This window comes from Ochlerotatus camptorhynchus, unplaced genomic scaffold, assembly GCF_037179485.1.
Source record: "Ochlerotatus camptorhynchus isolate MF236.1 unplaced genomic scaffold, CSIRO-AGI_Acam_v1.1 ptg000247l, whole genome shotgun sequence".
NCBI classification, from domain to species: domain Eukaryota; kingdom Metazoa; phylum Arthropoda; class Insecta; order Diptera; family Culicidae; genus Ochlerotatus; species Ochlerotatus camptorhynchus.
In genome coordinates this window covers 946,272-1,168,345 of record NW_027040737.1, presented here as the reverse complement: position 1 = coordinate 1,168,345, position 222,074 = coordinate 946,272, and the positions used below count along the sequence as shown (strand labels likewise).

At 40.7% G+C, this 222,074-nt stretch overlaps 4 protein-coding genes across 5 annotated transcripts; 2 read left to right on the top strand and 2 right to left on the bottom strand.

The window, feature by feature from the left end:
* Positions 1–80,084: 80,084 nt before the first annotated feature.
* fs(1)N (female sterile (1) Nasrat) lies at positions 80,085–87,382 on the bottom strand. Its single transcript, XM_065226229.1, has 6 exons — positions 87,205–87,382; positions 84,539–87,140; positions 82,405–84,300; positions 82,131–82,345; positions 80,585–82,063; positions 80,085–80,525 (listed from the first exon to the last, which is right to left on the bottom strand). The coding sequence occupies exons 1-6, from the start codon at positions 87,256–87,258 to the stop codon at positions 80,169–80,171; spliced, it is 6,603 nt and encodes a 2,200-aa protein (XP_065082301.1). The 5' UTR covers positions 87,259–87,382; the 3' UTR covers positions 80,085–80,168.
* Positions 87,383–94,986: 7,604 nt separating this feature from the next.
* On the top strand, positions 94,987–221,770 carry LOC135704764 (uncharacterized). The gene is made up of 3 exons (XM_065226265.1): positions 94,987–95,054; positions 219,047–219,366; positions 219,428–221,770. The coding sequence occupies exons 1-3, from the start codon at positions 95,052–95,054 to the stop codon at positions 221,382–221,384; spliced, it is 2,280 nt and encodes a 759-aa protein (XP_065082337.1). The 5' UTR covers positions 94,987–95,051; the 3' UTR covers positions 221,385–221,770.
* LOC135704746 (uncharacterized) lies at positions 120,252–135,336 on the top strand. Of its 2 annotated transcripts, none has more exons than XM_065226228.1 (4): positions 120,252–120,964; positions 121,027–121,663; positions 134,317–135,116; positions 135,221–135,336. In XM_065226228.1, exons 1-4 carry the CDS (start codon positions 120,386–120,388, stop codon positions 135,230–135,232), a joined length of 2,028 nt encoding a protein of 675 aa, XP_065082300.1. In that variant the 5' UTR covers positions 120,252–120,385; the 3' UTR covers positions 135,233–135,336. The 2 variants fall into 2 exon arrangements, with proteins under 2 accessions (XP_065082300.1, XP_065082299.1); XM_065226227.1 differs by having other exon boundaries at positions 135,218–135,336.
* CAH9 (Carbonic anhydrase 9) lies at positions 148,277–172,677 on the bottom strand. The gene is made up of 7 exons (XM_065226276.1): positions 172,397–172,677; positions 159,421–159,539; positions 159,258–159,348; positions 159,025–159,178; positions 149,086–149,191; positions 148,762–149,010; positions 148,277–148,683 (listed from the first exon to the last, which is right to left on the bottom strand). Exons 1-7 carry the CDS (start codon positions 172,455–172,457, stop codon positions 148,522–148,524), a joined length of 942 nt encoding a protein of 313 aa, XP_065082348.1. The 5' UTR covers positions 172,458–172,677; the 3' UTR covers positions 148,277–148,521.
* Positions 221,771–222,074: the final 304 nt, after the last annotated feature.

The following is a 222,074-nucleotide window of genomic DNA, read 5'->3' as shown; positions in this document are numbered from 1 at the left end:
TTTCATCCAAAATAACTTCAACGCCGTTCATTTAACGAGCTCAGTCGGTAATGGTGGCAGCTACAAAGCAAGACCATGCTGGGTTCGATTCCAAGTCCGATCTAAAAAAAATCGGGTTAGAATATTTCTCGACCTCCCTGGGCATAGAGTATGATTGGACTTGCCACACAATTATACTAATTCAAAAATGACACAGGCATCGATAGCTCTTAATTAATAACTGTGGAAGTGCATCTAGAACTCTAAGTTGCGAGCACGCAATAAGCTAATATACGATAAGTAATAAGCTTGAAATGCGAAGCAGAAGAAGAAGCTGTTTAATTAAATTCAGGAAAATTGCGGGAACTTTTAAAAAGTTCTAAGAAATTCAGAGATCTTTCGGGCATTTCCAATAACTTCAGAGATGCACCGCAAGCTTTAGAAAAGTTCTTCAGAACTTTATATATCTAGAAGACTTAGTCATTTGTTTCGGCTTTTAAGTCTTCAAGAAGAACTACAATTTGCGTTTGGCTTTCAACGCTAGCAGTGCAGCTTGTGCCGTGCTCTGTGTGTGTATTTGTTCTTCTCTTTATTTGCTGCGCGTTGGCGTGCCGCCTCCCGAACGGCAGGCGCTTGTCGAATGTTGTCGTCTTCGTGTTTGTGCGTTGAGGTTGTGTTTCAAAAATGCAATCGAAGTGTGCCGTGGCCGCCATTAGACGCGTTTGTTTTCGGTCGCTGGAGGGTATGATTTCGGCATAGCGCTTCGAAATCATCGTGATGTCATGGATTCCTTTGCAACATATCGGGTGAGATCTTTCCTTTATTTCTCTCTTAACTTTCATTCCACGGCAGGGCTTAGTCATTTCGTTGAGGGAAGTTGTTTAAAAGAAGGAAGCATTTCTATAAATCAAAAATCTTGATTATTTAAAAATTTCTGAAATCAGTACAACTCGAAAGAAGTGCTCATGTTCAAAAGAAGGATGCATTACATTTTAATAGCTTGCCAGCTTGAAAAAAATCGAACCTCCTTAATCTTTATTTCGAGACTAATTTCAAAATTTACTGAGCTTTGAGAAAAGTTCAAAACCGTAGAAAATGGCTTGCTCTTCAGTGAAATGACCCTCGGCGAAATTACCCATTCGGCAAAACATCCTTCGGAGAAATGTCCCACTTCCCACCAGGGCACCCGATTGAAGCAGAATGGATGGGTAGAGTGGAAATGCCGTCTCCCTGTTTTTAATATTTCGTGAATTAAAGGCAGGCTCTTCTCCCCACTCATTGGGGCATCCTTCTGTTCGATGGCCTGTTTTTTGACCGGTTGCGTGATCCGGTTGTAGAAAAGAGATTCTCATTTATTCCGAAGTTACCCACGAGTTAACCCAAACCGCTTTTGACCCTTCATAGAATGGCAGGTTGAGTACAAATAGAAGTTATTAAACTTGATCAAGTCGAACAGCGAGGATAGTCCACAGTCTACCCACAGTTGTCTTGCTACAGGGAGTGGTAGTTCCATACCATCATTAAGTCTTCGAGAAAAAATACAGTTTTATCATCGCCAACGTTTCGATGCAAGGATTAGGATCTTTATCAGGGCTAGTTTTAGTTTTAAACCGTGAAGCATTTTCCGCCACACGAAAGAAAGCACACTATACATCCCTTTAAGAAGGCCAAGTTCAAAGAGCGAAACTTTAGATGTTTAATCATCGCGAGATGATTGTAGACAAATTTTATCCGAACCCATTGTTTTTATTAAAAGAAATTGAATTTTGGACAATTATGAGCTTTTCTTAAAGGGGGCGCATGGATTAGAGTTGAGCAGGAGCGCACATACAAAATCAATGAGTAACCAGTTCTAAATTCATCATGACAGCCAGTGATGGAAAAGTTCACGATAACTCACTATGACTCGCGAACTTTTCCCATGGTGAACTTCGATAAATATCGCGAACTTTTCCAACACAGATGACAGCACTGGTCGTAGTAGTGTGGATGATTCTTCAGTGAACCTTCATTTTTGCTAAAATTCGGCTATTTTGGATCTAGTAAATTCAAAACGGTGCCTTTGAAAATTTTCAACAAATTTTAACTCGGATATGGCATTTCTTATCGATTGACGTCCAAGACAAAGTTGTAAAGAAAATAATGTTTTTCTGGGAAATATATAAAAAAACCCTCTTGAAAGATTCAAAATTTTGAGATGTTTAAAATTATGGTAACTTGAAAATTGACAAAAATAGAACAAGGACTTTTGACAAAAATCTTAAACTTTGATTAAATCGGACAGTTTGAGATATTTGATTTTTTTTCTTCTTAAAATTGCTATAAATATGTTTTTATATATTTTCCAAAGAAACATTATTTTTCTCTATAAATTTGTGTAAGACGTAATTTCGATCAGATATCTAGATTAACATTTGAAACGGGCGTAACTCCAAAATGACCATATCGAGAAAATCGCTTCCGAATTTTGATGTATTATTTTATAAGCTTGACATATAGTTAATAGTGTAATCTATCATCATGCATCACTAAAAACTAAAAATTTCTTTGCCGTGAAATTGAGAATAAAACATCATACGTCCTGTTAATTTCTTACATGTTTTCACCTCCGGATCTTCCATCCTTTGAACTGCCAACACTGGTGATACGCCGTGGAAAAACACCCTCGGGATTTTTTGTTTGTTGTTCCGCCTTGGTTCTTGGTTCGCAAATTTTGTGAGAGAGGAATTACGCCCGGAGATTTCTTGGTCTTATTTTTGTTCGTTGTTTACACGTGAAATATCAATCGGATGAATTTCAAATGAATCGGGCGTGACTAGATACTCCAGAATCAGTACGATCGGTGCAAGGCGTAACAAGCAGATGCATCATCAGGGCTGATAGCAGTGTTAAGCAATACAAATAGCGAATTAGTGACTGAAATCATTTTAAAAAGTTAACAAAATGTGACTTAAACATTATCAGAAAACTTTCAGAAATAGAATCATGCGAAAAAGGTAGGCATCGATTTCGTATCTGTACGCATTCGTCAAAAGTTTACATTGCAAGATCTTGCACAACTAGATTAAAAACTAACAACACTGTGTAACACGACTTTCAATAACAGAGATATTTTACCATATTTGAAATTCTTATGGTCTCCTGAATTAAAGTCTAGAACAAATCTATTCTCTAACACGTCACGCTTTTTAGATATGAACTATGATGATCTATATGCGATCTGCGAACTTGCATCACGAAGGTGCTCCGCGTTTGCTTAGTTACCTAATAATAAGACATTGCCTAATTATTAGAACTATTTCCGAAATGAGGAATGAAACGTCGAGATAACGTTTTAAAATATTAAATGATATACCTAGATACCCAGATCTAATTTTTGAATTACTGAAAAAAGCGTAATTCTTCTACAACAGGAGTTGCTATTCATTCTACTGGGCCGAATATCTACTGGACCGAACAAGGCTGAATGAGCCATTAGGTCAACTTGGGAAGGCGACATTATAAAGGTTGAACACGAAAAAATCCGGACACGAAAATCTTGTTGGGGGTTTTATTTTTCATAGTTCAATGTAGCGGCTATAGGTACAATTGTAAGTATTATACTTATTGTAAGACCATTGTTTCAGTCTTCCAGTCTTCCATAGGCCATTTTTCAAACTTTTCTTTGTACAAGGCCCATCATCTTTTGCACGAGCCCTGTTCCCCCTTTAGGCTGCCAAATTCCATTTCCGCTTGAAATCCTTCAGACCAATTGCAGTTCCACTTTTTTTTTCAGAATGTGCTTCACATTTGACTAGTATTCCTCAATGCCTTAGTTCCGGAGAGTATTGGCCGGATTCATCTCCTTGGGAACTCGGGGATTTGTTAGTGTTTGCAGTCCAATAAGCGCACATCTATGCTCGTACGGAGGTAAGCAATCTGGATTTGTCCATGGCAGACGTCGTAAACTGTTTCTGGATTCTCTCGATGCGCAGTACATGAACAGCATGATATGGAGCCCAAATTTGTACTCCATATTCAAGAAAACTGCGGACCATAGAGCAGTACAGCGCTTTCAGGGCGTACACGTCGTCGAATTGTGCAGTATTGCGGCGCAAAAATCCTAGCATGGAGTTGGCCTTTGCAATTGTCATGGATATGTGCTCGTTAAACCGTAGTTTGCTGTCCAAGATGAGCCCATGATCCTTAATGGCGTTAACCCTTTCCAGCGGCGATTGATTCATAGAGTAATCAAAAATGATCGGAGAGTGAGAGCGGGTAAGGGTAATCACTTTGCATTTGGCAGCATTGGCTTGCATTCCATTCATCTGACACCAGGATGACAATCGCTCTATATCAGCTTGTAGTGCGCAACAAGCCACGATCGATTTGATCACACGGTACAGCTAAAGATCATCCGCATATAGTAACTTACAGGAATTTAGCATATCACACACGTCGTTAATAAACAGAACGAAAATGAGGGGTACTAGGTGGTACCCTTGTGGAACCCCCGATGGTATATGGAATCACGTACCTTAACGAAAGCCTTCCTGGATGATAAGTATGATTTCAACCAAGAAACGATCTACGGTGGAAGATCAAGGCGGTTTAGCGGTTTAGGCTAGGTCGTGAGGGACTTTGTCAAAAGCCTTAGAGAAGTCGATGTAAACGGAGTCCACTTGCTGACGATGCTAGGTCGATGCTACCTATAAGAGTGTCCGGGTAAGTAATCAAGTTAGAGCCTGTCGAGTGCTTATTCATGAATCCATGCTGAAACTCTGAGATTTTGGGTTGAACAGCTGGGTACAACTTCTCATGCAGAAGACTTTCGAGAACTTTGACCAAGCAGTTCAGGATCGAGATAGGTCGGTAATTTTCCACTTTGTGCATGTTACCGGACTTGAAGATTGGTGTAATTGAGGCGAGCATCCAGGCATCCGGAAAAACGCCATCCTTAAACGATCGATTGAAAATAGACATAACGGGAGTGGCCAACGATGCTGCACAGTTCTTGACCAAAGACGGTGGAATACGGTGGTAGCTGATCAATGTATTGCTGTGGTGGAGGAGTTTGATCGGGTTCGAAAACACGTCGGAAAAAGTCAGCGAAAAGGTCAGCAGAAGCGGTGTCGGTGGTGGAGCTTCTACTACCGTAGGTGATAAAAGACCAAAACGACGATGGATTTTCCTTGAAACCCCTCTGGAGGTTGTCGACGTACTCACAACAGTGAGCTTCCTGCAAACTATTATACTCTGCTTCTACTAGCTGCACCGTATACTTGTTTGCTGCGGTCCGGGAACGAAAGTAACGTTTTCGAGCTTTATTCATCAATGCCAATTACTACAGCGACGGAATGGAGTGGAACTCCATTTAGTCATCATCTACTAAAAACTTCACTTCATAATTGTTACATTTTAATTCACATTATTAGTTATTTGAAATTTGAATTTAACTTTTCACGAGAAAATCACGCAGCACAGAACAAAAACGTCAATTCAGCAGCGCAGCCTTGGAATTCTACTCAGAATTACATACACAACTATAGTTCTAGGACATTGACGAAAATTATCCAAGGGTTAAATGTTGTGGCCATTGACAAGAATAAAAATTTAAAATCATTAGGTACATGAACTTGGTTAAATTCTAGAGTTGAGGATTCAAATTTAACTTAAACTCATCAGTAGATTAACCACAGACAAACAGACATAACACTGGCAATTAATTCATCGAACAAGGATTTAACTGTCAATTTAAAAGTTTTTAGTTGATAGTACCGCCACCTATGGCATAGTCAATAATCCTTGCGTTTGACGTTTCGACACTACCGCCATCTGTTCAGCGTACTACTAATAACAGTATACTCAACAGATGGCGGTAGTGTTTTAGCGACGATGTTTTCTGTTGAAAAATGTTCAATGTGGTATGTCTATTTGTCTGTGGATTAACTATATATAAAACCAAAAGCTGATGCAGTGTTTGATTTTAGTTACAATAAGGTTCTTATATTTTTATTGTAACAATTTAAATTCCAACGGTAAGTAAAGTTCCAGAGCAGCTATACAGAGTTTAACAGGATTATATTTAAGTTAAAGTATTTCTTTCAAAATAATTTCCCTTCATAGAGCGCTTTACAGAATGCTTCTAAAATAAATTCGAGTTTATCTCTGGGAGTGCCTTGATTTTTTTTATAACAGTGCAGAAATTCTGCAGAGCACTAAAAATATAATGAAATTCGTCCTTAGATTCTCTTTGAATTGTAAACTTTTTTAAAGAATTCACCTCCTATGAAATTTCCATGCTGTTCACCTCTGAGTCCTTATAAATTTTTAATCTGAATTGTCTTAGTCCCCTAAGTTCTACTGAAAATTCACATGGAGCTCTCCTTAAAATTATCTGTCAATACTTTTCAAGTAGTTCCTATCCCAAGATTTCCCGGTCATTCTGATAATTTAATTTTGCAGTTGAAACTGGACTCCTCAACGGTGCGAAATCGCAATTAAAAGTGTGTTTTGATGATTTATCGTCTTGGTTTCTTCTGCGTACTTTTTCGTTCGTTAGTTTAATAAACTTCCAACTAAGAACTAAGCATACTGTAGCACTATAACAATTTTGACTTAGGACTACGTCTGTGATTTCTATATGGGGGTACACTTTGTGAAAACCGAAAATGGAACATGTAGCAAAATTATGCAAGATTTTGAACGTTAATAACTCAGCTGCCCCTGGACCAATTTCAATAATTGTACCACCAATCGATCAGATATATTTCTACGCATCTGTTAACTTTATAACTTTATCCATTTTCAAAATGTTAAAATTGAAAATTGCACAAATTTGCAACCGTTGCTTTGATAATTAAAATTATCACCGATTGCCTGCGAAAAGCGATTTCCCTAACACAGATTTCAAAGTTGAATTCCATCTGGTCTCACCAAACGGTGTTAATTCAATCACCGCGTGGAGAGTGGTAGTGTGTACACAACTAAAGGCTCCCCGCAAGCAGCTACCAAGCCTGGCCTCAACCGCTGATCGGATTCAATTTCAATCATCGTGTGTGGTGGTGTTCGGTCGTTGGCATCAGCTGCAGCAGCAGCAGTTCTTTCGGCGCGTGGCGTTGAACATTGTTCTCCAGTACACAACGAAAGGCTGCCTGCAAGCAGTGAGCTGCAGTCCACGGAGCATCCATTGAAGGAAGAAGAAGCCACACCGCTATTGATCGGAATCAGTACCTCTTCGTGAGTCACTGTGGGCCATCTATGCCAAGCGCGTCACCCTCATTGCAAACAACATACAGCATACCAGCCTCATCTGTGTTTAACACCCTAATAGCTCAGCATTACTCAACCATCTCAACAAAACGGTCCTTTTGAGGACCACCATAAATGTGTAAAAGAGTACTTTTTGGACGTTTGTCAAGGTCATCAATCGGATGTCAGCTCCCATATCAAGATAGAGCTGGAATTAGGGCGTAACAGCTTCTGTAAACAATGACTTATTAATAAACAGAGAGAACCCGCTCAAGTTCCTATTCCTACACAAAACTCAAGCTTCTGCTGCTGTTAACAAATAAGATTTATTATATAAGACCACGTAGTCCTACGTCACTATTGCGTAAAACCCCATAGGGCTGTCCCTTGTAGTTTTTTTTTAACGAATTTTGCATTGCAAGCGGGAATGGCGAAAAAAGTGACTTTAGTGACTTTTTGTCGAACATAGGAACTTCAACACCTTCAAGACACCTTCAAAAACGTGACAAAGTCATTAAAAAGTGACCCACTATCAGCCCTGTGCATCATAGAGTTAAAAGTTGGAAATACGTCATGTAAGAAGAAACGTTTTTGATGATTTGAAGTGATATTTTCTTCAACTTTTTCGTCTTTATCGAGTAGTTTGTGAACTGTTCTCTCTATATGTGGCAAAATATGGTTTGTTTAAATTTTGGAGCTACGCCCTTTTCAAATGTTAGTCTAGAAATGTCGTTTCCACGCTCTAATTTTTTGAAAAAAATTCAAAGACGCCATTTTGAAAATTTTACAAGATCCAAAATAACCGAATTTTAGCAAAAATGTGAATCATCACCCATAACAAATAATTAGGCAATGTTTCATGAAAATCGGAGCAGGTGGATTTTTTTTTTTCGATTCGTCATATGGCGTGTAACTGCTCGAATGTAAAATTAGTATTGATATAAAGAAAAACATTATTTTGTAGCTGATAAACGTGAAAATAGCAAAGTCAAAACGGCTGACTCGCGGGTACTTGCGCTTTATCGTTCATTTTTCAAGTATTCAATCGGATTTGTATTCGACAAAGAACGTAAGTTTTTCACATTCTTTCCGTTTCTCGCCTGTTTCTTTCTACTGCTGTTCGTATCTACATGCAAGCTCATTCAGGTACTTTACCAACCCAATGATGGCAAATGTGTTTCTAGTCGTTCGTCAGGCTTATTGGCTATGACCAACTACATGACCCCACCAACAAAGCACATCCCACAATTCGGGTCACATCACGACATCGTGTCGCATCTATGGCGTTCCACCAGACTTGCACAGCGAGGGACGTATTAAAGGGCAGCACATTTTCGTATGTGATATCATGTGAGCTTATTGGTCTCCTTACCGGAGCATTCTTCTGAACCGATCATCTTGCGTTCTGCAAAGTAAAAAAAGCAACAATGTAAACACAGAACGTGGAAACTGAAAACGTGCAGCCTGAAAACCCAAAATGGTACTGTGGCACCGACTCGTTGTCAATGGATCTGGATTTGTGTACTACAGCACATTTGCGCCCAGCTATAAATATCCACAGTTTTACTACTGGCGCACTCTGGCAATCCGGGGCTTGCTCCTTTCGGTCAGAACCATGAATAATGAATGAATCACACGTCTTGCCGTTTGGCGATCAGACGGGAAATAATCAATTTCCACCGAGGAAAGTGCGTGCGCTCGGGAAGGGTCCGGGTATCCTAACTGTTCCGAGTTAATCCACTTACTTTTTCTTCAATTGTTTGCAAAGCAAAAACTGCGAATCAAAACCGATTTGGGAAAGCAAAATCACAACAACAACAAACCCAAAATGGTTAGTTTGTTGAGAATCGAACAAATGGAGCGATCCCATAATTCAATTTTGTTTATCCCAAGCGAAGAAAAGAAAAGAAAACGGAGCAAATTGCTCTTTTCTCTTCGTATTCCACTGTTGGCATCCATCTTCAACTCTTCTTCTAAATTCGGCTCTTTGCCGGATTATGCTGATGGAACACGAGGAGTAGGAATGGATCGGGGCGGGAAAGAAAAAAAAACAGATGTTTTGGTTCGTTCAACGATTCAGTATTGCACAAGACATCCCGGTTAAACATTTACAGCGGATTCGAAACGGTGGAAATTGCTGAGTGACTATACGTTTTTATAAAGTTTACGATTACAGAGTTGGGAGAAAATTCTATACTAATATGAATATGGAGCTTTAGTGCGATCATTTTTTAGCTAGAGAAAGTTCTAAAGAGGATAGATTGATAGTTCCACTAGCGTACGGCAGTGTGAAACTTGAATAGAAGTCGAAATTGAACGAAGAGCCATTGATGCGACAATACTAATCAAGCGCGCACTCTTTTGCCTAGCTCACTTGATGGGTGAGGGGATTTTGCGTCTCTCTGAGATGACTACGTTGGTCATGACGAGAGAGAAGCAAACAATAGTTGGGTAAAGAAGAGCTGCATTATAACACACCATCGCCTGGAAATGCTTTCGGCAACAGTATATGAGCAAGTCAAGGAAATACCAAAAGTGAGCTAAGCGCCCTTGCTCAATTTCATCTTCTGTTCAATTTTCACTCTGCCGTACTCTAACGGAACTATCAACCTACTCTCTTCAGAACTTTCTCTAGCTAATAAATTATCGCACTAAAGCTTCATGTTGATATCAGTTTCGCTTTAAGAGAGTCACATGATTATGATTCGTGAGTGTTCACTCAGAGTGAGTGCTCACGAATGATAAAATCGGTGATAGCGACTCTTTAAAAACCGAATTTTACAGGTGGCATGTGCCAAACTCGTTATAGCGAAATGAGTGGTAGCAGCCCCAGTGGTAACTCTGCAATGGTAGAAAGCCACTCTCATGAAGTTGGCAACAACGCTATCATATTCGTTTGGAGCTTTTACTAATGAGTGATAGATGGCAATACTGTATGTGTGAGTTTCCAAAGATGATTGAGTTTCTTGTTTTACGGGAAAACATTACTAAACTAATATTCGTCCTTTCACTAACAGATCCTGAAGTTTACTATCATCAAAAATTGCAAAATTTAAAAACATTTGTATAGTTATCAATTTTATAACCTAACGAAAATTTTACTCGGCTCCAGCTACGAAAAAACTTAACTTTTCAATTTTTCGACGTTTTTTTTCTCTTTCGTTCCCTTCTGAAGCCGGCGGCTCACTCATCATACATGATTTACAGGTTCGGTTGACCCCACCACCACCACCACCGGGGAAGAGCGCTCCGCCCGATGTTGGGGATGGGAGAGAAGAGGCAGAAGAATTGACACGTGCCCAACCTGAGTGCAGCTGTTCTGTAATTGCAATAAAAGAGAAAGAAGCCCGGCCCTAGAAGGCTCGCTTCGGAGCAACAATAAACCAATAATTACCCAAAGCTGCAGTTGAGCGTGTTTAGTGTGTCAATGAGGGGATGGGCTAAATGATTCTTTTTCTCGGTCAATTGTTTCGCCTTTTAATGAAGCGATATCTAACTGTTTCGGTTGTCAGAAAGCAGACACACATTGGAATAATTATGATGCGAACAGCGGAGGGGAAAACAGTGAAGGAACATTGGAAGAAGAGGCAAACTGGAGCGGCTCAGACTGGGTAAATATGATATTGAGTGCCATCCTTTCTGATGTCAACTCGTCAGCGTCACGCGTTTTAAATTTCAGTTTTGGATTGTTTTGCTTGTTTGAAAAATTAGCTATCGATTTGAATAGCACTATGTGCATTAGTGATCGATTTAGTTCTGTTCACAATCACCTTAAAAATATGATTTCGTTTGTGATTTCTATATAGGGCTACACTTTGTGGAAACCAAAAATGGAACATGTAACAAACTTATGAAAGATTTTGAATGTTAATAACTTAGCTGCGCCTGGACCAATTTCAGTAATTTTATCACCAATCGATCAGAAATATTCCTACGCATCTGTTAAAATTAACACTTGATCATTTTTCAAAATGTCACTATTGAAAATTGCACGAATGTGCAACTGTTGCTATGTTAAGTAAAATTATCACCGATTGCCTGCGAAAAGCGATTTCCCCAACACAGATTTCAAAGTTCAATTCCATCAGGTCTCACCAAACGATTTTTATTGAATCACCGCGTGGTGAGTGGTGGTGTTCTCCGGTACACAACGAAAGGCTCCCCGCAAGCATCAGCGGCTGAGGGGGAGTACCGCTACTCCCGTGACAGGCAGAATAGTCTTGTTAAAGACTATAACAGGGTTTTCGAACTTGAAGAGCTCAACTGGGCCCGGAGCCGCTGCATTGGTAAGGCTACGGGCCCTGCTTACGAGATTACCTCTTATCGGCCGATTAGCTCTTCTTGACACAATGAATGAGGTAAGGGCGATCATGAATATACCCATTCCCAAACCTGGGAAGGATAGAACCCAAACGGATGGTTATCGACCGATAACCCTGCTGAGCTGCATGGGAAAAACACTCGAACGGATGGTTAATCGTCGTCTGTCAACAGAGCTGGAGAGGCAAGGACGGATCCACCGACTGCAACACGCATTTCGATGCGGCTATGGATCGGAGACGTTCTTCTCTGAGCTCGATCATTTATTGGACAAGACCTCGTCGGAAGATTTGCATGTAGATGTTGTCTCCCTCGATTTGTCCAAGGGATATGATATGACATGGAAGCTTCCTATCTTGACTTCCCCCAAGAAGGGCGAGAGGATGGTGGAGCGACTTGACGGGAGTAGATTTTCTCACGTTAGCCCAGTGAGTTAGGATGTGGCAACGGGCATGGGATGCTACTGCTCCGAAAGTCGATTGGAGAGTTAGAGCTATGTGTGGGGCGGGGGCCAGCTCTGGTGTGGCGAAAGCTGCATTCTGGGAGGTTGCTGCCTCATACGAGGAAAGGCCTATGCTATTTACGGATGGTTCATTGATCCACGAGGAAGGTTATCCGGTCTCTGTGGTATCTTCACAGCTGATGCCTATGCTCTCCTGCAAGCTTCTAGGCTAGCAAACGGGTCTCAGACCGTTGTATTCTCTGATTCAGCGAGTTGTCTTTCTGCACTTGAGCATGGGCAGATTGGACACCCGTGGTTGTTGGAGGTGCAGCGATACGCTAACATAACCTTTGTATGGGTACCTGGACACGCAGGTATACCAGGGAATGAGGTTGCTGATTGACTAGCTAATCAGGGTCGTCTCGCTCAGCTAGAGGTCACTTCGGTGCCCTATAGTGACGCTTGGGCTTGGGATAAGCAATCGATTCTCAGTGTGTAAATCCAAAAGAAAAGAGTTTTTTTCAAGATCAAATAGCGGCACTAGCCTATCATAGGACAGTAATTCATGGTAGTGGAAATGGTAAGGGATGTGTGACCGTTTGCAGAACGACACTACGAACTCTATAATATGAAGACGCTTGGGGATGAATTCATAGTCTTCTGCTCAGTAAGCAAAACCGGTTTCCACTAGGCCATTGAGCCTCTTATTTCGAGTTCCCATCCAATCCCGAGAGCGGCCTAAACGACAAAGAAGTCATCACCCAAAAAAGGTTTAATAATGATTTCCTACTAGCACACTTCTCATTGTGTTATACACCTTCTCTTACCAGATCCGACCTAATTTTATGACGGTTTAGCTCATGTTAAGAAAACAGAAGTAACCAAACATCAAATACCACCATCATTCAAGTTTCCAGCTATCTAATATAGTTTTCCCGGCTTAATTGAAACAGAAAATATATTAGTTTTCAAATCACAATTTAATCGAGATTCTACAAGAGCGAAGTCTATCATGATCATGATAAAATCAAAACTGTTATTTGGATAACAGTAAATTATTTCGGATAAATTTTAACAGTAGGGAATGCAGTCTGTAGTTGTGAGATAAGAATATGTAGTTTTCAAGGGGAATTCTTAATACTTTTATACGATAATCGTTGCCAAATTTTGAGAAGAAACTCAACGAATTCCCTGAAAAAAAATCTGACAAGAATTACATGATAATTCTATGCAGGTTTGCAAGATGAACTCCAAGGTAATTCTTAGGAATATTCCGAGCGTAAATTTTCAAAGGTTTAATTATGAAGTGAATCGTGAAGAACCATTTAATCGCATTCTTGAGAGAATTATTGCAAACACTAAGATAACTGTCGACTAAATTTTATTGATTAAAAGAGTTTCCTGAAGGGGGTTTCTAAAGTGGCATGGTAAGAATTACAAAGGATGCTATCGCCAAAAACTTCAAGGGAATGTTATAATATTATTCATGGGAATCCTGAAAACAACCCTAAAGACATCTTTAGATGACTCCAAGAGACTTATTGAGAAAATTTCCTACATATCCAATGAAGAAAGATTCTTCTAGAAATTAAGAAATGATCTAGTTTATTCAGAAATTGAAAATAGTTGACGTTCGCGGACACAGATATCCAAGATTCAGGATTTGGTAAAGTTTTTTTTAACACTTTCAACGCTGATTGCTCGCTATTATGACCCTCTGAAAGCTAAATTGACTGGTTTTATGTGTCATACACACACTTTACCTTCTCTTCTTGCGTCTTGTAAATAAGAATTGTCATCAAAATATGTCATAGCTTCATAAATCTAAAAACTAGCATTTTAGCTGTAATGAACATTTGCAATCTTGCGTAAAACCACCTCAGGGCTTTGAAAATGATTGAGGTTCCAAAGTGCCTTATTATTTTTGTTATTGATTTTCAATCCCGGACTAAGGAATATTAAGTTGGGAAGTGTGTTACCTCCAAAAAGTACAAACCAGTTTGCATACAGGAGCAGGAGACTGGACCCACTCGGAAAACAAAAGAGGTCACCATTGGGTCACCAAGCTCCACATTTCATAAGTTGTTGTCATAAGTATGCAAGCCAAAACGAAATGAGCAAGCGATGTGACCATAAAACTCAATATGCAGGATCCTGGGATCGTCTGAGCATGAGCATGAGCATGATTGACCGCCCGAGGATGCAACTTCGTTATTGCCAGATCAACTGTAATCACACAGAGAACCAATAAACGTTGCTTGAGACCAGCAATCATCCTCAATGAGTAAATACTGGTGATTTAAAACTAGGCAATACCAGCGCCGACCACGTCCGAATGCTGATCAAGAAAGGAATGGGCAGGAATATGTTAACGTAATACTCGCTTTAATGAAAGCCTAGAACACCTCTGCACTTCCACGAGAAATCACTGGGATGTTGGATAAAACGGTTGGGATTACAGCAGGATTCGTTTTGGTAAACCTGGATGTCCGAACGATTCAATAGCGCTAAGGAGCTTGGGTTTGAACCCACGGTCTTCTGCTCAATAAGCAAAATCGGTCGCCCCTAGGCCACCGAGGTCCTTATATCACAAAACAATTACGATCAAGTTACCGTTTGACTTGTTGTTACTAGGTTTCGATCCCAGCGATTGTCATCCGATCCAGCGGTATCCAGAAGTTCGAAAGTTCCTGCATATAATAAAATCCAAGGCCTATCTTTGGACGGGCACAGGTGAGTGTCACTCCAAACGCTTACCACCACCCGAAAGGTGCTTCCTGTGTCATCTGTTGCTTTTAGCCATACTTGACGTCATCACTGCTGTACTACTCTCATAATGACGGAGAAGAAAATGCGGTTAAAGGAGCTGAAAAGGAAAAATATCATGGATTCAATTCAACGCATTAACGACTTCTTGCAGAATTTCAACGCGGAACGAGACACGAATGAAGAAGCGATACGTCTGGCTAGACTGGATACGTTAATGGAAGCGTTCGAATCGATTCAGGGCGAGTATGAAGCATTTGACGACACTAAGGGCGTAAGGGCGAAAGTGGAAGAGCAGTTCTTTCGGGTAAAAGGTGGCCTCGTCATGAAGATCCCCCCCCCCCCCTTCCTCCAAACCCAGTGGATGGTCAGATCCAGCAAGGGGTCCCAGCCATTGCTCATGTTACCGGCGTGAAGCTTCCTACCATTGAATTACCACGGTTCGATGGCGACCTTAACGAGTGGTTGACATTCCATGACTCGTTTTCCTCGTTAATTCACTCGCATCCAAAAATTCCAGTATTTGCGCTCGGCCTTGCGAGGTGATGCCCTGAAGTTGATTGAGTCCTTAACAATTATGGAGAACAATTATGCGGTTGCTTGGGAAGCCCTACTAAACCGCTATTCTAACACCTATTTGCTGAAAAAGAAGCATCTTCAGTCATTGATGGTCCACACGAAGGTGTCGGGAATATTGAATCAGCTGGGAGAACCTACAGCACATTGGGGTAGTCGTCTTGTTCAACTGTTGTGTTCCCGAGTCGATGACCACACGCTGAAGGAATGGGAAGAATTTGTCTCTGCGAATGAGGAACCAACGTACAACAATCTCATTGAATTTCTAACTCGAAAGATTCGGACTCTGGAGTCGTTGCATATCATCACTCGCTGCTACATCCTGGTTTCGATGCGTCAGGAACAACTAGTAGCAATCCCAACTCCAGTTGTCAACCTGTTCGAACAATTTTCAATCCTCCAAAGTCCAAGGAACCATCTGCAACAACTTCTGGTTGTTCGAACACACTTTCTTCCAATTCGGTGATAGAACCCCATGGCATGAACGTTTTCCTATCGACCGTCGTCGGCATTGGCGAATCTCCAATTCGAGCAGTTTGTTCGGTTTCTACCGAAGTTAGATCAAGAGTCGGTGATTTCTCCATTCCTCTCAATTGCTTGGTGCTTAGAAAGTTAACTGCCGACCTCCCGGCTGTGACCATCCCTACAGCAAACTGGAGTATACCGAGCGACATCACTCTCGCTGACTCTGACTTCAATGTTGCACGGAAGGTGGACCTGGTCATTGGTGCGGAACATTTTTACGCAATTCTACAAGGTGGCCGGCTGCAAATTAACCCACAAGGACCAACCTTTGTTGAGAGTAGGTTGGATGGTTTGTTTCAGGAAAGTCTTCCTACCACCCAATGCCACAAGCTCTGGTATGGTGTGCATCTACTCTAGAAAGCCTTAATCGGAACATAGGGAAGTTTTGGAAATTAGAGGAATTGGACAAAGTCGCGCTTTCACCCAGCGATCACCTCTGCGAAAAGTTCTACAAGGAGACGGTCACAAGAGATTCCACTGGGCGCTACACGGTGAAATATCCCAAGAAAGAAGGTTTCCAAGCACTGATAGGCGAGTCTTTTACCAACGCAAAATCACGGCTAGAAAGTTTAGAGCGTAAACTGGACAAAAACCCCATTTTTAAGGAAAGGTACCATGCATTTATGGCAGAATTTATTGAATTGGGACATATGCGAGAGGTACCTGCGGATCAATCCGATCCTGTTACCGTTTGTTATCTTCCCCACCATGCGGTTCTGAAAGAGTCAAGCACAACGACCAAGGTGCGGAGCGTGCTTGACGCTTCTGCCAAAACAAGCACTGGATTTTCCCTCAACGATTCTTTGCTAGTCGGGCCTGTCATCCCAAATGAGCTGTAGGACATCCTGATCCGCTTCCGCAAAAATTTGATTGTCCTGTTAGCCGACATAGAAAAAATGTATCGGCAAGTTGGAATCCATCCAGACGATCGTCCTCTCCTGCGTGTGGCGATTCAACCAGAATGACTCTATCACTAAATATGAGATGACCACAGTGACTTATGGATTGGGTCCATCGTCTTTTTTGGCGACACGAACACTACATCAGCTTGCCGAAGATGAAGGTGAGTCGTTTCCTCTCGCCGCAGCCGCCGTGAAGAGAGATTTCTATATGGATGATTTTGTTGGGAGCGAAGAGAGTATCACAACAGCGATCCAGTTGCGTGAAGAGATGGATGAGTTGCTGAGCCGTGGAGGATTTTCCCTGAGGAAGTGGTGCTCAAACTTTCCCGAGGTCTTGGAAGGAGTTTCGCCCGAAAATGTAGCCCATCAACCAAACCAAATACGCGGTCCTGGAGAAGTTGTAAAGGCCTTAGGAATTGCTTGGGAGCCTGCAACTGATCTATTCTGCTTCAATTTTGGCCCATTCTCTACGGACGGCCGAATCACCAAAAATCGAATTTTGTCGGTAATTGCCCAACTATATGACCCTTTGGGATTAATCGCACGTCTATCGTCGTAAGCGCTAAGATACTCATTCAGCAGCTTTGGATGATGTCAATTGATTGGAATGAGGAAGTACCTGGAGAGATTCGGATTATATGGGGACGTTTTGTGGAGGACACGGTTTGCCTTTGACGTGGGGGAAGTGCAGCTGCATTGCTTCACGGATGCGTGGGAGTCAGCTTATGGAGCTTGTGTTTATGCACGGACTAGCAAGAACAACGGGCAGGTGAAGGTGATGTTACTGGCAGCGAAATCTAGAGTGGCACCTCTACAGAAACGTAGCATCCCGAGACTGGAATTATGCGCCGCTCAACTTGGCGCTCGATTATCTTCTAGAGTCAGACTGACTCCATGGTGGTTGTATATTGGCTTCGTGCACCACCACAGACCTGGAAAACATTTGTGGCGAACCGTGTAGCAGACATTCAAACCCTAACGAACAATGCTTCATGGCTACACGTACCCGGTGTGGATAACCCAGCCGATTTAGTATCCCGAGGAATAACAGTGCCGCAGTTCTTGACCAGCAAGAAGTGGATACATGTACCCGATTGGTTGAAAAGGAAAGAGGAATATTGGCCTAAATTGGATACCCCGAGAACAACACATATTGATGGAGATACTGAGCGGAAAACAATCACATTGCTGATGCAAAATCCACCACCACTAAACCCTTTGTTTACTCGATCGTTTTTATTGCGTACGACTGCGTATTGTTTGCGATTTATTCGTCATGCAAGAAAGGGAATGAAAGAAGCTACCATCACCCTTGCTTCTAGTGAACTTGAAAATGCAAGGGATTGTTTGGTTAAGATTGTCCAAGCTGACTGCTTTAAATCCGAGTTGAGTCTGCTCAAAAAGGGAAAACCGGTATCCAAAAGCTCCTCACTCAGACTGTCGAAGGAGTCTTACAGTACCAAACACCAACTTCTACTACCTGTTTTCCACCGATTTACCAGAATGCTTTTGATGTCATACCACTGCAAATTGGTTCATGGTGGAATATCGCTCACTTTGGGAGTAGTCCGTAACGAATATTGGCCTACAAATGGAAGAAGGGTTGTACGCAGCGTAGTATGAACTTGCTATCGTTGTACTCGTGCCAACCCTCGCCCACTGCAACAACCTCTTGGACAACTACCCCTTTCCAGAATTACCCCAAGCCGCCCTTTCGCATCCACTGGAATCGATTATTGTGTGTCCGTTAAGTCCGCCAACCGCAAGACTGCTCCTACCAAAGCTTATATTGCCATATTTGTCTGCTTCAGTACAAAGGCTGTACATATTGAGTTGGTGGGAGACTTATCCACACCTTCGTTTCTGTCTGCTCTTCAACGCTTCGTGGCTAGACGAGGTAAGCCCACCGATGTTTATTCGGACAATGCCACGAATTTTGTCGGCGCCAAAAATGAGCTGCATGCCCTTTACCAAATGCTCTCCAATACAAACGAAACTACTCGAATTGCTACCACCCTTGCAACTGAAGGAATACGATGGCACATGATCCCACCTCGTGCCCCAAACTTCGGTGGTCTATGGGAGGCCGCTGTGAAGGTGGCGAAGAAACATCTAGTTCGTCAGTTAGGCAACACATCTCTACTGTACGAGGACCTAGTGACGATACTGTCCCAGATTGAAGGAGCCATGAACTCAAGGCCATTGGCACCGTTGTCAGAGGACCCTAATGACTTCGAAGCCATCACTCCAAACCATTTTTTGATTGGCTCACCACTTCTGGCTCTCCCCCATCCGGATTTGAAGGACGTTCCAGTAAACCGACTGAGAAACAGGTACCAAGTCATCCAACAGAAGCAACAGCAGTTTTGGTACCACTGGCATACAGAGTACCTGAAGGAGCTGCAACGGCAGTTTACTAGTAACCAGCGCCAAGTTGATATCAAGGTCGGCCAAGTGATGATTATGCAAGACAACCTCCTGCCACCCGTGCGCTGGCCACTAGTGCGAATCTTGGAGTTGCATTCTGGTTTAGACGGTGTAACACGTGTGGTATCCGTGCTCACATCAACCGGTGCGACGCTGACGCGAGCCGTGACGAAGCTATGTCCGTTACCTATGACGGATGAGGAGGATCGAGATATGCAGGGAATTCAACCCACAATCCCGATGACATCGCAAAGGAGTCCTCGGAGAGGCTGTGAGTTGAATAACATGAAGAAGAGAGAAGAAATATTGAATTCGATTAATTTAGCTTAGATACTAGTGAAATGTTTCATTTCAGGTGGCCGGCTATGATTAGTTTTAGATTAGATTAGAATTAATTTGAATTTTTGAAATAGAATCCAACTACAAGCAAGAAAATCGCAAAGAATAATTTGCCAATGAAACGCACTTCTGTGCAGTATTGTTAATCTTTTTTGCGTTGTTATCAACTGTTCGGCAGTTCCTTTTCCCTTATTTGGCACTTTTGTTCTTTGAGCCTATAGCGCAGAGGTTTAGCCGGTCACCAGCAGCCATAATAAAAAAAAGTGTACCTAAACGCGATAGTGAATAAAGTTATTTTACCTTGATTTCGTGGATTGCAAATAAACCAATTAGTTTGTAAAAATATACCTACGCGTGATTAGTGTCGAAGTGAAACCGAAAATTATAGCCCGTGATTCGATTCCCTGATAAAACAGTCACCGAGCTCCTTATTTAACAAAACAATTACGATAAAGCTCCTGCTCAACTTGCTGTTATAGATTTCCTAAAACTCGAATATAATTTCTTTCAAGTACTCTGCTCAAACCAAATTTCGCTTTATCGCATTTTAAGAAACAAATCCGATTGAGATTTAGCGTTAGCGTTGTTACGGTATACTTCGTAGATTGGATACTAGAGACATTCACATCTGTTTTGCGATTCCAATCTTTGCATTGTTTCTTACATTTGATCGAAAACTGATTTTCAACAAACTCAGCTATCGCTTTCTAAAGTAGAGTTAACTGGTGAATTTTTAGATCGATATGAATCGAAATTATGGTTTCTCCATAGTAATTCCCATATAAACTTTAAATGGTTTGTGCCAAATCAGTTTCTCACTAAATGAGTTCAAATTTTGGGAGGCTAATCAGGGCCCAATTTCGAACCGTTTGAGAACTGTGGAGCGAAATTTTCAAATTTTGCATCAGTCTAGTGAGCACATGACATACTTGGATTCACGGAAACAAAGTACAATCTGATGAAAAAAGAACGATCTCCCAAGTCTGTAACAAGACGCTATACCACTTTTCAGCGTAGCAATCCCAATTGTAGATGGTCCACTTCTTGAAAGAAACCAACATGTACCGATCCGGTTCATCTGTCTGAAATTACCCGAATAGAGTCCTACTTTCATAGGATCAGCACTTCGACACACTTTCTTAAGTCACGAGTTCGTTTGAGGCTCCACCTTGGTTCCAAAACCGCTTGTTGAAATACTCGCTTTTCGGGGCTCAGAAGTAGCCACTGCAGTACAGCCCTTCCAGGAAATGTGGAACCAGCCATCTCAGCAGATGCATCCAATTTGAGTATCACTGCTCAGACTTCACGGATCAGATTTCGGACTTCACAAACTTCGGATCTCTCTTTGCTTGATTTCCAGTTGTAGAGTCAAAGTTTTGATATCCTCAAGTGTTTCACTTGATCACCACCCAAGTAGAGCGAAAAAATCAGCACTCCTGGTATTGAACCCACGATCTTCTGCTTAATGAGTAAAAACGGTTGCCCTAAGGCCGCCGAGCCTTCACATATCACAAACAAATCACTATAATCGACACATTCGATGAAGACGACGGCTGTCACTCCAAGGTTTGCAGCAAATTCTTCAACAACGTGTAAATATTTATAGCGTTGACGAATCTCAGGTAATTATGACATTTTGATTTTTGAAAACAACACGAATAAAAAAAAAAAATTGGTGGGGTTGTGTACAAGACACGACTGCATGGTTGACGTAGACTTCGTTGAGATGTTTAGTGAACTTCTCGTGCATTTTTCTTGATATTGATTTGAAATACAGTTATTTCCTCAATTGACTCCATTTCCTCTCCTTGACATGTCAATTTCCTCACACTTATTAGTTATTTTTCTGACTGTTTCTGGACTTTCCGTTAGGGAAATTTCAGCATATGAAACACTTGTCTGTAATCCTCCGTTAAAAAATATATTCCCCGTGCACACTTCAATGCTCATCCCACCTTCGTTGAACATTTGTTATGGATAACACGTTTAACCAAACGGTTGATCACAGTGGGATACCTTCGGTGGGAAATCGTTCACAAGCACGTATTGCACATCCCAGCCCAAGTAACATTGTAAGTTTTATTGAGGTTTTAAAGCACTCTACAAGTCTAAATCATGGTGTACAGTACCCTCATAAAACCCAAATTGTTACTTGGGAGGTAACCAATAAGCCCGCTAATTTGGATTGATTTTGTTATACTTAAGCTAACATACGGCTATTACAGGGTTTTGGCGCATTATTAGTCGGATTATTATTAAGCAGGCTTGTTGGTTACTTGGGATTGCCCCGTCACTTTGTTTCCATCAGCATAATCGAAAACCTGATATTCATAGTTGTGCTTTCACAAAATTAGAAAGTTTGGTCCATGCGACCCTGGGTTCAATATTTAATCATAATTTGCTGCTTCAAGCAATCAAAAATTCGTCCGTCCATGCAGGATCATAATTCTAAATGTTCATTGGATAGCTTAACGTCCGAATTTATCCGCCTCTTAATCACATAATGAGGAACTAGAACTACAAGTATTCAGAAATATATCTCTTAACTTGTTGCCATTCTAGCATTTACACAACCGAACTAAACAAAGCACCACCCAGAAACGCGCTAATCCACTTGGTGCATGAATTTTCTAACAAACAACAATGTAAAGCTCTACTATGAATTTTTTACCGTCCCTCTGAATCCCACTTCAACAATACAAATTATCCCAAAATTCAGTTCGCCTTTTCCTGATTTGCTCCTGCTTCTGTTTGCCACGCCGTCCGAAGCTTTAATGAGCGGAGGAACGACAGCAGAGCTCTTATATAGTTTTACAGGTTCAAGCAAAACGATGCGCAATCAAATGGTACTCGATTATGACAACTTGGTTTAGGGAGAACGTTCATTTCATTATTGAAACAGTGAAAAAATATCTTTCTTTATTTGCACATTTTTCAACTATTTAAGTTGAGGAAAATGAAACAGCTTCAGATTGTGAGAGTTATTTCCTATCGATTGGTGTATTTGAATTTGAATTTTATCTATAAATGACAAAGTTATAAGCGTTCAAAACCTTACACCTTTTCGTGACGGTCGCAATTCTAGATTTTCGATTTACCCCCAGTACCTTCCCGTAAGACGTAGTCTACGTCAAAAAAAAGAGGTCTACTGCGTCAGGATCCGTCATGATTACCTGAGTTTTATAAAACAAAAACGTAAATATTTTCCCTGTGTGCATCGAACAGTAGGTTCAACAATCTTAGAAATCGTAAGACAAGTCTGAAATTCGTTGGTCTGGAAAAGCTCTTTTACGATTTTTATTTTATTTTTTATTTTAATGAAAACTGATTGTGATTCTCCCTAGTATCTATGACGGATATTCCAGCAAAAAAGTGATCAGTCATGCAAACACCCTATTTTGTTTTACTCTATTCGGTAAAAAAAACGGAACCAAAGTAGAACCACCAACAAAGCAACCAACTAATTTAGCAGCTGTTTAGTGATCCGTTAAACGCGGCATTACGACCATTAATTGAAATGAGCTCTGAGTGAATTAATGCAACTTTAACTGACTGTTGATGACCACGCATTTGTTTATTTGACGTAAAATGTTGAATTTGAAACCCTGAAAGTTCTGCTCCATCACTTCAATCTGCGACATCAAACGACATCTAAATGTTCCATCTCTCGGCGTCTGGCCCTTTCAATTTCGAAAGAAATAAGATGACATCAAAGTAAACTGTGTGTGTGTGTGTGTGTTTGAAACGGCAGAACAAAGCACCGCACGACTAAATAAGGGAACCCATTCCCATTCCACAGACAACAATAATGGTTTTTATTATGATTTTCATCTTTCGGTTTTCATCTCTTTGCGACAAAGTCATCTTCTGGTTTTTTTTTTGTTTTCACCACCACAAAATGAGTGACGCAAGTGCACTTGCATAAAGTCAGTTTTGCATCATTGGCTTCATCATCACCGTCGACAGAATCGCAGCAAGCTTGTTGTTTAGTTCGGGCTCGGAAAACTTCCCCCAGCGTACTTGGATGAATCCTGTTCTTCCATTTTCCATCTTGAATGTGCAACAGTGAGAAAAGTCAATGAACCCACCACCAAGCAAGAACTCAGGTAGACAAATGATGGTCTAGTTCCATTATTCCATTATCCTGATGATGTTACAGTAGGGACGAGGCGAATAAGAGTATTTTCACGTTTTTCATGATACGGAAGTGACAGTTGACGAATTGAAACCTTCGAGGCAAAGCTGTCACGATGGATTACATTCCAAATTAATTCGGTAAAATTTTAATGAACTTTTCGAAATAAAGCAGGCATTCGCTTCTGCAATTTCGCCCTAACAGGAACAGGAACAAATTCACGGATCATTCACCTTCGTTTTAGACGTTGTTAGATGGTGGTGGCGTCTGGCAAAAATCAGCGAATATGAACAGAACGGAAAGGCGAACGAAACTAGAAGCCGAAGAGCGATGTGACGAAAAGTGCTGCGATCGTGATGACGAGCATGTGCCTCCTCTTCGAGTGGAGGATGAACGATGGGAATGGGGCGAACGGAATAAATGAAATTTTCTGTCCGACGACGGTTGCATACCTGACGGGCGCATTCAACTTTGCGAGGAGTTTCGCTCGGCACGCAAGAGAAGGTGTGCGATGTTTTGTTTGCTTTGTTTCTTTTCGTGATATTTGTTAAAGTGAGGATGAAGAGTTTGTTTTGTTTGAATTTCTGGATGTTGAAAATGGTGAAAATTGAATAAATAATAAACTGTTAAGATGTCGCATTAATGACCCGTCGCTCATTTTCCACTTCTATTCAATTTTCACACTGCCGTACTCTAGCGGGACTACCAACCAACCCTCTTCAGAATTTTCTCTAGCTCATAAATTATCGCACTGAAGCTTCATGTTGATATTAGACAGCATTTCCAATCCAACCAACTTTTTTTGAGCCATTCCAGGCCAAATAGTGAAACAAATGATTTGCATGAAACTGTGCATAATTGGGTTCATTAATTTTGAAAAATTTGTCGATTTTTCAAAATCTGAAAGAGTTTTGATTTCTGAGCAACACTTTTTTTTCAAACCATAGACTTTCATCTCGATTTTTAAATCAAGATTTAATGCAAAAAAATAACTTTACTGTTTTACACTAAACTAACAAATTGACAGTTCGCTCCCATACAAAGTCCCTCCGAGGGGCGCTATAATCGTGATTTCTGCTAATGTAACCGAACTTATTTAAAATAGTTCTAGCGCACCAAAATTGATCAAAATTTTGATTCCGGTTCCATTTTTAATGCAAATTACGAATATGCATTTGCTTCAATGTTCTTAAAGAACCCAATTGTTTGATACAGACAATCATTCACATTTTTGCTGCAAATCAGCCATTCTGGATCATGAATTTTATTTCAAAATGGCGTTTATGGTATTTTTCAATTTATTGTAACACGTAAACACCGACAAACCGACGTGAATGATCATACAAATTACAAAGAAAATTCTGATCAAAGCACAAAACTGACATCTTCCGCCGTGTTCGTGGAAAATATTTATCCTAGCCACGAACACGCGTACAAAATTTATGAGTTGGTTCGTATCGAATATATTTCGGACAAATTATTTTTTTTTATCCAGATAAAACATTTATATGGTTTTGACAAGAGATGAACCAGCCTCTGGCTGAAAGTCTCGCTAATGAAGATAACCTAACCTAACCTATGGTTTTGACAGATGGGATCGCTGCACATTTGAATCGGCCGTCATGGATTCTCGATCACGAGTTAAGTTTAAGTTTCATGTCGGCTTGTCGGTGATGTAAATGTCGCGTCTGATCGAAATGATTGAAAAAGAAATTTGAAAATTGTAAAATGGTAAATTAAAATGGAAAAATGGAAAAAGAAGAAGGAAGAAGCAAAAAGAAAAAAAGGTACCCGGACAGTGAAAAAATGGAAAATCAAAATGAAAAATGAAAAAATTAACAATGGAAAATGAAAATTTGGAAAATGGAAAATGGACAATGCAAAATAAAAAAATGGAAAAGGGAAAATGGGACATGGGAAAAGACAATTAAAATGAAAGGTATGAATTGACATATGGAAAGCTGAAAATGGAAAATGAAATAAGAAAAATAGAAAATGGAAAATTAAAACGCAAAATGGAAATAAAGAAGAAGTAATTGGACATTGAACAAATGGAAAAGCAAAATGAAAACAGGCAAAATTGACAGTGAAAAATAAAATAGTATTTAAAAATGGAGATAGGAATTGGAAATTGGACAATGGAAACTGGAAAAGGGAAAATGGTAAATGGCAATTGGAAATTAAAAAATGGAAAGTGGACAACGGAAATTGGAAAATGGAAGATAGAAAATAGAAAAGAGATAATTAAAAATGTATAATGGAAAAAGGAAAACGGAAATTGAAAATCGAAAATGGACATATGTAAATTGATAATCTAAAATGAAATCGAACGATGAAGAAGTGAAAATATTAAAGAGAAGATGGAAAAGGAAAAATAAAAAAATGAAAACCAAAAAATTAAAAATTTAAAATGACTAATGGAAATGGATAATGAAATACGACAATGAAAAATGGAAAATGTCAACTATATATTTTTAGAAAGGCAAATTGGTAATTGGAAAATGGAAAATGGAAAAAGAAAAAGATCAAACTATAATGGGAATTCTGAAATGGAAAATGAAATTGGAAAATGGAGATTGGAAAATGGATATTCGAAAACGGAAATAAGAAAATGAATAAGTGATACAGAATAATGGACAACGGAGAAAATAAAATGGAAATTGGAAATCAAAGAAGGAAAAACTGAAAATTGATATATTAAAAAGATATCGGACAAAGAATATGGAAAATAATAAACAGAAAATGGAAAAAGGAAAATGTAAATTAATTATCGAAAAATAAACAAAATGAAAAAATTGAAAATTCGGAAATTCAAATAAAAAATCGGAAAAAGAAATAGGACTATGGAAAATGGAAAATGGTAGTTAGGAAATTCGACGTGAAAATTTGGAAAATAAAATAAGCAATGGAAAACAGGAATACGGCAAATTGAACATGGAAAAAGATATTTGGAAATTGTAAGATGAAAAACTAAAACTGAAAATTGGAAAAAGATAAAGAAATAAGCAAAAAGAAAAAAAAGAAAAAGAAATCGGTTAGCAAAAAAAAAATCGAAAATAAAAAATTAAAAATGGAAAAATTAGCAATGGAAAATGGGATTTGGAAAATGTATATTGGAAAATGTAAATTTGAAAATTCAAAATATGAAAATGGGAAAAGACATGAAAAAAAAAGTATGGAATGAAAAATGGAAAACAGAAAATGGAAAATTAAATTTTAAAAACTGAAATGGAAAATAAATTGCAAAACTGGAGAAAAGAAAAAGGAAAAAAAGAAAAATTAGACAGTGAAACATAAAATTGAAATTTAAAAACCGGAGATTGGAAATGGATATAAGACAATGGAAATTGTATAATGGAAAGTGGTGAATGGCAATTGGATATTAGAAATTGGAAATTGTAAAATGGAAATCGGAAAACATAAATTGGAAAACGGCAATAAGAAAATGAAAATTAGGAAATGGAAAAGTGATAAAGAAGAATAGGCAATAGAAAAAGGAAAATGGAAATTGTAAATCGAAAACGGAAAAATAAAATGATAATATTTTTTTAGATACCACGCAAAGAAAATTGGAAAATATTAAAAAAATGAAAATGAATAGAGGAAAAATTAAATATGGAAAAATGGAAATGGAAATGACAAAATGAAAAATAACAATTGAAAAAGGAAAAAGATAAATGAAAATAGTAAAAGAAAACGACAATGGAAAAAAAAATTAAAATTTGGAAATGCAAATGCACAATGGAAATTTCGAAAAATTGAAAATTAGAAAATTGAAATTGGAAAATAGAAATTGGAAAGTGAAAATTGGAAAATGGACATTAGAAAACGGAAATTGAAAAACGGCAATTGTACAACGGAAATTGGAAAATGAAAATTAGGAAATGGAAAAGTGATAAAGAAAAATAGGCAATAGAAAAAGAAAAATGGAAATTGTAAATCGAAAATGAAAAAAAAGTCAAATAATAATTTTGTAAGAAACCGGACAAAGAAAAATGAAATATATAAAATAGAAGATGAAAAATTAAAATGAAAAAAGGAAAAATGAAAAAAGGAAAAATGAAAAAGAGGAAAAATGAATGATGGACAAATGGAAATGGAAAAGGTAAAATGAAAATTGAAAAATGAAAAAAGATAAATGAAAAGGGAAAAAAGTGAACAATGAAAAATGCAAAATGTCAAATGAAAATATGGAAAGGCAAATTGGTAATGGGAAAATGGAAAAAGAAAAAGGTCAAACTATAATGGGAATTCTGAAATGGAAAATGAAATTTGAAAATGGAGATTGGAAAATGGATATTCGAAAACGGAAATAAGAAAATGAATAAGTGATACAGAATAATGGACAACGGAGAAAATAAAATGGAAATTGGAAATCAAAGAAGGAAAAACTGAAAATTGATATATTAAAAAGATATCGGACAAAGAATATGGAAAATAATAAACAGAAAATGGAAAAAGGAAAATGTAAATTAATTATCGAAAAATAAACAAAATGAAAAAATTGAAAATTCGGAAATTTAAATAAAAAATCGGAAAAAGAAATAGGACTATGGAAAATGGAAAATGGTAGTTAGGAAATTCGACGTGAAAATTTGGAAAATAAAATAAGCAATGGAAAACAGGAATACGGCAAATTGAACATGGAAAAAGATATTTGGAAATTGTAAGATGAAAAACTAAAACTGAAAATTGGAAAAAGATAAAGAAATAAGCAAAAAGAAAAAAAAGAAAAAGAAATCGGTTAGCAAAAAAAAAATTCGAAAATAAAAAATAAAAAATGGAAAAATTAGCAATGGAAAATGGGATTTGTAAAATGTATACTGGAAAATGTAAATTTGAAAAATCAAAATAGGAAAATGGGAAAAGACATGAAAAAAAGAAAGTATGGAATGAAAAATGGTAAGCAGAAAATGGAAAATTAAATTTTTAAAATTGAAATGGAAAATAAATCGCAAAACTGGAGAAAAGAAAAAGGAAAAAAAAAGAAAAATTAGACAGTGAAACATAAAATTGAAATTTAAAACCCGGAGATTGGAAATGGATATAAGACAATGGAAATTGTATAATGGAAAGTGGTGAATGGCAATTGGATATTAGAAATTGGAAATTGTAAAATGGAAATCGGAAAACATAAATTGGAAAACGGTAATAAGAAAATGAAATGGAAAAGTGATAAAGAAGAATAGGCAATAGAAAAAGGAAAATGGAAATTGCAAATCGAAAACGGAAAAAATAAAATGATAATATTTTTTTAGATACCCCGCAAAGAAAATTGGAAAATATTAAAAAAATGGAAAAAGAAAAATGAAAATGAATAAAGGAAAAATGGAATATGGAAAAATGGAAATGGAAAAGGGAATATGAAAAATAAAAATTGAAAAAGGAAAAAAAATAACGAAAATAGTAAAATAAATAGGACAATGAAAAAAAATGTTAAATGAAAATTTGGAAATGCAAATGCACAATGGAAATTCGAGAAATAGAAAATTGGAAAATGGAAATTGAAAAATAGAATAGGAAAGTGAAAATTGGAAAATGGACATTGGAAAACGGAAATTGGAAAACGGCAATTGTACAACGGAAATTGGAAAATGAAAATTAGGAAATGGAAAAGTGATAATGAAAAATACGCAATAGAAAAAGGAAAATGGAAATTGTAAATCGAAAATGAAAAAATAGTCAAATAATAATTTTGTAAGAAACCGGACAAAGAAAAATTTACCGGACAAATGGAAATGGAAAAGGTAAAATGAAAAATGAAAATTGAAAAATGAAAAAAGATAAATGAAAAGGGAAAAAAAGTGGACAATGAAAAATGCAAAATGTCAAATGAAAATATGGAAAGGCAAATTGGTAATTGGAAAATGGAAAAAGAAAAAAGGTCAAACTATAATGGGAATTCTGAAATGGAAAATGAAATTTGAAAATGAAATTTGAAAATGGAGATTGGAAAATGGATATTCGAAAACGGAAATAAGAAAATGAATAAGTGATACAGAAAAATGGACAACGGAGAAAATAAAATGGAAATTGGAAATCAAAGAAGGAAAAACTGAAAATTGATATGTTAAAAAGATATCGTACAAAGAACATGGAAAATAATAAACAGAAAATGGAAAAAGGAAAATGTAAATTAATTATCGAAAAATGAACAAAATGAAAAAAAAAATGAAAATTCGGAAATTCAAATAAATAATCGAAAAAAGAAATAGGACTGTGGAAAATGGAAAATGGTAGTTCGGAAATTCCACGTGAAAATTTGGACAATAAAATAAGCAATGGAAAACAGGAATACGGCAAATTGAACATGGAAGAAGATATTTGGAAATTGTAAGATGAAAAACTAAAACTGAAAATTGAAAAAAGATAAAGGAAGAAGCAAAAAGAAAAAATGGCAATGGAAAATGGGATTTGGAAAATGTATTTTGGAAAATGTGGGGCCTCCCTTAGCTCAGTCGGTAAAGGCGCAGCTACAAAGCAAGACCATGCTGGAGGTGGCTGGGTTCGATTCCCGGTTCGGTCTAGGAATTTTTCGGGTTGGAAAATTTCTCGACTTCCCTGGGCATAGAAGTATGATTGGACTTGCCACACAATTATACCAATGCAAAAATGGTACAGGCATCGAAAGTGCATCTAGAACACTAAGTTGAGAGCACGCAATAAGCTAATATGCGATATGCAATAAGCTTGAAATGCGAAGAAGAAGAAGAAGAAGAAGAATATTGGAAAATGTAAATTTGAAAAATCGAAATAGGAAAATAGGAAAGGACATGAAAAAAAGAAAGTATGGAATGAAAAATGGAAAGCAGAAAATGGAAAATTAAATTTTAAAGATTGAAAATGGAAAATAAATCGCAAAACTGGAGAAAAGAAAAAGGAAAACAAGAAAAAATAGACAGTGAAACATAAAATAGAAATTTAAAAACCGGAGATTGGAAATGGAAATAAGACAATGGAAATTGGATAATGGAAAGTGGTGAATGGCAATTGGATATTAGAAATTGGAAATTGTAAAATGGAAATCGGAAAACAGAAATTGGAACGGTAATAAGAAAATGAAAATTAGGAAATGGAAAAGTGATAAAGAAGAATAGGCAATGGAAAAAGGAAAATGAAAATTGTAAATCGAAAACGGAAAAAATAAAATTGGAAAATATAAAAAAAAATGGAAAAAGAAAAATGAAAATGAATAGAGGAAAAATTATATATGGAAGAATGGAAATGGAAAAGAAAAAATGAGAAATAAAAATTGAAAAAGGAAAAAGAGAAATGAAAATAGTTAAAGAAAAAAACAATGAAAAAAAAATGTTAAATGAAAATTTGGAAATGCAAATGCACAATGGAAATTCGAAAAATAGCAAAATTAGAAAATGGAAATTGGAAAGTGAAAATTGGAAAATGGACATTGGAAAACGGAAATTGGAAAACGGCAATTGTACAACGAAAATTGGAAAGTGAAAATTAGGAAATGAAAATTAGGAAATGGAAAATTGATGAAGAAAAATACGCAGATAATAGAAAATAGGAATTAGGAAATTCCAAATAAATATTTGGAAAATTAAAATAAACAATGGAAAACAGGAAAACGGCGAATTGAACATGGAAAAAGATATTTGTAAATTGTAAGATGGAAAATTAAAATGGAAAAATGGAAAAATGGAAAAAGAAAAGGAAGAAGCAAAAGGAAAAAAAAGTGAAAAATCTGACAGTAAAAAAGACGAAAATCAAAAATGGAAAAATTTGCATTGGAAAATATGATTTGGAAAATGTACATTGAAAAATAAAAATTTGAAAAATGGAACATAAACAATGGAAAAAGAAAAATGGGAAAGGGGAAGAGACATTGAACATGTAAAGTATGGATTGAAAAATGGAAAGCTGAAAATGGAAAATTAAATTTTAAAAATTGGAAATGGATAAATAAACCGCAAAAATATAGAGAAAAGAAAAAGAAATTCGACAGTGGAAAGATTTAAAATCAAAATGAAAAAAGAAAAATAGGACAGTGAAATATAAAAAAGAAATTTAAAAACCGGAGATTGGATATGGAAATAAGACATTGGAATTTGATAATGGAAATCGGAAAACAGAAATTGGAAAACGGTAATAAGAAAATGAAAATAAGGAAATGGAAAAGTGATAAAGAAGAATGGGCAATAGAAAAAAAAAATTGAAATTGTAAATCGAAAACGGAAAAAAAATAAAATAATATGAAAAATAAATTGGAAAATATTAAATAGAAAATGGAAAAAGAAAAATGAAAATGAATAAAGGAAAAATGGAATATGGAAAAATGGAAATGGAAAAGGAAATATGAAAAATAAAAATTGAAAAAGGAAAAAGATAAACGAAAATAGTAAAATAAATAGGACAATGAAAAAAAATGTTAAATGAAAATTTGGAAATGCAAATGTACAATGGAAATTCGAAAAATAGAAAATTGGAAAATGGAAATTGAAAAATAGAATAGGAAAGTGAAAATTGGAAAATGGACATTGGAAAACGGAAATTGGAAAACGGCAATTGTACAACGGAAATTGGAAAATGAAAATTAGGAAATGGAAAATTGATAAAGAAAAATACGCAATAGAAAAAGGAAAATGGAAATTGTAAATCGAAAATGAAAAAAGTCAAATAATAATTTTGTAAAAAACCGAACAAAGAAAAATTGAATATATAAAATAGAAGATGAAAAATTAAAATGAAAGAAAGGAAAAATGAATGATGGACAAATGGAAATGGAAAAGGTAAAATGAAAAATGAAAATTGAAAAATGAAAAAAGATAAATGAAAAGGGAAAAAAGTGGACAATAAAAAATTAAAAATGTCAAATGAAAATATGGAAATTGGTAATTGAAAAATGGACAATCCATAATAAAAAATGGAAAACGGGAATCCGGAAACGTACAATGGAAATTTGACAAAAGAAATTGAGCAATAGAAATGGAAAAATGGAAATTGGAAAATGGGATATGCAAAATGGACATTAGAAAATGGAAATTGGAAAATAGAAATTGGAAAGTGGAAATTGGAAAATGGACATTGGAAAACGGAAATTGGAAAACGGCAATTGTACAACGGAAATTGGAAAATTCAAATTAGGAAATGGAAAAGTGATAAAGGAAAAGAGGCAATAGAAAAAGAAAAATAAAAATTGTAAATCGAAAATGAAAAAAAAGTCAAATAATAATTCTGTAAGAAACCGGACAAAGAAAAATGGAATACCTATATCAAATAGAAGATGAAAAATGAAAATGAAAAAAGGAAAAATGCAAAAAGGGAAAATGAATGATGGACAAATGAAAATGGAAAAGGTAAAATGAAAAATGAAAATTGAAAAATGAAAAAAGATAAATGAAAAAGGAAAAAAAGTGGACAATGAAAAATGCAAAATGTCAAATGAAAATATGGAAATGCAAATTGGTAATTGGAAAATGGACAATTCATAATAAAAAATGGCAAACGGGAATCCGGAAATGTACAATGGAAATTTGACAAAAGAAATTTAACAATGGAAATGGAAAAAATGGAAATTGGAAAATGGGATATTCAAAAAGGGATATGCAAAATGGACATTAGAAAATGTATATTGAAAAAAAGAAATTGGAAATTGGAAAATGGAAATTGGAAAATGGAAATCGAAAAAGGGCAATTGTTAAACGGAAATTGGAAAATGAAAATTAAGAAATAGAAAAATGATAAAGAAAAATAGGCAATAGGAAAAGGAAAATGGAAATTTTTAATCGAAAATGGAAAACAAGTAAAATGATAATTTTAAAAGAAACCGGACAAAGAAAAATGGAAAATATTAAATAGAAAATGAAAAAAAAGGAAAAATTATATATGGACAAACGGAAATGGAAAAGAAAAAAAAATGAAAAATGAAAAAATATAAATTAAAATGGAAAAAGAAAAAAGGACAATGAAAAATGCAAAATGTCAAATGAAAATATGGAAATGCAAACTGGTAATTGGAAAATGGAAAAAGATATAGGACAATGTATAATGAACAATGGAAAATGGGAATTCAGAAATGCGCAATGGAAATTGGAAAATGGAAAAGTACTGAATCACTTCTGGATAGTTTAGAAAAGATTTCAAACATTTCGTAAAGCACTGATTCACTTCCGAAGAGTTTTGAATCACTTCGGAAAGTGTTGAATCGATTCAGCAAAGTTTAGAATCACTTCTGAAAGTACTGAATCTCTTTAGAAATGTTCGGAGTCACTTCGGAAAGTACTGAACAGCTTTGGAAAAGATTGAAATTATTTAAGAATTTTCTGAAGAGTTTGAAATCACTTCCGCAAGTGCTGATTCACTTCGACTAGAAACGATTCTTAAGAAAAGTTTGGAATCACTTTAGAGATTATGGAATCACTTTGGAAAGTTTTGAATTATTCCAAAAAAGTTTGTTATCATTTCTGCACGCACTGCATCACTTTGGAAAGCATTGATTCATTCAAGAAGAGTTTGGAATCACTTCAGAAAGAACTGAATAACTTAAGAAAAGTTCGGAATCAATTAGGAAGGTACTGAATCACTTCATACAATTTCGTAATAACTCTGGAAAATACATAATCAATTCACAAAAGTTTGAAACTACTTCAGAAAGTACTGAATGATTTAATAAAAATTTGAAATCATTTTAGAAAGTCCTAATCTCTTAAGAAAAAATTGGGATTATCCAAAAATTGACATTAGAAAATGGAAATTGGAAAATGGTAAAGTACTGAATCACTTCTGATAGTTTGGAATAACTTCATCATTTTAGAAATGATTTCAATCATTTCTGAAATCACTGATTCACTTCAGAAGAGTTTTGAATCACTTCTGAAAGTGTTGAATCGATTCAGCAAAGTGTAGAATCACTTCTGAAAGTACTGAATCTCTTTAGAAATATTCGGAGTGACTTCGGAAAGTATTGAACCACTTTGGAAAAGATTGGAATTATTTAAGAATTTTCTGAAGAGTTTGAAATCACTTCCGCAAGTACTGATTCACTGATTGAGTACTATGTTGGATCTATGGACCTCCTGTATCGCCAGTGTTATGGGAGGGTTGTCCCGTACCATCGTCTACAACATTGCAAAACGTATAATGGATTTCGGCTCCGCAAAGCTTCCGCATTTGAGCCTTGATAAATAAATTAAATGTAAAAACAAAACTTATTTAATATGATGATTTGTATTACTCAACGATACAACTGCGAAAGAGACGATAAGATAACCAACCTAACGAACTAAATAGGGTGTCGGTGCCATAATTGCAAGCAACATTTGAGGAATTTAACTCGTCCAACTGCAAGAACAATTTTTGGTTCAGCAAAGGGCCATTTCTCGTCTTGCAATCATAATTGCTGAGATGTGATGCGACTTTTTCCGAATTCGCCCAGCATGAGAGCGCACAGAGGGGGTGACTCACCCCGAACTTGAACTGCCGTCGATGACGACGACGGTCGGTTCGAGAGAATACAAGTGGTGGTCACCCGCATTGGGAATTCTCGAAAGGATAAAGTTAATTTATCGCGAGGATTTGGGGAATTATAATTAGAATGCATGATTCATGCGAAATGAGCCGAGGGGAGTTTGCTGTTTGACTTCTCCTGCTCATGAATATTTCAGATTCGAATAGGCAGTCTACAATGTCAAATTTAAACTGGTAACTAGGGTAAAAACTGAAGCAGATCGAGTTGCAACTTCGGCCTGGTATAATTACATAAACACACACTGACAGGGCTTCATTCATACCTTCTAGGTTTTAAGATATCTGGTTCGTCTCCACTCCAAGTCCGGGCAGGTGCGTTGTTATTCCAGATTAGTCGTGTTTAGGCGGTGGTGGTGATTTATTTCTGTTTTGCATCACACTTTTTAGCACAATTGTAAGTCGACACCCTCGGGCCTAGAACTAGACAAACACTCACACACACACAAGTAAAAAACGCTGACAATTGTGTTTCTTCTTTCAGCTTAGAACTTCTCGAGGCTTCTCGAATTTCACTTCACACTTGACACGCCTTTGCACAATGAATTCATCAAACCGGTCACTTCCACTTAACGATGATCACAACAACAGCAAAGCGAATAAATCACACTCCGATTAATTTATCATTCCTACTACAGCAGCCGCTGCTGACGAATGGCCGAGATCATCGGCTTCCGAGGAATCGCGCCAACTTGTGTTCTCGATCACTGTTGTCGTCGTCTGTCATGTGCCATATGTGCGTTAACGTTGATGCAATTCAAGATCTGCAAAGGAGCGAAATTGAGAAAACAAGATGTGATTAAGATATCAACAACAAACAACACTTAGTACCTCTCACAGTGAACGGCTTTTAATAAAGCATATAGTGCCTTCGAAACCTAGAACTTGAACTGGCTGAATCTCGAATGCCTCAGACCTAGCAGCAGCAGTAGAGGACAAATAGCAGTAGCAAATGGATTTGCCCGGGGTTTCAATTACTTTCAATTGAACGTAATAATACCGATGAGACACACAAAGAGAGCTCACTCAAGCTCCACAAATCGGTGCCAGCAGAAATCACGTAGCACTGTTCTCCCAGATATGGTACAAACGGTGCAATCTAATGAAAACAAACCACAGCGAATCGGTTATCGGATAAGAGGTTCTAAGCTCAGCGGCTGGTGGCTGAGAATTTGTGATTTCAAAATGTAAACTGGATCACGTTTGCTCACTGGAACATAGTGGGTAATATGCCATGCTGACTAGTTTCTCATTGCCATCATGCAATCAAATCTACCATGTTGGGTTCAAGAATTCTAGAATTCTACAATATATTCTCGAATATGATATATTTATCGCCCTAAATGAATTCTAGTCGAAATCAATAAGTTTGTGAAAAGGCGTTGGATTAAGAATTTCAAAACATAGTACATTCATAGTTAGAGATGCTTAACGTCAGGAGATGAAAGTATAGAAATGATAGTTCCGTTATAGTGCGGCAGTGTGAACATTGTATATAGGAAGCAGGTCACATACCCCCATAGCAAGCGGCGCCGGTGGTGTAGTGGTAAGCGTGATTGCCTCTCACCCCAGCAGGCCTGGGTTCAATCCCAGTCGGCGCCGCCGGGATGTTCTGAGGCATAACATCTCTGATCACGCCTTCCTTCGGAAGGGAAGTAAAGCCGTTGGTCCCCGGTTCATGAGTTGATGGGTCGATAGGTAGGGTCCACCAGGTGTGGGAGCTGCTTTCCTGGCGTCGGTAGCATTGGTGCTCAGCACGGAAAACAAGATCGACGGAAAACAAATCAAGGAAAAAAAAAAAAAATACCCCCATAGCCCACATAGTCACTTTCAATCGAAAATCGTCAAGTGACGATGAAGCTGACAACCATGAAGCGAAGCTGTTCGATCCTAATTCACGCAGTTTTTTTTTTACTTTCGTTGATTGTTCAATCGGTTCATTTAAGCATAAGTGCATAGATCTGTGCACGTGGATGTCAAATTTATCATTGTCGGGTGGTTTGTTTACCCATCAATATGGGTATTTTTTTTTTAATCGGGGTGACGTCTAGAGATCAAAAATTGATATGCGACGCCGTTTTAAAATCCAAGATGGCGGCTTCCAGTTTAAGAAAAAGTGGAAAATGCCGTCAAATACTTATCAATAAAGGTATTTTTGGAATCGGGATGATGTCTAGAGGATGAAAATCGATATCCGACGCCATTTTGAAACCGAAGATGGCGGCTTTCGATATACGAAAAAGTGGAAAATACACGTCAATACACGTCAATATTGGTATTTTTGTAATCGGTATGAAGTCTACAGGCGCCATGATGGCGGCTTCCGATTTCAGAACAATTGGGAAATATTGTCAAGTACCCATCAATATAGGTAATTTGGAATCGGGATGACATCTAGAGACTGGACATCGATATCCGGCGCCACTTTGAAATCCAATATGGTGGCATCCTATTTCAGAAAAAATGGGAAATGATGATGCCGTCCCATCAATATGGGTATTTTTGGAATCGGGGTTACGTCTGGAGATTGGAAATCCATATTCAACGCCATTTTGTAATCCAAGGCTTCCGGTTTGAGAAAAAGTTGTAATTTTTTTCAAATTCCCATACAAACGTTTTTTTTTTAGAATCAGGGTAACGTCTAAAAGCCGGAAATCCATATCCGACGCCATTTTGTAATCCAAGACGGCGGCATCCGATTTGCGGAAAAGTGTCAAACACCTTAAAATATGATTATTTTCAGAATGGGATGAGACGTATATGCCGACAATTGATGTCACGCCGTCTTTAAATCCAAGATGGCGGCTTTGGTTCAGAAAAAAAACTGTGAAATACTGTCAAATACCGATCAATGTGGGTCTTCTCGAATCGAGCTGACATCTAGAAACCAGAAATCGATGTTGAAATTCAAGATGGTGGCTTCCGATTTCAGAAGAGGTGTCAAAAAGCCTACAAATGGCGTCGAATATCGATTTTCAGCATCTACGCGACATCCCCGTTCCGAAAATACCCAGATCTTAGGGTATTTGACATTTTTGTGAAACCCGATGACCACCATATTGGATTTCAAAAAGGCATCGAATATCGATTGTCGGCATCTACACGTTGTCCCCATTCCGAAAATACCCATCACAGACAAACAGACATAACACTCACAAGTTGTCTATCGAATAAGCATTTAACGGACGATTTAAAAGTATCGTAGTTGGTAGTACCGTCACCTGTGGTGCGCATAGTCAATTCCCTTGCGTTTGACGTTTATACACTACCGCCATCTGTTCAGCGTAGTGACCACCACAGTGTACTCAACAAATGGCGGTAATGTTTTAACGACGATGTTTTACAGTGAGAAATATTCAATATGTTACGTCTGTTTGTCTGTGCCCATATAGTAGGGTATTTGACACTTTCTGAACCCTGATGGCCGCCTTATTTGATTCCAAAGTCGTATCTGATATCGATTTTCGGCAGCCACGCGTTGTCTCCGTTGCGAAAATACCCATATCTTATGGTATTTAACACTTTATAAAATCAATGGCCACTATCTTGAATTCCGAAAATACCCTATTGTAGGGTATTTGAGATTTTCCCTGACTCCGATGGCCACCAACTAGGAGTCCAGAATGGCCTCGCTAATTTAATGTTCGTTTAATATAAAATAATATATTATTACTATCTATAATCCGGATGCCATCCGTATCGGCAACCGATATAGTGCGGATACTATCCGGATACTATATTTTGATGCCAGCGTCGTCAGGTCGTGCCAAGTCAAATGAGCACCGAATTGAAGTGAAAGTGGAAAAAAAAACGAAGGAAGCAGTTTTCGAGTAATTCATTGCGTCAATTGAAACAAGTCGTTGCTTCAAATGAAATGAACTGAAGCACTTGACGAACGAGACAAACGATAGTCCAGTCATGTTTGAAAAGAGGAATGATCATCGTGACTCGATAACAAGAAACACGATGACTTACACGAAAATGATGTTGCTCGAAATGAAGCGATTCTGCGGAGAGTTCATATTCTTTTCGTTGTTGTTCTGCTTCAGGGATATTCCAAGAAATTTAAGAAATTCCAAACTTTAGGGGAAGTTAAATGGCCAACAAGGACAAGTTCTGAACAATTTAGAACAGTTCCATGAATTTCAGGTAAATTTTGATAATTTTTAAAAAGAACCGGGGAATTCAGGGATATGGCGGGATCATCAGGGAAGTTCCATTAATATCAGGAAAATTGGTCGAACAGTTAGAATCTTCAGATTAGTACCAACAGCTGTAGGGAAGGTCTTTGAACCAAAAAAAAAAAACAATTTTAGCTGCACATCTGCCTTATGCAGCAGTCATACTCAGCATTTAGCCTGCTCAATTGTTTTGTTAGGGTGCTCAGGGAACTTGACAGATTTTAAAAGATCTTCCGTGAAATTCCAGAAAGTTTCGGAAACATTAGGAATATTTCGAGTGCTTCAAGCGAGATCAAAGAGTATCAAGGCAGTTCATGAAATATGTGAGGTGTTATAAAGTTTTGAGAAATGCTGGGAAGCCTAAAGAGCTTTAATAGAGCTTAGAACACTTTGTGGCACTTCCAATAACTCCAGGATAGCATCGAAAACGTCAGGAACTTTCGGGGAAGTTTAAAGATCTTGAAAAATTAAGTGAAGTTTCATGAACCTAACAAAAATTCAAGAACTTACGTGGACATCTCAAAACTGCATTAATTTTGAAATTTTAGGAATACTTATGAAACTTCATAGAAGTCTATAGAACTCAGGTGAAGTTTTAAAATTCTAGGAAAACTTCCAAAACTTCAGGCAAGTTTTAAGAACTTCGGGGAAATTGAAAAAAGTCCAGACAAGTTCAATGATGCAGAAATTTCAAGTGTTGCGGGAACTTCCACAAAAATCGTTGCATTTTCAATAATTTCAGAAAAATTGAAAGAAGCTTTGAGGTTTTCCTAGTTTCTTTTTTCACATTCTAAAAATTTTATAAAATATCAAATATGATGTGCTTGTCAATATTAAAAAAAAAAAAGTATGAGGGTCTGTGCCTAGGGGCACGAACGAAAGCTTGACGTAGGACCGCTAGTGGACGGAAGAAATATGTTGATCATTTAGTTATTAACTCTTTCCGTTTTTGAATTGGTGGCCCTGAAAAGGGCCGGTTGTTTTTCAAATGGTGGCCACACCAGTGCAAGTCGATGCCGACCGTATTACGGTGGCCTAGTCATGCTTCCTATTGCGGGAAGCCTTTCCTCCGGTCGATGTGCGCGTTTTCGTCGTCGTCGTCGTTGTCTTTGTATTGGTGCGATGCGTGCTGTTCCACTCATACGTCGTGTCCGACGCTTATCCGTCCGTTGCTCGAAAGCAAATGGCGAAGAAACCGATATGGCAAGCGTTTTTACTATCGCTGCCTTTCTCCTCCCTTCCTTTCATTGGTGAAAAGATGAGCGGTCAACCGAGCATTGAGCTCGCTCATGTGAGCATGCGCAATGTGTCGTGTGTTCGATTTGCGCTCTATCGTTGCGTCCGTGTTTGGGATTTTTCGTTACATGTCTGAATTTTGATTTTTTTAATGTGCCCCCAGTATAGAAATCAAAGACGTAGTCCTACGTCAATATCATCGCATGGACAAAATTTTAAGATTCTCTAGAGATAATTCTTTACAAAAAAATCTTAGGAGATGATCCAGCTAACTTTGAAAAGTATTGCAAGAAAATTGTAAGGAGCAATAGAGGTAAATTCCAAGGTAGTTCTGAAGAGACTATTACGAAAACTCCAGGGAAATCTAGAGCAATTCAAAGAGATTTTTGAGAACTAAATCTGAGTTGTATTCCAGGAGGATTCAGAAAAATGGTCCAAGATAATTTCTAGAAGAATTCTAAGGGAATGGAATTCTCAAAATAGTTGAAAGGAACTTCTAAGAGATTCTCTCAGGTGATTTTAAGAATATTTTCCAGAGAAATCTGAGAAACAATCCCATGGAACGCTGATGTGAATTACAACTCAATTTTGAGACAATACTCAAGTAGCAAGTGGGGTTTTATGAGGGTTCTGCAGACTATGATTTAGACTTGTAGCATGCTTTTGAACCGTGATAAAACTTGCAATGTTACTTGGGACTTTGGTAAACCTCGGGTGAATTCCAAGAGCAGAATTTTTCCTAGATTATTATAATAAGATTTTTTGGAAAATTCTGAGGTTAACTTTTATGGACTTCTGAGGAGAATTCCGAGGCAAGGAGTGGAGAAGTTTTCTGGTATTTGTGACATGAAAAGTTCGCAAGGTTCTAAAACTTACAAAAGTATTCAAACTGCCGGACTTAGATCATCATCAAACTTTTGAGATATCGAAGTTAACAAAAAGTCAAGTGATTGAGGTTTGGATTTTTTATAAGATTCTCGCTGATATAATTTAGAAAAATTGACAAGGTCTTTTGCAAGATAAATTTATGAAACTTTGGTTTTAGATCTTAGACTTAATTTTTGGAATCTCCTACTAAAAGCAAGTTAATTTCAAGTTGAAAGAAATATTCAATGTATCGGACTTTTGACGTAGGACTACGTCTGTGATTTCTATATGGGGGTACACTTTGTGGAAACCAAAAATGGAATATGTAACAAAATTATGAAAGATTTTGAACGTTAATAACTCAGCTGCGCCTGGACCAATTTCAATAATATTATCACCAATCTATCAGAAATATTCCAACGCATCTGTTAAATTTAAGACTTTATCATTATTCAAAATGTCACTATTGAAAATTGCACGAATGTGCAACTGTTGCTATGTTAATTAAAATTATCACCGATTGCCTGCGAAAAGCGATTTCCCTAACACAGATTTCAAAGTTGAATTCCAACCGGTCTCACCAAACGGTGTTTATTCAATCACCACGTGGTGAGTGGTGGTGTTCTCCAGTACACAACGAAAGGTTGCCTGCAAGCACCGAGCTGCAGCCCACATGAGAAGGAGGAAGAAGCCGCACCGTTATTGATCGGAATCAGTAGCTCTTCGTGAGTCGCTGGGGGCCATTTATGCAATCCTTGTTCCAAACAACATACAGCTCGCCAGCCTCATCCGTGTTGAACACTCCAATAGCTCAGCATTACTCTATCATCACGACAAAACGGTTCTCTTCAGGACCAACATAAATTTGTAAAAGAGTATTTTTTGGACATTTGTCAAGGTCATCAAACGGATGTCAGTTCCGCTGATCAAGATAGAGCTGGAATTAGGGCGTAAAAGCTTTTGTAAACAATGACTTCTTTCGATTATATGTTGAAAGTCAATGCTCCCTCACACAAATCAACATCACCATCAAGTAGGGTAAGACTTCCCCTACCCGACGATAATGTTGGTTTGCATGGGCGTGCTTTGAATTCCTAAAAATCATCGAGAGAAGTCATTGTTTACAAAAGTTGTTACGCCTTATTCCAGCTCTATATAGATATGCTTAAATCTAACATACCATGTTCTTGAAGGCAACATTTGGGGCACCCCCAAATCCCCCAATTTCAAAAACCAAAGTCGGTCGCGTGATATATTTTAATTCTTAATACGCCAATCGATAGGAATTTTTTCTACGATTCTGTTAAAGTTAAGACTTTATCATTATTCAAAATGTCACTATTGAAAATTGCACGAATGTGTGATTGTTGCCATGCAAATTAAAATTATCACCGATTGCCTGCGAAAAGAGATTTCTCTAACACAGATTTCAAAGTTGAATTTCCATCCGGTCTCACCGAACGGTGTTTATTCAATCACCGCGTGGTGAGTGTTGGTGTTTTCCAGTACACAACGAAAGGCTCCCCGCAAGCAGCAAGCTGTAGCCCACATCCGAATCAGTAGCTCTTGGTGAGTCGCTGAGAACCCCACTCAAATTCCTATTCCTACAAAAAACACAAGCTCCTGCTGCATTTAACAAATTAACAAATCAAATTATCAAATATCAAATATCAAATATCAGACCACATAGTCCTACGTCACCATTGCGTACAACCCGATAGGGCTGTCTCTTGTAGTTTTTTTATTAATAAAATTTGATTCATAAAAGCAAAACCAAACATACTTTAAGGTTCATTTCCAATCTCTGGTTCTTCCCGGTTGTTTTCGTTCCCGATTAAATTCCGGTTCTCCTGGTTTTTTTTTCCCCGGTTCAGTGGCCACTAGACTGATGCAAAATTTGAAATTTTCGCTCCACAGTGCTCAAACGGTTCCAAATTGGGCCCTGATTGGCCTCCCAAAATTTGAAATCATTTAGTTAGAAACTGACTTGGCACAAACCATTTGAAGTTTATATGGGAATTACTATGGAGAAACCATAATTTCGATTCATATCTATCTCAAAATTCACCAGTTCACTCTACTTTAGAAAATGATAGCTGAGCTTGTTGAAAATTTTCTCAGCTACAACTTTGTTCAAAACCACTTTTCGATCAAATGTAAGGAACAAAAATTATTCCTGATTCAAGTCACTGATGTCTTATGATTATGCTCAATCAACTGTTCAGCAGGCAACATTGGTGTTAAGGCAGCGCGTAAAATAGAGGACAAAAATCATGGCTACTATGTCACACTGCAGAATACAGTGTTGCCCACAATACAGTTGCTTAATCTTGCCATAAGATTATCAATCTCTTAAACAATTAATAACTATTTAATTTGACGTTTGGCTGAAAAATAATCTTGTGGAAAGTTGTAGCTGATAAAAATTCCCATAAGAATAGCAATAGAATTTGTTAACAGTACAATATGTAAAAAGGCTAGAAGGCAATGAACAAAAAGTTTTGTTTTTCCATAGTAATTTCCATATAAACTTCAAATGGTTTGTGCCAAGTCAGTTTCTTATCAAATGAGTTTTTACTTTTGGAGGCTAATCAGGACCCGATTTGGCACCGTTTGAGCACTGTGGAGCGAAAATTTCAAATTTTGCATCAGTCTAGTGGCCACCCTGCTTTTGTCTTTCGACCTTTTGTCATAAGGTCTGTATCCACATTAATCCGGACACCTTCAAATCACTGTAACTTTTGAAATATTGCACGTAGGAGTGAAAAATTTCACTGAGGTATAGCTGGGATTCATCGATGAAAAAGACTATGATTGGTGTTTACATTCCATGTTTAGTGTTCAAGATGGCAGCGAACGAAAAACACGTGCGCGAGTGGATTTTGTACGGACGTAATCCTGACTTGTCAATACGGGAACTCAAATCATTTTCGGAACGTTTGACGGTCGAGAGGAAACCGAGAAGTGATAAAAACATTGGACGTGCTGACCCTGTCATGGACCGAAAGGTGAAGAGGATATTGAAACGGTGGCTCGTGGAATAGGAATGTCACCTAGTTTTATCCAAAAATCAAAACAGCGTTTGGGGCTGAAGTCGTAAACAGTTCCAAATCGCAACGACAAGCAGAATTTGACAGCGGGCTCGACGTTTGTATTGCGAATATTTGGCGAAGTTTTCATGGCTTGCTATGGACGATGAACCTTGTGTCCTGGAGGATTTCAAGCAGCTTCCAGGGCTGGCTTTCTATTCTGCTATGGCCAAAAATGCTACAGTTGACTATTTCAGGACGAAAAAGGCATCGAAATTGCCCAAAAAATACCTTATTTGGCACGCAATCAACAAGGAGTGCCTGCAGAAGCGTTTGCTACCCTTCATCAAAAGCCGCAAAGAAAGCCCTTTGTTCTGGCCCGATTTGGCATCATGCCATTATGCTAAAACTGTCCTGGAGTGTATCAAAAACCGCAAATCCGCCAAATTGTCCAGAGTTACGTCAAATCGAGAGATATTGGGCTCTGAGAGATATTGAGCTTTTCATTTTCATTTTGAAACTTATGAATCGTGTCTAATTTCTTAATTATTTATGGAGCGTTTAAAGTAATGTGTTCCCCAAAATTGCGTTTGCGTTAACATGAGTGCTGAACTCAGAAGATCAAAGCAAACGCCCGGTTTTCTCTCATCACGTATTGCACTACCGGTCGAAAGTTGTGGAGATCTGTGTACTAGTGTAATTATTTCATTCGTTGTTCACAGCTTATGCTTTGAGATTACACATCGTATGCGAACATATGGTGCCTTGTAAAACTATGGACGAAAAATTTCTGATCTGGTAAACAAATCGAAAATTTAAGAAGAAAAATCTTTGGATACTAGTATCCAATTTTAGATCAAAATACAGCTACTGCAATAATTGGAAGCGTTGTCTAGCTTCGACTAGACAACCAACGAACTCGGTGGGATTTCCGTCGATTTTTAAATAACTCCCGCCAAGGTAAACCAAGCAAACGCTACGAAAGTAGATCAGCAAATTACTTCCGGCATGGTGGCTGCAGCGGCTATCGGGGAGCTGCTCTTACCGTCCAATTTATCGGCAGTTTCCACTGACTCCCCCGAGTGGAGTGCGCCTGGCGAATGTGGACTAACTCCGATCCAGATGGTACCGCTGCGTACGTGTATTCCATACGAGTACATAATTTTCCAATCATTATCAAACGATTTATCGATTTTTCTCGATGGGTATTTTATCGATAATCATCGGCGCTTTTTGGCCGGTTCGTTGCACCGCACTAACACCGACACACACACACACATACTCGGCTAGTGTGCTGATTAGAATGTAGAATTTCAACGTGGATAGAAAAGTGCAATCACCTCTCGATTCTTGGGCTGTCTTCGGTGCTCCAAAATAACACAAATAACCTACAGGTGAACAATCGAAAATGGGATCAAACTTTAATGAAAACATTGAATCCATTGGCATGCCACGCTGTAACCATGTGCGAATGGAATGCGGTTCGGAGATGCAGGCATGTTTACTGACGCAAGATTTAGACATTCATTTCATTTGGGGAAGAATAGATTTTTTTTAATTTTTCAGCAAACAAAGTAAATGGGAAGAGATGCATTTGCTCGCAGCCGGAACGGAAACGATGAAAGGTAGACAGAGACGGGTAAGGCAGGCAGGCTGGATCAGCATTGGCGTAGCTAAGGGGCCCCCTGCCTAGGGGGCCTGGACCCCTCCAGAATGATCTAGGCGTGCTCCAGACTTTATTTTTGTGATTCCAATACCGATAATTTTAATTATATAAAGCGCCACAAAATTTTGGAGACGGACTAGATCATTCTGGAGGGGGCTTGGAACCCTATTAGCTACGCCAATGTGGATTGCATCTGGTTTCGAGATAATGATTGGAGAATAATAGAAGAAGGGTTTTGCAAATATTTACATGAGTGCGTCAGATGTTTATTTGGGGGAGTGTGTAGGGTGTAGGGGGAGAAAACAAAAAGAAAATCTAGAGTGTGGTGGTGGAGATTACGTCAAATGGGATGCACGCGGTTGATGGGAATTATGTATTACCCATCAATGGCTGAAATGATTTGAATTGTTTACCCTCACGTTTGATAACGGCATCATGATGGTTTTCCACCTAGATTTTGTTAGAATGTGATTGAAACTTACTCTAATTCGAGCAGATTTTTACTCAGTGGTTTTAGCAAAAAGAGTGTACAGAACTAAAACTTGAGACAGACTCATTGGCCATATACAAGTTGAAGCGAATATATGACAAAAGATCGAAGGGACAAAAGGTCAAATCATTCCAAAGGTCAAACAGCCAGGATAGGAAAAAATTAAAAGAACAAAGGTAGACTAAAGGCATAATCAGAATTACCATTAGTGGCGGTAAGCTCCATCAAGGATAATACGCGATTTAATCCAGATTTTCAAAAGTCTAGATTAAATTTTATTATCCCATTTGGTAAGCACCAAGAGATGAAAAAACTACAAGGGACAGTCCTATGGGGTTGTACGCAATGGTGACGTAGGACTACGCGGTCTTATATAATAAATCATATTTCTTAAATACAGCAGGAGCTGGTGTTTTGTGTGGGAATAGCATGGCTCACAGCTACTCACGAAGAGCTACTGATTCCGATCAATAGCGGTGCGGCTTCTTCTTCCTCTATGGATGCTCATGTGGGCTGCAGCTCACTGCTTACAGGCAGCCTGTCATTGTGTACTGGAGAACACCACCAACCACTCACCACGCGGTGATTGAATAAACACCGTTTGGTGAGACCGGATGGAATTCAACTTTGAAATCCGTGTTAGGGAAATCGCTTTTCGTAGACAATCTGTGATAATTTTAATTATCATAGCAACAGTTGCACATTCGTGAAATTTTCAATAGTGACATTTTGAAAAATGATAAAGTATTAATTTTAACAGATTCGTAGAAAAAATTCCTATTGATTGCCGCATTAAGAATTAAAATCCATAATTTCTGAATCAAAATCAAATCACATTCATGCCACGACAGACTTTGGTTTTTGAAATTTCAACCCCTAATTTCAGCTCTATCTTGATATGAGAACTGACATCCGATTGATCACCTCGACAAATGTCTAAAAAATACTCTTTTACAAATTTATGGTGGTCCTAAAAAGGACCGTTTTGTCGTGATGATTGAGTAATGCTGAGCTATTAGGGTGTTAAACTCAGATAAGGCTGGTGAGCTGTATGTTGTTTGGAATGAAGGTGACGCGGTTGGCATAGATGGCCCACAGCGACTCACGAAGAGCTACTGATTCCGATCAATAGCGGTACGGGTACTTCCTCCTTCTATGGATGCTCATATGGGCTGCAGCTCGCTGCTTGTAGGCAGCTTTTCGTTGTGTACTGTCGAACAATGCTCAACGCCACGCGCCGAAAGCACTGCTGCTGATGCCGACGACAGGACGCCACCACACACAGTGATTGGAACTGAATCCGATCAGTGGTTGAGGGCAGCCTTGATAGCTATCTGCTTGCCGGGAGCCTTTCGTTGTTAACTGGAGAACACCACCACTCATCACGCGGTTTTTGAATTAACCGTGAGACCGGATGGAATTCAACTTTGAAATCTGTGTTAGGGAAATCACTTTTCGCAGGCAATCGGTGATAATTTTAATTAAAATCTTAAATTTACCAGATGCGCAGAAATATTTTTAATCGATTGGTGATAAAATTATTGAAACTGATCCAGGAACAGCTGAGTTATTAACGTTCAAAATCTTTCATAATTTTGTTACATTTTCGATTTTCGGTTTTCACAAAGTGTACCCCTATATAGAAATCACAGACGTAGTACCGAAGACAACAAATCAAGAAGACTGGCAACTCTTCCATTTTCTCGTACACCGCTATTTAGGGTTACCATATTAAAAAATTGAAAAGGAGGACATTTCATTTGAGGTTTGGAGACTAAGGAGGACAATGATTCCTTTTCTTAACATTAAATGAGGACAATGAGTTTTTATTAAACGTTTTAATAATATGTGCGCTATCACATAATTCATGATTTGCAAAGGTTTAATTGAGATTGTTCATAATTTATAGTCGTTACCAATTCAATTCATCTTCTCGTTATTCTTCTGAAAAATGCATCAAACTAGCCTTCATAATTCATCGATGATTGAAACCAACATGGAACATCTAAGCAACCTGTTAATTTTACCATTGATTCAGCATAGGCCGCTGCCATAGTGGGAGCGAAGAGGCGTGATTAGCGTACTATTTATAGAACCAGAACGTCAAAATCGAACACATGTTAGATTCAATATGTGTGGCTGTATTCCACTTGGTGAATTTTAACTTAAATTTGACAGATATGAAATTTTCGAATAAACCTGCTATTGTACCAGGCTTATTTCTGGCAAACCAGGAATCAAATTTGACAAACACCTTCTCAAAAATCACACGATCAACAACAGAGAGATTTTCGAACATTATTATTTATTTTTGAAATGTCAAATTTTAGTAAAATAAATTATAATGTTCATAAATCCATCTGTTGTTGTCCGATTTTCAAGAAATTATTTGTCAAAATTGATTCCTGGTTTGTCTGAAATAAGTCTGGTACAATAGCAGGTTTATTTGAAAATTTTCCATCTGTCAAATATAAGTTAAAATTCACCAAATGAACCGCACCCAAAATGCAGGGGGGTTGACAGCTGTAGTTGCTTGTAGTCCCACCTTCGAATGGCATTTGCTAGATAAGATTAAGTTGTGACAAAATTAAACAAATAAGCTCTGTAAACAATTTTATGAATATGTTACTGGAAAAAATGAAAGTACGAAAAAGGAGGACATTTTCAGGCAAAAGGAGGATGTAGAAACATTATTGAAAAAGGAGGACATGTCCTCCTTTAGGATACCATATGGTAACCCTATATTAGACAGGTACAATCGCATCATCTGCCGCTCAAAGGCATAGTCAAGACTATCAAGGTGTGAGTGTATTCGGTTATGCAGTCGGAAGAAGAGTAGTAGACCAACAATTCAAATAGGCGGAACAACCAAACATCAATAGTAGCTTTAAACGCTAATTTTCCGAGAATCAAAACACACCTACGCAAACTAGCAATGCCATTCGATAAAGGAAGTTTGTTCTTTCAGATGATGACGTTGGGAGCCGTCTTCGAAAACCTACTTCTATCTTGTTCAACGAGGGCAGTACAATTGAAGAACATACATACCCAATGCATTCCAGGATGTAGAAACATAAAACTCTGGAGTGATTGCAGTGACGGTCCGGCAGGCGTGATTAACTTTGATCCTTCCGATGTGTTTTAGGTTGCTGGGTGAAGTATGCGACAAGAAATGTCTGAGGCAGCTGGATAGTGTAACGTCATGTAAGAAGATTATTTCGAAGATTGATCAAGGATCACATCTCATCGTGAGTATTTTGGGCTGGTTTTGCAAATCACTGAGTCTCGTTGAAGAGTACGTAGGAGAGGAGCTACCTGACAAAATAGGACTGTTCCATTAATAAGAGGGAGATGCTCTATATAGTAAATGATATAAATGGAGCATTTATGCCAGCATCTTCAAGCCTTCCCGGACCATCAGAGTCCCGACATTTCCCGTCATCTAAAGAGCATCTCCGTCTTATTAATTGACCATGCCTACTTTGTCAGGTGGCGCCTCTCCTGCGAGACCCAGTGATTTGCCGACCAGCCCAAAATACTCACGATGAATTGCGAAGAAGAAGAAGAAGAAGAAGAAGAAAAAGAGACGTGATCTTTGATCAATCCGCAGTACAGCATCCAGCTGCATACTTGCATTGTCAGGTGGCGCCTCTCTTGAGTACTCTTCAACGAGCCCAAGCAATTTTCCAACCAGTCCAAAACACTCACCCTTAAGTCACTAACAAGTCCTCAACCTTAAGTCAATCACTAATAATGAGAACTTCAGGGATCCTTCGACGATAAGTTCAGAGAACTTTCGACAACAAGTTTACAGAACTTCATTGAAGTTCCGACATGAAGTATAGAGAACTTTGTAATCGTTGGTCACAAACTTGTAGCTTGCTGGCTCCTCCAAAAGCATCCCAGTGTCGATTAGCCCGCCTGCCAGTAAGATCCTAACTGGTCGCAGTGGCAAAATGTACCCAACAAAGATCCTAACACCTTAATCCAACCTATAATATCGGACAGCCTTACTGGTGGCTGAATCCTTAACAGGCCGTTTGTTGACAGCGGTTTGAGCCGACATCCGAACCCATCGGTGTAATCGACAATGAGTTCGATATGGTTGCCAACCGTTACGAATAGGAAATGGTCAAACTTCGGGTTTTCCTAGCTCGTTTCCAGTCCTATAGAGATCTTAAAAAAAGAGGTTCAAGGCATAGGTCGGACTCTTTCCGTTTGTAACTATCGTAGATATCAGAAGTGCGCCGGTCGTGAAAAATATAAGAGTAGGGTTTTTGATCTAATTTCCGTCCTACTAAGCACAACCCGCGCTTTACCTCCCTTTGCTGAACGAGTTTAAACAAAAAATGTAATATTTCTGTCAAATATGACTTGCAAATTTATTCACCTTTCCATACGTACCGTTGGATTTGATAAAGAGTCACAAATTGTTGATATATTGTCTAAAATCTAACACTGCTTCTTGATTCTAAATTCGTTCTACGAGTTTCAATTCCGTCCTAACGCATTGAAACGCCATTAGATTTTCTTCGTCCTACGGATAAACGTAGAAAAAGGGGATTCGCTAGGAGCGCTTCTTTTGTTTTGAGAACAATGAGCGTAAATATTCATGCAATGCGCTCTAACAGGATTTATGTTGTAGCTAATGAGCTAGAGCATCGGAACAAACCTATAATTGATTTGTGCACGTTGAAATCATTGATATTATTGATCTTTTCTGATCGATAGAACGGAAATGGGCGATTACGACGAAGTAGCGCTCTACCCTATATACTATTTTTGGAGTGTTTGATTAGGTAAAATAGTACGTTAAGAGTTAAACCAGTTAAACCAGTTCAAGGGTCGTAGGAATCCGTATTTGGGCGTTTTCTTTTCTCCTTTCTGGGGATAAACCCCAGAATTTCTTATCTCGTCCGCAAATACACCGGAACACGATTGTGAGTCAAAGCCCGTCGATATTGTAACCAGTTGGTTACAATCCGTGGATTTTCGTTTGTATGAGTTGTTTTTTTTTCTTTTTTTTTTCTTTCCTTTATTTAACGTCGGTCTCTGTTCCGCAATCTAGTGCCAATCACCGACGGACATCGATTGCCATCCATTGACGGCAATCGAATGTGCAGGAAGGCAGCTTCCACACCTGCGTAGGATATCGCACCCATTCAACACACATAGGCCGGGACCAACGGCTTTACTTCCCTTCCGAAGGAAGACGTGACCAGAGATTTTTATGCCTCAGAAAAATCCCACCGACCTCGGCTGGGATTGAACCCAGACCCATCGGGGTGTTAGAAAGCAGTCACGCTTACCACTACACCACCGGCGCCGGCTTTGTATGAGTTGTTGTTGTTTGGAAAATTCACGTATTTTAATATCAAAGACAGAAGGCAACACACAGCAGCGAGAGGGTTAGTACCGCTGCAAAAAAACACTCGAACGATACTAAAGGGAGGAAAATCGTAGTCTTAAGCTAAAAATGGAGAATGATCGGCAAAAGACCATCTTCTAAAAGAAAAAAAAAACCTTCTAATTGGCAGAAGTAATCAGGCGTCCGTGTAGACCGGTATCGTAAAGTGCAGTGCCATTTAGTGTACACCCCCCCCCCCCTTGTGGGGTTTCTGGGATGTTGGACTGCCTCCGTTCAGGTAATTTACTTTTTATTATCCTGACGGAAAATTTCCCTGAATTATAACAATTCTCAGGACCTCGTATCGTAAATAAAATAGTCTTACACGGCTCGGCCCGGAAGTCAAGATGGCTCCCGAGCCTAATAGTAAATGATACTCGATCGTCCGTCAGGGACGATTCCCTCAGACCGGTGGCCTTTATTGTCAAGGAGGGTCCCGTCTCGGCTCGACCAAGGTGGCCATGCCACGGTCAGCCGATGCCGTCAACGACGGAAGACGCCTGCCAGCCAAACGAAACAGCAACGCCTGCTGAGCCGTATGTGGCTGATGAACGCCACCAGATCCGCCATTCTCCCAAAGCTGCAACACTGTCTGCAGCCCGCGCCGCAAGTTTCCGCCCACACGGTAGTGCAGGAGCAGCCGTGTGGGCCAACGCCAGCGTCGCGACGCCGTAGGAGATCCCGCTGCAGCAGTGAGTACTAAATTTTAAACCCTCGCATACACGCCACATATATGTGAAAACCCACACCCACACGCCACAGAAAAGGGCAAATAAATGTGTTAGAAAATGTGAATATTCCTGTGTGTTTCATACTTTGTCCGCGTAGCCCCTCCGAATACCCAGTAACATGCCGGCCCTGCGACACAGTTCAGGGGTCTTATGCTACTGAGCTAGTTACCCGGGAGTGTCTGGTCATGCCATAGTCACAATATTGCAAGGACAAGCTATTCCCCAACGCCATCTTGGGATTGGCTTCATACGAACAGAAATAATCATCCTGGCCGCCATTTTCCCGACAAAACGGCACGTGTTTGCCCTCGAAGCACATCAACTCGAACCGACCAATTTTGAGCGTCGACACGCCGTCGATTGTTTCCTGTCGGGCATCACGAAAATTCACGGAATTCGGTCGAACCCGTCGGTGACCGGACAGAGAAGCGCCTGTTTCACTGCCCCATCATCAAGGCCACCACGATCTCCCCAGCGTACCGATCTGGGATCGGTAAAGGAACCACCCGTCGGGCATCCCGAAAATTCCCGGAATCCGATGGTGACCGGACAAAAAAGCGCCTGTTTCACCACCCATGCTAGACCCGGTAGACACCGCCTGCCGTCAAACCGCAAGTTCACCTATACTGATGTCTCTCTATCTCCTTCTTTATACAAAAAAGAAGCCCCAGACTGGACTAATAAAACCAAAGCAAGCATGTTAAACTAGAATAGGTGTCAACTTAATTTTCAAGCAAGCACTCCCTAAGGTATTTATTTATTTATTGAATTTATTTGATAAAGCTTAAACGAATTAAATTTAAAGTGCCGAGGATTCTTGGTCACTATACAATACATCTTAAAACTATAGTCAAAAGGTACAACACAATAAACACTTTATCTTCCGCTTTCCAAAAAGCCTCCTCCATCAGAACTGAAGCCGCTTCCAGTGGTTTCATTGTATGGCAGTTACGCCAACGGGGGTCAGAGCGCTTCCATTGCAGCAATGGACGCAAAACGTGGTCAACACTCACACACTCATCACTAAACGGTTGCTTTCCAAAGTCGACGTTGCATTGACTGAAAGAACTGCTGATGAAGAACAATGAGGAAGACCACACAATGGTTGCTGCCGAGTGAACACTGCTAAGGTATTTATATAGGCCATCTTTGTGTTTTTTTTATCGATTATTTTGCCCGAAAGGGGTATCCAGGCTTCGATATGTGAAGTCCACTGAAATTGATGACCTTTAAAGGGTGTCCACGATGAAATTGCCACACTATGAAATTGCTCTAACTTTTTAACCGTTGGGTAGAATTTAATGAAAATTTGGGTGGATTTAGTTCATAGTGCATTATTTACAAGTTTTAAAGTCCTGTGATCAAAACTCGCGGAAATGGAGTCGAAAGAACAGCTCATGCGTGATAAAATCTTGCGCATTCATCACGAGAACAAGGATCTCTCGCATCGTTCCATCGCTAAAACGTTGGGAATCGCAAATTCCACGGTGTCGTGAGTGATTAAGCGGTTCGAGGAACGGTTGACCACCGATCGGAAGCCCAGAAGTGAAGGAAAATGTATTCCGTACAACACCAAAAATCACAACCGCGTAGTTGGGGCCTTCAACCGAAATCCGAACGCCTCCGTTAGGGATGTGGCTAAGAAGCTGCACCTAAGCCGAAGTTTTGTCCAGAAGGCCAAAACTAAGGCTGGGCTTCGAACGTTCAAGGTACAAAAGGCCCCTAATCGCGACGAGAAGCAGAACAAGTCCGCCAAAACCCGTGCCAGGAAGTTGTACCTCAACATGCTGACGAAAGTTGAATGCTGCATCATGGACGACGAAACATATGTGAAGGCCGACTTCAAACAGATCCCCGGCAACCTGTTTTTCACGGCCAAGGATAAGTTCAGCGTTCCGGAGCATGTCCGCACTCAGAAGATGTCCAAATTTGCGAAGAAATTCTTGGTTTGGCAAGCCATCGGCACGTGCGGGAAGCGGAGTGCACCTTTCGTGACCCAGGACACGATGAACGGACAGGTGTACATAAAAGAGTGCCTCCAGAAGCGGCTGCTTCGTCTCCTGAAGGCCCACAACGTCCCAACAATCTTCTGGCCGGATTTGGCCTCATGCCACTACTCCAAGGACGTGCTGAAGTGGTATGCGGACAATAAGGTCAATTTCGTGCCGAAAATGTTCAACCCTCCCAACACTCCGGAGCTCCGCCCCATCGAGAAGTACTGGGCGATTATGAAGCAGCACCTTCTTAAACGACCTAAGGTAGTGAAGACAGTCGACGAACTGAAGAAAGTATGGGTTTACATGCAAAAAACGGTTGATTCACAGGTTGTGCAGAATCTTATGGCCGGGGTTAAGGCCAAGGTGCGGGCATTTGCGTATGGACTGTAAATAAAATACGAGTAAAATGGTAAAATGAAGTTTAATAGTTATTTCTCAATCCCTGAAAATTTGATGGCAATCGGATGAAAACTCGAATTTTGCGAATCAATTTTGTGTGTGGCAATTTCATCGTGGACACCCTTTACCTTGGAGCTTTTTCAACTTGGTTTAAAGTTATGGTTGGTAACCGTTTCGTGCATCAGGAACTAACAATGCACGATGACTTTCGCTCCTTCTAGGGTGAGTGACTTGTGTTGTGGTTTATGTGAAAGTGCTCAGTGAATATAAGCGACCCAGTGCTCAGCTAAAACCCTGAAACATTTCCCCATTCTGAGTAGCTAGAGGCTACAACTTCCGAAGAGAAGTTCAGAGATCTTCCGACGATCAGTTCAGCGAACTTTCGAAAAGAAGTTCAGATATCTTCCAACGAGAAGATCAGACAGAGAACTTCCGACAAGAAGTTCACAGAACTTCCTGGAAGTTCCATCGAAAAGTTTAGAGAAATTCCGACGAGAGGTTAAGGGAACTTCCGACGACACGTTCAGAGATCTTTTAAAAGGAAGATCCGAGAAGTTCACAGAAGAATTCATTTTAAATTTCCTGAATTCCGACGGGAAGTACAGAGAAGTTTGGAGAACTTCCGACGAGAGGTTCACAAAACTTCCCCAAGCAGCACACTTGTCATTAAACAGTTGTGGTTACTTGTATTCAACTTATTTCAGTCACAATAAAGTTGCAGCGACTAATTCTGATGGAAGTGTGCTACTTGGGTCCGATTAGAAGTACACAGAACTTTTGACGAAAACTTCACAGAACTTCATTAAAATTAAGGTTTCGACGATAAGAGTACTGCCAATGAGAAGTTCACAGAAGTTCAGAGATCTTAGCGTTTGCGTTTGCGTTAGCGTTGTTATGATATACTTCGTAGATTCGATACTAGCGACACTCACGTCTCTTATGAAATTCTCAGTTAGACTACTTTCAGGAATAATGCTTGGGAGTAAACATTGGTTCCAATCATAATAAGAGTAACAGAAGCATGACTGTCGCTATTCCCGGCCACGCCCATCTTTACCATAACTAAGGATATGGAAGGAAATGTTGATGTAGTACTTACTTAACGAGAGGCCACCGACTTAGCGACACCCTTCATGTCCATGGGGACGGTTCACAGAAGTTCAGAGATCTTCCGACGAGAAGTCCAGAGAATTTCCGAGGAGAAGTCCAGAGAACTTCTGATGAGTAATTCTGACATTTTCTGATGAGAAGTTCTGAGAACTTCTGACGAGGAATTAAGAGAATTTCTGACAAGATGTTCATAGTACGTCAGATGAGAAGTTCAGAGAATTTCCGAGGAGAAGTTCACAAAACATCCGAGGAGAAGTTCACAGAACTTTCGACAAGAAGTCCAGACGACTTCCGAGGAGAAGTCCAGACGACTTCCGAGGAGAAGTTCAAAGCTTCCGAGGAGAAATTAAGTGAACATCCGAGGAGAAGTTCTGAGAACACTTCGTCGAAAACTTCAGAGAGCTTCCGATGTGAACTTCCAGTGTTGGCAAAATCAGCAATCAATTGATATTTTTCCGCTCTCATGCGCTCGCAATATCACGCGTGATATTGGAACAAAATATCATGCTTGATATTGATTTTACAAGCTCCTTTGATATGGCGAGACTATTCACAATGTGCAAAAATCAAGCTGAGAGTTGACTCGACACAAAAATGATTCCATTGCACATCGTTGTTTTAGAAAAGAGAAACCATAGTTTGCTATCTCGTTTTAATCTTCACCGATGGCAGACGCGAAGGGACTGCTGCAAGCCGTTATGGAAGTTTCGGCTGTATTCGGGTGTAAAGCAAAAATCATTAAACTCAGTCTCACCACCGTTTGGTGAGATTTGCAGTTGGTGAGTTTAGTTAGCTTGAAATTCCGAGCTGCGATATCACAGCTTGCAAAATCTCCCGCAGTAGTTTGCTTGTTAATTTTTGTCTACGAAAATCAAGCGTGACATTGGGCGTTGGTGAGATTTGATTTTTTGATATTTTCCCAACACTGTGAACTTCACAAAAATTTTCGACGGAAGTTCAGAGAACTTCCGAGGAGAAATGCAGAGAACTTCCGAGGAGAAATTCTGTGTAACGTTCCCTGGCTTGATAAACGGACGGCTTAAGCGCCACCTCCGAGGAGGACCGTCCGTCGAGTCTTGTTTGCCCGGCTAGAAACCCGACCTCAGGGCGGGTTTGTTTCAATCAGAACCAACAATTTAAATTGAGAACGAAACAGAAGACTCAAATTGTAAGAGGGATCGAGATTCTCCACAAGTAGAGGTCGCCTCAATCGCGACAAGAGGAGGCCACTCACCAGTATTATCACCGGAGGAACTCACTTATCCAAAAATCCCAGCCGATCGAGACACGTGAGTGGACACAACAACATAAATGTAGAACGACGCGAAGTGTGAGAACACTCGAAACCAAAAATTAATTTATATGGAAAACTTTAACATTTAACGAACATTTATTGGGGTTAACTACTTTAAAACATTTAATTGAGTTTATTTAATTGTATAACCTAGCTTTTCATATTCGTGTTTCTTCTTCTCTAGTTTCCCTACTGTGTGCGCTTTTTTCGCTCATAGAGCTTTTCTTTCGTGGTGTGTGTGGTGTAGTTAACGCATGCGCATGGTTTGATTAATTGTTTGGTTTACTCACGGTACCGAAACAGCTACCCGATGAATTGTTCGGCAAAGCAGATACCGGCTGGTTTGCGGCGGTATTGTGGCTATCACCCGAAGTGCGGCGATCGACGATGATGCTGCGGAGATTCCCAGTCGATGGTTGGTCTCGAAACTGGTACTGTACTCGCGTCGAAATGGATCGGCGCTGCAGACAACGTTGAGGAACGTCAGTGTTTTTACACGTGGCGGGAAAGTTCCCTTCCGGCTTTCCTCTCAAACCAGGACTCTTGACGCAGAAGCGTGGGGTCGAGAGTAGCGTTTAACTAAAGATGCGGTGTGCCGAGCTTTGGTCGTATATCGCTAGAAACGAATCCTAAATAAAAAGCCGTCCAAGGGCTGTTCGACGCGTTAACAAACAATCTCCACACAAAACAATTATCCACGAATTACCTTTTCTCTATACGAAGACACACACAAAAATTTTACCGCACGTCAACTTTGACGTAACTGCTGAACTTTTAGGCTATACGAAGGAAACGAAAAGTAACATTAAATTCAATAACAAGACTTCTCACATTTTAATAACTAGCAATTTAAACACACCGCGATACAAGAACTCTTTCACGCACTCTCGCCTCTTCTACGGTCCAGGTCAAAATGGACGAGTGGGCGTTCCAAAAATCCTCAGATCAAATCGTGATCGCGGGATCGACCGAAGCAATTAACGACCTTTTTAAACGACAAATATCATCAACTACGAAATTTCAGGGACTTTTTTAGGCTCCCGCAACGAAATTATTTAATATAGTTCTATGGATTTCACTAATTCACTGAACTAATTCACAGCTTCTTCAGTAGGCTTAGAGTTTCCTGGTGTTTATAAAACTGCCCAAAATATTTCTTAATTTCCATAAAAGTCTCTAGACTGCCTTGAATATCTTAGTATTTTTTTAAAAGAACCCACAATTTTACTAGAATTGGTTGAATTGCCTTTAAGTTCTACAATGTTCCTTAATTTTTATAAAGTTTATAAACGCTCACGGAACTTTGTCTTAAATCACTAATTTTCCCTGGAAAGTCCAGCCCTGAAGTTTTCTATACTGACCTTCATTCCTCTGAATTGATCAAACGTTCCGGTAAATTTTCTGATATATATTTATAATTCCCTGAATCTTCTAAAGTTTTCAGATCCATAATTCCAAGGAACTCCTTGTAAGTCGCTGCAAATTTCGTTAAGATTATGGGATTTTTGTGATGTAATCTGATCGCCCTCGGAGTACTCGAAACTTCACAGAATACAACGAAACAATCTAAAAATATCTAAATCTCTTAAAAGTTTCGAATGAATTTGATAGCAAAGATGACATCCTCAAAGGAAAGGTTTGAGTATTTGCTCAATTTTCTATGAGTTGCTGCCACCTTCGCTCAAGTGCAGCGAAGTACTGTATCTGTCACTTGGATTCTGGCAAAGTTGCCAGTCTTCTTGATACGATGTCTTCGACAAAATGTAGGCCTATCCTACTACAAGAAGAATGTTCACTCTTGAAAATAAATTCACGTTAAAAAAGTTTAAAATCGTGACTGATTACAAGAAACGGTAACTTTAGTGACTTGTCCTTAAAAAAGAAGACTTTTTAGTGACTTGCTTGAAAAAAGTGTCCAAATCACTAAAAAGTGACTCGCTACCAGCCCTGCCATTTTCAATTTATTTGAATTCTCCTTAGAATTTCCATGCAATTTCTGCATAGAATAATCTTAGGCTTCTCATCTGCATTCAATTGGAAATTCAGTTCGTATTCTCCTTAGAATTCCCATTGTATTTCCTTAGAATTCTCAAAACAAATATCCATCACAGAATATCTGTGAAACACTTCTCAGAATTCCTTTGAGATTGAACCTTCAGAATTCGATTCCATTGGGATTCTCGGAATTTATTTGGAACTCTTTAGAATTCTCTTGGGATTTCAGAACTGATTTTGAATTGAGGGGGTTAGAAGGAAAGGGGTGTAAATGACTTTGATCGATTTTCTTCATCGACTTTCTCTTTCGTTAATAATTCAGCTGCAAACACATTCCTTGATTCGTGTGCTATTCTGGATGCTAGATGAGAACCTTCTTTATCAAACTATGTGGCAGAAATAGCGCAAAATCAATTTATAAAGCTGTGGCAATCAAAAGAGAAGGTCGATGAAGAGAATCGATCAAAGACACTTACACCCCTTTCCTTCTAACCCCCTCAATTCTTGTTAGAATTGGATGTAGAATCCTCATCCAATCATCATAGAATTCTTCTAAGATCTCTCGTTAAATGCACTCTAAATTATATTGGAATTATTTATAAAATGGTTTCGGAGTTGAATTTTGCGATTTTTGGCTTTAGATTTAAGCGGAGATGAAGAAATCGGTCCTCACAGCACTTAATTTTACATGAGACTTTCGTAGTCTGTACTGTGGTATTTTTCTCTGATATATCTTGGTGTCATCCCTAGAATCCTTTAAAATTCTCTTAATAATTACTTTGGATTTTTTAAAGTTCTTATTCATCCTTGAAAGACTTTTGAAAATCTATCACAGACAAATACCTTTCCAAGGTTTACAATTTTTTTTCTGGGAAAGGAGGTTTTCTACGATTTTTTATCGAAATTGAAGGCATTTCTAAATAGTTTTCCTGGTGTTCTAAAGTTTTTTTTTATTATTTATATTTTTATAAATTTATTTATTTTTAACAGAATGTATATTTTGTTAAAACTACTGTAGACTTTCTTAGTGCCAAGTACTCAACTTAAACATTTTGCACTCTATTTTAATAGTGAAAAAGTTACTTCAGTGACTATCAGCCCTGGAATATTTATTGACGAATTTATTCGAAGAATAAACATTATGTTTTTAATAAAAAATACTGAATTCGTTGAATTTTTTTTTTTTCGCTAGCTCAAATTCTCATTTTTTATTGAACACCCGTTACTAACACCACTATCAGGAAGGGGAAAATTTCCCCTATCTGATGATAGTATAAGCATGCGTGGGCGAGCTACTAGTTACGCCAAATCGGCGATCAAATGCTTTGTTTACAAAAGTTGACAGCAGGAAACTTTGGATTCATTTAGGAAAGGGATTAAATCAGCTAATGTGATCTCTCTCCACATTAATGTGAAACCAATTCTTTAAAGCTTGGGTTCGGGATATGTTGGATCACTTCAGGAAAGCTTTGACAACTATAAAAATGAATGCATTACATAACAGAAAAGTTAAGACTCAGTTGGAGAAATTTTGATGACTTATTCGAATGAGACTTATCTTTGATGACACTTCAATAAAGTTCAGACTCAGTTTTGAATCTGCTTTGAAAAGTGTCACCTCATTTAGGAATTTCCTGAATCGTTTCTGATTTGGTCTCACTTCTAAAATTTAAAAAAAATTTTGAACAGATTGGATTTAGCTCGGAAATTGTTGAATCACTGTAGAAAATAATTGAATCATTAAGTAGTAATTGCAGCAGGGTTGTTGGTTAAGAAATCTAGATCGAATGCGAAAATCGGGTGACTACGGTGGGCTGGGCAAATCGTAACAATGTCGGTTAACGACCCGATGAAAATGGTTCTTGGTTGCAACTCGACTGGAACAAGACGAAGATGTGCACAGCGAACCTTACTAGTGAGTTGCCAATCAAAATTAGGAATGATGTTCGATGAAATCCGTTTTCAACAACTAAAACCGGCTGATCCGATTTCAAGGACCTGGCATGCCGTACCGGTCTAGTATCAATTTATGTAAACAATCTGTAAAAGATCAAGGTGATATTCTACAACATAATAAAGTCTAGTGAAATTGTTATAAAACTGAGTCCCATTGCCAAACAGGTGACGAAAAATTTATCCAAAAAGAGTAAAAACTCCATCACAAATCGCAAAAACTGCAGCTGGAAAGCATAAAACCCACCCTCCTGAACGAAGTCCTTGTTTCACCACGGTCCGGTACCATATGTTTCCATTCGAAATAGTAACACTGGTGCGTCAGCCTTCCAAAGTTCCACCCTATACCCTTCGCCTACCCGTAGAGCGTATCGACTCGCAGCCAGACTTTGGGACGACAACATTTGGGAAACCCTACCTCTCTCTCTCTCTCACACACACTTTTTTGAACCACATGAAAGTAGATTATTTCCCGTGTAATCAGCATGTGAGCATTTGAGCATTCAGAGAAGGGTGAAACTGTCGCATGCGTACTAAAGGGTACCATCCTGTCAGTCGAATCGGTTGCATACATTCCGGGAAGGGAAGGCTTGAAGAAACAAATCGTCCTTACCACCACTACACTTATACCGACAGCATTGTGCAACAAGGACTCACCTAACCTGTCTAACAACTACAGATGCATACAGATGGGTCGTCTAGCTGAGGGATGCGGGAGGCTGTGCTTGAAGAAGTTCCTTTCGCAAATGACGATGACTGTCCTGTTCGGTTCCGGAACTGGGTGTGGAGTCGCTCCTGACTGTGTACCGGCTGTTCCGTAGATCGCCGCATTCAACGAATCACACTATCTTCAACTTATCTTCACAGCATCACTTCCGTTAAATCATCCGCTCAAAACCAATTATAGCACGTACTTCGCACACACTAATGATGATGCGATAATTTGACCACCGAAAATTAATCATTCGCCACTTTCACAATAGCAGTAGCTGATAACGATGACCCCACAGAGCAGACCACCCTCACTTTCAATCAACCGAACGTGTCGCTTTCACTGATTCGCCCCCCCTCAGACACCTACACAAGACTTTCCAACTTCAGGCGAGCTTATCTCGGTGCTCGCCTCGCTCTTATCATCAAGGCTCCGGACCTAGTTCGCTGTCTGTTTGCTATTTTGCTGTATTTAATCCACGAGATTGATTCATTGCTGCTGAATGAATTAATCCAAGCCGGGTCCACCACCTTCTGAGCGCTGCTGTGCGCCGAGGATATACACGACGACACAGATGGGGGAGGGTGTTGATCGATCGGAACAAAAACACGGACTGGACTGACTGACTCGAGCGAGCGGAGATCTGACCAATATTGCACACCACAATCCACAGTCCACCACCCGCGCACCCACTCGAGTTCGCTCCTCGCAGGGTCGCACAGCGGGGTATTGCTTCAGTCCGGGTGGCCAAAAGTTGATAGCACAAAGCTCCCAACGTTGTGGTATCAATTCAAATTTGGTTGTTCAAGTATCGTGCAAATTCGCTCGAAGTGATCGTTATAGTTTTCTTGTCTCTGTATGCTGCTGGGATCAGGGATGCCAGATTGAAGAACATTTCATGTTTCATGTGAAGACTTTCGAAGACATATGAAGACATTTGGAAATTGAAGTAGATTTTGGCTTTATATTTTAAGCAGCTTCTAGAAAATGGCAAGGGCGTAACCAGGTTTCAAAATAGATGGGGGGAAATGTCGAATTAAGTGATCGTATTTCAAAGAAAGAGAAATCTGCTAAATCATTGCATAGTCTCGGAGTCTTGACAAACAATTCTTCAAATCTGCTATTTTTAAATCTCAGATCTCAAAAATTTTCAGTGCCGTAGAGTTTCAAAAATTTGAATGAATTAAGTATCTTCAAAATAATCGGAGTGTTAAAACCCTAAAATACTAAGAGGCCTGAGACATTTGATTTATTTTAAGTTAAAGGGTGATACGGTCAAAATTTGGTCAATATCAACATGACGTATTTCTTTCAATTTTGCATTTAAAAAACCTGAACACCCCTCATTTTGAAGGTGTGTGTGTGTAGAATGTTGCTCCTATTTTGATTTTGGAATTCACTCTTCAGTTGTCAAAATGCCGTCCAAGCAAGAAGAGCAGCGTATCAAAATTTTGCTCGCGCATCGCGAAAATCCGAGCTACTCGCACGCAAAGTTGGCAAAATCGCTAAAAATTGCCAAATCAACCGTTACAAATGTAATTAAAGTGTTTGGGGAACGTTTGTCGACAGCCAGGAAGTCTGGATCGGGGGGAAATCGAAAACCGGAAGCCGCTGAGACGACAAAGAGAGTTGCCGGTAGTTTCAAGCGAAACCCTAACCTCTCTCTCCGAGATGCCGCAAATAAGCTGGGTGTATCGTCTACAACCGTGCATCGAGCCAAAAAACGAGCCGGACTATCGACTTACAAGAAGGTAGTGACTCCAAATCGCGATGATAAACAAAATACGACGGCCAAAGCGCGATCCCGGAGGCTGTACACGACGATGCTGACGAAGTTTGACTGCGTGGTAATGTACGACGAAACCTACGTCAAAGCCGACTACAAGCAGCTTCCGGGACAGGAGTTTTATACGGCAAAAGGAAGGGGAAAGGTAGCAGATGTTTTCAAGCACATGAAACTGTCAAAGTTCGCAAAGAAATATCTGGTTTGGCAAGCCATCTGTACCTGTGGCTTGAAAAGCAGCATTTTCATAGCTTCTGGGACTGTCAACCAAGAAATTTACGTGAAAGAGTGTTTGAATAAACGTCTGCTGCCTTTCCTGAAGAAACACGCTTGTTCCGTACTGTTTTGGCCGGATTTGGCATCTTGCCATTACGGTAAAAAGGCCATGGAGTGGTACGCCGCCAACAACGTGCAGGTGGTTCCCAAGGACAAGAACCCTCCCAACACGCCAGAGCTCCGCCCAATTGAGAAATACTGGGCTATTGTCAAGCGGAACCTAAAGAAGACCAAAAAAACTGCTAAGGGCGAGCAGCAGTTCAAGGCAAACTGGCTTTCTGCGGCGAAGAAGGTGGACAAGGTGGCTGTACAAAATCTGATGGCAGGGGTCAAGCGTAAGGCCCGGCAATTCGGATTTGGAAAAGCGGAAGCCTAACTGAATATTTTTCCTGAATTTTATACTAATTGAACTTGAAAAAGAAATTTAATTTGATTTTTTAAATAAACGATTTCACCGATTTACACGCGTTTTCCCTTGACCAAATTTTGACCGTATCACCCTTTACAACAAGTTTTTCAAAACTATGGATAGCGTATAACAGAATATATTTACTAGGTGACACTAAAATCATTAAGTTGCGCCATCTAATATAAACGTGATATAACGCAATTTTTATTCCTCTGTTCGGGACATAACACCACTGCGACCAGTAATTTGATCTATTGTAGTATATCCCGTGTCTTTAGTTTAGTGCATGTCGTATTACTCCATCACTATTGAGAAATGATGAAGTATTAGGTTTTGATACAATTGTCATGCTTGCCTTCATCGCAAGGAATCGATTCTAATTGAAAGGTCCCGCTATTTATACCCTTTGGAGTGTTGGAACACCTTCCAAAGACGCGACCCTTTGTCAGTCAAAATTGAATTCCTTAGCAACAAAAACAAGCAATGACACCGATAATGACCATGCATTAGAACTCTAGTCTTATCCACTTCAAACTAGGGAACAACGAATACAAGATTAGGAATCACATAGGTGAAGACTAACTAACTCAATTTTTCCTCTTTTCAAGATCATTCTCGGTCCAGGAAAGCCGAGGACTTATCACTATCAACAAGGCATAAAAAGTACCAAGGACTAAGATGTGTTCCTTTGATTACTGAAAAATCCTGTTCTCCTAGTTTGAAGTAGTCAATACTAGGAATCGGTGGTAGATCTTACATCCCGTAACGTACCACGAAAACGTAATCTACCCACGTTACGGGGTGATATAACGCTATCTACACATCCTGCTCATTGAGATGGTTCCCTTCTTCAGCAAAGTTGTTTAGATGGACAAGACTTATCCTAAAGTAAAGAGTTTAGCTCAGAAATTGTTCACAAAGCGTCACTAATGTGACATTCATTAAGAATTGCTTGCCCTAACTTAAAATCTTTACTAGATATAAGGTTCCCGTCTTCGGCAAAGTTGTTCAAATGAACAAGACCAATATTATGGAAAATAGTTCAGCTCAGAATTAACTCATCAGGCGGCGCAAGTGTGGCAATAATTTTTAACTGTTTGCCCTAACTTAACATATGGACTAGAAATGCTCTTATAGGGAAAATGAATGTAATGGTGGCCTAAATACCCCAAATTTGGGCTCATAAATAAATTCAGCAATCGACTAAATTTTCAATATCAACCAAAAATATCTATTAGTACCGTCCCAATGACGCGTTCCACAAGATAAAATTGATATTTATAGCAGATTTTTTACTATGAGCCCAATCTTAGATCCATAGGCCAACATTAGAGTTTCCACAAGTGTCAATGAAATTCTCATAGGAATGGCATTGGAATACTCCATGGAATTCTTTTAAGGCTCTCCTAAGAATTCGCTTGGAATACTCATCAGAATTCCTTTGGAAGACGCCTTAAATTTACTTTTGAACTTCCATTCGCTCAGTCGGTAAAGGCGCAGCTACAAAGCAAGATCATGCTGGTGGCTGGTTTCGATTCCCCGTCTGGTCTAGGAATTTTCCGGGTTGGAAAATTTCTCGACTTCGCTACACACTTAGAAAATATTACCGAACTCGGTTTGATTTCAACCGAGTTTTTATCTGCTGAACGCTCGGTAGTTTGTTCGGTTCAAAAAGGAATAACCGAGCTGTTACCGAAAATCTCGGTTGTCGAAAAATAAATTTAAGCAGAAACAACCGAACATCGGTTTACTCAAGAATTACCGAACGCTGTCAAACAAACCGACTCACCTGTTGTAATTACAGAATTCGGTTCTCTTGGGCAGCGCTCGGTTTTCACTTCAAATCCTGCTTTAAATTTTGATTAAGGATACGTTGCTTCGAATTTTCATCAAAATAAAACCAGTTTGACTATTTGACGTTTAACACGTTTTAGCGAATATTCGGTTCAGTTTTCCGAGTTTCTCGGTTTTCACGTGGCGAATTCGTAAATGTCGATACATTACCGTACTTTTCGGTACAGTCTTCATTTCTATCTGTCAAATTTATACTATTTTACCGAAATTCGGGTCTGATTCGATAAATACGCATGAAAAAATGTTTTTACACCATTTATTCGATTTCTCGTTGGTAACCGAAGAGGTTCGGTAGAAAATTAAACCGAGTTCGGTATTATTTTCTAAGTGTGTAGGCATAGAGTATTATTGAACTGGCCACTATACTAATTATACTAATGCAAAAATGGTACAGACATCGAAAGCTCTCAACTAATAACTGTGGAAATGCATCTAGAACACTAAGTTGAAATGCGAAGAAGAAGAAGATCATCATACATTCTCCTGAATTTATAGCCAGAACTCCCTTAGAATTCACTTCAGAATTCTGTATTTAAAATTCCCCCTAAAATTCAGCTGTAACTCTTCTCACAATTCATAGCTAATATTCCTTGGCATTCATTAGGTTTCGATCTCCCGTTGAATTCCTCCTCAGAATTCACTTGGAATGCTCTCAGAATCCCCTTGGAATCATTCTCACATTTGCTGAGTAATTATGCATAAATAATCAATTGAATTTTCTCCTCGCCTTGGAATTCTGCTTAGAATTAAATTGAAGGTCTTCTTGTTTTCGCCTCCCTAGGAATTTTTTATCAAAACTCCCTTCCAAATCTCCTGAGCATTTACCAAGAATCAAAAGGTCTTCAGAATTACATTGGAAGCATTCCATAGATTTCACTTGAAGCTCTCCTCAAAACTTCAATGGAATTCCATTCAAAACTCTCTTAGAATACTCATTACAATTCAATTATAATCAGAAATTTTCAGAGCGGCACGAAATGCCAGAAACATGAATATCTTATTCAAGCCCATGAACCTTCAAAATAGATCGATTATATTGATATTTGTTTTCAAATTTGGGATCGTGAAAATATTTCCAAGCTTGGATTATTTGAAATTTACTTCCGCCCTATACAATTTTTTGATTTGTAGCGGGAAATAGGAGGGTGGCAAAAGGAAGGAACAAAACAGCCTCCGCTTAAGCACCAGACAAGTCGAAACCTGCCGCGAAGGAGCGTGCTAGCTCTCAAAATCCCGTACCCGGCCGAGACCTCAGGGCGAGTCTTTGACCTCCAACCCAAAACCGAACTTCTGAATACCGCGGTACTAAGCCACAACTTATAAAAAACAAAATCGGAACAACTTCAGGGTGGATTGGTGTCCTTTGTAGGTTTGCTAATCCAGAGCCTGAACCGAATGTACCTTGTAAAACTACCTCTTTGAAGACCACGCTTTCAGCTTTCTAGAAAAGAGTCTAAATCTGGTCATGCTACTTCCATTTTATTCTGTCGAGACATTAACAAAAACCCAACTTCCTTTCCTAGCTCTTCTGTCTATTTATTGCTATAGCTTATCGACTAGGGTAAGTAAATTTTAACAATTTTCCATTTGCTCGGAATTACTTGCCAATTCTCTTCGCGCGCGCGCATCCCCACGACGCATGACGACAAGTGCACTTGCTGGGTAGTTCAGCTACTCGCCACTCATTCGCCCTCCGGTGGTAGCGTACATACGTGACGGTTCGTGTCCTCGACGACCGTGCGACGTAACGGTAATTTTGGTGGTGAGCTTGCTGTAGAGAACACCGGGGACGATGGTGGTGAGTTTACAGTGTCCGGGGAAAAAGCTCCCAAACGTTTGCTGTCACGTCAGCTAATACCGTTCCACGTGTCAGTCACGAATTTCACCACGCCGCGTGCCTTATCGGCCCAAAAGAAATGACGTACAGTGAAAGCATAGAGGTAACTCTAAGACCACTGGGTCCCGAAGAAAATCATTATTATTTTTGACTCACTCAGCACCAGAACAACGGTCCCAAGCAGTCCCAAGCTATTTCACTCACCCCTGCATGTTCTGCATGAATCCACACACCCCTGATGTTATCTGTCAAACTTTCATAGCGAATCAAAACAAACATAGTGTAGTAATAGAATTTCAACTAGAATAGGGTACGTTAATCGTTTGCTTGGGACCAATAGGCTACTAAAGTGGTGAGCCAATTTAAAATCGTTAGTTTCGTATTGATTGTTGGTGAAAGTTTCCACGGGGTGTCACTGTGCATGGTTCCGTTAGACTGGTCCTGGGGGGTAAACCTTCGTTTGAAGGGAAATCTTCAAACGATTTTATTAAAGCATGAAAACCTGAACTCGAATCATACACTATTCTCTTTACCTGTCACTACAAATTCGTAGGTTTAACGAGCTGGTGGTCCCGTGCGTTTAGGATTTCGTGCAAGTGGTTCCACGTTCAATCGGGCAGCCACGCTGCATCTTATGGGACACTCAGTCCCCTTGACCGCGGCTTCAACGACCACTTTTTTCCGTAATTATCTAGCTACCTGCATGAATTTGAATTTTGACATGATAACATGCTCTTGATCAAGGCAACCGCTGAGTTTCGAAGTCAACAATTGTTTTTATTCATTCAAAGATGTTCTGTTGTCATATTAATATTCACAATGATCTTGGTGGGGATGATTTTGAGTATCAAATGCGAAATGATTATTTTCGTTTTACACACATATACCGTTGTGGAACGTGTTATGTTGCTTTTTTCACTCAGATCGATGGAAGATTATTGCCTTTTGCAGAATTGATGATAATATAGAGGTTTTAGGCTCTGCAATCGTTCATATTCAATTTTGGGTTGGAAACTAAAGCGTTAATGAATATCAACAATCGCGTATTCGTCGATAGATAATGATCTCATTTGTTCATTTCACTCGTACGTTGACAGTGAAGCGTTTCAAAACAACCGCAATGTATCTACACTTGGTAGAAGCAATAGTCAGTGCGTGTGAGGGTAAATGAGAAAAACAGACACTGCTGTTTATTATGAGCAATTATTCACATGTTTGCTAAAATTCAGCCATTTTTGCATCTTATGTTTTTTTCTTTTTTCAAAATAGCGTCTATGACGCTTTACATTAAATTGTGCCACGAAAACGTGACTTCTGTTCGAACCAAGGGGCAAGTCAGCCGTACTCATAGCAAATAGTTTCGCTGCGAGTGAATTTAAGCAACTCATAATTACTCAAAATTGATCAAAGTAGTCTCGCTTTTTTCAACAAATAGAAAACTTCAATGAAAAATCGAAATAGACTGCACCTATCTATTGCACCGAGGACAAGCTCAGCTTGTACCCGAAGATATTTGTTTGCTGGCAGGTAGGGACAATCGTAGCCCTTCTTATTGACATCATGATGTTTCTGTTCCTCCTGGGATATAAGCTTCGTGGCGACGTTCCTTGTGCTTTTGGATACTACTTCTGTTTTCATTCACATCCGACACTATCCGTTCTTGAGCTAAAACGCAGTGTATTCCAACAAGAATTCCGGAGAATCCCAGAAGAGCTCAGTGCTAAACTTTTCCTATCAGATTAGTTCAAGGTAATCTCATTTTCGTCAGCTGCAGATCCTTCTTGGTGGGCTCAATTACTCATGCTACTCATGGAAATTGAGCATGGGAATTGAGTAAAAGTGTTCCTCCCACCACTGCTAAATACTCATAGAAGCAGAAACAAACGGTACCACCAGCCACAATCTTAAAACAGTACAGCTCGGAAACGGTATCAACGGATACCATACCTGGTGGTCGTCTTGAATCATCGTAACCATCCACACATGCTGTAACACCGATATCCTGAACAGAATTATATAATCCAGCAAATTCCTCAACAGCACCACAAGTATCACATCCAGAAGAACTTAAGCAACAGTTTTCAGTTGCTTATGAAACTACTGTTGAAAAATATGACAGATTTCAGCTCAAAAATCGTCCCATCTCATCGTTCTTAGGCGGCAACTAAATCCGAAAAATTCTATTCGATTTATAAATTTTCGAATAAAAAAAACTTATTCAAAAAGAAACCCTCCTATCCAAAACTAGGCCCTACTCCTTTGGTAGGTTCCTTTTACTTACTTACTTACTTACTTAAGGGTCCTGTGCACCACCAGCGGTGCAAAGGGCCAACGTGAAAGACTTCCATCCTGGGCGGCTGCTCGCTTTTGCCTTGACCTGGGCCCAGGTCAGATTTCTATCGACTTGCTTAATTTCCTTATTGAGGCTCCGCCGCCATGAGCCCCTGGGTCTGCCTCTGCTGCGATGTTCTGCTGGATTCCAATCCAGCGATTGCTTGCAGATTTCGTTACCACCCCGTCGAAGTGTGTGGCCGACCCACCTCCACTTTCGCTCTCGAATTTCTGTTGCTATCGGCTTCTGATGACATCGACGATGGAGCTCGGCATTCGAGATCCAGTTGTGAGGCCACCAGGCACGAATTATATACCGCAGGCATCGGTTGATGAAGACCTGCATCTTTTGAGTGTTCTCCGCTGATAAATACACACCACGTCTCGCTGGCGTATAACAACACAGATTTCACGTTCGAGTTGAAAATTCGGATTTTGGTGCGTTGACTTATCTGGTTGGATCTCCATACGTTTCGTAAACTCGTAAAGGCAGCCCTAGCCTTCTTGATTCGTGCACCTATGTCGCTCTTGGTCCCGCCGTCCGACGCTATTTGGCTGCCAAGATATTGGAAACTTTCGACCTTCTCCACTGCTTGCCCCGCTACCGTAAAGTTGGAAGGGTTGCTATCCAACGATTTGGTCTTGTTGACGTTGATGGTGAGACCCGCCGCAGAGGAGCGTTCGGCTAGCTTACTCTGCATATCAGAGCGCCGTTGTGCTAGTAGAGCAACATCATCAGCCAAATCGAAGTCGTTGAGATGCTCCATGGTGATAGGCTGCCGGTAGGTTCCTTTGGTGTGATTTAATAATTTTGGCCAGCTAGATTCAAGCAAATACCCCACTGTGAGTCGGTGGACGATGTAGAGTTTATGCGTACGGAGCGATGTTGGCTATAACAATAACAACACCAAGGGTGATGCGCTTTGCGAATGAGAGGAAGGAAGCAGGAGAACGATATTCAAAGAGAGAGAGAGATTGCGGGAGAGAATTTCACTGCACATGGTGCGTGTGCGAATGCGAAAGGAAGAAATAATTGACTGAGAGGCGAGAGAATCGTTCTGGACGCTGAGATAAGAGAGACAGTTTTTGAAAAGAATGGGAGAAATTTTGAACGAAGGGATGAAACTGGTTCAACAGGGGGTGAGTTTTCAGTAGTTAGGTGCCGGATGAAGTTACCGACCGAATAAATATTAATTTACATAAGTGCCTTTATACAAAGCTGTTGGAACCAGAAGGGAATGGTTCAGAAAGCAAAAGTAATAACTACATGTGGTGTGAATTGGTACACACTTGACATCTGTTCCTGTCGTGACGTTAATAGTTGACGTCTATGCAACACATTGCTTCCATTCTATATGTGTGCAAGATTTTAGAAAACTAATGCAGTTGTATGAAACCATATTTATGGATATTGAAAAGAAACATTCACAGTCCTTAACAATCATGCAAAGAATTCTCCAATTCACTGGCGAAAACATGTTGGATAAATTGCTCAATAGTTACCGGGAGTTTCATATTGGACATATAGGGGAAATGGCTCTAATGTTGGCCTATGGAACTTAGTTTGGGCCCATCGCTAAAAATCTGCTATTTATATATTTCATCTAGATGAACGCGTCATTGGGACGGTACTAATGGATATTTTTGGTCACTAATTTAATCGATTGCTGAATTTATGTATGGGCCCAAACTAGGGGCATTTAGGCCGACATTACATCCATTTCACCTACATTAGATGCTTTACTCATAACCAAGCTCAAAACACTGTTTCACGAAGGCGCTAGAAAACCCACATTGTATTTTGTTCTTGTAAAAACAGCATTGTTACGACTGGGGGTGGAGTTGGGGTTGTCGATAGTTCCGATTTGTTATGAGGGGGTCGGGGGTAAGTAAGAATGCCATTATTTGCATTTACGTAATATTTGAACGGACCCTAGTCATAATTTTCTTACAAATTTTTTAATTATTTATTTATTTATTTATTGATTTCGTCAACCAACGTAGACTAGTACATATTAGAATACAGTTTTGTTTTCTTAAATTTATTTATTTATTTCGTCAACTTTGGATAAAAGGTTAAAAGTATTATTTTTTCTTTAATAAAAATTAAGCAGTGTCAGCTTTCCTATTTTTTATGAGTTATAATGCCTTATGGAGTAAAAATATTGTTTTAGTTTATGCCGAAACATTGTAAAGTCAATGGTTTCGCAGTATTGATTGTAAGAGGCCATCATGCGGTTTAATGGCCCATATTTTGCATAATTTGTACGATGATGTTTTATGGCAAATAAATTTCGATTTCGGAGTTGCCGACTAGGTGCATGGAAATTTAATTTTGATAAAAGTTCTGTGGAGTCAATGCGTTGCGAAACGATATCGTTTACAAATGAAACCATTGCATATTCACGACGCTCTTTTAATGTTTGTATGGTTATAAGCATGCAGCGTGCTTCATATGATGGAAGAGGAAATGATGTCCAACCCAATTTACGAAGAGCGTATAATAGAAATTGTTTTTGTACGGATTCTAATCTTTCTTCGTGCGTGATTGAAAAAGGAGACCATACAATGCTGCAATATTCCAGTATTGACCTCACATAGGCGATATATAGTGTTTTAATTGTGTATGGGTCCTGAAAGTTATAGCAAAAGCGCTTGATAAAGCCTAGCATGTTATTTGCCCTGTGAATAATTGTGTTGTAATGGTCTATGAAAGTTAGTTTAGAGTCTAAGATAATTCCTTAATCCCTAACTCTTTCACATTTTTCTACATTTTGATTTCCTAGTGCAATTGAAATATTTGTAGTTGTTCTTTTCCTGCTAAATGATATTAAGTTACATTTTTTTACATTCAATTCTAGTAGACTTTTTTTGCACCGTATGTAGAATATGTGTATTTCATTCCGGAATATATTGATGTCTTCTTCATTTCTTATTTCTAAAAAGAGCTTCATGTCGTCGGCATAAATAAGCAATTTAAGTTTTTTGAGAATGAAAGAAATGTCGTTTACGTATAGAATAAAAAGAAGAGGTCCCAAATGAGAGCCTTGGGGGACGCCTGAAGTGACTTGAATTGGACTCGATTTCTTTCCGTTGAATTTAATTATTTGTTGGCGGTTAGTTAAATATGATTCAAGCCATTTTAGGAGCCCTGACTCAATTCCAATTTTTTGCAATTTAAAAAGTAGCATTGGTATGTCTATGCGGTCAAATGCCTTGCTAAAGTCTGTATAGAGAGCTTCTACGTGGTTTCCATTATCCATTGCATTCAATGAATAGTCTATAAATTCAAGTAAATTTGTCGAGGTCGAGCGACCCTTGAAAAAGCCGTGTTGCATGTCAGTAATTCTATTTTTGATTTGGAGAAATAATTTTTCGTTGACAATTGCCTCGAAAAGTTTAGGAATGCAAGAGATAATGGCTATACCACGATAATTACGTATGTCAGATTTTCGGCCAGATTTAAAGATAGGCACTAGGAATGAGCTTTTCCAAGTTTTTGGGAAGGTTCCAGATTCCAGGGACACATTAAAAATCCAGAACAATGGAGCAGTGAGTTCCATTTCTAGACATTTAATAAAAACTGGAGGAATTCCGTCAGGTCCAGGACCTTTTGAGGCGTCTTAATTTTTTAAGCCTGCAAAATATCCTGCACTTGAAGTTGATTGAGGCTAATGTCCCTTGAAAATTCTGGAAAAAATGCAAAATAATCGCGGTCGCGATCTTCTTCAGAAAATGTCGTATAGATTTCTTGAAAAAATTTTGCAAATAGATTGCAGTTTTTTTTCGAGCTATCACCGACATTTTCGTCGAGTTGCATTATTGAAGGAAAATTGTCAGATTTTAATTTGGTTTTTACGTAATTAAAGAAGTTCTTTGGACAGGACTTTATTTCATGTTCTGTTTTTGCATTATATTCTTCAAATGCAGTACTGATAGCTAAATTCAGTTGATCGCATAGATCCAAATAAATTAATAAATTATTACTACTATTGTGTTTTTTATAAGTTTTATGTGCTTTTTGCTTCCGATTTTTCAAGTTTTTTATTTGTCTGTTATACCAGACTGGATTTTGTGTGTTTCTGTTGCGTCTTTTTTTCTTCAAAGGAATTTCTTCCGAAATTATTTCTGTTAAAATTTTGTAGAACACGTCTATACCAATTTCGACATTTCCTACATTCCTTAACATTAATTGCCAATTGACACTGTTTAATTTAAATTTTATTTTTTCGTAGTCTGCTAATTTGTATTCAAAGACTTCTTCGTATTCGCAGTCGTTGGGTCTTTGGTTTTCATGCACAAATAAAGAATATTCAATTGCTGTGTGAAACGCTTTATTTTTCCACAGTGGATTTAGTGATTCGGTCACACAGAAATCTTCATAAATATTCGTTAGTAAAAAGACCAAATAGCAATTTTGTTGGTTTTTGATGTGGTTAATTTGGTTCAGTCCTAAATTAGCAGTTTTGTCAAAAATGAACTGCAATGTTTCATTATCCCCAACGACTGGGAGTAAGATACATTCATTTTCAGAGTCCAGAATGAAGTCAGCATGGCGTTGAATAAAGTCTCCATAGATGTGAACTTTAACCTCAGGAGGAAGCTCAGATAGAATTTGTTCAGCACTTTGGAAGAAGGCTTCATAAGTGCTTTTATGAGCATGGTCTGGTGGAAAATACACTGAGGCGAACACGTGCGTTTCACCGGCTATGTGTGATTTCACCCAAATATGCTCAAATTCTGTAAATTTTGGTGTAATGCTGAGTTCTGAGTTAAAATTGGTCGAAAGAGCTATAAGGACTCCACCGCCTGACTTCTTCTGAGTTGCATGAAAATTTCTGTCGTCTCTGAATACATTAAAGGCATTTCCAAAGATTTCTTCACTTTTCACGCTTTCGTCCCAGCTTGTTTCAGTTGCCAGAATGACCGAGAAGGATGAGCATAATAAATTTTGATAGATTTCCTTCATTTTAGCTGGGCTTTTCATGCGATTTAAATTTTGACAGTAAATCAAAATTTCAGTCCCATTCTGTTTATGTGTAGAAATTGTTGGAAGTACGTTGGTTGATAAAATATTTTCATTATTATTATTATTTACACTTACATTTCCATTTTCTTCTGAAAGTGTCCGAAGAGTGTTGGCGTTTGATGAGGTTTCTTCCGAAGTGTGCGTCAATGTCGAGGAAAATTTTGGGTGCTGTAGAATTTATATGCGGCTTCCCGTGTGTGCTGCAGTCGTTGTGTGCGTTCACTAGATAAGAACGCACGGTGTGATTCCAGGTCTGCCAGGGCGTCAATGCGTGGGATTCCAAGTTCTTCGTGAACGTCCAGAAAAATTTCGCGCAAAAGTTGTGTGTCCGTTGGTAATCCTTCGGCTGCTAGCATTAAAGTTGAACTTGTTTTCGTTATTCCGCGGACACATACTGAAGGCGGTTGGTTATGCAGGAAAGACAGATAGGTTCGCACAGTATCCATGATTTTAGGGTCCCGCAGGCGTGCCTTCAAAAAGCGTCTGTCGCCGGCTGCAGATTGTTCCGTAAGCCTTACGACAGGCGGGCGCATAGGGTCTAGGAGTGGTGGGTTAGGTTTTTCTATGCGGTAAGGGTTAATAGTTTCCCCTTTTTGAAAATTTATAAATTTCGGTGTATTGTCTTTACTTGGTGGTCCAGAAAATTGTATGCGTGCTGCGGCTAATAATTCTTTGTCCAGGGGTAATGATGTTCATGTGATATTTCCATTTCCGTTGTTGCTGATGTTGTTGTTGTTGTTGTTGTTGTTGTAGTAGTAGTTGTTGTTGTTGTCGTTGTTGCTGTTGTTGTTGTTATTGGTGTTGTTGTTATTGTTGATGGTGTTGTTGTCGGAGGTGGCGTAGTTGTAGCGGCTGTATTCATTTCCTTGGATGATGTTTTTGGTACTGCTGGTATGAATTTGTTGTTGTTTTCGTCGTTTTCTGCAGCGTTTGGCTTTTTCTGCAGCTTTTTCCTGCAACCTGCGAGTCCGTTGTTTTGCGTCAAATTTAGACCAGTCTTGCTTCCAGTGCCATTTGTTGCCTAAAAACCGCCATCCAGGAGATGAATGGTCAGTTTTTGTAGATATTGTATTTTTGTGTACTGGAGGACTTTCAGCTAATTCTTCCTCCAAGGTCTTCTGATGAGGTTCTGCAGCATTTATCTGAAGACTAGAAACAGCCCCAGATACAAATTTCACTTCCTCGAGAATTTCCAGAAGTTTTGGCTCTGGATGATGATGATGATGAGGTGATGATTCGGCCCCTTTTATTGAAAGTTCCATGTCATTTGATAAGCTTGATAGCCGTTCGTCAAGTAATTTTGTAATTTTTTGTGACATCAACTAATTTGATTCGTTGATGCCGGTTATTGTCGCGTGCGCTTGTGAATCACACGTTTTCATATGCTGGCCGACCGCGCTGCACATGTTATTATTATTTTTATTTATTACTGCCAACGTTTCTTTTACGTCATTGAGCAGGTGCTCAATGCTGTCGAATAATTCTGATACTAAGCAGACTTTGTTTAGGTCAGCAGCAATGCGGTGATTCGCGTCCGTTTGAGAGTGGATTGCTTCCACAAGTTGCTCCTGTTGATGAAGCAGCTTCCTCACGTCGGCTTCCTTCCGTAAAATGTGCTGGCAGTCAGCACACATTGGCACCATGAATGCCGTGATGAAATGCTCCCGTTGTCGCTGTACTCCGACACAGGCAGCATGGTATTTTTTGTTGCAGAATTCGCACTTCCATAGAAAGCGGTCGTCGTTGATACTGCATGATATTACACCGCACGGCATAACTGCTTATGTTGTAAATATTCGACGAATACTATAAGGACAAATGGCCAGCGAGACCCACACGCGTCGTTGTCGAAGTGTAAAAAAAAAATTATATATATACAAATTACTTGCGGACCAAAATGCAAATGCGTCCGCGCCCGAAGACAGCTTGTGGCGAAAAAAACCACGTCAGGTAGTCAGGTTCAATGAACACGAGAGCAACGAAAATGACACAATATTATAGGTCAATTCTATGTAATTAGAGAACGCATATGCGGTACACTCTCGTTTGCTCAGTAGGATGTACCCAACGGGTGCATGCAGCATAAAACAAGGCAATAAACTCAGCATATGGAAAATATACGCTTTCACCAGTTTAGCTTTGGTATAGGCGCTGCGTAGGAGTCAAGTGCATCCTAGACGTATGCATACATGTGAGATTATTCTGGAAGGATTGCGTTGGTCCCAAAATGCATCACATGATCTTGAAGGAGAACGATGGATAAGTTTAGATCAGGAATACAAAGACAAATCTTTCTAGGCTTAAACCCCTATATAAGGCAAATTTTCAACTTAATAAACTGAATGTTTTCGTTAGTCTTAAAACGTCTGTCGATCTGTTAAGATCCGAATTCCTTCCAGCCAGTACCTTCATCAGGTTTTAAACTAAGATTACTGATGAGACCAGAATCTCTAATTTAGTGAGAAGTTCAGTCCTCAGTTACAATCAAAGTCCAAACACCTGATGCTAAAGGCACTCCTTTTCTTTCTATCAAAATCTGAACCACGCTATTGTAACAGTCTCTTAATTTAGTAGAGTAACTGTCTTAGCGTCTTGAACAGGGCAACGGTGTACCATCCAAACCGTTCGGCGTGGTAAGTAAACCTTCGCGTGATTAAACAAGCTCGGGACAGCTTGTTTTAAATCCTCTGCCATCCGTGCCGAACACTTCCCAAATCTGCAATAATATTTGAGGGAAACTTTTAATTTTTTTCAGTTACAGTACAAAAACTGGCATAAGATCAGGCAATTCCTTTTCTCTGTGCCTCTATTTTCAAAATTAATAAAGCTAATTTTAAAATATCAATAGCTTCTAGGACCATCCTTATTTAAAAAAAAAACGACCAAAAGAAGGATTTTTTTAGCGAAAAAAAAAAGGTTCACCAAAGACACAAAACACCTAAGACCCAAGACAAAATCCACTGTGCATTCTATTACACAAAACCAAGCCTCCCATCCCCAAGAAAAATGCCACCACTGCCTTGGAGTACTTGCACATGCGCCATCCTGGCCGCCTCGCAATGTTGGCACCTGTCATTCGAAACTCCCCTAGAAGATTGAAAAGCGAAGGAAGAAAATCCTCGCACCAGGAATTACATGGCAACAATCCTCCTACATTCCCTTTCCGTTTTCATTCGTCACAGAATGAATGATGGAACTTCATCCGCAAAAAAAAACAAAAGCTAAAACACCTACAACACCTATCAACAGCTACCGCTACAATGCAATGGGGGGGGAATGTACGACAAAACCCTTTCTTCCAGCAGGAAAATGATCTCCCCTTTTTTCCGCAAACGTGAGTAGGATAACTGTCCAACTTTTTCCCGAGCCCTAGTTAATCCTGGTGCAAAAGAAGACCGAAACACTTGAAGTCAAGCTTGGTGCGGTGGAGCCAAGGAGCCACCGAGAGGAATGGGCAGGAAAAAGTATTGATCGCAATCCGTCTGGATTTTCCAGGCAACATCACAGTGAATGCGTTTCCTTCAAGGATGTTGCTCGTCATTTCCCCGCTTGAAAGGGTTCGAATTTGCGATTATCATCATGGAAGTCAGCTCCGTTTGGTAGCTTGATGGAAGGCCATTTCCTTGACCTCAGAGGCAAGGCCCCCCGCCTCCCTCCGGTTAGTCTTTGTTCTCCAGCCGATGCTTTGTTATCAGTGATAAAGGGAGTGCCGCCAATCGATGGAGGAAGAATTGCGAATTCATCACAGAGAACACCTACCTCTAGCGGCGGAATGATCCACAAGTGTTTCGCACTTTTCACGCGAATCACGATTTGGTTTTCACAATTTTGCACGGGGCACAAAACACAACAAACTATAGCCAGACACAACACGCTGATTGGAAGCCACTTTTTGCACCGCAAAGACGATAAACAATAACACACGCGACGCGACGCAACCGTTTTGCAGCACGGCCGAGAGAGAACTGTCAAAAATTTTAACCGCTGCTCTCTCCCTCAACGTGGTGTTGGTTTTTGCACTGCCGAGTCTAGTCCCTCTCGGCTTTGCGCAAAATGTGAGTGTATGGGTGTATGAGAGGGCAGTGATGGGAGTTTGAGATAGGATTTTCTTCGGAGGAAAAGGGATCCGGGTGGAAAAATTTGTCGGATTTATCCCGGCGAATGAGATCAATCCAAATTTGAGTTCAGTTTACTCATAAATCACTAAGTGATTATGAGTAAACTGGACTCAAATTTGGGTTGATTTCATTGACCGTGTAGAAAAGCATGGAGATGTGAGGCGTTCTTTTTCACATCGAGGGGCGTCTCCTAATGTAATGTAAACGGGCGAGAATGTGAAATAATTTGCAACTTGTTACACCAGTTCAAAACAACTATATAAAACTTTTATAAACCATGAACAATAACAATTCACTGCAACCTACATTGCACAACATCACATATACAAAACAAACGAATCATTCCACATCGTCGCACTCCACGTGGACCATCAGCCCGCAGTGGCCCTGCGTCTTGGCCCGGAGCAGGATCAATTCGTGCTGTTCGGTAGCGATCGCCAGGTAGTGCAGCTTACAGCGGATCATCGACGGTTGCGGTAGGGAAACTCCCGCCAGCTGCACCGCCGGGGACGAAAGTTTAAAATTGCTGAGCCGAACGAATCCCTGCATACCGCGGTAGATGTAGATCTGGACCGTTTGCCGCAACTCCAGGAAAGCGAGGATCGTCTCGTCGCGGAGTTCCAAGGCCGTCAGGTGCGAAGGACGGTGACACTGTAGGACTTGGTACAGCTTTCCCATTTGGATATCGGAGTAGATCTGCGAACGAGTTTTGATGTTAGAACTGAAAGCGGAAACCTATTGGAACCCGATCTTACCTTGATCGCGTCCTGATCTCCCTGGACGACGGTATGAACAACGGTGGAAACAGCCACCAGATGACGCTTCTTGTTGTGCGGGCCTGCTAGGAACGCCACCACGTCCCCCTTGGATCTCTCAGGGAAGTGCGGATTGTCTGCCGTCAAGATTCCGCCATGCGGAACATCTCTGGCAACTGTAGTCTCTGCGATAGCTTCGTCTTCGCTAACCGGAGGATTCGGCGTGTCAACTGAGGCAGGTTCTACGACGTGAATAACCGTATCGTTGCCGAAATGGTCATCTCCTTCCACAGGAGATAGGTTTTCCGGATGAATAATTTCGCTGATTTCCAATAAACTGCGTGACGAATTTGGCAGCTTATCAAGGTACGTCTTTCCCAAGCGATCGTGCAGCGACTGAGACGAAAACAGTGCCATTTCAAGGGATCCATTCGAAGCAACCCGTTTAACGTTTTCCACGTTAGACAACAACACCAACAATTTACTATCGCTCAATGCCAACCCCAACCCAACTTTACTAGGCACGAAACCATACTCCGAAACGGTCTTCGGGAGTTTCCACTGTTCCTGCGTACTGCCGTCAACTCCATACTCGATCACCACGCCCGGCTTCAACACGTAGAAACTTGTCGGTTTCGCTGGGTCTACTGCTACGGATTGCACCAAGTCCGCATCGGGCATATTCCACATCAGCTGTAGCTGTACTCCGGTGAATAACCACACGCTAAGACCCAGGACTTGGCATTCCGTGAGTTCACTAGGCGATCGCGTCACCAAATAGACCGCTTCATCCCCGTTGACCACATGCTTCCATTCTTGGACAAGCCCAGTGTAGAATTTGAAGATTGGTACAAAAGCCTTTCCCGTCGGATCCCATTGATAGAAGTGACTTTCACAGCCCATGTTCACTCCCAAGAAGTGGTAGCCCAGATGATCGAAGAAGAAGAACGATACGATCGGCAGGTGTTCGTTGATGACCTGCCGCTGTACAAAGTACCTGAAGAAGTACATCCGACTCTGCGTCTTGTCCACCAAGCTTTTGGTGTTGGAGCAGAACGATCGCAGTTCCGTTCGGTAGTCGTGTAGCTGATCTTCCACGTTCTTCTTGGCAGCCTTCATCCGTTTGACCACGTCCATTATGTCAACTCCGTTGATCTTACCGTTACCTTCTACGTCCCCATCGAATCGGACATTTTGAGCTGTGACCGTCGCGTGAATTTCCTGATGATCGCGTCCCTTACTCCACAGACTGTTGTCGTACCATTGGTTAAAATCCACACCGGAGATCATATCTTCCGTTTCCACTGAGTTGACGATCAAATGTCGGAACGAAATGGGTGACTCGATCACCATCTCCGGTCCGATGGCAACGGGTGGCCCAAAGGGCTTGCCGTTCAGGACCGATGGAAGGGTGAGAGAATTCAGCACCTTGAGCGAGTGGAAGACTGTTGGCAGACGGACACGCTGGTTGCCGTAGGTCTGAAAATAAAGCGAATGAATTTTTGAACATCGAGATGAAAAACCTGCACCGCAAGCGGTTCCCTACCATGAGCGTATTCTGTCGCTCGTACGGTAGGCTGACTCCACTGACGTATCCGCCAACCTCTATCGGTTGAGTGATGGTCATTTCGTGGATGAACAGCGTAGTCTCGATCGTCTGATCGGTGTTCAACGTGATCAGGTTGTTTATCGGTTGACCGTTCAGATAATCCACACGAAGATGATCCGTTTTGAAGGCTCCCGGTGCGAAGAAGGTTTTAGCTGAAACAGAAAGGCGCTTTGTAAAGATCCATGATCAACGCTTGCTTGGGTGAACCTACCGTAGAATTCCGCGTCTCTGTTGATCATGACTCCTGTGTTCATCCACACGTCCGGATTGCATCCAACTAGATTTGGTGCAACCATATCCCCTTTGATCGTCAAGTGCTCCGCGTAGATCGGTTCGGCGAACACCACCACTTCTGCTGCAATCTCTACCGGGGTCACCCCGTTAATCCGCACTATGTCCTCGTGGATAGTTGAGATGTCCATCTTGTTCAAAAACTTGACATTAAAGCCGTGATCGAAGAAGACTTCGTTCTTGAACAGTAACGGTTTGGTGAAGTTATAGTCCTGGTTCTTTCTGATCAATGACGCCAGATGGGCGTCTACGTTCGGGATTTGATTCAGTGATCCTGCGATGTGCAACGTGTCAATCTTGGCATTGTACAGGTACAGATCACCTTTCACCATGTGGACGTCCCTGGCTTCGTCGTAGCTGTAAGTGTTCAGCGTGTTTTGAATTGGTTCTTTGTTCAACTGGTCATCAATTTGCAGATGATCTACGAAAAGATCTCCAAGAATTTCCACTTCCCCTTGCAAGTAGATCGTTTCATTCCTCAACGCAAGCTCATTCACGTGGATGTTGTTGATACTCTCCGTATCGATGTTCCCTTCTACTACCAAACCATTTATGAACACATTGTTTCCATAAAACTCCGGAACACCTGAGGACTTTAGAGCCACATCTGCCAGGAATTCTCCAAAGTGCGCATTATTCACCAGACCACGGGCCGTCAAATTTCCCTCGATCACCAGAGGATCTAGGAAACGGATAGTTCCCGAGATACGATTCGGTCGGTTCAACCAGATGACCTGCTTGAGTAGTGCGTCGAAGTTTACTTCGTTCAGCATGTTGACCTGCAGATCGCCTCCGACGTAGAGATTCTCGATTGGAATGTTTCCCTGCAGTAGATGGCTCTTGAAGTTATCCACCCGATCGATACTCTCTTTCAAGCTTCGGAAGTCGCGCCCATTGACGTAGGCCGTTGAAATCTGACTACCCACGACCAGTTTGTCGATGTAGAATGGAGCCGTAATCTGTTGCGATCTGGTTAAGCTGAACCGTAGTTTGTCGAATGTTGGCAAATGCACCAGGTTGATCATCTTCGATGGGCCATCCAGGCTCGAGCCCATCAACTGCAAGTGGTCCACGAACAAATGGTTCAGAGTGATCTTTCCGGAGAATACCATCTCCTCCTGTTCCATGTCCAAATATTCAGACCTCGTCTTTGAGTTCAATGTCTTCATGATCTTCAACTCTTTAGCTTCCACGTCCGGATAGAGAGCATTCTCGCGGTTTTTGAAAATCAGCGATGTCTCCGTGTACTGATCACCGAACAGCTTAACCGAGTTGACGTCCAAAGCCGTTGCGTTCAACCCATCGAACTGTCCATCCAGCTTCAAGTCATGAATGAACACGTTGCCGTTGATCTCCCGAACATCCAACTCCTGTTCGGTGCTTCGTGTCACAAATTGATCCAATGTGAATTCGTTGATCATGTTCGTCCCGATGGTGACCTTGTCGCGGAATTCGGCCGAAGCGATCCGCTTGGATGCCTCGATCGTTACGGTGTGTTCCGTGTCATAGACCACATCTGAAAGGGTCGCGTCCACGTCCATACCGTTCAGCTGGCCCCGGACGATCACCGGTCCTTCTACGACGAGCTGTTTGAAGTGGCAAGCGGCTTTCACGAGGGGCGTCTGAAGCAGGGTTGGGTTATCGAGAAACTCGTCCAGGTGCTTACCACGGATGGCTCCCTTCACTTCGAGGCGTTCGGTTACGTGCAGCTCACCGATGGTTACGGTGCCAGGGATGTGCTGGTCGTCGTCCAGGGTGACGATGTCCCGGAGGTCCACGCCGTTGATGGTCCGCTCGATGTCCAGGGCGTCGATGTCTGGCAATGATAGGAGAGATTGGAAATATTTTATTAAAATCTAAGAAAGTTATGTTTTTTCGATTCGTCATTTGGCGTGGAACCGCTCAGATAGGTCTTTAAATCTACAGCAATGTAATCTTGATAAGCTCAGGCAATCAAATCTACGTTCCGTACATTGCATATTAAATCGTGCAAGCATAAACATCAATCAAATTACCAGTAAACCCCCACGACCCCGGTAGAAACCCATACTCACTTGTAGCATTCACGAACCGCTTGTACCCGGTCACGATCGACTCCATCGGACTGCTGGACAGCAGATAATCCATCGGGAAGGCCAACCCATTCAAATGATACACCGTAATATTATCGTTCTCCAGTATCAAACTTCCGTTCACCTTCAAATCTGCCAATCGATTCGGCCTATTCTTAAGCACGATCCGATGAATGATGTCACTCCACGGAACTCCGTTAATACTGTGAAAGTACAAACTTCCATCCAGCTGCAGTTTCTCCGCCACCAAAACGTCCGGCTTGTCATCGCTTGCTTGCCGGAGGCGAGCATCCAGGTCCTCCAGATCGAGCTTCATCCCATTAATCGTCTCCTGCGCCAGAACATCTTCCGCCACTTCCACCGAATCGAACTTCAGATTAGACCACCGCCGATTTTTACAGTTGAAATACACCGTCAATTCGCTCAGATCCACCCCGTTCACCGTTCCTCCCTTCGGAAGGATCACATTCTGCGCTACGACCGTATTATCCACGATCAGTTTGTTTGCCAGTTCGATCTTCTCACCCGTGTTGAACACCAAATCTCCCGCCGGAATTCCATTGACCGTTTCGAAGTTCAGATGACGAACCTTGAGATCTTTCACCCGCAGCTCCTTCGCGCTATCCGTTTGCCGCAGGACTCGCAGTGTTGGTGGATCTTCCTCCAATCGCCTCACGTACAGGTCATCCGTGACCAGCGATCCTCCCACATCGAGCCAGCCTTGAACGTACAGCGGTTGTTCCAAATCCAACGAGAAGCTATCGTTGTCTCTTCGTACCGTGAACGACAACTGCTGTTCCAATTCATTCAACCGCATCTGTTCCAATTCAATCTCCCGAGCAATCGCCGGAACGTCGATCCTCGTATCTCGGTGTGTCCACGTTCTATTCCCAACCCTGATCTTTCCATCCACCCATTTAAATTCCGAATCCTGTACGACCAAGTCCGCTTGGACGGTACCCAAGGAGCAGTTTTGCAGCACCATCAGTGGCACGTCATAGGCATCCGTTTCGGTGACCGCCGCAAAAGCTTCGTTGATCACTTCGTCCTGATACTGGATGATCTTGGTAAAGGCCTCGATTGTGTCCCGCATCTCCTGAGTTTTCTGCCTAATGGGATGTTCTGCGGAAAGCATCTCGATGTGCAGGTGAAACAGTGTGGAATGTTCGTGAAAGCGAGGAACGATCATCGATACCTTCTTGCCGCGTCGAATGATCGCTGAACCGGCGATACCGTTCGGCTGGTACAGGTCCAACATGCACGATACTTCATTATCCATCAACTCGTCGTCCACGTAACAGGGGATATCGCTTCGGATGTCGAATGATGCACCGTTCCACACGAAAACGTCCAATCGCTGAAGATCGTGAGTTGAGAAGAGCAGTTTGTGCTGAACCAGTAGGATCAGATCGTCCCGGTAGGTTGGAGCGGGTATTTCAAAGTAGGCTTCAACCGTTTCCAACGTTTCCGTTGGGATCCGTTGGGAGGTGAAGACACCGTTGGCATACTGGACGATCCGCGGTGATCTTCCACCGATCGCTATGTAGGCGTACCGTCCAACTTGGAAGGCCCCCACAGTGTTGACCATCTCCGATGTGTAGTTTGCTATCGAGTTGAATCTTCCTCGGTACTTTTCGCCGGCTTCCAGCGTGTAGATCATGGCCGTATCGTTCTGAGGAAACGCTACTAGAAATTCTTTACCGACCCTAACCAGCCCAACGGTATAGCAAGGGTACGCGAGATCAAGTCGTTGCAGCAACCAAAACTGCTGCCGTTCAAAGTTGAACTCGTACAGCGTAGCCGAAACGGACTTGTGCTTATTGGGATGAATCCCAATCAGCAAGATCATATGGATGTCCCGGTATTTGAATGCCCGAATTAACGTCGTCATCTTGTAGAGCGGCCATCGCCACTCCTCCGTCAGGACAAAATTCGTATCCGGTCGCATAGTGTACCAAATCAGCTGCAACTCTGTCGAAACGATCAAACAGCTGACGGGAATTTCCGCCACCGAGTCCCACACCGTGATAATCTCAAATGCCGTGGGTTGCGTTTCCAGTGGGAACTCCTGCTGCAGCTTGTACTCCCCAAAGTGTTCGAACAGGATCAAAATACTGGTGTTGCTCAGCCCGACGATGACGTGCTGTTCGTTCTTCTTCAGCTCCAGCGTTTCCCACCAGGTCACGTTGGGGCCGAACGTGAAGTTCAAATCCTCCCGAATCGAGTCGATCAACAACGTGTCTCGGCCGTAATCATTGACCAGTGGTTGGCTGACGGCAGCCAGCGTGCGAATGAAGCTTTGACCGACAATCTTCTGATCGATTGCCTCGTGGAAGGCGTTCCGGAACGAGCTATCCCGGACGTGCTGGACCATGTCCTCCGGGGTGTCTTTTTCGGTCAGTAGACGATCGCGGAGGTCTTTGATCACGTCGGCCTGATGCGGTTTGGGAGTTGGTTTGCTGGTAGGCTTGGGGGTAGACTTCTTGGGCGGGACATTTTGGCCGTCGTGGGGCTTCTGGTTGCTCGGAAGTGTGTGCGCCGGTTGAACGATCAGTGGCCGCTGTGCTTCGGTTTCGATGGGGTTCTGCGGACACACGCGGTTTTAGTTGGAAATTTGAGCACATTTCAATAAAAAATTGATCACCTACCTGTAGAATAACCAACAGAAAGAGCGTCGACAGAAGCAGTTTTAACCTATTCATGGTTTGTGCATGCTTGGTTTCTGGAAAGAAGTGCAAGGTCACGCGCGAAGAACAATGGACGGAGTCTGACGATCGAGTTGAATTGTTGTATGTCTCGATTGAATGCCGGTGGCATGTGGACTGAAGGACGGGAGATTCGCTGGTGGCAGAATGAGTACAATAGGCACGGTGATGTCGATCGTGTTGATGATGTGAGTGTGTGTGTGTGTCAGATTATCGATAAGCTTTTGGGTGTTGATCGATAGCAATAGAGTTGGTCACTTTTCAATATACAGTCAAGATCAACTGTGTTATAGGAATCGGCATCGAATACTCTGATTCAATTAGCGTAATCTGAAGTTATTGAGTAGATGAATATTGGTTTCAGCAGGACACAGCTGGAACATTTGTAAATATTCTTAATTCATTTTTCGAAAACTTTTGTACCAAGATATGTTTTGAATTTTGTTCGAAAGAACCTGAACAAATTTTAAAATGATGTTTTAATGAAAAAGATCCTCTAAATAGGGTAGATGTGCACCAAACAAATATAATTTTTGAATTAAATTTCTTCGATTAGTATGAAACTTACTTAATTGTTTATTAGCTAAAATTCGGCTATTTTGGATATAGCAGCCAGGAGCGTATGGTTTCCTTGATCTTCCTCAGGAAAGTGGTCCGCGACTGGAACCATGCCTGCTGCCAGGCTTCCATAATAGTACACACTTAGAAATAACTAATCCATCTTTGACATAAAGCATCAGACGTAAACAAATATTTCATGTAAAATTAAGTGCTCCGAGACTGAAAAGTACGTCACTCGACGAAAAGTACGTTTGATTGAGCTGAATTTCGCGTCAATCATGACTCTATTCTAGGTCAAAATTGTCGCTCGTATATGTCTCAGAGCACCTAAATTTACATGATTTGTATCTAAGTGTGTATTCACAATCCAACGCCTGACGTCTAGGTGGGATACGTTCCTGGTGTAGCGGGGACGGGATGTACCAGATCCCGCCAGCCTGTCTGCAGCCTCGTTTCCGGGAACACCGCAGTGTCCGGGGATCCACGTAAAGACGGTTGAAGGTGGGGCGTACCGTGTAATGGATTGTATCAAGGGGTGGCTCGGGGCTTCGGCCTCCAGCGCTTGGATGACGCTGTGTGAGTCAGTTAACACGAGGATCGGTCTGCCGGAGTGATGGCTGCGTCTAGAATAGCTGCGGCTTCAGCGGAAAAGACGGCGCACTCCTCCGGTAGACTTTGACTCGTTGCAGTGTTCGGTCCTGCCACTCCCAGTCCAACTCCAGCCCAGGACCGCGATTTGTCCGTAAAACAATGAATGTGCCCCGGAAAAACCGACCAGAGAAGCTCTGCAACAGAACGTCTCAAAGCTACAGAGTTTTTTTTTTTTTTTTTTTTCTTTATTTAAGAGATTTTTAGCCTTAGGCTAGTTCATCTCTAGTCAGTTGTTGAGGTCTCAGAAGGAGAACCTCCTACGGAGTTGTTGGACATAGTAGGCTTAAAATGAGTTTCTCCTGACAATGCCTGGGGGGAACACCTTCATGAGGGCCAGAAGACTCATCCCATGTGATGCCCCTCCGGTTGCTGAGGCTGTAAGGTGACAGCTCTCCTGGCTCTTCACGAAGACGACAACAAGTTCAAAATGAATAACACAAAACTGAACGAGACGACACCGTGACGAGGTCCAAAGGCTCATCCCGTGCGGTGCCGTCCCGACAGTCAGAAGAAATTAAACATATAAACAAATGAACGAGTATACAAACGAATATAACAGCTATGGCTTTCCTAGATCTCATGGTATAGGTTAGCTTCCCTGAGGAAAACTAGCAGGGCGTCTGCAGCGGCTGAATCCTCTCCGAGTAGGTTCCGGATGCTGGAGGTGATCCCATAGGATTCCCTGAGGTCCTGGAATTCAGGACAGGTGCAGAGGACGTGTTCAACGGTGGCCGGGAGATGGCAGATGGCACAGCTTTTGCGGAAGGGACCTCCGCCGCCGAAGTTATAGTAAAACCGACAGTGGCCAGTCCTGGCTACAGAGTTATCTCCGGCTTGGAATCCACCTTAATCCGCCTAACGGGTGTTTAATAAAAAATGAGAATGATTTCAGTGCCGTCCAGCGCCCTTGTGAGAGCATCGCGACTAACCCAACAAACAATTTGTGCTGAATAAAGGCTGAATAAGCAATTTTTTAGCTGAAGAAGCATATTTTTGCCTGAATAAGCTCTTATTCTTTGTTGGGAAGTTGCGACGTACGGCTGACCAGGGCCCCTTCTCCAATATTCATTGACGTTTTTTTGAAGAATAAACATTATGTTTTTAACAAAAAATACTGAATTCGTTGAAAAAAAAAAGATTTTTTACTAGCTATATGACTGAAAAAAATCTCATTTTTTATTGAACACCCGTTATCTATTTTGACGACGTTTGATCGCCAACTCTTTTCTCCATGCCAGTGGACCCTAGCTACCGGGGGGAGGTCACGGTTGGCTGCAATGCGGAGGGCTCTGTTCCCCTCGTTGAGGAGAAAGACCCTTTCGTTCCCGAATGTCTTAGCAGTGAGGGCAGCGACTATCATAGCAATGGCTGCAGCAAATCGATAGCGGAAAGGGAGGATTCCGATTTCCAAACATGCGGCGTCTGCAGCCGTGGAAGGGAGAAGGCCGGATACGATGCGTACTTAGGTATTGTATACCGGAGTGAGGATGTGGTTGAGCTTCGACAACTTATTTCGAAGCCGTAGAAAAGTCGACTGTCGATAACAGCCCGAGCGACACGAAGGCGGATCTCACGGTTACTGGAGCGATGCTGGCGGGAGATTGTCCTGACTATGTTGATGCAGCTACGACAGTTTTTTTTTCCACCATCCTGAAGTGCTGGTTGAAGCTTAGGGTGCGATCCAGTACTACCCCCAGAAAACGCACTGTTTTCTTGAGCGGAATCGGATGATCTTGGATCGTGATCGGTGGTCCTCAAATCAGATGACCCGAGTACACTCTTCGGCGCGGAGAGCTGGAAACCAACCGAAAGCGCCCACCTGCTGACGGCGGAGACTGCTGCTTGAGCTATGTTCCTGGTCCGCTTAGCCGTTCGTCCCGTTACGACGATGAATATGTCGTCGGCATAAACGATTACGTGCACGTTCTTGGGCAATCGGCTGAATACCCCGTTCATTGCCACCAGGAATAGCGATACCACTATGACGGATCCCTTGGGCACTCCAGTTTCCTCGGGGAACGGATCGGAGCGAGTGTTCCCGACAGTCACCTGGAAGGTACGATAAAGGAGGAAGTTCCGTACAAAATGTGTGATGTAATCTTCCAGGCCCCAGCCGATGAGCTGCCTAATGACACCAGGTGTCCATGTCCTGTTGAACGCATTTGAAATATCAAGGGAGACTAAATCCGCATGGTGACCGTTGTCCTGGGCTTCCTTAAGTACTTTCCCGAGGGCTGCAAAGTAAGTGGAGGAGCCGTGTCCTTGCCGGAACGCATGCTGTGAGTGCAATCGGCCTAAAGGAAGAGGCTTTTTCACTCGCCGTGTTGTTCTTCGGAATGGGCACTACCAAGCTTTGTTTCCAGAGGTCCGGATACGAGTCAATGAGCCATAGATCGTTGAAGAGGGCGAGTAGCCTCGTTTTTCCGTCGAGAGAGACCTTTTTAACACCGGGTATCCAATCTCGTCCGGCCCGGCAGATTCACCACTACTGCTGCCGAGGGCAAACTGAAGCTGCCGGAAGGTAAGAGCTTCGTTGATCTGGAGAGCAGGAACATCGGGTGGAACTCGCAAGTCGCTGGTTGTGGAAGGTTTGACGCGCTGGACGAAATCGCTGTCGTAGCCACTGAGGTGCCATGAGCTTGAATAGTAGATGGAGTAGACCGCCGCTTGCCACTCAGAACGTTGACGCGATTCCACAATTCACTCGACGATTGGGATTCGTCGATTGAGTGATGGCGTTCTCGGTAAAACTTCAGCGCTTCCTCCCTACCAGGGTCGTCTAAGGCGAGACGTTTAAGCCGGCGTAAAGCGTCGTGCTTTCACCGCACATTTGGTATCCTCGTTCCACCAACGTAGGGCTTTTCGCCCAGGTACGCTACCCGTCCTTGGGATAGATACTGTTGCAGCTTCGTAGAGTACTTTCGTGAAGATGGAGATGTCGTTTGGATAGCTTTGATGAAGGAGAGCGTCGGATTTCTCCCTGAAGGCGTCCCAGTTGGCTTCCTCGTAGCGCCATTTGGGTCTCCGAGTCCGTTGGAGGGGCCACGCCTACGGAAAACTGTAAGACTGCCCCAGTTCGGATGGTGCCCATTGAAGTCGCCGACGATGAGCCGCGGTTCCGGAAGCTTGGAAATAGCTGCACTTAAGTCTCCATCTAAGTTGGCTATCCGTCCGCAGGGCAGGTACGCACAGCCGATAGCTAAGTTAGCGGCTTTCTTGAGGTAAACGCCAACGATTGGTAGGCCGGTTTGGAGGTCAAGAACTTGGTAACGAATGCTCCATTACACCACGATGACTAAGGATTATCTAGGGGGCATCGCTTTGGACAAAGGAGCTCCAATTCCTCTAGGTGGCCAAGGAATCCGTTTATATTCCACTGGAGAACAGCTTTCACCCGCTTGGGCAGTGCAGGCGTGGGGTACGAGATGGTAAGCTCACTGCATGTCGAGTAGGTCCTAACCCCGTTGAGGAGAGGTGTAGGCATTCCATCTACGGTGTCTAGTGGCGTCGATTTCGTCGACCGAGACCCTGTCCGTCAGAGTTCCCCCTTGATAAGTGGAGGCGTTCCATCCAACAAATGCGAAGATGGCACATCGGGAAGAACCACCTGTCGGCTCGAGCAGCATCCCTCGAAGTCCTTCGGGGTATGGGCGTAGCATCCCTTGTCCGTCCCGATAACTTCCTGTAGCTCGATTCCTTTCTTTTTCCTCAGGGGAATAGGTGTTGCCACCCTTGTCCGTCCCTCTTGCAGTTCCACCCAGGTGCCGGGGGGGTTGCCGTCAGTTCCGGTGTTGGAAAGGCGTCCGCACCGACGGGGCGCGGGATGCCGGGGGCTATCACATCCGCACTGCAGGTGCCCCATGTACTCGATGCACAGTGGTCTTCGTTCGCTCGGTTCGGGTGCGGAGGGGTGTCCGAAGATTCTGGTGGAGTTTTGGCTTCCAGTTCGACGGTGCCTCAGCTGCCCGAGACAGAAGTCGAACTTGTTTGGCGGTGGTTGATAGATTGCGGTGATTCTGGTGTTGGAGTGGCCATTAGAAGTGTCCAGTGTCAGTCGGTGGTCGGTGGCCGTTGAACGGAAGCAGCAACTTCCGTTCAGACGGTATCAGGTGGCTACGGGATAACCGAATGGACTTCGGTATCTTGGGAGGCTGGGTTATTCGGGGTGGTCGTTTCGGGGGGCTGAGGACATAGTTCGGCCGCTTGGAGGACTTCGGTGTTTGGGTTCGGGCTAAGATCAGGAGTAATAGTCGCGTCGCTGGCGTTCTCCGGTGAAATGGAGACATCGCTGCTGATGTCAACTACTTCATCCGAATTTTTGAGGTTTCTGGGTGTGGCTGGCGAGGCAACTGAAGTGGTAGTTTTGGTCGTAGGTGTGCCCGGTTTGGCGGTTCTTGTTGCCGAGGTGGGCACAGAGACGGCGGTGCTGCTCGAATGAAGTGGTTAATTGATTCATCTGAGATGCTCCAAAACTTGATCTACAGTTGAAAAATTTAATTCTGTATCGTTTTTGCAAGGATCCTGCTGGTGTTCAGGATTTTTGTTGTTGTGGAAAATCGTAAAATAAGACAATTACTGATGGAAATTGGCAAGATGTTCAATGAAAAATGCTTTAATTTGCGTTGTGAAAAATCCTTATTCTGATGTAAACAAACGGTTTGGTTGACAATTCCTCTTGAACTCGCATGGCGCACTCTACGTTGGTGGTGCATTAGGCGTATTCCGTCATACGAGATTGAATTCTGTTGCTGTGAATTGTTCGGTAGAAATCAATCATTTGAATTCATTAGTTTTAAAGCTCCAAAACATGGAAAACTTCACCGACTCGATTATTTAAACAAGGTTGACAGTGTTTTGAAATTAAAGCTTAGGGAAATAGCTTTTGAAATGAGGATCAAAGTTTTACCGAACGTTCAGCTGTTGAAAGCTCGGTAAAAATTACCCAAGTTGGTAAATATTTCTAAGTGTGTATGTAGCTTTTGAACTGTAGCTAATCTAACGTGTTATTGATTTGTCCACGTAGAAATCATTGATGTTATTGATGTTTCCTACTCGATGTAGCTGAACTAGGCGATTACTATGAATTAGAGCTTTATCCTACGACAATTTTTAAAATAACGCGGTTTTTTACACTGTTTTTTTGTATTTATTTGGCATGCAACACATCATAATTTCTTGAGATCCGCCGGCCAAGACAGTCTCAGAATAAGTAAAACAGACACTCACTGAGTTAGTTATTCCCATTCGAGCAACCCTACCGAAGACGCCTGAATTTAGATTTGGCTGTGCCCCGTCCAGAGTGAGCAATTCCTTCCGAATATCACTATGACGGCATCCAACCTTGCTTGCACTTAAAAGAGAGTTGAGTACTCTCTTCCTCTCGTTCGTTCGTAACACTCTCTCACTGATCGCATTGCTTTTCTGTCTTCCTCCATCGATCGACGGCGCAAATTATGCTACCCAGGCCATGCTGGTTTCGTTTGGCGCGCAACATCAAATCAATGCCATGCTGACCAGGCTGCTCGGCTCGTATGTGAAGCTCTCCAACAACCAGCAATCGCAGAGACCTGTAAGCGAAGTATGAATGCGCGCACATGTGGGGTTGAACCGACCCAGCCCAGCCGCAAAGCAAAAGAGTTGCAACCAACCGCATAGACCTCTACACAGCCACACCACGGACGGAACGGAACACGGAACGTCAGTCTACGGTGAGCATTCGACGCATTCGGACGTGATTGAAACTCTGGCGACGACTGCACTGTCTATTCTTCCGACCCCCACCCTGACACGAGATCGGTTCAAGGGGCGAACCGCACGTCCTTCAATAAATCGAGGTTTTTCATTCCGAATTGGATTAACATTTGACTAATAAGCGATTCGAATACCAGTTCGACACGTACGTGGCAGCGCTATTTTTTGTACATCCAAAAATTTTGGACAGTGAAAGTGTGGTGTTTACTTTATCCATTCATCGATTTCGGTGTGCACCGGACGACACTTCTTCCATACGGTTAGTCAGAGGTTCGCATTTAGGTCCAAACCAAGGTAAAGCACGTATCCGCATCGGACTCGCAGCCGAAAACAGGCCACCGCTCGGTGTTCGATCGCGTAATCTGTGACGTGAGCTCGGTGGATCGCGGGCGACGACGACGACGACGACGACGACTGAAAGATCGCAGAAGTGCAAGTGGAAAAAAATAACACAAGAAAAGCGATCGATTGTGAAGCACATTGCCTGTGTTGGTGCTGTTTTTTTTGCTGTTGTGAAACTGGTTGATATTTAGCCGTGAGGAGTTGTGGCAGCTACAGGAAAAAGTAGGGTTTTCGAAATATTCATTCCCCAAGCAGACAAGTGAGTGCGACAAAATTGCACAATTTCACGGAAGACGCGGTGCATGTGTGTGAGTGGGTTCGCTGAGGGATTTGTTTTTGTTGTTTGTTTTGACGGGAAATAAGAGGCTGTGTGAATCTCACCTGGAAGACGCGTGACCTTCAACGCTCGTTTGGACGACGCTACTGAAGCCTTAGACCGGTAGATTTTGGAGACCATATCTGGGGGCCCAGTGTTAGATGTTTGAATGGTGAGTACAGGAGTTTCATTTTGGAAGATATTAAGGAGTTTTTTTTTTTTTTTTTCCTTTGATTTGTTTTCCGTCGATCTTGTTTTCCGTGCTGAGCACCAATGCTACCGACGCCAGGGAGACAGCTCCCACACCTGGACCCTACCTATCGACTCATCAACTCATGAACCGGGGACCAACGGCTTTACTTCCCTTCCGAAGGAAGGCGTGATCAGAGATGTTTTGTCTCAGAACATCCCGGCGGCGCCGACTGGGATTGAACCCAGGCCTGCTGGGGTGAGAGGTAATCACGCTTACCACTACACCACCGGCGCCGCTTATATTAAGGAGTTGATTTATAAAGATTAAATTATAAGAGGAAGGTATGCAACTTCACGGAGAAAACTGTGGTCTTCAGTCTTGGTAAATAAACATAGGGGAAATGGCTCTAATGTTGGCCTATGGATCTAAGATTGGGCCCATCGCTAAAAATCTGCTATTTATCAATTGTATCTAGATGAACGCGTCATTGGGACGGTACTAATGGATATTTTTGGTTGCTATTGAAAATTTAGTCGATTGCTGAGTTTATGTATGGGCCCAAATTAGGGACACTTAGGCTGACATTACATACATTTCCTCCCACATTGCCTTATAGACCCTTGATATTGCTGATACTCAGCGAAACAAAAATATCACCATCATATCATGTCAATATATCAGCATTTTGATATTTGGTTAGTTGAATTGGTTATGCAGGTAGTTTTGTGGAGCATTAACATTTAAGCCACGGAATTCTTCAAACCGGTGCGAGATATCAAGGGGGAGAGGTGACTGTCAGATACGAACAATCGTCGCCTACCTCGCATAACTGGTTCCAAACGACAACAAGCCATAAGCAACGATGGTTTGTTGATGTTTGGAACCAGATTCACATATGGAAAATCAATGAGCGTAATCAGGTGAGGCCCAGTAAATTTGTCGTCTGTTTCGATCTCCGGCTGATTAAATGGATGACGGAGTTTGACGTCACACTCCTTCAACCGTTTAAACAGCGAGAGAACGAAAGAAATTCCAAGTTCACTGAGCCTTACACATTTACATCTCATTGATGGATGTTCAGTAGGCCGATTAGACATCACATCCTGCCCCTACACAATATAAATTGCACCACCGTGTTTAAAACGCACCTTGCTTCGCATTTGACAGGTATTTGTTTTGATTTATAATATATCGAGCAGAGGTCTAAAGTGGACCCTACACGATTGCTTTTATTGACAATAATCGTATTGTCAATACATTCAATATTGACGTCAATACATCGGTATTGACAATATTTCTGTATTCACATCATCAATATTAATGTCAATAATTCCCCTTCACGTCAATATATTGATACGTGTGGGGTTTGCTTAAAGCGAACCCCACATGTATCAATATATTGACACGAAGGGGAATTATTGACAATAATATTGATGATGTGAATACAGACATATTGTCAATATCGATATATTGACGTCAATATAGAATGTATTGACAATACGATTATATTGTCAATAAAATCAGCCGTGTAGGGTTCACTTAAGTTTTGTTCAAATTGCAGTAAAATCGGATGTGTTCCCTGTAATTTAGCAGCCAGTGGTCGTTTCAAACCTCTTACGTTTGAAGAAAAGGTAAACATCTAGGCCTACCATGATGCAGGTCCTTCTAATAGATAAATCGGTCGAAAACTCTTCCGATCTCACACGGCTTCTTGAAAATGGTGAGAACTGTGGCCTCATCGAGAAACGTTGGAGGAAAAGTAAGTTTATACCAATGGATACAAGGAGAATTTGTAGAATTGCAATGAATCAGAACAGAACAGCATCAAAAATGCGCGCGGAGTTGGAGCTTCACGTCGTGTGCACCAAATGCTGTCAAGCAGCGAGAACTTGGAATGGCTTAAAATACTAGGAAAGCCCAACATAACAGAACGGCATAAGTTCGCTCCAATTCCGCAAAAAAAAAAAAAAATCCTGAACCAATGAATGCTACGGACATAAATTGTGCAAAACACCAGATTTAAAAATGAGCAGGAACTTTGGAAGTGAAACACTGGTTTGGGAGCATTTTCCTTTCGAGGAAAGAATAGAAATGTTGTAGATAAGTTTGATCGAACACGGGATTGATGGGTCCTGACTTTGTTTTCCAACAAGCAAATGCTGCATCCACAACCCAAAACTGGCTAAGGTGTAATTTCCTAATAGAAACATAGAGGTTCTCGACTTGCCAGCTTGTTCTCCCGATCTAAATCCTACCGGAAACCTTTGGTCTATACTTTCTCGTCGCGTTTACGAAAATGGTAAACAATTCGATAACGTAAATCTCGCGTAACATTTGAAAAAGGCCTATCCTCGATCGATTCTCTTCATCGAGTTTCTCTTTGGTTTACCACGGCAACATAAAAGAATTTCTCACTAAGCTCGTAGCTCGTAAGCATGTTAGCTTACGCTTGAAACAACATACTCAATGGGAAATTCATTTGCAGTCGGGTTATTTGCGAAAGAAAAAATTGATTAAGAGAATCGCTCAACAATGATAGGCCCTTTTCTCGTGTTGCGCGAGAAATATGCTAAAACGTCAAGTTTAAGAATGCTGGGAGCAGATTAAGCAGGATACCCTTGAAACACTTATTTTGTCCATGAAAACGCAACTAATTGAATTTATCCCAAACAATGGCTCATACACAGATTACTAAGTAGTCCTTCAAGTTGTATTCTGAGAATTAGTAGGTTACTTTTTTTTAGTTTTCTAGTGCTGTAATTTAAATGGTCCCAAAATTCAAAATAATTTTATCCTGGTTTGATCCTCCTCTTATTTCAGAAAATTTTATTAAAAGTAATTAAGATGATGGTTAATTCAAGAGCAAATTTTCATTACGTCGAATGTAACAAAGGTAAACAAAGTCGAGCTATCAGTGTCAATCGATGCTCCTGCTATTACACTAATATACTGTCTGAATATAGGATCACATCCCATTTTAAAAATTATTTACCAGTCAAATTGCTTTTTGACGTAATCACCTTCCGATCAAAATAGTTTTCGATGTTACTTAAGTCACCCGATATCTATGGAGATGCCGTTTGCCTTAAGTAACAGAGAAACCAGTGAAAAGTGTACGTTCGTCGTTTCGATTTCTCAGTATTAAAGTGAATAAATAGAACTGTTTGTTGCTTAGATGATTTCGGTGGTCCTAAAATGATGAATGGGCTGCACGTAAGGAGACGTAATTGATAATTCTCCCGAATATCCTGGTAAATACACTTTGACTTAAGTAACAATAGGGGCCACCAAACGACGTATAATATCTTTTGACTCAAAAACCAGTATTTTTTAGCATGAAAGCTAGCGATTTGCATTTGTATGATTAAAACCCGGCTTAATATGTTAAACATTGCTATCACTATGAGATTATATGTGTTTAATTGGAAATAGGAATAACTTTTCGGTCATCAAAACAAAACTTTATTTTTCTCGGATCGGTGCGAATGTTACTTACGACATAATGAAAATTTGCTCTTGAATTATTGAAAAACAATAAGAAAATAATGATGATGCTATTTTTTAATTTTTTAAAAGTTCTTAGAAATTCAGAGAAGTTAATAACGTCAGGGAAACTGCGAAAACGTCAGGAATGTCTAGACTTTCGGAGAAGTTTAAGGCTCCTGAAGAATTAGTTCTGATAAATTGAGTGCATTTTCAAGAACTTTGAATGAATTCCAGTACTTCACAGAAAATCTTAAAACTACATTTATTATTTCGTTTTAAATTCAGGAACAGAAGTTCTGGGAATTTTAGGGAAGTCCATAGAATTCCAGTGAAATTTTAATGTTTTAAACGATAACTTCTGAAACTTCGCAGAAATCCGGTAGAACTCCAGTTGACTTTGGGAAAGTTCGGAGATCATCAGGAGGATGCAGAAACATTTAAAGTTATGTTTTGTAAATTTCACGGTTGTTTCAAGTATTGCGGGAACTTCAGGTAGGATCATCGCAGCTCCATTAATTTCAGGAAAATAGAAAGAGAAGCTCCCAGTTTTTTCAGGAAGTTCAGAAAGCTCCATAGAAGTTTAGAAAACTGTAATTCCAGTAATTGAATTTCCCAAAAGTTCAGAGAACTGCAAGGATGTGCTCCAAAAACTTCAGGAGAAACTCAAGGGCTACAGAAAAGTTTCGAGTAAATCAGGGAAGATCGAAGTTTCAAGTATTGCGGGAACTTCAGGTAAGATCATCGAAGCTCCATTTATTTCAGGAAAATAAATGAAAAGAAATGTAGAAAAGCTTCCAGTTTTTTTTTCAGGAAGTCCATAGAATTTTATGGAATTTTAGAAAACTTTGAAATTTCTGGAATTTTTCAGAAGTTCAGTGAACACCAAGGAAGTACAATTCCATACTTCAGGAGAAACTTAAGGACTACAGAGAGCATCAAAGAACCTCAGAACAGTTTTTTTTTTTAAGTTCTGACAACTTCAGGATGTTCCAAGAAATCCAGTAAATTGGAGAGAACTTCAGGAAAGATGTATGCACATTAGGAAAATTTAGGATACTTAAGGGAGGTTTAGGGAAGTGTAATGATTCTAAAGCAAGTTTTCCATGCATCACAGAAGTTATATAACAGTTTATGTAACCTTTGTATGACTGGTTTTGGTTGTAAAGAAGTTTACTCAACATAATTCCAAGAATATGTGTTATATGGGTCCGTGAATATCAAAGTTTCTAAGACTTCAGGATAATGGCAGGAACTTCCAGCAAGATCTCAGAACATCAGACAGTTCCATGATCTTAAGGAAAATTGTGGGAATTTTCAATAAATGCCGTGGACCCCCCGGTAATCTGAACGATTTTAATCCGAACACTTTTTAGTTTGAGCCCTGCTAATCTAATGGAACGATGCGAAGCGGAACGCAGAATCAAAACAAAACAGCAAATAAGGCTACCAGAAACACACTTTTCTGATGCCCGTAGGGTTACAAGAAGTTAAAAATGAACCCCGTTCATATGCATGAAATGTCGTTCAAAATAACGGAGGTCTACTGTACTGAAAACTGCAGGGAAGTCTAGAGCATTTCAGGGAAGCTCAAACAACTTCACTTTCAAAGTCTAGATTTTTCCGAACGTTCTTTAAGAAAATTACATAAATTTCAAGACAGTTCCGAGAACTTTAAAGAAAATTAAGGGATTCCAAGGGTTGCTTTATGAACGTCTGGAAAATAGTGGAATCTCTAGAGGAGTTCTGAGAACTTAAGGAAATTTGGAGAACTTGAGGAAAACTGCGAGAACTTAAGAAATATCTCTTAATATTCTTCAGAGGGTCTCTTGGATCGTTTGTCCTTTGCCGGTAACCATTGTGTTTATGAATTCTCATGTGATTTGATGAGAGTCACGTAATAAACTAAAAGGATCGTTTTCGCACTTTGACGTTCCAATAAAATTACGGCGGGCTCTTCTCCCTATCTACGTTCTGCCATACGATGGCTTGATTTGGTTTCTGGTGGTTCGAGCTTACTTCTGCAAGGAGAATCTCTATCACTCCGGCAGGTTTCACGAAAGTGTCTCTGCTTACGAGTCCGTCCCACCGTTTTTGGCCCTTCACACAGGAGTATGATGAGTATGATAAGAAATCAAATCTTGATCAACTCATGTAGTAGGAACAGTTCATTTCTATGAGCAGGCGCCTTGCTACAATAGGTGGTAGTCTATCATCATCATATAACGCTCAAATTAAATAAGATTGAACTAAACACAAACAGGGAAGATAGCAGCACTGTAGGTTAAGGGGATGCCAGGTGTATTTATAAAAAAATCTTCACTAGACATATCTTCACGTGTCTTCACTGCTACTATTCCAAAGAGTGAGGGAGACTGTCCAATATATAAAAGATTTAGTAAACTGTGTCTTGACAGCCGTGTTGAGGTTGTTAAGTGCCGTGTGGAAGTTGTTAAGTTCGTTAAAGTCCAGGGAACGTTGTAGATTTACAAGGAACTTCGTAGAGCTCATGAAACTTCGTATAACTTTAGGAAACTTTCCAGAAGTTTCAGCAAAATTATGTAAAAGTTCATTCAAAGTTAAGTTTGTAGAACTTCTTCAAACTTTGTAAAAAATTGTGAACTTTATAGACATTTCGTACAAATATGAGATATTTCGTTGAAGTTCGAGGATTTCTTTCAACTTCAGGGAACATTGTAAAACTACATCGTGGGCATGCAGGAAACTTCCTGGAATTTCGGAAAATTTCTTAGAACTTCAGAGACCTTTATAGAAGTTAACTTTGTTTAATTTCAGGGAGCTTCATGAAAGTTCGGGGCCATTCTTTTTTCTTTATTGTACTTCGTTAAAGATTAATTGACTCGCAGTAGGTCAGGGAATTCCAACTTCAGGAAAGTTTGTAGATGTGCAGCGAACTTCATTAAATCAGGGAAACTTCAGTGAAGTGCACGGAATTTTGTTAAACTTCAGGAATCTTCAGGGATCGTCAAGGATATCGTAGAAGTTCAGCAAACTTCTTTGTATTCAGCTATCTTCCAGGCCAGAGGTTTAGAGAGGTTTGTAGATGTTTTGAGATCTTGTTAGAATTAAAACTTATGGAACTTGGATCGAGTTCAGGAAACTTCGTACAAGTTGAGCTTTTTTTTATAAGTTAAGGGAATTTTTTAGATGTTCAGCGAGTTATAGGATATTCGTACAAGTTTATTAAACATGGTCGGAACTCAGTGAACATCCCAGAACTTTGAGATAGCTTTTAAAAGCTATGGAAAATCTTACCGGGGGAAAGAACTTTGCAGAATTTTCCAGAAGTTTGCGGAACTTATCACAAGTTCAGGGAACTTCATAAGGGCTCTAGAAACTTCTGGTAAGCTCAATGGATTTGGAAAGATGTACAGGGCAGTGCTGGGAATTTGAATTTGCTGAGATTTTTATTGCAGATTTCTACGCTAATCTGGCAATGATATGGCAGGCGAAAAATTACTCCTCGGTGTCACGACAGACCCTAACTGCATAAATTATAAGTCTTATGATTATTAACGGGCATGTCAGAGGATGTAGAAATTAATCTCATATAGGTAGCACAATTCGAACGAGGCCATTACGAAGATCATAAACCACTTACCACTTTTCTGCCAATTGCAGACGATTTCCTCACCTCGTTTGTAATGCTGAATACGCGATCCCATCGAACAGATTAGGTACCTACATGAGCTCTGCTTTGTCTCCGCGCACATGTAAGTAAGCGCAGTCATAATTACGAACAAACGATTGACCAATTGCTTACCGAATCGATCAGTAAGAGGCATCATGGGCGTGAAAAGCTTTTCTTTTTTTAATTTTCGTCTCGAAAGATGGATAACCGGGGTGGGCTTGCGGGACTGAGTTGCGTCTGTCTTAAACATTTCATGGCGATTGATTCCGATGATGGCTTTTATGCTTTTATATTTGAGCCCCCTGGAACCGCTTAGAATGAAAGCAATTCAAGCTGAACATTGCATTAGGTCCTAAGTAACATTGATCGATCCTATTCGTCGACTTTCTCTTTCGTTAATAACTTGAGCACCTATTCGGTTCTTGTTGTGTTTGTCATATTAAATGCTAGATAATAGCTTCTTTTATCGATCTGTGTGCTGAAAGTACCTGGGAATGGCTTTACACGTCCTTGGGGATACAAAGATTTTGATGTTTTAGTGCCTTGGAAGCCAGAATGAAGAAAATTTACATCGCAAACTTTCGATGTTTTCGTCCCGCCAATAATCAGGTTAACTGAAAGCGAAACATTGCAGCAAAGATGCAATATTCTTCGGTACGCAGCTGCTGTAAATCCTAGTTGCCATTAAATAGTGCGCCATCTACGGGGCTGGCGAGGAGTTGATTGCTTCACGGTGCGTGTGGATAATGCTTCATAGCAAAAAAAAATAGTTAAAACAACGAAACCGACATTCCAGTGTACCGTAACTGTCGCGGCAACGTTGGTTATGGTAATGATGATGATCATAAATAATGTTTGCTACATTACTCCTCGCCAGCCCCCGAACCAATAAAAAAAAACATTCATTCATTTGCTCTTGTCAGGCGAGAGTCGTCGCCATCGTCGCTAGATGACTTATAAAGCGGTTGCCGCAATGCCGCTTCTATTGCATAACGTTGCACTCAAGTGGTTCGCGGGTAAATGTTTGGTTTGGAAGCACAATAGCCATGCAGTTTCCTTCTTCAGCGATTTTTCTTCATTCAATTATTGTGCTTGCCAACGCAAGAGAGATAAATAGATTTACACTACTGACACAGTTATCTCGCAGTTAGGTGCTTCTTTTTTTTTTCTTTTAGTTTGGAAATGGGCTTCAATTGGTAGGGTACAGCAGTACTTCGACATAAGTGCCAAGTCCCGTCTAATCGAGCAGACACATCAAATATAGCAATGATTTCGACAGTAATATGAACATTTACATCCATTCTTCTCAAAAACAAACGGAACTTAAACTCGTATGGCAGAATTGGAATCAAGAAGCAATGATAGATTTTAGTAATATCTCAACAAGTTATCAAAGTCATCGATACGGTAAATAAATGTAGAAGTCTTCTTTAATAGAAACATTCGATTTTTGGTTTGAACCCGTTAGAAAAAGAGAGGTGAAGTTCGGGTTAGTATGACGAAAATGAGATCTTAACCCCATTACTCTTCGTGGGATCAACAGCGGCACCAACTGAATTCAAATGGCATAGGTCACATTTACATAAGGTATGGCGCAAAACAGCTCCGATTCACCACTCTTAACAGGTGCGGCTATAATTGGGCTGCTTTTTGTTGCTGGAAGAATGCGTTGACCGAAAATTAGCATGAGGTATAGTTTATTTTTTTAAAAGACTAGATCCATCTTTTTTAACGTTTTATGAATGCGTACCTAAGCTATGTGGGTTACGTTTGAGGTCGTAAGAGCAACCAGGTCATCCCAGATTGAGTAAATTTGGTTGGTTATGATTATTTATCAAGAGAATGTACGACGGTTTCGTGATGGGCTAATTAACGAAGAAAAACATTAAAACATCGCCCGTAGGGTTCATGTCCCTAATGTCGGCCTATGCATCTTCAACATAGAGGAAACTCTAAGACCAGAAGGTCCCGAAGAAACGTGCTCAACTTTTTGATTCAGCTCTGGTACTCTCTTCAGTCCCAAGCTAATCGATGCACCCCTCGAAACATAGGAAAATCCACGAACCCCTCATTTTATCTGTCAAACTTTCATACACGGCAAGAAAAAAATACTCAAAATTAAGTTTAAAAAAACTCAACGTTGGGTTCTATGATTTGAAGTCTGCCGTTGAGTGAATCAGAAAAGCGGCGTTAGTTAAAATTTACTCAACTATTGAGTAATAATAAATGAACTCAAATATAAGTTTATTTTCATTGAGGTTGCTCTTATGCGCCTTTAACCATTTCAGTTTTACAAGCGTTGATAGACGAGTGGTCAACACACGGGCCCCTTAATCTCAACGTCCATGGTTCGGTTCCAGTCTGCTCCGTTTTATTATTTTTTTGTCAACTTGGTCAACGATCAGGATTACTCAAAATTGAGTTTTCTTCTTTAACTTAATTTTACCTAGCCCCACGGAAACCACGTGATGAGTGAAAGGAACTCAATTTTGGGTACTTTTTTCTTACCGTGTAGCAAATAAAAAAAACATAGTGTAGTACTAGAATTGGGTTCGCTCGCTTATAGATTTACTTGGGACCAATAGGCTAGTCAAGTAGATCGCGAATTTAAAATCGTTAGTTTCCACTGGTTGCCTCTAATATTGGGCCCATACGTAAATTTCGCAGAGGTAGGATGTGGCTGTCAAATACGAACACTCGTCGTCTACCTCGTACCTACCTACCGGCATGGGTTCCAAACGTAAACAAGCCCTAATCAACCTGCATGGTTTGTTTACCTTTGGGAAGCAATTTCATACAACAATGATCAGTAGGCTGATTTGACAGCACGTCCCTCTCCATAAATTTATTTCTTCTTTCCTTCATTTAACGACGGTCTCTGTTCCGTAATCTAGTGCCAAGAGTGCCAATCACCGACGGACATCAATTGTCTTCCATTGACAGCAATCAAATGTGCAGGAAGGCAGCTTCCACACACCTGCGTAGGATATCGCACCCATTCAACATACATGGGCCGGAACCAACGGCTTTACTTCCCTTCCGAAGGAAGACGTGACCAGAGATTTTTATGCCTCAGAAAAATCTGTAACTTGCGGTTTACCTGCCAGCCTATAGCTGGCCCGATTTAACTCGGCGGGGCGGCTACGAGCTGGATACTTCCCTGAAATACGTTCGGATTTTGGGCGTTACGATAGAAAAAAGAAAGAAAGATAATGCAATTCAAGACGTCTATTGACTAATCTGACCTTCCCTTTCACACGGGGGCCCTTCGACGACGGCGGCGGCGCTTGTTGTTCACGTCGGCTCCAGACACGGTCTGTTCCGAGAGTTTTCTCCTTCTACACTTCTAGCTGCCTAGCAGCGGTCCTTGGCGTTTAGCGGGGGGGGGGGGGGGGGGAATTGAGTGAGGCTCCTTTATCGGAACCCTCCCGGCGACGATGGTGACGAATCACCGAACCAAATACTCGCCGTAGATGGTCCCGGTAGTCACCGCAGTGGACTACCCAGGCGAACACTCCTTCGGTTCGGCCTGCTTCGTCTCTCCTTGGCTCTTAACTGCGGTGGCGAGACTGGCTCTACTGACCAGCATTGCCAGGTCATTTTCAGAAAAATCTGGACCAGTTAAAATATAAAATCTGGAAAAATCTGGAATGTTCTAAAAAAGATCTTGAAGTGATTCTAAATTCTGGAATTTATATTTTTCTGGATTTACTTGGAACTCTTCACAAGATATCTTCGTCCTAAATTCAGAGTGTCCATTTGAATCATCCTAGGATTCCATCACACTTCTTTCCATGATTCCCTTAAAATAATCTTGATTATATCCAAACTTTTTAGTAACATTTTATGAGTTCTTAGCATTATCTCTTGTAATCTCTTATAAATCACTCTCCGATTCAACAATTCCCTCAAACTGGAAATAATTTTCTTTATGATCTACTCTTTCTCTATGAAATTCCATTAGAATATTCTTAATAATTTCCTCGATACACTCTTTAGAATGACCGTCACACTCTTTTCAGACTTATCCGATAATTACCTTTGAACTGCTTTGTAGGTAATGTCAGAATTGTTTTGAAATCCTCTTCAGTTTTTTCTTAGTACTCATGTACTTTGTCAAAATGGACTTGAAAGGCTCCCAGAAATTGCCAGATGTTCTTTTCGCATAATTCCGTTTAAATTTCTTAAAATCTGTTAAAAATGAATCTCGATAGAAAGATTGGACAGAATTCCATAGAAATTATTCTCACGATTCGCATCAGCACACTCCTTAAGTTTCATCTTAAGAATTTTCTATGATTTATCCGAGGGGGACGACACATCTAAATCTCAAGTTTAGATGCTCAACAAATCTCACACTAGCGAATCAATCTTCGAAAAATCTTCTTTCATTTGTCGCATCTACTTGCATCGTGCATCATCTTTTTGCAGGAAATCTTCAGAATCGTCATCAATCTTCTTTCTATCTACTCAGCGTGCGCGCAGCTAGCCACAGCAAAACACAATCTTTTCTGCATCGTAGATAGAGTCGTCCCCCTCGGGAGAATCAGGACCTAATTTTATTCTAGACGCGAGACAATTTAAAACGATAATTTTTACGCTACATTCTAATCCTAAAAACATGCCTACACGAATAAAAACTACTAAGAAAACAACAAATTAAAATATTTACATTTATGTTGCCTAGCGTGTGACCAAAACAAACAAAAATCATAACAGACAAGGCACACGCTCATGGCAAACACGTTAAAAGGGTGGGTTATTACTTGTCACCCTAGACGAGGGTTACAAATCCCACCGACCTTGGCTGGGATTGAACCGAGACCCATTGGGGTGAGAAAGCAGTCACGCTCATGGTGGGTATATAAATGGTGATACAGCTTTGTCACTATATAGGCGAGGAGGTCGCGGGGGGGGGGAAAATGCGGTTTCAGAGCAAATTGTAAACAAACTCGGTCGCTGTCCCATACAAAAATCCAACATGGCTGAATCACGAATTTGACACATTAGAACACCTATATGTAGCCACCTTGGTCACGCTTACCACTACACCACCGGCACCGGCTCCATAAATTTCGAAGGATAGCATTTTTGACAATTTTTTACCAGCAGCCAAAAATATCCATTTTCATTTTCCAGGTGAGGCATTGTCAACAATCAATACGAAACTAACGATTTTAAATTGGCTCACTACTTGACTAGCCTATTGGTCCCAAGCAAATCGATTAACGTACCCCATTCTAGTATAAACTTCAGTACTACACTATGTTTGTTTTGATTCGCTATGAAAGTTGGACAGATAAAATGAGGGGTTCGTGGATTTTCGTATGTTTCGAGGGGTGCATCGATTAGCTTGGGACCGAAGAGAGTACCAGAGCTGAGCCTAAAAGTTGAGCACGTTTCTTCAGGACCTTCTGGTCTTAGAGTTACCTCTATGGCTCTATGGCATTGTTCTGAGAATAACAAAGAACTGAACATTTTTATCGATGGGCCCAATTTTAGGTCCATCCATCCACATTAGTGTCATTCCCCCTCTATCGATGCATTAGTCTAAAATCATCTGAAATCGCTTCACAGCCCAATGGTAATAAAATAAAAAATACGATCGAAAAATTGGGTCGCTTGAAAACAGTGAAAGCATTAGTGAAATTAACGACAGATCAAGAGTGCTACTTGTGATCCACTCGTCGTCACTATCCAAAACTAAACAAACATCGAAAAGACTGATCTTAGCTTTCTATCGATGATCGACCACCAACTTACCCACAACGGCAAGAAACTACCTCGTCAATTATCAATTTGTCTGAATCTCCTCGTAGCAGCCGTCTACATATACACATATGAAATCATAATGAGCATCGCAGCCTCATATTCTTGACCCAAATTTTCGCACCACTCTCGGGCCCGTGCCAAGGGATGGGAAAATCGTTGAGTACGCTAACAATGGCCACAACACTTCCCGTCAATCGATCACCACCAGCTCGCGTGTTCATTGAAAAACCCAAATGGGGAGATGACCGGGGAATTACCGTTTTCAGACTCCCGTCAAATGTATCACACGACGACGGATGAACGAAAGTGCTCATTGAGTAATAATTGAACGTGAACACTCCTCTTTTGGTCGCAAATTTCCCAGAGCAAAAGTAAAACGTCGATGGCCGAGGGATTGACCCATTCACTATATAACATGTTGAGGCGGTCGGTGGTGGTAAGCCGATGAGTTTGGCGGATCAGCGCAATATTTCTAGGTAAACGATGTCATCCTTTTAATCACACGCTGATGTGCTGAAATAAAGGGCGAACACGAAATTATTGCGACACCGAAAATGTCATGCCAATTTTCTTATAATGTTTAGAATCAAACCAAAATTTTAGGGTAGTTTTATACATATATTTACTTCAAAAATCAAAAGAAAAGTTAATCGATGGAGCCTTGAGTGTAAAATTGAACGCATTTTGCCTTGATGCCCTCCATCAAAGTCTTTAAAGTGTCATCCGGTACCAGTTTCTCAGTTTTTTTTCTCCATTTTCTTAACACGTCCTTCTCGTCTTTGACTGTCTTCTTGCTCTTCCGAAGTTCCCGCTTCATTATTGCCCAGTACTGCTCCACCGGGCGCAGCTCCGGACAGTTTGGCGGATTCATGTCCTTTGGAACAAAATGGACAGAATTGGCCTCATACCACTCCAGGACACTTTTAGAATAGTGGCATGATGCCAAATCTGACCAAAATAGCGGAGCTTTGTCGTGCTGCTGCAAGAACGGCAAAAGGCGGTTCTCGAGGCACTCAGATTTGTAGATCTCGTCATTTACTGTGCCCTTTGTCACGAAAGGCTCACTCCTCAGTCCGCAAGAGCAGATGGCCTGCCAAATGAGATATTTGGAGGCGAACTTCGACATTTTCTTCTTCTTAAATTTGTCGTCCACATCGAACTTGCTCTTGCCGGTGAAAACTCCAACCAGGGAATTTGCTTAAAATCGGCTTTTAAATACGTTTCGTCGTCCATCACACAGCAGCCATATTTTGTCAGCATCTTCTCGTAGAGCTTCCGTGCCCGAGTTTTAGCCGTCGATTGTTGCCGCTTATCGCGGTTTGGGAAGTTCTGTACCTTGTATGTATGTAGTCCAGCTCTCTTCTTTGCATTCTGGACGTAGCACTGCGACATGCCGATCTTTTTAGCCAAATCACGGCTTGAGACGTTGGGATTTGCTTTAATCATCCGCTTCACCTTTCCCTCCGTCTTTTTGTTCTCCGGTCCCGGTTTTCTTCCAGCTCCTTTGCCGTGGTCCAACGTCAACCGCTCCTGGAACCGCTTCAACACTCTGGAGACGGTTGAATGGTGAATGTTCAACATTTTTCCCAACTGCCGGTGCGACAGGTCAGGAAATTCCAGGTGTTTGGAAAGAATTTGTTCTCTCAACTCGCGTTGGTTCACCTCCATTTTCGTTGAATCGAAAAACACGACTTCGAGTTTGACAGCATGTACACAATACACATCAATGAGAAAGTGTGCAAAATTTGGTTGATTTTTACCCAATGGTAAAAAAGTTATGCCCTGTTGAATGTGTCGCAATAATTTCGTGTTCGCCCTTTAGTAAGGGATTTATTTTGATTGATGGATCTTATCTCATTGAATCTGTTTGGAGAGTTCATTTTATTGAGATTGGGTGATGATCAGCCCAGTGGCAAGCGCGTAGGCAACATGTTATACCATGACAGCGGGCCCAGCACAGCAAAATAAACGATTTGAGCCCGGGACATGCTGCCTACTGTCAAACGCTGCTGTTGGTATAAGCCTTGTAACTGGCCTGGTGAAGATTGCATAACGAGCATAATTATTTAAGGGGGCACTAAAAGAAACTCGATTTCCGACTTTCTGTACACAGGCCAAGTAACATTTCTGGTTTTATCATAGTCATGATTAAGACTTGAAGAAGGCTTTAAATCCTCGATAAAACTGGCAATGTTACTTGGGAGTCTACGGGTAATCATGATTCGCGTGTTTAGGGTATTTAGCTCTACAATTTCCAAATTCCTGGCTAGGTTTTAGCAGGTTGACTGTAGAGGGACTGTTGGTAGGGGTACAGACTAACAGGACGGAAATAAACAGGGATGCCAGGTATAAATAAATAAAATCTTCTTCGAGTTGGACGAATTGTCTTCACATGCCTTAACCACTATTATTCAAATTTGCGACCGAAGATGAGGGAAGGGGCATTGTGTTCAATATTTCTGATTTATGAAACGACGCGTAGTAGTTCGGAGAACTTCATAGAAGCTCAGAAAACTTCATAGAAGTTCAGGAAACTTTCTAGAAGTGCAGCAAATTTCTGGAAAACTCGGTTACGAATGGATGAAGGAATTGCCAGTTGACTGGAATACAGTGCTTCAAAACCCGAATGCGGTGAATGTACTCGCTGCTACGATGTCCTGTCAGAATGCTGCGTTGGGAAAAGTACTGGATAAATATCCAAAAGTCTTCGAAGATAAAATCGGAAAAATATCGAATGTCCAAGCTAAATTGCCGTTGAAAGAGAATGCTAAACCAGTGTACCTTAAAGCGCGAAAAATACCGTTCAGTCTGCAAAAGATCATGGAAACGGAATTCGATAAGCTGGTTGCGAACAGAGTGCTGACAAAATTGAACCAAAGCAACTGGGCCACACCAATAGTACCAGTAAAAAAATCGCAGAAATCGTTTATTTAAAAAATCAAATTAAATTTCTTTTTCAAGTTCAATTAGTATAAAATTCAGGAAAAATATTCAGTTAGGCTTCCGCTTTTCCAAATCCGAATTGCCGGGCCTTACGCTTGACCCCTGCCATCAGATTTTGTACAGCCACCTTGTCCACCTTCTTCGCCGCAGAAAGCCAGTTTGCCTTGAACTGCTGCTCGCCCTTAGCAGTTTTTTTGGTCTTCTTTAGGTTCCGCTTGACAATAGCCCAGTATTTCTCAATTGGGCGGAGCTCTGGCGTGTTGGGAGGGTTCTTGTCCTTGGGAACCACCTGCACGTTGTTGGCGGCGTACCACTCCATGGCCTTTTTACCGTAATGGCAAGATGCCAAATCCGGCCAAAACAGTACGGAACAACCGTGTTTCTTCAGGAAAGGCAGCAGACGTTTATTCAAACACTCTTTCACGTAAATTTCTTGGTTGACAGTCCCGGAAGCTATGAAAATGCTGCTTTTCAAGCCACAGGTACAGATGGCTTGCCAAACCAGATATTTCTTTGCGAACTTTGACAGTTTCATGTGCTTGAAAACATCTGCTACCTTTCCCCTTCCTTTTGCCGTATAAAACTCCTGTCCCGGAAGCTGCTTGTAGTCGGCTTTGACGTAGGTTTCGTCGTCCATTACCACGCAGTCAAACTTCGTCAGCATCGTCGTGTACAGCCTCCGGGATCGCGCTTTGGCCGTCGTATTTTGTTTATCATCGCGATTTGGAGTCACTACCTTCTTGTAAGTCGATAGTCCGGCTCGTTTTTCGGCTCGATGCACGGTTGTAGACGATACACCCAGCTTATTTGCGGCATCTCGGAGACAGAGGTTAGGGTTTCGCTTGAAACTACCGGCAACTCTCTTTGTCGTCTCAGCGGCTTCCGGTTTTCGATTTCCCCCCGATCCAGACTTCCTGGCTGTCGACAAACGTTCCCCAAACACTTTAATTACATTTGTAACGGTTGATTTGGCAACTTTTAGCGATTTTGCCAACTTTGCGTGCGAGTAGCTCGGATTTTCGCGATGCGCAAGCAAAATTTTGATACGCTGCTCTTCTGCTTGGACGGCATTTTGACAACTGAAGAGTGAATTCCAAAATCAAAATAGGAGCAACATTCTACACACACACACCTTCAAAATGAGGGGTGTTCAGGTTTTTTAAATGCAAAATTGAAAGAAATACGTCAAGTTGATATTGACCAAATTTTGACCGTATCACCCTTTATGTGGCGACTATAAGCAAACAGTGAACCTGAGCTTGGTGGTGGATAAGTATCCATAGGGAAATTCTCACTTTAAGTACACATCGTGGCCTATACCGTCCGAACCGGTTGATGTACGGTGTGGCATCCACCCCTGCGATCTGGCAAAGGCAGGTGGAGGCCATACTACAGAGAATTGATGGCGTAGGGGTATTCCTGGACGATATTAAGATTACTGCTTCCGACGATAAAACACACCTAGTTCGGCTAGAAGAAGTTCTCCAGCGGTTGGACAAATGCGGAATCAGCGTGAACAAAAACAAGTGCGTTTGTTTTGCAGACCATATTGAGTACTGTGGGTACTTAATTGACTAGGAGGGAATTCACAAACTTCGAGAGAAAGTGGATGCTGTTCAAGGTATGCCGCATCCAAAGAACAGGAATGAGGTAAGATCATTAATTGGATTGGTCAATTATTATGGCCGGTTCTTCAAGAACCTAAGTACAGTATTGTATCCCTTGAACAATTTACTTAAAAACAATGTACCGTTCAACTGGAACAAAGAATGTGCGCAATCGTTTTTGAAGGTCAAGGAACTCATACAGTCCGGTAACTGCCTGGTTCATTACTCACCAGAGCTTCCCCTGATTCTTGCCACGGATGCGTCTCCCTACGTAGTGGGGGCAGTATTGAGCCATATTATGCCAGACGGATCGGAACGATCCATACAGTTTGCATCAAAAACTTTGAATCGTACACAGCAAAGGTACATGCAGGTAGACAAAGAAGCGTACTCTATCATCTTTGGCGTGAAGAAGTATTTTCAGTACCAATACGGCCGGAAGTTTACTCTTATCTCGGACAACCAGGCTATAACACAGATATTCGGAGAGCACAAGGGTCTGCCCGTGATGTCAGCTTTACGGATGCAACATTACGCAACGTATTTGCAATCTTTTGACTATGAGATCCGATTTCGTAAATCAACCAATAACGCTATTGCTGATGCATTTTCACGCATTCCGTTAGGCAATACGGATACGGAGGATACAATCGAAAAGACTGATGTCATTGAGATGAATCAGATTGACACATTGCCACTAACTGCTGCTGAGTTAGCTCAAGCTACTTCCGAAGAATCATCACTGCGGGTCCTAATCCAAGGCCTCAAATATGGGCAAACTGTTGAAGCAAATGACCGGTTCGGAGTGGATCAAAATGAATTTTCTCTCCAGAATGGTAGTTTGCTACGAGGAATTGTCCCACCAAAGCTCAGAAGACGAGTGCTTGAAGAACTTCATAGCGCTCACTTCGGTAACACACGTACCAAATCATTGGCTAGAGGCTACTGCTCTTCTTCTTCTTGTTCGCATTTCAAGCTTATTGCTTAGCGCATATTAGCTTATTGCGTGCTCTCAACTTAGTGTTCTTAATGCACTTCCACAGTTATTAATTGAGAGCTTTCGATGCCAATACCAATGCATGAATTTGTATATTGTGTGGCAAGCACAATGATGCTATATGCCCAGGGAAGTCGAGAAAATTTTCAACCCGAAAGATTCCCTCGACCGGACTGGGAATCGAACCCGCCGCCTCCGGCTTGGTAATACCATAGAGGTAACTCTAAGACCACTGGGTCCCGAAGAAAATCATTATTATTTTTGGCTCACTCAGTACCAGAACAACGGTCCCAAGCAGTCCCAAGCTATTTCACTCACCCCTGCATGTTCTGCATGAATCCACACACCCCTGATGTTATCTGTCAAACTTTCATAGCGAATCAAAACAAACATAGTGTAGTAATAGAATTTCAACTAGAATAGGGTACGTTAATCGTTTGCTTGGGACCAATAGGCTACTAAAGTGGTGAGCCAATTTAAAATCGTTAGTTTCGTATTGATTGTTGGTGTTACCTCTATGAAAGTACTTTAAAACTTCTTAACGAAATACTGAACAGTTTATCTTATAACAATATTATGAAAATGGATTGTTTATAAACGGAAATTGAATGGCGTAGTGATCAACTTCACCCCGTTTTACGGAATTTCGAAGAAGCTCTAAAAAATTCTTAAAAGTTTAACAATTTTTTTAGAATATTGAGGATCTTTGTATCAGTTAGAGGAATTGGCGTTGACGGCGACTATGTAGTTCTTTACTCCTATGATAAAATCCATAAGCAAATGTCAGACTGTGCGTGAAACATAGCGGGCTTTGTACTATCCTTTCATTCCACCGAAAATTCTCATAAGAAACTGTCTATATTTGCTGGAAGAGCAAATTTTTCGACAGTGCAGTCATCGCCAATCAGCGTTGCCAGATTGTTTTAAAGTTTATCGGTATCAAAGGATTTAAAAAATCGGTATTTATCGGTATTTACTGTTTTAATTTATTTTATATTTAAGCTGGTTTTTAAAGCTAAAATTTTAACTTTTGGACTATGATCGGAAAATTCTGAAAGAAAACTCCGGGGAATGTTTGAATTAGCTTCTGAAGGGACCATCCAGAGAAAGAAGAAAGAAGCTCTTCTGGTCGAAATTTGTGGAAAGTTCTAAGAAAAGTCGGAGAAACATTTGGGAACTACCAAGACAAGAATTGAGAAACTTCTACCCTGATAAAATTCGACACATTTTTATTGGCGAATTTCCATTAAAATTCCACATGATTTTCATGTGTCCACGCATTAACAGAAACCACTCAGAAATACGCATGAAATATATGAGTCAAATGAATAGTATGTGTGGTTACGCATGAATTGTATGTGTATACATAAGAACACATAAGAATATTCAAAGAAACCATCGAAAAAAAAATAGGATGTTACATCCAAAGGAAGCCAGAAAAGTTTCGGAAAATAGAAGTAAATTTCAAAAGTGGCCAGTTCTAGGGGAAGCCAGAAGAAGTTCGGAAAACCCTTCCAATAAAAGTCGAAAATCTATGGCTTATAGACAACCTTCCAGAAGAAGACGGAAGAAACTTCCTGAAGACGCTGGCAGACACTTTATAAGCGCCTACGGAACTGTCGAAAGAAACAATGACATAATTCCGGAAGAAAGAGATTTCTGGGGGATGTTCTAATGATCCAGCAAATTTTCCTGATATTCATAAAGCATCCCTGAAGACCCCACAATGCTCCTGAAGTTTTCGGAACATTCCTGAAATGCACTTAGGAATATTCCATAGTTCCACGGAATTCCTTAAAAGCTCTTGTAATTTTCATGAAGTTAATGGGGCTGTTTAGAGTTCTCTGATCATCCTCCAAGCACTCGGAACTTCCCTGATTATAATGAGGCTACCTGAATATCTATAACCATCTTTGAAGGTATCTGGACTTTCTTGAAGATTACGAAATGTCTTAGGTGCTCTTACAATTTTCTTGAATTTATTGTATCATTATCTCTGATCTTCTCGATTTTTTAAATTTTAATTCTTGGCACTGTCAATAAAAAGCACGGAATTTCCCATAAAATGTTCTCACAATGTTCTACTGTTCATGTAACTTCCCTTACGTTTCCTAAATTTGTGGAAAATTGCCTGAGTTTCTCGGAAATCCTTTAAAATATCAGCATTTCCTTGAAATGAATTGATCTGTCCTGATGTTCACGTAGCTTCCCTAAAGTTCTCTCAATTCTCCGAAACAAATTTAAGTTTCTTGAAAACCATTAAATTTCCCTGAAGTTTGAACTAGTGAAGTTTCCAAAATATTTCTGATGTTTTCGTAAGTTCACTGGAGTTCGCTGGACTTTCCTGAAACTTTCGGGTTTTGGAATTTGAACAGAAGTTAACGGAACTATCTTTAATTTATCGGAACTTACTCAAAAGTCTAAACTGTTCTGAAGTTTCAGAACTTCTTAAAAGTTCCTGCAGCTGGTGTGAATCCGTAATAAACATCTGGAAACATCCCTGAAGTTCAGGGGAGGTTCAAAAAACTGGTGGGAGAAGACGGAAGCGATGGCTGAAGAAGCTTCCAAGGGAAGTTGAAATAAGTTTTCAGGAGGAATTGAAAATAAGGTTTTAATGTGTGGAAGAAAATTCAGGAAGTAAAGAATGAACAAAAACTTTAGGAAGCTAAATAATGTTTAAAAAGTATTTCGCGATTCTCTAAGAATGACCAGAAAGAGCCATCGACAGTTTCTCGATTCATGGGTAGTCAAAAACGGTGAATAAATGGAAACATTAGTCAAAATAGTATCTAGCATATGACATTTTCAAAGTTATTTTTTTTTTTAAGAATTTTGAAGGCTCCAAAATTTTAAGTTATTCTAAAAGATACAAATCTCTCACAGTAATTTTCTCTGAAATTCAAGCACGGGTAGGCAATAATAATTTTGATCATTTAAAAAATCGGTATAAATCTGTATACAATTTAAAAAATCGGTATTCTGAGGAATCTTATCTGTATATCGGTATCCAGTTCGGAAATCGGTATAAATACCGATAAATCGGTATATCTAGCAACGCTGTCGCCAATATCGTAGCTGTTTGTTGTTCTCCCACAATTGTGACGTTAAACTCGTCATTGTTTGCACGGCCAATGTGAACGACCCAAATTTGTGCTTGGTTCACTCATAATCGCCAAAAGTGCAGGAACTCAGCGATGAGTAAATTTGCCTCACGTTTTTTTTTCAGGATTGTCCAGGAAACAAATCCCGAATATGAGAAAAGTAAAGATTGGATTCACCCAGTCTATTAGTACTAGTGAAGAGCGCTACTTCGTCGTAATCGCCCATTTCCATTCTATCGATCAGAAAAGATCAATACTATCTATGATTTCACCGTGCACAAATCAATAATAGGTTTGTTCCGATGCCTTAGTTCATTAGCTACAACATATATTCTATTAAGTTCTATTACTAGCATAGTTAACGATGCGTTTTAAAACCCATGCATGACACCATTACCGAACGTGGAAAGGATAGAAAACCATGTTTTCTAAATGCGTTCATCAAAATAAGTAACCAATACTAACTGATAAACGACGAAACAAATTCAAGTAGAGCTTAGCCTTAAATTCAACTGAGTTTTCTCTTAACCCAATCCCATTACTCCATGGACTACATGGGTCATAAACCCTGGGCGATCAACAACGGCGGTAGCAAAAGACCACCGTCCCAAGGTGAGTCAACTATAAAGCAAATTAATTCAATTTTCAACCGAGCATTAATTAACTAGGACAACTCTCATTTTTTTGTGCCATTTCATGATCGCATCCGCCGCAGCCTACTAGTCCTTGGGCTGCGGAGACTAAATAAGTCCGCTCACTAGGATGAACGTTTCCATTTTCGTTATTCTGAACAATACTCGATCCATTCACAAAAAAAAAAACAACCGAACCATGTGACACTTGTCCGTTGATGTTGATGTCCTACTGAGGGCAACAACAACGTGCTGGCTGGCTCGATCGCGCAGCCACCAAGCCTAATGTTAATATTACATAAAGTTCGACCCGATTCGGTCCAGTTTCGTATTGTGTTCGACCAAACTTCCGCGGTCGGTTGAAAAAAAAGAAGCCGGTTCGAAGAGAAGGTAAAAAGCGTGAAAAGATTTCCCCTCCCTGCACCCTTCATCTACACGGTCAATGAGATCAACCTAAATTTGAGTTCAGTTTACTCATAATCGCAAAAAGTGTACGATCTCAGCGATGAGTAAATTTGCCTCATGTTTTCCTTTTGGGAAACCTAAAAAATCTGCCGGAAAATGAGGAAAATTTATGAAAATTTTACTCAGCCTAGGAGTAGCACCAAAAGACTGAGAGAATCTAATCTTTATTTTTCTCATATTCGGGATTTTGGAAAACATTAGGCAAATTTACTCATCGCTGAGTTCCTGCACTTTTTGCAATTTATGAGTTAACTAAACTCAAATTTGGGTCGTTCTCATTGGCCGTGTAGGCGATCGGTTCCAGAAGGTTGATCTAAACCGAGCTGCTTATTGCATAGTTTTATGTACTCACTAACCCACGTGACGACCTCGATCGCATACCAAAACAACACCAACACCTCCACATGTGCTGCTGCGGGTGCGTCGTATGGTGGACCTTAATACTAAATTAGCACCACTATAAAATACGATATAGAAGAAACCGCAAAAGATGTGGAAAAAAATAAATAGACACAATCCCATACGAATGTGGTAACACCTATACAAAGGTGAGCCGTACAGAAACCAGTTGCATTGAAGCAAGTACAAGTGCAAGTAGCTGGAAACGCCGGAAAAGGGAGGAAACCGAGGAAGAAACGATGCAAAACCGCAACAACAACAACAACAACAACAACCTCCTTGCACGCTAGTTAAGTAGACTAATGCCTGCCGCCTGCAGACGGTTGGCTCGAAGAAGGCCTTGCGCTTGGTGGAAAACCACTTTCAATTTCATTGGTCTGCTATGATGATGATGATGACGACGACGACGATGGCTTTGAAAGGGAAAAAAAGTGACTTCAACTAGCAAATACCGCAATAATTATGGATGTCGTCTCAGGAACGGGTTTGTGGCATGTTGTTGCGGGATGTCTGGTTACGAGTGGAGCTACGTGCGATGTGATGTAACAGGAAGAGTTGCATGAGTTGAGTTTGTCTGCATCATGTTCAGTCATCAGGCAACAAATATTAAACCGTTGTAGCGGAGTTCATGTTAAAGGGAAAAGATTCATTCTAGAATAACCTTGCTTTATTATTGAAATAGCTAGCCAAGATCCCTGCATTCTAATATGAATTAAATCAAAACGGAACTTAAAAACTTGGCTCATTACTTGACTAGCCCATTGGTGCATCTATAAGCGTATCCCATTTTCGTACTAGAATCGGAGAGAGTCGAAGTAACTTTTGTCACTAGTGAAGTGAGAAAAGTCACGTCGTAGTGACGTGACTCTCTGTGCAAATCAAATATATCAAAGTGGTGTTGAGTACTTGGCACTGGTGAAATCTGCAAGTAGTAAACGAAATACGCGTATCCGTCAAAAGATAAGCAATTATAACGGAATTAATAGGAAATAAATCAACACCCTCAAAAAGCTCTTCATAAAGGGATTCCGTTAAGAGGTTCGACAAAATTAAAAGATTTAAATATATGTGCCATTTGCCTGTTCCAGATTCGATGTTTCGGATCAGTTTCTCGAAAATCGGACGATCAACAACAGTGGCATTTCGAGCATTATAATTTATGTTCGAAGTTTCAAATTTAAGTGAAAATTCCCCAAATGGAACACAGCCAGCGTCATCTTTTATATCAAATCTCGATGAACATTTCAAATGGTCCTATCTGCTTTGATCGATTCTCTTCATCGGCTTTCTCTTTCGTTAATAACTCAGCTGCAAAACCTTTCCCTGTTGTATTTGACGTTTTGGACGCTAGATAAGAACCTCCTTTATCAAACTATGAGATAGAATTAGCGCGAAATCTGTTTGCATAGCAGTGGTTATGAAAAGAGAAAGTCGATGAAGAGAATCGATCAAAGCAGATAGGACCATTTGAAATGTTCATCGAGAAATGTTTTCTACATCAAACCGTACCGAATCCCATCTGATCTAGTACTGCTCGAAATATAACCCCGGATTAAATAATTTCGTCCAAACAATCAACGGCCAAGTCGACACCAAAGCTTCACTTCAGACTGGGTAGCAAATCAAGCTGAAATTGCATTAGGTCCTAAGTAACGTTGACAGATTCTCTTCGTCGACTTTCTCTTTGTATCCCCATGGCCATACACAGCAAAAAAAGTTGTTGAATATTACATCGAAACTGCTGCAACCAGGTCAATCTATCGGTTGTGTAATATCACATTGTACGATGTTCATCGATTTTGCGAACAAAATTACATCCATTGATGTAATATTGTATCTGCTTTTTGCTATTACATCATTATTTCATACATCAGCTTGAATTACGTTGATCGATTTTACATTTTTTTTTGCTGTGTATAGACATTCCTAGGTATTTTAAGCACACAGATCGATAAAAGAGTCTTTAATCTAGCATCCAATACGACAAAAACAACTTGAAACGGTTATGTGCTCAACTTATTAACGAAAGTGAAAGTCGACGAAGAGAATCGATCAATGTAACATTGGACCTAATGCAATATACAGCTTGAAATGTGCGCCATTCGTGCGGTGAACTGGCCAAGCAGTAAGCAGTCAAAAGTTGAATGTTCTGTCAAAGTCCAGCAACGAGGTTTCCGGACCTGAGTTTTTCCGTTTTTCTTACGTGCCACTTCGGGTCAAAGTTTCCGTGGTTACCGTGTGCGGTTTCGAATTCGCATCATGAAGAGATCTTCAGCGCCGGCTGCATCACAACCGTTTCTGTTCAATCAAACATTCCCGACTGATATTCAGTTCAGTTGCGCCATGAATTCCTCAACCTTCCGAATGAATAATTCGCCTCAACAGCATCAGCATCTTGCCCCATCAGCAATAATTCCTCCGTTCGAGGGCCCATTCCAGGTGATCGAACCGGGAAGCGAACTGTACATCGAGATGGGTCCCGATTTTGACTACTGCGTGGACCCATTCGGTGGGATTGGCATTATGGAACAGCAGGAACTGTTCATTTCGGGGAACGGAATTCCGCAGGACGTGCTGGATGATGTGTTTCGACTGGACGATGAGGCTGAAGCGGCTGGAGGTGCCATCCCCAAACAGTATCCCGTTGCAGACGGGCTTTCGATGAAGCAGTACGAGAATCAGCTGGTAGCTGAAATGGAGGAGCTGTTCCCGGAAGTGAAGTCGACTGTGCAAAGAAGTCGTCTGATGGAGGAACTGGTCAAGAAGAGTCCTCCGGAGAATCCCTGCTACATGAAAGTTCATTTGAAAGGCGAAGGTGCGACAAAGAAGGGACGAAAGGTAGTATTTGTTATGTTAGCTTAGAAAGAGTTTTTGAGCAAGACGATTTTTTGAATTTGTAGATGCCCACAGCACCGCGCGACGCGCGCAGAGGCTTCCGCTGCGTTGAAATGGTCGATGACAGTGGAACCGCTTTCAAAGCCAAGTTCTACGATCACATGCCTAAGCAGCAATTTACACCCATTCCTCCGCACGACATTTCCATCCAACACCGACGAGTAGCCGAACTGCTTCAATCGCCCACGCTGAAGAACGTAAGCCCGGAGATGGCAAGCAAAATCGAAATTCTGGCCAGCGGTAAACGGGACGTAACCCTCGCCAAGGTTCGCCCTTCCGATACCAAGAGCTCAACAACCACCATTGTCATAAAGACCCCGAAGCGAACAATTGCTTCCAGCGGCACCACGGTTGATCCACCGGCAGACTTCCCCTTGCCCATGGCGATGATCAAGCAGGAGCCATCCTTTGATGCCACTCCGATCGAAGTCCCGATCATTATGCCAACGCCGGTCAACAACAAACAACCCCGCAAGCAGAAATTGCACTCGCTATCGCAGTGCGATGTGGTGTTCAATGAAGTCACCAATGCAGCGACCACTGTGGCTGGACCCAGTGACAGTCGTGGTCCACCAGCGCGCAAACCTGTGCCCCGTAGCCGTGGGCTGCCGCCGAATGACTTCGTCACCGTCACAATTACGGGTGAGTACACGCGGACCGTTACGGTTAGTGAAATCATTGAAAGCATCGTTGATAGAAAGTATCAACATCTGTAGGTGATTTAGACTCTTGACTCTTTCTTTTTTACCTCTGTTAGTGACTCTTCTATTAGTTTTATTCAATAGTGACTATCATTTTTTTTCTTTTATCCATTGTAACTATCCATCATTTTCTTTATGCGTGGTAGATTGTAGATTAGTAGAATTTAGTTCTTAAATATAATCCTCTGAGCATTTCCACTGCGGTTTGCAATGTAACAATTGGTAGGTTTCTCTACAAACCAAAATCCGAAGGAAGCAGGTGCCTGTTTCGTGTGGAAGACGGTGTTTGATTTGTTTTCTTTCCATACGTTGCTACATAGTTCGTTTTCGGTTTATTTGTGGTGTGTTCGCTCTGTAAATCAAGAACGAATTGTTTAACCCTTGGTATCACTTAAGCTATTTAATTCAGGGCTGTGCAGAAAAAGTACTGATTCCGAATCCGACTCCGACTGTTATGAAACAATAATTTGGTCTACGTGCACATTTTTTTAGTCATGTTAAGAAAAATATTATAATACAACTCTCGCGTAACATTTGAAAAGGGCCTATCAACGTTTGTAAACAATACTTACTAGGGTCTATACTCACGAACCGAAGTTATTATGCCGCGGATACACTTGTATGACAAACTATTAGCATGAGCCTTATTTGTATAATAAAACTCATGCTCATATATCCCTCCCCTTGGCTAGTTTTTGCACCTTGCTGTTGGTGGGCGGGCTTAATTTCATGCTAGTGGAGTGTTGGAGACGGTAGGTTTATGGTCGGCGTTGCTGGCTCATTCCGCGATAGAATGGCGTCATGGGCAGGCAATTTTGATGACTAAGCTGCCCCTCTCTGATAAACCACTGCATGAGAGAACCAAAGATCTAGTCTAGCAGTGATAGTATCACACTTGTTACTCCTTTAATTGAGAGCCGCGTCGTAGTACGCTTACGTATAGGCACTGACGTTGGGTGTGATACTGGCGGGTTTTGCCGCAAATCACTCTTATTTTATTTGTTTTTACGCAGATAGATTTATTTGGGTTTGCAAGGGAATTATACTATTGAAATATTTCAGAAAGTGCCCAACGGTGCTCCTTCTATTTGCGTGACAAGCTTTCATTGTTGTTTTCATTGAAGTATTACCCAGGAAACAATGTTAAACATCATTTTTGTACATGGTATTGTAACTAATCTTATATGTGCTTCATTATGATTTGGGATAAGTGTTTGAACTATGGCTCGAGTTTTCCACTGTGGTGTGCTTCTATTGTGACATACCCATATGTATTTTTGTGGTGCGACATAGTGGAAACGTGAGAGCGTAATTGGAACATATACCCTATATAATTTAAAAATCAGCTAGGAAACTAACTTCAAAATGAAGCATTTTAGTCACATGAAGGTGTTACCTGGGTCGAACTAAGATATAATAAATAGGTATAGGTCAAAATCAAAAGTACTTGAAACACGTTTAATTTTAGATTACAAGCACAAGTGCAGGTACTTAATAAAGCATGGGTTATGCTTGATTAGGTGAATTAGAGCTTTTAATAATTTATAAAATTAGACTAATGAGATATCATAATCATCAAATGAACTTAACTAAGAAACTTCAGAAAGTCTAATGACATTAAGTAGATTAACAAAAGAATTAGGATGCGGGGGGTCCGTTTAGGGAGGCAACTAACCTTTAAAGTTGTAGAATAAATCTTCTTATTTAGTCTTGAACTTTAAAAAGAAAACGCAGGCAGACCAATAGCATTTAGCAGATTAACAAGGAGAGGAATAGTTTAGGAAATAAGTAAAAGTAGAGGTATGTGACAATTAATAGCTTTTAAACTTTTAGAGGTATTGTATTCCCCTGAGTTTGTTGTACTCGATTACTATATTATTCTCTCAATACGCGAAATCTCTTACATATGCGGTTAAAGCATTTGAGTTAACTTATTTCTTAGTGTTCAAGTACTTACATTTGTAAACAGCAGTCAATGTTAATCTATGAACTAAACCATACGTAAAATCGATCTTTCCTTATGTGGTATTGATGCATGTTTAACTTTTCGCGGCTGGATTTAACGCGCCTACGTCTACGGAGCTTACGCAGAAGTGATACGCAATTCGGTAGAGCTTGTCAAACGCTTTTGAGCTTCTGTAGTATAGAATTTGTACGGTACGGTCGCGAAATCTTTAAAATGATTGATACGTGCGGTAAAATAACTAAATTGAAACAAAGCTCAACAGTAAAATAAGTAGAATATTTAGGGAGGAAACCAAAATAAATCAACTTGCCAACATAGGCTATCACATTTATTTTGGTGGCACTCTTTAAATGATAATAAGCCTTTTTTCTCGCTTCGGTTGTCTCGCACGGCTTTCGGAATTCGCGCGGTTTTCGTAACTTACATAATTTAGATATTTCGTTCGAAACGGATTTACTTATTCAATCGGTTTACTACGCGGATGTATCTACGCGCACACGTCACAGCATTTTTTCTATAACTATCTTGAAACAATACATACGGAATCCAGTGTTCAAGCAGCCAACATAGGCTAGTCCTTCTGCTGTATTGTCAAAGATAGAAGCAAAATTTATTCAAATGGGTCAAGTCTTGAAAATTAAGCTGTCACGCAGCTCCAGCTTGATACCCAAAAAAAAAAAAAAAAAAAAAAATAAAACTCATGCTCATATATGGTCAAACTTGTATAGATTTTGTATATGTAGTGATTCCTACTAACTGGCAACACTGTAATGTATGTACGTCCTGAACTTTGGAGAAGTATAACAAAAAGTTACTTCCTCGCGTACCTACGCATGTATTTTGGCGACAATCAGAGAAACAGAGAAACCCGGGATTAAACTCGCTGAGGTAAGCTCTAACGTAATGGAGCAATGGTTAAATTCGGTACCTAAACGTTAGTTTACGACTCGGAATACTAGTTTTACGTGAGAAATAAACCAAAAATAATATTTGGGGTATTATCTCAAATCGATGCCGTTTTGACAAGGACGGCAGACGAGCTAAAAGCGAGACGGAAAACGCATCCGACACTCGGGATTTTTCGACAAAGGTTTTTTTTTTGGTGTTTGGTAAGAAGAGGAGCTAAAACAAACGTGAAGATAAACAGTGTCTCGCCATAGTTGCTTAAAAGATGATGGAAAACAGCAAATTTACTTTGTTACCTTTTGACACCACTAAGTTAGTAGCACTTTGTCTGTGGTAGCACCATAGAGGTAACTCTAAAGCAAACCCCACACGGTAAGAAATATTGTCAATACTTACAAGTATTGACAATAATATTGATGTATTGACGTCAATATAGAATATATTGACAATACGATTATTGTCAATACAAATAGTCGTGTAGGGTCCACTTAAGACTAAAAGGTCCCGAAATAACGTGCTCAACTTTTTGGCTCAGCTCTGGTACTCTCTTCGGTCCCAAGCTAATCGAATCACCCCTCGAAACATAGGAAAATCCACTAACCCCTCATTTTATCTGTCAAACTTTCATAGCGAATCAAAATAAACATCGTGTAGTACTAGAATTTCGACTAGAATGGGATACGTTAATCGTTTACTTGGGACCAATAGGCTAGTCAAGTAATGAGCCACTTTAAAATCGTTAGTTTCGTATTGATTGTTGGTAGCACTAACACCAACCGGTGGAAACTAACGATTTTAAATTGGCTCACTACTTGACTAGCCTATTGGTCCCAAGTACATCGATTAACGTACCCCATTCTAGTCGAAATTCTAGTATGAAAGTTCGACAGATAATATGAGGGGTTCGTGGATTTTCTTATGTTTCGAGGGGTGCATCGATTAGCTTGGGACCGAAGATAGTACCAGAGCTGAGCCAAAAAGTTAAGCACGTTTCTTCGGGACCTTCTAGTCTGAGAGTTACCTCTATGCTAACACCGCATATTTTTTTTTAGTCAGTCCCTTCAACACTTTTGGGTCATTCGTGACTTGTCCAGGGGTGAGATTTGAACTCGTGATTTTGGCGTGAGAGGTATGGATGTTAACCACTACGCCGCATCGATTGAAACACGCTGGATGAAATGGAAGAGATCTCTGGAGTTGTTCCTACTGTGTTACCTGACTTATAACGTAACGAATATATACGTTGTATATACGAATATATACGTTGTATACGAGTACCATGTCTAATTTTATATTGCAAATGCTATGCAAAATTAGACGAGTCATGCGTTGTATTCGGCGTTAAAAGTCAGGTTACACAGTAGACGTGAATTGTGTTGCTCTCATATCCAGTGGATCACAGATACAGGACATTTTTTTTCGATACACCTGGACACGATGCACTCCCGCCAGCGGACACGGATAAGATTGCTGTATGCTCATTTTGAATTTTTCTCCCAAAGTTTCTTGCGATCGGTACGTGTTCCGGAAAATTAAGCAAACTGAAGATGAATCTGTGGAGAAATTCGTCGTTCGCCTTCGAGAGCAAGGGCGCCTGTGAGAGTACGGGAATGCACTCGATATGCAAGTTACAGAACAGGTGTTTGACAACAGCCTATCGGGCGAGCTGCGCGAAGTGATTATTAAGAAGAAGTTTATTTGTTTATTTGTTTATTTGTTATGGTTGCATCAACAGACTAGAAATAGTCCCAATGATGTGTTGTAAAAAAGTACAGATTATACAGACGCAATACATATACTACAGTTACTACAGTTACAAACGAAAATAACTAGGAAAGTATTGTCAAGTTACTAAAAATTTATAAGTCTTAAATTTTACACTTAGCTGTTGGGCATCAAGCGCCTTCGGTCAGCAAAAAAGGCAGAGAATTTTCGGTTGACCACCAGTCGGTTTAGACTACACCAGTCAGCAAAGATGTCAATCTGATTTTGGAGAGAACGGCAGTCGGCGAGTGAGCGGAAGAAAAACTTTCAGATCGTCTGCAAACGATAATCGTGGCTCTGTGATAACATGGTGAACGTCGTCGAAGTAGAGAAGAAATACCAATGGTCCCAGATAGCTACCCTGAGGTATACCGGACTTTGCGCAGAAGCTTGCTGAGCGACAAGTACCCAAAGTTACTGTCAATTGGCGCTCCGTGAGGTATGAACGTAACCATCTCAAAAGATTTCCACCGATCCCTAGCCTATCAAGCTTAGCGATCGCAATTTCGTGGTTCAGCTTATCGAGGGCTGCCGTAAGATCTGTGTAGATAACGTCCGTTTGGGTCCGAGCAATCAAACTGTCTGTGATGTAAGACGTTAGGCACAGCAGGTTCGTAGTTGTGGAACGCCCAGTTATGAATCCGTGTTGATCTGTACTTAGATATTGCCTGCAATGCGCATTTAGGGACTCTATGACAACCAATTCAAAAAGTTTTGATACAGCACTCAGCGACGTGATTCCCCGGTAGTTGTTTACGTCGCGTTTGCTTCCCTTTTTATGAACAGGAAACATATCCGCAGTCTTCCAGCAAGACGGAAAGATGCCGCTGGAAAGAGAGAGCTGGAATATGCGGCGCAGTGGATCTAAAAGACAAGTGATGTTTTTTTTTAAGAATAATCGACGGAACACCATCGGGTCCAGCCTTAGTTGAAGTCTTAAGTTTAGATGCTGCTCTAGAAATCGTATCTGTAGTGGCTTCGACCATGCTGAGCGTTTGGTTGATCAAAGGAACATTACTGGCCGCGGAAGTAATGATATTAGCGGAGAGTTGCTCGGCTTCAAACACACTAGCAAATTTGGCTGAGAACAGGTTGCAAATGTCTTGTTGATTTCCAGCAGTTTCACCATTAAAAATCATGGAAGAGGGTAAGCCGACTTCCCTGCGTTGCTCATTTACGAAGTTCCAGAAGGATTTCGGGTGTGATTTTAGCCGCCGTTGAATCCTCCTTTGATAGCGTTGAAAACAGAGACGACTTAACCGCTTATACTCGTGGTTGAGTCTGACATAGTAGCATTTCAGCGGCAGTGTGCGGAGTTTAGTAAATCTTCTGAGAGCAGCCTTCTTAGTTCTTTTCAACGAGCGAAGTTCTTTTGTCATCCACGGGACGCGAGAGTCGATATGGATGATCTTTTTGGAAACGTGTCTGTCAATGACATATGCCAAGACGTGAGAAAAGGTTTGTGCAGCAATGTTGACGTCCACAGGATCTAGAATATGCTCCCAATCTAGGTTAGACAGCACATGGACGATACTGCGATAGTCAGCTCTACGGAAGTCATATGACACAGCGTTTGGAGTTCTGGTGAAATCATGGACAATATTATTTTCAATCACGATAACTAAAGCAGGGTGATGATGCACTACCTTGACTAAAGGTTCGGGTGCCGTGGAGAGGAAAGGAGCTGTATCAAGAGCACTCACAAAGCAGAGATCCAGGGTGCGGTTGTTTTCATTCAACAGGCCATTGATTTGTGACAGAATTGCGGTACTATAACTGTCCAGGAGCTAGATGGTTCCTACGTGGAAAGATGAACGCTCGTGATCAGGACAAAAGAAACCACTATGGGTTGGAGTCCATGCAATGTCCGGTAGGTTAAAATCGCCAAGAACAATAACTTCGTCGGAAGGGCCTGCTTTGTCTGAAGCGGCCAAGACGGATCGACAATGTGCGTCAATAAGCTCCAAATCACGGGTTCGATCTGGAGGAATGTACACTGCACAGAGAGGCAATTGACGATCACCAAGTTGAATAGCCACCCACATTTGTTCAACCCTGTTCCAGGAATCGTCCTCGATAACTTCTGCTTTCAGCTTGGACTTAACTGCGATAAGGACGCCTCCCCCAGTAGTTTTACTACTATTATTCGTGTTTCGATCGCAGCGAAATATTTCGTAGCCAGCACCAAAGACATAGTTTGAAATGGTTCGATTATTGAGCCATGTTTCGGTCAAAACTAAAATGTCGTAGCAGTGATCCATGACGGCCAGATGATAATCTTCCACGAGGCCGTTCATACCGCCAACGTTCTTATACTAAATCGTTATGTCCGACCTCCGCTTTTCGGAAACAATGAAAGGTTCAGCGTGTAGTTGCATTTGGGAGCTGGTAGATGTCACTTGACGGAGGAAGGATGTTCGAGTAGGGCCGCGGGAAACCAAGATACTTTCAGACGATAATATTGATGAATGTGGAAGAAATCGTGCAGGAGGCACGGCTCTTGGAACCAGTGAACCATGATGAAGGATGGAGGATGTGAAGCGAAATTAAGCTTTTATGGGCCGAAGTTGTGTGAACCAAATCAAAAAGGGTGCGAAGAAAGAAAAGTGTTTCCGATGCGACAATGTTGCACATTTTGCCAACGGTAAAAGTTGTCCCGCAAAATACAAAGTGTGTGATAGCTGTAAACTAGTGGGACATTTCCAGAAAATGTGCAAAACCAAGCCGGAGAACCAAAAACCGAAGGATAAAAGAAGTAAGAAAAAGTTGTGGCAAGCTCAGGATTCCGAGCGAGGCGGCAACGAAGATAGTGACGACGACGATCTGGTAACATGTTACACAGGTGGTGTAACATTGGATTGGATTGTCGACACCGGCGTTCACGTTAACGTTATAAATCCGAGCTACATGGCATCGTCTGAAACAACACGGATGTAAATTTAACGACGCTCAGAAATCATGGAAAATTCTCCCGGTCTATGGTAATGGTAACCTTAATAAATAAATACCATTATCGAACGATAACCCAAATGGTTGAACTTTTCCACAAATGGTTTTAATGATATCCCAAACACGTCGTTAAGCAAAATAACCATAACAATTTTATTAGGGAAACTAACAGTCCACAAGACTTTCAAAACGGAAATAACCACCCGTTCGATGCGTGAGTACATCGTTGGAGCTGGGAATCCTGGAGATCCATGCAGAGGTGTTTTGTGTGTCAGACAACGAGGAATGTGGTGTCAATCCAACAACCATGCAGGCGTTTACCGATTCCCCTAAAGGACGTAGTTGAAGGAAAGCTGAACGATCAATTGAAGTAGGATGTATCGAACTGGCGCCGTTAAATATTACATGGGCATTACCTTTGGTAGTCACGCACAACTATGCACATGTCTGGTTTGAAATCAAATTCATTAATTTTTAAATTTTTTTATTTGTAGACGTAAAACATGCTTAAAGATACTTTCAAAGTTTAACAGAATGTTCTTCTTCTGAGAGCGTTTCACAATAATATAATTTTCATTTTCTGGCCTAAAATTATGATATGACTGTGTTCCGGAAATTTGTTTGACACGATTATAACGGGTTTTAAGTTTTCTTTCCAACGCTTTATGATCTGCGAAGACGAAGGAAGAACATGACGCCAGAGTCAAACTAGTTCTAAAGCGGCTTGAAGAACATGGATTGACGATCAACAACAAGAAGTGTGAATTTGGAAAGAGGTTAGTAAACTTCATGGGTCACACCCTGTCAGAGCAAGGCATACTGCCAATGAACGTAAGATAAGTGCCATCCAGTTTTTTTGGTATCCGCAAAACTCAGCAATGCGTAGCTTTCTGGGGCTAGTGAACATGTTGGCAAGTTCATTCCAAATCTCTCGGAGATGTGGATACTACAGTCTACAGAATCGCACGCTGCTTATCACCGATGCCAGTGGAAATGGATTGGGGCCGTCTTGGTGCAGATTATCCACAACGAATCTCGAGTGATTAGTTATAAAAGCAAAAGCTTAACAAATATGGAGCGAAAATACTCGACGCTAGACAAGAAGGCCTTGGCCTGGCCATTGCTTGGGCGACAGAGCGGCTCCAAATGTACCTAACAGGTCTGGTATTTACAGTCCTGAGAGACCACAAACTGTTGGACCCTCCCTTTGGCTAGTTTTTGCACCTTGTTGCTGGTGGGCGGGCTTAATTTCATGTTAGTGGAGTGTTGGAGACGGTAGGTTTATGGCCGGCGTTGCTGGCTCATACAGCGATAGAATGGCGCCATGGGCAGGCGATGGGAATTACTAAGCTTTCCCTTTCTGATGAGCCACTGCATGAGAGAACCTAAGATCTAGTCTAGCAGTGATAGTATCACACTTGTTACTCCTTTGTTTGAGAGCAGCGTTGTAATACGCTTACGTATAGGCACTAACGTTGGGTGCGATACTAGCGGTTTTTTGTTCCACAAATCACTTATTTTTACGCAGATACATTTATTTGGGTTTACAAGGGAATTAAACTACTGAAATATTTCAGAAAGTGCCCAACAGTGCTCCTTCTATTTGCGTGACAAGCTTTCATTGTTGTTTTCATTGAAGTATTACCAACCGGTGGAACCTAAGGATTTTAAATTGGCTCACACTGGACTAGCCTATCGGTCCCAAGTACATCGATGAACGTACCCATTTCAGTCGAAATTCTAGTACTACACAATATTTGTTTTGATTTGCCATAAAAGTTTGACAGATAAAATGAGGGATTCGTGGATTTTCCCATGTTTCGAGGGGTGCATCGATTAGCTTGGGACCGAAGAGAGTACCAGAGCTGAGCCAAAAAGTTGAGCAAGTTTCTTCGGGGCCTTATGGTCTTAGAGTTATCTCTATAGTATGGAGATGGAGAAAAAAGGACATACCTCAAATCCCCTCATCCATCAATGGTGTAGCTTGAGTCATTTATCATCTGAACGCACTGTTTATTTTACTGTTTGTTTTGAATTGTTTCCTCTTTCAGTGCTGAAAAGTTCGTCACGATTAATTTTGTTTAAAAGAAGCTATACTTGATGGAAGCCGTGAACCTAAAATCAATTTTAGACACCCTCTTGGAAAATCGCGAAGTCGTTGAAATTGACGACCGGGTGCAGTGTTCTCAAACTTTTCCGTGAGCGGCGTACTATCGATCGGCAGGATCACAGCAAACGTCGTAGTGGAATGAGGGATCGGAAGCTGCATTTGAAGGTGCTGAGAGCGGTTACGGCAAACCCAGGGCTGTTTAATTATGATATCGCCAAGAAATTCAATGCCAGCCAAAGCACCTGCAGAAGGACTCGTCTGCGAGAAAGATTTCGATCTTTTCCGGCCAGTAAGCAACCAAACAGGACACTGAAGTGAAGCAGAATCTAACAAAGTACGAAGGATGTGGACGACGAAACGTACGTGAAGATGGATTATGGGCAGCTTCCCGGACAAAAGTTCTATAAAACCACTGGTCGAGGTGTTGTCCCTAGCAAGTTCAAATTCGTTTTTGCCGATAAATTTACAAGAAAGCTTACGATCTGGCAAGGTAACTGCAGCTGCGGGCAAAAAACCTAGTTTTTCGTGACAAACAAGACTATGCATTCCAAAATGTACAAGCAGGAGTGCCTGAAAAAACGTATTCTTCCGTACATTAAGGCTCACAATGGACCTGTGAAGTTTTATCCTGATTTGGCAAGCTGCCACTACAGCGGAGAAGTTCTACAGTGGTAGCGAGACAATGGGGTGGATTTCTTCGAAAAGGACATCAATCCACCCAATTGAGAAAAATTGGGCAATTGTCAAACAGAAGTTGAAGAAGAGTGGAAAGGTGACTCGGGATGCGACAGAGCTGAAGAGATTGTGGAACAAAATGGCCGTTCAGGTTAGCCAACAGAGTGTCCAAAATATGAGAAGTATTCGAAGAAAAGTTCGCGATTTCATCAAAACCGAATCGGAATAATTTGTTTCGCTATTTTTCCTTTAAAGTGACCTTCATTGTGAGTTCTCAACATTTTTATTTCATTAAGATGGTTCCGAGATACATCCGTTTTTTGCGTCTAGATTTTAAATTACTCAAGCTTTATGATCTAGGTAAATGACTGCGGGTTTGATTAGCATTGTCGCGCTATTGGCTCTTCGCTCAATTTCACCTTATGTTCAATTTTCACGCTGCTGTACTCCAGTGGAACTATCAATCTATCCTCTTCAGATCTTCTTCATGTTGATATTAGTCTAGCATCTCCTCCCAACTCTGAAAACCGTTAACGTCACGTACGAAATTAACAACACACTTTGATTGAAACTGTCAAAAATGAATCTGCAACACGATCAGCGCAACGCACTGTTTTAAATATCCACCTCCTCAAGGTGGTTTGTTTAAAGAGACGTTAATAGATGGAAGCACTGTTTTCAAAAGTTGTTTGGTATTCATCCCTATGTCTGCATGCGCAAAGTTTGTTTGCTGCGGTGATTTTAGCACAAACGGACAAGGTGATTCTGATTCAAGAACATGTCTTCAGGAACAAGATGATTTACAACAACGTAATCCAGTGTCAGGTAACGAGTTCGAACCACGAGAAGAGGTCCCGGACGAATCTGCTCTCGAAACACGTATAGAAATTACTATCTGAAGTGCGATTCGATGATGGAGGAGATTCCGGTGGCCATCACATTCAAAGCTATGGGCACTAATTCGGATAAGGAGATTAGGCAAGTGGTAAGCATCGATACGGATGCCGTTTCGATGCTGGAAGCGGTGAATCGTGGTTTATACGCAACAGCGGGCTCTGGAGTACATGGGATTGAAGCTGCTTGTGATGTGGTTTACGATGGCATCAAGTATAAGACAACGGTCGACTGGGCGAGAGATTTGCAAGCGGTGAGCAACTCGTGAATCGCTAATGTAAATTTGCTTCACAGGTGAAAGCAACCTACATCTCAGCGTTCTAAATGATGACCAGTGTGAGCTCACACTTTTAGAAAACGTGGAAGGTTCGGTGCAGCCAAGTCTGTGGGAAAATGCGTATAATCTATACCGACATCCTACAAGCTTCTCTATACGGTCAGAAAGGTGGTATCAGATTAATTGTCGATCAGGTAGATCTTCCATTCAACGATGGTGGAATGTCACCGGTTCTAATCATGAACTCGAACAGTTTCTTCGCGTGTGATAGTCGGTAAAGCTGGAGTTTTGGATGGTACATTCCAATACGGAACCGCCTTCGTTGGATCCAAGTGCCAAGATCTACAGGATGAGCTGTTTAGGAATGGTTTCAACTTCCTTGGAAAGGATTTCTTCTGCTCCCTGTTTTATTCGGTAATCACCAAAGAACCTCTCTAAACGTACATCTATTCCGGTCCTCTACCTCTACCGGTCTACTACCAAAAACTAAACCACTTGACCCAGGATAAAATACACGTGTCTCGATCAATAACTGAAATGGCCCAACAAGCTTTTGTAAACAGCATATTGTAAGCCCTTTCCTCGCAAAGCTGCCCACACAAATATCTGAGTCTTTGGAATAGATTCTGAGCAACCTAGTTTCTTGAGAGGATATCTGAAAGACGTGATTTCAATTTTTGGACAGTAGAAAATCTTCAGAATAATACTTGAAGTTGAAGAAATCGGGCTTTTTTAAAGTTCCAGTTCAAAACAAGTCACCATGCACGGGCATCCAACCACTTCGATATCGTGAGATTAGCAGCGCTGTTGATGACCTGGACAGTGCACTTCGTAGATTCATTATTGATTTCGGGCAGAAAATCAGTGCTGGAAGATAAGTAGTTCATAATTATTCGCTGGGTTTCGGAGTAGTAAGACTAATGAAACTATGTAGATATTTCATTGACCATCCGCAGTAGGAATGCTCAGTTCTGACTATTCAGTAACCCCTCTTCTTGTAGACCTCAGTTCTTCGAGTGTCACTTCAAACTTACAACACATTTCCGCTTCTAGATGCTACCAGCAGTGCTAAGAAGGAGCAATTCCAGCCGGCTCGTCCATCGACTCCACGCGCATCTACCACCAATTGGACAGCAATCTCAATTCCATCCCCCAACCAAGCACCACTCCCACCGAGCCAAGCCTACCCCTTCAGGAAGCGCTCGCTAGTTACTCATTACCGTATTCAAATGACACCCAACCACAACCGGGTGTCCGGCCAATCGGTAGAATCGATCGAAATCCTGGACACCACCGACGAAGAAACCGAAACCAGCGGACCGTCAACGGTCATCGCTGCTCCCGAGCCGGCAGCGAAAGAAGTACCGAAGCTCCCGGGAAACACCGAATCGATCCAGTGCCCCTTCTGCTGCAAGGTCTTCTTTTCGTCACACGCGCTCATGCTTCACGGCCAGAACTGTGCCGACGCTGTCCTGTTTGGGAACCCAGCGACCAACGAGCAACAGTCGTCCAGCAAAACGGCAACCAAGAGCGTGCTCAAATCTTCCACGGAAAAATCCAAACCGACGGATCCAAATCGACCGAAGCAGGAACCTGATCAGCAACCGACATCGGGCTCAACAAAGAATGTCACGCAGCGCCGTACTATTCGCCGGTTGAGTATCGAAATACTGCCTACGGCATTCAGTATCGACAATTTGCTGCTGTGCGATGTCTGCAAGAAGACATTCCGCAGCCAGGTCCACCTGGCTGTGCACCAGAATATTCACAAAACACCGACCGTGTGCCAATTCTGCAAGAAGAAGTTCTACGAGCCACCGCCGAAGCACAATTGCCAGGAGATGAAACGATCGGTAAGTTGAGCAGCCGGTAGGTAGGTTGATGCCGATTGCCGATTTTTCGTCGAATGACTGAGGGAAATTTATAGAGAAAAAATAATGTTTATTCTTTTCAGAAGCAGCGGAAGTGAAAGAGGTTGGGCTTTCTTTGGAATCGTGATTGCCTTGGAATGGTGGTGGAAGCTTAATTTTGAAACCGGTTGAATTAATTTTTGTTTTTGTAAAGTTGTGTGGTTCGAGGTTGAATTGAATTAAACATAAAAATAAAGTATTCTTCAACAAAACGTGTTCCCTTTGTCCTTCTTGCTTTTGGGACAGATATTTATTCGAATGGGTATTTTTAGGCTCTGAACCATTTGGCGAATTTTTTTAACTTTTGGTTAAAATTTGACAGATGGAAAGTTATTGATTAACCCTGCTATCCGAGCATGGTTATTTCTGACAGACAAGAAGTTAAACTTTGACAACCGTGGCTCGAAAACCGGTCGATCGACAGCACGGGGATTTTCGAACATAGAAAATAACTTTCGAAATGTCACTTTTAACCACGAATTAAATTTAACTCGGCAAATGGTTCACAGCCTTAGTGCGTTCCATTTGGTGAATTTTCACTTAAATTTGACAGGTGGATAATTTTCAAATAAACCTGCTATTCCATCAGTAGACCTATTTCTGACAGACAAGGAATCAATTTTGACAGACGCTTTCTCGAAAATTGGCCGATCAACAACAGAGGAAATTTCGAACATCTTAATTTATTTTCGAAGTGTCAAATTTAAGTAAAGCTTTTCCAAATGGAACTTGGTCCTTTCTTATGCCGTATGTTTTTGGTAGTAACAAATTGCATTATTCTATAGAACTAAAGTTAGTTATCAAATCAATAGAAATAAGAGAGTTGAATTGAACTCAAAATCAAAGTGTGTTGTCAAATTTTGGACAGATTTTTGTATAATGACGCATAGGAACACCATTCACAATTTTATGGGGGAGCTAACATTGAAAATGTGTTTATTTTCAAAATAACTGTTAATGTCATGGGTCATGCTTGTATTTTCCAACCCAATCTCAAAATAAGCAACTTAATTTGTCACCAAGAGTCGATGAAAGAAGGTCCTAAGGACATAAGGTCAAAGATTTCGATTTCGGTTCGACAAAATTTGAATTCCAGTTTCAGGTGGAAAATGAATAACATTTTCAAAGCGATTTCTGAAACCTTAACTATGGGAATACATATTCTACAGATGTTCATGCGTTCAAGGAGTATGAGGTTCAACATACAGTCGGTCAAATTTCATACATTCATTTTCATTATTTCAAATACGATAAAGTTTTTCAGTTTAGCTTAGCTTAGCTTAGACGGACTGCCCAGATCAATGGTTGCTACACCGTGAATGATGCAAACCAGTGAAATTGCACAATGAATCAACTTGAATGATTGACTGGGAGTGGTCGTTCATTATCAGTGTAAAATTTTCCGTGATTCCAAATACTTAAGGATCAATAACGGCGCTGGCCACGTTCTTGTAATCAGGTGGGAATGGGAAAGGAATGTTAGCGCGTGTTCTTAACTGTATTGGAGACCGAGTATTAGCTCTGCATCCCAACGAAGATAGAGGGTTAGGTTTGAATAATTATGAATCACCTTGATTACTGATGTGATTATGGTTTTGATACAATGTTCTGTTATGTTCGGAGAATAAAATTTATTTTAAATAAATAAGTGATCATTCAATATTCTCGAATTTGCCTGAACGAAGGCTGACAAAAGTGAATCATTATCAGGGTGTCGACTACCTGGAAAAACCTGGAAAGTCAGGGAATGTCAGGGAATTCTATTTATGATCTGGAAAGTCAGGGAATGTCAGGGAATTTTAATGTAGGTCAGGGAAAAAAAATAATGTTGATCACATTGCAAAAAATCATGTGTGGGACACATAAAACAATCTTTGAAATTTTATCAGTGCATGACGTCAAAGTTTTTGGGAAGATCCCGGGCATCAGATCTACTCGCTGCGTTTATGGACGCCCTTGCCGGTATCTCTTCGAACAAGTTGCTGGAAGTGTCCATGGATGGGCCCAATGTGAATTGAAGCTAGAGGTACAAAAAGGTGGCAGAAGCTGATAGATCTGGGAAGCTGTGGGCTGTATATTTTGCATAATGTATTCAAGGATAGTGTTTGCAGTATCAGTTGGAATGTTGTCAAATGTTTGCGTGGTATCTACAATATCTTCAAAGATGTACCAGCAAAACGAGCGTTTATCACGATGTATTCTGGATCTACCATATTCCTGCTAAAGTTTTGCGGTCACCGATGGTTGGAAAATATTGCTGCTGTTCAGAGAGCAATCAAAATTACTCCGCAAATACGAAAATTCATTCAAGGTGTCCAGAAAGACAAATCGAACCAACGTCAGCTTCCTACCAAGATGTTAAAAACTGTTTGAATGTCTCGCTGCTGATGGCTAATAGTACGTTCAGACTACAGATTTAAAACATGTTATAGCACTATCTTGATGGTGGTTTCTGTTTTGCAATTATTGACAACCGTTATAACATGTTATTACTCTGTAGTATGAACGTGGTATTAAGCTAGCTTTCTTCAAATCAGTTGCTGTCGAAGTTGAGCCATTTCAATGCGAATTTCAGACGGACAACCCTATGGTGCCTTTTTTGTGCAACGTGATGTCTCAAATGGTTAGAGGCATTATGGAAAGGTTCATTAATATTGACCATCTGAACAATATTGCACAGGTAAATGCACATTTGATCAATATGATCGCAAAAAGGAACGACTGGACGTTTTTTGGCACAGGTTATTGGTCGGCGTATTCAGAACTATTGTTGGTTGTGAAAATGATTTGCTGCTTATCGCATGGCAACGCCAATGCAGAGAGAGGTTTTTCGGTAAATGCAGAATATCTTTTTGAAAACATGAGGGAAGAGTCAAGGCCCAAGCGCAATTAAAGCGGAACGGCAGTGGTAGCGGAAAAGCCCGATCTGAGTAAGCCTATTTGTCGGATTGAAAACTAGTTAGAATCAAATCGAGTGCGGTTAGGCATCTTGATGTCATTTGTGACAATTGTCAAACTTGCCGTTTCCGTTCCGCTTCCGCCCACATTACGTTTCAGTCCCCGAGCAGGAACCGATAGCTAATCGATAACAAATGAATATCTTAATGTGGTATGATACCATATTTTGGTATGCATGTGGTATAAAACCTTGTTTTGATTTTGATCACTTATCGAAATATTTTGTAAAATATCAAATGAATACCAAAATAACAAAATGTGATCTTTCTGTTTTTAGACAATTACACCTAAAAGAGTTATTGAATTGGTATTAGAAGACCTTCAAAATAACAAACTATGGTATTCTGGTATCTTAATAAGCATCTGTTATCCGTTTGTTATTGTAATAACAAAAATATTTATTATTTCGTTATTCGTAGAACATTTTTTAGGTATTATTTTTGGTATTTTGTATGTCAGCCTCACTTATACCATATTTAGGTTGCCAGTTATGCTATTTCCATACCTGAATTTGGTATTAATAAGTCATTTTTCCTGGTCGGGTCGTAGCGTGTTACTCATGCAGGCGGGTTGGAAAACTTACAAATTTTGAATGAACTTATTCAGCGAGTTCGAAAAATCGCATTCGCTTTCCATGTAAACAAGGATCGTCGTATGAAAGAAGCTGTCAATTCCGAGAGCTCAAGATGCTCAAAAAGAAGCCGAGAGTTTGCAGGAGAAAATTATTCTGCTCAAATGATAAACATTTTTAAAATTAATCCGAAAATAATCACATAGGGTTTTGATCTAATTTCCGTTCTACTAAGCACATCTCGCACTTTACCTCTCTTTTTTAATGGGTTTGAACAAAACATGGAATGTTTTCATCAAAGATAACTTTTAAATTTATTCACCTTTCCATACGTGCCGTTGGATTTGATAAAGAGTCAAACAATGTTGAGATATTATTAAAAATCTAACACTGCTTCTTGATTCTAAATTCGTCCTACAAGATTCAATTCCGTCCTAACGCATTGCAACGCTATTAAATTTTCTTCGTCCTACTGATAAACGTAGAAAAAGAGAATTCGCTAGGAACGCTTCTTTTGTTTTAAGAACAATGAGTGTAAATATTCATACAATTCGCTGTAATAGGCTTCATGTTGTGGCTTATGAACTAACGGATCAGAACAAACGTATTATTGTTTCGTGCATGGTGAAATCGTTGACATTATTGATGATTTCTGCTCGATAGAACGGAAATGGGCGATTACGACGAAGTAGCGCTCTTCCCTATTCAACTTGTAATTTCTGTTTGTAATAGTACGTTCAGACTACAGAGTTATAACATGTTATAGCGCTATCTTGATGGTGGTTTCTGTGTTGCAATTATTTGACAACCGTTATAACATGTTATAACTCTCCAGTCTGAACAAGGCATAATGTGAACTCACTGAGAGAATAAAATGTTAATGATAATTAAACATAAATTTATTTGCCATGTCTGCGGTTGTCATATGGAGTTCCAGAGAGTACGAAACTGACTAATCCTCAGGTTCGGTTGCCAAAGCAAGAATAATCACTGCTCTGTTATTTTACAATAATTTATATGTTAAGAAAAAGGATCGTCTACGGGATGATGTTGATATGGCTGTGAAATTATGAACACAAATTGAGAGCTTGGTGACATTGATTAAATATTCCTATTATTACTTAGTAATGAATAGTGAGCCTAGTTGTGAGCAGTAGTTATTTATTATTATATTATAATATGTATTTATAACTCTAGGTCTATTCACATCCTTCGTAGGTAGTCGGTCATATGGTCTGTAAAAATTGTATTAGTATCAAGTTCTGTTGTACGTGCCATGAGTGTGCTATTCTTGATATTTTCGAAAGCTTGCCCTACTGCTCATTTTAAACTAACCTTAATTTACACTACGGTAGCACATCACGGTGTAGGTTCTTAGGTTTAAATAACGAAGTTTTGTGGTCTGGAATTTTTCTGAAAACCGAATGGAAAGTCAGGGAAAGTCAGGGAATTTTATTTTCGACTTTGAGTCGACACCCTGATTATAACCCGGAAATTTCCCTGCTAGTACCCTGGATGCTAAGTGTTGCCCGTTGTCTATTGTTAAGTGTTCAATCTATGCAATCTTTGGTTGAAGACGGTTTCAATTGTCTTATCTTTTCTTCATTCAAGCGGGGAACCAATAGTTAATCAATGATACAGATTTCATTTATTTCGTCAACCGACGTAGACTAGTACAAATACATATACAGTTTTTTTTACAGGGCTACAAGGCTGACATTCGTGCTTTTCTATTCCCTGAGTAAGGCAGGTTTACACCTTCTTTACATGGCTAGTTTGCTAATGGTTCGGCTGTTATCGTTCCGGTGAAACTATTGCAGGCCTGCGGATACGTTCAAAACTCGTCACCAAAGGTGTAACATTCCCGAATCGCTGATTCGGCTCTAGACGCGGTCCCTACAAAGAACATGACCCATATATGCTCGCATAGATAACGAAGCTGCGATTAAGGGCTCAACTTTTAGGGAGCTCGTTGGAAAGTCTCAACGCGAGGAGGTAAACGTAAGAGCTTTATCCCAGAAGTCAGTGGACGAGTGCAGGGATCTGGATAAGATCACAGAAGACGATCTGAGAAGTACCGAATAAGAAAGGCGCGGTCTAAGACGACGGAGATACGACTTTCCAACCGTCGTAGCAGACGAACTGGGCAAATATTTCGCCAAACTATCCGGCATCTCGGAGTACAGCGAAAGCTTCCGACAGCGAGTCCGCCCCTCTCTGTCCTCTGTGTCTGCCTTCGGAATTCCTCCAGACAACGACGACCTACCCTGTACTCTCCTGGGAAGAACTCGTGTTCACTTTCAGTCGGAGCGAACCAACTCTGGACCGCTGAAGAATACCCGGAAAACTGGAGAGAAAGCCTCGTTATACAGTTACCGAAAACCAATGTCGGGACCAAGGACATCACTGGGTTCCGTCCCATTACACTGACCTGCTGCATGGCCAAAGTCCTGGAACGGATGGTCAACAGGAGGCTGAAGCAATATCTTGAGGCCAAGGGGCTGCTTGACCATCGGCAGCACACCTTCAGACAAGGGTCACTCTTGGGGAAGTCCTGAAGGAGACAAGGTCATCAAGCGGAGATCGTCTCGCTGGACATCTCCAAAGCGTTGAACCGAACATGGACACCAGCTGTATTGAAGAAACTTGCTGATTGGGGCCTGAAAGGAAACATCCTTCACTTCGTCCGGAACTTTCTGACCGACCGATCTTTTCGGGTTTCGGTCGGAAACGTGCAATCCGGAAGTTTCAGTGAGGAAACCGGAGTGCCACAGGGTTCGGTGACCGCGGTTTACCCTCTTCCTGGTGGCCATGAATGGGGTTTTTGACCAACTACCCAAGAACGTTTACGTCTACGCGGATGACGTCCTCATTGTAACGGTGGGTCCCACCCTGCAGAGGACGAAACTGAGAGCGCAAGCGGGAGTCTCCTCGGTGGTCAGATGGGCTGACTCTGTTGGTTTCCAGCTTTCCGCCGGCAAGAGCTTGCGCTGCCATATATGTACCACTAGGCATCGCAACAACGGACAGCCCATCATGATTAAAAAACAAGCAATACAGACCAAAAACACCGTGAGGGTCTTGGGAGTGCTCCTCGATCGGAATTTATCCTCTGAGCCGCACTTTCAACAAGTAAACCTTCCAACCTGATTAAGACCATCTCCCGCCCCCACCGATTCAACAATCGCGAAATCCGCTTGCGCGTAGCTCGAGCCATCATCGACAGTCGCCTACTGTACGGTGTAGAGATTACATGCCTTGTCGCCGTGAAAGCCGTCCAGATTCTGGAACCGGTGTACAACGGCTACGTTCGAACAGTCTCCGGTCTCCTGTCCTCTACCCCGTAGATCTCCCTCCAGTGTCCAGGGTCCACTGGCACGGAGACAAAAGTTGGCAATCGCACAAGATCAAAATTGATAGCCGAATCAAGGACTGTTTCAGGGTAGGAGACAACTCGCTGGATTTACGCTGGGCAGTTGTCGAAACTCTCGGGGCGCACTACCAAGGTTATGAAGTAAGGTACACCGACGGCTCTCTCTCCAGGAGCGGAGTGGGAATGGGGGTCTCCGGAGATCGTTTGCTTGTGAGCAGATCGCTCCCGACCCAATGCTCGGTGTTCTCAGCTGAGACAGCGGCCATTCTCCACGCGGTTAAGTTACTGACTGTAACTGACTCACACAGCGTGATATTGGCCCTAACAACAGAAACACCGAAGCACAGACAAACAGACATAACACATTGAATATTTCTCACTGTAAAACATCGTCGCAAAAACATTACCGCCATCTGTTGAGTACACTGTGGTGGGTAGTACGCTGAACAGATGGCGGTAGTGTGTAAATGTCAAATGCAAGGGAATTGACAATGCGCGCCACAGGTGGCGGTACTACCAACTACGATACTTTTAAATTTACCGTTAAATGCTTGTTCGATGAACAACTTGCGAGTGTTATGTCTGTTTGTCTGTGACCGAAGCATCCGTGGATCCAAGGGACGGTAAAGCACGCGCCGCCCAACACAGTATTCATGTGGGTACCCGGTCACTGCGGGATCCAAGGGAACGTAATAGCCGACCACCTCGTCGGCTCAGGCCACACCGGACCCAGGTCCACCGGCAATGTACCGCTCCAAGATGTCAAAAAGTGGATCAAGCGGACGATTCGGAGAGCCTGGGACACCGAGTGGAGAAACAACAGGGCACACCACCTTCGGAAGATCAAGGCGACCACCGGAACCAGGAAGGATCGACCAAACATAAGAGAACAACGAGTGGTGTCAAGGCTGCGCACCGGGCACAGCAGAGTCTCCCACAACTTCGGAGGAACACCGTTCCGGAGGACCTGCGAAATCTGCGGAGTGCCAGCCACCGTGGAGGACATCCTCGTGAACTGCGCGGAGCTGGAGGACCTTCGGCTTGGAGTCAATGGGCATTCGGAACCTGTTGGGCGACGAGTCCCCGGCAGCAGCCGCCCTCATCACCTTCCTAAAGGAGGCGAACCTTTACCACAATATCTGAGTGTTCCTTGTTTGTATTTCCGTTTTGTTAGCCCTTTTGGCAGTTTTCTACACCTTTTCATTATAGCACGATAAATGTACCACAGCCAAGATTGGGAATCTCCTTCTGAGAACCCAATTTTGTTTTCTCTTTTTTTTTATACTATCTTAAGAGATGAACTAAAAATGGCTAAAAATCTCTATAATAAAAAAAACCTGGGTTAGATTGTACAATAGTATTTATCTGTCGAAAAACTGCTCATTTTTTTAAAAGAAGCAGTCATCACCAAGAGAGAGAAAATAATTTTGAGCATTCCATCAACTCTCCATATCTCGATGTTCTATATCTCGATATGTAACCATTTTATTCTATATGTCAATTTGACAGAAAAGGATGCCGAACATGCAACATGATTCAAAGGCGATATAAAAGACAAACCCGAATTTATTGCAACGCACATAAACAGCTGTAACTTTTTAACCACAGTAACAAATGGTTTGAAGTTTTCAGAGAAGATTCTTAGATGAATTTTTAGTAAGACAACAATAGACCAAGGTTCAATGGCAAACTAATACCCACTTTTCAATTAGGGAAACCAAAAGCTGTCTTTAAACTTTGTACAGTTGCGAAAAAGTTCATCCTCAGAATTCCTTGAGGTTCTTTTCGAAATTTTTAGAACTCTATGAGCTCTTTTGAAATTCTTCTCAGAAGTCGTCTGGAATTATTTTTAAAACTCTTCTTGACTTTTACTCAGAACACCTTGGAACTGAAATCCCCTTAAAGTTTTAGAAGAATTTCCTCTGCATTCTCCAGAAAGTCTTCCCAGAATGAGCTTGAAATTATCCTCGGAACTCCCTTGAAATTTTTCTCAACAGCCCTTTGGAATTTCATTCAAAATTTAATTCTCTCGGTATTCTTTTCGAAATTATCTTGGAACTATCTGCAGAATTCACTAGAAATTATTCGCAGAATCATGGAATCATCTCCAGAAATCTCTTCTTTTAGAACTGTTATTAAATTAAATTATTATTAAAGTTTATTTCTCTATTCACCACAAGGGGTAAGCCAACTGTACTTAGAGTTAATATTTTTGCAGCGAGTAAATTTGAGCAACTCATGATTATTCAAAATTGATCAAAGTAGTCGCACATTCATCAGTAAATCTAGATAGAGCTGGAATTAGGGCGTTACAGATTTTGTAAACAATGACTTCTATCGATGATTTCTAGGAACTCAAGGCTCGCCCACGCATACCATCATAACCATCGGATAGGGGAAGTCTTTGCCTACCTGATGAGGATGTTGGTTTGCGTGGGCGAGCCTTGAATTTCTAGAAATCATCGATAGAAGTCATTGTTTACAAAAGCTGTTAGGCCCTAAATCCAGCTCTATCTAGAAATAAGAATTAAAAACTGTTTTAATAAACATCAACTGTCAGAGTGATCTTTTTCGTAATATTTTCATATATTGATACTAATATTAACCAGGCAAATTCAATTCATTTATAGCACATTAGTCAGATATGCTAAATCTTGAAAAATTGTATGTTCAGGTTGTGTGACGTTAAGATTATCCAATCCAAATGAATCAATCCACAAACCCGTCTAAACTGCTGCGAAACCGTGTGAGGGTCGCTACGGGATATTTTAGCTTGGATTGGATGATTAACTTGCAGAATTGTAGAGTCAAGCGGAAGCCTTTAGGTAAGAGTGAACAATAACATATAAAACTAGCTAGATAGATATATAGCTCCACAGAAGATGCCATTAACAGTGAACTCGTTGTCTTAACATCCAGAAAGGTGTGATGGACGCTTAAAGCAAATTTGGGGTCTACAATTGGAACTGTAAACCACCGACAAACTGACATGAATGACCATAGCAAAAACAATAAAATTTCTGACCAAAGCACACTACTGACATCTGGCTCCGTGTTCACGGGAAATATTTAGCTAAGCCATGGACTCGCATGCAAAAGTTATGAATTGGTTCGTGTCTGATCTATTCTGGACACATTATTTTTATCTAGATGAAAAAATCCTATGATATTGACAGATTGGATCACTGCACATTTAAATCGGCCGTTTACGATTTTCGGGCATAAGTCAGAATTAAGTGTCATGTCGGTTTGTCGGTGTGTAAACAACAGTAATTCAAATTACATAGATCGAATTTATGAAGAAGGAAACTCAATATCCTTCTTGAGTTTCCTTCTTTATTTGAATTTACCTAGAATAAAGTTTTGAATAAACAAATATGCCTAGACGATGAAAAGCTTCTTTTCCATCGATTCCGTGACAAACTTACTAGAAAATGGAATTTCTTTTAATTAATATTCCAGAAAACCATGTGAATCCAAGATGTGAATCAGGCATTCCTAAATAAATGCAAAGGTTATTTTCTTAGATATAGTCGTGATGATGCCAAATGATGTTATACTAGAGAAGTAACGGGTTGCCTACAACGTTTTTTAAACGATTTTCAATGGAAATGCTAAATCTATGTTAAAAAATATAACCAGGAGCATTACCTAGAATAAAACAAAGATTTTTTATATTACTCTGTTAAAGATATTATGACAATTTAATTTACTATTCTTAGAGACGTTAAAATACTCTGATTTCTATTACGAATGCAACACTCTAAGCTACGATTACCAAAATAATAGGTTATTTTTACCGATAAAAATCGTTACTTTTTACTTTAAATTGGATATTTTTAACTATAAATTAGGACATTTCAGGCATAACATTTGATAACGGCACAAAAGAATTTGTAAACAAACTTTCTAAGACCCTTTACACGTTAACCAAAGTACGCCCACGCAAACCAATACCACTTTCGGAAAGGTGATAGTTCCCTGTATCCGATGATGTTGTTTACAAATGTTTTTGTGCCGTTATCAAATGGTATGCCTGATTTTTAACGTTAATTTTTGGTAATCCATAATAGCCGATAATTTAGGTATGCGCACTTTCTTCGATTATCGGTAATTTTTACCGATATTTAAGTATTCTTTACCGACTTTTAGGTATGTGTATCTTAGCGTGAATCTTCTCCATGTTGATGGTGATCATTGATTGATGATTGTTGGAAAACTACTTAGTAAGGTTTAACAACAATGTACGAAAATTAAGGGATTTTAGGATAGTGATCCAGTAGGATACGTCAATGGATGGTGATGGGTTTGAAACTTCTGAAATGTTTGCTTCGCCAAACATCTGACGACGACATTTGGGAAACAAACACGTACACAAACAGGTTGCTGTGCTACCGTGCATTCAATAAGGAGCAACTCGAGTTACTCAGAGCTACTCAAAATTAACTCCAATATTACTCATGATTAAAAACTGCCTAGACTCAGCAGAAGGATGCAAATTTAAGACCAAAATTTTTCCAAGAAGCTTGCCCATCCGTTCACCAGAACGGTGCAGATTTCCCACCAGAATTTTTCAATATAGATTAATTTTAAATAAAGCTTGTGCCTTCATTTACCAAACCAGTGCAAGTTTTTCACCAGAAATTTTCCGTTCATTTCATTTATCAGAGCGATGCAAATTTTGCACCAGAAATTTTCAATAAAGCATGCTCCTCCTTCGGTGATCGGAGCACCAAAAATTGTCAGTGAAGTTTGTTTCACAATGCACCTTTGTGGTGCAATTTTCAGGGTTTGCCTCTTCATGCACCAGAATGCTGCAAATTTTCCACCATAAATTCTCAATGAAGCTTGCATTCATCAGAACGATGCAAATTATTCACCAGAAAAATGAATATACCTTGCTTCAACATTCACCACAATGTAGCGAATCTATCTCAAAGGAATTGACGCAATAAAAAGGTTTTCAGTGCTCTTATTTTATGAAAAGAAGTTATCAAGTTATCAAGAAATCAAGTTATTTTATATCATAATTTTGTAAATGGAAATAAAAATCTTATTTATAAAAAGAGGGGAAATTGCCCCCACTTTGCCCCACCCTGTGCACGCCAGTGCTTGGGGGAGCTATCGAATTGCAGAACATCAGAAAAACTCTTAAATTCATTGACATAACCTAATTATTAAGTTTCCTATTTAGCTACTATTTTGATATGAATCAGGAAATAATATTCAATCTTCTATTCAAGCATTAGTTAAGTGGAATATTTTTTTATATCTTAACTGTTTCGGTTTATTCAAAAATTCAATATAAACAACTCCTATGTGGAATATTCAACTTTTCAAAATTTGGCAATATATTGAATAAGTTTAAAAATCTGAGCCTTTGATGTGTTCCGAGACTTCTGACTTGAGACAAATATCCAAATTCTAAGATGACAGGCCTAGCAAATTACCAAAATTCATTTACTCACAGTAATTAAAGATTGTGCGGGCGATGTACTTTACTCTATCAGTATCAACAATTGGGTTGTTTTAGGGGTATTGAGGTAAATACATATTCGTTATCTGCATTAAAAATGGCACCGAAATCCAAAATTTCAACAATTTTGGTACACTGGATCTATTTTAAATAAGTATGATTACATTAGCAAAAATCACCATCCTAGCGCCCCTGGGTGGGATTTTTGGTCAACGATCAAAAATTTAAATCTTGATTTAAAAATCGAGCTGAATGTCTACGGGATCGATAAAAATATCGTTGTGTTCAGAAAACGAACCTCTATCAGATGATGTATAAACATCGATATGTTTTTCGAAGTTAAACAACCCAATTCACGAACCCATTTTCTCAATCGTTTAACAGAAACAGTTCATTCGGTGGAAAATCGAGTGCAGTCTTATGTAATTTACAGCGTGTTCAAGCAAATTTTATTTATCGCCTCAATAATACCTATTTCAGATGTGATAGTGGTTACAGTTAGTCAACATTTGAACGATGTTTAGGTAACGATAGAGAACTAGCAAACTCTGGTAAGTATCAAGGTCGTCAATCCTACATTTAACTGATTACAAAAGAACACAATTTGATGCGGTTGTTCGTTTTGTAAATTCTATTTATCTAAGCTTATCATTAATTTGCCTGTAATTTTACATTGAATTAATAAGTATCTAAACCATGAACGTGAGTACAGTAAAATCTACCTACATGCAGTGAAGAAATACGCATCGCTTGCTTTATTAATTATCTTTTTGGTACTCATGCATCTCATTTCCTCCTCTTTATCTTACTTATCGAATAAATTAGCGCAGCACTTTTCAATGACGTCCGCCCTCTTTTTTTGCAATTTATATATTCGCAATCGAAACAAAAACAAAAATGAAAGAAGGCTTCCGCATATGACCTGATGTGATTCCCCGCAACTTTTCGCCTTCGCTACTCCAGAGCTCCATTAGTACACCCATTCCCATTTGGTGTGATCGATCTCGTTCCGAATCGCGTCTAGTGCCGTGTTGCGTGCGTTCACCTTTCGGACGAAAATCCGCCGATTACCCAACGGTTGCAGCGCCCGGTAATTGTCCACCATCGGAGAACCGTGCAGGCCGGTGTCGAGCTAGAAGAAACGAAAATGTTGGTCACTAACTGCACTGCCTCCGGTGGGAAATGGAAAGGCAAAACAAATCGAGGTTACCATCCGGAAGCGGCGGATTTGCGAAATGGAAATGTTCAGCACTTCGGGGAAGAGAACCCACGTGACCGCCTCGGAGCACGGTGGGGTGGTGAGAGAGCCCTTGTAGGTGTAGAACCGGGTCATGTCCAGATCGCCGAGCAGCGAGTTGAGCGTGAAGGTGTGATTCAGATGGACCTGCTGGTCGAACTCTTCGATCATGGGGAAGGTCCGCAGGAGGGAGCCGATCTCGTGGCTGTCGTGTTCGGTAACCTGTGTGAATGGGGGTAATGCGGTGATGTGGTTACATGTGAACTAATGGGTTGCGTGATTATGTTTTTGGGTTACCTGGTAGAAGAAACCGAGGACGGTCAGACCGTCGGTGTAGCCGAGAGCTTCCGCAACGGTTTTGTACTTTTTGTTTCGGTGGATGATGTGCATTTCGAGTGGGTACCTGGGAGGAAGAGCGTGATGCTTATTATTACTAGATCTGGGGAAGCCATCGGAGGCGAACCAGCCTAAGGCTGAAAGCCTCCTAAATAAAGCTAAATTAATTAATTAGATCTGGGGAAATTTATGGGTCGAAGAAGCTTTGAAGGAAATCCGCTGTTTAGCCAGGCTTTAATAGACATAGCGTAAAACGGGGTGAAGTCGATCACTACTCCGTTCGATTTTCGTTTCTCAACGTTATAAGGCAATTTGTTTAGTATTTCATTAAGTAGTTTCTAATAGTACGGTTGAAACGTTTCCCCTAACAAACGATGTATTGCATAACTGTTCCTAAACATCCTATCAGAATCAACATTTATTCTGGTGCTGTATTCGGTGAAATGACAAATTTGACTTAATTTTGGGTCGCTGAATCCAAATCTCAAATCAGATTTTGTTAGAACGATTTTATGTGAAAAACTGATGTTAATTGCCTATGTTTAGGCGTATTTTTAACTGGTTCTTCTATGAACATGGGGTATGGACGATTCGAATGGATATTCGCAATATCGTCAAGTACTACCAGAAGGATGTCAGGATGAATCAGGCATATTTTCGTCAACTTTAACCCCGATTCAGATGTTCATGCATAACGATTGAAAGCAAAGTATGTGGTTTAATCCTATGCCTTAAAGTATTCGATTTTGTAGGCCATTCATACTTGAATTTATCAAAGAGAGTAAAGAGATAGTTCTAGCTAGAAAACAGAATGTAGAGATAAAATGAGTGAATTAACGCCACTGAAAGTTTTCGAACGACAATCGACTTTGTCTTGAGTACGATAGATGGAAAAAAACTTATATTAGGTACTGGAAATTCGTCGATGCAGAATTGTCCAATTTGTGGAGCAACACCAAACATAACATAATGGATGATATTGAGAAATTTGAAGAAGGATCCGGGAGGAGGAGATATTACCGGAGGAGTGGATGGAAGGTGTCGTATGCCCAATCTACAAGAAGAACGACAAGTTGGATTGCTGCAACTACCGCGTGATCACACTGCTGAGCGCCGCCTACAAGGTACTCTCCCACATTCTATGCCGCCGCCAGAGTTCGTGGGGCAATACCAGGCGGGATTCATGGGTGCCCGCGCCCAATTTTTTGCGATTCAGCAGGTTTTGTAGAAATGCCACGAATACAACGTGCTCACACATCATTTGTTCATCGATTTCAAATCCACATACGACTCAATAGATCGAGATCAGTTATGGCAGATTATGCACGAGTACGGATTTCCGGATAAACTGATGCGATTGATCAAGACGACGATGGATCGAGTGATGTGCGTTGTTCGAGTATCGGGGACACTCTCGAGTCCCTTTGAATCTCGAAGGGGGTTACGGCAAAGTGATGGACTTTCGTGTCTGCTATTTAACATCGCGTTAGAAGGTGTGATCAGAAGAGCTGGGATAGACAAGATCTTCAGGAAGTCCATCAGGCTTCTTGGCTTCGCCGATAACATCGACATCATGGCACGGAACTTTGAGATGATGACGGAAACGTACATCAGACTGTAGGCTAAGCTAGGCGGATTGGACTTGCCATCAACGCATAGAAGACGAAATACATGAGAGGATGAGGTTCTAGGGAAGACAATGTTAGCCTCCCACCCCGAGTTCAGATTGACGGTGACGAAATCGAGGTGGTCGACGAGTTCGTGAATTTGGGCTCACTGGTGACCGCCGAAAATGGTACCAGTAGAGACATTCAAAGACGCATTATGGCAGGACCGGAGGACGCTCCGGTCGAATAAAATTCGACGTCGCTCGAAGTTGACAATCTGCAAGACGCTGATTAGACCAGTGGTCCTCTACGAGACCTGGACTATGCTCGTGAAGGACCAACGCGCCCTTGGTGTTTTCGAACATAAGGTGTTGCGTATCATCTACGGTGGAGTGCAGATGGATGACGGAACGTGGAGAATGCTAATGAGCCATGAATTGCACCAGCTGCTGGGAGAACCATCCATCGTTCACACTGCAAAAATTGGGCGACTACGGTGGGCTGGACACGTCGTAAGTCGACCAAGTGAAAATGGTTCTCGAAAGCGACCCAACAGGAACAAGAGGCGCGCAGCGGGCTAGGTGGATCGACCAAGGAGAAGGCGACCTGCGGACTCTTCGCAGACTACAAGGCTGGTGACGTGTGGCCATGGATCAAGTAGAGTGGAGACGGCTTCTTCGGACAGCAGAGGTTTTTTGGTAAGGTATGTACAAAGAAATGAACATGTATCGACACAAATTTACGAACAATGTTGAGTAAGAGTAGATCAACACTGTTTGGTACTCATAATATGATCTCTAATGTAACTGGCATCACTGCACTATTCCTATTCGCCTGCGCAGTGCAGATGTGTCAAAATTTGATTGTTGACACAAATATGTTTTGGTATCCGCAACAGATAATTCCGCCGGAACCTTCAACTCACTCTTACTGCTATGGTCCGCAACCGGATTAATAGAAGATGCCGACGTCACGATGACGACCGGATGGTTCATTTCCAAAGCACGCTTTTGTCGCTGCTACCGCCTCTGACGGTTACTTTTACTCGGTGAATTGTATGGACTGGCGGCGCCACCAACGTAACTGCTGCTACTGGTCGGATCGTGCTGAAGTGTGCCTTCCGATCGTCAGCAGCAGCACCACCACCACCATCCACATCCTTATCGTCAGCATCATCTCTCTGCCGGAGATATCGTCATCTAGACCAATCTCATCATCGTGCGACAGAGGACAAATATCATCGTCCAGCATCTCGTCGGGGTTCATGAACGAAACGTCCATGTTGACATGCTCATCGTCATCTTCACCCAGGCTTGATGGAGCCTTGCTTGCGAGATTGAAATGAGCCGAGCGTAGCATTTTTCTGAGGAGTAGAATGCCAACTGCCAAATCATTCCACTGAGCTTCAGAGCTTATGAGCGAAGGGGGATAAAATGAGAGTGTGGTTTGCTTTGCTGCCATTCATGTTCATGTTTTCTATCTCACGCTCTTACTCTCACTCTGGGTGAACTCTGAGCTTCTTGCGTCCAGTGATGCAAAATATCATGACACTCACGTGACACTCGTCTTCGCATCAACCGACTATCGCTGACAGATCGTTTTGTCGCGCAGTGAGAATTAGAGCCATAGCAAACAACAATCACCAGTAATGGTCGCTGCTCACAAGCAAAACGTTACACTTGCTGCTGATGTTGAAAAGCACAAAGAAAACAGTGAAGACTTCTGCAGTACGATCATGAGAAAAAGCGAAACGACAAGAAAATGAAAACAATGCCTACGCATTCCAAGTTCGTCTCGACAGGCGCGACTGTGTGAGTTACAAACAAAGCAGGCAACATGAAACTGAAGCTGTTGGGCTCACTCACCAACACACTCTCATAAGCAAGCAAAGCAGCAACTGCTTCAAAACGAGCACAGATGAGTGTCGTGATTGTCGGGAATGAGCAGATCGGTGATGGATCACATCAGAAGACGACATTCACCAGTTGCTTTTTACTTCTTTCGTCAACTTGATGGATGGTCATGGAGAGAGCTTCGACGAGCACATTGATAGGAATGTACAAAGCGATACTACCATCAGCTGTTTGGCGATCGTGATTGTGATAGGTCGCAACTCTGCTTGCGTCGAACAAAAAAGTCATCCGGAGTCTCGAAAAGCGCACCTCACGTCAACTCATCTTCTCGCTGAAGTTCACTCTCGCTCTCTCTCGAGGAGTTTTTGATTACTTCTTCCATATTCCTGCCGCCACTCACTCGAGGTGAGGACTCGCAGGACAAGAGTGTTTTAAAACCCCCAGTGAGTTTGAGGAGTTTCAGCAAGCCTGTCTTCACCATTGAACAGATATAGTCATCCATACCGCCTCCCGTAGCTCCAGGTTGGTGATCCGAGTTTTGGGATTCTTGTCCAACAGTGAAAGCAACGTGAACTCCAATTCTTGGCTGATTTCTTGTGGAATGATCAGTTCGGAATGCAGGACTTCCTCAACGCTCTTGAAAAACATATTCTTCTTCTTCTTGCAGGAAGGCAGCTTCCACACCTGAGTAGGATATCGCACCCATTCAACACACATGGGCCGGGACAAACGGCTTTACTTCCCTTCCAAAGGGATCACGTGACCAGAGATTATTATGCCTCTGAAAAATCCCACCGACCTCGGCTGGGATTGTACCAGCCTTGCCACTACACCACCGGCGTCAACTCGAAAAACATCAACACTTACGAAATTCCTATTAAAGGGTGTCCACGATGAAATTGCCACACACAAAATTGATTCGCAAAATTCGAGTTTTCATCCGATTGCCATCAAATTTTCAGGGATTGAGAAATAACTATTAAACTTCATTTTACCATTTTACTCGTATTTTATTTACAGTCCATACGCAAATGCCCGCACCTTGGCCTTAACCCCGGCCATAAGATTCTGCACAACCTGTGAATCAGCCGTTTTTTGCATGTAAACCCATACTTTCTTCAGTTCCTCGACTGTCTTCACTACCTTAGGTCGTTTAAGAAGGTGCTGCTTCATAATCGCCCAGTACTTCTCGATGGGGCGGAGCTCCGGAGTGTTGGGAGGGTTGAACATTTTCGGCACGAAATTGACCTTACTGTCCGCATACCACTTCAGCACGTCCTTGGAGTAGTGGCATGAGGCCAAATCCGGCCAGAAGATTGTTGGAACGTTGTGGGCCTTCAGGAGAGGAAGCAGCCGCTTCTGGAGGCACTCTTTTATGTACACCTGTCCGTTCATCGTGTCCTGGGTCACGAAAGGTGCACTCCGCTTCCCGCACGTGCAGATGGCTTGCCAAACCAGGAATTTCTTCGCAAATTTGGACATCTTCTGAGTGCGGACATGCTCCGGAACGCTGAACTTATCCTTGGCCGTGAAAAACAGGTTGCCGGGGATCTGTTTGAAGTCGGCCTTCACATATGTTTCGTCGTCCATGATGCAGCATTCAACTTTCTTCAGCATGTTGAGGTACAACTTGCTGGCACGGGTTATGGCGGACTTGTTCTGCTTCTCGTCGCGATTAGGGGCCTTTTGTACCGTAAACGTTCGAAGCCCAGCCTTAGTTTTGGCCTTCTGGACAAAACTTCGGCTTAGGTGCAGCTTCTTAGCCACATCCCTAACGGAGGCGTTCGGATTTCGGTTGAAGGCCCCAACTACGCGGTTGTGATTTTTGGTGTTGTACGGAATACTTTTTCCTTCACTTCTGGGCTTCCGATCGGTGGTCAACCGTTCCTCGAACCGCTTAATCACTCGCGACACCGTGGAATTCGCGATTCCCAACGTTTTAGCGATGGAACGATGCGATAGATCCTTGTTCTCGTGATGAATGCGCAAGATTTTATCACGCACGAGCTGTTCTTTCGACTCCATTTCCGCGAGTTTTGATCACAGGACTTTAAAACGTGCAGGATGTAAATAATGCACTATGAACTAAATCCACCCAAATTTTCATTAAATTCTACCCAACGGTTAAAAAGTTAGAGCAATTTCATAGTGTGGCAATTTCATCGTGGACACCCTTTAAAGAGACTGAATTGGGTAAAGAGGCGACATCTTATCCATTTGATAGGTCTTCTGCTCGATTGGAATAACATTTCCTATGACTTTGGCAGATAATCGATTGTTCCAATTTGGAAATGTCCTCTCTTTATAATTCACTCGCTTTCGGCAAGCAAAACAAAACTTTTGAACCATCAAAATACCGGGTTGCCAAACATACAATTATTCACAAACAAATTCAGTCCGCTGACTGGCACTCTCGGCACAGCGTGGCACACTTGGGGCACACTGAGAAAAATTTTGGTGCAAAATAAGTGTGTAGAGTTTTGGCCGAGCCCTTGGCTCTATCTTAAATTGTATGATTGGTATAAAATTCCGGTGACCGTGAGAAATGATCGTTCATTCACCAGCACCTCTTGGCTCATTAGCGGAATGTTCACTCGGCTGTCGACTGAAGCAGGCCACTCTCGACCGTCTGTTTACTCGGCAGCAACCATTGTGTGGTCTTTCTCATTGTTCTTCATCAGCAGCTCTTTCGGTCGATGCGTCGTCGACTTTGGAAAGCAACCGTTTATGGGGTGTTTACATCTGTGGGGATTTGCTAGCGCTAGTGTACTAGAAACTAGCACGAAATTCAGTTACTTCTGAAATCTCATGCTGATAGACGCTGATGCCCTGTGTACATTATGCTGGTGAGCGTTTTTGCTAGCAGCTGGCTCATTAGCGCTAGTGAAATAGCATAAGTGTTAACACCCCATTAGTGATGAGTGTGTGAGTGCTGACCAGTGCGAAAAACAGTCAGGTTCAATGAGTTATTTTCATATGAATATGAATTGCCATCTGCCTCGTCATTCACTGCCTCGTGAGAGTCTGAATGATTGAGAGGTAAACGAGCCACTGTCAGCCGGGCACTCAGTCAGTAGCTCAGTCAGCACGTTTATTCTTCCGTGGAGGTATCGAATACTTGTTTTGAATGACTTAGCGTACATTTTCTATGGAAAAATGCCTCAATTACATGCTGTGTGAGCGAAGGCAAGCAGTGTGAGTCGCCTGTTCGTGAGTGACTGAATGTTTTTGTTGGCTCGTTCATTGCCTCGTCCTTTACCATTTGGTACAAACGGTCTGCACAGAGCAATGGATTAAATTGTGCAGTGCTTTCACACTCAGCCTAAGCAGTCAATAATTTTACGCTCTGGTGTTGACCACGCTTTGCGTCCATTGCTGCAATGGACGCGCTCTGCCCCCCGTTGGCGATACTGCCAAACAATAAAACCACTGCAAGCGGCTTCCGTTCTGACGGAGGAGACTTATTGGATAGTAGTAAAATTCTTCTTTAGTTTTGATTTGTTATGTGGTTTACAATTGCTAATACATGGCATAAGGTTAGCCAGAAGGGCTCTTCATCTTTGGTGAATACTTATTGGATAGCAGAAGATAAAGTGTTTGTTGTGTTGTATCGTTTAACTATAGTTTTACGATGTTTTGTATAAAAGACAGATACAAAACTTGAAATTTCCGCTCCACAGTGATCAAACGGTTCCATATTGAGCCCTGATTAGCCTCCCAAAATTTGAACTTATTTAGTGAGAAACTGACTTGACACAAACCATTTGAAGTTTATATGGGAATTACTATGAAGAAAACCTAATTTCGGTTCATATCTATCTCAAAATTCACCAGTTCAATCTACTTTAGAGAATTTTGAAAATTTTTTCAGCTGCAACTTTGTTGAAGACCAGTTTTCGATCAAATGTAAGGAACAAAAATTATTAATGATTCAAGGCACTGATGTCTTATGATTATGCTCAATCAACTGTTCAGCAGTCAACATTAGTGTGTATGGCGCGTAGAATAGAGGACAAAAATCATGGCTACTATGTCACACTGCAGAATACAGTGTTGCCCACAATACAGATTGCCATAAGATTATCAATCTCTTAAACAATTAATAACTATTTAATTTGACGTTTGGCTGAAAAACGATGTTCTGTAAAGTTGTAGCTGATAAATATTCCCATAAGAATAGCAATAGAATTTGTTAACAGTACAATATGTAAAAACGCTATAAGAAAAAAAGTTTTGTTTTCCCATAGTAATTTCCATATAAACTTCAAATGGTTTGTGCCAAGTCAGTTTCTTATCAAATGAGTTTGAACTTCGGGAGGCTAATCAGAACCCGATTTGAAACCGATTGAACACTGTGGAGCGAAAATTTCAAATTTTGCATCAGTCTATTGTATAATGACAAGATTCCTTGGCTCTGTAAAGTTAAGTCGATTGAGTCTTATGAAATAAATTAATAGACAAAAAATCTATTTAATTGTAATCACTATACTAAGTCATATTATGTTTTCTATTTAGAGGTATTTTTTTTTTTAAACAAATAAACATATTTATAAAAAACAAATTGGTAGCCTGATAATATAAATGCTTTTACCTATTTTTACGGTTAACCCTGTATAAAACCAATTGTTAATTATCTTTGTTTTAAAGTTCGAATTATCTTCAGCATGAACGTTCTTCGAATTTAAACTTAAAGCTGTAACCGATTTCAAAATATTATCATTAATTTTAAAACAACAAAATGTTAAGCCCTTTTCAAAAGTTGGTCATGAAATTTGATGAATCAAATGATTAAAAATTAATCCTCTCTTTCTAAAATATAAGCATCTGATATTAATCCTAGTTTAATCATGGTTGATTAGATTGTAGATTATCTTTTTTTGAATAAATGTCAATCATTTTTGATTCCATTTTAATAATTTTTGATTGAATTTTAATCTTTTTTGATTATATATCAGTATTGAAAAAGACTAACATTTAATACTGGAAAGATTATTACGATTTTAATCATGCATGACTGCTGCCGAGGTAATCATGGCTCGGACTCACTAAGGTGAAGCGGGAATCTGCATACTTTTTAAGCTTTTTTGATTTAATTTATCTTTGAGTGTTTAGTAAGATCGTATTTTGATCAGGCCAAGCAAGGAAAATTCCAGAGAATGCGACAAATTTATGGAAATATTTTTGTCCGCCTGCTTGTATGCAAATGTCCCATGGTGATATGATAGGGGAAATGGCTCTAATGTTGGCCTATGGATCTAAGATTGGGCCCATCGCTAAAAATCTGATATTTATCAATTTTATCAAGATGAACTCGTCATTGGGACGGTACTAATTGATATTTTTGGTCGCTATTGAACATTTAGTCGATTGGTGAATTTATGTATGGGCCCAAATTAGGGGCATTTAGGATGATATTACATCCATTTCCCCTATCATATTTGAAAAATATTCAGGTTTATCAATAAAAAGTGATCAACTTCAACCCGTTCTACGGTACATAATAAAAGTGAAAAATTTGATCCAGAACTTGACGAGGTTGGAATTAAGTGGGACATGGCCGAAAAGATTTAAATAGCCTAAATCTACGTGCGTATTGGCAGGGATGGCATCGCTCTATAAAGCATCTCTTTAAAAATAGATCGATTCGAATAGTATTTTCTAAAGAGCCTGAATTTATAAAGAGGCGACATGTCAAAATTGGAACAATCGATTATCTGTCAAAGTCATAGGAAAAGTCATTCCAATCGAGCAGAAGACCTGTCAAATGGATAAGATGTCGTATCTTTATAAATTCAGGCTCTTTAGTATTTTCCTCATGAAACTTCAAAATTGTTGCACCGTAGAGTCGCACTGCATGTTTTCACTAAATAAACAAACCAGGCTGCGCTCCCGTTTGATCGAAAAAAAAACCGTACTGAGTGTACCAATGGTGCCGACCCTAGGGAGGCAGCTCCCACACCTGGACCCTACTCCTATCGACCCATCAATTCATGGATCGGGGATCAACGGCTTTACTTCTCTACCGTAGGTAGGTGTGATCCGAAATTTTATGCCTCAGAAAATCCCGACGGCACCGATTGGAATTGAACCCTCACCGGCGCTACTAGTTTCCTATGTTCAGAAGAATGAAAGATGCTCCAAAAACCATTTGCCATCCCTGTACGTTGGTGTACAAATCTTCTATTCTCTGCCATCGATCACCTTTTATCGTCTATTAAAACCCCATTATCATTCTGCTCACTCTCCCAACATCCATTTCCAAAACGATTACGACTACTCTGTGCTCTGTGCCCAGTTTCCTCAATTGACTCACGTTCCACCGGAATTGCTTGCTTTACGACTTCTAAAGGTTGTTATATGGCACTTTTATCTTCGCATAAATTCAGAATTTCCAATTATCCATAGTTGTTAGAGGTTGTAAGTTAGCTCGGGATACTGACCTGATGTCGTTCATCACATGCTCGGAACCGCGATTATTCTTGTCGCCCCAGTGAAAGTGCAGGCCCTCCAGTTCGTACTCGTTCAGCAGCTTGCCTCCGAAGATGTACGGATGCTTGCCCTTGGCCGGATCCGTTTTCGGTATGCCGAGCGATACTGTGTGAGGAGACACAAGTCAATGATGCGGAAAACGGTTCCTAATTTTTGTTTCTTCTCAAAGTGACCAATATCTTACCCGAATGTCCGTTGTTGTGCAGGGTGATCGGTCCCGGAAGAAGATTGTTGTACCCGACCAACTCGATCGCCGGCATGTTCAAGGGGATTGCCTAAATGAAGGGGGACGACAAAACAGTGAATCTACGAATGTCACGATCAAAATCACATTGCCTCTCGCTTACCCTACTGCTGATGACGGCGATCGGCGATTGATGCTTTCCGGCACAGCTCTCGTGGGACTTTGACCATCGCCGTTGTTCTGGCTTGGTGTAACCGAACCGATGGGATGATGCACTGGGGACTGGAAAGAAGACAAAATGCAATTTATTGAAACTGATTTGACTACAAATCGGAGTTGATCACGTGATCGTATAAAATGTTCACGGTCATGTTACTAATGAGGATATCGTCCACAAAAAAGCAGTTATTTTATTCTCTATTGAATTATAGAAAGCACGTGTCGCAGAGATAGACGTCTCAAATGGTTGCGGTCGGACGGTCATTGTGAAACGAATGACTTTTTTATGATCCCGTTCTTCGATGTTGGGTTCTCTGATACGTAGCTGGAAACGACAGGGAACCGCTTTTACGATGCTCGGTTTTATGATCCCAGAAAACTGTCTGGGCTTCTACATATCAGGTGGCTTTAGGTCAGATCGCATCAGATCAGACAACATTTTGCGACGCCTGTTTTGCTGGTACTGTTTTGATTTTTTTTTTATTAGGATTTTCAATAGGTATAATAAAATTATTAACAAAACGTTTGACATACAGGTAAACAATTTTTACTGTCAATGGGGATTCTATGATAATTTTGCTTAATTATGTGCATAAAGGACGACAGTACTATTTTACATAATTTATCATGGACCGTTTTTTCTTTAATTCAAAACTAACTGTTTTGTTTTAATTGGAAATGAACAAATTTTGATTGGTTGATAGAAAACTGATAGGGAAAGGTGGGGTACAGTGTGTCAATGATCTTTTATAAGATATCGCTGATACATCATTGACAGTATTGAAAATACAGCCAGTTTTCCCTAATTCATCATTGAACAGACCATCGTGTTAGAGAGGGTATGGAGGTGAAATTAGAAAATTTGTATGGAAAAAGTTATCGAAGTAGCCTCAATTTCCTAGCTCGATGAACGTCGAAGAATGTCGAATAAGGAAAACGTACTGTTGTTGATTATTGATTAGTCACTTTAACACTCTTGAGACATTTATGACTTGTCCGGGTGAAATTTCAACTTTCGGAAAGGTGACAATTGCCCCTATCCGATGATGTTGTTGGTTTGCGTGGGCGTACTTTGGTTCGCGTGTAAAGTACCTTAGAAAGTTTGTTTACAAATGTTTTTGTGCCGTTATCAAATGTTATGCCTGACATGTCATCATACCATCTTTTGGTTTTATTATTCCGAAAAACATTATTTTAGCTGAAATGAGTATTTGCAACCTTGAACTTATACATTGTGCGCCAGCCTTAACTGGTACTCAGTTCTGATTTGCGGTAAAAAGCATATCTGAGTAGGGGAAACAGTCCTATTGTTACGGTACGTTAGAAGCGTTAGGAGCCTATTGCTGTGTATGGAGGTCTCCATACACAACAATAGGCTCCTAACGAGAGAGAGAAGGATTAGTATTTTCCATTTAATTCCACTACTTTATTTGCTTATCCTTGACAGATACGCGTATTTCGTCTACAATGTGCAGACTTCTTCAGTGTCTTGTACTAATACTCGACTGAAGAAAAACATCGCATTTACCGAATATATATTAACACAGGTACAACAATTACAGTACATCTTCGAAACAGCAAGACTCAACGGATACAAGGAGACCACAATCCAGGCAATCATCGATAAAAAAGCGAGAATTCAACAAAGGAGATTATTTACAACCCTCACCACAGCACCTGAACCATTGAAACGAGTGTCCGTTCCATTTGATCAAGATATTACTTGTAAACTAAGACCACAGTTAAAACAATTCGGATTAGATTTAGTTTTCACCAGTAGACATAACCAGTTGAAATCATTGTTAGGATCCACTAAAGACCCAGTTAATGTTTTAGGTAAAGCAGGTGTATATAAAATAAGCTGTAATCATTGTAACAAAGTATATGTAGGACAAACCAAGAGAACTTTAGCAACTAGATTTAAAGAACATATAGCGGAGGTTAATAAGGCCGAAAAGCAAGAAGAAAAGGGCCTAACATATGATTTCAAATCCAAGGTTGCAGAACACATCTTCACAGAGGACCACCAACTATCGACGAGGAGGTCATCACGATTTTACGAACCGTATCTACACCATGGAAATTGGATGTTGCAGAAAGCCTCGAGATCAACAAACAACGTAATTCAACTTTACTCAACAGGGATCAAGGAAACGGACACACATGGCTTTTCAAGTTACTACCTAGGACACATCAACGAGTAAGCAGCGGAGTACCTGTTCCTATAGAAAATTAAATTTAAGTTTACCTAGTTTCTAAGTGAAAATGTACCTGTGTTAATATATATTCGGTAAATGCGATGTTTTTCTTCAGTCGAGTATTAGTACAAGACACTGAAGAAGTCTGCACATTGTAGACGAAATACGCATTTCTGTCAAGGATAAGCAAATAAAGTAGTGGAATTAAATGGAAAATACTAATCCTTCTCTCTCTCATTATACAGGTATTCCACTAAGACGCCCACATTCACCAGGATTCAGGCTCCTAACGCTTCTAACGTATCGCAACAATAGGATTGTTTCCCCTACTCAGTTTATGTAAAATTTACCGTTTTTCAAAATGAGTAATAAATTGATTTGATATTGATAAAATATTAAAAATTTAAAGCGTTATAAAAAACAATTTTAATAAAAGATAAAACAGAAGATGTACAACCAAAATGTATTTAAAACATTGTTTTTTCTACGACTTCTTATGTGGCTTCTCTAAAAGCAACGGCGAGGCTGGTGACCGACGCTGTCCAAATATAGGATCACATCCCACTTTTAAATTTAATTACCAGTCAAAATTCATTTTGACGTAAATCACCTTCCGATCAAAATATTTTTCGATGTTACTTAAGTCACCCGATTTCTATGGAGATGCCGTTTGTCTTAAGTAACAGCGCACAGAATCCCGTGAAATGTTCGCACTAGGTAAAAAAAAATCAAGATCATAGGTATAAAAATGAAACTACAATGTGTTGAATCGGAACCTACCTAACTAATAAAAACCAAATATTTAAGTAAACTAAAGGAGAAAAATCTATACAACTCTCTAATAAGGAAAATCCCAAAGGCTTGGTAGCCATCATAATGAAGTAATGAAATTGGGTTGTTAGCGGAATGCTTAAATATGGATGATAACCTTTTTTGCTGTTTTATTTAAGCATTCCGCTAACAACCCAATTTCATTACTTCATTATGATGGCTACCAAGCCTTTGGGATTTTCCTTATTAGAGAGTTGTATAGATTTATCTCCTTTAGTTTACTTAAATCTTTGGTTTTTATTAGTTAGGTAGGTTTCGATTCAACACATTGTAGTTTCATTTTTATACATATGATCTTGACTTTTTACCCTTCTTACAAAGAAGGGTATAGATATCACTTGAAAAACCGACTATCGATCCGAGGCCCGAAGGGCCGAGTGTCATATACCATTCGACTCAGCTCGACGAGATAGGAACATGTCTGTGTGTGTGTGTGTGTACGTGTGTATGTGTGTATGTGTGTGTGTATGTAACGAAATGAATGCGCTCACGTTTCTCAGCAACCGCTCAACCGATTTGGACAAACTCCGCCAAATGATAGGTCTTGGGGTCCCATTGAACGCTATTGAACGGTTTTGGGATCGGTGAACCGGTTCCGGAGATATGGCCGGAATAAGATCCGGTGAATATGGGCCTTCACGCTGGATTTAACGGAAAGCGTATCAAAACCATCATGGTGTGAAACATGGCGGACTTTTTCTTATTCTCTCACTCCAACGCAAAACCCCATAAGGAACTGTCAAAATGTGTGTGAAGAAGCGTCACTTCGGGTTAATAGAGATTACACTTGCCGGCGCCGGTGGTTTAGTTGTAAGCGTGACTGCTTTCTATCACCCCAATGGGTCTGGGTTCAATCCCAGCCGAGTTCGGTGGGATTTTTCTGAGGCATAAAAATCTCTGGTCACGTCTTCCTTCGGAAGGGAAGTAAAGCCGTTGGTCCCGGCCCATGTTTGTTGAATGGGTGCAATATCCTACGCAGGTGTGGAAGCTGGCTTCCTGCACATTCGATTGCCGTCAATGGATGGCAATCGATGTCCGCCGGTGATTGGCACTGGATTGCGGAACAGAGACCGACGTTAAATAAAAAGAAAGAAGAAGAGATTGCACGGTAACTGCAAAATACCCAATAATGACTACAAAGTAAGCATTTTCGAAGGAAACTAGGACTACACCCATTAAATGAGTAAAACTTTACCTATTTATGAGTAATTACAATTACAAAAACAAGTAGTAAGTATTAATTTTTGAGTAATAAATATTCATAAATGAGTAATATTTTTACTCATTTAATGGGTAGTCCCAGTCTCCCTCGAAAATGCTTACTTTGTAGTCATTATTGGGTATTTTGCGGTTACCGTGTAGTGACGTTTCGCACGCACACTAACAGGAGATCTATCGCCGTGTAAAGTTGTTTATTATTTTCCTCGGGCTAACCTCAAAATGTATGTAATCTATGTAATCTATGTATGTAACCTCAATCTGATGACAGTTCAGTGGTACTGTTTACGTGGACGTAGTCGTTTTTTCTTGGGTAGATTTTCTGGATAATTTTTCGGACTGCAGTGAGATGTAAACCACACTTCTGCAATGTCCACCCGAAAAAAAAATTACAGTGAAATTTTCAGTGGAAACAATACTCTAACATTAATATTTATTGTCGACAATAAAAATGATTGTTATAATGTTGTACTCTTCCGAAAACGGCAAAACTGATACCTAGATGTACAATGAATGTACATAATAAAATGTTGTTTTATCGTATTTTTCATTTATTTTATTGTTAACATGATTCGATCATGAACAATAATGAACAACTCTATTACAATAAAAATTGTTGTTACATTAAATCTTGGTGTATTTTCATTGTGGGTTACTTCACGAGCAATAAAAATAAATCTGATTGAAGCATGCAGACTATGAGAGGGTCAGCAACACTGCCAATGTAATTAAGATAGGCGCTGCTCGTATGGCTCTGGCTTTGACAGTTCGTTTGGCTCAAAACCAGGCAGTCCGCGTTCGCTGATATCTTATCCTAGACCCTCTCTAAAGCTTAATGGAGACCTTTTCCATGCAGTCAATAATCATACAATAATAATAAAAAAATCCACCACTTGAAGATGTCAGGAAAGAACTCTCAGGTGGAAGCATATTTCATGGGCGATTCTCTCCAGTCGAATGCATTAACTTATCAACGACGCTCAACCACCAAGGAGACGTGACCTAGGGATATCGAGCGCAGGGGAGTTGGCCTGTATTTCTCACAAGTTCCGGATCGAATCCCGATCCATAGCCAGTAAAAAAAGGACCACTTGTAACAGACATACCACCCCCTTCCCTTCCCGGGGCAATGTTTTATTTTTTCGATTTATTTTTAAAGTCGATAAAGTAGATCTGTCAAGCCAACACATACACTCTAAAGTACACTGTTATTTTTTTAATCAATAAATTCGCCAACCAACAGTAAAATAACAATAATATATAATGTTATTGAAAAAAAAATTATATGGGAAAATCACGAAAATTTCATTGTTAAGATACTTAACAACCCCCCTTTTTTATTGTAAATTTTCCATTTACCATAAGTTTACTGTTTTGTACAACATAAATCTAGGTAAATTTATTGTAGACGTAACAATATAAATCATTGTTAGGACAATAATTTTTGTCTTATTGTTACATTGTTTTTTAATGTATTTTTGTTGTTATTTTTTTTCGGGCATGAGCAACATCCTTTCTACGCGCTGTTCCTCGACAATTTTCAAGTTGAAATTCGGAAATTTAAGAATATTTTTTTTTCGAAAAAACGACTAAGTACTTGTAAACAGTACCACTGAACTGTCAAAAAGATTCAGCCGGCTATCACTGAGTTCATTTATGACGTCACGCTGCAGTACCTAATTAGGTACTGCAGCGTGACGTCATAAATGAACTCAGTGTTAATCGGCTGACCCTTTTTGACAGTTCAGTGGTACTGTTTACAAGCACTTAGTCGTTTTTTCGAAAAAAAATTTCTAAAATTTCTGAATTTTAACTTGAAAATTGTTGAGGAACAGCGCGTTGCAAGGATGTTGCTCGTGAACATTGCAGAAATGCTGTTTACATCTCACTGCAGTCTGAAAAATAATCGAGAAATTCCACCCAAAAAAAAAATCGACTAAGTCCACGTAAACAGTACCACTGAACTGTCATCAGATTGAGGTTAACCAAGACGGTGCAAAACCTAATAAGGTTTTGCACCGTCGGGGTTAACCTCAATCTGATGACAGTTCAGTGGTACTGTTTACGTGGACTTAGTCGATTTTTTCTTGGGTAGATTTTCTGGAAAAATTTTCAGATTGCAGTGAGATGTAAACCACACTTTTGCAATGTCCACGAGCCACATTGTTAATTTTTCAAGTTAAAATTCGGAAATTTTAAAACATATTTTTTTTCGAAAAAACGACTAAGTGCCTGTAAACAGTACCACTGAACTGTCAAAAAGGTTCAGCCGATTAACACTGAGTTCATTTGTGACGTCACGCTGCAGAACCTAATTAGGTTTTGCACCGTCGGGGTTAACCTCAATCTGATGACAGTTTAGTGGTACTGTTTACGTGGACTTAGCCGATTTTTTCTTGGGTGGATTTTCTCGATAATTTTTCAGACTGCAGTGAGATGTAAACCACATTTCTGCAATGTTCACGAGCAACATCCTTGCAATGCGCTGTTCCTCGACAATTTTCAAGTTAAAATTAGGAAATTTTAGAATTTTTTTTTTCGAAAAAACGACTAAGTGCTTGTAAACAGTACCACTGAACTGTCAAAAAGGTTCAGCCTATTAACACTGAGTTCATTTGTGACGTCACGCTGCAGAACCTAATTAGGTTCTGCAGCGTGACGTCACAAATGAACTCAGTGTTAAACGTCTGAACCTTTTTGACAGTTCAGTGGTATTGTTTACAGGCGTTTTTTCGAAAAAAAATATGTTTTAAAATTTCCGAATTTTAACTTGAAAATTGTTGAGGAAATGCGTGGTGAAAGGATGTTGCTCGTGGACATTGCAAAAGTGTGGTTTACATCTCACTGCAGTCTGAATAATTATCGAGAAAATCCACCCAAGAAAAAATCGACTAAGTCCACGTAAACAGTACCACTAAACTGTCATCAGATTGAGGTTAACCCCGATGGTGCAAAACCTAATAGCGGGGCCCTGTTTACTTAAAATGAACACATGAATAATGCTCGCGTAACATTTGAAACGGGCTTATCAACTTTTGTAAACAACTTGCTAGGTCCTTTTCACCAGAACCGAAATACGCCCACGCAAACCAAGAGCACTATCGGGAAGGGGAGAATTTCTCCTACCCGATGGTGTTGTTAGTTTGCGTGGGCGTATTCGGTTCGCGCGAAGAGCAAATCAATAGACGAGTTCACGGATGGATTTGAGTTCACTCGCTCGACAAAAAGTGACACAACAGCGGGGCCCTGTTTACTAAAAATGAACACATGAATTATACTCGCGTAACATTTGAAACGGGCCTATCAACTTATGTACACAAAACTTGTTAAGCCTTTTTCGCGCGAACCGATTACGCCCACGCAAACTAACAACACCATCGGGTAGGAGAAATTCTCCCCTTCCCGGTAGTGCTCTTGGTTTACGTAAGCATACTTCGGTTCTCGTGAAAAGGACCTTGCAAGTTGTTTAGAAAAATTGATAATCCATTTTCATTTTTAGTAAACAGGACCCCGCTGTTGTGTCACTTTTTGTCGAGTGAGTGAACTCAAATCCATCCGTGCACTCGTCTATTAGGTTCTGCAGCGTGACGTCAGAGGAAGGAGGGGCATAGTGACCATCCCGCACTCTGGCTCTGGATCTCCAGCTGCAAGAAACAAATCAACTGGTAGTACGTTCAATATCATTATGATATTGATCCTACAGCTAACCAATTTGTTCCGAACGGCCAGAAGTCAAAGCTGGTGCACGGGATGCTCACTATGTGAGGGCGTGTTAGTGAAAATCCGAGGAAAATACATAACAAATCGCTGTCAAACTCATTTTGACAGATCTAATTTCATACATTTTTATGTTAGCCAGAGGAAAATAATAAACAACTATATACGGCGATGCACCCGCCGATGCACACATCTCTATTGACGTCCTTCCAATTTAAAATAAGCCCCAACATAATTATTCTAACTACGAAAATATTTAATGCAAAAGGTAATTTTCAATTCAAAAGTAAATGTTTTGATTTTAACTTGAAGTTTTAAGAGCGCAAGTTTTCAAATTGAAAATTTGCTTTAATGTCCACACGGAGAAAAAATACAACTCAAAATTTGAGTTCTTTTTACTTAATATCGACTTCAGTCTCTCACTTGCACTTGTTATAGTTGTCAAAAAAGGAACGAGAGATTCGACCCAACGATATAGTTCAGCCTAAAGAGCCTGAATTTATAAAGAGACGACATCTTATCCATTTGACAGGTCTTCTGCTCGATTGGAATGACTTTTCATATGACTTTGACAGACAATCGATTGTTCCAATTTTGACATGTCGCCTCTTTATAAATTTAGGCTCTTTAGTTCAGCCCAATAAGTTACTTCTGAGTAAATTGCATGTTCTCAAATTTACGTGAATTAAACTTAATAGGGTTAACTACCCCATTTCCGGCCTATTAAGCACAACCCGCATTTAATCTATCTTAATCTAGCGCAGTTTAGCACCAAACGGAATGTTATTATTACTGATGGCTTTCAAATTTATTTACCTTTCCGTATGTACCAGAAGATTTGATAAAGAGAAACCAATTGTTGAGATATTGTCAAAAGTCTAACACTGCTTCTTGAGGCCAAACTCGGCCTACGGATTCTAAACTCGACCTAACGCATTGAAACGCCATTGAAACGCCAATGAATTCACTTCGGCCTATCGGATGAAGATAACAATTGATTCGGTCGGAGCACTTCTTTTGTTTTTGAGAATAATGGGTGCAAACCTTTATATCACGCGTTCTAATTGACTTCGTTCCGTAGCTTATTAACTGAAGTATCGTACCAAATGCATAATTGACTTGTTAACTCTGACATCATGGATTTATTTGAAGTTTTCTGCTCGATAGGCCCAAAATGGGCGATTAGGCCGAAGTAGTGCTCTACCCTATTGGGTAGCAGAGTGGGTATTTTTTTTGCTGGTGTTAAATTGAAAATTATATATGCGATTTACTCAAATTTCGGTTATTGAGCTGAACTCCGGAAATGAGGGAAAATATTTAATTTTGGGTAGTTTTTCATCTCCGTGCAAATACCTTCTTTATGGATAGAGTTTTACCCATTTCTGGGTAGTTGTAAAATAACGTGAGTATACAGACAGAGAAGCGGGCAAAACGCGGAAAACGGAAGGGTGTTCAACATAATTTAGGCTGTGAACCATTTGTCGAGTCAAATTTAACTCGTGGTTAAAAGTGACATCTCGGTTAGAAATTGAATATTGGAAAGTCATGCTCAGTGTGTAATTTGCATCAAATTCTATGTTTTAACTTAACAGCACAGCCAGAAAGCAGTTTTCTGTATTCAGTGAAGTTATTCGGATGGACAATGCATATCGCATGATTGGACTTTTAGTTAGAATTCAGTCACCATGCAGCGATAGTAACATTTGATTCAAAACAAATCTTATTCAGAGAGTGAGTCACTTTTACGTAGGTTACTCATGCGATGAGTGACCAACGCTTTTAGAAATGTATCCTTACGAATGAGCAAAAGTTGCTCACTCTCTGAGCTAGTTCCGTTTTCTGTGTTTCGACTAGATAGGAGATTGCTATCTCTAGTTATGTTATTCAGATGGATAAGACTTATTGTATACTGGACACAGGGTGACCAGTGAACCAGGAAATCGGGAAAAAGCCGGAAATTCTAAATCACCGGGAGAAGTTCATGAATTTCGATGATGATGCGGGAAAAATATACTTCGTCCTCTCTTTGGAAAATAATAATCTTCTCAACTACTAGGTTTTCCGGATACAATCACTTTGAAGAACTTATTCGATAATTTTGATGAAAATTCTAAAGAAATTTAGAGGAAATTATCGAATGAATAAGGTATGTGAGATACAAATCCCAATGGAGTTTTTGGAAGTATTTTTATAGATTTTTGACTACAACGCGAAGTCAATTGCTTATGACAATTTCTGAGGAATATTCTAAATAGATTCCGAGAAAAATGTAAAGAGAGTTCTTATGTGAAATTACATGATAATTGTTAACAGGATTACAGGTTAATTTCTAATGACTATTATTAATAAAATCCGAGAAGAATGTAAAGAGAGTTCTTTTGAGAGTGATGACTTTAAAGAAATTCCGAGAGTATTGAATACTGAGGGGATTAGAAAGATAATTCCAAGTGAATTCTAATGAAAGTTCCAAGGGCATCCGTGAAAAATATCAAGGGTTCATTTATGTATTTGTGGTCAATCAGTGTAGACCGTTAATTATTTGCCTCAGTGTAGTGCAAGACGCAGTGTTGCCCTTAATGCAGTCGATTAATCATATCTTCAGCATCAGCAGTGATCTTCAGTGATCCTCAGCAAAGTTGTACACTCAAAAATAAATGAAATTAAAAAAAAGCTTAAAAAGTATGCAAGTTCCCGCTTCACCTTATTGAGTCCGAGCCATGATTACTTCGGCAGTAGTCATGCATGATTAAATTGTAATTAATCACTTGTGATAAAATCTTTAACCTTTTCAGTATTAACATTTATTATTTTAGAATATGAATATATTTTCGAAAAACAATAAAATTCAATTAAAAATTATTAAATAGAATCAAAAACCAATCAAATTTATTCAAACAAGATAACTTTCAATTTAACCAATACAATGATTAAAGTGGGTTTAATATCAGATGATTAGTTTTTAGCAAGAGATAATTAATTTTTAATCATTCGATATGATTGAATGATAAATTGATTAAATTTTAAGCAAAATGAGAATAGTTTAATTCATCAGTGCAGATGGTAAAATTTCACATAATAACAGATAGCAAACCAATCCGAATTTTATTTTGGTGAAGGGCTAGAACGATGCAAACAATAAATTCTCACGCAACACGAGGCCTATCATTGTTGATCGATTCTCTTCATCGATTTTCTGTTTCACGAATCATCCAACCGCAAATGAATTTCCCATTGAGTATATTGCTTCAGGCGCAAGCTAAACATCATCTTCAACGCAACAACCATCCTAATGCCTTCTCTCTGAGATGACCAAGTTGGTCATGACGAGAGGAGCAACACAATAGTTGGGAAAAGAAGAATTCGACAGTGAGCATGCATAAGGGCCTATACGCGATGATTGATTCTCTTCGTCGATTTTCTCTTTTGTTAATAACTCGCTAGATTTAACGTTTCTCGGTGCGTTTGCTGTTGCTTTTGATAGCCAATACAACCTGTTACTACTCTGCATTGAACAAATTCTTGAAAATTGTTTCGCTTAGCTGTAGCAATGCAAAGAGAAAATCGATAAAGAGAATCGATCATCGCGTATTCGCCCTTATGAATGCTCACTGTCGAATTGCATTATAACACACCATCGACTGGAAATGCTCTCGCAACGTGGGGCTTTAGGTAGAGATGAAAACGTCGCTAGAACTATTCCACAGCCGCAGTCAGTTTATGAGCAAAAGAGGAACGCACATTTTTTGCCTGTAGACTTGGAGACATACTTCAAGTCCCCGCGTACATCGTACGGGTTAGGCAAAAGGTGTGCGTCTATCTTTAAAAACTGTCGCATTAATGGCCCTTCGCTTATTTTCAACTTCTATTCAATTTTCATACTGCCGTACTCTAACGGAACTATCCACCTACCCTCTTCTAAAGATCATTCTCTAGCTAATAAATTATCACACTAAAGCTTCATGTTAGCATTTCCAACCAATCATCTTCATCAAACTGTGCTGCGAGCTTAGAAATATTTTTTTTATGTTGCCGTGGTAAACCAAAGAGAAAGTCGATGAAGATAATCGATTAACGAGGATAGGCCATTTTCAAATGTTACGTGAGAATTCACTTTTCGCAAAGTAATTCTCAGCGGCGCCAGTGGTGTAGTGGTAAGCGTGATTGCTTCTCACCCCAAAGGGCCTGGTTTCAACCCCAATCGGCGCCGTCGGGATTTTCTGAGACATAAAATCCGTGATCACGCCTTCCTCGGGAAGGGAAGTAAAGCCATTGGGTCCCCGGTCCATGAGTTGATTGATGGGTCGATAGGTGGTAGGGTACAGGTGTGGGAGCTGCCTTCCTGGCATCGGTAGCATTGGTACTCAGTACGGAAAACAAGATTGACGAAAAAAACAATTCCTATATAAACTTCAAAGGACTAGTGCAGTCCGAGGTCGAATCCAAATGAACTCAAATTTTGCGAGAGGGATCAGGATCTGATTTGCAATCGATTGATTGGAGTGGAGCAGAATTGCCATCTTGGAATCCAATATGGCAAAGTCCGACTTCCGAAAAAAAAAATATTGCTAGATAACAATAACAATAAAGATGATATAATTTCGAAATTTTGCTCCACCTTCCTTTATAGAACCAAAGGTTTGGTTTAACTAGATCAAATAATATTTGTTTGTTTTTTTTTTGCAATCATTCATCACACGAAATGGACGATTCACATCTGTGAGTAACTGTAGTAAATAGTTAATGGAATTAGTTTACGAGGCATATGAAGTGGATTGTTGACTACACTTGCTACATGTTGTACCACTACACTTTTTATCTATAACAGGCGGTCACTCAAATCAAACAGCCTTTGAATTCATCACGTAGTATTTGATTTTGCTAGTTTTTGCACCACTTAGTAATTCCGTCGAGTGCACTCGATAGTCCCATTAGATCACAACCGCAAGCAATTCTCACCTCCAAGTACCAACAGCACAGCAAATGCGGCCTGAACCGTCACCGACGAACACGACTTCATGTTTCTTCAGCAGAGAATATCTGTGTCTCTCTTCTAGAACCGACGCACTATAACTGATAGAACCCTGGTCTGATCCAAATTCTGATCAATCAGCCGATCTATAATTTCGCGCACTGCCAATTAGCACCCAGCACCTAGCAGCCTAGTGCCCGGTGTTGATCATATCACTTTGAACTTCGCACACTGCCGCACCGTCACCCGTCTTGAACTTGAACTTCCGCTCGCGAAACGCGTCACTAAACTGTGCTCGCCAAGAACCTCCGAGGTACTACCTGCTTACAGTACGCGGGATGCGCCCTCTTCGCTTGATTACCGATTGATAACTGATTCCGCGACACCGGTGATGATAGTGTTTTTATATAATTGCCATTTTCGAGAGTTCTAGCTCCTCTTCATGGCGACCGAGACGACGCGACATTTGCAGGTGGATTCGGGGACTGATGGCGATCTTGTACACGAGCCGGGTTCTCCTATGCTATGTCAAAATTCCAGTCGCGGACCAGTAGAAGAATTTCGGTCATAAAAACATTCGGGCTTTTTAGGAATAAGCACACACAGAAAAAATAGATGGCGCGGGTGGTGGGTAGAACGTGGCCAATTACCATAAAGCAATTAAATCCCTCCTTGCAATTGATTGATTTTGTACAGCAGATGAAAAACAGCGGGCGTGGGTCAGGGGAAAAGAAGCCAGGAGCATTCGAATGGTGAGGGTTGGCATTTTTTCGAGGATTTTATAGTTTTCCTGGCGCTTCGTGATGGCGCAGCACTTGAGCCGGACCGGGTGGATGGGCGCGCAGGGATGGGCTTTAACGGGTTAATAGAATTTTTGGTCAGTGTCCTAATTTGCAGTTTTAGTCAATAGAAGTCATAAACGTAGTCGCTAGGTGTTGATTATATTAGGTATTTATGGGTAGTTTTATCGCCTTCATTGATTGGTCCTGTATTGAATTTTATGATGCTAACCCGTCGTCCCTAATGCGGTGTAGGTATTTGTCTGGTGGTATCATCTGAGTGTTGATGACATTCAGTCAATTTTGTGATATCCGATCAGTACTAGTATCATTTTATCTATCCAAAAATAGTAAGCATTTTTATTTTTGAAGAACTTTCCTGGAGTTTTCAGAGCTACATTCAGAGCTTTATATAATTTAGCAAGAGTTCACAAACCTTCTTGAAGTTTGTTTATAGGTAATTGAACTTCCCTGAAGGTCAATGAGATTTCCAGAAGTTCAAAGAATTTTCCTGAAGTTTGCCAAACTTCCTTGAAGATCGAAGTATTTTCCTGAAGTGTGAAGTACTTTTCTTAAAGTTTAAAGAACGTCTTTGAAGTTCGCATAATTTTCTTAAAGTGTTTTTTCCGTGATGTAATTTGATGTGGGACCCCTTTTAGGACTTTGCATACCCAGAAACTTCTCCAAAGACACTATGTACCTAAAATTAAAGGTTTTGGAGTAATTCCACGCGATCAGGTTTTTAATCGTTTGGACCACGTGTTGTCCCATAAGTTTAAGAAAATATATCGAGAGCTTCAAAGAAGTTCCAAGTTCTGCAGGAACCTCTAGAGGTGTTCTGAGAACTTAAGAAACCATTCGAATACTTAGGAAATCTATCTTAGTGTATTTCAGAATTTCTCTTGGGTCCTATGTATTTAATATGTCCACCAAACAAGGGGTAGGTTACTCCGCACACCAATCTTGGGTCATCTTTTTTGAAGCTGCGCTGAAGCAAGCTGCGATTGTTTTTAAAATACCCATCTCGGCAACCTGGTATTTCTGACACCTTGAATGTTTTGGTTTTAAATCGGAATGAGGATGACGTGGGAAGTGCCGGGTGTGCGAAATTTTGGTGTTTTGTGTTCTTAGAATAATAAAAGTCCTGTGTTTTAGGATTTTATAATGCCCTCAAAGACAGACCAGCAACCTAGCCTTTCGTGATGTGAAAAGCAACGGTCTATCAGCGGCCGGAAAGAGTTGGAACCGGTGGTGAACATTGTTGGAGACCGACTGTAGAGGATGATGGGTATGACTTCTGTAGTTTTTTTTTTGTGTGAGTTGCAGCATTATTTGAATTAAGGGTACTAATGGGGTCCTGATTAACTGCTTCTTTCGCTTAAGTCCACTATAGAACCTACATCTCGTATTTAGATCTATAAGTGAACTGTTAAAAGCGGTCAGACGGACCCAGTCTTGTAAGCGGTCACGGTAGTCGACACATTTTCTGTGATAATTGACTGCCTTTGCCTCCGACACTTGCAAAACAAGCTATCATAGTACAGTACCAAACTAAAATATCGTATAACAGGCTCTGTCATACGACACTGTCGCCGAAGACCGTCACGAATGTATTTATTTTAGTTTTTCTCATAATAAGAGCTGCTGATGGTGTACTTGTGTGAATTAGCAAGCAATGATGTCCTAGTAATAATATTTCTGATCAGAAATGGTTTGATTTACACCAAATTGAGGAATTACAACGAAATCACACATGTCATATGATAGCTATTTTGATAATTTTCTTTTAGCTCGAATGTTATTCTACCGCTCGTGTTGTGTGAGAGAGACGACGGTAGAGCATTGTTACCGGTCAATCACCGAGAACAATGGCTTTGAAGCTGATTGGCTTTGTACAGCTTTTGTCCTTAATATAATTAAATTTATAGGAGGCTAGTTTATTAAATTTAATTGCTATAGGAAGGCTCACTCATACGTAAATATCTGTGTTTAGCATTATATAAATTTTTTATTTACTATATCTTAAAACTACATTTGTTAATTTATGTTTAACCTAAAATTTATTACCTATATAAATAGTCACCCAGCCCCATACTTAATATATGTAAAGCGTTGCATGCAGCTATATGATGTTTAAAAGAAATTTAAAAAAATACCATTGAACCAATATAAATCGCGCTTGCGTCATTTGTTCAATGATTATAATGTAAATAAGAAAAAAGACGGCAAAGTTCCGCACTAAAATAATATAACCAAAAAAAACAACTAACTGACTCACCGTGCACAAATCACGTGCACCGTTCACATCCCTGATGGAGCGAAATGGGTATGTTTTCCCATTTCCGGAAGACAACCGGCGAAAGAGAGGAGAAAGAGAAGTGAGAGAGAGAGTTGGAAAAGGAGTGGATGAAGGAGAAGGAAAAGTGGAGATGACCGATGAGGGAGAATGTACGGGACCATCACGGAAGTCGGACGTGTAATAAGTTCGTCGCGGCAACTTATGGAGTTTTTTATATAGTTGGAGCCATCTTAAATAGAGGTGATACAGTGATACCGTACTTGCACGCGGTTTATGATTACGGATTCTAATCCGAAATACTACGGATCGTAGATAGTGCGTTCACGTAAAAAGTTCGCGAGTGAGTGTTTGGAGATACCTTTTTATCACGGACCAGCCATATTCCGTGGGTATCATTAGAAGCCGTTTCCTATCCAAGCTCCAGGATTAGGAAGATCCCGTTAAGTTTTGTCCAGGGAATCTCGAAGGAACGGCGTACTACTGGATCAGGCCTAAAAAAGAAAAAAAACCGTAGCCGGGAGAAGGATCCGCTTCAAGGAGCTGCCACGAAACGCCGCTGTCAAACCACGTGGGTTGTGGAAATAGGAACCGGTGTACATCGAGGAACCGCCAAGAATCAACCCTCAAGGAACCCAAGAAGGAACCCCAACCACCGGACAATATACCCATCCCAGGTGCAGGTAGTCGCCGAGGCCCCAAGTTATTTCGGTCGGCTACACACGGCTGCGGAGCGGAGAAGCGGACGTTATGGAGGTATCAGCCTGGTAAGGTCCGGAGGGTTCGCCCCCGCTTTCCAGTGTGTGGTACTGATGTGCCTCTCCCCCTTCCGTGAGCATCTTCAGCAAAGGTATGTCGACAATGCAACTCTCTCTCTCTCTCCACCGCATGGGCCCCAACCGGAGCTGAACGGCCGCAACGTTTCCCTTTTCCTCTATCCCCTCCCATTACCCCCCCTCCCCTCCTACCACCCCATGTATCCATGAATAAAAAAACTGTTAAATGAACTTGTGTGCGTCTTATAATTTCTAAAACTCGAGCCTTAGGTGCATGTCAAGTCTGTTCAAAGTGATTGTTTGTCTGGTGATAGGTCCACTTTGTCCCCCGACGAGTCTGCTGGGAGTACGTGGGCAGTCGGCCCGAGATAAGAGTAGTGCTGAGCTAGCTATAACTTACAGCATGAGTGTTCGAATACAAACAGACTGTCGCGCACGACAACGAAGCGAGTGTAGTAAAAAACGTCAACTGTTTCAACCCCTGGACGGACCACATCGCTAGGCCCTCGATCCCTGGTCTAGCCAACGGGGATCACTGAGGGTGGGTTCTACAACAACCTCTTTTGTGGTGGTTTTAGCTCGAGCATGAAAAAAGATCCTTCAGGGTCGGCTGTAGGTATATACAGAATGTTCGATAAAGGAATTGAAAGCACTTTCTCTCTTTTTAATTAGTTCTTTTATTTCGACTTACTTTGTGTTTGTATGTGGGTAGTGTCTCACGATGCGGCCGGATGCAAGCTCGAATTGCGGGAATGTCACCTTTGCCTTGACGCTCGGGGTAATGCCTACGCCGAATCCAAGAGGGACGGATCGTATGCCGGATTGGCGGATCACACTCCTTCAGACGTCGGCGCTAGAAGTCCAATCGCACGCCGGAATGGCGGATAACTTGCTGGAAAATTCAGGCGATTAGTAATGGGGCGATACAGTGTACTTAAAACAAGACAATAGAAATAAATTAGACCCAACATTTTCTGGACCTACAATAGAAAATCTGGATGACTCTAATGCTTGTATAATTAATGAAAAGAATGACAGATTCAAAGTCCATAAATCCAGACTGTTAAAAATTTGAATACACAAGAAACAAAAATGTAGACATATTATTTACAAAGGTAAGGAAAATGCGTATACGGTTTATGGTTGAAAATAACTTATTATATTGCGTTATTTTTCCAAAAAGGGGGAGGTGTAGTAGACATCCACAAATCTTGATACAGTACAAGAATTTACTGCATCAGCAGAAACGTGTCGTTTCAGCATACCAATTCATCAGAATTACAGTCCGACTTGTGAATCCGTAATATGACCGGTTCACACGGTAAATACAGCACATACTTAAGCCAGGCCGCGAGGTTCTAATTTGCAAACGCAGCATAAGCTGCATATGCACTTTCCTTGTCTTTATATAACATACACCCATGTACACTAGCTGACTCCAAACCTAAAAACATTATAATAAACACTCTCAGTTGAATCGTCAAAGCGTTCGGTAGTTTTATCCGAAAGTCATGGTCCTCAGGTCCGAACGTATCATCTGGTATGTTTAATTAGAGGATGTCAGCAGCAGTCAAACAGCACCTAATGTTGTGAACAACTTCAATGACAGTTGTCCAGCAGCGCTCCCATTTTATTTACTACAATCCAATGCCTACGAGGTTGTGCCGAAGGTGTATCGATGGATGTGCCCAAGCTGTGTCGAATCTAATTTCGGCATAATGTGCTGAGTGACTTACCCCTTGCTACCAAATCTTATATCTAAATGCTTATGTGATTTGATGTGACGATCCTGGAAGGGGGCGCATGATTTAAAGGTGGGCGGGGGGTGCACATCAGTAAAAACCTAGTGAATTTACCGTGACAGTGTAAAGATACAGTCATAAACGGCAGCAATATAGGGTCGATTCATAATTATCATGATGAATTAAACTGTGGTAGATTCAAGAATAAAATATAATTCCATCAAAGAAAAAAATGGCTCAGTGAACAACAATATTTTTTGAATTTAATAATTTCCGTTTTTCTTAATGCTAAATCCATATTTTCTTTCTTTTATTACAGGTAAGCGCAGAATAGGCCTTTAACACTGCTATACTCCAAGAGGTAGTTCACCGAAAAATACTATGAACACATAGGGGAAAATTGGGCAATATGCCCAATGGGGCAATGTGGCCACCCGCGTAAAAATCAACTTATTGAACATATTTTACCAAAAAAAAAAAAAAATCTTTTGCAGGCCTAATGCTTCAAGTCTACTTGAACTATCCATTTCATTTTAGTCTAAAACATTACTTTTCTCTATTGCAAATATTTAAAAAATGTTAGACTAGCTCAAAAGTGTAACCAGTTGGTTTCAATCCTGACCCATTTATTCCTGGAACGTACTCATCGCTGTCGATTGGGGAAAGCCGAAGCTTCCTGACGTCTCGACGGAAATCACCCTTGGCGGTCTTGACCGAGATAACTCTGACGGGTCCATCGTTCTCGGGGAAGAGCTCCATAACACGTCCCAGGGGCCTCTGCTGCGATTTTTCGTTGTCTTCGACGAGGAGCAGAAAGCACGTACTCGGACCGCCTCCGGGCTCAACAATCTTGAGCGACACGCTGCACATAGTTCCACAGTGAGCCTATCTGTTGTTTCAAATGGTTGACCTCCGGGAGAGTGTCAAGAGGTCGCCCAATTAAGAAGTATGGTGGGATTTATGCGAGTTTATACAAGCACCTACCTGGGCGAGAAGAGTATTTAATTCTTCAAATGTGTAGTTGTAATTACCTCAAACTTTTCTGAGAAATCTCTTCGCAACCTTTACACCAGTCTCCCACAACCCACCATGATGTGGAGAGCGATTGCACCCGTCTGTTGGTCAGGAAGTCGTTGACCCCGTCGCTGTGTTCGGTGGCAACGATCTGAGTTCCTGAAGTGTTCTCGCTGCTGCTCGTAGTTTCGTAGCGTTGTCGGGGTACTGTACTTGAGCTGCCGGGTAAGCCGTACTGGCTGGTGAACCGTGTGAAGGCGGCGAGAAATGATGACGCACTTAGATCACAAACTGCTTCTAGATGCACAGCGTGAAACGCGGTAAACGAACAGGGCAATGTAACCTTTCGACGGTTCTGTTCCACGAATTCTTCGCTCGGCGATGCTCACCGGAAAGGCGTAGTCGACGCCCGTGTTGGAAAATGGTGGAAGTGGCTTCATACGGTCTGCTGACAACTGTCCCATTTGCTGTGTTACACGTGCTGGTCGAGTGGCGCTGCAAGCTGCAAGTAACGACTGAGGTCCACAGTGGAGATGTTCTTAGTATTCGTGGAAAAATGAGCAAAGTTAATATCGAATGACGGGCCATCAAGATCGGATGTTTGTGTCATGACGAGACCGTTTTCATCTAGGAACGGATTGAGTTGATGTAGTGGACTACTACGGTTGGCGCCGAGATCTCTTTGCAGTCGACTGAGTTCTCCGGGAAAATGTTGCTGTTGTGTGTGTTGCAGATACTTTCTCAAAGCGAAATCGATTTCATCTGCAGATAAGAGATTCGGGTAGTACATGGCCATCATGTCATCCAAGGAACTATTCTCATACACAGTGAAACAAACCACGGTTGTGACTCGCTGCTCTCTATCTATTTGCCGTTCGGTGATGATCCGTTGTTCGTCTCCTTGAAGTTGATCAGGAAATGCAATACGAGATACCAGATCTGTGGGATTGCAATGAGTGCCCACGTGATACTAGTTGATGGAGGGCAGTTGAGTGGAAATCTCCGCTACGCGATTAGCCATCGGAGAACGCTCAAACCTTGTAGAAATTTGTCGTAGCTCTCACGTTTGAGATAAGTCGTGCGAAAATAACCGCTGTATACAATTCCAGACGGGGTGTAGTGCCTGCTGTTGCCTATAGGTGCCAGCGCAGCGCAGAGAAGCTGAGATGTAGTATTGCCGTCCTCGTCCACGGTTGCCGGTTGCCACATCGGATACGTCGCAGTCGCCGTACAGGTATAGACGAGACCAATACCACTTTTTGGGGAATCTTAAACGAATTGAGAAGGGAGAACTTTTGCACCAAAACTAACCAATCGTTGGCAACCTCAGCTCCCATATTCGCTGCATCACTAGCTTTGCCTTCACGATGATTGGTGCAAGAAGGCCAAGCGGATTGAAAAGGCTTGCGATTTGCGATGGGATGAATCGTTTTGTGGGCTGAAGGATCTCGGTAGGCTGATAGGAGAAATGGAACTCGTCAGTGCACGGCTGCCATTGCTTCCGTTCTCCTCGATAGGAACTTTCACCTCAAAATCTGCATCAGGAACTCTGCGCTACGCTGTTCGAGGTCCATTTCCGAAGGTGGAATCCACCAGCCGCAAACATTTCGGTGAGTTGTTCCCGTAGTACCTTTGCTTCTTCTTCGGATGACGCACCAGTGAGAACGTCATCGACGTACATGCCCTTTTTCGCCTTCTCAACTGCAACCGGATATTGCTGCCTGTAGGACTCTAGGAGCTGCTGCACACATTTAGTAGCCAAGTAGGACACGCTTTTAGTCCCAAAAGTGGCACAGGACCTTGAGAAAGTCACGATCGCGCGATGCATTTGCTTTGCGTCACCAACAAGAACGATTGGTGGGAAGCGAAGTCGGATCAACATGACGAGCATGTCATTCAATGAGAGACCACTGTTAGTCTTAGCCGAAGCATCGAAAACGAGTCGACATTTGGTGATCGATCTTATTGTTTTGACCACGCATTGATGTGGGAGATAAACCGATTTGTTCGCTGTGGTAGTATCATCGACGAGTGGCATGTGATCGGTCAAGATTTCTCTCGATGTGGTGAAGCCTTTTCTCCGCAATTTGCCTTGACTCGCCTACCCACCCAAGCTTGGTGTTTTGTAGTGTTGATAAGTTGTCGTCGGGACTGTGGGCAATTTTGCCAGGCTCGAGCAGCTGAAAGAAAAGCACTGACAAACCGACATGAATGACCATAGCTAAATCAATAAAATTTCTGACCAAAGCACACTACTGTCATCTGGCTCCGTGTTCGCGGGAAATATTTAGCTAAGCTATGAACCCGCATGCAAAAGTTATGAATTGGTTCGTGTCTGATCTATTCTGTAAAAATTATTTTTATTTAGATAAATAAAAATCCTATGGTTTTGACAGTTCGGATCACTGCACATTTAAATCAGCCGTTTGTGATATTCGGGCATAAGTCAGAATTAAGTGTAATGTCGGTTTGTCGGTGAGAAAAGTGCAATGCCCAGTAAAACTTCTACTTTACCCGGGCAATGAAAGATTGGATCGGCCACAAGGAATGATCCTTGAATAGGAATATCGTCGATATTCGCTAGGGAAGGGTTTTGGTGAATTTCTTCAACACCGTGCCAGGTACGGAGGTACGATAGTCCGTGCAGCGCGTGCCGGATAACTCTCGATTTTGTACCGTACTTAATCCACCATATTGATAATTGAATTGTCGTTCAGATGAAAGTCGAGTTTAAACTGATGTATTATATTTTAGCTACATCCCTAATAAACTAATACTATAAACAAACGGTAACCCGGATGATAGAACTAACACGTCGTTAAGCTCTTTCTTATAGTTATTTTTTATTAGGGATTACGTTATGTTTTAGGTATCGGTTACGATTTAGATTTATGTAAAAGATTGTAATATGCCTGACTTGATTTATGATTTATACTTTTCGTACGCAAACTTATTTTAAACCATTTTAATCCTAAAAGTTTATTTTAAACCTCAATCTTAATACTCCCCACGCTTTTCTTTTTAAGCACTCGTGTTTATTTACATTGTTCGATTGGAACTGCGTTTGACGATTCGTTAGAAGTTCTGGTTTCAGTCGGGGCTGGATGGCGGCCACATACATTCGCCCAGAACGTAAGATGTTCCTGCAACCACTTCTGAGTGCGGTTCGAGGTGTGGCACGGAGCCCCATCTTGTTGAAATACAACATTTGGCCGTACTGTTCTTTGATCCACGGAAGAACATTCTTACTTAAAATCCGATGTAGACCTCCGTGTTGACCTTGTCGCCTTCTGGAATGAACACCGGGTCCATTTTTTTTTGCCACCGGAAGCCACCAATCCAAACACCATAACGCTAGCAGGATGCTTGGTCAGATACACGTTCTTGTGCTCGTCGGCCATGTCTTTTACCGGAAGAGAACTAATTTACCTGTCGGTTCTGTAATTTGATACGGGATCGACGGTAAACATGCTCTCGTCGGTGAACAGGATTACCGGATTTTTTCGCTTAAGGTGATACTCTAAGGAAGCCTTAGCGTGAAACTTTAAAGGCACAATTGTCAGCTTCCACAAAACATACAAATTTGAAATTGCTACTCTTTGTTTGCTGTGCTACTACAAACAGAGAGTAGCAATTTCAAATTTGTATGTTTTGTGGAAGCTGACATTTGTGCTTTTGAAGTTTCACGCTAGGCTTCCTTCACCGAAGTTCAAGATTTTCTTGCATCGTTCGGCTCGTAGCTCCCTGATGCGGTTGGTAATCATGTGAGTTTTTTTCCGTGCCCTCGACCTCGCCCCGCAATCTTCCTTTACGATCTTCTTTACCTTAAAGTCGCTGATCCCGTGTTCCTTTGCCATTTTCCTTATTGAACGCACTGTATTCACCCGAATCTTCCTTTTGATAGCAGCGATAACCCTCGGATCCCGAGCTGACCTCGGACGACCTGTGGCCACCTTCGCGGATAGTTGTCTTTTCTTTTCTCGGTCTAAAACCCTTTTGACGGTCCACCGGGACACTCCCACGGCGATTGAAATGTCTTTTTGCGACATTTGCGCGTGGGACAAATCACGAATGCAACTGTCAAACTAAGTAAATCATTTTCTTTTATACACAGCCTACTACGGTATGAGCTATAGGTTACGTGCATGCAAAGAAAACCAAGGCATTGTATGCACAGGTTAAACGGGAACCTTACTTGTACGATAGTGCAAACATTATCACGCATACGGTAGTATGAATTTTCAACAATAGAAAAACAATAAAATTAATGATAAATGGCTCAAGTTTCTTCGGGGAAAAATGATTTTTTGTATGGTTAAGATACCCCCTTGTTCTATTGTAGATTTTCCAATTTATCATAGATCCTATTGTGAAAACAATAAATCCTATGGTTATTTTATCGTTGTGGACAATACGATTTATTGTAAATGAAATCAATTCTATTGTATGGTTACCATACATTTCATTGCACCTCTATGGTTCTTTTTTTACGGAAGGTCATATTTATGTTTTATAATAATTCTGTGGGAAGCACCAACAGTGATGGCAGCTTTCTAGAAGTATAATCACCGACGAACCGACATGCCACTGGAGCATTTCGTTTGTCCGCAATTCGATTTGTCAAATGGGTGATTCCATCTATCAAACGGGCGATCAGATCTATCAAACGAGGTGAGACGCAAACCAAGTCAATGTATCGTATGTATATATGTATAAATGTATCGTGTATTCGTGTCCTTGCTCACGATATGACGCGATCAGATGAATAGATGGCGGTTACAATAACGTATTTTAAATATGGCCTCTTGGGCAAGAATTTCAAAGTGGCTTCTATGAGCTGTCACGTCGGTTCGTTGGTGGTATAATTCCGTTCAAAAAGACACACATTCCGTAGATTTCAATGATCCGTATATCTGCAATCAATTGATGTATCCACTATTGGCTGGATGGAAATCTCCCAAAGAATCTTTTCACGCCTGGCAAATCAAATTTGTTTAACGATTTGTCAGCGTAAGCACTAATTTTTCACTTCACCGCACACGATCGAATCAACAGCGAACAGCAACAAGCACTAACCATCATTCTAATTCGGTATGCAAGCCTGGAATCGTCGATCAGATTCCTCTGTGGTTGTCGTCGTCGTCGTCGTCACGCAGATCTTGACAAATATTTGTCCAGTGTGTTAGTTCCTTGATGTCTCGAGTGATTAACTTCGGGAATCGGAGCAACATCTGCGCTTAGCCTCAGTTTACAGCTCACTCAAGCTCAGTTCCAATCACAAACATGTGTACATACGAAATATCGTGATCCTACCTACGCAACACAACAACCTCTGTTTATCTGTTTGCCGATCATCATCGCTAGGGTTCGAATTTAAAGTGCAAATCTTCAAAACCAAATCCGACCGGAATTTGGCATTCAATTAAAAACATATCTTGTTGCGCTAAAAAGAACACTTCAAATGGGTGATAGATAGCTTTCTAAGTTTTACGATGCAAAATTATTTACTCCTCGTGGTTCAGATTGAAATTGCCTTTGTCTCTCTCTCTTTGGAGCGATGCCCTTACACAAGCTGTTATCTTGGAGACGGTAGGCACTACTGCCGGTTGATAAATATAGATAATAGTCGCACAACCACGCAATCATGTCATAGGTACTATCATCCTACATCTCTCAAATTGGCGCCTGGCAAGCTTCCTCGCTTGTCATATTCACCATATTACTTCATAGGTAGCCTCGTTCGGTTCGCAACGAAGAAAGTATTATGACATTGCTATTGCTGCGGCAAATGATGTGTTTACTTTTACGCTGCCTGGCAGTTTTATATGTAGCAATCATTTTATTGCACAAAGCGAGACAGGATTAGCCAAACGATCTTGATTTCTGGTTTCGCCGATAGCCGATTCAAGACCAATCATAGAGCAACCTCGTTCCAAAAGGCGTGTGCTGGAACCGGAATGCCTCACATGAAGTAAATAATGAAGTGCACATGGTTTGGGCTTGAAAAGCATATGCCTAGGAGTCTAAACTGTTGCTTTTCCCTGCGCCAGTGCGTGACTTCGACGAGTGATCATGACTCTAGCTACTCGTTGCGGAAAACTTGCACCTTCACGAAGAGTTGAGTCTAGCGCTGCCTGGTGGCAATGAGCTTGAACCGAGCATAATTACTAAAAGCTGGTAGTGGTGTCGCTACTTATACTATTTGGAAAATTTATTGTGCTGATTCGGTGTGAAATTGCATGCGCTGCTACCTTGAATTTGAAATTGTTAGAACACAGTGATCGAGTTCTGCAAGGGTTGCAATTTCAGAACGTCAACTCCAATTGATGATGGATTTCAAGTTATCAAGTCCAGCGAGTCACGTGATTCGGTGGGCAAACAGTGGAGTAGTCAACACGAGTGGTCCACATCACTAGATTACAAAGAGTCACGCTTTAATTTACCATCCTCTCAGAATAAGAAGGTAGACTGCCCGGGGTGCGAATCATTTGACCAAATATTAATGTTAATCAAAAAAAAAAACCGTAACACACCACTTGGTGCCGAATGATAACGATGAGGCTGGTGATGGGGATGATTCGATTTATTAAAAAGAAGGCAAAGATTGGAAACATATTTAGAGGAAATCTTCAAAAAGATCAATCTTTTATTTCAGTTCATTTATCGTAGTTAGAAACAGCGAGGGGGTATGAAGGTGCATCCAATTTCAAGGAGTTGCGTGTCATTTGGCCGAGTTCTGACTATTTTAGGAAGAACTTTGATCAATATCATGTTGGCAGATATTAATTTAAAAGTACCAAACATCATGCCAATGACATAATTAAAAACAATAACTCATTTTTAAAAGAATTGTGCAACCACAGGCAAACGTCAAAGTAACTCAAAACATCCTGTTTGGTATTTTCTTTCCTTTATTTAACGTCGGTCTCTGTTCCGCAATCTAGTGCCAATCACCGACGGACATCGATTGCCATCCATTGACGACAATCGAATGTGCAGAAAGGCAGCTTCCACACCTGCGTAGGATATCGTACCCATTCACAACACACATGGGCCGGGACCAACGGCTTTACTTCCCTTCCGAAGGAAGACGTGACCAGAGATTTTTATGCCTCAGAAAAATCCCACCGACCTCGGCTGGGATTGAACCCAGACCCATTGGGGTGTTAGAAAGCAGTCACTCTTACCACTACACCACCGGCGCCGGCTATCCTGTTTGGTATAACAGGCAAATTATAAACTTTAAAAATCGAAAGCAAAAGGAACATAAAGCTCGCTTCAAAGTCGTTCAAAGTAAATCTGGACGCGCGGTTTAATACACCACCGCGCCCTTGGTGGTTGGAACAAAAAACGTTGGAAAGGTATTTGTTGATGTTTCATTGACGAAGAAATTGGTGAAAAGTTTTTCTCGATTGATCTACGCATCCCGAAATTACGGATCATGGAACTTGAGAAAAGAAAATTAATTGTGCACAAACATCTAGAGAACCCTTCGTGGTCTGCCTTCTAGCAAAAGTGTTAAAATTCCCAAAGTCAACGGTGAGTCTTGTAATCAAACGTTACAAGGATACTGTGTGTGTGGATAGAGCACAGCGCATCTATCATAAAAGTGGCACTAGGAACAAAGAGCTGAGGAGAAAGGTGTTGAGGTACGTGAAAAGCAACCCAGGTGTCTCCATACGTAATAAGAAATACGATAACAACTTTTCCACCGTGCGTAACATCCTTTCAAGAGAAGGATATAAGTCTTTTGTGCCAGTAGGCATCCGAATCGCTCCCTGAAACAAAATTTAGTGACCAAAAAGCGAGCACGATTACTATACGAACGAATTTTGACGAAATTTGATGGTTGTATTTTAATGGATGACAAAACTTATGTCAAAATGGATTATAAACAAATCCCCGGACGAAAATTTTACCTGCCAACTGGTCGTGGGGATGTCCGTTCCAAGTATAAATTTGTTTTTGCTGATAAGTTTGCTCGGAAACTAATGATTTGGCAAGGAATCTGCAGTTGTGGCCTTAAAACCAAGGTTTTCATCACATCTCAAAAATGACGTCGAAGTATAATGAGAGAAAGACGTCGGTTTGACGTCGAAGGTTTACATTAAAGAGTGTCTGAAAAAGCGGATTTTACCTAGAATGGTATGCTGCAAACAATGTTAATTTCGTCGCCAAAGAGATTAATCCTCCGAATTGCCCTGAGTTCAGACCGATCAAAAAATATTGGGCAATTGGGTTCTTTAAGGGTATTGAGGTAAATGCATATTCGTAATCTGCATTAAAAATGGAACCCAAACCCAAAATTTCATCAATTTTGGTACACTGGAACTATTTTAAATAAGTACGATTACATTTGCAAAAATCACCTTATTAGCGCCCCTCGGTGTCACTTTGTATGGGAGCGAGCTATCAGTTTGTTAGTTTAGTGTCAAACAGTGAAGTTATTATTTTGCTTTAAATCTTGATTTAAAAATCGAGATGAAAGTGTGTGGGTTCGAAAAAAATATCGCTGTGCTCAGAAAACGAAGCTCTTTCAGATGATGTATAATAAACGATACATTTTTCAAAATTAAAGAACCCAATTGTCATGCGAAAACGTCGAGGATGCGGTAAAGAAGTGACAAATGCACAACAAATGCGTTTAAAGTGGAATAAGTTCGCCGGTACAGTGTCACCAGCGACTGTTCAGATCATGATGGCATCGATCACAAGTAAAGTGCGACAGTTCGTTCGAAACGGTGAAATGTAATAACTTGTTTGATTTGAAAGCTGAATAAATACCCTTTTGTGTGACGTTTTGATCAACCTTGTATGTTGTTTAATTCTTGAGTTATGGCTTATAAAAAGCAAGGCATCAATAATAATTTGGCGAACTATTTGCGTATTTGCGATGAATTAAATATGACAATTGGTATTGCATTTGAGGAGTACAATTCAAGAACCGAACTCAAAATAAAATCTTGTCCAAAAAAAATCTTCAATTACGTTAAAACTAAATTAAAATCCGACAATTTTCCATCAAAAATGCATTTTAATGAAACGTTTGGTGACAACGCAGCAGATATCTGCAATCTATTTGCTACTTTCTTCCAACAAATTTGCACCTCTTCTTCAGAAAATGATCGTGATCGTGATTATTATGAATTCATCCGAGAATGTATTAGTCATATACAAGTTAATCAAGTTAATGTGCAGGATATTATGGCAAGTTTGAACAATTTGGAAACTTCCAAAGGCTCTGGACCAGACGGTATTCCACCAGTATTTATGAAGAGCCTGGCACTGGAACTTACAGCTCCATTATTCTGACTTTTCAATATGTCACTAGATTCTAGAATCTTCCCAAAAACATGGACAAGCTCTTTTCTAGTACCTATTTTCAAAAGTGGCAAAAAATCTGACATACATAATTACCGAGGAATTGCTATTATTTCGTGTATCCCAAAGCTTTTCGAAACGATCGTCAATGAAAAACTGTTCATGCAACATGGTCTCTTCAAAGGACGATCAACTAATACAAATTTACTTGAATTCGTCAAACTATTCTTTGATTGCAATGGACAATAGAAACCACACTCTATACCAATTTTAGCAAAGCATTTGATCGTATTGATATACCCATGCTTCTTTTCAAATTACAAAAAAATAGGAATTGAACCCGGACTTCTCAAATGGCTTGAGTCATATTTAACTAACCGCCAACATATATTTAGATTCAAAGGTGAAAAATTAAACCCTATTACTGTTACTTCTGGAGTCGCCCAAGGCTCGCATCTAGGCCCTCTTTTGTTTATTTTATTTGTAAATGACATCTCCTTCAAAGGATGACAAGAAGCTCTTTCTAGAAATAAGAAACAAAGAAGATATACAGACATACCAGAATAGAATAAGCTTATTCTATGTTTGGTGTAACAAAAGCCTCCTAAAACTAAACGTTCAAAAATGTAAATCAATAGCTACTAGTAGAAAAAGAAACAAACCAGAAAATACAATTGTATTAGGAAACCTGGTAGTAGAAAAGTGTGAACGAGTTAGGGAGTTAGGAGTTATAGTTGATTCAAAACTAGCATTCACTGATCATTATAATACAATTATCAAAAAAGCAAATAACATGATTCGCTTTATCAAACGGTTCAGTTGCAACTTTCATGACCCGTATACAATGAAATCACTGTACACTGAAGTCGCTTTTTACGCGGGTGATACGTCCCGCGTAAAAAAAAAACCGCGTAAAAAAAACCGCGTAAATTCCGAAATCCGCGTAAAAAAAAACCGAGTAAAAAAAGACCGTGTAAGAAAAAATCGCGTAAAAAGCGATATACCGCGTAAATTCTGAAATCCGCGTAAAAAAAAACCAAAATCCGCGTAAAAAAAAACCGCGTAAATTCCGGAATCCACGTAAAAAAAAACCGCGTAAATTCCGAAATCCGCTTAAAAAAAAAACCGCGTAAAAAAAACCGTGTAAAAAAAAAACGCGTAAAAAGCGACTCCAGTGTACATTTCATATGTAACATCAATACTTGAATATTGCAGCATAGTTTGGTCACCTTTTTCATTCACGCATGAGGAACGATTGGAATCAGTGCAAAAACAACTATTATTATTTGCTCTTCGTAAATTAGGTTGGACAAGATTTCCTCTTCCATCTTATGAAGCACGCTGCATGCTCATCAACATTAAAACAATGAAAGCGCATCGTGAATTTGCAATGGTTTCGTTTGTGAATGATATAGTATAGCATCGGATTGACTCAGTAGAACTGCTTAATTTTTACATACCTTCTCGGCAACTGCTAACTCGAAATATATTTATTACAAATCACTATCGCACAAATTATGCCAACTTTGATCCACTAAATCAAATTATGACTGCTTACAATAAATGTAGTGAAACTATTGATTTTATAATGGCAAAAACCATATTGAAGCAGTACTTTAATTCTATTCATAAACATGGCTTGTAGCTTGTAAAAAATGGTCTACATACATCTGATTGACGACAGTAAATAAATAAATAAAATAGACATAACACTTGCAAGTTGTTCATCGCACTAGCATTTAACGGTCAATTTAAAAATATCGTAGTTGGTAGCGCACTACCCACCACAGTGAACTCAACAGATGGCGGTAATGTTCGAGGGGGGCGACACATCTAAATCTTAATTCTAGATGCTCAAAAAATTTCACACTAGCGAATCAATCTTCGAAAAATCATCTTTCATTTCTCGCATCTGCTTCATCTTTTTCATTCTTGCATCGTGCTTCATCTTTTTACAGGAAATCTTCAAAATTGACATAAATCTTCCTTCTATCTACTAAGCGTGCGTGCAGCTAGCCACAGCAAAACACAATCTTTTCTGCATCGTAGATAGAGTCGTCCCCCTCGGTAATGTTTTAGCGACGATGTTTTACATTGAGAAATTTTCAATGTGTTATGTCTGTTTGCCTGTAGTGCAATTATTCTAAATACACTATTTTTGTTCAATCAATCAATGTGTTTTTTACTTCATACGTAAAGTTTACGATTACAGAGTTGGGAGAAAATGCTATACTAAAATGAACATGAAGCTTTAGTGCGAGAATTTATTAATTAAACAATCGTTATGTCAGTCATAGCTTGTTATGATAACCTGAACAATGCGTAAAGAGCAAATCGAAATATTGAACGCCGTGTGCAAGTGGAACTGAAGGCCTAAGTACCTTTTCGTAGATTTTTTTTTCCGTAGCTTTTTTTGATTTTATTTTAAAAAGGATTGGAATTAAAATTGAGGAGCTCTGCTAGCTTGACCGCTACCGCTTTAGCTTACTGAGTAGAAGATCGTGGGTTTATTCCCAAGCTCCTCCAAAACAAAACAATTACTATGGTCGCATCGCCAGCTTAAGCGAATCCTAACCCATCTCCTACCCAACTATCCAACTCCGTAGCATCTATGGGGGCGTCGGTGAGTCGCTGGCCTCCCGTTCAGTAGGTGTTACACAAACAATATCTTTCATTTCCCCGTAACGGAGAAGATGGGCGTGGCCGGCAATGGTAATTGTCATGCTTTTCCTATTCTTAATTCTGATTGGAGAGCTATTCATTCCCAAATACTTTTCCTTAAGCAATTAGAATAAGAAAGTTAAAGTAGATACATGACAGTTGCCAGTATGCAACCTACGAATTACTCCGTTACAAACGCAACGCAATGCAAAATATAAAACGAACGATTCAAATTTACAGTGATCTGATAACAAACACCATAGATTTTATTTTATCTAGATACAAATGATTTGTCCTGAATAGATCAGACACGAACCTACTCATAAAGTTTGAACACCTGTTCGTGGCTTAGCTAAGCATGAACATGTAGACTAGGATGGGTCATCATGATCATTTTTTTTAAGAACAATGTTTTTTTGGTTCCATTTGGGGTCTCAAACAACTGTGCAAAATTTGGGGACGATTGGTTGCAACCCGACTTTCCGCATTGCGTTTGAAATTTGTATGGAAATTAGTATGGGAAAACCTACTTTTTTGCATCTTTATTACTAGGGACCACAAACCACGCATCAAAATACGTTAAAGTATAGCCCAGGAAGTGTCAAACAACTTTTCTAAAGGATGTGTGGTGCTAGAATGCCTCTAAAAAAAGTTATAGCTGTTCAAAGATCAATTTTTCGAATTAAATGCCAAACATCCCTTTTTCTGACAAAACTGCCGGTGTACCAATGAAAGTCAGACTCCAAACTGAAATAACTTCGGAGTTTCTTATCTTATCGATTTGGTATGTTCAGATGAATTATTCACAAACAATTTTTCAGCTATCACTAGAATAACTTAATTTGTATTGTCCACCTACACACTAAGATTATTTTACAGATTTCTGTAAAATTTTACCGAAATCTCAACAGCTGAACCACAAACAAACAGACGTAACTCTTCATTGTGTATCTTCGTTTATGCATTTAACGGTTGATTTGAATATTATCAGTTCAGCGAACTACTCGCCGCAGCGCTGGCATCGGATCACTATGACGTTTCTATACATTCTATAGAACTTTTATGCAATATTGTTTGCGAGCTAGCGAGCAAGCTTGTTTTCCGCGAGAAGCCCGAGAGATATCGTTACTGAGGTCATATGTTTTGAAATACTATGTTTTCAAGAAAAACTTTTTCAAAGAGTTACGTCGGTTTGTCTGTGGCTGAACGTTTGGTAAACAATTATATAGTTTTCCTGTAATTATTTACAGATATCTATGAAAAATCACAGATATTTGTGAAAAATTGCAGGAAATCTGCAAAACTGTTTACCGAACGTTCAGCTGTTGAGATTTCGATTAAATTTTTCAGATATCTGTAAAAATTTCTAAGTGTGTAGTGAGTAAATTCTTAGATAACCTGTTCATTACTGTTGTGCATTTGAAGATAGAAAACTTCTATCTGGTTTCGATCTTAAGTTATAGTATCGAAGTACATTATGTGTGCTCTGGCGCCACCTAGCGAATCAATTATTAACTGAACTATCCAACTTTTTTTGACGCGAATGCTGGAAGGTTCACTAAATTAAAGTCACACACTGTTTGTAAACATCAGCATAATCATATGGCCGAACATATGATATGTCGGTTATTCGTGTTGCCGGTTAATCCAAAAGAGAAAACATGTAGTTTTATTATAATTTATGATTTCCATAACAACGTGTTTTCTAGACGATGATTAAATCTTTTAGATAAATAAAATATTCCTGAATATTTAAATAGTTAAGGGGGTAGTACACTTTGAACGTCCAAAAAGTAAGGCATTTTCGTTAATTTTTTCAAGCAATAAAACACTCAGGGAGAGCAAATATGTTATAACCCATTTATTAGTCGTCCTTCGAACTACAATTTGTATTTTTTTGAACTCGATTGGCGTCTCCCCGTGGCCGGTGCACCAGATCGCGCGGGCGTCCTCGCGCGGAAGTCGAAAAACGGCGTGGGAAAATACTCCTTTCCATGTGATCCTGGAACATAAATCGAACAAAAATCCTGATTAGTAATGAAATTTGGGTTAGAAATACGTATTCCGGTTTTTTTTTAAGTTAATTTTTTCAAAAGTTGTGGTCTTAGGAAAAAAAGTCCATTTTTTCACCCTAAAAATGCTTACAAAATCGTGGATTAAAAATCCATTTTTGACGAAATCGAAAATGTGGATACGTATTTCTAAGCAGAATTTAGTTCTGAGCAAGAAAACCTAGGCGATATCCAAATTTGATGATAACTGGTTAGAGTTATTTCCCACGCCAGTTTGAAAAACCCCGTTTCGAGATAAACGCGTTTAAAGATAAAATTGCTCTCTCAGCGCGCCGGTACATGTTTGAGGAAATCGCTTCGTAAAGCGGTAAGGAATATTCTGGCGGTCTTTTCTAAATTAAAGTATACACCCCAAGGAACATTTTAAGCCAAAAAAAAATGCATTTTTTTTTGAAAAATCGAAGTGTACTCCCCCTTAAGTTGCTATACAAAAAGATGCATCTATCAATGCTACTGACTTATAACGAATATACGTTGTATACGAGTATCCCGAATACAACGTATAGTTCGTCTAATTTTACATTGCAAAATGAGTCATACGTTGTATTCAGGGTACTCCTATACCAAGATGGTTTTATCACAGGTGGGCAGGAGCTACACAGTCTTCTAGTGTTGGTGAGTTCTTTGCTGTTAATGTTCACGAAAATTACAGAAATTCAAAACAAAAAAATTTATGGGCGGTGTTTGGACAGTTTTTGACCTGTTTCATACGACCGGAAGCAATATACAAACTATTAGAACCCTGAACATTTTTCCAAGCCCAAGAAATTTTTCAGGGACTGTATTTTTTCAAATCTGTTATCTCGAAAATTTGTCTAAATCTTGGATCTAGAAACATTTTCAAAATCCCACATGTTGACTATTTTTCTCAGTTTCATATTGTTGGATACAAATCCAAGCCTGTTTTTTTTTCTTCAAATCTTGGATAGATTTTCATAAGTTACAAATCTCTAAAAAATGGCATATTCTAAGACTCTAAACACATGTCAAAGCCTCAGAATCATAGACATTAAAATTGTTTTTAAGATTTAATTTGTTTTTAAGATTTATTTTCGTACATATCATACGATACTTTAAACAAATGTCTCGCGCAGTATCAAGTTCAAGATGTTTAAAACAATTTCTTAATTTAATCTCTCCCTTTAAAATACGGTATAATGACGCATTCTGCACGATAGCGTTCGGCTATGCGACTTTAAAAAATCCATGAATCTGGTACTTTGTAAGTCTAAAAAAAAATGTCTGGTAAGTCTAAAAAAAGTTATTCAAATTGATTCTAAGTACCTCGAAAATAGCGTGAATACTAAATATTAAAAAACGGGAATATTTTGAAAATTCACTGGCCACCCTGTAAACAAACTAACACTTCTTCCATGTTCGTCATCCTTGATGAAGCTCCTAGATCTTATACAACGTATATTCGTTATAAGTCAGGTAACACGGTAGAATTCATTTAATGAGTTTTATTTAATACTAGCTGAGTGCCCGGCCTTGCTCGGGACTCAATATAAGCGTTGACAAGTAGAAAACAAAAAAAATATAATATTAAATGGCATCACTGTCAAGCGTTGACGTTTTGCTAATTGTTGCTAAGAATGAATCCTTTGTTTACTCCAATCAATGTCACATTTCGAAAATCTGTAAGTATTTTCTGCATCGTGAATTCAATCAAACTAACAATACTCAGTCCATCTAATTTGATTCGCAGTGAAAATCCCTGCGGCTTGTGGTTTTGTAAAGACGGTCGTAATAGGTACCCTCCAACGAGGGTTGGTCATATGCCGAAAAGAACTGGTTCGGAATGCGATCGGGTAATCGTTGAGTTTGCCATTTTTTGTAAACAGGTTGGTAGGTACATGGAGTTTAAAAAATAATCTATCAGTTTATGCACGTTTGCAGTACGTATCTCTGTAGGGACGAATCTCTTCAGAACGGTGACTAAATTGTGCGAATTGTAGAAAAAATGTTGAAGAAGTCTGTTTTCAACGGTAGTCGAGCAGACTTCTGGAAAGAGTTGTTTCAAGCGGCTGGTTCGGAATCACACCGACAGTTCGCTCACCTGACTGAAACTTCTTCGCACAAATTACCGTAGGAACGCTTCTTTGTAAAGGTTCTTGAAAGGATACTGGTTTCTTATTTAACTTGTAAATGGAAAATCAAACACATCGATAATTACCGGATAACAGATTTAGTTTCCAACAAGAGTGACTGCACGTAGATTCGATTCTTTCTTTCAAGCAGCCCTTGAAAATAATGCTTTTCATTGCAGTTTATTTCTTACAAGTGGAGATGTTCCTGACACAGGTGCTTAAAACGTTCAACAAAGCCATAACCGAAATGGGAACGGCCGGAAAAATATCCTGCATCATGCGATGATCAAATTAACATTTTGAACGAAGGATAGGGCAGGATATTATATGAGAATTGAGCTACAATTACAAGTTTATTATGTATAATAACTGATAAATGTACATCAGCCTAATGTCCTCCAGTATAACGTACTTCGGCTTGATGACCCAACTCCGAATAATCAATAAAGACGAAACGATTATCACAGGGGTTATCGACCAGGTTCGAATATCAGTTTTTTTCTCGTTTTCCCCTCAGATATTATTGCTTGTCATTCAGGCCTATTATGCGAATCGTGTGATTCTATTACTTGTGAGATGACAAAAGTCACGTCGTGTGACGTGACTCTCCCAGGCCTATTCTACGAGTCGTGTGACTCTCTGTTACTTGTGAGGTGACTCTCTATTTGATTTGCACGGAGATTCACCTCTCTTCAACTTGTTCATCGCAAGAGGCCCCGGTGCCATGGATGGCCTTCTGATCGGTCAACTGGCCTTGCTGATTTTAGAAAATTTGGCTCGCTGTAGAGTGAATTTTGGTGCGCTCAGCGGTTCTTGCTTGATGACCCCAAGCAATTTGCTGTTTGGCAAAAGCCTCGCAAGATCCTATGAACATGCAGATGAGCCAACTACACTGTGCAACACAGATTCCCAGATTCCAATTCGGCTCATCCAGAGATTACGAGTTATCTTCTTGCACGGATGGCTCTGATTTCGCACTAGGAACTCGACGCATCGATGACATGACCGTCGTTCATCTTTCCGTCCGTTCGAGTTCGTTGTTTGCTCTAGTTATAGAGGATTTCAAAGGATGACGGTGGCATTTCTTCCTCCATCGTTCAGGTTACGACTTCGTTTCTGCACACCTGAAAGGAATCAATAATTCAAATCGAGTCAGAATCTTGTGGAACGGTCGAGTTTGCTTGAACACCGTATGGGTTTGATAACTTCCGCTTTCTCTTTCACCTCCCGCTGCGAAAATGAAATGTTAAACACAATCACAAATGTCATTATAGCATCAGGGTTGCCAAACTCGTGGGATATTGACATCTTGATTGGCAAACTTCGGCCTACTTCGACACGTTTGGCATAGCGCATGGGGCAACTAAATCACTCGACAGAGATTAAGATGTGCAGAGTTAAATACTCCTTTCACCAACTCAATCCCACTGTTTGATGATAATCATTGCACAAACGAAAAAATGGTTATATCTACGAAATAAGCGTGGAAGAAATAACGAAAATATGTTTTCAGTGTAGGGTCCAGGTGTGAGAGCTGCCTCCCTGTTATCAGTAGCATTGCAAATCAACGGAAAACAAATCATACAAACAAAAAACAATTGTTTTTAAGCTATGTTTGATCATTTGAACAAGGTTGGACGTGTTTTGAAATTATATTGGGGCAAAACACGATTTAAAATGAAGATCAACGTTTTACCAAAAATTAATTAAATAAAAAGCAATTCTGAATGTGCATGATCTTGCTCAGTTACTAACACAAAAATGAGACATTTCAGATTACAATCGAAACAATCAAACCCTATCTCCGACTCCGGCTTTTATTAACAAGCATATACTTAGCAATATGAACTATTATGCCATTTTATGACGCGTGAATGAAGAAACTAGGAGGAAATCTAATGTCTAATGCTTTATTTCCTCGTGTGTGTGCCTCTGCGTCGCACCTAGCAGCCAACCAAAGGAGAGAAAAAGCGCACTAATAGTCGTGTTTAGGTTTTTTTTTTTGAGCGTGAAGTTATCGGTACTATACACTGTACCAAACCACCGTTCTCTGTTCGAATGAAACCTCAGATTATTCAAATCGAAATCGCTCGGATGACGGTTGTATCAGATCATTTTCCGCTCGAATACAAGTTGAACATTGTTATGAGAAGGGATAAGGCCTTTAGTTGGAATGCGTAATCCTCTCTGCAGAATGATAGTCATCTTAAATTAAAATGCATTTGGTATTGGTTCAGCCCCTTAACGTAAATCATTCAAAACGAAGATGTAAATAATTCTATCGAACGTCATTTGATGCTCTGAGCAGACAAACGAGGAGCAAGCATAGCCATCGCTATCAGAGGTGGAACATTGGTAAAGCGTGGAAACCGTAAATTGTGTATTTCGTGGTGGAGAACTTTACCAACAAGTAATTTTTGTATCCATGATGAATGGTTGTTTAGGGTTATTCAATATGGAAATGTAAACAGTCGGTTTAAGAATCTAATGCATTTGTAAGTCCAGTCCAGTCATCCTATTCTTAAATAGTTGTCCTCTCAGCCCTGTATGTTTTACAGAAAATTTTCAAATAAGTATCATCCTTTATTTGGAGGCCAGTCATATGGATGCTCATCAGTTGATGACGAATTCAACCATAAGGAAATCATCCGAAATTCGACAGCATATTGTTAAAGGGCTCGAGCAATACAATAATCAGTCGAAGTATTGCTGATGTTTTCGTTCAGTGTGGGTTTAAGCCAAGGTTGCAGGCTATTTCTCTAGTTCCCACTTCTCTTCGGCGAAACATAAAAGAGACCTGGCTGTTGTTTGCTACAATGAATCGAATCGACTTTTTTTTTTGCAACAGTCAGTGAGTCAGTGCAGTGGAACCTGGGGGGTGTTGGGTTTGAAAACAGTTGTAGCAAGTAGAAAATTGATTTCGGAGTAGGTTACGAACGCATCTCTACTGGCTGTGAAAGGCGCCAAAGTTAATGATGTTAAATTGCACTTTTAGGTGGTAAACTGTGCTGGTCGATTCATCAAAGAGTTGCTAGAATTCCCACACGCCCATTCTTGCTGAAAACCGTGTCCGTTCCTCAACGGTAGTTGTAATTTTTCAATGAATGGAAATTAAGGATTTCACCACAGTTGATAGGCATTTTTCTGCAACGATGCGCATGAGAGGATCGATCGTAATCAGTGAGGCCGACTATTCTAGCGGTTGATTTAATCGAGAATGCACCGAAAGTTGCGTTGGAAAAAAAAAATGCAATGAAATGGATATCGTTAAGCGGTAGATTAGTCACGGCGGATATTGGGTAAGCTTTTTTGTATCACTAGAAGTTTTGCTTTGAGAAAACATTGAAACGTGTTGAAACAAGCGGCCGTGATTTTACCAACTGCAAAGAAATCAAAGAGCTCTACGCTTTTCATGTTGTCCTTCTCAAATAACTTGAACGCTACTGAAACGACGAACCCGAACAGCTTCAACATCGCACCGGGATAATCAAATCGAGTTATTACATACCTACATACAACCAGATAGGACTCATTGATGATTTAAATCGTACGATCGACAATCGACCGTTACATTTCTCTTGCCTCTTGCACGATCACGACCAACCCGTCTTGTTGTGATTGTTATTCGATCGCGTCTCTAGTTCAAGGTGACCTGCATTCGCTTTCAACGTCATCGAACACTTACAAAGCCAGCAGTAGATATAAGGTACCTCCATCATCGGTATGAGCAGCGTACCTTGCTGTCGTTGGCTACAGATCGGAACGAAACGGAAGGTGATTGGAAAATAACGAACATTCAACTCGCACGGTCGGATGCCGGACGGATGTCGTGGGAGAAGTGCATTTTCTAAGTACACCTCTGCGTGACCGGCATGGCGTGCTATATGGAGACGATGGTTGCTTCTGTCACTACGTATATGAGGTATGATTTCCTCGTGAAGCAGGCCATGACCGAGAAAGAGAAAGAGCCTACTAGATCAAGTGTCCAGTTCGCCTTCGGCTGGTGGTCGCTCGCTTATAGTCATTAGATGTCGAGGTTCACTGCCCGCTCGTTCGTCTTTGTCGTCGTCGTCGTATGCCAGGATTTCTGCTCGAGTATAGATGCAACGTTTCTTCAATGACGGAACAACCAATTTCACCGTAACCATCCACATTGCATTGATTGCATTGTTGTTGATCTTCTTTATCGCTGATCAAATAATAATAATCCACGCACGGATAACGCCGAAATTGCAAGCCAAGGCTTCTATTAGCCACACGGCAGGAGGCTAGTAATTTGATTGGGTGGAAAAGCGAAAATTCAATAATTGTAGCCCCAATTTGATTATGACGGTACGTAGAGGAGGTTGCTCTTTGTCCATCTCTGTGGGTGGACTTTTGCTGCTGCAGAAGGAGCGAGGAGGTAGTCGATAATGTTAGCGCATCATATCGTCATTTATTGATGCTAGCGAGTTCGCTGATGTGGTGTAATTAGATTTGTTGCGCTCGTTGTTTGCGTTCATGATTTCTTGTTTAAGTTCGGACACAAGTAGAAGTTATTTCCAACCAACGGATAACGATCGGAAAGATGTGGGTCAATTGGTTTGCCGATTGCCTACGGAGAGTGTGAGCTTCGGGTTTGGTAACCTTTATTTGGGGAGGGAATTTGTGATTTGATAACAATCAATTGGGTTCCTATTGTTGATGGATGTAATAATGATGATTGAATGGAAATTGGTCGGATTGGTTATTAGGAAAATGTGACCTGATTTTCAGTGCCAGAATACACCGTTGAGTAAGGTGATTGTATGATGTCGATAAAGTTATTACGGAATATTAATATACACGGATATGGAGATTTTCAGTGCCGTGCAGATTGAGTAAATTTGACAGTTAGAGAATAGATTTAGCTGTCACTTTGCCGCAACTGGTCACATCCAGATCTAATGTGGGTGGACCTTAGGCTCTGAACCATTTGGTGGATTATTTTAACTTTTGGTTAAAATTTGACAGATGGAAAGTTATCGATTAACCCTGCTATCCGAACGTGGTTACTTCTGACAGACAAAAAGTTAAATTTTGACAACCTTGGCTAAGTTCATCTCGAAAACCGGTCGGTCGACAGCACAGCGATTTTCGAACATAGAAAGTAACTTTCGAAATGTCACTTTTAACTACGAGTTAAATTTAACTCGGCAAATGGTTCACAGCCTTAATACCTCAGGATGGATCCAAAAGGTTTATGAGGAAGGTTTAGGGGATTTCAATAGCTATGGTGCCATAGTGAAACCTCTCGCATTAGTGCTTGAAAGCAGTAGGGGGACGTGAGAATACTACACTGAAAATCAAACAAACATAGCACTCGCATCTTGTTCATCAATCAAGCATTTAACGGTACCTTTTAAACATTTTCCCTTAGAAGCTAGGTAAACTTAAATTTAATTTCCTGTAGGTACTCCGCTGCTTACTTTTGTGCTGTGTCATAGGTAGTAACTTGAAAAGCCATGTGTGTCCGTTTCCTTGATCCCTGTTGAGTAAAGTTGAAATCCGTTGTTTGTTGATCTCGAGGCTCTCTGCAACATCCAGTTTCCATGGTGTAGATGCGGTTCGTAAAATCGTGATGTCCTCCGTGGATAGCTGGTGGACCTCTGTGAAGATGTGCTCTGCAACCTTTGATTTGAAATCATATGTTGGGCCTTTTTCCTCTTGCTTTTTGGCCTTATTACCACACATGGATAAACGGACGGTTTGTTTTCCTACCAATCTATTTCCCTTTTACTCGCGCTCATTCGATTTAAATGCTGCAGTTTAGGAGCAGCCAGCTGTGCTCAGGATAAATATATTTGCACCGATGCACATTTTACTCAATATTACTCGAAGTTGATCTAAGTAGTTTAAAAATAATCGCCAGGATCTTTAAAAAAGTAGAAGGGTCTGTGCCTAGGGGCACGAACGGAAGTTTGATGCAGGACCGCTAGTGGACGGAACAAATGTGAACATTTAGTTCTTTTAATTGATCAATCATTCATTATCTTAACTCTTTCCGTTTTTTATTTGTAAGCGTATCAAATTTGTAGTATTTATTTTAAAGAGAAAGTTGATGAAGAAAATCCAAGGCACTGTCAACTTGAGTATTTTCGATTCATCTACCCGACTTTAAAAGGTGTATTTTGAATTTTTTGTTATGTATGAATTTTTAAGTTTTGTGCATTTTGGTATTAAATAGTATTCAATTCACCTCTCACAGGATTTCCTTCCGAATTATATTAATGGGGCAGGGCGGAAAGTATTGTTTGTTCAGAATATGTTAAAAAGGAGGAACTTCGAGAGATTGAACTCGTGAGAGCTAATTTTCTTACAAATTTGATTTTATTGGCTTTCTGGGGACTGAATATACACCCAAAGCGAATTATTCCCACTTCTCTCAAATTCTGTATGGGCCTACATTCGGGCCTACAATTCCACACCTTATATAGAGACCAGGTTGAGCCTTGATAGCTAGCTGCTTGCGGGAACTGATGACCTTGACAAATGTCCAAATAATACTCTTAACAAATTTATGGTGGTCCTGAAAAGGACCGTTTTGTAGTGATGGTTGAGTAATGCTGAGCTGAGCACGACGAGCTACTGATTTCGATCCTAGCCTAGCGGTGGGACTTCTTCCTCCTTCTCTATAGTTGCTCATATGAGCTCTGCAGCTCGCTGCTTGCAGGCAGCCTTTCGTTGTTGTTGTTGTTGTTGTTGTTGTTGTTGTTGTTGTTAAAAGCATTCCTGCTGCTGCTGCTGCTGCTGCTGCTGCTGCTGCTGCTGCTACTATAGACCTTTTGACGTTTAATCATCTTTCTCTATCTAGCACACATAGATGAACGGACGGTTTGTTTTCCCACTAATCTGTTTCCCTCTTGCTCGCACTCGTTCGATTTCAATTGTGCAGTAGTGTGCGCCGATTAAACGTCAGAAAGCTCTATTGTTGCTGCTGGACTGGACAGACACCACGACTTACGGTGATTGAATGAGCACCGTTCAGTGAAACCGCATCGAATTCGATTTTTAAGTCAGTGTTGGGAAATGCGCTGTTTTCAGACATTCGGTGATAATTTTGATCACCATTGCAACAGTTGGACATTTGGTATTTTTCAATAGTGACCTATTGAAACTTAACTAAGTGTTCATTTTAGCAGATTGGTAGATAAATTTCCAATCGTTTGGCTTGTTTAGAATTAAAATCTATCTGCTATTGGTCGAAACCTGACCTCTTTTCGTAATGCTGTGCATTTTGGTTTTTTGAAATTGCGTGGATTCTATAGATTCTGTGGAGATCTATCTAGCCCTGATGTATGTGTTGGTAGAGGGAAAAATGTAAACTTTGCGGGAGACGATTTATACTCGAAAGCAATTTTGTGAAATATGAAGTAAATCAAATCCTAGCTAGTTGTGCATGATGATTTTGATTGATTTTATTTATTTGTAAAGTCGCCAGGAAATACCAGCTGGCGATTTGTTTTTTATGATAACTCCTTACTTGAAAACACACTCACAAACAGACTGCTTTTTCATCAATAAATTATCTCAACATTTAGTGGCAAACCATTCATAAATTTTGTTAACATATAAAAAATTCTATAATCCACATTAAATTTCATATGTAAGCGCCGATTGATACAATATTTTCGACGTCACTACAAGGGTGATTGATTAAACGAAAGAAACGAATCGTGCGGAATGAAAGCCGAGGAAAAACTAATTGCACCAATATATTCAGGCCTACAATTCCCCACCTTCTATAGACAGGTTGAGCCTTGATAGCTAGCTGCTTGCGGGAGCTGATGACCTTGACCAATGTCCAAATAATGCTCTTTAACAAATTTTTTGTGGCCCTGAAAAGGACCGTTTTGTAGTGATGGTTGAGTAATTCTGAGCTGGGTGTTCAACACGGATGAGGCTGTCTAGCTGTATGTCGTTTGGAGTTTTTTTTTTTTTTTTTTTTCTTTATTTTAGAGATTTTTAGCCTGAGGCTAGTTCAATGTCGTTTGGAGTGAGGGTGACACGCTTGGCATAGATGACCGACCCGCAGCGACTCACGAAGAGCTACTGATTCCGATCCATAGCATAGCGGTGCAGCTTCTTCCTCCTTTGATGGTTGCTTAAGTAGGCTCTGCAGCTCGCTGCTTGCAGGCATCTTTTCGTTGTTACTGGAGAACAATTTTCAACGCCCCACGCCGAAAGTACTGCTACTGCTGCTACTAATTTCGACGATCGAACACCACCACACAGTGGTGTGGTCGTTGGGAGCGTGTGGTTCTGAGTATGGCGATGAGTCTGCAATATATTACGCAATTCCATCCTCCCTATTCGCACGCGCCCGAGGATCGGAGGCGAATGCCATTTCGACTTGTTTCGTCTACTTACTACTCTCTGACGACTGTGCTGGGGAAGCAGCATATGCATGTAGGTAATTGGAGGATTTGTTAGTTAATTCGACGTTTTTGTACAATGCTGGTCATTTACCAGTTTTTCAATAGTTTCTTCGTTCGGAAGCATTTTTATCGATGCGTAGTCATATTTCTGATCGATTGGTGATAAAATTATTGAAATTGGACCAGGGGCAGCTGAGTTATTAACGTTCAAAATCTTTCTTAATTTGTTACATGTTACATTTTCGGTTTTCACAAAGTGTACCCCCATATAGGAATCAAAGATGTAGTCCTACGTCAAAATTTAGTGGAAAGTAGCAACAAGTTGTGATCTGTCAGCGATAAATTAGCGGGTTCTTGAATACTATACAAATTATAAATTTTATTACTATACAACGAAAAACGAAAATAGCTGCACAAACCCATTTGTCTCCGTCCACGCCGTTCTGCAATTAAAATCATTAATTGGGTGAACCATGTCTTAATACCTACACGATATGCAGCAGATCATAGATCTAATTTTAGCCTTACTAAGCACAACCCACCTTTTGCCTATATTTTTCAAGTAGATTTTTTTTCACAAAATGGAATGTTTTCATTGCAGATGACTTCTAAATTTATTAACCTTTCCGTACGTACCGTAAGATTTGATACAGAGAATCAAATTATTGAGATATTGTTAAAAATCTAACACTGCTTCTTTACTCCAAACCCGGCCTATGGATTCTAAATTCGGCCTAATGCATTGAAACGCCATTCAAACGCCTTTGAATACACTTCGGCCTATGGGATGAAGATAAAAATTGATTCGGTTGGAGCGCTTCTTTTGTTTTTGAGAATAATGGGTGCAAACATTCATATCACGCGTTTTTTTTTTTTTTTTTAACTCTTTATTTGTTCCAAATTCAAAATAAATTACATTTCATTTTTAACCTAGGTGCTCCAGTTACTGCAGTAACGTACCAGCCTTAATTGTTATGATATATATCTAAGTGTTTTTACATTGTTCATGTCTTGGCAATTCAGTATTTTAAACAGGTTTTTTAACCTGCATGTCAGTATAACAATTGATATCTTAAAACTAAAAACTAAAACTAAATCTTATCTAAGTATAAAGGGAATTAATCGTTGCAATTGAGGATTGCAACGATTTTTGCCTGAAATTATTAATTATTTTGTTGGACATTTGTGCTAAAGTCTCAACATTCGAAATTCTATGTACTTCGGTTGTACTGTACCAGGGAGGCAACTTCAAAATCATTTTCAGAACTTTGTTCTGAATCCTTTGAAGTGCTTTTTTCCTGGTAGTGCAACAACAAGACCATATTGGCACAGCGTAAAGCATGGCCGGTCTAAAAACTTGTTTAAATATTAGAAGTTTATTCGTCAGGCAAAGTTTGGATTTCCTGTTTATAAGAGGATACAAACATTTAATATATTTGTTACATTTAGCTTGAATGCCCTCAATGTGATCTTTAAAAGTTAATTTTTGGTCAAGTATTAATCCAAGATATTTCACTTGGTTTGACCAGGAAATTGGAACTCCGTTCATAGTGACTATGTGACTACTACTAGGTTTCAAAAACGAAGCTCTAGGCTTGTGTGGAAATATTATAAGTTGAGTTTTGGAAGCGTTGGGAGAAATCTTCCATTTTTGTAAATAAGAAGAGAAAATATCTAAACTTTTCTGCAGTCTGCTGCAAATAACACGAAGACTTCTTCCTTTAGCGGAAATGCCTGTGTCATCAGCGAACAAAGATTTGTGGCAACCCTGAGGCAAATCAGGGAGGTCCGAAGTGAAAATGTTATACAATATAGGCCCAAGAATGCTACCCTGAGGAACTCCTGCTCTAACAGGTAATCGATTAGATTTGGAATTTTGATAATTTACCTGCAGAGTTCTGTCAGTTAAATAATTTTGAACTAATTTCATAATATAAAGTGGAAAATTAAACTTTTTCAATTTAGCAATCAAACCTTCATGCCAAACACTGTCGAATGCTTTTTCTATGTCTAGAAGAGCAACTCCAGTTGAGTGGCCTTCAGATTTGTTTGAACGAATTAAATTGGTAACTCTTAAAAGTTGATGAGTAGTTGAATGCCCATGGCGAAATCCAAACTGCTCATCTGCAAAAATTGAGTTCGTATTGATGTGAAGCATCATTCTATTCAAAATTATCTTTTCAAAAAGTTTACTTATTGAAGAAAGCAAACTTATTGGGCGGTAGCTAGAAGCTTCAGCTGGATTTTTATCCGGCTTCAAAATTGGAACAACTTTTGCATTTTTCCATTTATCAGGAAAGTATGCCAAATGGAAACATCTGTTAAATAATTTTACCAAGAAAGACAAGGTACTCTCTGGGAGTTTTTTGATGAGGATATAGAAAATTCCATCATCACCTGGAGCTTTCATATTTTGAAACTTTTTAGTTATAGACCTTACTTCGTCCAAATCAGTCCCCCAGGAATCATCAAAAATATTTTCCCGAGAGAAAATATTCCGAAAATCCCGAGCAACCTGATTCTCAATAGGACTAGTAAGACCCAAACTGAAATTATGGGAACTCTCGAATTGCTTAGCAAGTTTCTGAGCTTTTTCCAAATTTGTGATCAAAATTTTACCACCTTCTTTAAGCGCTGGAATTGGCTTTTGAGGTTTTTTCAAAATTTTTGTGAGTTTCCAAAAGGGTTTGGAACTCGGGTCTAATTTAGAAACATTATTTTCAAAAGTTTTGTTCCTCAGGGCAGAGAATCGCTTTTTAATTTGTTTTTGCAAATCCCGCCAGATAACTTTCATGGCAGGATCGCGTGTTCTTTGAAATTGTCTCCTACGGACATTTTTAAGACGGATCAAGAGCTGAAGATCATCGTCTATTATAATTGAATCGAATTTAACCTCGCATTTTGGTACTGAGGCAGCTCTTGCTTCAACTATAGAAGTAGTCAGAGATTCAAGAGCATAATTAATTTCATCTTTGGTTTGCAAAGGAATGTTTGGATCGAAGTTATATTCCATAAATGTTCGATATTGCTCCCAATCAGCCCTATGGTAATTGAAAGTAAAGCTGTTGGGATTAGAAATTATTTCTTGGGATATTTCAAAAGTTACTGGAAGGTGATCAGAACCGAAGTCAGCATGGGTAACCAATTGGCTACAAAGATGACATGAATCAGTTAAGACCAAATCAATAGTTGAGGGATTTCTTGCAGAAGAAAAGCATGTTGGGCTGTTTGGATATTGAATAGTGTAATAACCTGCAGAACAATCATCAAACAGAATATTACCATTGGAATTGCTTTGAGCATTATTCCATGAGCGGTGTTTTGCATTAAAATCACCAATAATGAAGAATTTAGACCTATGACGGGTAAGTTTCTGGAGGTCACCCTTGAGAAAATTCTTTTGCTGGCCTACGCATTGGAATGGCAAATAGGCAGCTATAAACGTAAGTTGTCCAAATTTTGTTTCAACAGAAACTCCCAAAGTTTCAAAAACTTTGGTTTCAAATGAAGAAAGAATTTTATGCTTGATTCGTCTATGAATAATGATGGCAACGCCACCACAGGGTCCATCAAGACGATCATTTCTATAAATCAAGTAATTTGCGTCCTTCTTAACCTTATGGTCAGGTTTAAGGAACGTTTCAGTTATAACGGCAATATGCACGTTATGAACTCTCAAAAAATTAAATAGCTCGTCTTCATTATCTTTAAGAGATCGAGCGTTCCAATTTAAAATGTTTAATGCTTTAAAATCCATTACTGAATTTTAAAGTCATGACAATATTATTAGCAAATTTTACTCCAGTTTGAATAGCATCAAACATAGAGTTAGATTTAAGCATATCAGAAATCATGTCAATTAATGAATTCTGTAAAAATTCCATTTTAGGGGCAGTAATGCTTCCTAAGTCAAAATTGTCAAAATTTCCGTTAGAACGTTGGTTAGTATTTTGATTTCTACCCGCTGCAATAGCAGCATAGGTAGCTCCATTAACTCGCTGAACATTGTTAGCAGCGAGAGGAGTAGGTACAGATGAAACATTTGAAGCAGGGGTGATATTTGTACCTACGGGTACGAATGTAGAATTTGTTCCTCGCTGACCGTTGTTAACAGCAGAGGAATTTGTACCTGGTCGGAAACGTGGAGCGTTTCCTACCTGTCGGTTAGAACGAGATTGTAGGATCGCTTTGCGAGTCTTACATTCCCAAAAATTGGATTTGTGGTTTTCACCACAATTTGAACATTTAAATTTCTTAGGATCTTCCTTCACAGGACAGTCGTCCTTTGCGTGAGAGGAATCACCACAATTCATGCATTTAGCTGGCATGTAGCAATTTTTAGTTCCGTGACCCCATCCCTGGCACTTACGGCACTGAGTGAGGTTTTGGAAATTTCCTCCAGTCTTCCTGAAGTGTTCCCACTTCACTCGGACACGGAGCATAAGGCTAGCTTTTTCTAATGTCTTAAGGTTGTTTAGTCCACTAGACTTGAAGTGAACTAAATAGAAATCATTAGAAATCTCGTTGCGCGAATCGCCAGGACGGGATTTCATTTTCATTTTGATTACTTGGAGTGGCACAACTCCAAGTAATTTTGCCAGTTCATCTTTGATCTGATCCAGGGATTCACCACTGGGCAGTCCTTTCATGACAACCTTGAACACACGTTCAGTTTTGGTGTCGTAAGTAAAAAATTTGTGCTTCTTCTCAGTAAGATACTTGAGAAGACATTTAAATCCGTCCAAGGTTTCAGCCAATACACGGCATTCACCCCGACGTCCAATTTGTAGTGAAAACTTAACTTTCACGAAATTCAAAAGTTCCATGCGAAGAGCATGGAAATCGGTAGTGGTTATCACAATAGGGGGAATCTTTTCTTTCTTGGCATTAAGCCGGGAAAGTTTACTAGAATTTTTCTTGGATGATGGATCATTCTCATCATCCGTGAGCAAATCAAATTGATTACTCAAATTAATTTCATCAGAAGGGGGGTCAAGAGTTTGCCCCTTTCTTTTGCGTTTAGGCGCCATGGCGGCAGTAAATTTTTATCCAAATCGACTTCCAAGCAGATTACTATAAGAATCTGAAGGATCGAAGAGGAATTTTCCAAATCGATATCCAAGAAGGATTACCTCGGGTAGGGTCCAAACAAGGATCGAAGAGGAATAAGAGGAGTTGAACAAGGTAGAAAATTTTTACAGGTTGAGCACTGAAAAGTGCTGTTTAAATTTGTTGTAGCTTTAGGTAGTAGTAACACTTCCTTAAGCAAAAAGCAAATAGATCCGCACGGCAAGAGAGCACGATGCGGACATTCATATCACGCGTTGTTATTGACTTCGTTCGGTTGCTTTTAAACTAAAGTATCGTAGACTTGTTAACTCTGAAATCATGGATTTATATGAAGTTTTCTGCTCGATAGGCTCAAAATGATCGATTAGGCCGAAGTAGGTCCTACCCTACCTCAGATCGTTATTATCTTCCGCTGTGTAATTACTGATTGTAGATGATACGGTATTCCAAATCAAATTAATGAGATGAACAAATGTTCTAATCTTAACGGACACTTTCAATTATCGTTCCTATTATATAAGCCGAGTCGTGGCGATCATTGTGGTTACTAGTCTAATTTGGTATTAATTCTGTGATACAAAAATAGGCCAGTGACCAGAAGTGAAGCTCGACTCGACTTACATAATAGGATCCTTTTTAAGTATATGGCGTTATTATTATGTTCCTACCGGAAATCCGGTTCGATCAAATTTGGGAATTGGGATGATGGAATGAATCACATGGGTTTACCAAATTAAAAAAGGAAAGAGTTTCACGCTCAATTTGCGTATTCAGTATTTACAAGGCGTTCTATTAGCACCGAATAGATTTTTGATATAATAAATTAACCGCACAAAGCAATCTACTAATGCCTATTTTAATAATAATATTAAAGTTAACACAAGTAAGATTTATTAGATTAAAGTCCTGAACAGGATGATCATTCCATAAAATAGATGAATTGCTTATTAATCGTCAATTGCTCGTATTAATTTCTTCTACCGTCGATATACTTTGGAACTAATGGATGAAGTATTGAACATCCTCGGTAGCCTTTTGAGTGACTTTCATTGTCTATTCTGGGTTTTGATGTATCAGCAATGAAGATATTGAAATTTTGATTTACTCAAAATTTACTCAAAAATCAAAAGCTGTCTTACCCCAAGGGTGCAGTAGTGTGCACCGATTAAACAGCGGCTCTCGTATTGAAGCATCAAAGTGACGATTGGCTCACAGATGGCGAGTGGGTGAAAATGGTAATGACCAGCTAGGTGGCAACCCTATGTTGTTTGCCTTGACTTGAAAAGAGCTAACATCGCTGCGGGCCCGCGAATCGTGGGCCCCCCTGACAGCTCATAATTTGTAAACAAATAGAAGATTCAAGCCAGAATTTCAAAAAAGGCGTGACTGATATTTTAGATATTCTTAATATTTTTGCTTACATTTTGTGAAAAATAAACTTAGAACTCATATAATATTATTTTCTGATTTTCTACCATGAAGTCAACCGTTTATATGGCATAAAATGGAAAATAATTTCATTTGATAAAAATAAGTCACGCCATTTTTGCAGTTCACACTTGAATTGTGACGTTTCAGATGTTGGTTTCAATAACATGGCGGCATATCACCCAGCTGGTAATGACAGATATCATGTCTAATTGGTGTCCGGCTATTTGGCTGAATATTTGGAAGGAAATTTCCAATTTTTGACCACTACTTGAACCTAAATGGCAGCCCTGTGGACTTTTTTTTTACTTTCCACAGTCATGGTTTTTTTTACATTATAAAAATTTGATTGTTTGTTAAATTGTATATTGTATAAAACTGAAATTTTATACTGTCGATGAATTCATTATTCTTGTAAAGATGAGCTATTAGTTATGCTATTAGTATTTTCTTAGCCACTCTTTTTAACATGAGCAGTTCTTTGGAGTTTTGATGATCTTCTTATTTTTTTTCACACTAAACGCAGCTTGTCCTAACAGAGTAGGCTGCGCGTGCGAACAAACACGACGTTCGTTTTTTTTCTCGGAGTTGTTTATGCTTATTTGGTTATTAATCCGGTTAACATTTTCGAAGATGGTCAAGAACGCGATTATCCGTTTCAAAAGGAATCAAACCATCTATGCAGAAGAAGCCCTGCGAGAACTGCATCCCATCCCCACGGGATACTGGCTGTACTGACTGTGATTTGCCGCTGACATACGGTTTCGAAAACGAAGAGGAACCTTTATTGGAACCAAGATATTCCATTGTTCGTCGTATTCGCGTCAAGAAATTGCAAGTTGCTGGACTTGATACTTGACTATCTTCACTCGGATCCAGCAATCGACTACAGCCGAATATTTTTTACCCAAGCCGGAGGATCACTACATTTGGACACTTCAAACTGGTTCTACATAGGACGGGACTAGTTTATGTTGATCCCCATCCAGCGAACCGTCTTTGATTGGAACTAAAATGCAATGGATGCTTCCTGTGGATGCATTTGAACTAACTTGGTGAGATCGTATATGATTTTATCTATTTATACTAAATTTTCATAATTCTCTTAAATTTGACAAATTCTTAATGGAGTTTTCTCACGCATCCCATTTGTGTGTCTTTGAAATCATCATTGAACGCCAAATGGATTGTCTGCACATTTTTTAGCATGTGGTGGAACATTACTGTAAATCATATATGCTAAAACATTATGTTATATACTGGGTTGGAAGGGGGGGGGGGGGGGGTCAGCCTAAGGGAATCAAAGAATTTGTTGGCTGGACGAGGGTTCGTGGATTTGCCAGTGCCTTGTCACGTGTTTACAGATGGCTGGTCGTTTTGTCTTCCAAAGGTCTTTAATGAAGCTGATTCACCCTGCTCCAAAAAACCATAAGGCAGAACTTTACAACCGATAAAGTATCGGCAGACATTGGTAATCCTTGCACTGATGGTGGGTTCCCTTCACATCACATCACAGTAAACGCAGTTTGTTCTAAAATTAAGACAAATCAGAATTTAATAAAAATAGGAGAATTTTCCTTCTTTCAAACATGAGCAGTTCTTTGGAGTTTTGTTGTTCGACACTCGGCTAAACGAACCATTCGGCCAAATGTCCCGGAACCGTCAAATTGCATGACATTTGTTTAGTACATCATCGTTTTTGTAATTGTGGATTTTAAAACTAGGTGTCACATCACCAGTTTTGGCTTTGCTTTAATTCGCCAATAGTACTTCACATTCTCTTCTACTTCTGTCTGTTACATGAGAAAGTCCCACGTCTCGCTCTGTCAATAAAAATAAACCATCGAACGGTACGCGAACAAACGACTGTTAAATCACTGACCTAATCAAGTATCTTTAGCAAAAACTTTCACATGTCAAATGAAATCAAAATAGTAATTTTCTATATTCTCATCATGTATGTATGTTACAATTAAAACTTTTACTGCGTACGTACTACACAATTTATTTCTAAATTATATTAATCGCCACACTAAATGACTATTATAAATGAAATGTCGAAAAGATCGATTAAAAATGATTGATTAATTCGGTGAATCGATTATTTAAAAAAAAAACAATCGATTCACTAAGATCGATTCTTGCCTCAAGATTGCCCAATGCCAAGTCGGATAGCAAGACGGATACTGAAAGGTGCCACAGAAGGAATAAGTGTTAGTTTGTGTACTAAAATGAACTAAGACGACTGTATAAGGCATGTTTTGCCTTTCGGAGTGAGTCCATTCTGGAAGCAATCTGCCTATTCAGATCGGCCATTTCACGTTTTTTGCCCAGATCTCCAGTCCTCTGAAACTGGCGTCTACAAACATTTCTCAACCGAATCAGTAATTGGGTGTGGGAATCAATAGCAACAAACTTACCCCTCACAGGAACTTGTCGAACGCATGCCTCGTCAGCCATGGATATGGCCTGTTGTAGTCCTTCCAACGTCCGGTCGATGTCATCTACGGTGTTGAGCAGTGGATTTTCATTGATGTTGCTGTCCACCATCCGTCCGTACTACACCCAGTTGACATGGTGGTAGTCTTTACGCAGGCAGTCAGTCCACCACCGGTTGGTGTTCGGAGCTAAGATCGTTGTGCGCCTCCGTCTTGGATAGTCCGATGTTTGACAGGAAAAAGTCCAGGGAGGAGGGATTTCCCGCCGGAGAGATGAAAGTTGGTTCGTCCGGAAATTGCACAGTGTACAGTCCATGTTGTGCGTGGTCGAACAATAGACATCCGTTTCGGTTACTCTGGTAGTTCAGCCAAGCTTCATGGCGGGCGTTCAGGTCGCCCCCAACGATGAATCAGGAGCTAGTACGGGTGATGGCGGTCAGGTCCGTCTTGAATTGGATTCCTAATCCGTTGGTTGCGGTACACTGGCGTGGGCAGTAAACAGTGATAAACCGGACGTTTCCAGTTGGTGATTCCACCTCCACACAAGGGGTTGGTCACTCTACACAGTGTGCCAAAATCAAACTTGGGCACACCCGGGTGCAGTCATTGGCGTTGTTTGGCACCCATGGTTACAATTTTTATGATCTTTAAAGTTACTGGCAACACTGAAATTTTCCTGTACCTGCGCAGTGTGCATGTGTCAAAATGTTGTTGATGTTGCCACTTCTAGTGAAATTATTTTCAAAACAACCGTGAATCTTCACCAAGTCTCGCCATGGATTCTCAAAATCGTTACACCCGTGACGGCAGTCGCATCCACATTTCCTCCCATACGAAAAACAGCTAACAGCGGTATCTTGACCTGCCCGAGGTTTCCGGGCATTGGCTACACGAACTAGCGATGCAGCTCCCACGGCTGCGGCTGCTTCCAATGGTGCTTCTGGACCGCCTTTTTTTTACGATTTTAGAGGAAACGGACCAGCAGAAAGTACAGCAGCAGCAGCAACAGCAGCAGCAGCAGCAGCAGCAGCAGCAGCAGCAGCAGCAGCAGCATTGAAAGCAGCCGCAGCCGTGGGAGTTGCATCGCTAATTCGTGTAGCCGTGGCCGACGCTGGAAATCTTGGGCCGGTCACGACAAGCGCTGCTTGAGTTTTAATCGGAAAGTCAACAACCAAACAAAAATTATACCATCCGACCATTCGAACTGCTCGAATACATCCATGGCAGTGGCTGCTACACCAATCATTCCACCGTCCAACATATAATGGTGGAGGACCGTCTTGGCAAAATCTCAAATAGTTCAACAAATTTTTTTTTACTCCTGCCTTTTTGCACTTCCAACTAACAGCTTCATAATGAACGTGAGTTTTGTGCGTTTGTGATCGATCGCGCTGTGGTTGCACTTCATGATGGCGTTCACCGCCACGGCTACGCTCGGGAACTCGACCAATCCGGAGGAGGAACTTTCAGATTTCAGCGGGAACATTCGCTTTTGCGACGGGTGGCAGTCCTTGGTGGTGAATGCAGTTGGCAGCAGATCCTCGGACGGCATACGGGTTGGGTATTGAATAATTGGAGAATGCGATTTTTGCTGGCCTGGGAAGCGGTTGTTTTGGAGGCGCTGTAGACCTTGAAGCTGATCGAATTGTCCGGCAGGGTGTACGGGTTGGTGGACTCTGACAAGTAGTTCTGCTTGGAAAATTGGCTCGTCCGGGTCAGCGGTGCGTCCTTCATCAGTCCGACGTGTGTTGTTTCCAGTTTTCCGACGGATGATGCTCGGGCGGTCAAAAATTCGGTGCAAATCCGTTTCCTCCGCCGGCTCCCAGAAGAGTTGGTTGACTAATGATTGACGTTCGTTGTGCGGGGTCGGCCTTCCGCCGAAGATGGAAGGATCGTGTAGCAACAGAGCTCGTCCGTTGCAGGCATCTTTGGAGACAAAACAAAACAAAAACAAGAGCTGTTAAAATATCGGGTTGCCAAACAAGGCATTATTCACAAGCAATCAAAAGTCAGTTCAATGACTTCTTGGCTCTGCCGGTACAGCCATAGAGGTAACTCTAAGACTAGAAGGTCCCGAAGAAACGAGCTCAACTTTTTGGCTCAGCTCTGGTACTCTCTTCGGTCCCAAGCTAATCGATTCACCCCTCGAAACATAGAAAAAACCAATAACCCCTCATTTTATCTGTCAAACTTTCATAGCGAAACAAAACAAACATTGCATAGTACTAGAATTTCGACTAAAATGGGGTACGTTAATCGTTTGCTTAGGACCAATAGGCTAGTCAAGTAGTGAGTCAATTTAAAATCGTTAGTTTCGTATTGATTGTTGGTACAGCTGCGGCACACTGAGGTACACTGAGAAAAAAGTTGGTGCAAAACAAGTGTGTAGAGTGACCACCCCTTGCCTCCACTCCACACTAATGGCCTCGATGATAGAAGTGCGGATGTGGGGCAGAGTGCAAAACTTGATTCCCTTTCTGACGATGATCGCTACACCACCACCCCTGGAGCGGGTGCGATCAAGCCGGATAATGTTGTGATCAAGCAACCAGAAGCTGTCGCCGGACTTTAGATGGGTCTCGGTTAGAAGGCCCACGTCGATGCTGTGCTTGCGGAGGAAGTCGGCAAGCTCAATCTGTTTTGCTTTTACAGAGCAAGCGTTCCAGGTAGCGATGGTTAGCGGTTTAGACACCATACTGGATGATGAACTTACCGAGCACTTGGATCTGTTCGGGTTTATTGCGGCACTTACCAAGAGCACCGGACATGTTGACGAAAATTTCCATCAGTTCATCCGCTGAGAACAGATCGGGATTATTTGGTTGAGCTTTTGGTTGTCTCCAGAATCCAAGGGGGGGGGGATGGAGAGCTTTGTCCAGCAGAAGATCCAGACGTTTCTTGAGGAGAGGCGGATCGCACCCTTGGATTCGCTTGTCCATGAAGGGGCGGAAAGTCCTCCGCTCTGAAAACCGGGGCCTTATCCTTCCTTCGTGCTGTTTGCTTGTTGGTGGATGCCTGATTTCGGATGCGCTTGAAATCCTCGCGTTTAGGGCACTGCTTGTTGGATCCTTGGTGAGCACCACCACAGTTGGCGCATTTTAACGCCACAGCTCCATCCGCAGGGCAGTCGGAAGTGGCGTGGTCTTGAGCGCAATTGCCGCAGCATGGCTTAATGTTGCAGTTGCGGGTGCCGTGTCCAAAGTTCAGACATCGTTGGCACTGAGTCACATCGCGATGGCCGCCACGGTATGGCTCCCAGCGGACGATGATGCAATTGATGGAGCGTATGGCTTTCAGTGCGTTAAGCGTCACCGTTCCTTTCTGGAAGTGTACCAGGAAAAGGCAATCCGGATACGCCTTCACATTCTCGTCTCTTCTTGTCATCCGATAGACGGCACTTTGGGCCAGCTTGTACCGGTCCCTGATTTCAGCTTCCATAAACTTCGGGTCGAAGTTTGGTAGGCCCCTGATGACGACCTTGAATGGCTTCTCACCGGGAATGTCGTGGGTGAAGAATTCCGCCTTGGAAGTCCTCAGGTGGGCGACGACCAAGTCATACTCCGCTTTGGTACGGAGCACCGCCTTGGTGCCGACTCTGCCCAACTTGTATTCGGCTTTAACGCCCAGCGTCGCTAGATCCGCGATGAGCTCATTAAGATGAGCATTTTTCACTACCAATGGAGGTAGCTTCACTTTTGCCGCACTCGGACCGTCTGTCTTCCAATCACACGATGCGACCGACACTACTGACGACGCGAATAAACGTTTGGAATAAATTGTAGAAGAACTCGACAGAGCGAGCAAACACCGGACTGAACTTCTTGACGGACAAGCAGAGAATGATGAGGGTCGGCTCGACGACACCCATCTTATATAGTGGCTGCTGACACGTAATTGGTTAGTTGTAGTATCCAATCAGGTTGCAACACGTGGTGGTAACTTCTAGAATTTTTCATGCGAGTTGTGCTTCGCTAGGATGTTGACAAAATGAACCATCAACCGGGTTGTTCGATCTTTGTCATGGTTGGAAAATTCTGAGCCCTCCACGGATACGGTGAACTAGTTTGAGCTTTGGTGAGCTTCGACATGACGATAACGTGCTTGATGACGGTAGCTCACAATGCTTTCTCACGATGAGCAACTGTACCCAAACAGTGACAGTGTGGCTTCATCACTGTTACTCTGTCTAGAGCGCTCTTGCAGGCAGCCTTGGCAGCAAGCTGCTTGTGGAGCCTTTCGAATACGTCTGAAGCTCGAAAGGAAGTGCGGTTACGGCTTGATTCGTTTGGGACCAACTATGTGATGTCTTTGTTAGGAAATACACCTTATGGTGTAAACAAATGTATGGGAAATTTTGATGCTACAAGTTTAGTAAATTTTTTTAGTTTTTTAACCATTTGAACTATTTGTACTATATGCCACAAAATTGCTGGAGTAAGCCCCCGTCGAATGGCATATTGCATGACATATTTCAAACTAATGCTTTGGAGATATATGCGTTCAAAACCTGACCCTTTCGTTACATGCTCATTTTTCGTACTCGCAAAGTGTACCCCCATATAGAAAACAAAGACGTAGTCCTACGTCAAAACATCCGGGGAACTGTTATTCATAAAATATCACTGAAGACCCCGCAATGTCCCTGAAATTTTCGGAACGTTCCTGAAATGCACTTCGGAACTCTTTGAAAGTTTTTGCAATATTGCTGAAGTTATTGGGGCTGTTTTGAAGTTCTCTGATCATCCTCGAACAACTCGGAACTTCACTGATTATAATGAAACTACCTAAAAATCACTTATCTTCTTTGAACGCCTCTGGGACATTCTTGAAACTGTTGGAAGTTCTTAAGTGCTCTCACAATTTGGAATGGAACATCAGTATTGAAGTATCGTATCGCTAAAAATCTGCTATTTATCAACTTTATTTAGATGAACATGTCATTGAGACAGTACTAATGGCTACTTTAGGTCCCTATTGAAAATTTAGACAGTTGCTGAATTTATGTATGGACCTAAATTAGGGGCATTTAGGACGACATTACATCAATTTCCCCTATATAAATAAATTTAACAGTTCAGCTCAGTGCGGTCGAACTCGGCGGTTGAAACAACAGCAGCCTCTTGCGATTTTATCTATTTTACCCTCAATTTTACCGCAATAGCCAACAGGCATGTGTGACCGGTCAACCAAGCCAACCAACTACCCATAATCACATATTAGTCCTTGCTTGATTTCCTCTAAACATGGTAGCATTTTTTTCTGTTTAAATTTCGCATCTAAATTCATAAAACGCCAAAATCCGCTCTCACCAATTTCGGAAACATATCTTTCGTGAACGTTGGGTTGCCACCAATCCGAACAAAACAGTCCATTTGATGTTTCGCTCCAAATGCCACCTGTGTAATGATTAAGTCATGGGAGAAACCGAAAAGATTGTATAATTTAAAAACTGAAAATAATTTTCCACTAGGTCATCGTTCATATGGATCTGTGAGACCGAACAGCACATGTGAATGTGAACACTAACTAACAACTGTTATTAACTCTATTCTGACCTTGTATTTTTTGTTGTTTTACGTACCGCATAAGAGGATATAGAAACTGATGACATCTTGTACTATTCATTTGATGATGTTTGAAAGAAAAATGGAAACTAAAGAGGGTCTAGCGAGGAGCTGGTTTTGAACCAAACAAACTGTCAAAGCCAGGGCCAATCGAGAATATTTCTCCCACGATCTCGAAGCCAACAAGCCACTCTAGGTTGTCCTGCGTGGCCTCCCGGACATGGATAACGACACACTGTCGGATGAATTGAAGGCGAACGGCCTCAAACTGGTACATGTCTCCAAGATGGCTCGTTGCCAAGGCAGTTTGTTTTGAATCGGCGCCCCTCTTCTACTAAATAGACCCTCTTGACATAAAACGATGGCTGCCTACCTCCAAAGATGGCCTGGGAGAAATTGCATCCTTTCACGTTGCCACGGGCAACGCATCGTCCCACTTGCGTATGTTTACCCATGAAGTTATCATATTTTTACGATTTTTACACTTGCACTCCTCGGACCTGCTCCGTTGTGCCTATGGCTACCTGTTTATGAGTCGTCAGGTATTCGATCCGATCGACTCAAACTTCGATTATGCAATCCCACCGACCGCAATACAAGTCGCTCAAGTTCCGTCACGTCTGCCGCGAGCGACCGAGAAAACTCGAACGCGGACCACCATAAAAACGTAAACAAATGAGTTGATCAAACGGCTTACTTTTTGTTTGATGTTGTGATCAAGATGATGATCGTAAATGCCATCGCGATCGTCTCTCACGCACTCCAGTCAAGGACGGTCACTTTTCCGTTCCGTCTCTTTCTTTTCACCTTTTCCTCGTGTGGAAGGGGGAAAGCAAGCGAGTGGTGAGGGGAGACGCTTCCGCATAAAAACACTTTCACTGATGGAGAGCCAAATCGATCGAAGAATTCATTTCATTACGATTCCCTGTATGTACTGCATCCAAAAATGCAAACGCCTAAATGTATGCTTCCATTCTCGCTCTTTTGCAGACACTGAAATCGATCAACAACAAGATGCAACGATCTACGTTCACCTTCATGCTGCTGATGCTCGCGATCCTGGGGGATCAGTTGATCGGCAGCGCCTACGGAGGACCGGCGCAGATGCAGCAGATGCGCTTTCGACCGCGATATCCCCGGAGGGATCCTTCCTACCTGTCGGCGTACAACATCCACAAAACGTTCAAGGCACGGGACGTCAACGATCTGGACGCGCAGCAAGCACGCAAGGCCATGGTTGATGTTCAGCAGACGATCGCCGAGGTCCAACGATTGCTAGCTCAGGACCCTACGCTCCCGAGGTTAACCAGGTGGGTTGTGCTTTCCGCATCCTTGGTTTGACTACTAACACTTTTATTTAACCTATTTCAGGGGAGAGATCGAAGAGCTATTCGAGAATGTGACCCGCGAGGAGTTGGCAAAATCGCTCCGCGAAGGCGATCAGACCCGTGCACAGCACATGCGAGCACTGATGTTGGTCCTGCCATATCACACCAACAACATGAACCCGGAAAACCTTCAAAACTTATACACGCTTCCCCCGGTGACGAAGTTAGTCCCGAACGAGATAGCTCCGAAGAAGAATCCCGGAAATGTCCCAACGAGAGAGCCATCGCAGATGCCTCCAACGAAGATGATCGTCACTACAATGCGGCCTACTTTTAAGCAGCGAACTCCGGTCGAAGAACTGACGCGCCCATTGTTGACGACGCCCGTTCCAATTACAACGATTCGATTCACCACCCACAAACCGACTACGTTCCATCCGGCGCTGCCAAATGTGATCCGAGACGAGGTGAAACCATCCCAAACGAAGCTCCGAATTGCAACGACCAGTGAAGCGCCAGCCGAGTTCGTCACGCAACCAATTGAACCGGTTAGTGCTGACGCACCTATCAGAGTGGAACTCCCGATTGCCACCACGGAAGCCGTCAAGAACTCTGAGATCAACGACATCCTGGCATCGCTCGGCTTAGGAGACGGAGTTCTTCCCACTTTCAGACCGCTTCCCCTGGAGATGACCTCCCCATTCGAACTGACTACGGAGTTCAACGTTCCGCAGGTAGAAGACCCCGACAATGCGAATGAAGAGCTCAAGATACTTCTGCGATCGTTCGGTCTGCTAAACGACGGTGGCAACTCGGTTGGAATCAACCCAATCCGAGTTGATCCGCTTTATCCGGAAACCTTATCGGATGTCCAGCCCTCCCATTTGATCCAAGACGAAGGCCTGAAGGTTGAAGAACTGGAACCCTCCGCTCCGGCGATGACCAAACCGGACATCAAACCAGATGACTACGTTGCCTTCAAACCCCTGCCTAGCGACGTACCTAACTTGAATGAAGATCTTGATCAGTTGTTGAAGTCCTATGGAATTCTTGACAACGGCGAGCGGAAAGAGAAATCCATCAACACGGAATCGAGCACCAGTGCCGCCAGCTTGGGAACAACCGAGATGGAAGGATTGCCCATGATCGATAAGGACCTGGTCGTGCCGCAGATGGCTTCCATTCTGGACAACTTGGGCATCCAAACCATGAAGAAGGAGCGCAACGGTCGCAAGCTGGATATGAAGAAGGAAACCAACGGAGTCGAGTTAAAATCCAATGGGGTTGCCTTCCGTCTGAAAAAGAAGCAGGAAAAACCCGAAAAGGTCGTCAACGAAGATTACCGCAAGCTTGAACAACTATGGGAAACGATCCGAGAACTAGAAAAGCTCAATCCCAACATCACCGAAGAGTCGTTGGAATCGCTAAACCTGAAGAACTTCAACTTGAGCGACTCCCTTCTAGCTCAGGGACCGAACCCCCTGGAGAGCTACGACTACACCCGCAGCAACGACATCAAGAAGCGCCAACAACCGACCACCGAGGATACCCCGACGCGAATCTCGCTGGATCTAGCCATAAACTCAAACTCTTCCACTGAAAACAGTACTTCCAACCAGGTCGAAATCATCTCCACCACTACCGGAGAACAGCCGCGTAGCACACTGCTGGATGTGGATTCGGAAGCGGAAGCACCAAGCTCAACGACCACGGCCACTTCGACGACCACCATGGAATCATCCAGCAGCAGCAGCAGCAGCACCAGCAGCAGCAGTAGCTCGGACGGCTCGGCCCGTTTCACTGCGCTGGAGGAATCGTTCGGAGGGGGAGCGGACCCGGTTGCACAGGAACCGCTGCCAGCGCCACGGAGAAACGGATTCTACTTCCTGGTTGATTGGAACTCGTTCCTGGAGGTAGGAGAAGACCCCAACAAGGTAGTGATCAATTTTCGACCGCAGACAGGCGATCCTAGCCGGTTCCTGCCGGTGAATGTGCCGTAAATTTTCCAATTGTTTAAGGGGTGTTAGGGCGTAGATTTCTAATCGGCAGCAACTGCTTCTGACGCAAAATGGTGGCAGAGGTGAAGTTTTTTTTTGGCATTTTTTAAGGTAAAAATAAGCATGAGAAAAATTCCACAAAGAGAAAAAGGAAGAAGATTTTATTAGTAATTTCTCGGTAAGAAGCAAAGCTCTTCCATACACAAAATACAGACAAGCGATAACGATTACGATTTTTAGAAGGAAGGGTCCAATTCTTTCAGTTCTATTTTCCTACCCATTTTTTTCTGTACATAGGTAACTTATAGAACTCGTATTTATTTGTAAATTTGCTAGGAAACTAGATAAACTAGGGGTGACAAACTGTACCAGAGTGGATGCAATAAATATATGTAGGTGAAATGAGGTGGTTAGTGATTTCACTTTGGAAAAAAATTGAGAAAAACTTGTATATTTTCCGGTCCGAGATTCCGGAGTCTTTCTGAGATTCTATAAACTGCAGTGAGGTTTGTTGTGCTTCTGCAAATTGCACTGCCTTTCTCTTAAGACCACAGATCTTCTTTGAAAGTCATGAAATTTATCAAAAATGTGCAAGACATCCCTGGAGAGCAGCAAACTTCTATTGAAGTTCTCAGAACTTGTCTCAAGTATTTGAGAGCTCGTGACTGGTGTATACAAGAGACTGTCGTGGGG

Excerpts from the sequence above, each read along its gene's own strand:
- LOC135704746 (XM_065226227.1), top strand. The coding sequence starts at position 120,386 with ATGAAGAGATCTTCAGCGCCGGCTGCATCACAACCGTTTCTGTTCAAT. Across the intron at positions 120,965-121,026 it reads CGACAAAGAAGGGACGAAAG|ATGCCCACAGCACCGCGCGA; the intron begins GTAGTATTTGTT and ends TTGAATTTGTAG. Across the intron at positions 121,664-134,316 it reads CGTCACCGTCACAATTACGG|ATGCTACCAGCAGTGCTAAG; the intron begins GTGAGTACACGC and ends TTCCGCTTCTAG.
- LOC135704764 (XM_065226265.1), top strand. Across the intron at positions 219,367-219,427 it reads ACGCTCCCGAGGTTAACCAG|GGGAGAGATCGAAGAGCTAT; the intron begins GTGGGTTGTGCT and ends AACCTATTTCAG.
- CAH9 (XM_065226276.1), bottom strand. The coding sequence starts at position 172,457 with ATGAAGTCGTGTTCGTCGGTGACGGTTCAGGCCGCATTTGCTGTGCTG. Across the intron at positions 159,349-159,420 it reads TCGCCGTCATCAGCAGTAGG|GCAATCCCCTTGAACATGCC; the intron begins GTAAGCGAGAGG and ends CCCTTCATTTAG. Across the intron at positions 149,011-149,085 it reads TCCTCGGTTTCTTCTACCAG|GTTACCGAACACGACAGCCA; the intron begins GTAACCCAAAAA and ends CCATTCACACAG.